The following is a 288,358-nucleotide window of genomic DNA, read 5'->3' on the forward strand; positions in this document are numbered from 1 at the left end:
CTCATATGCATGCATACTTTGAGTGGAAGCAATCACAAAGTTGTTGGGCCTTTGTTTTGATTTATTTCCTTCCGTTTGACTCCAGCAAATATGCAGAACACACTCATTTATTAGTTAACATAAAACACTAACTGAAAGGTCAGCCCTATTATTATGGCTTATCATTAAGGGTAATAAATACCTCAGGAAGACAATTTGTGAGGACAGGGAAGGAGAAGCTGCAGCAAAGAGTTGGAAGACAGAGTTGGGTACCCCCATATGACTATACCCCCAAAGTTAAAAAGTGCCTTCCCTGAAGAGATTGCCCTGCTGCCACCGCTGAAATAAAACTCAACTTTCCACTTAGTTGGCTAATGTACACAGAAATCAGAATGATTACAAGGTCTTATCCTTTGCTTCAGAAGGCCCTAGGTTCGGAGGCTGGCCCTGATTAAATACAAAGCTCTAATCTGATTGTAAGTCTAGTTGCCAAACTTCCTGATACTAGCCTCATCTGCAAAAGATAAGCGTGAAAAAGAAGCACTTCTCCGTAGCAGAGATGAAAGTGCTAACTCTTATTTAAAGAGTCTGCCCAGCAGATTAAAATCCTGAAAGGCTAGGGGACATTGAAATGGCCTGGTATTTCTGATCTTAGCATTGGCTGCAGCCCTGCAAAAAAAAAAAAAAAAAAGTGACTGTGAAATTTCAGAGATCTTATTAATACAATGTAAAATTTTTAAGCAAGTATGTGTAAATATTTGAGTGAACTATACATAGCAAACAGTGGGACAGTTACATTTTGCGGTCAGATCTGATTTGGATATTCACTGCTAACATGGCCAAAAGTTATTTTTGATGTTGGTCACATCCTTCCTATGTGGTAGATGGAAAGGAAGTATTGCTGCTTGAAATTTAATTGTTAGGAAACTCTCCATGCCATAGTTCTGAGGTCTTACCTGAGCAAAATCCTCCCTCTGAGAATCAGCTTTCCAGCTATGCACTATGCCCTAGTAGGAATTAAAAGTTTTAATTCTTAGCTTGCAGATGTGCTGGGATGTCACATTTTGCACATTATTTTTCTGTCGGAAACTTCCTGCCTGTAATCACAGGGGAGATTTAGCTTTTTCTTGGCTACACTAATTAAATGATTAGGTAAGAAAAATGTAAACGCTCACAGTTTCACCCTTCCCTCAGAAGTGGCTCCCTCCAGCATATTATCACATCAATCCCAATTTTCATTACTCATAAGATGTAATTTGGCTCCAGGTGGTAAGGTGGCCCCATGGGGGTGCTCAGAATTCAGTTGGAGAAACTCCCTTCTCTTTCTTCCATCCAGATGACAGCCACTGCTGTCAGACCCTTGCAAAGTATTGCAGTTTTAAGTGCTATCACCCCCACTGCCAGTCAATAGCAATAGCCACCTGTACACTTTAAGTATCTTTAAGAGTACCCAGAGCATGAAGGGTTGCAGGGCACTTGAATATCATTTCTCCAGACAGCCATGAACCCTTGGGAGATTTACATAAACAATGATAGAAGAATAAATTATTTTAGGGGAGCACAGCAAACGCAGCGATACGCAACGAACTCTGGACAAAACTGTCTCTCGAACCTTGGTAGACTCTCTTGAGTCAGAGAGAAGCCAAACATCTCACAAACAGTTGCAAATTAACTTTGGAGCAGGCAGAATTGCACCAAATGAGTAAACTGCTCATAAAGTCCACCATTTTGAATCTGCTTTGACCTTGCATACACATACAAACAAACAGCAATGGGTCAATTGCATAGTCATACTTGCCATCTTAATTACCCCACCATCATGGCAGATGCCTTTGATGGCATAGTAGCTGCCCCACAGTGCAAAGAGAAGTATGGTCTATTTCAGGCTGAGAAACCCATGGGTCACACAGCCTCCCAACAACTATAGGATGCCCCCAGAATATCTCTACATAGAGATTTTTACCTACATGTCATTTTTCAGCCCCCCTCCAAAACTAATGAGCAAAGTAAAATATTTTAAGAAGCAATATTCATTTTTGAGCAAACTATTATTATCCTGAGAATTGATCCAATATTCACCTCTCAGGCAAGTAGGATATAGTATTTATTTGTTATATTTATGTATTTATGTCTTTTTTTTAATTTAGGTTGCCTCTTTAGCTGTAGTTAGAGCCAACACATCCAGAATTAGACCGAATAAGTAAGGAATCACTATATTCCCACAATTGTAATGAATCTTCTTTGTAACTAGCTAGAAACCTAACTCTAATTTTGTGTTTTATTGTTTTAGATTTACCTTTAATCCAAATTGCTGTTAGCTTTTGGCATCAGTTTCCAAAACACGTGGTTTTCATTCTTTCTAGACAGTATTCACCATACCATACAGAAACACATTTTCTGTATCCATGTTTGTTTGTTTTTTAAGTAGCCAGATTGATTGCACTGCATCCTTTTTGAAAGCGGAACATCAATCAGACATATAATCATGTGGAAATTGGGCTGGGATATTTGGGGTGATTGTAGAAGAAATGAGCTTGTATGCATTCAAGAACTAAAGACAGTTTTGCCTATTGAAAAGCGGAGCACCAGCTGAATCTTCCTCCGCTGTATTTACAAAGAACAGAGCAGATTGTGATGGCAACGCTTCCATTCTAGCGATGATGGCAAAGGAAGATTTTTCAAGTTTTATGTTGAACTAAATTTTGCTTAGCAGAGTTGGGCCAGTTTTCCAGACATGCCATTGTTTATGTCCCAGATAGTAAGCAAGCCATCAGAAAGACAGCTCTTATTATCCTTTGGTTTCACATAGCAGATTCTGAGTATTTTGCAATGTCAAAGTCATTCCCCACCCACCCTTCCTTTCCCAAGCAGCTGCTGGAGATTGGTAGGTCTGTAGGAACCTAAACCATATAACTTCTCTCTGGCACCTCTGCAACATGGGCTTCCTTTCTTTTCATAATTTAGTTTAGGAGCTAAAGAGAAAAGAAAGAATTTCTCAGAACGAGTACATTTTAGAACCCCTTAAAGAAACTGCTCATGTTGTGTCTTAACTGGTGGTCCAAGCATATTATTACTGGCTATTTAAGTATATTCTGACTCACAGCTTTGGTTTTCTAAGCAAACTTGCCCAAGGAAGAGCAGACTTGTCAATTATCTGAAGGAAAAAAATGACAGAGGCAATAGCTTGCAATTCTGAGCAAACAGGAGAGTCCGCTTGAGTTTTTCAGAAAGATGGAATAAGCTATGTCAACAAAACAATTATGAAAAAGCCTTCCATCTTACTCCGCTCCTGCTTACATATTATTTTATTTAAAAACTATATAAAATAAAATACATTATTCTGCCTAGTTGGGAATCTGGTTTGTTTCAATCTATGAGTAAAACAAAATGCCTCAGAAGAAGTTGGCATGTTAATATGTACTATTGACTCTCACTGTTCCAATTAGTCTAAAAAATAAGGGGAAAAAGCCCTTATTCTTAAAAGAAGTTATCAGTTTCCCCTACTTGGTTCAAGAGTCGAAACCTTTGGGATTTCCCTTCTGTTTTTAAGCATTTTACTTCTTGAAAAACAAATCTCTCACTTCCTCTTCCAGTGGGGCGGGGGTAGGGAAATTACGGCTACATGCTTGGTTCTGCAATATGAGGAAAAAAATTTCAACTCATGCAAAAAAACCCAAACCTGTCAGCATGATCCTATCAGTGAAATTAAAATGAAAAAAAAAAAAGAAGAAGTATTTCTTAGAAATGACTGTTAGTTGGTCCTCAGCAAGGTTTTTCCCCAAGGTCAGATTAATTTTGGAATTACCCCAGGTTCTTCAAACAGCTGTTCGGAGAACTATTCCCTGATTTAGGGCTGTGTAAATGTATTGGTTTACAACTCTCAGACATCATGGCCATATCTGAAGGGCATTAGGTTGTGGAAGACTGTTGAGATGCCTCCAACCAAGCATCTGCTCAACTTTTCCACCTGCAGTTTGATAAAAAGGAGACAGGAGAATTAGCTGCAATCAGCATATTCATTATACCTTACTTTGTATGTGAGTGGATTTACCCCCAGGAGATTCCAATGAGCTGTGGCAAAGAATGAGAATTTCCCAGCACTACCTGAGAAATTATCATTGCTTTTCATTTTGTCCTCAGAAGAAAAAAAAAGATCAGACCAAAGTCTCCTACAAGCCAAACTCCTGATTATTTCATGGATAGGTCCATATAATTTTCACACCATTACCTTTTTCAGAACTTTTTTTTTTCATTTAGTCTATATTTTTGGGATATCCTGCTAGTCCACTATAGAAGTACTAACCAGATCTGGCTCTGCTTAGCTTTTCAAAATCAGCCAATGTCAACTAAATGTTACAAAGTAGCATGATACATTATAAAAATCATTTCTTAAAAGTTTTCCCTCCTAAACATTTGTTAAAAAATCTTTTACAATTTTTGTGGAGATGACATTGGATAATTTTATAGAACTTTTATTTTTAAGTGAGATTGTATTATAGTAAATCCAGATTATTTCAACTATTCAAAAAAAAATAAGAGGTTAGGGAATAGCTTGGCATTGCTCATCATTAGCTCTGGCAATGTTCAATGCATTATTTGGCAGATCTCTTTGAATTCCATTGTTTGGCCTCACTGCTCCCCCCACCCCCTTCCCACCAATGCAATGAAGAGCCTCACCAACTGAGTATTCCTTTGCAGGAAAAAAAGTCTATCTGCTGTTGTTAGCATAATTGACCACAGTAATTATAGAGAAAGCTATTTGTATGTTATTTATAATTCTGCTGGATAGCTTGTCTTGGCAATGCTTAAATTTTAAGTCTTTAATCCACAAGAAATATGTTTTCAAAAGCATGTATTGAAAATTATGGGGTATTTGGGAGGTGGAAGATCCTTGTGGTCATTCACGTGTTCCATAAATGATGCAGTCTTAAGGTTGCTCTTAGGGCTCTCCGATACTGAGTACCACATGTATGTTGACAGGCAGCACACAGAGACAACCTAGACAAATATAATATGATCAGACCAACATTGCCTAATCAATACACCTTAGCAATGACCTGGATGGATTATATCCAAGGGTTAAGGTGAGAAGGTCATTCAAGAGGTCAACAAGGCCATCTGGGAAGCTTGCATGTAGACCCACTCAGCTCATTAATAGACTTAAGGCTGTATCCAACTGTCATATGGTAAGAATTTTGGTTGCCATATCAACCTAGAGCAAATTCAAACCAGTGACCTAGGGCTGAAAGACCCCATATCATATTGCCAACCCCCTGGGCCTTTCAGCCTTTGCCATTTTGTAGCTTTTAGTGCTTGGATAGGAATTCATGCAAGAGACTAAGAAAATTAAAACTGTCTGCTTCCCTAGTAGAAGAGAAGCAGATCTTTCCTGGAGGTAGAGTCATTTAGAATGACATATGGAACTTGTCAAGTTTCTGATCTTGTTTTCTGCCTTTCACAGTGGAGCAGTCTTTTAATCCTCAGTTGGGAGATGAGACTAACATTCATTCTCTCTGCTGGTCATATTTTTTTTAAAAAAAATATTTTGATTTAAGTTAAAATAAGTTAATATTTTATATTTTAGTAGGTTTGATGATTCCAAAGAATAAATAATGCATAATTTATCCACAATAAAAATGCTTAGTAGCACAATATTATGGAGGTTCAATCAAGAGTAAATCATGAGTAAATTAATGGGATTTACTCAGAGATAAATCCCATGGAAAAGCATTTGGCTTGTGCTGTAACTTTGGCAAGCAATTTTTGGATTCATGGGAATGAACCTTTCCTATTTTTAACCTGTGGTGATGCTGTTGCTTATCAGACCGATGCTGTTTCCAGAAGTAGAGTAAACCCATCTGCAATAGAGAATCTTTCCTAACTTTTTCCAAGTCCTTCAAGACAACCACTCTTGCTTGTGCAGGTGGTTGGATTAGAAGACCCCCAAGGTCCCTTCCAACCCTATTTTTCTATGTTCTATGTTCTAAGACTTGCTATGATCCTCTAGTGCTACTCAATTCCCTTATGCTTTGTTTTTGCTACTCAACTCACCATAGGAATTATGTGAAATTTCTTTTTCTTCTCCCCTCACCACATGCTTGCTGAAAAATATCATTAATATTGAGTTGAATCTAAACCAAGCTGATAAATGTTCCTCTATCACTGGTATCAGGTTCAAACAACAAAGGGATTCACATTTCGCAAGATAAAAATTTTCATTACTTACTGCAGCTGCTGCCCTTATACTATGAAGTGTAGCTTTTACAATTCCCCCTTCTGTGCCATTTAAAAATGTACCAATATTTTTTTTGCATCTCAGCATGTTCTTTCTCAGTCAGATCTAAGAAAGCAGCAAGGGTTTTTCCAAGGCAAGCTGATACAAAATAAAGGCTAAGAAAAATATTTTGATGACTTAACTATATCTTCTATGGGTAGGAATTCTCCTTGAATTTCATAAGTTGTTTGATTGTCTTTCCCATGACTTAGACTAAATAAAGGGGAGAGATCTGATTAATCCTTCCCATTGAAATAATGACTTTCATTGGAAGAACAGGAAGGGGAGGATGGTTTGAATTAATTAGTAATTTACTGGAACTGCTTGGCTTCCAGTTTGCCAGTTGGGGAATCTGCTGGTTTTCCATGAAGCCTGGGGAATGAAGCACATCAAGGGATACCTAGAGAGCAATTGGCATACAGTGACTAATAAATCTGATTGAATATGTGTAAAAACCCATTCTTGGGCCTATATTATGGTAATGAGGATGGTAAAACTTTATTCTCTGATTAGCAGATTGCCATCCAGTAGCCCTTTTTAAAGTGATCCATATTCCTAGAGAAGGACAGGGAGAAGGAACATCTACAGAATCACTATGAAGGATTTTCTAGGCATCTGGAGGATAAAGTTGCTGAGATCCACTAAAGGATTGAAGACCTATCTGGATAGGTCTTGAGAGATTTATTGAAACATTTAATGTTATTTACACCATTTGCATGACTTTTTGTCTTCCAAAAGTGAATCCAGGCAACATATAATGTGTAAAAAAGAACAATTTAGCAACAAATTGCTAAAGGCTGAAAATTCAACCCAACTCGTTAAACACAACCCCATCAATATTAACCAACATGATCCAGAGATGGTTGATGCTTCGTGTTGTGAGGTTTTCTGGAACGAGTTGATCCTATGAATTCTGAGGAAGTGGGGTGATGGAGTACATCACAATATCAACCCCACTAAATGACCTATACTGGTACTACTGCTATTAAAGTGAAGCAGCAAGCATAAGCTTTCCATTGAGGACAACTGCCTGTTAATTCCCAGGATCTGTGCCTTAATTTGTGAAGCTGTACCAGTTGATGAATCTGTTACCAACTCTGATCCTCAGACTCCACCTCACTATTCTCCTACCTGCCACTTTGATTTGAAACTGTTCAGATTTGCTGAAATTTGGTGGGAAACTTGTCTCTATACTGCAAGTGCATGCATTTGCAAGCCTCATTTAATAAACAACCCCTTCACATATTTGTGTGTGCTTGGTCTGGGACAGGACAGTGGATTATGATTACAGTTACTCCATAACTTTTTAAAGTACAGGTATTCAGCCACCACTTCTTCAGCAACCAATCAAAGTTACAACAGCATGAATACTGAGACTTAGGGCCAGTCCTTGAAGTGTGGCCATTGCATTGTCCCAACCGTGATGTGATTGTGATTGGGTCACTTGGCAACTGGCATGCATTTATGATGACCACAGCATTCACGTGATTGCCATTTTCAACCTCCACAGTCTATTTCTAACAAATACACTTGATGGGAAGATGGAAGGAAGTCACAAGTTGTGGTCACATGACATTGAGCTTAACCATCTATTATGATTTGCTTAACAACCACAATCAGAACTGGCAAACAGCCATCATAAGTGGTCCTATGATTTTTTTCATTTTACAACCTGTTTCCAATTGTAGTTGTAAATGAAACCATTATCCTACTAGGACTTAATGCAACCTATGTATACAGAATCCAATTTCCAATTTCCTCCACTTAACATGGTATATTTGTTGTCTTTGGAACACAATGAACCTTGTCTTTTAAAAATGATATGCCAAGGACTTCAATCCTGTAACTTGAAAGTAGTATATCAAACAGCATCTTTTAAATGCTTATTATAACAACAGAACAGACCTCTCTGATACAATTTAATTTTTTTTCCCATGGTGCACTTTTTTATCTGCCACTAATTCCACATAAAACAATTGTGAAAGTTGTTTTAACTCAGTAAGCTTCATTTTCTTGCAAAAAATATGGAAGGAGAACATATTTATTTTACAAGTCGAAACAGTAAACTCTGAGTCTCAATAGTAACAAGCAAACACAACAGTTGTTAAACCCACTACTTTACATGAACTTAAATGATTAGTAGTGATCCAAAATAATCTGTTGCTAAAGTGTTGATTTCCCCCCAGTTTTTATTCCAGAAGCGTTCACATCTCTTTGACATATCTCATTTATACTTGCAAGTAGGATCTTAATTCTCCTGATGAAATGTTTTCCGTCCCGCTATTTTATTGAGATTTTTTTTTAATTTTTAAATTCTCGTATTTAACAGTTCCACAGATTAATTAGAATAATTCTTACTCCACATACTTAGTTAAAAGGGGACAGAGAAGGAAAGGAAAGGAAAACTAGGCATCCATGCCAAAATATTTTTTTTCCCAGGGTTTTCACACAGCTCTAATTTACACTGCAGTCACACCAGGATGTGGCTGAAAGACGTTTGGCGTTTCCTGCTTATACATGCTTGGGATGCATAACCTCAAGATGTCAAGAAGTCAGTGGGTCATGGGTACAAGGCCTGATCCACAGGTTATGTTTTTGTGGCTTGCAGATATGAAGCACGTAAACAACGCTTTGAAGGTTTCACATTTGATAGATTTCATGGTTTAAGGAAACCCACCAGATTAGCATGTGGGTGTTTCTGAAAAGGAAAGGCATATTCTGAGTTTCTAACTTTGGGGGAATGTTTTAGTTTATACTTATAAAGCTTAAAGGCATTAAAAGGAAGGAAATGATGAAACAGCAAGCATGATGCGAGGCGACATACCAAATAAAATAACTACAGACAAAGGGGAATCTGATAATCAAGTTATTTATTAAATTGTTTTGGCTTCCTTTTTTCCCCTCAGAATTTATTTTCTAATGAGACATGTCCTAAAGCCTGTATCAAACAGCAACTCATGCAGCCAAACCTCCTGGAATGAAAAAGTCTTGTATTGGACAGTGTTGGCTTCCCAGGAATGCTGGCTGCAGTTCCCTAACCATTATTCTAAGGTCTATGATTCAATGGATACTGAAATCATTGCTGATCTGGAAATATTTTGTTCCCCCTGTATATTCTACACAGTGGCGAAATCCAATTTTTTTTTTTACTACCGGTTCTGTGGGCGTGGCTTGGTGGGCGTGGCATGGCTTGGTGGGCGTGGCTTGGTGGGCGTGGCAGAGGAAGGATACTGCAAAATCTCCATTTCCACCCCACTCCAGGGGAAGGATACTGCAAAATCCCCATTCCCTCCTCGCTCTGGGGCCAGCCAGAGGTGGCATTTGCCGGTTCTCCGAACTATTCAAAATTTCCGCTACCGATTCGCTGAACTACTCAAAATCTCTGCTACTGGTTCTCTGAACTGCTCAAAATTTCCGCTACCAGTTCTCCAGAACCTATCAGAACCTGCTGGATTTCACCCCTGATTCTACCCTCTTCCAGTATAGTGGAAATTGATTTTCTTTAGGAATGCCTTTGATGGATATACACCAGATACTAATCATTCTAATTCAAATAAGTATATATTTCTCATTAAACTGTTGAAAAGTATGCTTCTTATGCCAATAGCATAACTCAAAAACATTACATTTGGACTACAGATGCACTCCCTTTTTTAGACTTCTGATACTCACTCACCAATTACTCTTTGTTCTGATATGCACAGAAATAGTTCATAAAGTTATGCAGCCAAGATGAAATTTGCTACATTTCATAAAGACCATATTGAAACACACAAATGCCATGTATTAACTCTACTAATATTGATTTATTTTCTTTTTTTTTAATTCATGTTTTATTTGCAGTTTTCCTTTCACAACGTACATATTTTGTGGACAGTGTATTGACTGGGTCAATGTCTTTTTTAAACAATGCTAACAATAATAATACAAATAAGTATGTCTAATCCTAATCTTCCAACTTCAACAATACCATTCTCTCTTTATAATTCTTTATCATTTTTTCCCATTCATTTATTTACACCTAAATAACATTTCTTTGCACCATGTATTTGTTATCCCCTACTAAGTCACTAATATTTAATATTTTAAAAATTACTCATTATTCCACCATAATTTCAATATCCCAAATGTCTAGGACTAATAATAAGGCCAAATATTAACAAAATTTAATCACTCCTGGGATTATATCTTAAAGTCCCCACAATTTCTAATACTTAAAAGTTTAAGTTCACAATATATTTTAACACACTGTTAATATTAATAATACAATTATTTATTTATTTATTTATTTATTTATTTATTTATTTATTTATTTATTTATTGAATTTATATACCCACCTTCTCCCCGAAGGGACTCAGGGTGGTGAACAGACGAAAATTAAAATAACTTACAATATAAAAGTTAAGATAACTAAAAATAAATTAAATTAATTGGTCTCCCAATTTAAAACCCCAAGCTATACAATTAAAAACTAACCCATAAAACCTATTCAGGCCAGGCTGGCTTGCTGAAATAAAAATGTCTTCAGGGCCTTATGGAAAGTGCGGAGATCCGGGATCAGTCGTATTCTGGGAGGTAGCTCGTTCCAGAGGGAACGAGCTACCTAATTACCTAATTCTAAACTTCTACCTTCTAACCTTAGTTTATTTTTAATTATAATAAATTTTATTATCTGTTAATATACATACTACTATTTTCCCTATTTGTATTTTCTACTTTTTCATTTTATTAATATATTTTATCACTATCCATCATCTCTTAACCTTTTTGGAGTTCCATCATTTATTGACTTTTTAATCACCCTTTTATTTCTCTCTTTTGGAATTTTATAACTTTTTTTGATACTTTTATACCCACTGAGTATTCCCTTTGGGTTGCCCTTTGTCTCTTTCTGCTGTATCATTTGGGAACCCAGCCATCAATCTTTCTTTCTTTTGTTTAAAGATTTTTTTTTCTTTCTTTTCTTTAGAATTTTCTTTCTTTTTTTTTTTTGAAGAGATTTTTCTCTCTGTTCTATTATAAACTTTTAAGGAATTATTTATTTGATTCCTACTTATCAATCCTTTCTCTTCATGATCTTTGTCTTCTTGCATCTCATTTTGATTTTTCTCTTCCACTGCTTCATCTAATTTCTCATCTATTTTCTGAATATCATGTTCATCTTTTTCCTCCAGTTGTTGAGAGGCTTCTACACTCATTTCTTTATCTTTAAACAATCCCCTTGTCTCCTTATTGTTCATTATAGTCTTATGCATGCTTTTGAGCATCAAAATTATTTCTTCATATCCCTCTATTATCCCTTGATATTCCATTTTGTAACAATTTGATAAAAATTACTCAATATACCTCTATGGTTCCAACATCTCAATATTTAAAAGCTCCAACAGAGCCAGTTATTAATAAGATTTAGTCAATTCCATAGTTATAACTACACATCTCCTAAATTTATAATCTTTAAAGTTCTTTAGTATTTTACAGCCTTTTGATTTTCCAGTTATTTGTCTTCCCAACTGTCCAAATTTTAAAATCTTGTTTCATTTTTCTTCTTTTTTCTTTTCTTCTTTCTTCTTTTGCCTCATAGTGTGTTCTGTCAAATAGCATTAATAATCCAAATCCAAATTAATCCACTAGGTTTCCTCCAATCTTTCAAATCCACAATCCAATAACCAGTTTCAATAGAGTTTAATTATTTGCAATTTAAATATGCTTAGGTTTTTGAGTTGGCCCTAGATTACCAGAATTTCCTGAATATTGTTCAGAAGAAAATCTATAACAACAATATAATATTACCAATAAATCTCATCTAGGTTCAAACAGGTTCTTAAATCTAAACATTCTAAGTTCAGCAACTCTGTCAAAATGTGCTAAACACTGAAAATTTAGCTTTTGTGAAAGCATCTGATATTTTTTAGCAAAATAATTCAATAAACTCTATTTTCTGATCTGGAGTAAAGTTGCTATATATTATTTTCTCATATGTAATTTTTTTTCCAACTGTATTTGCTTGGTTATGGTGCAAACCCTTCATATGTAGACAAACATTTGCACTGCGGGACTTTCATCACCTAATAAAAATTCAGAAATATTGTAATCTTAGAAAATATTTAAGTATCAGAAATATAACTATCCATAATCTAAATTCATTAATGAAAAATAAGCTGATGAAAATGTATACGATGTGTTTCATGTTTTTCCTGGAGGGATCTCAATTTCATTCCATCTCAGCCACTTTTTTTTTTCCATTTGAATTCTATTGCGGCTTCATTGCTTTATCAGTTTAGCAATAATAGAAGTAGACCCTTTGGCAACATGTGTTATTAAAAAAAAGTGTTGATCACAGATCTCATTATTAATGTAGTTATAAAAATAGTCAAGCTGGATTATTATCTCACATAAATGTTATATGGAATTAGTCCAAGACCAAGTGAAGGATGTTCGTTCTCCACTCCATAACGATGATGAAAATGCATCTTGATGCTTTAAAATACGTTTAATGTATAGTGGTAGTGTTATTCCATGCTCAAATAGATGTAGACATCTTCCATCAATTTCAGAGGTAAAATTTAGAAAATTTAGAAAAAAAGAAAAACAGCACCACAGGATGGAGTTTCCCTGAAATTTTATTTTTGTTACTTGCTACTATATATATATATATCAGGGATGAAATCTAGCAGGTTCTGACAGGTTCTGGAGAACCGGTAGCAGAAATTTTGAGCAGTTCAGAGAACCGGCAAATACCACCTCTGGCTGGCCCCAGAGTGGGGTGGGAATGGAGATTTTGTTTATTTTATTTATTTATTTGCTTCGTCAAACATGTATCTGATAACGGATACAAGTATAAATATGATTATGAATACATGAAATGGATACGAATAAAAGGGAACATTAGGACAGGGATGGTAGGCATGCTGATGTGCTTAAGCACGCCCCTTATTTTGCAATATCCTTCCTCCAGGAGCGGGGAGGGAATGGGGATTTTTGCAGTATCCTTCCTCTGCCATGCCCACCAAGCCACACCATACCCACCAAGCCATGCCCACACAACCGGTAGTAAAAAAAATTGGGTAGCTATATAGCTATATATCAGAGATAGATAGATAGATAGATAGATAGATAGATAGATAGATAGATAGATAGATAGATAGATAGATAGATAGATAGATACAGGGGTGAAATGCTCCCGGTTCAGACCGTATCGCCCGATCTGGTAGCGATGGAGGCAGGTGGTTCAGAGAACCGGTAGCAAAAATCCCTGCTGCCCCCCCATGCCCAGCTGAGCTGCACAATCATCAGAGGCATTTTTTTTAACTTTTAAAAGCATTTTTTCTACAACCTCTTCAGCCGAAAAAATGCTTTAAAAAAAAAGTCTCTGATGATCTCACAGCTCAGCTGGGATCGTCAAAGATCCCAGCTGAGTTGCCTGATCGGCAGAGGCTTTTTTTCTATTTTAAAAGCCTCTGACGATCCAAGCTGAGTTGCCTGATTGTCAGAGGCATTTAAAAGAAAAAAAGCCTCTGCCAATCAGGCAACTCAGCTGGGATCGTCAGAGCCTTTTGAAAGCATTTTTTTTACAACCTCTTCACTGAAGAGGTTGTAGAAAAAATGGTTTTAAAAGTAAAAAAAAAAATTGGCCATGCCCACTCAGTCACATTACCCACCCCCCCACCAAGCCATGCCCACAGAACCGGTAATAACTAATTTTAGATTTCGCCGCTGGATGGATGGATGGATGGATGGATAGATAGATAGATAGATAGATAGATAGATAGATAGATAGATAGATGAGAGAAAGAGAGAGAGAGAATCTCCACACAGTAAAAGCAGGTAAGTCTAAAAATGCAGCCAATATTCCTGGACATTATATTCTATGGTTACTGATTGAATTAAAAAAAAAAAACCTAATATAATGGAGACTCTGTCTTTTATTTTGCCAGTACCAGCAGCATTACAAACCTGAAATGGAGACAAAATTATGTACTATCTAGGAATCCAAGAATCCCTTCCATGAATAAAAAAGTTTCATTATTTTTCCAGAAAACTAGCTGAAGATGAGATTTTTGTTGTTGCTGCTGTTGTTTTCAATCCCAGGACCTTGTTGAACTCTTCTTCTGGGATTCAGTCCTAAATCTTCTGCAGCAGATTTTTGAGGCACATTGACGGGGTGCAAGGTAACTGATGAAGTGATCTTCTTCATTTCTTCAAGCAGTCTGTTAAAAAAATGGACTGAGAGTGAGGGCAGGCAAAACAAAGCATTTTTTACACAACACATAATTAACTGCGGACTTAATCATCAGAAAACTTAATGATGGCCATTAACCTGAACGGCCTTTAAAGAGGAATTAGACACATTCATGGAAGACACATTGATAAATGCTTGCACTGCCTAAAAATATTTGATTGGAACTTTAACAAAATAAATACTAGATGAAGATGGGACTTCGCCCAATCCAAGGTCAAATGAGTGAATGCTGTGGGTAGAAATCCAGTTAGCAATCCTAGTCCACCACTTATGACTCCACTCTATTTTTGTTCCTTGACTTGATTTAGTTGGCCTACTTCAAGCCTACAAGAAATACTGTAATTCTATTTAATTGATGCAGCTACTGTAACTGAATTTTGAAAAACAGAGTGTTTTCCTTTCCCTGCTTCTTTTATATTTATTATCATATCATATCATATCAATAATATCTAGAAAGAAAATAATATTTTCTTTCTAACATATTCTTCCATTCATGTTTTGCTAGCTGTCACATATTTTCTTGTATGATCATTTCTATAGTTCTTTGCAGTTTGGCCAGAGGGACAAGCAAGAAAATCCTGCTTGCGTCCTGGCCATCTGCTGCCTGACAGGATCCCTATCTGAGCTCCTGGACTGAATCTCATTGCTGGTGTCAGGGAGTTCCTACACTATCTCTAGCTAAAGTACAAATACCAGTCTGGTACTTTTATTCCCTCATTTCTGTGAGGTTAGGGGAGTATTAGCCAGAATGGCATCCCTTGGAATACATTTGTCCTGAAAGTTTTACTGGCTATGACAAAGACTGAATTCTTCTGAAAAGTTTTTAAACTTAATCTGATGATGACACCATCGATTTGGCCTAAGGCACAATCAAGAGATTGTGAATTCTACTCCAACTTTGGGCATGAAAGCTGGCTGGGTTACTTTGGGTCGGTTAATCTTTCTCAGCCGAACCCACCTTACTGTTGTTATTATTTGTTCTGAGAAAAATAGGAGCATTAGGTATGCCTGACTCCTTGAGTTATTTATAAAAATAATAAAAGCAGGATATAAACAAGCAAACAAAAAAAAAAACAAACTACTGTTCTTGGAGAATAAAGTCCCTGAGTGATTACAGTGATTACCTTATTCTTATCGAATATGACAATTGTATACATGTCAGCAGTCATTGCACTTTGCCCCACTCCTATCTTTTATCAATGGTGAACATCCAGCATTCAATACTCTGTAACCACAAATATGAAAAGAGAAAACAGAAATCTATTCAACAGACCTTGAGGCAAAGGACTGAGAACCTATCTAATAAAAGAAGTGAACAACAGCCAGTGACAGACAGACAGACAGACAGACAGACAGACAGACAGACAGACAGACAGACAGACAGATATAGGTACAAATGATAAATCTAAAAGATTTAGTTAAATTCAGATGATTCAATGTAAGCATTGCTTAACTCTAGACTGACTCTGGGCAGCTGATGATTTAAAGACAAGGTAAGAAATGCAATAAAGAGAACAAAATGGCAAATTGGTCCATATCACCTCCCTATACAAATATATCCACCATTGCACCCTTTACCCATCTCAGCCCAAGGCCTGAAAATCTTTAGACTTTCCAACACACAGTCAGGTGGGAGTTGCATGGATCTCAGGTGGAAGCTTATTTTAGAGGGGAGACATCTTAACAGACAAGGCCTGTTTGGTATGATATGGGTTTCATGGATTAAACAATGCCATCTTTCAGGATCCTGACATGGACCTATTCTATAGCGGCATCTGTTCTCCAGAATGAGGTTCCCAGCAAAATTTGAACACTTGCCCAATACTGATGTTTTGAAGGACCCTGAAGTCCTGGCTCTTCAGCCAGGTCTTTGGTCAGAACAATTAGTACCCCTTTCTTCACTTTCTTCATTTCCATCAGTATTTGTTTTTCTTTCTCTGCTATCTTTGTTTCATTGGGTTTTTTTTTCATGTATTGTTATTAAATGTTAATAATTTGTAAACCACCTAGAGTTGCTGAGAGTTGGGTGGCATATAAATGAGGGGGAAAAATGGAATCGCTACTAGATTCCATCAGTTACAAGGCATCCAGTCTCTCTCTACTGGATTCCATGCTTGAAGCCGCGTAGTTCACCCCTTAACCTTTCGATGAATGGAAAGGAAGCAGCTCTTTATTGGCAAGAAGTCACTGGATCACTTTTATTTGCAATGGGAAATTCAATTATTTCAAATGCTCCTGTGAAAAATGCATCTACCTAAGTTGCAAAGAGCAACATCTGTCCCGGTTTTAGCTTTAACAGCAAGATGTTGCTTCAGGGTAACTCTTTAAGATGAAGACTGCCTTCAGGATTAGCGAAGGCTTTGAACTGAGGGAGATGCTCTCTCTTCAAAGCACCGCTTGTTTTTCCATCCCGCTTTTAGAAAAGCAGAAACTAACAATTGCCATATTTTTAATACTACTTCAAGGAACAGCAATCCACTTTCCTTCTCCCTCTGCTCATCCCTCTTTCTCTCTCCATAAGTTTTATACAGAGGATGAATGTTATACAACCATTTTTGTTAATCTGAAAACTTTCTTCTTTTTATCTGGTCAATAAGAAGAAAAAGGAAGGCTAGGGAATCATTTTATATCTTACATTTTCAAACAACAACAGCAGCGACAACAAAATATCTCACTTTCATGTGAGATGAATGGCTATACAAATATGATACATAAGTAAATAACTAAAAAGCCAGTGAGATAGATGTCAGTCTTTCAGAAGCCTCAGAGAAATGTATTCCAAACTATGACTGCTTTTCAGAGTTCTTGGAAAATACTGTTGCCATCTAGGAATTTGTTGGGGAATCATTTTCATTGTTACTGTGTGGTTTGTGATGTGAAAGCTGTAAAATGAGATGAGCATGGGAATCCATTTCTAATTGCTGTGATGTACAGTAATTCACTTCTGCCTAGATGCGGCTAAGAATCTTACACATTATTCACGAAGCTGCCTCATCTTCCAGTTCCCATTTACAAATCTATTTCAGTGTATAATTTTTGGCCTATGTTTCTAAGTGGAAACTGTGTTAATAGGAGGCTTTTCCATGCTACACATTGCTGCAGAGAAAACAAATACTGTGCTACAGTAGAAATGCTGGCCTGCCAAGTTAAATTTTCATTCATCTGCTGTAACTGTATTACATAACTTTTACAAGCCTGGAAGATCTATTACCCTCCAAATTACCATCTCATTAGCAAGTAGCAAGGTAGAGTTTTCTAATAGGTTAACAAAGAATGAGAAAAGGTTATTCAAACAATAACATTCAAATGCTCTAGGTTTAAATTGCTAAAGATCATTTCTCAAATCTGAGACATAAACTGTTTAATTTGGCGTTGACCTTTAAAAATCATACAATCAAGTGAATTAATTTGATTTTTTTTTTTGCTGGAAGAAACATCTAGTGCCACATTCTGTTTCCAAATATGACTACCAGATGTGTCTAGGTATTACAAGGTCTCAATTTTTGTTGTATGGGAACTGTGAATGGCTCCATGTTTTGTATTGTTGATTTAAGAGTAGGATGATAACTCAGAACTTGAAAGGCCTCTTTTGACATATATACGTACACATATCATGATTGAAACTCATTAATAAAGAATTGAAATTTCATTTGTGGTGTGGAAAAGCTAAAGAAATTCATATATTCTCTGAAGTATTTATTTGTCTGTTTACTGGCCTTTTATATTGCCACATAAATGGCTTATGGCATGGAAGCATTGGCTACGTGCATTTTTTTAAACTTCTTTCCTTTAAGTGTGAATAGAGAGTGGTACCATTACTCAAAAGCACAGGAAATTCAGAAGCAAAATGAGGCACTAATGGAGAGTTACATTTCCTGTTACTCTATACTAAGTCCTGGAATGTGTATTTCAGAACAATGATCTCAAATCAATGAAACCTACATTTCACTATCTTGTTTGCAAACTGCAAATATTCCTTTTGACATAATGGTTGCTATTATCCTTGGTTAGAAATGGTATCTAGCTAAGACAGATTGCAGCAGATAATAGCTGTTAGTAGCAGTCATAAAAATATAGCTATTAAAAAAAGACTAACCCCCCATTCTAATTGATATCATTTCCCTCCATTATCTTTAATTGCTGCTATTTCGTGTTCACTATACAAATCCATTTGCTTCTCGACTTAGTTTCTAGAATGGATCAATAGCAACATTTAGAAAATATAGCAAAGAACACTACTGTAAGATACAAAAAAGAAAGAAAGAAAGAAAGAAAGAAAGAAAGGAAAGAAAGAAAGAAAGAAAGAAAGAAAGAAAGAAAGAAAGAAAGAAAGAAAGAAAGAAAGAAAGAAAGAAAGAAGAAAAATCACCCATAGTAGGACAACACAACAGCTCTGGGAGTCTAACTCAAGGTCACAAATTTACACAGAGCTTTTCACATTCCTCAATTTTTTTAATCAGAGAAAAATTGGCAAAGAAGTTGTGTTTATTAGGAATGTGCAAATTGTTAATTTATTTTCCTTTCTCTTTTATTTACATTTAATGTTTCGTTATTTTCACAATGTTGTAAATGAAAATTTTGTGCATGATTTTCTACAGTATATGTAAATGCTGCCCTAAATAGTTCCTGAACTTTTCAATGCAAAATAGTAATAGCAATAGCACTTAGACTTAGATACCACTTCACAGCCCTCTCTAAGCAGTTTACAGTCAGCATATTGCCCCCAACAATCTGGGTCCTCATTTTATCAACCTCATATTGATTTGATAAAGAAATATATATGCTAGTAGATCTGACAACTCCTATTTTTTCATCATACATGCACACATACTCTGTTTCTCTCACCCTTATATACAGTACTTTTACCGTAAAATATTACTATAAACATGATCATAGCTCATCCAATTTAATTATTGTTTCATCAGTGAATAAAGTAGTTATTAAATGGTGCTATACAACTCGTGTGATACTGATGACCTCATTTCTAAGAAAGTACTAACTTCTTTTTATCATGCAATTTCTGTAACATGAAAAATTACAGAGACAACCTTTGATGGTTATGCTAAATCAAACTTGTTAATATTGAACAGCAGAACAGCTGAAATGGAAGAACTCTTGGATACTTACATAGGTCCTTATGAAAATGGTTAAGGATATTGAATAATGCCATGCTGTCCTATTAAGAATTTTCAGGGGATATGGTGTTTATTGGTGAATAATCTGATATGAATACCAAGTATGCAGTTATTTAGTGTCAGGAAGCTTATTAACTTTCATTGCTATGTGACTTTCTTAGCTTTAAAAATTTGTTTTGTATAGAGCATCCGGTAATAGGATATTTTTTAAAAACGATCACATGTTTTTCAATTGTGCCCACATCATTGTTTGGAATTCACACAGAAAAAGAATAAGGGAAAAGCACTCTGTCCAAAAAAGGAGCAATTTATACAAACACTCTGCCTCCAAAACAGTCATAGGAATATGGAGATATAATTGACCCTTTTCTGTTTAGAACTCCAACAGATACCTTGCATTGAAACACAAGACACCAGGATCTAAAAGCAATTTCTACTCTAATTTAGGACAAAACCAAGCTAAATTAATTCCTTGGGTTATGAGGAAGGTCTTTCTGAGATCCCAGGAGGAAGTTGTATAGTATAATATATAATAAAGACTGTGGAATACTAGAAATACATGTATAGTTTTTGAGAATAAAAATATAGCAGTGGAAAAATTCCACAAGAAAAAAATTCTACTCTGTTCTACTGGGAAATGTTTACACACTGCAATTTGCTCTTTATTTATTATACAGATGCCCATCTTATCAACAATTCCCAATCAAAATTTAAAACAACATACAAACCCTTAATAAAACTATAAACCTAAACAAATTAAAACATTAAAAACAACAAAGACCTGTTTTTGTTGTTGGTACAAGGTCAAACTTCTAATGTGCCATTATCCAATCTTATTCCAGCACTGAGGGGAACGGACCAGGTTTTCAAAGCTTTACAGAAAGGCTAAGAAGGTAGAGCAGCGGTGAAATGCACTTACCTTTGCTACCGGTTCAGGAATGTGAGCGTGCACGCCTCTTCTGCGCATGCGTAGAATCTTCTGCTTATCTATCTGGATCGTGTGAACCAGTAGCGCCAGTGGCAGGAGACTCCGCCCACCCGCCAGGATGTCATTAGGTCCCATTTTTGACCCTCTGAGCTGTGCATGCACAGAGCCTTCTGCGCATGCTCAGAAGGTCAAAAATGGTAGGTCCCGGTGGGTAGGTGGACCCTCCCACCGCCAGCGCTACCGGTTCGAGCGAGCCGGATAGATCCGGCCGGATTTCACCGCTGGGGTAGAGGTCTGCCAAACTTCAGGGTAGTGTTCCATAGGGCAGGGGCTGCCACAAAAGGGCACCTTTCCTAGCTCCTATCAGAAGACAACATTTAAGGAAGGGGACTAGGAACAGGGCCACCCAATAATATTTATTTATCATTACGTCTTACTTTGAATTTTGTGGCAGAGCTGCATGGCAGAACTCTGGACAAACAATACATGGAAGCAAAGCCATAAAGAAAATGTATCTCTTTACTGCCATCCAGTGATCTTCCAGAGTTTTGCATACCAGGTCTGGTTTGCAATGTTACTTCTTTCTTTCTTTCTTTCTTTCTTTCTTTCTTTCTTTCTTTCTTTCTTTCTTTCTTTCTTTCTTTCTTTCTTTCTTTAAAATTGGGGGGGCTCCCTCACAGAGGGACATTTCCTACTTTCTCTACAGAATTCCACTCATGAAAAACAATTTGAAATACACAATTGTGTAACACTCTGCAAAAGAGAGAAATTGCTGAAGGATTTCCCCATTAGATACATGAAATAAAAGTATATATGGTTATCATTAGTTCAGGGGTGCTATTCAGCAGGTACTGGAGAACTGGTAGTGGAAATTTTGAGTAGTTCAGAGAACTAGCAAATACCACCTCTGGCTGGCCCCAGAGTGGGGTGGGAATGGAGATTTTGCAATATCCTTTCCCCAGGAGTCAGGAGGGAATGGGGATTTTGCAGTATCCTTCCCCCGGGAGTGGGGAGGGATTGGAGATTTTGCAGTATCCTTCCCCTGCCATGCCCACCAAGCCACACCACACCCACCAAGCCAGGCCCACAGAACCAGTAGTAAAAAAATTTGAATTCCACCACTGCATTAGTTGCTTTTAAAAAAACCATAAACATTAAATTTGGCATCCCAATTATTGACCTTTTATACAGCAATAATGTTTTCCTGAAGTATCTTGGGAACGCATACTTTTATTTTTAAGATGACATCACACACTTAAATCACAGTTGTGCTCATTCGGGGAGAGAGCGTTAGCATTTAACTAGAATTTTGTGGACATACAAAGCCAATAAAAAAGATACCAAAAGAATGGTAAATACACATATGGTGTTTGTTGCTTTTTCAGTACCTTGGTTGTTGAGACAGTTTTAGTAGCAGGAGAGCTAATGAAAGTGAGAGAAAAGAGAAAACAAGCCTAGAAGCACAATGTCGTGAGCAAACAGAAGACTTTCCTGAAAGTTGACACACAACGGTGCAGATAATGATGTGCAAATATTTTTATGGTGGTATAAAAAGATCATGAATAGAATGAACTTGATGTTTTGCTCAAGACGTCCTGCTTCTCCAAGAGCTGCTTAGTTGTCCAATCATGGGGCTGAAGACCATCTCAAATTTGTACAGCAAAGTTCTTACAATCATGGATGGGGTTTAAGCTGCACTTTTTAAGCTGACAGGTTGCGATAATGATCTAATGATCTACAGTTCCTTTGATTATTGCAATATGTTCCTCTTTGATATTTTATTAATGGAATTTGATAGTGACATCTTACTATTTATTCAGCATCCTAAAACTAATACAATCGCCCTTTTTGTAATGCTGATGCTATGACATTCTTTTTTTAATTCCTACACTATCTTCATGAGCATTCTTAGATTAAGTGTGCTATTTGAAGGTCCCATAACTTTGTCTTCCCAGCAATCTTTCCTTATATCTTCTACGTCCTCTGATTTGTATTTCTCAATTTTTGAAATTCTCCTGTTTCCCCCCCAAAGACTCTACATTTTCTTCAGTCCCCTATGCTTCAAACTGCCTCTTAAGGCATCTATACGGCATCATAATCTCTCTTTTATCTCCAGAAGGAACAGAGAAGGAAGTGAGAAATTTTAAAATTCAATAGATTCTATGGAGGAATTGATTTAGCTAAGGTGGAAAGAGAGGCATATAATTGATTTAAATGGCTTTAAAACTGATTAGTCAAAACAATGGAAGATAAATTGGAAGAATACGAATGGTTTTTTTACCCATCCTGCTATAACTGATAAATTATTATCCCTCTAAATTTATAGGGACTATATATCTGAATCCTGGTCAGAACTCTTATTAAGGGTTTCTCCCTGGCAACACATGTCCCACTAGGAAAAACAGAATTAGGAATTGATTTGACTTGAACTTTTAAGTTAAGATCTCCTATATCATAGCCAATAATACCTTGTAAATTTGCCTGGTTTAGAATATAATTATTCTCCCAAGGGCAATAATGCTGTTCATGTATTATCTAAAATCAAGCCATCCTTCTGACTTATTCCTTCATTGATGTAATCGGAATAAATAGGTCACATTGCTTAAAACAATTATGGCTCAGGGTAGTTATTGTAATTATGGGTGCGGGTATGAGGTAATGAAACAACTGGAACAATATAATGAAGTTCAAATTTCTTATACAGAAAGACAAGAATTAATATATTAAAAATAGTCTGGTGATGGGTTGCAAACAAGAAGAGTTAGCCAAGGGTTAATTTAAAATACACAATTTTACAATATTTTTATTAGGAATCAAAATGACACAAAAAACCATAAAAATCCAAATATACTATGTTCTGACCCAGGTCATAACTTAAATGGAAGTATCTATGACTTCACTTGAGGCAGAATGAGGGTGTCTAACTCCCCCATCTTCAAGTCAAATCAATATTTATGATCCATACCAAACACAATAAAAGATCAGCATACAGTATGATATTGATAAAAGATTTTTTTTAAAAAAATGCAAGAAAATACCGAAACATTTAGCAAATAACAGTTGATAGCATTAAGAAGGAACCAGCCGATTCCTAACATCTACAACTAAGAATCTTGCAACTCCTTAGAGGTCTTTGAAGAGTGGTCACTCAGAAGAAGAGTAATAAGCTTCCTATCACAATCATTATGAGAGTTATTAACAAGAGGAAGCATTAAGCTTGATCACCACTGGGACGTTTTACTATTACATATAAGCAGATTTTACCTCCACAGAAACAAGTTTGGCTTTTGATGGGAAGTCTTCAACTACTTTCACAGGTAGCCCTTGACTTACAACCATTCATTTAGCAACCATTGGAGGTTACAATGGCACTGAATAAAGTGACTTACATCTGGTACCCGCACCCAGCCCAGCATTCCCATGGTCACAATCAAAATTCATGTGCTTAGCAATTGGCATGTAATTATGATGGTTGCAGCATCCTGGGCCATGTGTTCACCATTTGCGACCTTCCCAGCCAGTTTCCAACAATTAAAGTCAGTGGGGGGAAACTGGATTTGCTTAACAACTGTGTGATTCACTAAACTTCAGTGATCTGCTTAACAAACATGGCAAAAAAGATCATAAAATTGGGCATGATTTACTTAACAATGGAAATCCTGGTCCCAATTGTGATTGTAAGTTAAGGACTACCTGCATATCTACTAGCAGCCATTCTAACAGGTGGAACCCCAAGCCAGGGTAAACAGTCTTTTCTGTGGACCATATAAGATATTACAGAAGCTCTAGGCTCTAGAGCCGTGATGGCGAACCTATAGCACGGGTGCCACAGGTGGCACGTGGAGCCATATCTGTGGGCACATGAGCGTTGTCGTAGCTCAGCTCCAGTGTGCATGTGTGTGCCGACCAGCTGATTTTCAGGCTTTCCGGTCCCACCGGAAGTTGGGAAACGAGGGATGGGGAAGGCCATTTTTGCCCTCCCCAGGTTCCTAGAATGCCTCTGGGGCTTGTGGAGGGTGAAAAACAGGCCTACCAGGTCTACTGTGCCAAAAGTGGGGGGAGCGCAGGAGTACCACACACATACGCGGGGGCGGGACTCATTGAATTATGGGTGTGGGCACGTATGTGCGCATCCCCCCCCCATGTTCTCCCCACTTTTGGCACGTGACGGCAAAAAGGTTAGTCATCACTGCCCTAGAGTCTAGGGAAAGATCAAGGATAAGGAGTGTTTTTGCTACAGAAGGGATGGGAAAGTTTGGATCTGTCATTTAAGATAACTAGATCCTAAACCCTCTGCTTTAGTTCAACTAATTTTTTATCAAGTCCCAAAGCAGCTAGCACTGACACGGTAAGACTGCAATGTGCCAGATCATCATTAAGTCAATAGTCAAAATCCTCTGTAAAGTTCTATATTTAATTTTGGAATTCAGCTAAGCTGTAAAAAGAAAAACATTTAGAGCATTAAGCAGCAGCTGTTTTCTTTGTCCTATGATGTTAGGTATAACAAAACACAAAACATTTCTCTGCACAACCCTGAAAAGGGTTATAGTTGTTTTAAATGTCTCATTAACTATGTGATTACTATCTTAACATAGCCACCACCTTTTTACTTCTTAACATAGCCACCATCTTTTTAAGGCTTCCTTAGAAGCATAATAAAAGATAGATTATGTTTTAATGAACTGTGGAGAAATAGTGTGCTTGTCTTTATGAGTTCCAAAGCACTTCTGAATCAATTTCAAAACATCAAAGGGTTGATATTATATAAGATGTTCTTGCTGCCAGCTTCACCTATTACAGCATAACTCATCTCCCAAAGCATGCCCAGCCCAACTATATTTTCAGTCCATAACCTCCATCTCAGGACTGACTTTGAGCTACACACTTAGACATTATTGTTCCCCTTATCCCTGTTTTTATAGCTTCTTGCTCAATAAAGAATTGTGGAGAATGTGAAAGCTTCATATTGTGTTGGATTTTACTAGTTTGTTTAATAAAAGTATTATCTCACAACGCATTTTAGACCGACCTCCCCCACACTGGAACAACTTGGCTATGATTGCACTGTGTATTTTGTGAGAATGTATCTTCAGCAACTGATTAACCATTAGATGGTGATGGTTTCTTCTGTTTCTTCATTTGTGTTACAGCATATGAATGATGCCAGAGCATGATGGTAAAATTCTAGTCTTATGTCAATACATGAAGAGAAAAAGGAAACTGAAGGAAGCAATGTGTAGATGCTTTCAGAAGTTCAACCTGAAATCCTAAATCAATCAATACACAATATAGCCCGCTAATACATGAAGAATGAGGTCACTTGTTTTATGAAGTCTTTAGTGAGCCACCAGGAAAGTGGTTCTTCCCCAAAGATAAATATAGAAGAAAGCAAGGGAAAGAAGTTATGCTACACACTAACACCTTAAGACAATGCTGTTTATTTTTATACATTGTTTTTTCATACAAAAGTCTAACAAAATGGTTCAAGTTAATCTATACACTTGCCTGTAGACTATAAGCAAAGGACTTCACATGCAGGAAGCATCTGTCGATGCTTGAGGGCAAGGGTGAAGTGGGAAACAATGGGGCAGTTTAAGAAAGAATGATTGACTCTAGGAAAATAAGGAAGTTCACACTCAATGTGACATCCAAGCTTTAAATATGAATTGCAAGAAATCAGAAGGGAGAGATAACCAGTGCTTTACCCATACCATACAATTCACGCAGTGTATAAACAAATTCGGATCATTTTATTTATAAAAGTGGAGCAAAAGGTTGTTCGGTTGTGGCTGTTTGCTCATGAGATTAAAGGAAAGCAGGCTAACAATACAATTTTCTATGTGCCTATTCAAGGTTAGGAAAGTTACTTCCTACAGAGTCTAGAATTGCAAAGAGGTTATTTAAGCACTGGTTAACAGAGCTGTGTAGTATCAGTCTTGGGCCACTTAGATCACTTAGTTGATAATCCACCAAAAGCAATAATTGTGTGAGTGGGTGTAGATTAACACTGTGTATTGTATGTATTGAATTGTAAATTGTATATATTGGCAGAAGCAGCAGTTGTTCCATGTTTGCATTAAAATAATATGTGATTTGCCTTCTCCTTGAATGGCCAATAGAAACTTTGCTAATATGATAACTATGAAACATATAGCTAAAAATTATGCAGGCATTTTTAGAATTCGATAGGCTGCAGAGCCTTGCATTGGGAGGATTATTACAATATAAAAAAAACATAGGATGGTAGTATTGTATCCATTGAGGCCTAGCCATGAAAACCTTTCTCTTTCCTCAAGACTATTTTGAAAAGAGCAGAAGCAGCATCAAACAGAAACAGGGCAAGTGAATGTATCAAGAAAAAACAACCTCTTTTTTTGTGGTCCTCCCAATCCTGCTGAAATCATACATCTGGTAATAAATCACTGTCAGATTTGCCTAAACTTGCAACAGAGGAAAACTTAACAAAGGAAAAGCTGAAAAGGCTTAACATGCCCCAAAAGACACTCCTCTTCTTGAAAGACCAGCCCCACCCAATTACATTATTTGGTGATCTCATTGCCCTACTTGGAAAAATGTATTTTTTAAAGATGGCTTCTGGCCACTAAAACTTTCCCCACATATGGCACATACCACAGTCTTGTAAAGAGTTGTTTTATTTTGTAAATTCAGAATAGCAAACTCTGGAGAACGCAATGACACAATTTCCTACTTGGCAAAACCTGGACAACAGGGTGGGATAATCCACCGAAACCAGAGTTGATGATGCTGACAGAAAATATAACTGGAGTGAAAATGGATTGTCTGTGACCCATTAATTCCTTGCCATCAGTGATATGATGCTGTTACAAATACACCCACTGCACCTGCAGGCATTGTAGCACAGCGGGACATCCCTGCCAATGACCTTTTCATCGCCCAACGCTGTATTTACAGAGTCAACTAACCCGAGTATGGCTGCGGCACAGCTGTTTTCATTCTCTTGTTTGTGGGTGGCTTTCCATTGCTAGCTTCGCCAGGATCCTTGAAAGAACAACAGGATGAATCTCCTTCAGGGATACTTGCAGCTACATTCTTTTATCCATCAGCATTTTCAGTTTTGCAGTCCTTGAACTCTCTAACCTTGGAATCCCTCCAGTTTAGCAAATATGAATTCATTTCATTAAATGTTGAAAGAAAAGAAAGAAAAAGAAAGAAAGAAAGGAAGGAAGGAAGGAAGGAAGGAAGGAAGGAAGGAAGGAAGGAAGGAAGGAAGGAAAGAGGGAGGGAGGGAGGGAGGGAGGGAGGGAGGAAAGATAGGCAACATTGGGTCAGTGCTTCATACAGGAATCATACAGTTCTCCCTCTCCTGTACACTCCTATACACTCTTCTCCAGCCTCTTGGCCCTTTGCTCACCCTTGTGCATGCTCCCTCACCCAGCAGCAGCAGTCCTGCTGCATTTGCACAGCTCCCCCTCCCCCCACCCACGACACCTTTCCGGAGCATCACTGCAGTGCTTGCTTAACAACTGGCAATTTTCACTTAATGATGGCATCAGGGACTGCAAGGATTGCAATCACTAAGCAATGTGTTTATGTGACATCACACATTATGACCGTATCACTTAGCAATGAAAATTCTAGTTTCAATTGCCATTGTAACTCAAGGATTACCTGTATACCACCTCTTAAAATACCAAATACTACCCTTTATCTTTCTACGTGCAATTCTGTGTTTTAAAATTTTTACTTCCATTTTCGCAACTTAAATAAGCATTCTTCCTAAAGTATCCATGTTTAACTGATTCCTCTGATTAAGTTAAATTTGCAGGATGTTGTTCCATTTTCCTTGTCAAACATAACTACCCAAGACTTCATTATATTAATGTTCAGATCCACACCCTCATTCCTTTATACTATCTGCTAATGTTCACTGCCAATCATTCAGTTTCTCACCCAACAACAAATTATCTGCATATGAAAGCAAGCGCGCACGCGCGCGCACACACACACACACACACACACATTTGTGTTCCCAACCAACAAAATTCACCTCAAGCATTTATGGATGTTCACCTATAAATACCTTGAACAATGAGGGGGGCATCTCCTCTTACTGTCTGTCCCGTATCGAACCATTGGTTAAACCTACCCTTTATGATCATCCTTGCTTTATATCTATCATATAGCACACATACTACAGTCAGCAGTTAACATTGCACTCCATACTCATGCAAAATATTTCATAATTTTTTGCCTATTCATTTATCATATGCTATTTATAAATCAACACACATATAATATATTTTTATCACATTCATACATTTCTCAGTGACCCCCTGAAAGGCAAAAATCTGGTTGGCAAACCTCAGCTGGCATGCATAGCTCCCATTTTGCTCATTGTCACCCTTTCAATCAGAATTCTATCAAATGCATTCCCAGGCACAGTAATCCCCTGTAATTCATTCATGCTACCTTTTCTGTTGAACAGGGAACCAATAATGGAATTCATTCAATCATCAGGCACAGATGCAGCCTCCCACACATGCTAAACAGGTTGTACGGCCACTCCATAAACAAACCACATCCATATTTTTAACACTGTCATGATCTCTCCCACATTCAGAACCTCTCTTCACCCTTGTATCTTTCACTAAATCTCTAATCTTTCATCATGATCAATCAATCATGTTTTAGACTAATATCCATTCATTTGCCACATGCACACATGAATAAACTTATCCTTAAACCTTCTATTCAAAACAAGCAGACTTTTTTTCCCCCTAAGCAGATGCTCACCAAATAAAAGCCCACTTTCATTAATTATTGTGTCTCTGAAGGACCCTATCATTTATTCTGGAGTCTCTTGCCTTGTTGCTATCTATCTGTTCCTGTCAGTTAATGGATATTTTCCCTTGAATTGCATTCATTCATAATCTCACACAATTTCTCTTAAAATTCATCTCTATTTTTATCTATTATCTATTATCATCTCTATTATCACTATTAACTTGAGAAGAACATCTAAGGAACCTACAGATTTCTGCTTCCATTCACATCCACAAAACCTGTACAATGATATCTCATACTTTCTAATGTATATGTATAATTCAAACCTTGTTGCTGGTATCCTTACGATTTATATTGACTATTTCCTAATATGATTTGATTGCTTATTTGTACCCTATGACTATCATTAAGTGTTGTACCTTATGATTCTTGACAAATGTATCTTTTCTTTTATGTACACTGAGAGCGTATGTAACAAGACAAATTCCTTGTGTGTCCAATCACACTTGGCCAATAAAGAATTCTATTCTATTCTATTCTATTCTATTCTATTCTATATTTTAGTCCTTTCATTTATAACATGCTTTACACTTTCATCTCAGTGCCTGTACTGTTTAGCTCCATTCCCTAGAATCAGATCATCCTAATTTAGCTCCATGGCTGAAGGACCTAGGAAAAGCACCTTTTCTGTTGTAATGTCTCCTTCCCACCTGCTCCTGAGACCTATGTGAGTCCTTGAAAATTTGGCTTTGCTCCCAGGGCTGGGGATAGGGTGGTTGTTGAGCTGCTGTTACTTTTGAAACATATTGTGTTGTTCCATTTTGTGTATTGTTCTTGGGGGATAACACAGAGTGTTGTGTTATTATAAGTGTTCATGACCTTTTGCTCTTTTTATTGCTCATGACTTTTAAAAGGATCACTTCAAGTCAGGCAGCCTTTAAATCTAATTTTAAAAAATAATAAAAATAATAAATTCAGTCTTATTGCATCCTTCCTCTTTCTTTTATCTTTCTGGGTAGCTCTTTTTCTTTCATCCATTCATCCATGCTCCTTAAGATTTGCCACTTTTAGATTCCAAATTGCAGCTTTCCATTTGCGATGGTTCTCTTTATATTAGCTATCATGCTTTGGTCAATTGAGAGTTTTGCAAGAATACATGTTAGTAGCAGTAGTAGCACTTAGCCTTATATACCGCTTCATGGTGCTTTACAGCCCTCTCTAAGTGGTTTACAGAATCAGCATATTGCCTCCCCAACAATCGGGGTCCTCATTTACCCACCTCGGAAGGATGGAAGGCTGAGTCAACCTTGAGCCTGGTGAGATTCAATCTGCCAAACTGCTGGCAGCCGGTGATCAGCAGAAGTAGCCTGCAGTACTGCATTCTAACCACTGCGCCACCACGGCTCATAGTAAGATAGACAAAGTATAGATTATGTTACCATCCATAGTTATACCCATGCAACACACACACTTTCCCTATTGAAGGTAAGAACACTACTATTCAATTTTGACCAGCTTGGATTGTATCTCACAAGTGCCAGAAAAGTGCAGTTTTGTCTAAAGAATGCCTATGCTTTTAGATGCGGGCTAGGATTTGTAATATAGAGACTACCTTACACGCTAATATATATTTTGCCCACATCCCACTAACTTGGAAACACATGCCTTGTACCCAAATATTGTAACAATGCCTATGACATTTTACCAGAATACCAAAATAGTACACTGAGCAAGAAAAAAATATTAACGTTGGTAGCTTCACTTGGGCCAAAACTCAGTGTAAAACTATGCTAAATTTTCCAAGCTGGAAAATAGATAATATTCTGCAAACTATTGGGAGTATTTTCAAGAAGGGGATTGCTGATAGAGATTCTTCTAGAAATTCACTGAATTCCCTGTTATTCTTTCTATACAGTTTTTGTTGGAAAGGCTCAGATAGCAAATCAAACTTTTTCATCTGGTGAAAAATATGGGATTATTGTTCCTGTGCCATAAAAGGGATTTGTGGTGAATCTTAAGTAAGAAACATATTTTTGTCCATGTATTACTAGTAAGGAGATATGTTTGTGTTTAATGTGCTCTAAAAGTCATTCTCCACTGTCAAGACCCCAGAGAGGTTAGAAAGCATGGAGTCTGAGTTTCAGAGAGAAGATTTCCTGTCAGTGAGAACAATTAACTAGTGGAACGGCTTGCCTTCAGAATTTGTGGGTGCTCCATCACCTGAGGTTTTTAAGAAGAGATTGAGCAGCCATTTTTCCAGAATGGTATAGAGTTTTTTGCTTGAGTAGGGGTGGGAACACCTCCAAGGTCCCTTCCAATTCTGTATTCTATTTCTCTCTGGAAAGCAGGGTGGTATCTCTGCCTGCAAACATCTACAATCCAAGAAGATCCTGGGAAAAAGAGGTGGCAACTCCTCAATTTGAAGCCTTCTCTTTCTGTTTTTCATGCCCTAGATTGGAGGGGAAAACATAGTTGCTTACACTGTTCAGTTAAACATTTTTATTTAGTTTCCTCTAAGTCTCCAGAAAAGCAAATAGGAGGGAGAGGGATGATTTCCCTAGTCCTGTGTGAATAGATCATAGATATAAAAATGTGGCTAGATACAATTATGCATTAATCAGTGTGAGAAATATGTATTGTAATTCATACTTAGCGTGAGGAAAGCCTTTTATAATGCCTGTGGCATAAAAGCAATTACTGCATTGGACCAGGAACATATATACAGAAAGAGTTTCATATTTATGTCTGCCTTATCAGGAACTGTTCAAAGAATAAGAGAGCTGTCCAGCAAAGATCACAAGAATCCTGGCAAGATTATTTACTAAAAAGATAGTATATTATTATTGTATCTATGAAAAATAATTACAGCACTGATTCATGAGTTACAATAAGCAATGAAACACATATATGTTCCATATATAAAATTGTAGTCTGGAAGTAGTTGTTTAAAGAGTGGCTGTCAGCTTTGGAAGCAATATTAGGCCGGAAGCTTCCATGCTGCCACCTTCTCATGTGTGGGAAAGTAGGAGGGGGGATTTAGTAGAGGGGTTGTCTTTAGACATAATAGCATTCTTCCTGTTGGTCAAGGTCAGGGCGATCCTGCATCTGGAGAAGGAGTGGTCAGAGTGATGTCTCGAGATGGGACCGATGGTGATTGGAGCATGTGATCGACTGAGGAGTGAGGAGATGGTTTTGGGGGTTTTGATTTACTGAGGGAAAACCCGGACCTCTCAGATTCAGGTTTTCCCAGATGTGCCAGTTTATCTGTTCTAGTAAATAGAACTTTGAAAAATGCTTGCTTCAGAGTTTTACTTGGAGTTGTGGTTTTTCTGGAACGCTGACAGTGGCTTTATTTAGATGACAAGGGAGTTAGCATTTTCATCTTTGGAGCACATAATTTGCATTGTAGATTCAGTAAAATATAATAATTGACATTATATGGGGCTAAAGCAGTGTTGCTTAATCTTGATGGTTTCTTAATGTTTGGATGTTAATTCCCAGAATTCTCAGCAATGGCCATGTTGGTTGGGAAATTCTGGGAGTCAAAGTCCACATCTTTTGAAGTTGCCATGGTTGGAAAACACTGGTCTAAATGAATTTTTCTGTATAGAAGCAGACACCTTAGATTGGATCTAGACTTAGTCTTAGAATATATCAGCCAAAGCAATGAGACAATATCTATATGAAATATATTCATGGATTCCAATGAATGCACATTTGGCATGACAAGACAGTTTCAAATAATAATAATAATAATAATAATAATAATAATAATAATAATAATAATAATAATAATAATAATAATTCTAGAGCTAGCAATCAAAAACCACTGTGAAGCTATTTCATTCTTTACTTCTCAATGGATTTTCTTTTTAAAAGAAAAGCATGAAGGAAAATGATATAAACTTTTGGTGAATTACAAGTGAAAAATTATTCACTGAACTATCTGTGAGATGTCATTAGAAAGACAGAATTGTTGTACATAAAAGCCTTGTCTGGAAACTCTCTATATCACAATTCCAGCACATAGCATCCTTTGCATACATCCTGGAGCCATTTTTAGAAGATCAACCATGTGAGTTATATTAGCATCCCCTGGTCATTTCTACATTTCCAAATATATTCAATTTTTGCCTGAAATATGCAAGCGGCAGTTACTTTTAAAATGCAAAGTGGGGTCTTTTAAAGTAAAGGCCCGACTTGATACCGAGCTTGTTCAGGAAGGATAAATGGATGGATGGAAAGAGAGAAAGAGAGATAAAGAGAGATAGGCAGACAGACAAAGCTGCATAATTCTTGATAATAAAACAAAATAAAAAAGGCTCAGGACTCCAAGTACCCTTTGAAAGATGTTGCAACTTCTCCTTGCTGCAAATGAATTATAATTTTTAATGTTGTAGAAATATATACACATGAGAAGAATACACACTAACTGAAATATAAATCAAAGTAAATACCTTTTGTTCTTTTTTTCCACACATTTTGACCTGGCCAAACCCACTTTGGGTTTGGAGATTTGGATTTGGATTTGGATTTGGATTTGGATTTGGATTTGGAGGAGGAGGAGAAGGAGGAGGAGGAGAATACTGTACATAAGGAAAATTTTGAAAAACCAAGCTTAATGGTAGAAATACTATTAAAACCTAAGTTATCCCACTTTTTCAATACTCTGCACAAATTATACATTGGAAACAAGATGAGCTATAGAAGGACTAAACTGAAAGATTGCAGTAATTGTAGATAGATAAAATAGGTCAATGAGAATAATAAAAAACCCAAAGAAATATAAAAAACCTCCAAAGAAAGATTGAGTAAATGTGTAGAAGAAAGTAGTAGTAGACCAAAGAGTAACTGGTGCACTTGGAAAAAGCACCTAGACACCATAGGAATAGATACAATCTGAAATCAGCAATGATAAAACATTGTTTTAATTGGAATAGCACATACTGTATATTACAAAAATAGTGTTAACCTTCCTAGCTTGTTGGCAAAGTTCAGATAATCCAAAATACCAAATCCATCAAAGCAATCTGGTAGTATATAAATAATCATCATCATCATCATCACTCATCATCATGATCATGTAAATTTTTATAAAAACATACAAATTAAATAAGCTGGGACATACATGCCAATAAAATTCCATGAATGAATAAAAAATCTTATTCACAAGTATCTATCATTGTTATCATCACAAGCATAGTAAAGATGAACATTCCTGGCTCAAGAAAAGAGTTATTTCTGCAACATTTCCATTTTTCTATTCCAACCACATCTTAACATTCCAGTCCATCCCCTTTCCTACATGCTAGAATAAAAATTAATCTTTATAAATTTTTTATTAAAGAAAACTTTCAACAATCAGGATGAGCCGCGGTGGTTAGAGTGCAGTACTGCAGGCTACTTCTGCTGACTGCTGGCTGACTGCAGTTTGGCAGTTCGAATCCCACCAGGCTCAAGGTTGACTCAGCCTTCTATCCTTCCTTCTGAGATCAGTAAAATGAGAACTCAGATTGTTGGGAGCAATAGGCTGACTCTGTAAACCACTTAGAGAGGGCTGTAAAGCACTTTGAAGCGGTATATAAGTCTAAATACTATTGCTATTGCTATTTTTATACATTCAGCTCAGTGGTGGATTGCTCCCAGTTCTGTCCGGTTCTTGAGAACCAGTAGTAAAAGCAGCAGGAGGCTCCGCTCACCCGTCCGGATGTCATAAGGTACGATCTGTGCATGCACAGAAGCAAGCGTGCATGCTCCCGTTGCAAATCGGTAGTAAAAGTAAGTAGAACCCACCCCTGATTCAGCTACTGGAAATGTAGTTTAGAACATTGAAAAGCATGGTAAGCTTCATTCATAATTGTTTCAATGGTTAACATTTTTCTTTCAGATTATTGACTGAAAAATGAACTGGAGTTAGAAAAATGCTATTTTTCTAAGGGATTAGAACTATTCCTTAATGATTGCCTGAAAAACATGTAATTTAAGAGCCTTCTCTTTTTCATTCCCCTGCATCGTTTTCTGAGCCAGAAAAATCTTGGACTTGCTGAGTGTACACATTTCCGCTTTGGCAAATGTAGCCTATCTTAGCCCGTCTTGATTACTTTAATGTCCTAAGGGAGCACTTCTTATTTAATTAAGAATTAATTTCCCCTATTTAGCCATTTTGGAGTTGGTGTGTACACATTCTGTTAAATTATAGCTCACAGGTAAGGCTGAAAGAATAGATGTTTATCAGGACTAACAGCAGGTTTCTAAAGTATGACTGGAAAACAAGCCAAAAGCAGACTCACTGATGAAATAGCTAGTATTTTCTGCTTTGACCCAATATTTTGTCATTTAAATCCTGATGTCTATTTCTGAAAGAAAAGAGGAAGTGTTTGTTTGTTTTTTAAATTGCCACTGATTGTTGCAACAACATTTACATGACATTAAGGCTCAGGTTGATTTTGCCACATAAATTCATTTCATATCAAATGCAAGGGAAATTCAAAAGGCCGATCACATTTCAGTAGCTTGAGAAGATGAAATATTTTTGCTCAATAATTGTTAGTGTCAGCGGATGTGGAAAGCTGCTAACTTTCATGTCCGTGTGGGAATGAAGAATGCAAACATCATCCAGGTTAATTGGCAAATATTTACAATAGTAAACAGAAAAATCCTTTGAGCCAAAACGACTGCAATTTAGAGGATCCCTGTGGTGAAAGACCACAAAATAGATGTCAATCAGCTGCAGGGCAAAACTCACTAGTTCCAAACTCACACTTGTGGAGGCACTTGTGACTTGGAAACTCCTCTTCATGCTACCTGCTGAAGAACTTTATGGGAAGAAGTTTGCCTTCAAGATGTTTTGGGCTGATCATCTCATCACTGCCTATCCTAAAAGCGCCCAAATCAAAGTTTGCCTTGAATTCAATCAACAGTTGATTAATTATGAGATTCTGTTTCTCAAAATTATTCAGACAAAGCTTTCCCTGTTTCTCACTGCTATAATGTAGAGTCATTGTTCTGATTATTAATTATGCTTATCTGAGACTGGGACAAGTCCATCCTGCAGCTGCTCAGTGTTGCTAGTTCTTCCAGGGACAAGAAATTGACTACTGTCTACTGGTAGAGAATGATTTTGAAAAGAACCCCATAAAAAGAAGGCGGGTAGACCAGTCTTCAAGAACAATACTTAAAGCACAGTCAACTGAATTGCTGGGGTGGGGTGAGGTGGCAGGTCTCAAATGAAATGCTCTTGGCTGAAATAAGCTCCAAGAACTCCTGCTGTGCAGAAGGGGGGAGACGTTATAGTCCCATTTGCTTGTCCTACTTTCCCAGCATTGTACTGACCTTCACACTGTTGTCACACATCCGCCCCATAAGGAACAGCACAGTTGCAGCTGCAGCAGCTTAAAGGTTTTAAGCAGAAGAGAAAATTCTAATTGAATTTTTAAAAGCTTAAGACTGAAGCGGCCACTATATGTATCCGATTGTCTTTGTAATTTTTGTTACCCGGCAGGAAAAAAATTATGAAAACTTTTTGAAAAGATGCATTATGTCAATTAGGGAAAAAGAACTTGCTCTGAACTGAAAAAAAGTAGAACAAACCAGATTGCTACAAACATTAATCAAATCATTTTTGTCACCACATGTATGTTGGGTCTCATAATTAGCCCTTGTTGCACTTTTATTTGTACAGCTGTCACACTGAGGTCAACCAGGTTTCAATGCCACCAGGGAAATAAGAGAAAGAGGAGATTTGGGTTGCATGGGCAATACTGCCCATATCTCCAAAAGAATATAAATTAAAAGTCAAATTGAACATTCTTTTAGTCATATAAAGTAGTTGTGGAAAGGTCATATCACTTAAAGACCCCAGTCATTTCTGAACTATTTCTGTTCTCAAAAAATGCCACTTATTTCTGTAAATATCTTCAATGTCCTTTTACAAACAATTTCTCCACATTTGTGGCTTATCTCTACATCTACATGTAGATGAAGTCTGTATATTCTCCATAGCCACTCAGGAATAATAGATTCTCATGTATTCCATTTCAGGCCTAACATCATTGAAGACATAATGTGCAAACTTTACAGCAAATATTCTCAGTGTATTAGAAATATCACAGAAATATAACAGAAATATCACTGTTCCTTTTTGCTCTGTGTTAATGTGCAAATTGACTAAAATGTTTCTTTTACATAGCTAGATTTTGTGCACCCTCAAATAATGTGCAGTCTGTTTGTCGTGGATATGCAATGCAAACGCTAAAAGTATTTGCAGCTCTAGATTATATCCAGTTGGAGCAAATTCTGTTGAACAGGAATACCTCAATCCATAACAATCCCAAGAAGGAAGTCATTTCTTTAAACATAAAACTGCAAACCAGTGATTGGCTACCAGAATCATCAATAGAAATGTACCAATGTCATGCCTTTGGACACAGATCATTTGCAGCAAAATTAGAAGTTCTGGATGCCACTTTCAAAAGTTGTCACAGAATTTTAATGTACTAGAAGGAAAAATACTAAATGCATGAGATACTTTTCCCTCTCCTTCCCATCTCAGCTGATCGCATATGTAAATTCAGTCTTTTGGACAAATTCTCTTCTGTTGGAAATGAGCAAGTTAAAAGTTATTCAATCATTACAGCATCTTACTAGCTTTGACTCTTGCATTCTTTCTTGGGTGTGTTTGAATATGTCAATCAACTATGTGAGTACAGTTCCATGATCCAAAGCCATGGAAATAAAAGTAACCATTAAACTCTGCAAAGACTTCAGAAACGGGAATATTTAGAACAATCCATTGATTAAAGTTAAAGCCCTATCAACAACTACACACACACACACACACACACACACACATTTCTTCATGTCAGCTTTGAGGAAATCAAATGAAGTCTCGTTGATCCATAAAACTATTCCTCCTAAGGATGTTATTTTGATTATTTGTTGAATCTACTGATTATTTTCCTACATCATATTAAATAAAAGTGGTGGTATTCAGCAGGTTCAGACCAGTTCACCCAAACCGGTAGCGAAAATCGCGGATGGGCCTGCCCACCCGCCCCAGCTCTATGCCATCCTATTTAGGCATGGTTTTGAGGCCAGTCACATACGCGGAAGGCGCCCGCATGAGCAAAGCGCATGCACAGAAGGCCAGGTGCATGTGCAGAAGGCAGGCAGGTGCACAAACCAGGCGCACATGCGCACGAAGTGAGCTTGCATGCTCATGGAGGACTGGTAGTAACATAATGTGAAACCCACCACTGGCTTTGACCTAGAAGAACCTTGTGTTAGCTATTCTATTTGCTTACAGACAGCCACTTTGTTAAGTAGGTACTCCATATTTAGTCAATGTCTTTCTTTAGCCAACAAAGCAAAACTTCAAGAAAAAAAAATGCAGGAGCACTAGAGATTTCATTGCTAATTTATGATTAAAGTGAGGAAGGTATCAAAGCTATCTAAGGTAGCAGAAACTGTAGTTTGGGGAATGTCTGTGGAGATTCTCAGTCATCCAGGTCATAGTTGTCTCAAAGGTATTTTTTTCCCCCTTTTCAAAGGCAGTTGGGCTGTTTTCTCTTTGAGAAAGAAGAAGTCTGTAGTTTAGGGAAATATTGGGATATCAAGTTGAATTATGCATTTCCATGTTTCTCAATTTTCCTTTACTGCATCTCTTTCTTTAAAGTATAAAACATTTTTGTATTAAAGTAACACAGTGGATGTGAGCTGCCCGTACAGTTAATTCAGAGTCTTTAATTGGATCAAAATGTGAATGACAAACCTTTCACTGAGGCAGCATTTAAACCATATAATATTGCATCTAATAGACTGGTTACCATTAGGGTTCAATTCAATATGTTGAGTTTGGCCTTTAAAACCCTAAGAAGATGCCATTTTTGCATTACATTTGGTTGAGTATGGCTAGGCAAATGGCTGTACAATGAAATATTAAAACTGATATTGATGTTCATATCTGTCCTTGGCTTTCATAGAGAGCACTGATTCAGTTTTAAAGTAGAACAAAGGACAGATTGACTTTCTGTGGCTTAACTAGTTCAGAGGGTTACTTTTCCAAACCGTTCTTTATGGGCTTCAGAGTACTTTTAGAATGCATTAAATAAAAGTATTGGAATGCCTAATTGGTAAGGAGATTATGATTCTATAATAACTGTAGTTTTTTACTAGCCAAATTGTAATTGGCTAGTAATGCTTAACTATGGAGAATTTTCAATTACCCTTTAAACAAAACCCTAGATTGAAGATCTCTTAAAGGGCAAGGGGGAAAATATGTGTTATTGTAAAACATTGTACGATTTTCTTTAAGATTTTTGCTTGTTTGTTTATGATGACCTAGCCTTCTCCAGGGGCTTCATTGTCATTGGAAGCATGGACATTTCTTGGGTTCACAGAGAAGATTTGAAGAGCAATCCTAACAGTGTACTTTTTGAAATCCTTACCAGGTCATTGCTCTCTCAATGTTCTGGGATGACAACTCCCAGAACACTATTTGGTTATATTTGCTGGGAATGCTGGAAAGAACTAAGTGAGTTAAGCTAATAGAAGAAGATGAGAGAATCCCTTTCCTAGGCAGCATTCTGTGTATTCCAGGGGCCAGCTACTTACATTCAGGAAGCTGACACATACAAGCAGGAAGGTAATGCTCCTCTTCTATAATTACTTAGTGATTAAGGTATGCTGCCAGCAGCTATTGGATGGCTAAGCGGCTTTTGATAGTTATCTCCTATGAATTTGTCCAATCTCCTTTTAAAACCTTCTATGTTGCTGGTCATCCCCCCATATGTGAGAGAGGGAAGACCATTCTTTCCATACTACTCATGAAGTTATTTATCATCTGCCCCTCTACCCCCCACTCCTTCCCTCCCTCCCTCCCTCCCTCCCTCCCTCCAAAAGCTGCACTAAATGTAGTTTTTCTTTAGGGAAAATGCTTTAGCCACTAATGATTTTGTTTACCTGTTGTGCAACTTTTCTAGACAATTCCTGTTCTGAGGTGTGGGCAGCAAGGTATACAAAGTCCAATATACTTTCTTCTCAAATTCTTTTGGAAATACGCTTTAACTTGTGCAAAACTGTGATAACAATCTAGATTTAAATTTATTTGAGAAAGAGTTTAAGTAGATTGTGGTTGATCTTCAACCTCAGTTTTAATGACTGGGATTGTACAAGGCTCCAGATGCAGTGGCAAATATGTGCCTTGGATCATGCTGCAGGGTGAACAGAACATGTATCTGCAATACTGTCAAATCTGTGGTTTTCCTAGTATGCTCTGAAGTAACACTTAGTCTTTAGAGCCAAAGAACTACACAATCCTAACAAGGATTCATTTCTGACTTTAGCTTCCAAAATCATGGAAAATATATAATACTTTCAGGTGATTGTTGTATAGACCTGAACATGGAAATGATAGGCCATGAAATGGACTTTTGAACAAAGCTAGGATCAGAATACAATGGCCAATTTGGCAGGGCCATTTTCTATAAGCAAGACCCATTGTAAGGCTCAAACAATATCAAGAAGATAGCTAAACAAGTAAGTAGTATATACCAAAGTCAGCGACCAAGATCAGACAATGTTCCTGCAATGATTATTTTTACAGTAGAGTAAGGCACATACCTCTCCTATCTGCACTGAAGGCCTGAAGTTTCAGAGATCCATAGCATTCAGTTGTAATTTATCAGTGGTGCTCTGGGTGGTGATATTATCATACTCATAAGGTAGATCTTATTTATGAGTAATGCTTTACTCACAGGAAGATTTCTGCTTTTGGACTTTTAGATGGGCATTCCTTTGGTTAGTGGCTAATTGAGTCAGCACTCTCTGATGCTTGTATGCATGCAGATTATGGACACTTCCACCTTATACCATTTCTCTTCCAAATCCCTTCGGCCTTTGGAAGATTCTTTTTGCTTGAAAGCAACTTTCTTCAATTTGATTGAAAATAAATTTTGGAATATGAAATTCTCATGGGTGTGAACCCGGTAGTTGCTGTTATTTTAACTGGGCCAAGGCCAAGGGTATGTATGAGATTCTGTCTTTCATTCTATGATCCTCCTAGCAATGTGCAATCTCTCTGAATTTCCATGGGGAAGACACACTTTTCTCCCATGAAGCTTTCTCAAATCAGCAAGAACAGGTAGTCACATAGAACGCATAGCAATGGAGCAATGTTTAACAGGGGGGAAAAAAAGTAGTGCCCTTTGCCATTTCTAACAAAAACAGAAACGCAAAACCACAACCAAAACAAATCTGAAGGTAGTTTAAGATTTCAGTGAAAAAACAAAGGCCTCTTTCATAGGCAAATAAAGCTTTCAGGGATGTGGAAAGCCAATTTTGGCACAGTATTATATGGTTCTACCTAATCAGTCTCAGATTTTGATGGATCAGATTACCATTTCTGATCTTCCAGCTCTAGAAGCTCTGAGTTTTTCTCAGAGCAAGATGCTTCAATTTGTGTATATCAGCCATGTTTAATGCCGGACTGAGTAGAAAGCAAAAGAGACAAGAGAGGCAAACCGGATCTGGAACGCATAAATTCAGATGACCGTTAGAAGGCCCAAAAGGATTATTGTGCCTATTTCTCATTGCTGTAGTCTATTGAACATAGTGATGTTTACAAGCCAGATCTGGAGCATGGTTTTCCAGAAAGGGGAGGGGGGGAACAAAAAGAAAGAATAGAAAGAAATAGAAAGAAGTAGCATCCAATTTTCTTTACAGCAATTTTAAGTACAAATACAAAAATATCCTTTATTCTGTGGTTGCAAAAAGTTAACCATAAATCATAAATTCACATTCTTCTGTTTCATGCAAAAAGTATATAGGGTGTTTCCAGTCAGCAATAAATGTAGATATTGCCCTTTTTCTAAACAGAGAAATGAGTTAGCCATCTTCGCAAGTTCCTTCAACTTCATCAACCCTTCCTCCATTGTGCACTGTATTATTTCACCAATAATCTTAGTGAGGTTGTCATATATGAAAACAAAGTTCCACGACTTTTTCAAGCTGTTTATCCATCAATCTCAAAAGAAAACTCTCCAGTTTAAGCAGTATATTAGTATTTAGGGTCTTATGAAGTAATGTATTTATTTTTATTCAAAACATTTAAGCTTTTTTAACATCCACCAACCATGACAAAATGTCCCCTCATATTGTTCACATTGCCAATATAAATTTGAAATACTTTGTATATTCCAGACAATTTCTTTGGTGATCACACAGTATACCAGCAATAAAAATTATATAGAACATAAATTTTACTTCCTCAACTACATATTTTCTGATCATTCCATTTGTTTAGGTGAAAATCTTAGCCTACTTTATCAACATTATCTCACTTGTTCTTCTGTTTCAAACTTCAATAAAAGTTTGCACATTTTTGCAATAGTGTGTTTATCATTTATATACTGTTGTGTTTCAAACTCTGTCTTACATTGTTTAAAATTATAAATACTTTGGAAGATGCTTTCCTAATGATGCTCACTTTTCCCTGTAAATACACATCATTATGCACTGCAAATGTCAAGCAATTTTTTAAGATCAGATGATATCTACAATCTATGATGTTCTGAAGACTACAGAAAAGGGGATTACCACCCTGAGGTTGTAAAAATGTGGTAAACAATGCCTCTTTTTCTACAATGCTTTCTCTGAGGGATGCGTCACTCTTAATCAGTTGGACATTATTGCAGTTCAATATTCTAACTTGACTCATGGGGAAATTCTCAGTAAGGATAAAAAGGCTTGTAGTGTGCAATTCCATTGGAATTCTACTTTAATGAAAGGCTTAGTGTTCATTTAAACAGAGAAAACTCTGATAAATAGACAGTATCACTCTTTTTAGCATAACCCTTTTTCAATTAAAAAAAAAGCTGCTTTAATCAAAACGCACAAAAATGATGGGGAAAAAATGGGGAAATTTTTTTTGTTTCTGTTTGTCTGAATTCGTGTAGTGCCTGTTTTAATTCTTCAAGGATATTTCATCCAGGATAATATTCAACATTAAAATAATATTTAAAAGTGAAAGCTATGTTACAGAATAGCAGTTTCCACTGGCCATACTATACAGTTTGGGGGCCAGTTTAATGATTGGGAAATTGAATTTGCTCAGAGACTGCTCTTTGGTTTGAGGATTGATGAAAAGCAAGACTTTTGCAAATAGAAGAAAATCCCAATAGCCGTAACTGTTCTGATTCTTCACAAAAGTAAATAAAATTTGTGGAAACAATACAAAATTAAAGGGGTTAAAGGCTAACCCATTACCCAGTGAATGGGTTATAAGTGAATAGGTCTGGTAGTTTTCTTTCTTATCACTGTAGGGTGGGGAAACCGAAAGTTTAACTTAGTTATTTGGAGATAAAATGGATCCTCATTATTGGGCAGACTGAGATGTTGTTAGAAGGCAAATATTTCTCTTTTGTGAAGTTCAATGTTACTAAATTTCAGATCGTTGAGAATGTTTGGAATCCGAAAGATCTCCTGTACAGAGAATTAGTGCAGGGAAAGCGCCTCAGAGGGAGACCACAGCTGCGATATAAGGATATCTGCAAGAGGGACCTAAAGGCCCTGGGAATGGACATCAACAACTGGGAAACCTTGACCTCCAATCGTTCAGCTTGGAGGCTAAAGACGCAGCATGGCCTTCTCCAATTCGATCTCCAATTGCAGGCTGAGGCAAAGAGGCAGTCCTGGAACCAGCAAAATCTGGGGGCTGGCCAGGGAACAGAATATATCTGCCCTTAGTGTAGAAGGGATTGCCACTCTCGAATTGGCCTTTTCAGTCACACTAGATGCTGCTTTAGGACCTCTTTCCAGAGCACATAATCTCTTGAGACTGAAGGATGCCAATGAGAAGGTTCCATACAAATTAAGGGTATGCGAAGAATTTAAGCAAAGAAAGTTGTTAAAAAAAAGCAGGATGAATTAGATGTCTCAGTGTCTCCAAAGGTCCTTGCCAAAAACCATTAGATTCCTGTACTGGGAAATTTGATCTGCAAACAAAATATCTGAGGGAAACCCGTCATCATTTCTTTCTTTCTAATCATCCAATTAAGGATTTGTAAGAGAGAGAGAAGAGGACTTTGGTGGGGAGAAATGAAGAAAATGCTACACATTTCTTGAATAAACCAACTAGAAAAACAAATTGATATAGAATTGCTGTTTGGGGGTCAGAGTTAAATGCATTTTTTGAGGAAAAATTACTGAAAAGCAAGGATTTTAATCAAGAAATGATACTGACTTTAGAGCAGAGTTTTTCAAACTTAACAACTTTAAATTCTGGGACTTCAACTCCCAGAATTCCCCAGCCAGCATGAGACAGATTTAAGCAGGCTTAAAACAATGCCATTTTTTGCAATTAGAAAATGCAACATACTACCCAACTTAAGTTTTAATTGTTTAATTTGTAGAAATTTACATAGATATCTCCCTTGAGGTAATCTCAGAAAAGGATGTTAATTTAAAAATCTGAAATCCCCCCTTTTTAAAAAAAAGCTAACCATGGCATTTTAGTTCCATTACATGTGACATCAAAGGTACATCATGTCAAAGAATAGCCACGTTAAACGCTAGTCAAGTTTTTATGTTGCCCTGTTATAGTTTCTGGCACTATTTGTGAAACCAGCACTAGGTGTTGTTAGACATAATTTATATGTCTATATTATATTATAGACATTTATATAAGACATTTATATAATTTATATTATAATTTATATAAATATAAATTTATATTCTAAATTTAGAATTTAGAATTCTGGGTAAACTAGGCTGGCAGACCAATGTAGTACAGTGTAATGACTAAGATGCTGAACCAAGACTTTAGAGACCAAGTCCATTCTCTCTTGCATCAAAAAGAGATCTCCTTGGATATTTTTGGGTCATTCATTCCAGGGACTCAGCAGAGATCCATGACTCTGCCTCGAGGCATCCGAGAAAAGAAGCGATACAAATGGAATACAAAACTAACAAGCAAACTAAACATGAGCAAGAAGAACAATCAGAGTGGTGTTTCATGGAAATCAAGCATTTTTTATGTATTAGAAAATATGACTCCTTCATGTTTCTTAGAATTGTGTGGTTTGGGTTATTGTTGCTGAAAGGAGAAGCAATTTGGGGAAAGGTCCCATTGGAGTTCTATGGTTTTGACTGCCACTTTTATTTCCCCAGAAGCAACAATCTAAGTAAAGCAACTTTTTGTTTTCCGAATGGGAAAAATGGAATTGCATGATGTGCTGCTCCAGCCAAATGTTTTAGTCTGTAAATTAAAATACCAGCCTCTTCTGCCAAAAATGAAAAATGCCTGAAGATGACCACAATTAAATAATTACAAATAACTTCGCCCCCCCCCCCAAAGCACTATGAATAATATGCACTGCATTCACAATGCATGGCCATGACCTTCTAGCCATGAGATTGAACGTCGCTCATAAAAACATGGAGAAGAAATTTGATAGAAGTCCTGGAGGAGAAAAGATGCTGAGATGGGTCAGTTTGAAGCTGTTTTGAAGCTGTTTGCTTCCCCACACTTTAATTCATTAATTCATGGTTATTTAATTCACTATCCACAGCAGGTTAAAGAAGTACATTTCTGTGAACATTAATCTGTGTCTAGAACTTTATGAAAGGACTCAACAGCTTGGGCAGGGAATTTAAGTGGAGAAATGCCATGCAGTGAAAGGGTTATTTGTAGTCTTCTCCCAATTCATTTTCTAATTCAGATTCATACACACATAGAGACAAAAATGAACACTGTCTTTTGATGCCTGTATATTTGCATGTGAGGTTTGGTTTTACCCTTAGGCAAACTGGTATTGATTTTTCTCTAAGAAAATGACTACTATTGCATATATTAGACACAGAAGACTTCTGAAAAATAAGTAAACAAGCAATTAGAGGTGTATAAAGGAGTGGTGTCTCTCAATCTCTGCCAATTTTATCAATTTTTATCGTGCAGAAAGATGAATTTCATTTTGGCCACAATGTATTATGAATATTTCTAGACATACTGCATCTGTTCAAAAGGAAGCTCTTATAAATTCCGTTGTTTAGGGATTGCAGCTTTAAATTCGCTGACATCAAGCTTAAGGTTATCCATTGTTATAGTGGGCTTTAGGATGGGTTTTCAAACAAAACAAATACTTGCATAAAACATGCTGTGGAGAAGGCATCCTATGTGGATAACACATAAACGATTTTTCCTGACCAGTTCAAAGACTGAATGGGAGCCTAGAACATGCCACCCAAGTGTCTTCTGCAGATTCATTCAAGCATGTTGTCAGTTCATGTGATGAACAAATTGACAATGGAGTTTTCATGTTTGAAGCAAGGCCTTATATGCTTATAGTCTTTACCATTTCAATGAGCAAATAAAGTACCTGCCATACCTTTTGCCAATAAAAAATGCAACTCTTATTCTACAGATCGGGTGGAAGAAGACGGTACCATGCCTGTAAATTAAGCCTGTTGTTTATTTTTGTTATTCAGATTGTTATCAAATTATATTGTTTCTCCCTAAACAGTATTACAGTTTATCTAACTTTTTGTTAATATCTAGATCATCTCTAGTTGATTTTCATATTTTCTCTCCTTCAACACTTTGTGGGACACCAACTCTGCATTTCTGTTGTATATAGGAAACATAGTATTGCCAGATCCCTACATGGAATCTCATCTTTTTCCACATCCAAGATAAATTTAATTTTACTTCTCCATGGTCTTTTTTTTAAATCACTAATTTATCTTTGTGATCCATTGTTCTCCAATTTTAACCTTCTCAGATAGGCTGTTCTTTTAATCCTCTCCTATTCATATCATTTTATCTTCACATTTCAGATTGTACATATCTTGCGAAAGGGATCTTTCATGATTTCAGATCCCATTCCCAAAATGCTTAGATCTGAAAAGTGACAGTAAAAAGGTATGAATAGGAGGACTAAAAGAATATCTGAGAATGTTAAAATGGATGTTACCTGAAGATGTTGTTTACAGCAAGCTGCTTTTCAGCTAAAAGCCAGAGTTTTAGTCTTTAGATAGAGTATCAGGGATTATTCTCCTCAACAGTGCTTCTTAATCTTAGCAATTCAAGATGCCAAGTTGTTGGCTTGGCGCATATTGGGAACTGAAGTCCATACATTTTACAGTTCCCAAAGTTAAGAAACTGTAAAAGGTAGATAAGGTAAAGACATATAAATAAAGTTAGGTCATGACAATTGTTAATTAAATATGGTTAACATGGCTGCTACCTATATATTTATTTTGCTGACTATTTTTGGAGAGAGTTTAGGACAGAGGCCTTCAAACTTGGTAGCTTTAAGACTTGTGGACTTCAACTCCCAGAATTCTCCAGCCAGCTATGTTGAAGTCCACAAGTCTTAAAGCTACCAAGTTTGAAGAGCTCTGGTTTAGGACATAAACTCTGCAATCTCCGCAGTCATGGTTGATTTAACAGCATGATGTTGTTTAATAAACATATCTTAAAACAATTATTTATACTGAAATCCCTGAGTAATAGTCTGTTATGATTCAGGGCACTTTTAAATGAGTACAAGTTTCACAGAAGCAACTTTTGTGTGAATTTTGGCTGCAATTGTGGCATTCTTTTAGAAATCATCATTTCTTCCTTGAGTTAAACCAGATTCCTTGCCTATCATAAGACATCTTCTGCATCTAGAAGGTAAACCTTGCTGTTATTCTTATAAATACCCTGAACATGAACTGATCCTTTGCTACAGCAGCTTTTCTTCTTCTTCTTTTTTTAATGGTTGCCATAGAATTTCCGAATTACCATACGAAAGGCAAACCATACAAAAGCTCACAAAAGCCTGTTGCTTAAGCCACTGACATTATTATTGTTGTTGTTGATTGCACAGTCAGCCAGATGTTTAGATTGGATTTGGCATTTTATCTATCTATCTAGCAAGGATCTGAGATAGGAAGTGTTAAAAGATATCATTACAGGGTAAGCTGTTCCAAGTAAAGCTGCTTTATGCAATTGATTGATGGTGATTTTATCAATGCCAGTGGCATTCAAGTGGCGCTCCAGATATTTTGGGATTGCACCCAAGGCACTTATTTACTGTTGGTACTAAATTTGCTTTCTTTCGCCACAGCCCTATTTCTATTAGCAGGTCTTTCTCTTTTGTGATTTTCTCCAGTTCTTTCTCTTCTGCTCTTCTGTCTTCAGGTTGCGCAGTGTCCAGTATCCAGACATTTTTGTCTATGTTATTGGTAACTGTTATGTCTGGAGTATTTTTATTATACATTATTTTCCATTCACAATTATGCAAAGTCATAGCTACCAGTTCTTTAGTTGGTATTGGCTTTCATGCACATCGAGTTTTCCCACAAACCTAGACATCATAATATGTCAATGTAGTTATATGTGCAGATTCAAGCAGTGGCCTTTTGCAACTGACAAATGGAAATTTTGCCAAGGTGCAGATTTTCAGGGTTTTTTTAAAATATGGCACCCATGCTGCAATTACCATGGCCAGTTTGTGTCATAATCTTTCCATTTCAGTATTGGTTTTCAAATCTAAATACTTTATTATCATCTCCAATTCTTTGTCTTCTACTATCTTCTGGTATTGCCACATCAGTTACTCACTCTTTCTTCTTTTCAACCACTTATATCTAGTGCATTATGAGCCAAGACTTTATCAGTTTGCAAATCCCACAATATTTTAGCCTCCTCATTTTCAATTACTTTTTCAATTATATATTCCCACCAATTTTTCATTATAGGTGTGTGATAATTTTCCCATGAATTGTTTTGGCGACTGTGTTATGTTGTTTGTAATCAATTTGTGCAATCTTCTTGTATAGGCTTTGTTTATGAACTACTGATTCTTTTGCTTCTTTACACGATCTGCATTTTGAATCATGACACACCCCCCCCCCTCATTCTGGCCTTGTTTGCATTAGTTTGAATTGCTTGCTCTCACACAGCCAAAATCACGTCTTTGATTTCTTTTTTCAGTGTTCCAATTGTAAGCCATTTGCCAGGTTTTATCTCTATCTGCTTTCCCCTCATTTTTTTGTAGAAATTGGCCATGTAATATTTTCCTTCATCAGCATTTTGTTTGTGTTATTATTACTTTATTTTGATATTCATTTTTTGTTTCCTGTACATTTAGTACATTTCAATTTTTAACTTGCACCAATTCTTATTCTTGGCTGTCTTTTATATAATCAGACAATACATACGTTTCTTATTTAACAGCTTGTTTGACTTGACGTAAACCTCTACCTCCATTTTTATAGGAAGATATAATCTATTAATATCAATATGGGAATGTAATGCTTAGTTAATATTCATCAATTTTCTTGTTTTTGGGTCCAAACTATCCAGTTCCAGTTTGTGTCCAGCTAGTAATTCCACCAGTGGTGGAAATATCACAGGTATGAGCCTAATATTGATGGCTTTGGTGTTGTTTCCACTGTTTAATTTTATCTTTAGCAATATTCTCACTCTTTGGATGTATTCTTAACTAATCACATTTTTAACTCATCAATGTTTGATGTTATCCAACAGGAAAATACCCAAATAGGCTTCCTCATGATGGCTCCTCATGGTTTAGTCATTTCAATTCAGTTCATGATTATATTCTTTTTTTATTGCTATTGCAGCATATTTATCTAGGTCAAATTCCAGGACTATATCTGTGCTAAAGATTCTAAGTTGTTTGTTAATTACTGAATTTCAATTTTTGATTTTCCATAAAGCTTCAGCTCATCCATATAAAGCAAATTTGTGTTTTTATTAGCATTTTTTCATTTTCAGAATTTCTATTGTCATTTATACTTTGATAGAATTGCTTTTGGTCTGTTGAAATAGTTGTTTTTTTACTTAGATTAGAAAATTTGTGCCACATAGTGTACATATTGTTATTATTTCCATGCAGCAAAATAATAATAATAATAATCAAACAGTACCTGAAATAAAATTATGAGATTAATGGAAATTCACTCTTTATGGAAGATTGTTATCATTTTTACTTATTCTTTTAAGCAAGTGAATTAAGTCTTTATTATTCAGCATCAGCTCTGTCATAGTTATTATGGGAAATTAATTCACTGAAATACATTTTAATTGCTCTGTGAGTCATGGGATAGACATGCATTTTTCTCAGATTAATGCATTATGCACACAGCTTTAGTCTGAGTTTGCCTGATTTTCACTGAACATTTCAATTATCAGTTCCTATGCACTGTTGGAAACGGAGAGGGTGAGAAAAAATACAGAATATGAAAAGGTTAATGCAGACATTATTTGTTATTATCATTAGCTCAGAAAAAATGATTTTCTCCAAGATTGCAAGCTATAAATGCTATTCTGTGTAAAGTGATTTTTTTTCCTTCCAATGGTAAAATATTAAGGAACGGAATTCCCACATCCTATGAAGTTTTTATTGGATTGATTGATCTAGCAATAATTGTGATATAGCACCAGATATTGTATTTGATATACAAAGTCCATGTTTGTATAATACTGACTGAAAGCTCAAAGCATATGCGTAAGCCTCTCCTTGAAGGAAATACAAATTTAAAGATCTTTTCTATACTTGTGAATGCTTTGTTTTATTTCATTGTTTTCTTTTCCAATTCTCTAAATTATGATTTGATAACCCAAACCAAAACTATTCTTGGAGTTTTAAGATTCAATAATAAATGTAAACTTTCACAAAGATGTGGAAGAATGGACACTTTACCTAATTGAATCCTTGTTTGATCCAACTGAGGCAATAGCCGTGATTGGCTAATTTGGTGGTTTTAATCAGAGTAGCTCGTCTCCATCAAAGAATAGTTCAGAAGCCCGCTATTAGGTTTAAAGTTTTTTAAAAATAAAAGATAAGACACACAAGGGGCATGTATTTGAAGTAAAAGATAGAAGAGTCCCCCTTGCCCGTTGGTTATATAGGTAGAATATAGGTAGAATCTGTTTTGAGAAAATGAATATTTGCATTATTTCTGGAATGCTGGAAGTTTATTTTTATAATGCAAAATGCATTATAATGATCCTGAATTCATTCACCCAAAATAATCTGTTGCTGGAAATAATTTCAGGTTCAACAATTTCATAATTGTCACTAATCCCTGTAAAAATGTTTTCAGTGATGAGGACACATTCTTTAGCCTTCTCTCCAGATAACACAGTCACTGAAATTTAAAACATCCATTGGAGTTGACTTTTTAATTTTAAAAACTTTTTATTTTTTTAATTTAATTTAAAAACAAAACAAAACAAATAAAGCATCTACCCATTGGCCTGTTGGATCGCAATGTATTGCCAAACAAACCTGAACTTGATCTTACACATATCCCTGAATGACTACTTTGAGTGAAGTTACGGAATAAGATTAGTTAAAACACCTAACATCACAGCTTCATCCACAATATAATATAGATGTCAGCATTTAATCATATATTTGTAAAGTCTTAATTTGCACTTGAAGAGAACAAGCAATTTATTATGGGACTTTTTTTATTGTGTGACTTCACTCGCATAAAAAAAGCCTTATTCACTGCTAGCATTTAATACTTGCAATTTGAACATATCTGTGAAAATATCTAACTACCATTAAGAAACACTTTGCAGTCTCCAAGTGTTTTGATCTCACCTCTAGCTAAAAACAAGATGTTGCATGAAAGTGGCAGTTTTGATGTAAAGAAAAATTGGTACTGTCTACAGTGCAGTAATGCTTACTAAAAAGTTGGATTTAAAATAAGTTATTTTTCTCTCATACTCATAGAATCTGCTCCTTTGTAGAGTGAATAAGGATGCTGCCAGATGAGACTTTTATTATACCATATGATGCAACTGGAAAATTCAGATGATGAATTTTCAGGTGTTCCATGTCTCACTAAGACTTTAAAACAATTTAGCCATAGATCTCATTGAGTATGAATCTGGATATTCCACTTTGATCAGATTTTGGACCTAAATAGATGACAGCATGAATCAAATTCTGGATAGAATTTGTTTTTCCCTATGCAAGATTCTGCCAAAAATAAATGGCTAAAAAGGAAGATACACTGCTGAAAATTATACACAAACAGTAACAACTTTTCTACATTTTAGAAAAGGTGACATCAAGAAAATGTATACTGGAAAAAGCTTGGATGGGAAAAAGCATTATCATAAATTGAATATAGTGTAATCGGCACTTTTAAGAAAGGCTGTTGAACAATTTTATTAGCAGCTATCTAGCTTAAGGGAAGTTATGAATCACAATCCTATATATTAGGAGATTCTGAGAACATAAATCAGACATCATCTTATATGATCTAACTTGAGTGAAAGTTAACAGAAACTTTCTTGTAGAAGACAAAGATTCCAGATGACATATATATTCCAAGTGCCCTAAGAAATAACTATAGCCAGAGGGAAATCTCACACTGGACCCCAAACAACCCAGTCTCATCTTAAGTCCTGCTAAGAGGTTGGACTGTTTCCCCTCATTCTTTGTCTCCTCAGGGTAGCAACAGACCAGTTTAGTCTCAAACCACCTTAAAAGTGAATGGTTGTCTGCTAGAAAAACAATTTACCTACTTCTAACCTCTACTTAGAATAAAGATAACAATAGCAGTAGCACTTAGACTTATATACCGCTTCACAGTGCTTTATAGCCCTCTCTAAGCAGTTTACAGTGTCAACATATGTCAGTGACACAGTGTCAGTGTCAACAATCTGGGTCCTCATTTTACCTCAGAAGGATAGAAGGCTGAGTCAACCTTCAGCTGGTGAGAATCGAACTACTAAACTGCTGGCAGCTGGCAGTCAGCTGAAGTAGCCTGCAGTATTGCATCCTAACTACTGCACCACCATGACTCTTAAATATGTTTATGAGGCAAGGAAAGAACTCAGCAAGAACAATAATCCAGAAGAGGAGTAGAAAGATGAGAACAGGGTAAAAAACATTGCTGAAATAAAATTTAATTCAAAGCAAAACCCATCTTTGATTGGTTCTTTGTCAGTTCTCATCATAGGCTATCCAGGAGCCTGGATAGCTCAACAGACTAAAAAAAGCCTGTTATTAACATTCAGCTGTCTGCAATTATTGCAAGTTCGAATCTCCCCAGGCTCAAGGTTGACTCAGCCTTCCATCATTTCTAAGGTAGGTAAATTGAGGACCCAGTTTGTGGAGGCAATAAGCTGACTTTGTATAAAATATACAAAAGTATGAAGGCTATTGCTTAAGGTATTGTAAGCCGCCCTGAGTCTCCGGAGAAGGGCGGCATATAAATCTAATTTTAAAAAAAAAGAACAATAATTGGTCATCCCCCCCCCCCCAAAATCACTTTCAATCTCCATTTTCCTATCTATAGTCCATATATCATTCCAGATATTCTCCTTTATTGGAAGATACATTCCTGTTGTTAAGAATCAGACTGTCCGTATGATACCTACATGTTTACTCACCTTGATGCTTTAAATTCCAAATTTAAATTTGTTTTTAATTCATGGCTTTATCAGATATATTCCTGATGACTGTGTTCAGCAGATATTTCTACTCACATACAGTAAGTTAAGAATGCCTTGAGGATGGGAATCTCTTTTACAAGATGAGAATTGAACATTCAGGGAATGAGGCAGAATGCAAAAAATTGTCCTTACAGCATTTATCCTTACAGAAATGGGATTCAGGAATGCTGTTTCCTGTTTCTAATGCCTTCTTCTGTCCCATCCTTCTCTTTGACCCACCGAACAAAACAATACACAAAAGTGCGACTAGCGTAAATTGACAGAAATGACTTTTCATCTGAGTTGGAATATGAAGGAAGTGGCATTGGCATGTTGTGTAAAATCCCTTTATGAAGTTATGCCAGTTCACAAGAGAAGAGGTAATGAAGTAGTTGGCCAAAAAAAAAAAAAAAAAACCCCAAAATGATAGATTTAACAGGATGATGTGTAAAAGATTTTTAAAAAGGGAGATAAGAAACACTGATTTCAAAAGGATACAGTTGTTCCTAACATCAACACATGTCTGCCTTCCACATCTAATAGTCAGTGCCAGTTTCTTCACTGGGTGTTTGCTAAAAGCAATTGTTTTTCTGTAAAAAGGAGCTAGACTACTTAATCTTGGAATCCTAAGTTTTTCTTGAGCTCTGGGACAGCAAATCAAGTTGCCATGGTAAAATGGGTCAGCACAGTGAGCCAGTTGGTCTGAGCAAGTGAAATCAGTCTCACAATGCCGGGAGAGCAACACGGGCCCAAGCAGACAGTAATCTAGTTGAGAATCTAGGTCATTGGGATTCTTTCAAGCTGCAGCTGTCTGTGTTGTACCTTGTTCTCTGCCAGGGCTCACAAAAGAGTTGTAATAATGGCTGGGCTTCTGATTAACCCTTTGGATGTGTGGCTGTGGCTTTGTTTCCAACAACATTTCATAGTTTTTATTTCATGTCTAACCACTGAAAGATACATAGGCCACATTGGCCACTGCAGACTGAAGGCAGGGAGAATCTGTCTTGCTTCTTACTGATATGTATCTCATTGTTTTGCTTGCAAAATTGTTTGTTTGTTTGCTTGTTTGTTTAACTTTTATTATGTTATAAGTAACTCAAGGTAGCAAGCATACATAAAACTCTTCCCTCCTCCTATTTTTTCCCTATCACAACAATCCTGAAAGAAAATGGCTGGCCCAAAGTCATCCAGCTGGCTTTTAGAGCGGGACTGGAACTCATAGACTCCTGGCTTCTAGCCTGGTGCTTTAACCGTTAGACTAGATTGGCTCTCTATCAGGGGTGAAATCCAGAAGGTTCTGACAGGTTCTGGAGAACCGGTAGTGGAAATTTTGAGCAGTTCGGAGAACTGGCAAATAACACCTCTGACTGGCCCCAGAGTGGGGTGGGAATGGAGATTTTGTTTATTTTATTTACATATTTGTTTCATCAAGCATGTATTTGATAACAGATACAAGTATAAACATGATTATGAATATATAAAATGGATACAAATAAAAGGGAACATTAGGACAGGGACGGTAGGCACGCTGGTGCGCTTAAGCAAGCCCCTTATTTTGCAATATCTTTCATCCAGGAGTGGGGTGGGAATGAAAATTTTGCAGTATCCTTCCCCTGCCATGCCCACCAAGCCACACCCTCAGAACTGGTAGTAAAATTATTTGGATTTCACTGTTGCTCTTTATGTACTGTGCGTCCATAAGCATACTGCCTACTTTTCAGATCATTATACATATTCAATTCTAGGTTAATTGTAAAATAGTTCATTTACCCATCAAACAATAAATATTAACCTGTAATCATGATGCTATGCTCCATAAATATTTCAGATTAGATACAACCCTACCTTCAGATCTCATGCAAAGTCAAACAAAACCTGTAAACAAGTAGAAAAAAATGCCTCTATTTCATAAATTCTGCTGTTGTGATTTTTCCGTCTACCCACATGCATACCCATTAAACCTTAATTACTGTTTAAAATCTATTATTATTTCTAGCTACCCATAGGGGGAAAAAAAAAAACAACCCCATCATGGGGAGATATACAATACTCACTTCTAGTCAATAATCCCCTTTGCCCGTTTTGAAGAAGGGTGAGTTTGTAACTTTAATATATTTGTTATTATTTATTTATCATGATTGGGTCTCTCTCAAATTTACCAGGCAGTTCATAATATTAAAAGAAATACACTGTCCATTAAAAGCCACCACTTTTCTACAGCAGCTTCCCAAAACCACACTGAAAAGCTGCTTCTGAAAATGAGTATCTTCTCAAAGATATCTCTGGGTTGTGTAGGCAATGAAGATGAATGCACTAGCAGATCAACAGTATCTCTTGTAAAGCAGCTTTTGGAACTGATTATAATTGTAATTAACACAATTGCAAATCTGTATACATTACAGAATGTCAATAAAATAGCACTGGGGAAAGATTTAATGAAGCTCTTCCTGTATCAGCACCACAAAGTAGTTATTAGCTTAAAATCCATCATAATTATCATTATTATCAACATGTGCCTAGACATAAATTAACAAATGCAAAACCTTTTTCAAAGCACTTCAGTTCCAACTTTTTTTTTTTTTTTACAAAATCATATTGTATATTTGTGTTTAATTAATGTAAATTGACAATACCCCTATACCAGGAGAACAGTATTCTTGGATCATAGGACAGATCAAGTGATCCTTCTGAGGTCAGAGACATTTTTTATCTGAACAGGAGAAATCCAAGATTGATACACCATTCTCTATCACTACATTAAGATCCATAATCCCCCTCTTCCTATTGCTGCAGCTTATTCCTCAGCAAAGAGATTTGCCAAAGTGCCATGAGTGGGCCTGGGAAACTGTAAATTCAAACGTGCTTCCCCCCACAACCCTACTTCAGTGAAAATTTAGTTCAAGGATTCAGATAATATAAACTCAGTTCTTCTGATTGCATTAGAAAGGCTTTTTTTTAATGGCTATGAAAGGAAAAAGAAATATAAACAGTTCTCTGCCTTTTTGTTCCTTTTGCAAATCTGTTGCAAGCAGGGTACTATTATTCTCTGGTGGTTCCAATATTGAAAGACTTTGAGAACATGAAAAAGATTGCCCTGCTTGTGACTCTAAACTTCAGTTAATATCTTGAAGTTCAAGCTTTATAGATTACTTTTTGAAGTTTAGGAACAATTAAATAAACACATTTTATTAACAGTTGCCAAAGCCATAAATCCCTTGATTTAAAAATACAATGTGATTGTGTGTTGATAACTTTTCTAATGTTATGCTTTATAATTTTATCTATTGCTTTCAAACAAAACCTATTATATCTAGTCATAACATCTTCAATATAACATAGTATGCTAAACTGCAAATTTTAATATATTTAAGACTGACTTGAGACCTTTTTGAGTCTTCTCCACAGATCTTCTTCCCAAGTCCACAATCTTTTCTTGCCTCCAAAAATGACATTTGAACTATCCACAGTTCGAGTTTGATTTCAAATGTTAACATATACTGAACATTCCCGTAGATTTCTAGCTTGGACAATGTAATACATTACATTTTAATTGTGGTTTAATAAATAATGACTTCTTTAAGAAAGTAATCACATACTGGAACAGAAATATGACTTCTGAATTGAGCCAATATATGTGTGAGAATAAGGGAGAAAGAGAGATTGAGATTATACCGTTTATTTATTAGCATTGTTTCAGTGCTTGAATAATGAGAATAAAACAAAAATGCTCATGTCTTTAAGATAAGGTCTTGGCTAAAATCCCTTCATTATTTTCTAGTTCCAAATGGCCTTGGGAATCAATGTGAAGCAACCTAAATTATTGAAATTCTTACATAGGCAGGCTTTTTCTTGCAAAGTCAACAAACATTATTTTGTTCAGGAGGGCTACAATTGAGGTCACCAACCAATTGGTAAAAACCATGGCTTAAATGTAAATGCCTGTAGCTTAGAAGAGCAAACCCCCTCCCTCCAGCTATCTTAGAATTGTGTTAAAGATCTACTAAGATGCTGATAAAATTCTTTCCATTCTTTAAAGGCCTAGATAAACAATATTGAAACATCACAGATACCGCTTGTCCTCCAGATCATCCTACCTATTCTGGTATTCTAGTGTGGTATGCCAACTATGTTTTTGATGCAGCATTATTGCTAGAAAAATCAGCCCATCTGAAGCTTCGTTTAGACTTTGAAGCTCAGGCCAAGTTCTTTGGAAGATGGACTTTGCAACACTGCGATTGAACAATTTCAAATTCTGGATATTTAGAGTATTAAAAGGCAATCATAATATATTATTTCATTTATTTTCAAATGTGATAAGCAATCCTTACTGCATTTCCTTACTTATTCCCCTGACTGAGTTCTTACATCATTATATAACTGTTCTAAAGGATTCTTTCTAGTCACAAAAGTTAAGGGCATATACAATTTTCCTTTCTGCTGCACTGTATGAATACATTTCTGATTTCTGGATGATGTAGATGATTTAAGGCAAAGTGACTAAGCAACTACTGGAAGAAAGAGTAGAGACTAATAAGTAGTAACTGTTGAGAAAATAAGTGATGGTTAAACAAACTGAAGAGAAAGTCAGATCCTAAAAGTGAACCTCTAGTTATGCAGCTAGTACTATTGAGAGTGATCTCAAGGATTGTAATAAGAGTATATTTGCATATCAGTTTAAAGGATTGCTTCTCCCCAGATGTTTCTGCCTGCCACACCAGATCCTGACAGACTGATAATTCTCTAGGTGCCATCAATAAAATGATGTTGTCTAGCAGGACCTTGGAAGCATGCCTTCTCTGCTATGATGGTATCTGTGGAACAGCCTTCCTCCTGAAATGTACAGTTGGCTCTCTACTGTCCTTTCAAAAGGCTGCAAAGACCTGCTAGTCCTCCAGGCATCAAGAAGTCTTTGCATAATGTGTCTAAACTATGCAGTGATAGGATTCAAATAATTTAACAACTGGTTCTCTGCCCTAATGACCGGCTGGGTCTGCATGGGCATGGTGGGCGTGACCATGGGGTGTGACAGGCAGCACTTGGCCTCCTGCACTCCCCTGGGAGCAAAAACGGGCCATGGAGGGATGTTTTGGGCCTAGTAGGCCTCCCTAAAGCCTCCTGAGAGCAAAAACGGGCCATAGGGGGCACCATGTTTTGGGCCTAGTAGGCCTCCCTGCACTTACCTGGGAGCTAAAATGGGGCACGTGGGGACTCCTGGAAGGGGCGGGGCCACCCAGCAATTCAACTAACGGTTCACCTGAACCGACCCGAACCAGCTGAATCCCACCACTGAAACTATGGTAATTTGAACCTAGTCATCTGTGCTTGAATGAGAAACGACTTGCTCTATAATCCATTTTTGTCTGTTTGCTTTGTTGACTCATGTATTTCTAGGAATTTTCTTCAACACAAAAGTTCAAAAACATGTTATTCTTATCTTGTCTTTTCCCTTCCAACTTTTTCTTCCATAGAGTGTCATGGGGTAAAAAAAAAAAATCCATTGCCTATATAGTTCTGTACTACATAAGTATAGACACATCATAGCATCTAAATATCTCTTCCAAGGCCTACATTGCTATTCTACCAAGAGCAAGTCTGCAGCATGTTTCTCAACTACCGTTCCTTTACTACATAGTTAATTCTAAAAGGTAGAAGCTATATACCTCTCCAATATCTTCACCGTCAGTTATTAGGCTGGTTATTATTAATTTGGTTTCTATATTTAAGTGTAATCCCGTTTTACTGTTCTCCTTGATTTTCATACTAGAGTTTCTGTATCAATTGTGTTTTCCCCTGTCAGAGGAATGTCATCAACATAGCATCAGTTATCAATGTTTCTTTCTCTCTTTTTAAAACCAAGCTGATCTTCTTACAGTCCAGTTTGGAATCAGTACATACTGTTGGAAGAAATGTCCATCTGGGTTCAGTTCCAAGTGGGGAGAAAGACACTGGAAACATGGAGACTGTTTGGAAGGATGGTTTAATGGTGGACAGGACCACATGGTTTGAAGTCCTGGGTAGCTGACCACATGGAGCGGAGAGTGAGATATATTTATACCCTCTCTTGGGCTTTGAATTTTCTTCCTGTTCCTGTGAAAGAAATGTATTCTGTTTGGTTGTCAGACTCCCATGGGTCCAGGGGTAACTTTATAGGTTGTCTTGAGTCCCAGGCTTGGTTGAATCTTGCTGGGTGATGATGTAATGAAGAAGGTTCCTATTATGGCTGAGGGCTAACCCTATCTTTGTTGGATCTTGGGTGAGGGTATTTGCTTATGAATAGACCTAGCCATCTCTTTATCTCTTAAGTGCTGACATCTGCTATGGGCTATTGAGGAAAGTGGGGACTATTGAGTGAGTTTGCTCCCTGCCAAAAAAAAACCATGTTTCTCCATTTCTCATCCAGGGAAATATAATATTCTACCTTTTTAATATTTCCTAGAATATTTCATTCTTCTAGGAGAAGGATGGGTGCTAACTTCCTCCAATATCTAGCATAGACAGTCAATAAATAAGGAAAAATATGCAGTTTTGCTTCACTTCTTTGCCAATCTAGAACTACTCTGTACTGCCAGGTTCCATCAGGACTGTGTCTTCCTAAATTATATATAGGTTTTGCATGATGACAATGAGACATTCTAGGATTTCCAAACATATTTCACAACTTCACTTTGATGACACATTGAAAGCCTTCCTACAATCAGTTAAACTATATTGACTTATTTCTGATGCTTTTTTTTTCTTTCGCAATTATAAAACATGCATCAGCAATAATGTTTTTTGGCTTTTTCAAAACACCGATTTAATGATCTGCAATCTCCATTTCCACAGAGCTGTAATCTGTGTTGGATGATAATAGGCATTATTTTGCAAGCATGTTAAATTAAGGATACTGTGTGACAGTTTGCACATTCCAAGTCTCCTTTCTTTGGCATTGTAGACTGAACTTTTCCAATCTGTTAGCCACTGTGTCATTCTCAGATTTGCTGGCATAGTTTGGTTAGAAGCTTTTCTGATTGTTCTTTTGTTGCTTGTTGTATTTTTGCAGATGTTCCATCAATTCCTGTAGCCTTCCGATTTGACATGACTGGAAGGCTGATCTAACCATCTTCTAGAATTGGGGGTTCTTGTAAGCAGGGAATGTCTTTTAAAGTATCTTGGAAGTTGTCAGTATACTCATTCCATTTTTGATCCTCTTTGTATCAATTACTCTCTGTTTATTGACATCTCTTCACACACCAATTCAAGATTGGAACTTCCTTCTGAATTAAAAGACATTCCTTCTTTTTCCTTGACAGTTTCCATCTTCAGTGTTGATAGAAATGTCATTTTCATACTGCTTCTTATCTCTTCTAACAGCTCTCTGAAATTCTTCGTTAAGTTCTTTTCTAAGATCTTTGTCTTTTGGGGGGAGGATGTTGGCTTCTCTTCTTTTTTGGACAGTTTCCACTGTTTGTTCTGACATCTAATTTGTTTGGTTCTGCTTCTTGAACTTTGGCAGCCTCTTTTCATAATCATCAGTTCTCCAGTTCCCTATCAATGAGATTCAGAACTTCAAAGTGATTCTTGATATTCTCCTTAAAATGGTGGGCATATGTCCAAGATAATATCTTGGAAACTGGTTGACTTTCTTTTCTAATTTGGCTTGTCTTGAAATTGGCACATTTGTAATCTATTCTGAAGTCAGCCTCTGGTCAGATCTTTGCTGTTATAACTGATATAGAACTGTTTTCACCTTTTTACAACAATAATTGTGATTTCTTACACTTTTTAGACCAATAATTGATCTCCCTGTACTTAATCTAATAATATTCATGCATATAGGTGTAATTTTATTATTGGAAGACTGTTAGCTATGAAGAAAGCACTGAATTGAAAAAGTTGATAATCTATCCTCCTGCTTCTATTTTGAATATGGCCATAAAATTTACCATCTTCTTCTTCAGTGAAGCATTTTCATCATTGCTCGGAGCATAAACTGCAACAGAAGTTTAAGAAATTGTTCACATGTCAACTCCATCATGTTATTTTACACTGAGGGGAAAAACTAGAAAATGCAGACGACTGAGAGCAGTGCATTGAGACTTTTAAGCATGCATTCCTGTGGCCCTGTGACCAAGGGCCAAGACTGCACTCTTCCCCTTTGGTTCTTGATGGTCCTATTCTATGGGACAGTTGTTAAAGTATCTGAGATGCCCAAACTAGAATATACAATGGACCAATCATGCTTGGTTGAAATGTTCATAACTACAACTGTCATGATAGGAGAAGACCATTTTTGCTGGTATATTGAAGATGTAGCCTCCATAAAATCATCAAGGAAAGTAGTTTCATAGTTGATTCTGGGAAATAAGGAGTAGCAGTATTTTCTAATATATGTAACTGATGGGGCATTTACCGCTGCAAGACAGTACAGGCAATTTTTGCCCATGCTCGAGCTGGCCTTTAAAAAGTGTTGAAGCAAAATCATGGGGAAAAGCTATTAAACTTAATGGCTTACTTTTTATACTCTCCATGTTCTGGATCAGAGTTTCTTTGGAAGATCCCTTCTATGTCCATTCTTCAAATGCACACTATTTGAGTGGCTATTTGGAGAAGAAGGAATTTGCCAGTGTGGATTTTTAGTCCGGTCCATGAGCGTGTGTGTGTGTGTGTGTGTGTGTGTGTGTGATTATCATATCCTTCTCTAATGCTTCTTTTTAACAAAGACACATGCAATTCCATAACAAATGAGACGTCTCCTAACTGGGCTTTGTAAATCTGCTGCTTTTGCTTCCTCACTAGACCTGAGAAAGCGGCCGCCTATGAATGTAGGCAACTACATTGATTGAATGAGAAAGAAAATACAGCTGTCTGATTGTCTGTGAGATTAAAGACACTTTTTTTAAAACTGCAGTGAATTGGGCAAGCAGGCAAGGCTTGAATAGGACAGGAAGGGGGGGAGAGTGAGAGAGGTTTTTCTGATATTGGATATGCTGCAACTGTACAATTCCTTATTACTCCTACATGATCAAAAACATAAATAAAAAGAATGTGGCCTCTACCAATGAACTTTGTGCATAGTTGAAGAGCAAACCCACTTTTTTTCTGTTGGAAGCTTCTCCTTAATTAGTTGAGTCACATCCATGAAAAACAACTTTTTTTGCTGCTTTGGATTTTTTGTTTTTCCACCTCACATGTCACCCCCAGTAACGACTTGCGTAGTGCTTTTGCTTTGGTTGGGTTCTCTTTCTGTGATGGCTCAAGATTCTTTCTATCATAGTAGATGGAGAAGGCAAAGCAGCAAAAGAAAAGAGAAGGGGTTGGATCGGTTCTAGTACCAGTAGTAGAAAGAGGAATAAGTATAAGAAAAAAGAAAGAGTTGATGGAAGAGAACCTAAAAAAGGATCATGAACAATCTTGACTTTCTCTGTGGATTGTGAGCCATTGGCATAGCAGAGTAGGAAAGATGTGCCGAACATGTAAATAATAACACAAATGTCTCAGTTCTTCATCTTAGCCCTGTAAAAATAAAATTATATGATCAGCATGATTTTGAAGTCCACTTCTCTAGATGTTTTGGGTCCAGGCTCTTCAAAGTCCTGCATCAATTCAGACTTTATCAGGTAACTGGTAAATTTGGATTCCTAGACTAAAAAGATGGGCCGCATCTCATAAGGGAAAAAAGTATTTTTGACAAATCTTATCCAGAGGGTCTTACATGAAACAGGAAGAGGTAGGAAGACAAGGCACCAATACAGATTAAAATCCTCGCAATAAGGGTTTTAATGATCTAACACAGGGATCACCAACCTTTTGGACCTCAGGGACCACTAAATTCATAACTTTCAATCCCACTGACCACTAATATGAATTAGTGACAAGATGGGGTCCTTCAGGCACTTAGTGTGGCTACCTGTTAGCAAAGAGAAGCACCCGGGGTCAATCCTAGCTTTGCTATCCATTGCAGCTAGGAATCTCAAATACAACCAAGAATGAATGTTTGTCCTGCAATCAGCCCGGGTGCTAGATGACACCCCCCCCTGCAAACTCTGTCTCTCGAGGAGCCCGGATAAAGTTTCGTGCACCACTCACTGAAGCACCTGGACTCCCAAGGAGGGAGAGAGGGGCTGGAGCTACTAAACAGGCAGCCAAGCTAAATGCCTGAAGGACCCCATCCCATCAGTGAATAGGATTAATTGCTTTGGCAGGCCATATCTGACCCAGGGGCCATAGTTTGAGGATCCCTGACTTAATGCAATATAAAAAATGCAAAAATGCAAAGATTTTTCTCCGGACCACCAAAAAATTTTCACGGACCACCAGGTCCATGGACCACCAGTTGGTGACCGCTGGTCTAACAGACCCTGGGAACACAGAGGAAGGAGAAGGGCCAATGGAGAAAAGGTTTCTTAGTCCAAGGAAGGAGGAAGGAAGCATGGCAAAGAGATTAATCACAATTCTGTCTTAATTGCACTAGGCATAAATTGATTTGGAGAATGGCTTTGGTAGACTTCTGAGATTATATTACCCAACTAGCAATAAAGATCATTCCAGAAATTCAAGAGCTTCTTGTTTCTTATGTCTGACTGCCCCAAAGGGCTTGTGTTCTGACCTAGGTTTCCCAAGAACATGAAGCAGATTCCTTGTCCTGACAGAACCCCCTTTTTATTAAGTTACTGTGAATTCCTCTCATTCACATCTAGCAAAGTCTTTCAAGGGAGAATTTAGTTGACCCTTGCTCCTTAGCTGTTCCCTTCTCCTGGCAGCTCTGTGTATGCGCATGCTGGGAACAGGCTCCAGCTGTTCTTCTGCCCCACTGATGTCCGACTCCAAAGGCAACTGACAACTGTCAGACAGCCCTGGCCCCATCTCTGCTTCTGACGCAAAGCACTCAACAGAGCCTTCCCCAGACCCCAGGACTGGCCCATGTTCCTCCCTAATCTCCTCACTTTCTAAGTCTGCCACCAACTCTGCTGGCGAGCCACAACAGCTTGATAAACTTGAGGATATTATAAACTCAGTTCAAAGGGTGGCAGACTGATTTTTGTAGGTAAAGAAATTACATGCCTGAGAAAAAAATGCTGAATAAGGAAGCCCTATTGAAAGTTTATGGCTAAGATTTAAAAAGATGAAGAAGCATAGGTGGAACTGTATAAAAACTACTGCAAGTCATCTACCAAGGCAAAGGATGGAAATGATGTTTTTAATCAGCTTACAAAACTCCCTAGGTATGGACTATACTGATAATAAAGACTTGATCTGCTCTAAGATTTGCTGGAAAACTATTTCATATATTTTAAAAGTTTTTTTATTCTTTATCCCAGTCTCTCCCTTGCATCCCAATAGGCAAGCCATCCCAATCTCTCAGAGTAGGAGATCCAAGATATTTCTGAATTCTCTTTCTTGCAATAGAAACAAGAAAAGGATCAACCATGCTGGATCTAACCCTAACCACTGAGAAGCGTTTGTTGATGGACTGAAGGTGTCAGATATCTTGGAGAAATCATCATATTGTGTTGTGATTAAAAATAATTAGATGAAGAAATACTGAGAAAAGTCAATTGTTTATATAGGAAAAAATTTAATATATATATTAATATTAATAAATAATATTTATTATTTATTTATTAAATATTAATTAATTACTAAATATTAATAAATAATTAATAAATTATTCTATTAATAAGATTTTAATAAACTCAGGGAGAACATCATGACATAACATCAAACACTAGATAAATAAACAAGTATAAAAGGGGAAAATGAGAGATCCTGAAAACAAAATATTGAAAGTATAGGTACAAGTGACATCAGTAGGAAGGTTAAAAGTCTGAAGTATGAATAGTAATATCACTGATTAAACTGATAAAGAAAAAAGAAATGGAAGCAATTGATAATTAAGAATATGACGAGATGACAGAGGGAAAGAGAAAGAGAAAGAGATAGTAATAGTGCATCAAAGTGCCATCATTTGGACATGACATATTTGAGAAAATAGTATTATCCAGCAAACCCTCCTGAAAATCCATTGATAGTGCTCTTATACTTTTTCTCCTATGGGTCATTGAAACATAAAATTCTCAGAATTTCTGCTACAAAAAAAATGACGATCTACCAATTTACACTGGACAGCCCGTAACTTTCAACGAAAAGGCCTTACAACTCTAGTGAATTGATTTAGGCTAAGAATACACGTGCACAAAATACTTCCTCCTTCCAAATAATTCTAACAATGCAAATCTTCGTGTTGGTGGGAGATAGTGCTGTCAGTCAATGTGACCAAGGGACACATTGCAAACAGTCACCCACACACCTATACCCACCCATATACACATTCACACATTAATCTTCTTTCCCTTTCATGTATGCTGGAAGCAGGTTACTTCCCCTTGTTGCACAGTAGGCCTAGTTGTTTCACCTTTGTCTATGAAGTACCAACGGAAGTTTTTTTTTTTTTAAAAAAATGTAAACTTCTTATGTTTTTTAAGTATTTTGAAGAAATTTAGGAAAGTACAATTTTATAAGGTTTACTTCCTGTTACATCTTTTAGATCACAGGTGTCAAACTCATGGCGTCACATTGTCGTCATGTGACATTTCGTGACATTTTTCCCTTCACAGAGCTGGGGTAGGCATGGCCTGCACGTGATGCATCCGTCCCGTGGGCCGCCAGTTTGACACCCTTGTCTTAGACTAAGACAGTGCAATCTAGTACCTTCTTCTAAACCTCCCCAATTTTCAGTCTTTCATACCGCAAGACATTGGAATATTTTCTACATTTGAGTTCCATGCATCCCTTTTCATCAATAGTCATTTTAGATTACTATCTTGAGTTCCGTATAATTCTTTATAGCAATAATAGTATTCATGATGCAGAGTGGTTTCTATTTCACTACCACACCCTCAATCATTAGGCACATTCCTTGATGCCATAGATTTGCAAATTGTAGCACTGACCTGTCTTTCTGAGTCAAACACAACTTTATTCATATCCTATATCAGTACCATGCATGGACTTAAAACCTGAAATTCCTCTGGAAATGAAAAGTCCACTTATTAAATATCCAGAGCTATGGATCCTCTCCATGAGCTTGGCAATCTATTGTCCTCTCCATGAGCTTGACAATCATAGCAGGACCAGTAGATCATTAGGGATATTAGCTCACCTAAAAAAGCAATTATATTAATTGAACATGTGACCTGAACACAACAAAACATCAGTGTATATCCTTTGCTCTTAGGATGTTTCCAGATAAGTTTGTAGGATATTCAGTACTTCCCATCCTGTCTTCTGCCAAAGTCCCTTCGAATCCTTCTGAATATCACAGGTTTAAAATTCAGATACCAGAGAGCACTATCAATAGCAAAGCTACTGTGCTGTCTCTGTCCTGTACCATTTTGAATAATGAGACTACCCCTATTGTATTACTTTTTCTATCAACAAGAATAGTAGGAAAGAAAACCACCAATTATTTGGTATGATTCCAAAGAGGATTCATGTCAGTTTTTATCCTTGATCATTTTTTGGGGGAAAAAAAATATGTCATATAGAGGAATAAAAATATTTCTCCTGGCAAAAATACTGACATTTCCTTGCAGGATTCCAGAGACGATGGTATATTATAGATATATGATATATGGAAGAAAGGGAACATTTGTATTATTTAAGAACATGGTAAGAAGAGTAAAAGAGATTGTCCTTTCAGAACCATAAAGTTCAATGGAGATTGTCTCCGTTAGAATGTCAGTTTGCATGTCAGCAAGTCACCAAGAACTGAATCCCTTTCAGTAATGATTTTGACCCAATAAAGCGATGGATATCTGCCTTAATTCCTAGCTTGACAAAAGAAAGGCCACACTAAAAATAAATGAATCTATTTATGCATACAGAGATCTTGGGATTGTCTGTGGTCTGATTATAGATGTTTTCTGCTTTGTGGATCACAAAATGTGCAGACTGACTTAAAATGACCATACTGAAATATTCCAGATATTTGATTTTCATAAAGCAGAAGTTTTTCTCTTTTTTTCTGATTTTGTTAAAAAATGTCCAGGTTCCCTCCCTTCAGAGAAACTGATTTTCTTAAGAAAAAAACAAACAAATAAGAAAGCATCCATTGAGATATTTTATGTCCTAGACAAATTATTTACTTTGTATTCCACATCTGTGCCACTCTGATTGTACAAATTCATGTCAAATGTACAATTTAAAAGTTAACAGCTTCCTTTAGTTGCTTTTTTCCTCAAGAGATGTTTGATTTAAGAGGAAGAGGTTCAGATCTAAAACCTTAGCTCTTTAAAGATGGAATGTGATTTAATCCTTTCAACCATTTATCTAGTAAATTTCCTTCCATAAATTAACACAGCTCTCTCTGGAATGTTGTTATCGAGATTTCCTCATCAAATGGCGTGCAATCCTGTTTGCTCTTTGTAAGCAATAGAGCTGACATGAATGAGCAATGAATGTCAATTATCATACAGTCATAGTATGAATGAATTGGCTCTTTATAGAGCTTCTAGTCCAACCTTCTGCTTAATGCAGGAATCCACCCAATTCTCCCAGATAAATGGCCATCTAACCCTATTTGGCAACTCCAGTGAAAGAGAATGTAGCACTCTTCTTAGCTGACTGTTCTATTGTTTTATTTCAACTCATTGGTCCTCGTCCTACTCTCAGTTTCAGCAGAATATAGGTTCATTCTTTCTTGCATTTGAGAGATTTTTAGATATTTATGGACTGCTGTTATATTGCTACCTTAATCTTCTCCATTGCAAGATAAATTATAAAATACACAGCTCCTTTATCATGTCTTATGTCTCATTGTGCTTAGATTCCTACTCCTTATCATCCTGGTAACTTTCCTCTAAAGCTACAACAGCTTCTCCATGAACCTATTTTATTGTAATAGGTTCATGGAGAAAACCTGAGAACAGTACTCCAACTTCAGTCTAACCAATACAACATGCCATTCAATAATTATTTCCTGTGATCTAGCAATGTTTCTTTTAATGCCACTCAAGCTACTACAATGGGATTGGTATACAACTTCATATGCACAGTGAACAAGCCAATTCTCCCCAGGCTTGATTCTATCAATTTGACTTTTCTCATCAAGTTGAAAAAAATTACATTTATCAGCAATGAGCACCATCCTGTTGGATTTGGCCCAATGTTCAAGTATACTGGAATTATTTTTAATGGTGATTTGATGGTTTCAATCCCCCTAGCTTTGGTTTCATCTGCAATGAATGATGTGATAAGTATTCATTCCATTCACAAGGTCTAGCTCTAGGTCTAAACCGTGACAAACTTTAAGATGTATGGACTTCAACTTCCAGAATTCTCTACTCCCCCCCCCCCAAAAAAAATTCCAATTATGTCCAGGAACTTCTTTCTTTTTTGGTGCTGTTGAGTGAGCATTGACTCCTGGTGACTGCCTGGAGAGGTCCCTGCAGTTTTCTTGGAAAGTTTTCAGAAGCAGATTGTCCTACTCTCTTTCCTAGGGCTCAGAGAAGGAATGGCCCAAGGTTACCTAAGTGGTTTTGTGCCTAAGGACTAGAAATCACACCTGGTTTGTAGCCAGATGTCTTAGCCACAACTCCAAAATACAAAAACTGATCACTTAGCCAAAAAAGCAAAAAACAAACCCACATTAGTCTCTATTAGGGTCTACTAAAATATTTTGCACTTAGAAGGACTATCAATTCTGCTTCCCAGGGATAATAAATTGGACGACACAGAAGTATATCAATAACTCTCTCACATTCCGTATAAGAATAGATATAAGGTTGATCTTGGAAAAGAAGACCGTTATATCTCTTGATTAACACCATTGAAGGGAAGGAGTCTTAAATTCTCTGTTTATTTCAAGATCTTTCCAGGCTTAGCACACATAGTAAATTCTTCTATTTTTTAAATTTTTAATTAATAGATAACCTAATGGGTTAATTATCTAAAACTAACTATCTTTGTAGCATAATGGTTATTCTGACTGAAGGGATCAATTATAGTTTCCACAGTTTATTGCACACTTCCAGTAATGATATTTTATCTTTGTCGTAATTCAGATAATCTATAAATTCTTTCCACATCTCCTTGAAATGATTCTTAACTTTAAAATTTGCTTTCAGCTTAATTTTTCTGCGTTAATTTTATATATATGAAATTCTGTCTGAAAGCATTTCCTACTGGGATCAAAGAAATTGCCACAGTAGAAGGACACTATCTAGCATTATAAATGGATTCTTTAGAACAGTGATGGCTAACCTTTTTGCTGTCGCGTGCCAAAAGCGGGGGAAAAGCGGGGGGATCATGTGTGTGCATGCCCACACCCATAATTCAATGCCCACCTGTGCCCCGCCCTCCTGCGCATGTGCACGTGCTACCCCCATGCTCCCCCCACTTTTGGCACGTAATGGCACAGTGGGCCCATTTTTCACTCTCCCCAGGCTCCAGAGGCTTTCTAGGAGCCTAGGGAGGGCAAAAACGGCCTTCTTCAACCCCCCTGGAGGCCCTCCGGAGGCCTGAAACAGTCCATTTCCCGACTTCCGGTGGACCTGGAAGGCCCGAAAATAAGCTGGCCGGTGGGCACATGTTTTCTGGAGCTGAGCTACGGCAATGCTCGTGTGCCCTCAGATATGGCTCCATGTGCCACCTTTGGCACCCATGCCATAGGTTCGCCATCACAGCTTTAGAACATCCCCTTCTCTTCTATTCCTCTCACTCAAGGCCAGAAACTATGCCTCTGGTTGGACTGTGTCCACTTTCTACCAGCTACCTGCCACCTTCCTGCCTACCTCTTTGCTATGGATTTTCAAACTGCTTCAGGTCCAATCACCTAGGAGGATAAAGCCTTGTACTTTTATTCTCCAGAGTGGAAGACTTCATTTCCAAGAAGACTTTAAAATCTATTTTGGGCAATGAATTATCCTGGGCCAGCACTGAGTACAGATCCTGAAGGGCAGACAATGTTATGAACATAGGCATACTGGACTTTCGTTTGGCAGTACTAATGAAAAAAAATGTTGCCAATCCCATTGTGGAAACGTAGTCATAATTTTTTCAAGCATATGATTATTAACTGAAGGCATGGCGCAGTAATGAAGTATTGGACTAGGGAAGAGGAATATTTCATGGCATCAGTGGCGATATATCAGATTACTCTAAACTGCATTTTAAAAAGAAGACGGCTTCTACTCATTGCCAAGCATGGAGCAAACTGAATTACAAGCATTTCTGCAGCAGTTAGTTTTCAGCTGCATTTCAGAAAGTTTCCGTAGCATAGCTAAATTATATTGCTGGCTGTCAAATTTCAAGGAAAAAAAATTAGATGTAATTGTCACCACTATGCTGCAAGTGGCTTTTATTAAAATAGAATTACAATGGAATCCTATAAAATGACAAGTGGATGCCAAAACATTGTTTCACAGCTGGAGATAACATGAAATAACAAAGGAATTATGGCTACAGTCCTAATTGCATGTACTTGGAAATGAGCCCCCTTTGTCTCACTGGACCCTCCTCCCATCCTAAGCAAGCATGCTTGAGAGCAGCCAAAAATATTATATTTGATTTAAAAACTGACAGCCAGTTCCAATTATCAAACATATCGTAGTTATACTGCCTTAGACTGTTATGACTGCAAGACCCAGTAGGGTTCTAGGCTATAAAAACAATCCAGAAAAATAATTCTTCTTCATGCAAGGTTATCTATAATGTAGCATTATTATGGACTACTAGGTATACCATTGATTTTGGACTGAAAAAGGTTGCGATCAAATTTCTAAAGTTCACTTTATACTCCAATACAATACCGAGCTTTGGATACTTTCAGCATACGTGTGAAGAATGTATCTGAACTGAACATCAAGAGTCATGCCTTTGTAGCACATAAGCCTTCATGTGTCTGCAAAGACGACTTGATATAATCAATCCATTATTTGCAAGGTAGTATAGTGAGTCCAAAGGGATGCGGTGGCTAAGTGGCTAAGATGCTGAGCTTGTCAATCGAAAGGTTGGCAGTTCAGTGGTTCAAATTCCTAATGCCATGTAACGGGGTGAGCTCCCATTACTTGTCCCAGCTTCTGCCAACCTAGCAGCTCGAAAGCATGTAAAAAATGCAAGTAGAAAAATAGGGACCACCGTTGGTGGGAAGGTAACAGCGATCCATGCACCTTTGGCATTTAGTCATGCCGGCCACATGACCACGGAGATGTCTTCGGACAGCACTGGCTCTTCAGCTTTGAAACGAAGATGAGCACTGCCCCCTAGGGTTGGGAACGACTAGCACATATGTGCAAGGGGAACCTTTACCTTTACCTTATAGTGAGTCCAATTTTTTGCTATAAAACAATGTAACTGGGTGATAATGTATAAATTAGTGAAGACTATCTCAGTCTATCCTCCTCACTTGACTGAAGTGACTAGAATGAAATTAAATAGCTTAGGGTAAAACATTCAGAGATTCTTTGAAACAGGGCAAAGTGCATATGTGTGATATGCAAATACAAAATGTCATTATTAGTATTACGGCCACATCAAGCACAATTGTTTCCAGGCACAGAAATAGGAAATGTTTCATTTCAACATGCCAATTTCATCATCACTGATCTGCAAAGAGAGAACTTACTGTAAGCCTCTCAAAAAACCCAACAATAAATCAAGGACTAAATTAGTGGGATGGATGTGCAGATGATCTGGCTCTAGAGGTAATGCCCTAATGCTCATGTGTGTACCTATTTGTGTGAATTTGATTTAAAGATCTAATGTGTGGAATAGGCAATCTGGTTCCCCTAGGGCTGAGTTCCCCAACTTTTTTGGCTTTGTGGACTGGCCAGGGGAGGAGAGGGGTTGGTTCTGCATGAGGGATGGGCAAGCGCGCATGCAGCTCCATTTGCGTGAGCAATGGAGACTCATCCGCTGTTTGCGTGTGTGGGGATGCCCACACATACACACTCACCCACCACTTCCATGGCCCTGTTCTGAAAGGTTCACAGCCCAATAGTAGGCCGTGGCCCAGAGATTGGGGACTCCTACTCTAGGTGACTTTTATTACATCCACACTCTTGCCCTTAGCTTGTTGAAGAAAAGACTTCGCAGAGATCAAGTTGCTTCCACAGAAGATCTCAATTTCTGACAACTTTGTTGGTATCAGTGGGATTAGTAAGTGGTTTCAGTGGTGTCAGTAAGTTATTGATTTTAGAACTAACAATCAAAATCAAAATCAACAAACAAAACAATTAAGTACTATGCCAATAAAGGAAGACTATATAACTGCCAAATGAAGAAAAACAGTAAAAGGAAGAGGAAAGGAGGAGGAGGAAGTATTTGTAGTGAAAATTGTGTTTGGAAAAATTAGAAAAAGTTTAAAATCATTTTGAAATTAAAATGTTTCATTACTTTGGATCTCTTTCCCCATTATTTTCACATCATATATCTTATATATCTTGAAAGATCTTGAACCTGTGATTGTCCTCCCAGATGCCAATCTTAAAATACTGAGAATGCTAGATGGACTGACCAATGTACTTTCCAACTGCAATACACAAAAATCAGAATCCAGCCAGCATCCCAATCCTAGTTTTGTTCTTAGCTCATATTCTAGTTTTTGTCCAATGTCTTTAAAAAAAATCACCCAGTGTTAATTCTGAAAGAGTAATAAAAGGATGGCATAGCACTAGAGGGGTTGCATGCTATGGAAAGGGGAATTGCTATGTGATGGGAACTAGGAGGTAGAAAGAGGTGAGAGAGAAACCATTACCTGTACCACAGGCAAAAGAACCTGTAGTACAGTGGACTAAAGCACTGTTATTAACATCTGCTGCTTGCAATTACTGCAAGTTCAAATCTCACCAGGCTCAAGGTTGACTCAGCCTTCCATCCTTTCAAAGGTAGGTGAAATGAGGATCCAGATTGTGGGGGCAATAAGCTGACTTTGTATAAATATACAAAAGTACGAAGGCTATTGCTTAACACATTGTAAGCCGCCCTGAGTCTCCAGAGAAGGGCAGCATATAAATTAAAGCAAAAAAAAATTGTCCCCAAGCTCCAGCATTCCTAAAACAAAGGCAACTTTCCAGTATTTTTTTTGTGTCCCATAAGAGCTAGCAGTAAATTGACTGATCTGCCCAACAGAAATGCTGATGTGGGACAACAGGGATGTGGAGTTATCCAGAAGTGGTAGAAATTCCTGAAAGGTAGATGCCCTTGTTGACCTATAGCAGTGACTTATATATAGCTGATGTTTTTCCATTCCTGTTTTTATAGTGGCTTTTGTTGTTGTTTCTTTAGCCTCTCATTTGATGCCTCTGGAATGTGATTGCTTCCTACGTACCGAACAAGAAATTTTTGACCTTTGGCTGCTGCCTCTGGAATATAATCTATTCTTATCTGGATCATATAGTTGCCTGGTTCCTGCTGCTTACTTCTGCCTCTTAAACTGACAACTAGCCCTTAGGTGATCCTCAGATATGATTGTTGCAGAGGTGAAATCCAGCAGATTCTGACAGGTTCTGAAGAACCGGTAGCGGAAATTTTGAGCAGTTCGGAGAACCGGCAGTGGAAATTTTGAGTAGTTCAAAGAACTGGCAAATACCACCTCTGGCTGGCCCCAGAGTGGGGTGGCAATGGAGATTTTGTTTATTTTATTTATTTATTTGTTTTGTCAAGCATGTATTTGATAACAGATACAAGTATAAACATGATTATGAATACATGAAATGGATACGAATAAAAGGGAACATTAGGAAGGGACGGTAGGCATGCTGATGTGCTTAAGCAAGCCCCTTATTTTGCAATATCCTTCCCCCAGGAGTGGGGTGGGAATGGAGATTTTGCAGTATCTTTCCCTGCCACACCCACCAAGCCATGCGCACAGAACTGGTAGTAAAAAAATTTGGATTTCACCACTGGATTGTTAATATTAGAAGTGGAAAGTCCTAAGCAAAATGTAGATGTATTTAATGTATTTAATACAAGAATGTTTTTTTTTTATTGTCCATTGTTTTGTAACACAATTTCTGACTTCTCTGTGTCCTTCAGCATAATAAAATGTGCAGTAGAAGTGGGGAAAAACATTGTTAAAAAGTGTGTACAGAAGAAAACAAACAAACGAAGGGTTTCTATTAGATGATTTGTATTTCCATCTTTATCGTATATTTGTTTCTAAAATGTTTAAGAAATATTTTAATATTAGAAACAAATCTGAAGCTGTATTTTTAATCATTGTTTCTAGAAGATACGTTGAGTACCTGTCAGTGATGAAAATGCAGAGAAGAAATCTCCCAATAAATAAATGATATATGAAACAAAAAGTAGGTGCGTTTGATCACTTGACTACAAAACTAGTTTGCAAAACTGTATTTGCAAAGGTTATTGCAAAAATTTCAGAGATTCATAAATATATATATATATACAGAAAGAACGCCAAAACAAACTTATCATCAAAGACAGAGAGAAACAAGTTTGAGAGGTCCTCACTTACTTGTGCCAAAAATTATAGTCCTTTCTTCATATGATTTCACAGAATTTGATAGAAAAACAAAAATGAACAATACATTTACAGTACAGGTAAAGGCTTCATCTAGATAGACTAGTGAAATGTCCATTGCAGAGCTGAACATGTTTCTTATATTGTAGCACAGGAATGTTCTGCTAAACTTTAAACATTTGAATGGACATATTGCACTTTTTATTCAGTGTCACCTCTGGTATCCTTTCTGACAGTTTCTACCAAACATCTTCACAGGCACAATTAACATAATCCCCTGTCATATTTGTATTCGTTCTTGAAATCTTTTTCTTTGTTTATCAGAACAATAACCATACTCTTACAATTATCAATCTTTATACAAGTCATTTAATCTTTCCATATGCAAGTTACACCCATATTTTAAAATTTCATCAATTATAGCATTACTATTTTCTCACAATATTTATTACATCTTTCACATACTTCTTTTCTTGGACACTATTACTTATACATTTTGTTGCATTCTTCATATATCGCTATCAACCCTAAAATACTTTTTCTAACAGTACCAGTTACTTCAGTTTTGACTCTTGTCTTTTATTTTTAAGTTTGTTCTTTCTGCTTTCTGTTCAATCCCCTTCACCTGCTTTCGAAACGTGTTTTTTTTTTATTGCCATCAAATTCCCTCAGCATTTTCCCTGCCTTTTTTGATCTTAGCCAAGCCTTGGTCTTTGGAACTAAATTCTTTGCAACTATCATTTTCTCTCTGTATACATGATGAAACACATGATTCTGCTGGAAATGAGAAGATATACATGATGAACTACTTTTCTCTCATCGATGTTTTTGCAGCATTTTCTTCTATCAGAGATTTGAGATAAAATTCCTTGAGAGACTGATCACAAAGAAGAAAAATAATAATAATAAAGCATTGTAGCTTAATGGATTGGGAAATCAAATATGTGCCTATCCAAAACTATTTTTAAAAATGGAATAGGAAGGAATACCACCTGTCTCCATTTTGGGGGATCATCTCTTTATATGTCAAAAGCCTTAAATTCCTATTAAGGAATTTAAAATCTTCATCACATACCACTTTAACATCAGTGTCAGGACTGCCATCATATGCTTGACCTTCACATTCGCTATCTGCCAGACTGCCATCAACTATCGGGGTAGGGAGACGGGAAGGAGGAGGGAAGGCTAACTGTTCAACTGCTTTGCAATACTGTAATCCATTTGACTTTAAGTAAAGTAAACCTTTCACATAGAATGGAGTCAGTGGTCATTCTTACTTAAGGGACCAAGTGGGGGCAGGATTGACAATCAGGTTTATTTAGATAATCCCTTTCTCTGAATGGATCCTACAAGTACTTGACCATAATCAGACTAGTAATGCACAAAAGTCCTTAATAAAAATTATATACAAAAAAAGAACATGTCTGTATGGGAAATGTCTAGTGTAGAAGTTGGTTTTTAATACTTAGGAAGATATCAGTGGAAACAATTTCAGGAAAAATAAGAGACGTTTGGGTGCAGACCAGTACTCCAGCATTCCATCAGGGTTTGTGAGAATCTGGTAAAAAGTACGAGATCTTTGGTTCATAGTGTAAACAGAGAGAGAATCATACTAAGGTACATATAGCATTGTTGCTGGTAGACGTTTGATGCACCAAGTCAACTTTGCAGAGTGGTGGGTTGAGTTGGTAGTTATAAAGCACCATATATGCCATATAAGATGAGCATATGTTGGTGGTTATGCTCTATACATGAAATGCATTTATAATTACACTTATCAACAGCCATTCCAGGAAAGAAAACATTGCATGTGATTGCAGTGAAAACTCTCTCTTTCAAATTTGGAACCGTTAGTGTTCCACCTAACACCTTATTTGAATAGTTAATTCTAGATGTCTTGCTTTGACTATGATTTTACCAACTTTTGCTGCCATTAAAACTCTAATGGGAGATAGGAAAGTGTTAAATGTATGATTGACACTCTACTATCCCAGCACCACAGATCTGTCAGACTAAAACCTGTCAATCATCCCATAAAATATCTTACATTTGGTGCATCCAGCCACTTTAATATGCTTCCAATATTTACTCTACTAGGCAGTTTGTAGCATTAGATGCTTCACCTATTGATAAATGTGGTTATGTCAGAGCACACTTGATCCTTGATCTTTGTCTGATTTTTGATCCACCCCATTTTCTTCACTAGAATTTTCCTATATCTGTTCTTTATTTAATAGTTCCAGTCAATACATGCAATGAATGAATAAGGAAAGGGGGATGTTCTTTAATACAGAGCCCTTGAACATAACAGAAACGAGCCAAGTAATTGTTAAAAGGATAGCTCGCAGGCCTTTTATTAAACATTAATTGGCAGGACATTTTTATGGGGGCAGAATCTAATTCCACTAAATTATAATGTGCTACGAGAGGTCACAGAACAAAATTTGGTGGTTGATTATATATATATATATATATATATATATATATATATATATATATATATACATATATATATATATATATATACACACACACATATATATATACATATATATATATATATACATATATATATATATATACATATATATATATATATACATACATATATATATACATATATATATATGTGTGTGTGTTTTCTCAGGTTTTCGCGGGTGTTTGTATGTAGGTCTTTGGTTATTTGGGTCTTCTCCCACGTAAAATTGGAAGTGTCTTGGCGACGTTTCGACGAAGTCTCATTCGTCATCTTCAGGCTGGTGTTCTCGGCTTCGTGCTTCCAGGCTTCGTGCTCCTGGAAGCACGAAGCCGAGAACACCAGCCTGAAGATGACGAATGAGACTTCGTCGAAACGTCGCCAAGACACTTCCAATTTTACGTGGGAGAAGACCCGAATAACCAAAGACCTACATATATATATATATATATATATATATATATATATATATATATATATATATATTCCTAAACTCTACTGAGATGGCTTTTTGGCATACATATCTATGCGAGAGGATGGGAGTAAGATAGACAGATTTACACTGAAGCTGATGTCATACTGTACATTAATGTTTTGTTGCTTTGTAACATTTAGACATTAAAACAAATAAAATGCAGCATATATATGAGATATATATATATATATATATATATATATATATATATATATATATATATATATATATATATATATCAAAACAAACAATAAACAAGTACCTATCTGGTTCAATCCGGTTGGTGAAGGATTAGGGCCATGATGGCGAACCTATGGCATGTGTGCCCAAAGTGGCACATGGAGCCATATCACCTGGCACACACGGTGTCGCCTGTTCATCTTCTGGGTTTCGAGTACACATGTGCGCGTGACGATCAGCTGGCCTTTTTGCATGCGGCGGTGCCAGAAACTAGAAGATCTTCTAGCTGGTCTTCCGTTTTTCTGTGTGAGCATGTGTGTTGGCCAGCTGATTGTTGCATGTGTATGCATGCCAGAAAACCGGAAGAGTAGCTGGCTGAAACCAGAAGTTCAGTAGCTGAAACCGGAACTTCATTTTCGGATATGTACCTGCGCCCTGGGCAGCTCCTCTTCCGGGATGTGGCCCAGAGGTGCATGCGTACTCCCTTTTCGGCACTCGATGCCGAAAACATTTGCCATCACTGGATTAGGGGATGGAAGGAACCGCTATGGAATAATGGCCTAAAACTGCTATTTCTGTTTTTAAGGATGAAGCCCAAAATGTAATCTTGTCTAAATGTAATTCTTTCCTTCCGAATTATATCTTACTGTAGAATATAGTATAATTGACTTTACAATGTACTTTACTGTAAACATCAACATGTTCTTAGGTAATTACTTTACTGAATTCTTTTTATATATGTAGTTTCCCTCAAGGAAAGGTTGGTTTTGATTCTAAAATAAATATTGCACTTGTGGAAATTCACCAAGCCACAGTTAGTTGGTGTTAAGTTATATAAACATCTGCCAAAACTTTTCAATATTGCCCTGTTTGTTTAAAGTGAACTGCTTCTATTGCACAATGTGAAATTGAAGTGGATTTAATCCAGCGAATCATTATAATTACCAGTGAAACTTCCTTTTTCCATAAGTAGTTATCATTTTAATCTGGGTGTACAACCCAGTAGGATCCTTCACACTAAGATAGGGCTACTAGGCTATAAATAAATGGTTACCATCGGATGGCAAAAAACCTAAAAACCCAACAGTTATGATGCATCTCTTTCTGGATTTTTATGGACCACATTATAATGGCTTTTCTTCAACTAGTGCAATTAAAAGTTGCTTATGGCAAAAATACACATGGACAATAGAAAACCTTTGAGGAAGGTTTGAATTTTGAATAGGTCCAAATAAGCAACAATTATGGAAAGAAGAAGGTTGGGAGGAAGGTAAGATACTGTTGGACAGAGACAGCTTCGTATATCTTTCCTTCTTTCAAGACTATCAGTTCATGCATAGCCTGTCACTGGGCAGAGTGAAGTGGCCACTTCAAACAGTTGATACTCAATGACCTGAAAAGTCTGCAAACAAATTGCTATTGATTGATGAACTCAATGCTACTGTGCTTTTTTCCCCCCAAGAAAAAGCAAGAGTAATGCTTACAGTACAATTTGCTTCAAGTGTCAAAATGATTTTACTGTATTTGGACTTGGAAAAGGAATGTTGTTTACCACTTTGCCTCCGTAAGAAAATGTTTTATACCAGTCCCGTCATTCACTGCTGTGCTAGGCAAGACACAATAAAGGCAAAGAATAAATCATTGCACTATCTCCACAGTGCCCCCTCCAACTCTCTGCAAAAGCTGTGATCTGTATACAACTACAGACATTTGTGCCTGAGATCTGAAAAAGTGAAAATGCAGCTTCACTGTTAGAAATGTTATTTATCTGTTTGGAAACAAGCTGTCTTTTGTAGGGCTGACAGAGAATTCTTACAACCATCTTTGTCTGACCTAATGTCTGAAGCATGAAAGAATTTGAAATGGGCCACCCTAAAAATACCACGGAGACTTCTGAGCACAACTACAGTAAGCAAGTGGTGAAATATGCATAGAATGGAGTTGTTTCATGGGCACTACATAAAGAGATCCATAAGTACTTTGTCTCTTTTATGACCTCCATCCAACTTCCCTCTACCCCAATGTGGTTAACAAAATAGCCAGACAAAGTTGAACTGTATTTCACTTGGCATCATTATTCATTCTGTTGGAGAACATACTTATTAGTGCATATTTTTTAATATAAGGAATATAAACAAGTTTTTACCAGTCAGTTCTAATCAGCTTTAAACAGACATCATCACCATTTATCTCTATGGCACATTACTCTCAAGCAAAGTCATTTATATCTTTCCTAGAGTTATTATGAAAAACGTAGGTGAAATATTTTTATTTGTGTATTTGCTGAGTAGTACCAAGGCAAGATAAAAGTAAGAAAGATATAGGAGTTACTAAAATTCCACTCATAGATCACAACTTAATAATCAACCCAATAAAAATACTATCTTCAACTACAACAAAGCCAAGCTTAACTATACATATCTGAAACTATACTTTATGATACCACAAAGTTGCATACACATCCATGATTAATACCAATGGTACTCATTTAGGAACTATTAGCATTAATGAAAGATGAGCATGATAAAGAGGTCTATTCTCACCCCACTAATTCAATAACAAGATCTTCACATTTATTTTAAAATTCATCAACATTCCCAAAAGTAAAGAAAAGAAGGAGACAAGTCCAGAATGACATAGCTATATTCCTGAAAGATAAAAAATTACAATCCTGGAATGGAAACAAAAATAAGCCCTGCCCAAATGAAAACTCCTTCTTCCTTGTGGCAGCCCAATTTAATGGACTACCACAAGGAAGAGATTCGCTAAAGCACCTAAAGGCCAGACAAGAAGCAATGGACAGAAACTAATCAAGGAGAGAACCAACCTAGAACTAAGGAGAAATTTCCTGAGAGTTAGAACAATTAAGCAGTGAAACAACTTGCCTCCAGAAGTTGTGGGTGCTCCAATGCTGAAGATTTTTAATAAGAGATTGGACAGCCATTTGTCTGAAATGGCAATTGTCTGCTTGAGCAGGGAGTTGGACTAGAAGACCTCCAAAGTCCCTTCCAACTCTGTTATTCTGTTCTATTCTGTTCAAATGGAACATAAATAGAAAAAAGGAAGGAAGGAAGGAAGGAAGGAAGGAAGGAAGGAAGGAAGGAAGGAAGGAAGGAAGGAAGGAAGGAAGGAGGTTAGTTTTCAGTCAGAGACCTTTAAATATGAACACCAGTATTTTAAAGTAGACTCTGGCTCAAATAGAAGGCAGTGAAGAGTTAGTAAAATATGAAATGAGAATATTATGTAGGGTAAAGAAAAATTTGAGCAGCACTGTAGGATCAGGAGATGAAGAGAGGAAACAGGAATACCCATAAGACTATTGCAGAAATTCAGATACCGAATAACCAAAGTATATATCAATAAAGATGCAGTCTTCACCAGAATCTTTAAATCCCACAAATTCGCATTGGTGAAAATTAGTTACTCTCGCTGTGTAAACAATAAATTGATTTAGAGTCAATTGATCATTAATCAAGAACGCAAGGCTACAAGTAGAAAAAAATTGGGACAATCTGGGAGCCCAGCAGACAAATACACTAGCAGAAAAAGCTGTTAAGAGGTGTGGAAGAATGGTCAAGATATCGTTCTGAATTTGAGTTAATACTGTTCCCTACTCTTTCACTTTAATAATTCTTGATAAAAAGAACTCTCTGAATTCATGCTTGGGGGAAAAAAGTTTTTTTGAGTTCAAGTTGCTGCTAAAAGCCTAACATTTTATTAATCCCAAATTCTCAGCTGTAAGAGAGCTGCTAGGAGAAAGCACATTCTTCAGTTTAGTGGTATATGGTGCCAGCATAAAATAGAAGGTTAAAAAAAAGCTAACAAAGGATTGGATGGTAACCTGAATAAGGATAGCTTTGTCTCTCACAAGATAAAAATAAAACTATCCAATGCTAGAATTTTCACTTGAGGCAAAAATGATCATGCTCAAATTATCCTATTTTACAGACATTATGCAAAGACCTACAATAGCTCTCTGGAGAAAGTTCTAATGCTGGGAATAATGAAAGGAAAAGGGGAAAGGATCAGCAGCAGCCAAGTGGATGGACTTAGTTACAATGACAATGGGTGCACCTTGGAAAAAACCTGAAAAACCAGTTTAGGGACAGATTATCATGGGGAAAAAAATCAAAGTAGTCTCTAAAAGTTGACAATGGCTTGATGGTAAATAACCAATCAGTATTTTGTTCACAGCCTAGAGGACAAAACCATTTATTAGCTGTCTAATAATGACCCTTTCCTTTCTCAGTTACAGATGCTTATTTATTTATTTATTTATTTATTTATTTGTTTGTTTGTTTGTTTGTTTATTTATTTATTTGTATACCACCCTTCTCCCTGAGGACTCAGGGCGGTGAACAGCGGTAAAAGCATAAACTACAAACATTAAAATACAATTAAAAAGATATATATAAATTTGGCCCCATGATTAAAAACAATAACAAACAATTTAAAAACATTTTAAAAAGTGTTAGGCCAGGCCAGCTTGCTGGAAAAAGAAGATTTTAAGGGCACGTCGGAAGGCATTTACTTTACTTTACTTTACTTTACTTTTACTTTTATTATATTTATATACCGCCCTTCTCCCAAAGGACTCAGGGTGGTGAACAGCCATGGTAAAAACGGTATATAAGACAAAAATTTAAAAACTTATTAAAATAATTCAATCACTGGCCAAATTTAAAATCCCAGCTAAAAACCCAGCTAAAATCATTATTTAAAACCCCTATCAAAACCCAATTAAAATACTTTATCCCGTCAGACCGGCTTGCTGGAATAATAGGGTCTTCAGAGCACGACGGAAGGCGCGGAGGTCGGAGATCCTTTGTATGTCCGGGGGCAATTCATTCCATAGAGCCGGGGCCCCCACAGAGAAGGCTCTCCCCCTGGGGGTCGCCAGCCTACATTGTTTGGCCGACGGCACCCTGAAGAGGCCCTCTCTGTGGGAGCATACTGGTCGGTGGGAGGCAATTGGTGGCAGAATGCAGTCCTGTAGATAACCAGGTCCTAAGCCATGGAGCGCTTTAAAGGTGGTAACCAACACCTTTGTGTTGTATGTAACACCTATTAATGTTCTTTTATTCTTACTATTATGGGTATGAATGTGTTTCCCCAAAATATGTCTAGAGGAACAGCAGATTTCAAATCCTCAAAGGTATTCCTGGCTAACCCGGCTGTCAGAAATATTGAACCGATATGGCGTAGGGTTCCCGTTGTGTGACACACTGAACCAAGTTAAACAACGGATTAAAGATATACATGGGCAAATGGACATGGCAACCCTTTCAACTAACCATTCCCTTAAACTGCTGACAGCAGTTAAAACAACTTTCACTCTGGAAAAGTATTTACATTTAGAAATGCCATCAGTGGAGAGACAGTTATTTGTTAAGTTTAGATTCGAACTTCTAGATACAAACGTTAGATTCGGCCGTTATCGGAAAATCCCGTATGACAAAAGAATATGCATATGTGGGGTAAACGTCGTGGAGGACACGGCGCATATAATATTCGAATGTAGTCTCTATCAAGAAGTAAGAAAACGACGACTTCCGGTTTGCGAGCTTCGGCGACGGCGGTGACTTTTTAAAGACCGCCAGCCCCGCCGCCTGTAGAGCCGCCCCGCGAACGAGGTGCAGCTCGAAAACTCCGAAATCTTGAAGATTGCAGGAGCAGAGACAGCAGGGTACAGGTTGAGCCCCTGCAACCCCCCCAGGGAATTGCTTCTGGGGGTGAAAACAGGTGTGGCTCCCTTCCAACCTGCGGAGACTCCGGGCGGCGTGGGACGATTCTGCCTTCAGCAGAACAAGCCGGCAGCAGCAAACTTTTAAAGTGAGAGGAATTAATTTTAACAAACAGCGGAAATATCAACTTGAATCCAGAAACTTGAAAACTGCAAGTATTGGTGCTTTGTTGACTTTTTAAATCAAAAGAGAAAGTGAGCGAGTGAAAGTGAATTGAAAAAATATGGCGTCCAGCGTTTGAGTTAACGAGCTAGTGAAAGTGGATTTGTGAAGCCTCCCTGCTTTGCTACAAAGTTGTAAAATTGCTACAAAGTTGCTCTATCTAAAGAAAAAATTTCTTTTGCTAAAATTTGACTTTGCTTTACTTTAGTTCTACCTGATTAAATCTGGGGGACTTTTTTAGAAGTTTCTGTGGAAGAGGGAAAGGAAAAAGAACTTCCCTCTTCAAAAAAACTAGTTTACGTGGCACGATGGCTTCAAAGAAGCAGGAAGGGAAGGCATCAGGGGGGGGATCCCCCACACATAAACATCAAACGCAACTTCCCCCTGCTCAACAGTTACAAACTCAGAAAAAAGAATTTGATGTGGCAGATTTAAAAGAATTTATTTCTAAAACTTTGGATGATAAATTTCAAGAATCACAACAGGAGATAGATGATAAACTTCAAAAATCACATCAGGAATTTTTGCAGGAAATTAATGAAGTTAAAGACATGGTGAAACAGAATCAAATTATGGTGACCAAAAAAATATCTGAAGTGGCGTCTGGCCTGGCAGATTTTATTGGGAAAGTTGATTTTAAAGTTGAAGAATTTAAATCAGAAGTTAATGTTAGGATGAAAGACAATGACTATAAAATTGATGAAGTTGACAATAAAATGCAGAGAATTGAAGATGAGATTGTTATGATACAATTCCGGGCGATGGAATTTGCCATACGGCTTCGGGGAATTCGAGAGGAGGAAAGACAGGATCTGAGACAAGTTTGCTCTGAAGCCCTGGCTAAGATTTTACAAGTTAATCCTGATTTGGTATTTCATAAAATAGATAAAATTTACAGAGTGAACTCTTGGGTGGCCAGGCAAAGACAACTACCCAGAGATGTGGTCATATACTTCACTGAGAGAGAAATTAGAAATGATATCCTGCAAAAATCTTTTCACACTTCTGTACAAGTGGGGGGCTCACGGCTTGTAATTTTTAAAGAATTACCTCCTAAAATGCTGAAAGCTAGAAAAGAATTTGGTTTTCTTGTTAAGGAATTGAAAAATTTACAGATACCCTTCCGGTGGGATGCACCAGCTGGGGTAATTTTTAGATATAAGGGAGAAGGATATCGGTTGAATACCGTGGAGAAGGCACAACACTTTTACAGTACTATTCTTAAGGAAAGAACACCATCTCCACGTACATCTACAGTTTTGGAGATTAAGGAGAGTGAAGAGAGGCAATTGAAAGAACAGTCTAAGCAGGAATTAGAAAACGTGCAAGGTGCAGAAGGAGGTATTCTGAGTGAGCCCTTGCTGGATTCTTCTCCAATTTTGGATTTGATTCAGTTGACTGAAGTTAAAGATCAACGTATAACTAGAGCTCAATCCAAGCTACTTAAACAAAAGCAACAACAACAACAGGAAAGACAAGACAAGAAGGCAGTTAAGAGCACTGCACAAGAGATTGGAGCTATGGGAGGAGCGAGATCGAAGCTCTCGGATGAACTTCAAGCATATTGCTCTGCGCTCCAGAAAGAGGCTAATGACCTTTAAGTGTTTATCCTGGAATGTCAATGGGTTGAATTCAGCACAGAAAAGGAAGAAATTATTTACATATTTGAAACAATTTAATAATGATATAATATGTTTACAAGAAACGCATATCACAACTCAAGATCAAAAATATTTGATAAACTCAAAACTAGGAGCACATTATATATCTTCAACTTCGCAGAAAAAGAATGGTGTGGTTATTTATGTAAATAAAAAATTAACAGCAAAAGTTATAGAAGTAGATCAAGATGGTAGATTTGTAGCAATTGAATTGTTCACAGCAAATGGTCAAATTCTTTTGATTGGAATTTATGCCCCCAACCAACAACAGGATTATTTTTACAAGATGTTACATACTAAAATATTGCAATGGGACTACAGATCTATTTTAATCATGGGAGATTGGAATGGAGTAATTGATTCTAAATTAGATAAAAAGAGCTTGGCAAAGTCTAGAATTAGATTACCACAGATCTTTTTTGATATGAAAGAAGATATGGAACTAAAAGATGTTTGGAGAATACATAATCCAAATGAGTTGGATTACACTTTCTTTTCTGATAGACATAGATCCTTTTCTAGGATTGATTTTATCTTGTTGTCAAATGATCTACTTGTTAAGACAAAAAGAACAAAGATTTTTCCAAGAACTTTGACTGATCATAGTCCTGTATGGATAGAAATCGAGATGGATAAGGTTGAGAGACGTTCTTGGAGATTAAATGAGAACTTGTTTAGATATGAAAAAAATATAATAGAACTTAAAAAGCATTTGAAAGAATTTTTTGAAATAAATTTGAATAAAGGTACCCCAGTTGAAATTGTTTGGGACGCAAGTAAAGCTTATATGAGAGGGGTACTTATCTACATGAATTCTAAACATAGACTGTTCCGACAAAAGAAAAGATCTGAGTTGGAAATGGAAATAAAGAATAAAGAACAGTTACTTATTAAAAACCCAACAGATGAAAGAATACGAAGTGCTATAAAACTTTTGAAAGACCAATTCCAAATGCTTATGGCGGAACAAGTTGCAACAAGCTTACAATACGCGAAGCATAATACATTTTGCAATGCTAATAAACCGGGCAGATGGTTGGCCTACACATTGAGGAAAAAACAAAGTATACGGACTATTGACAGTATTGATATTGGAGGGAAAGAAATCTTTCAACAAAAATTAATTAAAGAAGCTTTTGTGGATTATTATACTAAACTATATGCTAAAGAAGAGGTGCAGAATGGACTTATAGAAAAATATTTAAAGGATAAGAGAGTTACAAAAATTACTGATCAACAAAAGGAAAGAATGAATTATCTTATAACAGAGGAGGAGATAATAGCAGCAATTAAACAGCTAAAAACAGCCAAAGCTCCTGGCACGGATGGTTTGACTGCAGTGTATTACAAAACTTTACAAGCTGAAATGGTGGGACAACTTAGAGATTTATTTTGCAATATTCAACAAGGGGGTAAAATACCCCCATCTTGGACAACTGCTTATATATCTTTGATACCAAAGGAACAAGTTGGTCCTAAAAAACCAGAGAACTACAGACCAATATCTCTTTTGAACACAGACTATAAAATTTATGCGAAGGTATTAGCCAACAGGTTGATGCCAGTAATCCAAAAGGTGATTCATGAGGACCAAGCGGGATTTATTGAGGGCAGATACATGAAGGACAATGTAAGGCAAGTAATAGACTTATTGGAATATCTTGATAAGAATAAACAGATTTCTGCAGTGCTGGTTTTTTTGGATGCGGAGAAGGCCTTTGATAGAGTGGACTGGAATTTTCTACTAAAGACTTTAAAAAAGATGGGCTTTGGGGACCAATTTATACAGGCAATCTCAGCAATTTATCAAGAGCAAAAAGCACAGATTATTATTAATGGAAGTTTGACGACAGAGTTTAAAATTGAAAAAGGAACAAGACAGGGATGTCCGTTGTCCCCACTCTTATTTATTTTAACATTGGAAGTCTTGCTAAATACAATACGGGACTCAAAAATTTTGAAAGGCATAATGATAAGGCAAGAGGATTATAGAATAAAGGCATTTGCAGATGATCTGGTGGTTACCCTATCACAACCAATGGAATCAATAATCCTGATGAACGACATTATACAAGACTATGGTAGAGTTTCAGGTTTTAGACTGAATTCAAAAAAGACTAAAATGATAATCAAAAATATGACACAAGATCGTAAACATGAGCTTGAAAGGAGGGCAGGTTTTGAAATTGTACCTAAGGTAAAATATCTTGGAGTTCAGGTTGCAGAATCAAATATGAAATTGTTTCAAAATAACTATGAGGTGTTGTGGCGAGAGGTTCAGAAAGACATGGAGACTTGGAAAAAGCTGCAACTGTCTTTACTTGGAAGAATAGCAGCAGTTAAGATGAACATTTTGCCAAGATTTCTGTTTTTGTTTCAAATGATTCCGGTGCTTAAAAGTGATAAACAACTGAAAGTTTGGCAAACTGGACTTAATAAGTTTGTCTGGAACGAGAAAAAGCCGAGAGTGAAATTGAAAATTATGCAAGATGTTCCAGAAAGAGGAGGCCTTAAACTTCCAAACCTGCAGTTATATTATGATGCAGTAGCTTTAACTTTAACAAGTGATTGGTTTGGAAGTAAAAAGGCTGGAATATTGAATGCAGAAAGTTTTGATCTTGAATTTGGATGGCATGCTTACCTATTTTATGATGACAAAGTTGATAAAGTATTTAAAAGTCATATACTTAGAGACTCTTTGATGAGAGTTTGGAAGAAGCACCGACTCAAATGGGATTATAAAATACCGCTATGGCTGGATCTTGGTCATACCTTGTGGAATACAAATATAATGTCACTCGGGGGGTTTTTATACAAAGAGGTTCTTTTTACAGATGCGGGCAGATGGCAGCTGAAGACATTGCAGACACTGTTGGACGAAGGGATTAATTTAACCTGGTTACAATATAATCAATTACAATTGAGATGGAAAGAGGACCAAAAAACTGGTATTATGTCGCATGAGGAAGAATTGGTTAGACATATAAGAGAGAAAGGTCCAATGCATATTAAAAGGCTTTACAATGTTTTGCTAGAAAGGGATTCAGAAACGGAATTAGTTAAAGATTGCATGATTAAGTGGGCACAAAATTTTGAAGAACCAGTGATGTTGGAAACATGGGAAAAAATTTGGGTTCAGAATGTTAAATTTACACAGTCGCAGAATCTGAGGGAAAATTTCTATAAAATGTTTTATAGATGGCATTTAGATCCTAAAAAGTTGTCATGTATGTACCCTAATGTTCAGCTAAAATGTTGGAGATGTGAATGTTTGGATGCTACGTATTATCATGTTTGGTGGACCTGTAGGAAAGTTAAGGCTTTTTGGATAAAAATTTGGTGGGTCATGCAGAATGTATTGAAGAAAAAAATTCAATTTTCTCCACAACTGTTTTTATTGGGCATAGTTAAGGGTTTTACATTGGGTGAAACAAAGTTGATATTGTATATGATAACAGCAGCAAGATTGTTGATAGGTAAATATTGGAAGAATGAAGTTTTGCCTACTATCGAGGAATGGACTTCGAAGATGGCCAATTTTGCAGAGATGGCGAAGATTTCAGCATATTTAAAAGATTGTTCACAAGAGACTTATGAATGGGAATGGAAAAGGTGGATAGAATATGTTCAGAACAAATATCAAATTAGAAAGTATCAAATAGCTTTTATTTGAAAACAATGTATTAGAAATATCTTAATGTAAAGAGACAAAGAGGGAAAATTATATAGGGGGAGGGATGGGTTCAGGTATATATATTAGTGTTATTAGTTATGAGTACATAATAGGGAAGTCCGGGGGGGGAGGGTTAGGGAGGGTTAGGGAGGACGGGAAGTTTGGGGAGGGAGGTGGGGGGGTGGAAAAAAAAAAGGGTGAAAATGTAATTGTAAAACTTTTGCAATAAAAAAAAAAAAAGAAGAAGAAGTAAGAAAACAATATCTGTCCCCAATTATAAATAAATTTCCCCACTGGAATATAAGCCAAAAACTAGCATTTCTGTTGAGGGCTGACTCTCCTCCCCTGGTAAGAGCGATCACTCGATATCTTAAAAAAATGACAGCAATACGAGCCAGTTATATCAAAAAACATTTTATCGATTGTAAGGAAGATGAGCTCAGTTAGAGAGGAGCTATCCTATTTGGGTTATCTAGTCTTGGCTATTGAAAATTGATATTGTAAAATTTTAACGTCATCTATCATATATTTTTAAATTGCTATTTTTGTAACCGTTTTACCTTTTTCCCTTTTTCTTTTCTGTTTTGTTTGAAAAGGCCTTCGGGCTATTCAATAAACTATACAATACAATGAATGTGTCCTTTATTTATGGGATCATCCTATATATCATAATGGAGGAAATGAATTGGCTAGCCCAGGTGTCAGCAACTTGCGGCTCCGGAACTGCATGCGGCTCTTTGGACCCTTTGTTGTGGCTCCATGTCAAGTGATCCCACCACTGGCTGGCCCCACTCCTCTCCCTCCCCTCCCAGTCATTCCTTGCCTGGCCTGAGAAGGCAAGGGTGATGGCAGGGGATGGAGAAGTGGCCAGGGCAGAGACAGAGAGATACAGAGAGAGTGGGAGAGAGACAGGCATAGAGACATACAGAGAGAGGGGTCAAGACAGAGGGAGAGAGGGAAGAGGGAGGGAGGGAGGAATAGAGAGAGAGAGATTTCAAAAAGGTTTTGTGATTCCCGGTGTTTTTTAACAACCAGTTCTCTGTCCTAATGACTGGCTGGGTAGGCGTGGCTAGGGGGTCATGTGACTGGTGGAAGTGAGTGATGTCGAGTTGGCCACACCCACCCAGGTTTTGTGGCTCCTGGTGTTTTCTTTTCTGTGGGAAATGGGTCCAAATGGCTCTTTGAGAGTTTAAGGTTGCAGACCCCTGGGCTAGCCAATATTGAATAAGCTTGAAAGAGTTATATGCCATGGTTTAAAGCAAGCCTGTCCAACCCATGGCCCATGGGTCATATGCAGTCCTGGACAGCTGGTATTGCAGCCCCACATGACCCTCCAAAATAATGGCTACATTAACTATATTACATATTTTATATGCAGCCTGAGTCAATTCCTCTTCACTCAAGGCAGCCCAGACAAGCCAAAACGTTCGACATGCCTGATTAAAAGCGATAAAAAAAGTCCACACAATACTTTTCCCTTCATTTTCACTGCTGTTTTATAACAGCTTCCCCAAAGGAAGCCAAAGCCACCCCACACAGAGCTCTGTGACCTTCACATTTTTTTCAGCATAATTTTTATAGTGTCATCCATCCATTAGTTTTAATTGTCACTGTATGTGCCTCATTTGAAAATGCTGACACTGAGAAACTGGCATTAGGGCTGGCCACCTGTAAAGGCAGATAGAAAGTTCAGGGCAGGGCCGGATATGAGGTATGAGCTCACATTCCTTCCTGGATGACAGTTCAGTCCATTTACTGCTAGAAAAAGAAAAGAGATTTGGGGTTGTTTTTTTCTTCTTCTGTGCTCTTGGAAGGTGAAAATGTGAAAGTTGCATTGTACTCAAATACGTGCCTCCAAGCCACTCAGCCCCAGAAGCTCCCATTTGTTGACAAGGTGAGAACAAAGTAGCATTTGAAAAGAAGACAGAAAGGAACAATTTATCCTCCTTTTTCCACCTGCAAATAGTGAAAATAAGGGGATACTCCATTTATAATAGTAATAGCCTAAATAATTACATAGCACTATATTACATAATAGTAATAGCCTATATAATATAATCAAAATATAATAGACTTTATAGAATATATAATTTTATTATATAATATTATATAATAATCTATCAAGCCTACTAGTATTTAATTTCATGAAGAAACTGCATATCTTTTTCCCACCACTGCTGCAAAAGATTCTAGAAAGGAAAAAAGTTTCATCTGATCTAGTTGGGGAAATACAAGTTTCAACTCTCTAAAGATAACAGGGTTTTTTTTTTCTGTATTGTTTGTTTCAGGTAGAGAAAAGAGTTTCCTACCCGACTGAGCTTTGTAGTATGGCCAATGTTGTAGGATAGGTCATGTATGTGCATACAAAATAGTGCTTCCAAGTATTTATGTAGTCCATGAATTTCTTTCCTGTAATTTTTATAAGCATCTTCTGTGGTAAGGCTGTGCAACCTTCATTGAAACCTCAGCCTGGTTTCAAAAGCCCTCAGCTTCATTATCAAAATTTCTGCATGAGATCAGTTCAGGCAAAGTTAAGGATGATCTCTATTTTTCCCCACAGTCCGGTACTTGGGAAAAGAAGTAGTTATCAGAAGGAGAGAAAGAGAGAGAGAAGGGCAAAAAAAAAAAATCTAGGAAAAAAAATGGTGGCGGGAGAATGGATGTTCCATGAAGTTGGTTTGTTAGAAATCAGGAGACCATGAGTTCTTGTACTGCTGGGACTAGTCCAGGCACTCACCAAGAATCAAAAACGGACTTGAAGGCACACACACAGGCATTAAAATCCAACAAAAGTCTTTCTTATCACAGAAAGCTCTGAATTTAATTAAGGAAATTGTATTTGTAGCCACAATCTGAATGAAAATCACATTTCTTATTGAACTGCTTTTAATGAAGAATCTTGGGGGAGCACCCATCATTGTTCACTACCCTCTGGCCACTGGTCTTTGGTGTTACATCTGCTGTATGTAGGCCATTTCCTTAATTCACTCAGTCTTGACTTCTCACTGTTTCTAGGCCACATACATTTCCTTGATTTTTCCTGGACCTTCTTAGGGTATTGTCCTGGCAGAGATTTCCCCAGAAAGCCATACTGAGTCATCCTTGGTAAGAAAAAGAGGCACTCCCGACAACTGGGACTTTCCAACTTGTTAGCAACTGGAAAAAGCATGAAAGAACAACAACATAATGGAAGACTACAGAAAGGCCCTCTCCCCTCAGTGTAAGTTTCAGAGGAAAATGCCATACTGCCACTATAAACAGCTTAACAGAGGATTATGAACAATAATATTATCATTTTTATAACATTTATGAACTTTCGACAATTTCAAAGATATTTGTATACATAGTCTCAAGAACCACATTCCTATTAAATCCATCAGGCTTATTACCCTATGATAGTATTTCTCAACCTTTAGGATGTGCAGACTTCAACTTCAAGAATTCCCTTTTTGTTGGCTGGAGAATTCTGGGAGCTGAAGTCCACAAATCTTAAAGCTGCCAAGGTTGAGAAACACTGGTCTAAGATAAGGTCTCATAAGATCAAGGCTGAATTAGGATCCCCGTTCATAGCTCATATAATAGTCCTAAAAACTGTCATTTTTTGTGTCACTTCAACAGAGCCATTATGGTAGGGAAAATATTTCCTTGGTAAAATCAAGGCTACTACTTCATTATTCTGAAAAACAAAAATATGAGACTAAAATTAGAGATATTAGAATATTTATAGGAAATTACTCCCTTTTTATCCCCCATCATTCAAAACAAGGTTACAGCATTGTGTTTTAAATAAACAACGACTTTTTCTGGATTCTGATGCCATCAACTAATCTCCTACAATGGTTTGGTTCACTCTTTACCTCCCACCTATCTAAAAAAAGAGAGAGATTGTGAGATTTCACCATCCTTGCACAAAATTTATGAAATGCTGGCATTTTTATGAATTTTTACCAAGCCATAGCGAGATTTCAGTAATTTCCTTTTTTTTTTTTCAACATAATTTGGGAAATGAGTGGAAGATATTTTGAAGATGTTGTGGATATTTAGAAATAAACTGGAGTCAGATTCCTAACCAAGGTGCTGATCTTGTAAGGTCTGTTGAATCCAGCTGCAAGCATAAATAGGCTTCTAAAAACTCGGAAGTAGAACATGAAACCAATTACCCTACTATGCCACCTCTACATATATTATTGTTGAATTGTCTTTTCTCCTCCTATTTCCCCCTCAATAACAATCCTATCAGGTGGGTTGGGCTGACAGCAAGTAACTGGTCTAAAGTCACCCAGTTGGCTTTCATGCTAAGAAAGGACTAGAACTCACAGCCTCCTAGTTTCTAGCCTGATGCCTTAACGACTAGACCACATTTGTCTATATACATTGGTCTCTCTATATATATATACATTACTCAACACACATACACACAAAATACATATATGCATATACAAATTATGATGTCTCCCCTCATTCTCTTTTTTTCCAGTTCTCAACTACCTCATTTGCTTTAACTGTTTCTTGTAACCCCCCAATCCTATTGGTTGCTCTTTTTTTTTTTTTAATCTTATCTAGCTCCATAATACCCTTCTTAAAATGTAGGGACATTAAGGACGTTATTGTATTTGTGGTTTTATTTTCAGTCTCTTTCCTAATGATACCATGCATGAAATTTGTCTTTTTTGTAGCAGCTGCTCACTAGGTGACATTTCCATCAAGCTGCCCACGGTGACTCCAAGGTTCTTTCTCGCATCAGTCACTGCCAGTTCTGATCTCATCATTGTAAAGGTAAAGTTTGGGTTTTGTGTGTGAGTGCTAAATTGCATCCTTTTACCTTCGAACTGCATTTCACTTTTGTAGGTCATTCACCTAATTTTTTTTCCATAATACCTTTCTGGTTTTATCACTCCCAACTCTTTGGTATTATCAGTAAACACATCATCAATGCATACTCTATTGGTATGGATTGTTTTTACTTGTACCAATAGTAAAATATTACAATTAATTGTGTTCCAATATACTTAATCACCTGGAACTTCAGTTGCCTGGTTGTTTTCTAGATTCTGAGGTACTTTTCTGGAACTTTTTACAATGCACTTGTGTATCTACTATCTTAAATAAAACAATAGCATCTACAAACTCACCTGACTACTCATCCCAACTCTACATCATATGTGAATAAATGCAGTAATATTAATCTTATAACAGGTTGCTGGAAAACATACTCCTTACTTTTGGTATTTGGGGAATTATCTATTCTTTACTGTGCCTGTTAACTTCTTGTATATTAATGAGCTAATAATCTATAAAAGAATCCAGACCTCTAAATGTACACTTGAACCTAAGTGAGTTAGGCCCAATTTTATTACCTTTCTTTTGTCAGACCACAACAGTTGTTAAGTGAATCATCCATTAAGTGAACCTAACTTCTCTCAATGACTTTGCTTGTCAGAAGCCAGATGAAAAGGATGCAATGGTATCCACATGACCCTGGGATGCTGCAACATGCTAGTTTCCAAAAATGCCAGTTATCAAGTACCCAAATTTTGATCCTATGACCATGGGAATTAAGTGTGAAGATGGTTGTAAGTCATTTTTTTCAGTGCCACTGTAACTTTGAACAGTCGCTAACTGAATGGTTGCAAGTTGTAAGTCATATGAGGATTTTCCCATATGAAGAAAAAGATCAATAACTTTTTCCACTACTTCAGTAAGTTCATTCCCATTCATATCTTTTCCAATACCTACACAGCAAACCGTGGTTCATATTCAGTTTGGTCCTCTGAGTACACACATACATTGTTTTGTCATAACAATAATATTTGGGTTTTTTTGCCTCAGCAATTGTGCACGTATCTATTTCTTTTTTCTGGCCCAGCCAGCTGGGAATTCACAAAGCAGCGAAAGATGAGGAGCAATGGATGTGATCCAAACTGAATAAGCCTTGACAATAATGGTTTAGAAGTACTTATTCATTGCCAAGCTACCTCTTAATCACCGTGTTAAAGACAAAGGATTCCCATTGGACATTCAATATGAGCCTGTAATAGGTCAGCTTTTCCTCAGAGAGGCATAGCCGTATGTTCCACCTGTGGTGCTGTGGTTGCTATGGTGTGTCTTGTTCTTTTCACTGAAGAGTACAGTGTAGGATCACGTAGTATTCTGCTTACATGAGCAATCTGCACAGTTCACTGGGCCAGTTTTTAGACAAGCAGCCCCAGGACTAACCGCTATGTCTATCATTTTTGAGATGCTAATATAGTTACAGGAAGAAACTGAACAAGAAAAGCAGATTGGAACAAAATGGATTTTCTCTTCCAATTCGCTGGCATTTAAGAAGCTATGATGAGCTGAACTAAAGGCCCCCAGAGCTATGAGTGACCTGGGTGCTGAATGGAAAACCAAACCAGTTGACTGATTCAACATGAAACACAGTGGGCTAGTTTTGCATATTCTCCAAAATTGGCAAACCAATTAGAAAGGAAATGATTGACTTGAGCATTGGCCAGTGAAGAGTCTTTCTTGCCACATAAAGATCAAGTCACTCTACAATTTTGTTTATTATTTTATTATTTGCAGGGATACTTGCTTACTCCTATTGACTTGCTTATTTGCAGTGAGTCCGTTGTCTTATTCTGTTGGCTTCCCTTGCTTGTGGTGAGCTCTTTGCTTGATTATATCATTAGCTCAAATGTGTGCATGAAAAAGAGAAAAGGATGAAAAGGATAGCTTTTGGGAACAAATTTGTTAGAAATGGAATTTTTCTCCAACATCCATCCATATGAAAGAGAGGGGGGGGATGGAGAGAGAAAGAGAGAGAGAGACTGCTGCCATTTCCCCCTCCTCTCCTGGTAGTTTCCCATCATGAGGATGCTTTGATCTCCTTGTAAGGAGAGGGAGTCGGCCTCCCTCTGACCCACACACTTTGCCCTCCTGCACACCAAGAGCAACCTGGCCAAGGAGAGCGAGCACAGTAGCAGCAGCCTCAAGGAGGAGGTAAGCGCAGCCAGGCACCCCCTTGGGAAAGCCGGGCTGGGCTGGGCTCTGGGATCCCAGTTGCCCTGGGAGATTGAGCTGGACACTTGCCCTCCACTGCCCAGGGCTCTGGGAAGCCTGAGCTGCCATCTGCATGACCTGAGAGGGACAGCCAGGCTCCTCTGGTGGACAAGGTTGGCACTCACCCTGGTCTCACTTTCCTCCATTGGAGACAATGGATCCCCCCAACCCCACCTGGGCCGCCACAGGTGCCCCCTGACATGAGCGACATCAAGCTGGCCATGCCCACCCCAGTCACACCCAACCCAGTCATGCTCATCCATCCCTTGAGGTCAACCACAATCCTGATGTGGCCCTCAATGAAATCGAGTTTGCCACCCTTTATCTAAGCACATCAAGATATGTAAGTAGAAGTTATGTTTTTGTGAGTGCATTTATATATTTTTAAATCAGCAGATGTTAAAACTGATGTAATATAAACCCAGGAGAGAAATTGCAATTTCAGCAATCTTTTTAGTAATGAGAAAAATTGAGTTGTTTTCCTTGCCAAGACTCTGAGATTTTATTGACCACATGTCCATCAAATCAATTGTACCCAGGAAAAAAAAGCTATATGAGGATATATTTGCAAATATTTTTTTTACATAAAAATTATTTATTTCTACTCTAACTGAGACCAATGTATTTCTTGGAGAAGTGGTTTAGTGGTTTCTATATGCCAATTATCTTTTCCAGGACTCCACCAGAAGATAATACAATTCAGTCCCTCTCCTAAATTGAAACACGATTTTTGCAGACAGCAAACAGCCTTTTCTAAATTGTTTAAAAACACTACAGATAGAATTGACTGCCACTGTTATGCTGTTTATGACGGTATTTGTTTATCCCACAGCATCTGAGGTAAAAAGAAACCTTTTAATCTGTAAACCATCCAGAATCACTTAGATGAGATGGGTGGTGCAGAAATCTGATGCAAATAAATGCCTAAAGTTAGACAAAACAGCTATAACATCTAAGTCACACCTATTAATTCCCCACAAAATAGGTTGAATATGTGTGATACTTTGAAGCATAGCACCAGTACCTAGGATCCAGGGGTGAAATCCAGCAGGTTCTGACAGGTTCTGGAGAACTGGTAGTGGAAATTTTGAGTAGGACGGAGAACCAGCAAATACCACCTCTGGCTGGTCCCAGAATGGGGTGGAAATGGGGATTTTGCAGTAACCTTCCCCTGCCATGCCCACCAAGCCATGCCCACCAAACCAGACCATTCCCACCAAGCCACGCCCACAGAACTGGTAGTAAAAAAAAAAATTGAATTTCACCACTGCTAGGACTTATTCCCATTCTAATTGACTTCGATACAATCAGCTAAAAAATTATTTAAAGGAGAGAACTGTGACAAAGGATATCCTTCTTGGTGGACTACAATGTTAACAGTTTGGTATCTGTAACTATAGCTATGAGATATTCCCCAAATCAGGAAAAGCCACAAAGTCACTACCAACCTGAATGGAACAATGGTATGAACTGATATAATGTTGCTGAGTTGAGTCTGTGACTTGGCAGCTGAGTTTGAAATCTGAATGTAGGAAATCCAGGACCAATCCTGGCACCATCAATTTAGACATTAACCAAAAAGATTTCTGTGTGATTCCGTGGGGGGAAAAAAATCATTCTGAATCACGGAGGCAAAATGAACAAGATCTGACTCGAATTAGCTTCATATACTGTATTATTTATTTCATTACATTTTATTTATGTAAGACATAGCCGCTCATCTCATAACTCTGGGTGACTCACAATCAAAAGTTAAAAACAGCATAAAACTGACGATAAAACTATAAAACTAAATACATTAAAAACAACAAAGGCCTGGCATCAGGTCCAACTTCTGATGTGCAGTCACCTAATCTTATCGCAGGGCTTGGGAGTGGGGAACCAGGTCTTCAAAGCTTTTCAGAAGGCTAAGAGGGTAGGGGCTGCTGAACCTCAGGGGGCAGAGTGTTCCATAGGATACTCCCTAGGTCACTCCGTAGGGCAGGGGCTGCCACAGAAAAGGCATGCTTCCTAACTCCCATCAGATGGCAATATTTAGGGGAATAGACAAGGAGCATGTCCATCTTATCTGACCTGGAAGCATGGTTAGATGTCCTTAGGGAAAGGCAGTCCCAAGATAGCCTGGCCCAGTGCTATAAAGGGCTTTAAGGGTGACAAGCAGCACCTTGAAATGCACCCAGAAAGAAACTGAAAGCCAATGCAGCTCGCACAATAGAGTTTGCAATTTTTTCAGAGTTTCCAATTATTCAGGAACATTCATCTCCGCCAGCTATTCCCAAGATGGTGCATTCTAGATACAGTAAATTGGAACTATATAAGGACACAATGATTAAGGTTACAGTCTCAACACACCTGCAAGATATTAAACTGGGAAAGTTGATTTACTGCATAATCCTTACGTGATATGTGTATTTGCAAACTTGCTTCTGTACCAAGATGTATGCAGTGGTGGGTTTCACTTACCTTTGCTACCGGTTCGCTCGTGCGTGCACCACTTCTGCGCATGCGCAGAGCATATCTGATGATGTTCGGGCAGGTGGGCAGAGCCTCCCCACCGCTGCTACCAGTTCTCCCTAACCGGGGCGAACCGGTAGCAACCTACCACTGGACGTATGTCTATCATTATAATATAATCTGATTCCGGGATTGCCCAGAATGTTAGGTGAAATAGTTATTCTCCCTGATTCGGCAGGTTCTTCTTGTCTCACCAATATTACCTTCCTAAAAGTTGTTTTGAAAGAAAAATATAACTAATAGTGGTATCCAATATATATTTATTAAAAAATAACTTTGGGAATTCATTAGGTCATGGGACCCAGAAATATATTTGGCAAACTCCAGATGTATTTTTTTTTCTCACCCTGGACAGCAAAATGCCCAGAGGAATAAAGTTACTTCAAATATCCTTTCCATGTTATTGTTGCTTGGTTCATTTGGCCTGCATATGCCACCCATGTCCTGACTATATTGCATTTGAAGAATAGAAATGATGAAATACAGTGATGGATTTCCTAAATACAATAGAGTTTAGTTATATACTGAAGTAGAAAATAGCCTCTATAAAAATTAGATTCCATGACAGCTCATGAAATGTTGTTCACTGTTTCTGCAGTGCTTTATGCATTTTTTATTCAGAAGTTATTTTTGGCATTTAGTTTAGAAGAAGTACTACATCAAGTACTTATGTATCTAGTAGAAGACACTCCCTGTCTTGTGCATGAGAGAATGCAACAATAACAATGATGCCCAACATTAAATATGCAAAGATTTCCATTCCCCACCATCCCGTCAGAGCTTAAGAAGCTTCTTGGATGAGAAGCAAAACGTCTTCAAAGAAAAACCAGAAAGTCCAGTTGCCTGTTGAAAAAGCACCTCTGGGACAACCATGACCTAGATGACTGAGACAAAGAATGCAAACAACAAGATGAAGTTTTGAGGGATAATTGTTTGCAGCATTGTACGCAAACATATTGTAAGCTCTGATTTACATTTAGACTCTCTAACTGCTGGTGGACATTATCTTCCAGTTTTAGATACGTATTTGAACATTGGGGATAAAGATAGTAACATTTTTCTTTTTGTAAGACTAGATGTGTTTATGATGACATCTTTCTGTCCTTCCAGACATAGTTTATATGATGAAAAATTAGTAGTATTCTGTCACGTTGATACAGCCAAGGTGGCTGAGTGGAATGATAAGCAAGAGGATTTTGTTTTAATGCCATGAACTCTAAATTATTGTAACCATTGGTTCAAATTTTTTTGGCCTGCATCATTGAAGAACAGTCAAAGCTGTTTTTTTTTAAAATTGATTAGCTTTGGTAATAACCAGAGTTAATTTAGCAATCAACTGAGCTTTAATCTACTTTGAGTGACAATAGAAAGAAACATTCTTCATAATGTTTTTAGTAGCACATTCTGGAATGTCAACAATAATGTTTTTGATTGTGTGTATGTTTAAAAAAATACATGGCCTTTTATTTGTATCAAAATGTATTCTGTGCTATGGGTTTAGTATTATTCATTACATTCTATGACTTTGATATGGTTTTTTAACATCCTTTTCTATGGGTTTTTTGTTTCTTTGTTTTTATCTGGATCCTGCTGATTGGATCTGGTGCTGTTTAAATTGCCAGAATCCTATTTGTGAGATTGGCAGCTTCACAAATTGACTGACTGACTGACTGACTGACTGACTGACTGACTGACTGACTGGATGGATCGATGGATCGATGGATGGATGAATATATCTTGAAGGATAGTTTTGCAATGACTCAACATCAGATTTGGAATGATTTGAAACACGGGGCTATATGTCCATATTCCCTCATCTCAGACATGGCATTTCTATCTTCATCATTCTGAAGGTCATACATTCTGGGTCACATACAAAAAGGAACTCTCACTTTCTGCAAAAAAGGAAAACTGAAAACCAAGGAAGAAACTGGGAACTGACACTGAGATGTTCAACCTGTAGCTCAGCATTAACTGAAGGAGCTGGGCAGTTAAGAAATATGAAATAGGAATTCACAGGATCTGGAGGGAAAAATCCAGGTATAAATGAGACAGAAATAGACATTTCCTGACATAGATTACCCTCTGTTTCATTTATACCTGAATTTTTCCTTCCAGATCCTGTGAATTCCTATCAGTTTGTTTGTTTTTGTTTATATTTTGTATTTCTTAACTGCCCAGCTCCTTCAGTTAATGCTGAGCTACAGGGGAAGTTGAACATCTCAACCATTGTTCCATCCAGGTGTTTTGCTAAAAAATATTGCATAACATTTGACTTGTGTGCATTTAATATTTTGTGTTGGGGGATATTTTTTTACTTTACGTTTTTGTAGTCATTTATACCAATTATCTCCTCCTTACATCACAATTGCTTGTCCCCTGGTAGCAAATTAATAGCCCCTTGCATTTTGCTTGAAGTCCCAAAGCTGCTTTGTCAAGAGGCAACTGAACTTTCTGCTTACTCTTATCAGAGTTGCCCTTGAAGTTAGAAACCTTCATCTGCATATGCAGAGCAACAGACCTACATTTCCCCTGTACTGTCTCAAGACCATCTCTACAGTCCTTTCAAAACCCTCAGATGTCTTCATCCCATGCATCTGCTACTTGTAGAACAATGTTCATGTTCACAAGATTGAATGTTTTATCTTCAATTTCGAGCGTGGGAAAATGTGCTCCAAAATTGCCTATTGAACCAATGAAGCTACACTAGCTCCTGTTCCTTTATGCTTCCAGGTGCAATTCAAAGTGCTCATATCAACTTTAAATCCTTGTATAGACCACACCCAGTTTATTTGAAGGGCCATCTATCTCACAGAGTTTCTGCTCATTCCATCAGGTCCAATAGGTTGGACATGTTCCAGGTCCCTTCTATTATACTGTGTCATCTTGCAAGACTAAGAAGGAACACCTCCTCTGTCACCGCACCCATCCTGTGGAACAGATTCCCCTCTTTAGATTTGGAGGACCCCCATACTTTTGGCCTTCCAGAAACCTGTTAAGATCTGACATTCTTGCTAGGATCTTAGGAGAATCTGAGGTATATACTCCTGTTTTGTGAGTTTGTTTCATGGTGCTATGGGTTTTTTTCTCCATGGGGATTATTTTAATTCTATCTATGGGGTTCTTTTACATTGGTTGTTTTGTTTGTTTATTTGGATTTTGTTTTTTGTTTTTTTTGTTTTTTGCAATATGGTTGTTCAACACACAGTTTCGCATTTAAGGTGGGTGGCTACATTAATTTCATTAAATAAATTAATATTTAATAATATATCCTATTCCAAATGATTCTGCATTGGCTGTGGGGCCACTAATGAGCCAGCAATACATGTCCTACTCAATTGTCCCCTGTGCAGAGCTTCTATTTCTAGATTTCTTTCACTGCATGGGCTCATCAGATATGAAAATCCCATACTTCTTATTTGACAATTGCCTGTCAGAAATTTCCAGAAGTGCGACAAAGTTCTGCTTGACTATCATTGCTATTAGGTTATTACTGGGATGGTACTCCCAGTAATTTTAAATTTCTTTCAGTGGTACTTGAGGGACCACCTCCTACCAGCCTCCCACTGCCCAGTGCGGTCACATAGGGCTGCCCTCCTCCGGGTGCCATCGGCCAGACAATGTCGGATGGTGGCCCCCAGATTAAGAGCGTTCTCGGTGGCCATGCCGACCTTCTGGAATGAATTACCCATTGAGCTCCGGACAGCCCCTGATCTCCGTTCCTTCCGCAAAGATCTTAAGACCTGGCTTTTTACTCAAATCACTTGATCTGGTTGGGTTTTTTAGTTAACTGTGGGATTTTAAATTGGATTTTTAATGCTATTTAGTGATATTATTTTTATTGTCATTTTGTACTTGTGAGCTGCCCCGAGTCCTTCGGGAGAAGGGCGGCATATAAATTTTAATAAAATAAATAAAATAAAAAATAAAAATAATTGATTTTATTGTTTGTTTTATATGCTTTGTCTTTTATCATTTTTCTTTGGGATGTTCTTTCAAGTCACAATCTATATTTTGAGCAATTCTTTATATGTGGGGTCTTTGGTACTCTCTGAGCTTGGTAATTTTCTTGCGGACATTTCATTACCAAACTAAGTAACATCATCAGTGCAAGAAAGGAAATGTCAGCAAGAAAACCACCAAGCTCACAGAGCATAAAGGACCCAACAAACTTGAGCGACAAATATTCTCTTCTGTCTGTAACTCTCCGTACTTATCTCCTTCGAGATTATTGAAATATGAAATGAAATTTCTACATTCCATTTCTCTCTCTCCCTTTCTATTTTAAACATTGATTCTATTTACACTTTATCAAGGAGATATACAGTACTTCTGTAATTTCATTCTTCAGACATGGTATTATAGAATTTATTTCCTTTTTATATATTTTTCCTTTTTAAAAAATATTAGACATAAGACAAAACAGAAAATGGGAATAGCAAAAAGTGAATACATAAAAGTTTACAAGCATTATAAAATTAAGTGAAGTTTTTATACTAACATTAATTTTGTTCAAGAATTAAAATTTGGTTAGAGGAAATGACCCAACAACATACTGATTTAAAACTGGAGCTGTTCCTACTGGGTATTCTACCAGAGAAAATTAGTAAAGAAAATGTACATTTGATTATTCATGTAATAACTGCAGCAAGGATAGTATTTGCGCAAAGATGGAAAGTAGAGAAAATCCCATTGGAAGGGGAAGTAATTAAAAAAAATTTAGACTGTGCAGAAATGAATAGATTAACCTTGATGATTAAAGAGAGAGAAGATACAGAATATTTTAAGACACGGGGAAATTTTATGATTGGTTAGAAAAGAGAAACAAATAAAGATAACAAAATTGATAACGAAATAGGAGAATATTATATTAAATGTATTGTACTGGGGGGGGAAATATTGTAATAGAGAAATGGAAATTATAAGGGAAGAAATGAAGATAGGAGGAGTAATCAAAAAGAAGAAGAAGTTACTGAAGAAACACCGAGGTGACACACGGAAGGATTGATGTATTATGTGTTTGTTTGTGTAAAAATTAAAAAAAAAATTACAAAAAATAATAATAATAACATTAATTTTGTTCCATATATCAAATATGTCAGTTTAATACTTCAAATAATTAAAATCAATATGCAATTAATATGCAATAATTAATAATAACAATATAGTACAATCTGTAAATCAATATGAGAGATTACAATAGTTTCTGCTTTGTCTAAAGATTCTATCTTCATTTAGCAACTCATAAACTTAAATATTAAAATCGTACATTAGAAGAATTTACAATCCTCAGATGCTGTAATAATCTATATATAGAACTCCTGATTATAATTCCTAAATTACAATCTGGAATTAGTTTCCATATTAAATTTATATGTAATATCATATTTGGTTTTCAAATATGAAGATATTTTTGACATTGATGTCATACTCTTAACAATTTAACATAATTTCCAATGTCACAGCAGCTCTATCCATAAACAAAGCCAGTTTGCTACACAATTATCTCCTCTTTCCTCCCACGCTCTTTGCCCCCTTTACTTGCCAGTATGAGACATGGGCTGTCAGTGTCCTATCTCACATCATGGTGCCCTCCAGAAGTTTTCAGACTATTGTACACCTTCTAGTACAGGATTAGAATCCTGGAGAGCAAGAGAGAGAGCACTATGATGAAGAAAACTAATACAGCATGTGATGACTGCAATTGGTTGTGTTATTCTTACAACAGAAGGTTCAGAGCCACATGTCATGACTGATCTCAAACTATGATGTTAGTCCAGAGCAAATCTAAAGCTCTTCATGCGATAGGATGAAGAAGTCAAAAGGTCAACTACTTCAGCTTTTGGAAACTAGATAAGATTATTTACCCAACAGCCCCCATCACAGATCAACTTGGGCAATCCAAGCAAATAGACAGTTGGTAGATTATTACAAGTAGTTGTTTGTAGAGCAAATAGTTGCAGATCATTCAGAATCAAATCTAGTTTAAAATCACCACCTTTTAACAAGAAGAGATAGATACAGTCCAAGCATTTTTTTTCAATGCTCCTGTTTCTCCTTTATTGTGTGGTAAAGGACAGAAAATATCGAAATAGGTCAGATGCTAAGGCCTCCAGACTAGCATTGTGTCCCCTGAGAAATCATGTTTTATTCTTCTTCCCCTTAGATCTCAGCTGGCATAGTAGAACCAAAGGGCAGCAAAGCTAGCACAGATACTGTTAAGCTGGGCTGCTTTTCGTTACACCACTAAATATTGGAAAGAGATACTTTCCTCAATACTTCAACATGTGGCTTAAATTGATGGCAGAAGCAGTTAGGGTACACTACATTTATGGGTTTTTTGTTTAGGCAGGTCTTAGGTTTCCTCCTTAGGAGAGGAAATACATGATTGAAAGAGGGAAAAGCTGATAACCCCGGTGTGTCAAACTCAAGGCCCGAAGGCTGGATCCAGCCCACGGGCTGCTTAGATCTGGCCCGCTGGGCCACCCTGGAAACAGCAAAGGACCAGCCCATAGTACTTCTGCCAGCACAAATGGAGCTTGAGAGGGCCACGCTCGACTCACCCGGGCTCCATTTTTGGCCGTGATGGCCTCCTTCCGCCCTCTGCCAGAGAAAATGGAGCCCAAGGAGGCCATGTGCAGTTTCCCCAAGCTCCGTTTTCACTTGCAGAGGGCTGCAGGAGGCTATCATGGCCGAAAATGGGGTCTCAATGAATTATGTCAAGCTGGCCATGACCACCCTGGCCATGACCACAGGCACACACACCTGGGCGCGCCCCAGACCCCCATGTCAAACACAACCCTGATGCGGCCCTCAATGAAATCGAGTTTGACACCCCTGTGATAACCAATGTCCATACAGGTTGTACACTTATTCATGTAGATGAATGCAATTGTAAAGAACACTATTATTATTCAAATGAAAATAAAAAATAGCTCACCACACCAAACTGAATTTTTGTACTGTAGATGCTAGTGCAGCATCTACTGAGGATGGCCGGCCCAATTAGACAACTCCATCAAAAGATGTAAGACAATCTGGCCAATAGCCAGACCATTGGAACCACCTTCAGTCCCTTATGTGATAAATGCCAAAGATGCCCGCCTGCTGCCTACTGCAGATATGTATCAATTTGTGTGTCATTTAATTGCATTTGTAAAATATGCCTTATTTCCCCACTTTTAGTATGAAGCAAAGCAAACTAAGCTTCACAAAGCTGGGCTTTTTCATTGGTGCACTGTGAGGTGGGTGAACAGCTGATCTCCAGAGGAAGAAGCTGCTCCTTCTTGTGATTTTATTAAGATCCATAAGCAAAGATATTGTCTGGACAGGTCTCTAATCTCCCGCATCCAGTTCTTTCCAAAAAATTTCCACACAGATAATTATTCTGATGGTTATTTAAATCATTTTCCCTCCACAGCTGTTCTTCCCTAGTGGAAAATCTTAACCTTGGAAGTAGTTCAGTGAACTCCTGGGGGCTTCCTGGCTCAAATATGCAATCTTGCCTCTTGGGAGGTGGAATTAATTGCTTAGTAACTGCAGGTTAATGCTCCCTCCTTGGGGAAGGCCTGCACGGCAAGAGAGGTATTTTCCCCCCCTCTATATTAAAAGCAGTTTTCCTTTGTGGCATTATAGATAATTCTTCCATATAAAAGCACCAATTAATTAGCTGAAGGATATGTTTGGTAATTATTTATTTGTTTCCCAAGTAAAGCTACACTAGCTAACCAAAGCAAAGGAAATTAAATTGGATTACCCTAAATATATTCTCCAATTAATTTACTTATTTGTTTACTAGATTTATATTCTTCCTTTCCTCTGGGATCTCAAGGCAGGACAATCCCTTCTTCCCATTTTTCCTACAGCCACCACCCTGTAGGGTACGGAAATCTAAGGAAAGGTGACACTTCCAAAAACATGTAATTAGTTTCCATAGTTGATGGTGGACTTGAATTTCAGTATTTCCAGACCTAGTCCACGAGTTTAATTATTATACCACACTGACTTTTTGGGGGGAATTTGTGCAGAAATTGTTGACAGTCAACTCTTCTAAAAAGTGTAAGTGCCTCTATTTATATACTAGAAGAGAGTTTGATGATACAGGTAATAGTCAGTGTTGTTTAACTCTATTGATAATTTAAATATAGTCAGATGTATCTTCTCATACCAAAAATGTAAAAGTGTCATCAAGAAAACCACATTGGGTGTTCTCTAGGTAGTTTGATCTGGTTCATAAAAACTAGTTATTGTTGTTGTTTTTTGAATGAAGGGCCCTTCTGTACTCGGTCTTCAGCAGGATGTATAGGGTAGAAGAGGAAAGTGACACAATGCCAAGCATTGCCAGCCAAAAAGACTAAGGGACTAAACATGAGGCAGGGAACTTTTCCCATCACCCAGAGACCAGAACAGGAATGGAAATGATCATCCTTGTAGGAAGTTGTCATTCAGCGCCTTGGTTCTCCTGCTATGCATCTTCTTCCATTGTTAGCTGCTCAAGAATTGGTTGTTGCTTAACACTCTGAACACCATCCTCTAAACCAGGGGTGTCAAACTCAATTTTATTGAGGGCTGCATCAGGGTTGTGTTTGACCTTGGTGGGCCAGAGTGGGCATGGCCAGGGTGGGCATGACCAGTTTGATGTCACTCGTGTTGGGGGCACCTATGGCAGCCCAAGCATTCTGCCAGCAAAAAGCTTGGGAGGGCTGCCTGCGGCACTTGCAAGCTCTGTTTTCAGCTGTGACAGTCTCCCACAACAAAGGTCTATGGGATAGCTCGTCCATGAATTTGAGTAGGAAAAAATGGAATTTTATTTTCACTATTTTATTTTATACTTTTAAATTCATTTTTTTCTGGGAAGGAAGAAATTTTGGAAGGGTTCCTGGCACAAAAAAAGTTAAGAATTACTATTCTAAACTCAAAAGACATCCCAGAATATAAGTTCAAAGAGAGCTCTGTTTGGTATAGTGGCTAAGGTGCTGGGCTAGGAACCAAGAGACTATGAGCTCTAATCTTCCTTTATTAGGAAAACTGGCTAGGTAACTTTGGACAAGTCAATCTCTGTTAGCCTGGTCCTCCTCACTGGAGTGTTGTTATGGAGGACAAAAGAGGAGGGAGTATTAAGTATATACCCTACCTTGAGTTCGTCAGAAATAAAAAGGTGGGATGATGATGATGATGATGATGATGATGATGATGATGATGACGACAACAATGACATTGGCTTTCTTATTTCCTGAAGTTCTAGCCATCCCATTCTGTTTTTTATATGGGATAATCTATTATAAAGGATTCTGGATGAAGGCATGTATGATAGTCAATAAATATCTTCACCCTAACAGCCTTTTGGCTTAAGATGATCTAACATTGGCTGGCTTCTCCTATGGAGTGTTAATCTGGTTAGGTGAGTGGATGAACATAATTTAGCTTCTTAGAAGTGAGGGGAAACAACATTCACAATACTTGCAATAATATGGTATCCATGAATTTAAGGAGGGCTGCTTAGGGAAAATATAGTACAAAACTATTGTATATTATTGTATAAGGGAAAATATAATACAGACCACTATAAAATGGTCTGTATAGTTGAAGAGCTCTAGCCATGTGAGTGATTTCTGACAGAATCAAAGGTCAAGAATGCAGCCCATTAAACTGCATGGCCACAAGAGAGTCAATATCACCCCTGTTTTTGAAGAGAGGACAACCAGGACAGAGAAATTCAGGGTAAAACATTATTACTTTGTTTTTGTCTCCTTCCTTACAAGAAAATAAAGTGCATACTTGGTATCTGCCTATATTTACTCCTTATTTACTTTGGAGAACAAGAATAGAAAATTCATGTCCCAAAGAAAGACAAAAAAAGACATTTTATATCATGTTTACATTTGACAATGTAGAAGGCCATGTATACACATTTTAAAAGAACTGATGGAATTTACAAAGAAAAACCCCGCATCTTACAGAGGCAGGGAAGACTATATGCAAACACTAGATGCTGATGAGCAACTTCAAAGCCCCTGCAGCCTCTTCTTATGACTCTTAACCCAGAAATTAGCTGGCTCGGCCTTCAGACTGAGGATATCTTCAAATATCATACTGTCCCCTGGAGTAATCACATGTCAACTTTCATAAAAGGGGAGGAAAATCATTTACACAACACTATGTGCAGTATGGTGTGTACGTTCCTTATTTATTTATGGTCCTCTATCACAAGAAAATTACAAATGACTTATTAAATCAGTTATGGTTCCTTCAGTGACTCATGCCAGAGTTAACTGGGCCAGAAGCAATGTTTTAAAATCAAAAGTCTATGGTACTAAGCCTCTCAGCTGGCAGGGCCAAGTAACTACTGCAAGAAGTTATTTCACTGGATACGAAGGTCCAGATAAACAAATTTATTGTACCAAATCTGTGAAGCCATGACAACAGAATTCAAGGGTCTGTTGTGTACCAAATACAAGCTTTCTTTATAGTCCAGTGCTCAGTTTCTTGTCCCTTCTTACTTTTGCCTGCTCTACCTCTTTTTGGGATAGGAGACACACTTTCTAAACCATTATTTGTTTTGGTTGCAGCCTGATAAGTAACAGTCTGTTTACTTTGAACCATGTGACAGCTAAATTTGACATATGGCAAATTAATGTTTGTATTTAAAATCTTATACACGTCTCTGCCAATTAAATCAATCTATAAAAGCAACTTTATCTCTCTCAATCATCCAACCTCTGAGATAATACTTCTGAACCAGTAGCAACTCTATATGCTTGCTGGCCATCCCCCTTCCCTCATACATCAATCAGGAACCAGCAAGAGCAACACCGTTGTCCAGAGATTATAGCCGGGAGACATCAACAACACTTCTTTTTGAAGGGTGTGAAACTTGCTGCAGCTTGCTGCATCACACCCATTGCTAAGAGCCGTTTGAATGTAGTGCTGAAGGCTACTTCTGCTGACTTTCAGCTTCCAGAAGTTCAGCAGTTTGAGTCTCACCGGCTCAAGGTTGACTCACCCTTCCATCCTTCTGAGGTTGGTAAAATGAGGACCCAGATTGTTGGGGGCAATATGCTGATTCTGTAAACTGCATAGAGGGGGCTGTAAAGCACTGTGAAGTGATATATAAGTCTAAGTGCTATTTATTTATTTATTTATTTATTTATTTATTTATTTATTTATTTATTTATTTATTTATTTCATGTATTTATATGCTGCCCTTCTCCAGAAGGACTCAGGGCGGTGAACACAAGTTAAAAACATGTACAACAAAATCCCATTTTAAACCAAATTAACTAATAAATAATAAATAATAAAACCCAGAATCAGAGTCAGCCTATTGCTATTCCATCATTAAAGCTGAGGATCAAAGCTCCAGATATTTTAGGATTCTTATTCTTCCTGGATGACCAGAGCATAGCTGAGGCCATAAGAGATATGTTCAGGAAAATATGGATGTATGGTAACCTAACTGTCCTTTGTGATGTAGGAGACATAGAGTTATAGTACACCAGACCATGGTCTACTTGGTTCAGCTTTCTATATCACATTGTGGACAAGTGGACAAGTCTGCATTGGGAGTGTTCACTGTCACTATCCAGCAATCAGTAATTAATAGGATAGTTGGAAGGGGCCTTGGAGGTCTTGTAGACCAACCCTCTGCTCAGCAAGTAACTATAACATTTCAAGCAAATACCGGTAGTTGTCCAATCTCTTCTTTAAAATATCCAGTAATGGAGTACCCACAACTCCTGGAGGCAAGTCGTTCCACTGATTAATTGTTTTAACTTTCAGGGGAGACGTGATAGCAGTGTTCCAATTTTTGAGGGGCTGCACAGAGAGGAAGGGGTCAAACTATTTTCCAAAGCACCTGTAGGCCAGACAAGGAATAATGGATGGAAACTGAACAAGGAGAGATTCAATCTGGAAATAAGGAGAAATTTTCTGACACTGAGAACAATCAACCATAGAACAGCTTGCCTTGTGGGAACTTGAAATTGTGGGAATTGTGAAATTGTGGGAACTTCATCACTTGAGACTTTCAAGAAGAGATTGGACTGCCATTTGTCAGAAATGGTAGAGGGTCTCCTGCTTGGGCAGGGGGTTGGACTAGATGACTTACAAGGTCCCTTCCAACTCTGTTAATCTGTAAAGCTTCTTGATCTGCCTTTAGGTGCTTTGGAGAACAGGTGACCTAATCTTTGTGGTACCTCTTAGATATTGGAACACTGTTATCATGTCACCCCTAGTTCTTCTTTTCATTAAATTAGACATATCCAGCTGCAACCATTTTTCATTAAGGGATGGGTTCTTTAGTATAATTCTGGAGGTACTAAATAGCCATCAATATTAGTAGCCATTGCTCGCATGATCTATCATGAATCTATGCAGCCTCCCTTTAAAACCTTCAATTTTGCTTACAACAGCTGGAAAGATATGCTCTCTGAAAAGGTATGTTCTTTTCTCTCCCAGCCTTTAGTTGAATGGATGACTCTGAGGGAAAATATATATTTCTAATTATGTTATCTATGCCAGGGTTTTTCAAACCATATTCTGTAGAAACCAAGAGTTCACAAGAACTTGATGGTGGGTTCAGTAGGAGATTAAAGGCACAAGTAAATAATCATACTGACCATGGCTCTCAATTAGGGGTTGTAGGCTCTGTCCCTCTGTGTAAGTATGTTTAAGTTTGGGATTGTTAGTGTCTGTGTGTGTGTGTAGAGAGAGAAAAAGATTCTGCAACCTAAACGTTTGAAAACCCAGATTTATGCCATACTGTATGCCATACTGGATTATATACTGTATACTTCTGTCACATGCCTCTTTTCCCCTTGCTTCATTTCAGAGTGAAGAAGTCCATCTGCTATAGTCTTTTCTCAAAGGAGAACCTCTCCAGAATGTCTATCTTTTTAGTTGCCACTTTTTAAAAATATTTTCTAACTCCACAAATAAGATTATTCTTAAGGTAAAGTGACCAGAATTGTACACAATGTTTCAAGAGTTGTCCCACCATAGAGTTGTTTAATAGTTGTATGATTACATAGGCAGTTCTGTTGTCAGTTCCCTTTCTGATTCCATGCATGAAATTTGCCTTTTTCCCCTCCTGCAGTGGCACCCTGAGGTAATATTTTCATTGAACTGTAAATCCAAGGTCTCTTTCTGTCTGATCAGCTGAGATCCCATTACTGTAAAAGTGAACCGTGTTATTTTTCAGAGTTAGCAGGAGCACCTGTTTTTTACTGTTTTTCCCTACCTCTTCCTCTCCTTGTCACACTTCTTATCTTATTCGCTTTTCTCCTCAACCCCCATGTCAGTTTCTCTTTCATTCAAGGAAGGCAACCTTTTGACAGCTATGCATTGCATGCCTTGGAAGAAACTATGGTAGCAATAGGTGGTCAATGAATACAAAATTACATGATACTGTCACTAAAGGAAGCAGATCCAGAACATCTGAGAGAAGATGAAAATTGAGGAAACGTTTCTGGTTGTCGCCTTTGGTGCATTAAACCTAAATCATGGCGTGCACATGTCAGTTTTCTTTTCTTTCTTTCTTTTTTCCTTTCCAAATGATGAGAAATTGTATTGCTATTTCTCACCATCTCCTACTTAATTTTGATGGCACCTCTTCTAGAGGCTTAGAGAAAAAAAGGAAGTTTTCGATTTTCTACACCGTATTATTAATTTTGAAATGTGTTCCTAGGTAACTCCTGCTGCTGTTGCAGAGCTAGGGCTCCCATAGAGCTTTTGATTATTCCAAAACTAATAGGATTTTCAGTCCTATGCAGCTTCTTGAAAAACTAACTATAGTATCTAGGTCAGTATGTGTGTGTGTGTGCATACGCATATAAGAGTTAATGAAAGAAAATCTTGGGCACCTCATCCCAATTTTTCAAGAATTATAATTGTTGATTGCCTCCTTTTGTTTTGAGTCTTTAGCTTTCATTTGTGAAGTCAAAAGGGGTCTTTCAAAATGAATTAGCCAGATCTATTGGATAAGCCTTCATTATTAGAGTCCTCTTTCAAAACTCTGTATTGCATGCTGAATTCATTAAATGAAAGATACCTGGAGACATAAAATCCCAAGTAAGTCAGATAACTTCTTTTTGGTAAAATAGAATAGTAGAAACTAAGACAGTTAGGAGGGAGATAAAAGTATGACATGGAATAAAATGTTTGTTTAGCATTGCTTTCTGTGATGTAAAAAATATATATATATCCTCTTGTACAGAGTTAATCTAATTGTTTTCCCTTCAGGTAAGCAAAAATCAATAAGCAGATATACTGCAAAAATCCATCTCAGAAAAATCAACATAGTTCAGCAATCATATTAGTTGCCCTGTAAGATTCAATCTACTACTTTTGAAACATAATTAATCAATGATGAATGTTCGTATACAATTTACAGTACTGTGAAATGTGCAGTCACAAATCTGAAAAATCTTATCTAGAAGTAAGGCAGTTTAGATGCATAAATTTACAGTACTATACATGTTTCCAAATAAACATGCACAGTCCTGCTCTGTTGAACATATCTATTTCTGTACAGGATTATTTTTGCGTTAGAGCCAGAATTAAACATTGTGAAATAATCTGCCACAATTATCTTTTTCAGGTCTCAAATGCATTTATATAATTTTATCCCATGTTAAATTAACCAGCATACCATTTAAATTTAAATAATGAATGAAGCCTCCTTCTACACTACCTACCTTATACAATACTTCAGCTACCTATACATCTATGCTGAACAATGTGTGATCTACTTCATCCCCATTTTGGAAGGATCAAATGTGGTCTCTGCCCTTATTGATGGGGTTTTATCTGGAGAACTGTCAGATATTGGTTTCATCAAAGCCTGGAAGAAAAAGAGAGAAGAGCATAAGCTTCCTCCTCTATCTCAAGTATTCTTCAGTATGTTTTTGATTATAGAATTGCCTCCCAATTGTACTGTACAGAAAAACTATACACCAAGCAGGACAGGTGCGCCTTGATTTCTTTGAATATGACCCAAATTCTTCAAATTCTGAATGGATATTGTATTCATAAATTATCCCAAAGGTGCTTTTTCAGGAGGCAACTGGACTTCCTTGTTTTTTCTTTGAAGACCTTTTGTTTCTCATCCAAGAAGCTTCTTCAGCTCTGACAGGATAGTGAAGAATGGAAGGATTCCTATCCTGTTAGAGCTGAAGAAGCTTCTTGGATGAGAAGTGAAATGTCTTCAAAGAAAAAACAAGAAAGTCCAGTTGCGTCCTGAAAAATCACCCTTGGGACAACCATGACCTGGATGACTGAGAATCTCTACAGACTATTTATAAATTGCCATTTGTATTCATAAATGGTATTCATAAATAGTAATCATCAAATTTAAAATTACTCAACTCACCCTTTCCTTTCCCTTCTTTCTCCATCCCTATTTCCCTTTCATCACTTTTTCCTCATTCTCAATTGCTATTTCTCCCCTTATCTCACATCCCCTCGGTTGTCCTATGTTTCCTATCTTCTCATGTTCCTAATTTTCTTCTAATATTAAACTGAAATTTGTCTCCCTATAACTATTATTCCACACCTGCACTCTGGAGTAACAAAGAATAGATCTTTTTTTCTGTGAGACATCTTTTTACGTATTTTAAGATTGGTATCATATTCCCCCTCAGCTTTCTCTTCTCACAGCTGAACATGTCCAACTCCTTCTAGATCTCTTGACAGGACATAGCTTCAAGATCTTTGACCATCTACTTTATCCTTCAGTTTCTCTTTTCAAATTATGATACCCACAATTGGACTCATTACTTGATATGAGGTCTGACTAAAACAGAAGGATGTACAATTGTTCCTTCCCAAAATTTGGATATTTTACTTCTATTGATTTACTCCAAAATTGCATTTGTGTTTTTTTGCCGCAACATTGTACTACTTACTCATACTCAGTCTGCTATCTTTTTCAGATTTCAGGTTTTTTTAAACCCAGACAATCATGTAACTATTTTTATGTTATACTTTATTGAGTTAGTTTTAGCCTATTTCTCTTGCAATTCTCTAGGGTTTAGAATTTCATTTTTGTCTTCTTAAGCATATATCATCCTACCTAGTTTGTGTTATCTGCAGATAGAAATACTCCCCCACAGCACTTAATCCTAACCATTGATAAAAATACTGAAGAATAAACTTCTAAGATTAACTCTTGTCACACCCACTTGATACCCAACAATAATTTGATGGCTTGACAAGCCTTTTTGAAACATCATTTTCAAGCCAGCTGTGTTTGAGGAAGTTACACAACATTCTCAGAGACTCTTTCCATCCTGCTTACAATCTTTTTGGACTGTTGCCTTCTGGCAGAAGATACAGAACAATTAAGCTCGGACCACATGTCTTCTGAAAAGTTTTTATCCCAGAGCTATAATTGCACTCAACAACGAACTAAAGGGCCACCATCAGTGAGCTGTTGGACAGCATTGCTTGGTCCGTTGTGCGGATGTTTGGGTGGTTTAGGGGTGGGGAATTTTGGTGGGTGGGGGTGTCTGGGGATTGTCATGTGTGTTGGGTTTGGTCTCTGGGTGTTATGTGAATTTTGTTGAATGGGTATACATACAGTGACAATAAACTTTATAAACTATCCACTTAATTGTTAAGCCATTCACCTCACATTTACCTACCCTGTGAATCAGAATGTCATGTCATACTTTCTCAAAGACAAATTGTATTATGTCTGTGGCATTCCAACGGTCTATTAAGAAAGCATTTGTCTGATAAGACTTCTTTTTTTTTTTTTACAAATCCATTCTGTTTTCTATTAATTATACTATGTTTCCAAGATATTTATAGATCAATTTCTTTGTGATCTGCTCTAGAATAATTCCAGGAATCAGGGTCTGACTGAATGGTCACTGGTTTCTTGGATCTTCCTTTTCCAGCTTTTTGATAATCGAGCCAAATTTTTCTTTATTCCATTCATCTGTCATTTCATCAGCCTTCCAGGAATTCACAAAGATTGTGAGGGTTTGGCCAGCCGTGAGCTAATTCTTTCAATTCCCGAAAATATGGCAAATCTGACTCCAGATGCTTACAATTATTTCCAGTAAACAGGTATTCTGTTGCCATGTTTCTCATTCTTCAGTGATACTGGTAGTTCTTGACTTACTACAGTTCGTTTAGTGACTGTTCGCAGTTACAACGGTGCTGAAAAAAGAGACATGACCATTTTTCATATTAACAACTGTTGCAGCATCCTCACAGTCATGTGATTTACATTTGGATGCTGGACAACTGACTCATACTTACAATGTTTGCAGCATCTCGAGATCATGTAATCACCATTTGCGACCGTCTGGCAAGCAAAGTTAATGGAAAAGCCAGATTCACTTAACAAACGTGTTAGTAACTTAATAACTGCAGTGCTTCACTTAACAACTGTGGCAAGAAAGGTCGTAAAATGGGGTAAAACTCACTTAACAAATTTCTCACTTAGCAACATAAATTTTTCATTCAGTTGTGGTCTTAAGTCAAGGACTACCTGTATTCCCACTGCTCACAATTTCCTGAATGGAACACATAATTTATTTGTTTTTTTTATCCAACCTTTATTATTTTTATAAATAAGTCAAGGCAGCAGAAATAACAAACACTCCTTTCTTGTCCTACTTTCCCCACAACAACCACCCTGTGAGGTGAACTGAGAGAGAGTGACTAGCCCAAAGTCACCCAGTCAATTTGCATACCTATGATGGGAGTAGAACTCACAGTCTTCTGGTTTCCAGCCTGAGGCCTTAACCACTAGACCAAACTTAATTGTTGGAGAAATTGAAACAAGATTACACCATTTAGGCAAGCAGCACACAAATTAGATGAGGAGCTACCAAGGGGAAAAACAGGAATTCTCTAAAAACACTATTTTCTTCTACTCACAACAGTTTCCTGGAACAACATTAAATACATCCATGCTGAGTGTAATGGGCTCACCCTATTATATGTGTTTAGAATTATTACTTTTAGCATTTCAGAGAAGCACGATCTAGTTGGGGTAAAACCTGAATGAAGATAACTGTGAAAATGTCATGTTTGCCTCTAACCTTTTTAGACTATATACTGCATTCTATATATTCTAGGCATCTTTACTACACTGCTTGGAGAAAGAAGCAGGGGTGGGCTTCAAAATTTTTTAGCAAGGGGTATTCTGCCTGGTTGCTGGGTGGGTGTGGCATGGTGGGCGTGGCCTAGTCAGCCTCCTGCACCACAGCCGGGGGGGATTTGCTCTCCCTGGGCTCTGGAGGTTTTCTTTGAGACTTCGGGAAGACCAACACGGCCTCCCCAGGCTTCGGAGGCCCTCTGGAGTCCGGAAATGAGCCCATTTCTGGCCTTCCCGAACTTTCGGTAGGCCCATTTTTCACTCTCCCCGAGACTCTGCACACACCCTGCACTCACCTGCCTCCAAAATGGGCCACATGAGAACTCCTGGTAGGGGAGGGGCAGGGTGGGGAGGGGAGGGGCCAGCCAGGAGTGGGATTTGGGGGTCTCTGAACTGCACAGAATCTTAGCTAGAGGTTCTCCTGAACTCCTGCAACCCCCAGCAGCCCATCCCTGGAAAGAAGCAGAATCTAAAAGGCTTCTTCAGCCTTTGTAATATCAGTTACAAGGAGGGAACAAACACTTCTACAAAAAACTTTTTTTAATAAAAGGCCCAATGGAAATTGCTCTACTGTAATTAGTAAAGCTGATAAAATAATTATATCTAGCTGTGCATGCTTTACTTAAACACTTGGGACTTAGATTTTAGCTTTAAAAAGAACCAAGGCAGACAGTCCTTGTTGCTAGAACACGGATCACATGTGCAATGTATTACACCTTTTAGTAATGATGCTATTTATAGCATCACCAGATTATCAGGTGACAAAAATAAAAAATAAATAAAAATGTAGCGGATCACAAAATAAATAGTTACTGAATGGTAATTAATAATCCAATCCTTTAAAAAAAAAAACCTATACAATACTTCATCCGTCTATAAGTTTATTGTATTATTGTCATTGTTATGTCATTTTATCTTTGTTAGTTACATTTCACTAATTAAATAAAGCAATCCACACTGCATACATTCCAGCAAGTATTAATAGCTACAATGCAGGCTATCACTGAAAGAAAAAATGGACCATGTCTAAGTTTGTGGACATAATTTACAGTATAATATAATAAACAAAAAACAAAACACCTTGAGGGAAAACATTTTAAAATGCCAATAAATGTTATCTGTGGCTAAGTGTTTTGTAGTCGGTGAGCAAACTACAAAAACTCTTTCATGATGCTCTTTTATATAGATTTTTTTTATATCCTAAAATGATAATGCTATAAACTGTGCCCCAGGTCTCATATTTATTAAAATCTGGTTCATATTGATCATACAGTTTCAGCTGGAAAAAATCCAAAGCAATACAATTTCATAACAAATCAAATTTCCACAATGTTAGTCTGAATTGTATTTACAACATTTGATTTGACAATATATCTTTAGAAGGCTTTAAAATACACAAAATTCTGCCATGTCTATTCAAAAGTATATCCAACCGAATTCAATGAGATACGTTCTCAATAAATATATGTGTGACTGAAAAGCAAAGTCTTCTCTCCATGTGCAGAGAACTGAGAGGACTGCAATGAATATTTAAAGTATGCAAATCAATATTTCCATAGACATTAAATTCTCTGACAGAATTACTTTTGTTTAATTCAGTCATTTGCTACTCATAATTCTTTTGCATTGATTAGAATGCATTAAGAAGAGTTAATAAATTTCACCAGACTATGTTCAAATGCTGGGCTATAGTCACTTAATCCTATTTCTACCTCTCTGAAAAACTCTGCTAAATGTATACAGTCAAAAGCCCAATTTAAGACTATTCAACCCAGCCACTTGGAGAGTCTGAAAAGCATGACCTATGTAGAACCTGCAATGCAGTAATTAATTAGGAAAGGAAATTTTGTTTAAGCCAGATCTGTGTAATTCACAGTTAGAGCACTGGATGGAAGTGGATTATGGTGAACATCTTTCATGTTTTGGTCTCAAGTTTATAGTTTAGATCTGTGATGGCGAACCTATGGCACGCATGCCACAGGTGGCACACAGAGCCATATTGGTGGGCACACAAGCATTGCCCTAGCTCAGCTTCAGCCATGCGTGCGCTGGCCAGCTGATTTTTGGTCCTTCTGGGCCCAATGGAAGTTGGCAAACGGGCTGTTTCTGGCCTCTGGAGGGCCTCCGGGGAGGTGGGGAAGGCTGTTTTTGCCCTCCCCGGCTCCTAGAAAGCCTCTGGAGCCTGGGGAGGGCAAAAAACAGACCTATCAGGCCCACCAGGCCATCACATGCCAAAAGCAGGGGGAACCTGGGAGGTTGCGCACACATGCATGGGGGGGCAGGGTGCATAGAATTATGGGTGTGGGCACGCACATGTGTGACTACCCCGCACTCCTCCAGCTTCTGGCACGCGATGGCAAAAAGGTTAGCCATCACTGGTTTAGATAGATGATAGATAGATAGATAGATAGATAGATAGATAGATAGATAGATAGATAGGAGAGAGAGGGGGGGAGAGATGTGTGTGTGGTTTCATGGCCCAAGGTTTCACTTGTGAATCCACATCTTACTTTGTTTCCCTTATCCAAGTTGAACTCACTGTACTGACTTGCTGCAAAAATCCTGATGACCACTAGAAGACAGCAAGTGCCTGTCCCATCCCATTTGCCATTTACAAGTTTTCTTTCCATTGTCAACTACTCAAGCAGAGCTCCACAGTAATTCAGACTCCAGAATGCATAATGGGTTTGCAAAGGAAGGTCAAACAATATATATCTAGAAAGACAGGATTTAAATAGACCTGAGCTGCTTCTTTGTATCCTTAAATGTACATACCTGCTAAATATCAAACCACAGTTTCTAGCTGCCCTGACAAACTTCTTGAAGCTTCACCACAAATACAGTATAGAAACTATTCTTATTGTCTACTTGTTTCTAGGGCTTGATAAATATTTGCTATTAAACTGTTACTGTGCTTAGGAACTCCATGCTAAAGAAATTTTTCATATTCAGATTGCTTAAATTTTCTATAGCTCTCCGCAAGGAATGAGAGACAGACAGCCAAAAGACTTGAGGAAACTAATCTTCATAGAGACCTCAAAACGTAGATGGAGAAGCCAGGAAGGATGAATTTGATATGTTTATGAGTGAGATGATGAGTTGAGTTATTCTCTTATTGAAGTCACTTTCTCAAATGTATTTTAATATGCCATTTTTAATTATATCAATTGCCACCCACGCACAAAAACTATACTTGTTCAACTGTGAGGGCTAGTTAAGTGTAGTGGTGCTGGCTTAGAAACCAGAAGACTTCCAAAACCATGTTGCCCAGAAAATCACACTGATGTATATACTGTACATGAGTGAAAATGATACTAACATTTTGTGCTTTGAGAACTGGATACGAAGAGCTTTGCAACAGTAATAGCTCCTAGAATAGAGATCCATTCAATATTTTATAAAGGTAGCTTGAGGAGGGGTATTTATAAGGGAAGATGATGACTGCCACTTTCTTTAATTCACTGAAGTGATTTTCAAGGAACCCAGATGAAAATCTAAGGGATTAATTCACTGATCTTTTCCATAAAATATATCAGTTGCTAGATTAGGTCAGCTAGCAAATGCAGCTCATTGTCATTGCCACACAGCTGCTGAAGACAAGTGGCTTTACAGAGACTGAAACAGCTATTAGCTAGCAACAACAATCAATCCTTTTGGCAGATTCAGATGCCAAATTTCCCTTATTTAGTCTAGGAACATTAATACAGGGCCTAATAAAGTCATCCAGAGCATCAGGGAATAAATACTTTTCATTCAAGAAACTGTCCCTTTCTGCGTAAAAGAGTTCATGAAATTAGAAATATCAATTGCAGAAATGAATAGAAGAACTTTTCATATCTTCAGGACATTTTGTCACTGATATAAGATGGTCATCCTTGGGGGGGAAAAGAATAACTATGACTAATTTTATCCAACAATGGGAGATTTAACAATGGGAGTTGTTTGCAGACTAAACAGAGATCATGGCTTCTTAACTGGTTACATGTCTTGATGAATTCATCAATGCAAGAATCTTGCATCTGATGTTGTTTATGGATACTAACTAAAGTAAATCTGTGTCTCGCTTTTACTTTTTTAACCCATCTTTCCCCTTTTATTCTGCAAAAAATTCTGAGTCTAGTAAAGGATATTGCTTCCCCAGAGTTACACTTCAGGCATCAGATAAAGTGATCCATGAAAGTAATGAGATAATTATGTTACTACCTTCAGGAATCACATAATTCCTTGTTATATTCTGTTAAACTAAAGCTCCCTCTCAGCTCCCAAGATCTCTCTAGCTTCAAGATATTGGTGGAGGGAAAAAAAACAAACAATGGTTTCAATTTACTTTGATTTGAATGCAGACCTGTCAGTGAATCCAGTAATCCCGGGATCCCCAACCCCCAGTCTGTGGACCTGCACCAGTCCATGGCATGCCAGAAACCGGACCATGCAAACAAGTGAAGCCCCATCCGCGGGATACAGGCAGCACACAAAGCCATGCCCCCTCTAGGTCATGGAAAAACCTCTTTCCACGGTACCAGTCTCTGGTATAAAAAACTTTGGATGCCACTGCAATAATCCCACCCTTTTCCACTTTCAAAATGCTGTTGTACATAAGTAGCTGGAAGATGTTGTCTTTTGTTTTGCATAGTTTTGTATTGCCATGCTTGGCAATGGGCAGGAATCCAGAGAAAAGATGGTCATTAGAGCTTTCTGCAGCCTCAGGTGGAATAGAATTGGTTCCAGTGCTTCTTCTCCACCACAGATAAATGATAATATATTCTGAATCACCCAACATTTCCAGATATCTTAGCTTGGCCATATTCAATGCCCAACGAGCAAGGTACTTTGCTTCGTCATGTGCAGAAGCTATAAACATGGGATCCCTCTCTCCAAAGTTTTGCTTGAAGAGAGGCTTAGTTTGAGTTTCCAGTGAGACAAAGTGAGCATTTCACTTTCTGCACCATCCTAGAGGCTAATTCTTTAATTAGAGTTTTACAATTTGAAGATTTACTTCAAATTTACTTCAATCTTATTGAAATATCTTCCTTTCCCTTCCTCAGAGACCATTTTTGCCAAAAGATTCTGGGAGATATTTCTAAGATGTCCTCTTAGCTTATTTTCACACTTTCTCTAGTTTCTCCAAAGGGTATTGCTATCAAAACAGCAGTAAAACATATATGATCTAAATTTAATTAAGTAGTGAAAAAAGCAGTCAACTAAATTCTTTAGTTGGGTGACATAGTCCTTACAATGTTCTGGATTGTGGCCAACCTGACAGGTAAGAAAATTTATTTATCTATTCTGTTCTTGCTTTATATGCCTAAAAAGGAAACAAGGTAAAGCAAAACAGATCAAATTTCATTTTGTCTATTAAGTGCAGCTTTCTCGTTAGGAATTATCCCCATCTGTAATAAATGCTGACTGTGGTAGAAGAACTTAGCAATAGCTGACAGATAAATGTTCAATATAAATCAGAAACCGCAGTTGTAGAAATGTGCTTTTCATATCACAAGTATCAGCCGGGATTTCCCATACTTTTGGTCTCTTGCCTAAATCTACATGCCATTGGTTAGCAGCTTAACCTCAGAATTTAACAGGTAATAAAATTAAATATGTAGAAACATGGCTTTCAAAAGTTCATATTTTTTAGATGATAGATGGCTGATCTAATTCAATTTGTTTCAGTGTTAAAAGTACCTAAGCTTTTAGTTAAGCTTTATGTGTAGAATTGTGTGTCCTGTCTGTAGGACAAATGTCATTCTGGGATCTCAATCATCAAAGCAAGAACATTGGAAAGCATCTACTGAGAGGTAGTTCGCCACAGGCAAGGCTGTATGAACAAATGGACATTTTGCTTCTGAATCTAGTATGCTCAGCTACTCAGCACTTACACAGCATCAAACAGTTTCATGGCAATTTTCAAATAATCCACACAAAAGAGCCGTCGCTGGCTTGCTATTCTTTTTGTACAAATACTACATATGAATTTGCAACTATAGGCCAAATACATATATCATTCTCTGTGGGAATGCATTTTTCTTATGTTTTCATTACAGTTTTGATTAAATGCATGGCAGCTGAGAAAGAAACCTCATCAGAACCTGAAGAGCAGGGGTGTCAAACTCAAGGCTGCGGGCTGGATCTGATCTGCGGGGTGCTTAAATCTGGTTCACGGGGCTGGCCTGGAAATAGCAAAGGACTAGTCCATGGTGCCTCTGGCAGCCAAAATGGGTGTAATAGAGCTGCACATGCCCCCCCCCCCCGTGCCCAGTTTTTATTTATTATTATTTATTAGTCCAATTTATATGCCACCCTTCTCCGTAGACTCAGGGCAGTTTACAATGCATTATAGCAATAGCCTGCATACTTTTATGTATATACCTGCTTATTAGGGCTTCTGCCCCCCCCCCAACGGTGTTGTTCTATACAAAGCCAGCTTATTGCCCCCCCCCCCAATCTGGCTCCTCAATTTACCTACCTCGAAAGGACAGAAGGCTGAGTCAACCTTGAGCCTGGTGAGATTTGAACTTGCACTAATTGCAGGCAGCTGGTAGCTAAGTGCTAGCACTTAACAGCACTTAGTCCGCTGCACCACCAAGGCTCTTTTTGGCCTGGACAGCCTCCTGCAGCACTCTGCAAGCCAAAACAGGATACAGGGGGGCTGTGCACGGCCAGAGGCACCGTGGGCCGATCCTTTGCTATTTCCAGGATGGCTCCGCGGACCAGATTTAAGCACCCCGCTTTGCCCATTTTGGCCGGCAGGGTGCTGCAGGAAGCATCCGTCCTGTCTCCCCCATCCTGGCCAGCCCACGGAGGAGAACTACAATGCTGATCCGGCCCTCGAAGAAATCCAGTTTGACACCTCTGCTGTAGAGTATGTATTATGGTCATAGTGGTGCAGTGGTTATAATGCAGTATTGCAGGCTAATTCTGCTGACTGCCGATTGCCATCAGTTTGGCAGTTCGAATCTCACCAGGTTGACTCAGCCTTCCATCCTTCCGAGGTCAGTAAAATGAGGAACCAGATTGTTGGGGGCAATATGCTGACTCTGTACACTGCTTAGAGAGGGCTGTAAAGCACTGTGAAGCGATATATAAGTCTCAGTGCTATTGCTATTATGGCTGGAAAGAGAAATTTCCTGTTCATTTTGAGATTTTGTTGTTATTCACTTCTCTGACACTTATTTCAAAGAGAGAGAAGAAGCTATAAGATGCACCTAGCTTTTGGGAAGGAAAACAAGGGGAAAAAATCTGCCTCTGCCTCCCAGCAATTTGCCTCCTTGCAGGAAACAGCCTGGTCAGCTTCAGTACAGCCTGATTTAGCACGAGCAAATGATTGGAGGTTGGATCTGTCTCCTGGAATACCACTTATCAGCTATTCCAAGCTACGGAGATCACCACCACCCATCGCCACTGTCACTGCCCATTGCCACTGCCACCTATTGCCGCCTCCTCATGGCCCATTTTCGGCCTCCATGTGTCCCATTTTCAGCCTCCATGCGCTCCATTATCGGCCTCCACACATCCCATTTTCTGCCCATTCCAGGTGGTGGGGATAGGTGGCGGCAGCGGCGATCCCTGTTGCCTGGAATGGGCAAAAATGGGGCACATGGAGGCCAAAAATGGGGCACACGGAGGTGGCAATAGGTGGCAGCGGTGATGGGCAGCGATGGCAGTGATGGGCGGTGGTGATCCCTGCAGCCTGGAACATGTGTGGTATTCTGGGAGGCAGATCCAACTGCCAATCAACTGCTCATGCTAAATCAAGCTATGCTGAAGCTGACCAGGCTGTTGGCTGTTTGCTGCAAGACAGAGGCCGAAGGGTGGGGGCCGGCTTTGGCAACATTTGCTGTATAAGACACACAGACATTTCCACCCACTTTTGGGGGAGTGCATCTTATACGCCAAAAAATATGGTAATCAAGGAGAGAAGCAACCTTCCTAACAGCAAGGACAAATAACCGGTGGAACAGCTTGCATTCAGAAGTTGTGGGTGCTTCATCATTGGAGGTTTTTAAGAAAAGACTGGACTGGACAATGATATAGGGTCTCCTGCTTCAGCAAGGGGTTGGACCAGAAGACTTCCAAGGTCCCTTCCAACTCTGATTCTATTCTGATTCTGAAAAAGAGTGACTTCATGGGGGTCTGCAAGTCATACAATACCATCAAATTGCAAGCTTTGTCTCTTTTGGGTGTGCATACAATACGACAGCCAGCCATGTACAAAAAGCGGAAGGCTTGCCTCGCAAAGGAATGAAGCTGCTTTCTTCGCTCTTCACCCACACACTATTTCTCACAGACACCACTGGGTGAATTAACTTTTCTGCCAAGCCAGCACTATAATATAACCATTGTAGATAATTCTACTTGGACTATGGGCATTTTCAACACAAGTTGGGTCACTTCTTGTTATGCAGATGCGCACGGGACTATTTTTAGCAGCATGCAAATGCATATTGCAGCAACAAAAACAAGTCCTGATTGTTTCTCACTGGCTTTATAAAGGAAAAGATGCTATTGAAACAAGTGGTCTATCGATCTAGCCTCTTTGCTTCTGTGCTTTTCTGTCTGATAGGCGGAAATGTGCTCACCTAAAAAAAAAAAAAATTAACTACTGATATACCTCATCTGGATGTACAAGCTCACCTCCTCAAATTAGGATGATATGGAAAGAAAATGCTGTACATATTGGGTATACTTAACTTAGCTTCTATGGCAGACTGGGCAACTTTTTCTTTTAAGTTCTCTCAAGAGTGACTTTCCTTCATGCATAATCGGTTCAAAATGATTAGGCAGCAGTGGTTTCCAGAAACAGATTAGCCATCCTCTTACTTTTTTCCCTTTTTTTGCTTCTTCCTTCACTTACCCTCCCCTCCTCCTTTTTTAACAAACAAATTCTTCTATTCCTTTGCTTAGTTCTCTTATTCTATCCCCACATATGTTTGTTCTCTATATTCTCCATCAGGCTGGTAAATTACAGGAATGCAAGATTAACATGAGACAGGGAGGCAAGAACTATAGCAGAACTATTAAAAGATGATAAAAGAGAATGGATATGATGACATGGCCTCAGGAAGGGAAGGGAAGGGAAGGGAAGGAAAGGGAAGGGAAGGGAAGGGAAGGGAAGGGAAGGGAAGGGAAGGGAAGGGAAGGGAAGGGAAGGGAAGGGAAGGGCATGAGGAAAACAATCAAAATAGCTTTGCCTTGACTCTGTAGGGAACAGAGGGGACAGAGGGAAAGCTGTGGGCTTTCAAGATTCTAACCCACAGCATAGTTGTTGTGGTGTTTACCTACTCTGAAGGGATGACAATAAAGGAAAGACAAGGAAGTAAGGTTGGCCAGAGGTTTAAACCAATGGCTTGGAAAGTATTTCTGAATTTATGCGGGGACTTTGAAATTCCGTCAAGGACCTCTTATAGCAGTGATGGCTAACCTTTTCTGGACTGCGTACCCAAAGTGCATGTGTATGTGTGCAAATGCGCATGCATTTGCCCAAACCCCCAAAATGCAATGCGCATGTGGCCCATGCACATGTGTGTGTGACCCCCATGCATGTGCCTTGCCCCCTCCGCATGACCCCCTGCATGTGCCGCACCCCCTGCTCATGCGCGCATGACCCCCACATGCGCCCCACCTCCCGCATGGCCCCACACATGCATCCCACCCCCCTGTGCATGAGCAACCCCCCGTATGCACCCCACCCCCCTGTGCATGCGCGGAAGAGACCCGAAGACCAGCTGGCAGGCAGGAGGTGCACGCATGTGTATGGCAGAGCTGAGCTGGGGTGATGGCTCGCGTGCCCACAGAGAGGGCGCTGTGTGCCACTTCTGGCCCATGTGCCATAGGTTTGCCATCACGGACTTATAGTCTTAGACTACGGGCTGTGATTCTCTCCTTCTTTTCAGTGAGTCCAAGAGCAAGGAGTGAATGTTTAGATGTGACTATTTTGGCCTCTACATGTGTAATCTAAAATCCACTTACAGTCAGTGGAGAGTCCTAGTTCAGTTCTACAGAGGCTGATCACCCGGGAATTAATGTTTATAAGTGCCATGTTAACTAGCATATGGAGCTTAGGATCAGGAGAGCAGGCATAATTTTAATCACACTGTTCCATCTCTCTAGCTATGCCTAAACATTATTAGGAGCATTTGTTTATACAAATATATACTCAAACCCTACTAGAATAGGTTTTTAAACATTACCAACTGTATCATCTGCATCTATTTATATCAGCTCCAAGATGCAAATAAATAATTTCAATACAAGGTATATGTCTTCCATGTAACTAAATACGGTATGTGTCAGAAATACAGCTGCTTAGTCGTACAGAAAAAATAATGTTTATTTGGAATTTGAATAGACCTCATAGTATCAGACAGAGTTAGAGCTCAAGGTTCTTACATATGCGTGTGCACTGTGCATGCATACACATGTGCATTTAGTTGCAATCTTTGGTGGGATTTTTAAGAATTCCTAATGGAGTATAGAATCTGTTCTCTGCTATATTTTGTCCTGATTGGACTAGACATTTGAAGAAGTGTTTAATGTATGCTGACTACAGGTAGACTTTGCTTACCTATTGTCCTGTTTAGTGACCATTCAAAGTGATAATGGAGCTGAAAAGTAACTTTATGAGCAGTCATTGCACTTGTGACTTTTGCAGGGTCTCCAGGCTCATAGGATGAACATTTGGGCACTTCACAACTGATAGGCATTTATGACCTTCACACTGCCCCATAGTCACATTGACATTCATGTGCTTCACAGTTGTCTTCCAACAAGCAGAATCAATGGAAAAGCTAGCAGTAAAATCACAAGTTGTGGTCATGTGATGTCTCACTTAATGACTCTGTCACTTAGTAACTGAGGTACTGGTTTCTATTGTGATCATTCAGTGAGGACCACTTCGTCAAAACAAAACAAAAAATGTTCTTGTGATTTATTTTACTGTCATAAAATAAGAGGATTTGTTTAGGGAAAAGTTTTCAGGCTAAGATCTCAGCGAAGACTAAAAGCCTATTTTAGTTTTAAACCCAGCCACCTCTTTAAACTGTTCTCTCTTTGGCCTGCCTTCTGCAAACAGTCTTCTATACCTATATGTTATATTTCAAATCACAAAGTTATATGAAATTGTTTGAGGGAGTTCTATATTAAAAACAATCTTCACAATGCAAGGAAGCGAATTTTCTATTCCAAAGAAGACTTTCCTATACCTGAGTATGGCTTTGGTGAAAATTGGGTGGGTATATCCTGGTAATTATTCATCGAAAGCCCATCATCTCATTTAAACAAATATTAGCAGAGAATCAGTGCTAGAATAAACTATGACTCGTACTACAATAAATTATTTACTTGCACACGGTTCAAAAGCAATAAAACCCCAGGGTTTAAACAGTTAAGAATACTAATTCATACTACCATCATTTATTTAAACCCATACATTCCAAAAGCAATAAAAAAATATTCAGATGGTATGAAAATGTTCCCATCTAAAATCAATTCAGTGTTAGTCTAAGTTAAATGTTACTCTGCTTCAGATATTAGGAAAGTGCTTATGGCTGGTAAAAGAAATGTGGTCTGAGGTTAAAAAAATATTCAGAAAATCAAGGAGAATATTAATTTAAGACTTGAACAGGCCATCAATAAAATCCAAATGGCCAGATTTCTATAAAAATGAGAGAAAATATATGTAATATAATTAGACAGTGTAAAGAACAGCCCTGTATCGTATAAATTACTTTTGAATATACTGATTGTATATTATGCAGAAAGAGCTGCGTCAGTACTTCCAGCTGTTTTAAAACAGATACAGGAAAAAAAGAAGAAGGAAGAACTGATCATTGTCCTGAGATGTTAGAAATGCTCTTGTTTATTTGCATCTAGTGATAGTTAGTATTTACCTTGGGTTTTTTGAGAGTCATGTGAAATGGCTGGATGCACTGAATAAACCTGATAGCAAAGCTCAAAACGATTAGCCTCCTTTTGCAGATACGGGTGAGGCTCAGAGTTTACCAAAGGCTGGAGCAAGATCTGAAGTGACAGCTTCCCGACTCACACTCCTACAGTTCAATCCTAGTATACATGGTTAATTATGGGGATTTTACATCTCAGTCTGTCTGCGTAGGTTTGCACAATTGTGGGACATGCAAAGTATCAATTCTGCCTCTGGTGTGCATTCTGCTGGCAGACATAAACAATGGGAATAAACCCTAATTAGTATTATTTTTCTTCTCTGCGATTCTTTTACAGTGTGCTACTCTTTGTTTATGAATCTCATCTTGCAGGCAGGTTCAGAATTTTGCCTTATGAAAGGGCAAAAACATGATGCAAAGCAATATGTAAGAGTTAATTCATTACTTCATATACAGGGATACATGGCAGTTTTGTATCAGATTTAAAGTAAGTTCAAAGAAATAATGCAAAGAAGGATGTTATGTCTTTAACCTAAGACAGAGACAGGGAATTTCAAGACAGCTACACAGAGCTTAGGAGACATTGCAAACCAAAAGAATGGTATAAATAAATACAATTGGTATCTTTTAAATTAGAGCAACACATGTTCATTTTGTCCAAACATTCATTATTGGGGCAACAATACTGTAGAACTACATAGTGAGATGCAAGTATTTATTTAAATTTATGTTTGCATTCCAAGTAGGTTCTTATAGAAACATGAGAACCTCATTTTCCATCTCATCCAAAGTGGCTTAATACTTGCCAGAATATTTTGGGTTCAAATACATACAATGGTACTAAGAATTTTAAAAATTAATATTCAACTAAAACTAAAACATTTTTGTTGGGATTAATGGATACACAGTTAGTAAAGAGTCACAGAAAACTATTCTTACGTATGATTATTGCCATAAGATTACTATTGTACAAAAATGGAAAGACTTTGAAATACTCACAATGAAGGAATGGTTGATGAAGATATTGGAACTAGCACAGATGGCAAAATTAACTTATTTGTTTAGAGGAAGATCAACTACTATGTTTATTAGTGATTGAAAACACTGCATGGACTTTTTGCTAAAAATAAAATGAACTTATGATTTTTGGATTGGATGATTACAAAGGATATACTATGGAAAAAAGGAAATTACAATGTAGACTTAGAAAGAGAGGGTAAAATAAAAACAAATGTATAACCACTGTTAAGAAAATGGAAAACCACTTCTTTGTAACATTTTCCTTTTTTTCTATTCCTCTCTTATTTTCTCACATACTTACTGCTTTCTTTTACTTGTCTCACTTTTAACTTAAAATCTGTACTGCTTTTATTTCATGAAAAACTTTCTTACTTAAAATTATTATTTTTTAAGTGATTTAATGGTCTGGGGTCCACTACTCAGTCATTGAATTAAACTCACACTAATATTAACTTTCTACTTGCAGACCTATTTGTTTTCCAGATGTATCATTAAAACAAGAAAGACAAAGAAAAAACAAACTGTCCAAGTGGCATTTGTGAAGTGAACAACTATAGGTCTGAATGGCATCACAATTCATATGTAGAGCAGAACTCCACTGACAGGTACAATGATCCATCTGAATTGAACTCCTCACTGCAGTATAATAGTATTATACTGTAAATAATAGTATAGCATTTTCCAATTTGGGGGAGATCTAATTCAATGTATCTGAAAGGCATTAGGTTGGGAAAGACTAACATAGATATCAGCCCAGTCAACTTATGCTGAGCAGGATGCTGAAGAGCAGGAGAAAGAAGATGGTCCTGTGATGAACATTATAGATATGTCAAATATTTTCATATGTTTCCTTCAACAAAGTTTTAAATTGCCTTCCTTTGTCTTCTTCCATATGCCATATTCATTTGACAAGCCAGCCAAAGAGCACTGCCCTTCAATTTCCAGTCTTTAGCCTTTCAATGTTTAGCCTGGTTCAAGAGACGTTGCAAGTATCCTTATCAATCCTCAAGGAAATAGGTGCCGAGGGATAACCATTCACTGCCTTCATTACATCCTTTGCTCCTCCTAACGTTAATGACTTAGTTCATTTGTAAAGACAGTATAGAAGCATTCTGCATGATTTGGAAAAAGCATATTAAGAAAAATGACAAAATATAAGGCAGAAGCCTTATATTCTCATAGGAAGGCATTGTCAGCACTTCAAGCTGCATTTACTCTAGTGCTGACATAAGAAGGAGAAGGGAGGCGTCTGGAAAGGGACGTTTGACTTTTCACCTACTTATTATCCCCTAGGAGTTGGGATGGGAGGGGGAAATTCCTTTGAGCTGGAGCAGTAGATTAGGGGTAGAATGACTTGGAAGATGGCCAATGAGTGCAGGGGAGTGGGGAACGGAAAGGGAGGGTTTTGGGTCTGGAAGTCAGTGTCGGCTTCTATGGAGTCGGATCTAGAATGTCGTGCTTAATAAATAGGAGTTTTTCTTCAAAGACTTTGTTTGAAATGCAATTTATTTGAGACGACCTCGAAACCTGACAGGCATACTGTTTGTAGATCTATGTAACAGTAAATAATAATAATAATAATAATAATAATAATAATAATAATAATTCTCATTTATTCATTAAAAATGAAACTCAGTCAACTGGACATTTAAAAATGTGTCACAAATACCATTGACTGGTGCTAATGGTTGATATGGGTTGCTGCCTGCGTCCTAGGTATCAACCAAGTACCTTCTTAAAATATATGATGTTCCGAGTAGCGCAGTTTTTTGCAGCTCCACTGGTGTTATTGCAGGAAGCTGCAATTTCTTGATGTCTTTTGTAAAATTCTTGGGACATGGTACCAAGTGCCCCAATGACAATGGGGATCACGGTTACATGTTTCTTCCAAGCTTTGTAGTTTCGATGGCCAGGTCGCAATATTTCATGATTATTTTCAGTTCTTTTTCTTCGACTCTGGCATCTCCTGCTACAACAATATCAATAAACATGGTTGTTGAGGGTTGGCCCTTGACAACCATGATGTCTGTTGTGTTCCAAATGATGATCCATCTGTATACAAAAGTCCCAAAAGATCTTCACCTTCTCTTTTTCGGTAAGTTTTTCCACTTTGTACTCCCATGACTTTTTGAATACAGGTAAGTCATATTTTTTACATAATGACCAGTGGATTAATTTAGCAACTCGGTCATGTCTAGCTCTGTAATCAGTTTGTGCAATTTTGCTGCATTCACATATTAAATGTGGAACAGTTTCGACTTTATTATTGCATAGTCGGCAGTTTGGATTGTCAGTGGATTTTTGTATCTTCGCTTTCATGGCATTAGTTTGTAGTGCTTGTTCTTGAGCAGCAAGTATTAAACCTTCTGTTTCTTTCTTGATGGTTCCCATCTTAAGCCATGCCCATGTAAGGTTGTCATCACATTTTCCTTCAATGTTTTTCAAGTGTTGTCTATGCAAAGCTTTGGTTTTCCATCTATTTAATCTGTTTAAATCTATGATGATGATGATGATGATGATGATGATGATGATGATGATGATGATGATGATGATGATTTTCATCGTCAGTCAGCCAGATATTCAGATTGGGTTTGGCATTTTTGTCTACCTACCGAGTCCTTACTAAGGACCTGGGGTAGGCAAATCTGGTGGTGGTGGCTGTTATTAAATATACAACAAGGTTTTGTGATATCTTTTTAATGAATGGCTTTGACTATATAACCTTATTACCTCCAAATCAACAATCACGTTTGGAATATAAGATCCTTTCAAAATATTTAGGTTGCTTGTTTTAGAATCTCCCCTTTTATTTAGGAAAAATACAAACAATGCATAAGTTTTTCTAATTAAAAAAAAAGCCTGCCTATTTCAAGTGTCAGGAATCAAGTGATTCTGACATTTATCTAAAATTAGCAATACTCACATCAGTAATTATTGAAGCAACACATCTAAGATTTTTGCTTGCTGTGGCTTGTTTAATGCTAACTTGTAGCACCGCAATAGCTGTAAAGTAAGATCATTATGAAAAAGTTGCTCTGGTAATGCATTGGTATAATTCTTTGTGGTAGTGGAGGGGGAGCTGTTGATGTTTTGTGTGCACTAACTATCTCACTCTCTGTTTTCAGGTTTTATGTTGGGAGAAGATGCCAATATTTATTTAACTTGAGTAAATAATTTTACAATCCTCTAATGGCACGTCAATGTCAAAGTTATTTCTGCATTATGAACTGATGAGGATGTGGAAATTTTAGTTGGTCTAAGGAGAATCTTCCCTATCCCTTTCCCCAATAGTGGGTTTCAAAAATTCTTACTACCGATTCTATGGGTGTGGCTTGGTGGGCGTGGCATGGCTTGGTGGGCGTGGCATGGTGGGCGTGGAAGGGGAAGGATACTGTAAAATCTCCATTCCCTCCCCAATCCAAGGGAAGGTTACTGCAAAATCCCCATTCCCTCCCCACTCCAGGGGAAGGATACTGCAAAATCTCCATTTCCTCCCAATCAGCTGGGACTCGGGAGGCAGAGAATAGATGGGGGTGAGGCCAGTTAGAATTTTTACTACCGAACTACTCAAAATTTCCACTACTGGTTCTCCAGAACTGGTCAGAACCTGCTGAAACCCACCTCTGCCTTTCCCTCCTTGGACACAAGATTTGGAATATGGTTAATGGATATATTTCCTGCCCTTTTATCATTGACCACTTCCAGCCATAAGCATTAGTGGTGGAAATTCAATCATAAAATGAGCTCTCCATAAAAGAGAACCTACAGTATATCACAACCTCCTTCTTGGAGAAAATCTATTTATGCAGTTGCTAAGCATTAACACCCACTTGATAGCTCTTAATCAATCTATCAATCAGTCTGATTCCCCAATATGTAATGCAATCACAGTCAGAATCCTAATCCTGTTCAATTTTCTGTACTCAGCACAAAGGTATGTGAGAGAAAGGTTTCCACATATACAACTTCTTGTACACTGGGGGCAATATGCTGACTCTGTAAACCGCTTAGAGAGGACTGTAAAGCACTGCAAAGCAGTATATAAGTCTAAGTGCTATTACTATTACACATTCTAAGCCCTAGCATTATGCACAATGCGGCTAATGGGTCTCACTGTAAGCATTATATAATCATTCATATTACTAATGTTCTGAATACAGTACAGCTGAATAGAATAGCTGAAGAATAAGTGGCCACTGAATAAATGGCCTGTGCAGTGATAGGTGTATGTTTTTGCATGACTACGCATACAGATAGTCCTCAATTTACAAGTTATGGCACTGAAAAAAAAAGTCTTATGACCGTTTTTCATACTTATGACCGATGAAGCATGTCCATGATCAAAATTTGGGTGCTTGGCAACTGGCATGTATTTATTACAGTTGCGCTGAACTGAGCTCACCATTTGTAACCTCACCAGTCAGCTTCTGACAAGCAAAGTCAATGGGAGAAACCAGATTCCCTTAACAACCGCACAATTCACTGCAGTGATTTAGTATAGAATAGAATAATAGAGTTGGAAGGGACCTTAGAGGTTTTCTAGTCCAACCCCCTGCTTAGGCAGGAAACCCTACACCATATCAGACAAATGGTTATCCAACATCTTCTTAAAAACTTCCAGTGTTGGAGCATTCACAACTTCTGGAGGCAAGTTGTTCCACTGATTAATTGTTCTAACTGTCAGGAAATTTCTCCTTAGTTCTAGGTTGCTTCTCTCCTTGATTAGTTTCCACTCATTGCTTCTTGTCCTGCCCTCAGGTCCTTTGGAGAATAGCTTGACTCCTTCTTCTTTGTGGCAGCCCCTGAGATATTGGAACACTGTTATCACATCTCCCCTAGTCCTTCTTTTCATTAAACTAGACATACCCAGTTCCTGCAACCGTTCTTCATATGTTTTAGCCTTCAGTCCCCTAATCATTTTTGTTGCTCTTCTCTGCACTCTTTCTAGAGTCTCTTTTACATCGTGGCGACCAAAACTGAATGCAGTATTCCAAGTGTGACCTTACCAAGGCATTATAAAATGGTATTTTCTTAACAAGTGTAGCAAAAGGAAGCACCACTTGCTGAACAACTGTCTTGCTTACCCACAGACATTTTGGGCTCAATTGTGGTTATAAATCACTCATTCAGCACTTCTGATTTCTTCCAATTCAGTTGCCTCTGATTCTCAGAGACTGCCTGGGGAAGTCCCTGCAGTTTTCTTGGCAAGGTTTTTCAGAGGTAGGTTGCCATTGCTTCTGTCAGACTTCGATGCTATCTCAAAATAAATGAATTTCCAAACTGCCAATCTTTAAGGAAATATTTTCTTTAATGGAGCATGACTCGATGCGGATAAGACTGACCTTTTGCCCCCCAATCCCTCCCTTTCCGATCCCCCAATCTCTGCTTCTCACTGGCTATCTTCAAGTCATTCTTCAGACTTCTTGTCTCGTCATTTCCCAGGAATGTTCCCCCCCTCTTCATTTCCACGACAACCCAACTTCAAAGGGATTTAGCAGGCAAAAGTTCAGAGCTTATCTCTCTCTCTCTATGCCAGCATTGAAGCGCTGACAGCTTCCTTCCTAGAGCAGAGAGAAAGTGACTGGCTTCATGCCTAAGGTGGTAAGACTAGAACTCACATTATCTCAATTTCTAGCCTCACGCCTTAACCCAGGGGTTAAGCTGGCTGGAGAATTCTGGGAGTTGAAGTCCAGAAGTCTTAAAGCTGCCAAGTTTGAAGACCTCTGCCTTAACCGCTACATTAAACTAGCTCTATTTTGCACTTAGATTTTCAGATCACTTATCCATCACCTTTCTTTCTTTCTATTTTCCCAGCATCATCTCATGTCTAGTCAGAAGAAGTCTAGCTGAATTCAATAGGATTTACTATCTGGTATGGGATAGGTTTACAGGAACTGCATCCTAATTTTATCATCTTTGAGAATGAAAATGGAAAATTCACTTCAATGTTGATAGTGACAATTACCACGATTAGGAGATTTTGAACATAAGGAAGAAAGGGCAAGGCTGTCTGTTTCCTGAGCAAAATCATTCAACACCTGCCTAATGACATAAACAGTAAAAAAAAAAGCCCTTGAAGAATAAAACCTCTTGAAGTTGGTTTTTAAATGCCAATACAATCTGGATTATATTTTTCAATTGTTGCAGTGACATATTTTTTGACAACCCTTCAGCTCCAAAAATAAAGGAACAGAGATGCACATTTGAGCCTTTCCGTGCAAGATTTTAAAAAAATGGAATGCTTCCTCTCATCAGATAGTAAATGAGTCATGGCACTGTATTTCATTATAATTTAAAGTGGCTAACCCAACAAGGATTCAACAGTTAATTCAGAATTCTAGTTGATGAGAAACTATAGGAGGCAACTGGACTTTCTTGTTTTTTCTTTGAAGACATTTTGCTTCTCATCCAAGAAGCTTCTTCAGTTCTGCCTGGGTGGTGGGGAATGGAAAGTTTTATACACCTTACAGACAGCTGGTCATTTGCATTCTTTTTAGAGAGCCGTTGAGGCCACTTGGAGGTTTATCTGTGTCTTCAGGGTCACCTGAGTAGTGCAAATGGGTGTGGAGCAGTGGTGGGTTCCTCCCGGTTCCGCCGAGCCAGTAGCAGTGACGATATGACATCACCGAACTGGTTCTGCTCTCCTCGCCCGCCCCCTGCACCCCCACCCCCCGCGTTATTCTTACCTTTTATTTGGCCCTATCCCCAATCTATTGCTGCCTCCTGACTCCCATCTGAAGGCTAGAGGGAAAAAAACTGTTTAAACTCTTGTTGGGAGGCTTCAAAGTGCCGCCCTACAGCTGATCAGTGTTAAAAGAAAACAAATGAGTAGATGCCTGCAAAAATAAATGGGTAGACCAGTGCCTGCAAAAATACATGAGTAGACCGGTGCCTGCAAAAATAAATGGGTAGACTAGTGCCTGCAAAAATACATGAATAGATCAGTGCCTGCAAAAATAAATGGGTAGATCGATACAGCTCTGCAAGCAGTTAAAAGCCTGGTAGACCAGTACCTCTGCTAAATCCTAAATAATTGTCACATGACCATCAAGCCATGCCCACAAAATAAGCCACACCCACAGATCTGGTAGTAAAAAATTTAGAACCCACCTGTGGTGTGGAGCCTTCTTGGCTACAGGATGTTTTCTGCCCTGTTTCCCTTCCCGGTTGAAGAAAGGTGCAGGCTGTCAGGGATGAGTCTGCATTGTCTGCATCCCAAATGGTTCCTGAGAAGCAAAACGTCTTCAAAGAAAAAAACCAGAAAGTCCAGTTGCCTCCTGAAAAAAGCACCTTTGGGACAACCATGACCTGGATAACTGAAAATCTCCATAGACTATGAGAAACTATAGTTGACTTCCCATCTGAATACAGTTCTAGTAGCATTCAGCACTTACAACCAACTGCTGAGCCTTGGTCTTCTACCAGAGCCAACCAAAGCTGATTCTTGTTTTGGGTTCCTCTTACAGGAATGGGAACAAGAAGGACCTTCTCTGTGATTGGAAACTCTGCTTTATCATGCAGAGGACACATGTGGCAGAACTAAACACATTTGAGGACAAATGTGGCAGAACTAAACCACATTGGGGCAAAGGAGAAGGAACCAGCAAGCTTAGTCTTGTACTTTACAAATTTAGGAGCTTCATGCTGTATTTATGAGAGAATTAAAATTAAACCACAATGTTGCCACTGCATCTCCCAGCCTGAAATGCTTATTCCAAACCACTGTGGTCTAATATTAATCCTTCATGATAAGTCATTAGCGCCCATTAAAAGATAGCTGTTGCTTTTTAAAAATTCTCTTTAGTCTCTGCAGGTCTTTCTTCAACTGAATCGATTAAACTTTGGTACAGTGCTTTTTTCCCTTTCTTAATCAAAAGCAGTCCTAAGTGGATTGAGTGATTCAATCAACCCATTAGTCAAGTGCCTTTAGTGTGAAGAAACCAATGGTGAAAAAGTAAAATGCTTGTTCATTAGATCCACAAATTAAAAGCATCATTACAAAATGGTATACTAAACATGATTTGTAGCCAGCTTGTCAGAAATATTGTATATATAGAGCTTAACAGAGTAAGAAAGCCAGGTCTTAATTTCATTTCAATACAAATGTTTTCTTTCTCAAAATAAAATATTTTGATATGCTAAAGCAGTGGTTCTCAACCTGTGGGTCAGGACCCCTTTGAGGGTCGAACAACCCTTTCACAGGGGTTGCCTAAGACCATCGGAAAACACATATTTTCAATGGTTTTAGGAATAATTTTATGGTTGGGGGTCACCACAACATGAGGAACTGTATTAAAGGGTCGCGGCATTAGGAAGGTTGAGAAACGCCTATCTCCTATGAACTCTACATAGCAGTTGACAGAATATGCAGAAATTAAAAGGCATATGTAGAGTTAATTCACAAAATGCATACTCTGTTGTAGTTTATTTCTTATCGTTACAGAATAGTTGTCCCTAAATGGATGAACAAGATGTTCTAAGTATCATCAATGAATCCACAGAATGCATAGACCACACCTGCTACCACTTTCCTGCCATCCATTCATACGTGATATTGTAGGATATGAACCATAATACTGTTGCGCTGAACAACAGAATTCCAAACACATAGGAAGTCCAACTCTAAATCTTTCCTCCCATAGTTTGTAGAGATTCGCAGTCATCCAGGTCATGGTTGTCCCAAAGGTGCTTTTTCAGGAGGCAACTGGACTTTCTTGTTTTTTCTTTGAAGACGTTTCACTTCTCATCCAAGAAGCTTCTTCAACTCTGACAGAATAGTGGGGAATTGAAGGATTTATACTCCTTGCAAACAGCTAGTCATTTGCGTCCTTTTAGAAAACAAGAAAATCCAGTTGCCTTCTGAAAAAGCACCTTTGGGACTTTTCTCCCATAGGTTGAAAACACAGCACATCACTAGGAACATGAGTGAAAATAATTTCTGTTTGACCGATTTCTTATCCTCTTGGTGCAGTCCTTTCACAAGAATACAGTAGGACTAGTCTTAGCCCTAAGCTTGATTTAGACTTGTCTGCAACTGCATGTAGGCATCATCATATATCTACGTAGCGAAACGCATGATGGGTAAGCGTAGGCTGTAGATGGTTGCAGTGGGCTGACAGACATACCTCTCAACTACTTGTGTGGAGATATGCCTCATGCATACTGATTGGTTGATCTGACTTCCTGTTGGTAGGCGGGCAGAAAGCAAGGCACATTCAAGGATAGATACAGAAGTATAAATGTAACAGCTATGCAACCATCTCCAAACAACAAGCACATTCGTTCCCTGATATATAGCGACACAGAAGTCTAACCCAAGCTTTCGACAGAATGATCCAGCTGATATTGGCTAAAGAGTGAGGTGTTGGAGCATACAACTATATATATCACACTATCCCAGCGGTCACCAACTGGTGGTCCATGGACCACTAGTGGTCCGCGAGAAAATTTTGGTGGTCCGCAGAAAAATTATTTGCATTTTTATATTGCACTAAATCAGGGGTCCTCAAACTATAACCCCTGAGACAGATACATGCAATGAATGTTTGTGTTACTGCAGAGAGTCTCTCCCTTTTGGGTCTTTTTGTGTGGGCCGGAGGGGGGCAGAAATTCCAATGTGGGGTCTGCTTCAGCCTCCTGGTGCGGGGCTGGAGGAAGTGCCGCTGGTGGCAAAAAGCCGGAGGGCCTTGTTCCAGTGGGACTGCATCACGGCCTGGAACTGGCTGACCATCTCAGCCCACTGAGCCTCCAGGCACCAGTACCTGGCCTTGAAGGTCTTCCCTCTGCTTGGAAAGCCTATGCTCCTAGTCCTCGGTGAGGTGCTTCTGCTAAGCCTCCTTCTTGGTCAGATCCAATTTGAACTGAGCTGTTTTGCCAACTCTTTCTCATGGTGGCTGCTTAACTCCAATAACTGCTTCCTGTTGGGGCACTAAGGAGCCTGGGTGGGCAAGCGAGGAGGGGCTGGGAGAGGAGGGGCAAGTAGAAGCCAGCGAGGTGCCCCTCAACATGAGTGACATCAAGTTGACCACACCCACCCAGTCACATGACCACCTAGCCACGCTCACCCAGCCGGTCATTAGGCAGATCATATTAGTGGTCTGTGGGATTAAAAATTATGAATTTAATGATCCCAGAGGTCTGAAAGGTTGGCGACCCCTGCTCTATCCTATATCTTTCATAATCGCCAGCAATTCATTAAACAAACGTACAGTTTTATAGGATGGGATTTGAATGGCGGGTTGTCCCTTCCTTCTTAAACAAAATATCCTGCATCAGCCCTAAACATAAGAAGTCCAAGTCTCCTTGCTATATTTTTAGCTTTGCTGTCAATAATATATGCAAGTTTGTGCATGTGTGAGAGTGATACATATTCAATAATTGAACTGCCTTAAAAAACGCATTAGTAGTCACATCCCCATCAATGCTCAGGTGACTATATTCTGCAGGGGCTGATGTTTTCTGACTGACTTCAAAAACAGCTCTGTTCAGAATACATTAGTATTATTCATAGTCCCAGGGTGAGGCAGTATATTCACAGCAGGCAAGCGTACACTGAGGAACTGTTCATGCCAACGTTTCTGAAAACAGTCAGACAATTGTTTGTTTGATTGATATTTATAGCCTGTCTTTCCTCCAGGGAGTTCAGGGTGATGATCATGAGTCTCTGCCCTTCTTTTTATCCTCAGAACAACACACTGAGATAGGTTTGTGCTGAGAGAATATAACATTTTCATCATGTCATGGGCATCAGTGAGTACCAGGGAGTGAGGGGTTAATGCTTTGAAGGTTTACAAATTTAAGAAAGTGATATTTGAATTCATTGCAAAGGGGTGGGGGGAATTACATCCCTACAAGATCAAGATCAAGCAAATTCCAGGAGTCTATTGATAGTCACTCACAATTCTTCATTTTTCTCAGTTCTGGTTAAACAATCATTGTATCGCTGTTATTATTTATCTCTAGATAAATCCTATCTAGCATCAAATCCTTGACAGGTGAAATCAGCGCAAACCAGATTGGATATGTAACATGACCGAAGTTCAGATTTGAGCAAGAGAAAAGATATGCCCTGGCAAGCCTGAAATTGCTATAGGGAAAAATACTCTTCTACTGTCAAAAAATGTTTCTGTTTTGGTCTGAAAGAAATCAACATTTTTATCAGCCTGACATAAGTTTCTGCTTTTCCTGTCTTTTTTCATTCCTTGTGGAATAAATTCTGTGAGATAAACTGGTAAGATGACAACTTCTGACACTCTTGACATTATTCTAATGTTAAGGAAGGGCAAAACCTGATTACAAAGAATCCAGAATTATTTCTCTCCATTTTGCTGACATGTTGACACTCTGAATTATGTATTACAACCACAAAAAAGTAACATTTTTTCTTCTATGTCCACAATCGTTTCACAGCAAAAACCAGCTAAAAAGTTGCACATAATAGTGATCCAAGGAACCAAAGTGATATTCCAAAGTTTTTTTTTATTATTTTGCGATACTCAAGCTATAACTTGAGCCACATGTGCTTTAGCTACATTTCTGATTCCTCTTTGAATGAATGCACATCAATATGAAATCTTTTTTACAGCTTCTGAGACATAAAACCTAAACAGGAATCAGGAAAAAAAATCAATTGCATTTCATAATTAGTTTCCAAAAGTTGAGCTGCTTTTTTATATGGCAACATGTCACTAAGAGAGAGTCAAAATACTTGAACGACCTATATATTTTTCTATGTCGTTCCTTAAACTATTAAGAATTCTAGTGTAAGCAAATTACACTATTTTTTTTCATTCTACATCATGTTTTCTGCTTTCTTACTGTCTCCTTTCCATTGCCTACCTGCCTGCCTGCCTACCTTCTACAGATGTTTCTCTACAGCCTTCAGCCACCCATGTAGCAGTCCCAATCTCTCCTACAGCTGGATTCTTACAGCCAATTGTACAACCATTAGTCACTGAGCAGTAAAATCACATCTGGACAATGGCATCTGCAATCAAGCCCATCTAGCATTGTGTATACAGGCCATTCTCAAGTTACAACTGTAACGGAATCTGCCCATCATGGAACCCTTCAGGATATTGGAAGACAGATTTCAACAATATTGATCCAGATAAACATTTAAGATCTTCTCTAGCCAACCTGCTATGCATAAAGGCAACTATTCTGGGCGTAATTGAGAGGCATCTATTCTCTCTGACTTAAAATTTTGGGAATTGTAATCACTGGCCCAGTAGTTAAGATGCTGGGCTTCTCAGCTAGAAAGCCCATAACTCAAGTTTGAGACCCAAATATTGCACAGAGGGGTGAGCTCTGTCTTCACCTAGCTCTTGCCCATCTAGAAGTTCAAAAGCATGCAAATGTGAGTATATAAATAGGTACCACTAAGGCACCATTTCAGTGGGGAGAAAACAGTGCTCTGCAACATCATGCTGGCCACATGACTGCAGAATTGTCTTGAAACAGCACTGGCTCATAGCCTCAAAATGGAAATGAACACCATCCCCTATAATTAGCAATGACTAATGGAGTAAAAAACAGAGACTTCTTTCCTTCCAACTCTACCTATACTTGGAAAATATCCAGCTGGGAGAATTTGTGAACATCTCTTCTAGAGCTTTAATTTATTCAGGGATTCTTCAGGAAAGGAACTGAAATCATTAGTCTAGAGACAATTCAAGTTCCTCCCCTCTTCCCTTTCCTTCCCATTGAAGAAGTCAAGGTCTGAGTTTGAATTGTTGACCAAGACACATGGCAAACATTCAACTTTGTCTCCTAACCCTTTATATATGAATTGATAGCACAGTGCTGAATGGTCGAGGAGGATGTGGGGCATGTTGCTGAATATACAACTTCCACCATATAACATATTTATGGCCCCATAAAACTGGTGGAGGACACACTGAACATCAAATGTAAGCATCAATCAGGAGCAAACTCTGTGCTGTACCAGCAGTCATAGCACAAAAGCCCTAAATTCCAGAGATACCTTTTATATTGGGCTGTGTGGGGAGCAGGCAGTTTTGTTGGGGTCAAGAGTGACAGGTCTTCTTCCATATGTACTGAACAGTAAATAAGAAGGCTGGCTGTACGCTGCAAAAGAAAGATGGTAAATAAGTGATTGACTTCATTTCTATGTGGGCCCTTCCCCTGAGCTATTGGTGAAAAGGAGCTTCACGGTGAATTATGAGGAAGATGAATGTTGCAGCTTACCAGCTGGAGAAGGCTAACCAAATGCTCCTAAAAGCCGGGTGGGAGATGAGAGAGAAAGGGGGACAAAATTTACTTGTAACACATTTAATAAAATGTGTTTTTTAAAACAAACAAACAAAAACCTAGGATTTAACAGAGAGGCGAGGAGGCCTCTGATTCTGAAAGGACTGTGTTTTCTGAAATCTGCACAGTTGCCAATATGCAGCAGCTAGCCAAGATTAAAAAAAAAAATAGAATAAAGGAGATAACACACCAGTGGACTAAAGCTTTCTGGTGTGGCACCTAGATCTCAATACAAAGCAGGGCGAAACAAAAGGTGAAAGAAAAGGGGACCTAAGAACGGATTAACGCCAATCTCTTGGCTGTGATTTGCCATGCTGGTAGGAAAAGCCCCAATTTAGGGCTGGGGGATGGCTGCTGGTCAATTGCAAACCTTCACGGAAGCTGAACTGACAAAGAGCTCAGCCTCTGCTGCATTACTTGCTCCATCTGGGTTTGTTTGCATCACAAATGGCAGCTGCCAGCCATTCCGGCAAGAAATAGATGGAAGTGTGGAACTACAATAGTGGCATATTTGTGTGTGTGTGTGTGTGTGTGTGTGTGTGTGTGTGTGTGTGTGTGTGTGTGTGTATTCTCAGGCACAGAAGGAGGGAGGGAAAAAAAGAGCAATTATATTAATAGAAGTAGCTGCCAATCCTAAACACATAAAAGGCTTCTTCATTTCAGGATATAACCAAATTGCAGGATCTGTGGAAGCATTAATGTTAAATTCACAAAATGTCTTTTTTTTTTTTTAATGATGTTTCCACCGATGAAGGAATAAATGTCAAAGACTCAGAGGTTTTCTGAAAAGAAGAAAAAGTTAGTGTTATCAGGCAGCTAGTACTATTTTCAAGTAAGATGACATCTAAACTTTCAAGAAATAATGAGTTGTGAAAGATTAGCACCCTCCAGTTTGTCTAGCAGCAAAGCTAATTATATTTTTCTATTATCTATAAGAAAACTGCAGGCATACATAGATTGATTAATTTTTAGATAATCCAATTCTTGGCTACAGATGTTGGGAATTTGCATAATCATCATCTAATCAAACAGCGGAAAATTATCTGGCAAGTACTATAGTTGGAATGAGCAAATATTATGTCATTTAGAACAACATGAAGGGTTAACACAGTTCAGATGTTATTTGTGGCAGGGGGGCAGAAGATTTGTTCTTGTGAAATTTGTTAATTAAATCCCCCTAGTCAGTTTAAATATATTCCTCTGGGAATCTGAGTATACAAAAAGAAACTGTCCGCATTCAGAGCATGTGGGAAGACATATGTTATTACATAATCAAATTCCAGAATCATAGTCATAATAAAATTATCTATATTTTGGAAAAAAATGCATATCCTGGAGTAACTGGAACCAAAATACAATTTGATCTTATGTTGTAATGAATCAATAGTGATAATATTAGGAAACACACAAACAAAAAAGATATAAAATGGAAGGAAGGCTTTATTAGTACATCAGTTGAAGGCTGGTGTAAGCCATATTAAGAATGAGCCTGATAAGCATTTAAAAGGATGTGACACATGAAACACCATTTCTCCAAGAGTTTGGAAGGCTCTTGAAGCTATGGGTGGGTACATCCGTAGCTGTTTTGTTTGCTACCTGGAAAGTAGAGCCTGTCTATTCAGATATGCATGTTTTGCACAACCCTAATATTTAAGGCCATCATTTGTCATGATTGCCTCTATATTTGTCCATCTAGTTTAGTTTGTCATTGTCATATTTGTGTCGGAAGCACGAATTTCCAGGTTGAAAAGATTAACCATTGCCCAAGGGATGCTCAGTTGGGAGTTTCTTTCATGTCCCCATTAATGAATCCACCAAAGTGGTACCTATTTATCTACTCCTGTTTGCATGCTTTTGAACTGCTAATGGGCAGGGGCTGGAGCGAATGGTGGGAACTCACCCTGCCATACACCAGCAGTCAGGTCTCAAACATGGGCTTGCGGATTGTCAACCCAGTGTTCTAACCATGTGACCCACTGTGCTTCTGGTTCATTGTTGTTTTTATATTTACATTCTACTGGCAATCAAAATTGTGTATCTAAAGATTCCTCTTTTATAAATTACTGATATGAGAATAATAATGTACCTGAGAGATCTTGCATTATCTAGTACCATGATGGCAAACCTATGGCATACATGCCAGAGGTGGCACACAGCCCTCTCTGTGGGCATGTGAGCCATCGCCCCAGCTCAGCTCCGCCGTGCATGTGCGCGTGCCTCCCACCAGCCAACTGGTCTTTGGGTCTCTGATGTGCATGCGTGGGGGGTGGGGGCGCATGCGCGGGGGCATGGGGGCACGGGGGGACAGGACGCATGAGTGGGGCCATGCGGGAGGCAGGGCACATGTGAGGGGCATGCATGCAGGAGCAGGGGGGTCACATGTGTGGGGCCACACAGGGGGCCGGCATGCATGGGGGTCGCATGCACATGTGTAGGGGCCACACGCACATTGCGTTTTGGGGGTTTGGACGTGCAGTCAGGAAAAGGTTAGCCCTCACTGATCTAGTATTACCTGGGACTGAATCTCAATTCTAGTTCAATATTACTATACTGTACAAGCTGCCATATATGTCTTATGATTTGAAATGTCTTGGTAGTAAGGGTGTCATATATATGGTCTATTGGATTAGCTTTATGCAAATTCTCATCAAGCTATTCAGAGTCTGCTCCCACCATAACTTGATTTTCCCTTCCTTTCTAATACCAAGGATAAGCCATTTCAGAAACATAGGTATGAGGCAACAGGTACTATTCATCTGCCCAAACCAATGATTCTTTACTTGATTTTCTATGTTCTTATCCAGTGAGTAAAGGCATGACTATGATTGACATGTAGGGGACCAAAGAGATTAAAATCTTAGACTGATGATTGTCTGTAATAATGATTTCCTGATTCATTTTAAATCCTTTTAAATTGCTTTTAGTAGTTTTAATCTTATTTTAATCCTTTAATGTGACTGAATTCTTGATCTTTATGTTATTTCTTTAAATCTAGCTTGTACATTACCATGATAACATTTGTAGAAAGGTAGCACAGAAATTCTAACAGATAAAATAAATATGCAAAGTAACTCAGTGTTGTTATATCACTAGGAGGGAGACTGGAGGGCAGGACTGAATAACAATCCAAAAATTCAATCTAGTAATGTTATCTACCCCAGGTTCCTAGTTTACTCTGTTTTTCATTTATTTGGAAAATGCTTTTAGAGAAATAAAGCCATGCTGGAGCTATAAGACAGAGTTAATCAGGAGGAGAGGTGATTCAATGTTTTCCCTCTCATGCAGAAAATTATAAGAGGACTTTTGAAGACTATAAATTTGATTGATTAATTAACCAATTTGAAGGGAGAATTATTCTACTGCCCCCAGTGCTTCATTTGCAAACAGTCTGGTATCTTGGTATTTTATCTCTTTCTAATTTTCACTAAAATAAATAAATAAATAAATAAAATCCTGAAATAATGTTATTACTTTATCTTGGCATTGCTACAGAAAATTTTAAAATGTTCCAGTAGATGTTCTTAGCAATGGTTTCCCATACTGTAACATAAGCTGTGAAAGCTAGATCTTGAGAAAGGCTGTGATAAAGAAAAAAAATGATGCTTTTCAAAAGTGATGTTGGAGAAAATTGGTGGGCTTCAGAAGAACTGCTAAATGATTTGAAACAGACTGATCACTAGAAGCACTAATAATTAAATTTAGGCTTAGATATTTTATTGTTTATTTATTTATTTATTGGCTCAATTTATATGCCCCCCTTTTCCGGAGACTCAGGGCGGCTTACAATGCATTAAGCAATAGCCTTCATACTTTAGTATATACCTGTTTAGTAGGGCTTTCCCCCCCCCCCCGCCGAGGTGCTCTTTTTTATACAAAGTCAGTTTATTGCCCCCACAAACCGGATCCTCATTTTACCTACCTCGAAAGGATGGAAGGCTGAGTCAACCTTGAGCCTGGTGAGATTTGAACTTGCAGTAATTGCAGGCAGCTGGTGTTACTTAACAGTGCTTTAGTCTGCTGCGCTACCAAGGCTCATTATTTTGGACAAATAATGAGAAGGCAGAATCATTTTTCAAAAAGAATTCCTGGAAGAACTAAGGAAAGTTGAAAAAGAAGCTGAGAACCATAATCCCTAGATACTATCACTGATGACCACAGATGAAGCTACAAAAACGCAAAGAAGTAATTATGCTTCCTAACTATCCTAACAAAATAATGCCGATCATATCACAAAAAGAAAAACAATGACGGAACAAAATCTCTATTCCTTCCAAATATTTTTACCTAATAGTTGTTTACTTTATTGAATGCCATATCCACCCATATATTACAGATTCACTGTAGTTCAATAACTCAGTCTAGTTTAATTGTCCAGTTCCTTCATAATTCAAGTCCAAGGCACATCTACATGCACTTTAAAGTTTTAAGAAAATTGTCACATATTGTATGTTATGTGGTGAGGTGGCTGGATGGAGTGAGTTTAAATGGAGTGAGTAGGAGTAAGCTTAAATGGACTCCAGAGGATGGTAGAAGACAGGAAGGCCTGGAGGAATGTTGTCCATGGGGTCATGATGGGTTGGACACGACTTTGCAACTAACAACAAATTGTATGTTAAAAAAGAAAAGTTGACTTTTGGCTTCCTATCTTAAAAAGTGAATTTGACTTCAGTTGAATATTAATCTCTACATCGATGAGTATATTTGATCCCAAAACATTTTAGCTTTTTTACATCTCTACGAAATGTCCTTTCATGTTGTTCACATTGCAAAACATATATTAATCCTATAAACTTTATCAATCTATGTGTCCGTATCATCTGTCTTCCAATGTAAGACATTAGACAGAAACATGATGAACTTTTGTCTAAAAGTTTCTCCACATTCTTTGGGAATCACTCCAAATCTTAAACAAAATTATTTTTCACTCAGTTCCAGCAATACCAAGTTGCAAGTCCACATCTTTTCCCATTTCTCTCTATATAACTTCGGTCTTACTTTCCCAAATGTCCTCTTTCTAGCCTTCACTACATTGCATTCACTAGCCTGTCTTGCATCAGCTTGGTGCACCTGTCAGCAGGTGCACCAAGAAGAAAAGGTAAGGACCCTTGAAGTGGAGAGAAGTGATTTCCATTCCTAGAACTCTCCCAAGACTATCTCAAGATGTCTGCTGAAATAGTGATTTTCAGGCAAATTATTTTGATATTAGTGGAGCTTTCACTCTTTGACTATCTCCCACTTCTCTTTACTGCTAATGTAACTACTAATTAATTAATCAAGGGACAAAAATAAGTTCTTTGAAAGCCAGTTCCTGGGTTTCCAAGTACTGTAGATAGTGATACTACAGCATTTGTAGTTCTGTCAAATATTAGATACTACTAGATAGTAAGTAAACTGAAAGAACCAGTAGCTCAAGAACAAACAAAAAAACCCCCAGGAGTAATCTACAATGCATGTAAGGATTGTAATAGCCACTAAGTAGGGCAGAGAGGCAGAAGACTATCACAACGCAAGCATGCAACCAACTAGTCAGAAGATATGATGAAAACTCCTTAATCTCACACACATGGACAATCTCAACCACACTTGCAAACCATCCTAGACCAAATGAAATCCAAAAATGCTAGGGAATTCCTGGAAACCTGGCATTCAGACAAATTGGTCATCAGTAGACACATTGAGATAAAACACATTTACACCCCATTCAAAAGAGATAATAGCTAAGAAGGAAACAAAAAAAGACCAGAATTTATCCTCTCCAGGGCCAAATAAGCAGGAATTAATGCCAGGCAAACAGTCAAGCAGAATTCCAATGCCAATCAAGAAACTATCAAGGAAAAAACCATACCCCCACCAAGCAATAAGAAAACTACTATATATGAAGTGGGAACAAACCTCACACCCATTTGCACTGATGATTTTACCTCATAGGGTAATGTCTGCAACCAAACAACCAAGCTCAGAAAACATCAAAGACCCCACTGTAGACAGTTTAATACTTAGTAGCTCCTGTCTAACATACTTTCTATGCCACCAGTCAAAGTAGGCTAAGTAAGTAAACTACATCAGACTCAGAAGAAGATGCTTGGAAAGTCCAGACTCCATAATGTACTGCCCCTAATTTTTTGCCTCAGCCCTCTTCACTTTAATGACAGAAGTCTCTGCCTGCACTACACAACAGTTTCACTTTTGGTTTGTTTTCCCTCAACATTTATATGCAAATGTGTTGAAAAAAAGATGAGCCAGATTAAATTCTAGTTTGGAAAAGTATAACATTTTGATAGGTGTGGAAATGGCAGTGGCAGAGAATCAATCAGATTTGGAACAGCTGAACATTTGCTTCATGAGTTCAGCTTCAGCATATTGGCATCAACTTATTCATATTCTAACAGAACATTGGAATACATCTGCAATATTATAAATAGCTTATTAATAAATTATACAAGGATTCATGTAGTTTAGCAGTTCATTGTATCTGGAAGCAGACTTTGGAAAGAAACATATTATTCATTTCTTGAGGACTAAACAAAAAATCCAGCTCCCAGACACTCTATGGAAGCTCAAAAAACCAATTTACAGTTAATTGATCAAATGTCAGCTTACATTGGATACTGTTTTCTAAATGCTGCCGCATACTGCATGTTAGCAGTTCCTATGGTTGGGTCCCTAAGGCAAATGGCTGAGCAAATTGATTGACCTTTCTACAATGCCTTGAAAGTCAACCTATGCTCTGCCAGCCAACTGGTGATATAAGCTTTTCAGCTAAGGACCTTCCTCTATATTTCAGCTCAGATTTCATTTTCACTTGCTTATTTGTAACACACAACAAGGTATATGGAGATTAATTGACATAACAGATAACACTTAGAATGCCCTTTGGTGGAAGCAGAATGAGATGTGATGAGAAAAGTGCTGATCATAATAAGTGAGAGTGCTTTTTAAGAGTATATATAAAACAGAAAGAAAATCCTAGAAATGTAGAGTGAGACAGACTCATGAAGGACACCAAATCCAACCTCTACTAGGAACCCACAAATTAAAGCATCCCTGACAATTGCCTAGCTAGCATTTTTTTTGAATAAAGTTAGCAAAGGAGAACCCAACATGTCCATGAGAAGAAGGGAGGGACTTTAACTTCATATTGTCATGATTTCTAAACTTTCAAATTGTGTGAGTGAGTGAGTGTGTGTGTGTATTATATTAATTGTTTTCACAGTGACAGTGAGCCTTAATAATATTGCAGTATCCTTATGGACCACCTTCAGGAACCTTACAGTGGTTCTTTTCCTACTGACAGAGGTGGTCTTTAAGAGATTAAAATAACAGATTAACAGAGTTGGAAGGGACCTTGTAGGTCTTCTAGTCTAGCCCAACCCATTGTTATACCTCTTGACTGTGGCAGCTATGTGATGTGGTGTCCAAGACAAAATTTTAATGTATGTGAAGTTGCTGGAGTTGTAATAAGGAGTTTTCTGGGTTGTGTCATCAATATACTATGTACATTCTGAAACAAAGTCCGCATTCAATTGTAGGTTATTCCCGCGTAAAATATTGACAGTATTTTGCATGGAAGATCTAAGGTCTTACAATTCAAATTTCTGCTTAGTTGTAGTCTATCTCCATGGGCTTTCTAGGGTGCAGGTCAATTCACTCTATCCTCATCTATTTGAAAATACTGTGCTGCTAATAACCATTGGCAGATGTGTCATGGGCACCCTTTTCTTTGATGTTATACCACTTGTCAAATAGAGCTTCTTAGAGCATGTGAACTATCTGAAACAAAAACATCCAAAGAGAATTTAACTTGTTTGTTATAGATTAACTTTTCTGGAGAGATTGTTTCCTTTCCAAACAACAACATGAGCAATAGAACATAGAATCACAGGGTTGGAAGGGATTTCAGAGGTCTTCTAATCCAGCCTCTTGTCAAGGCCAGAAACCTATACCATCCATAAAAATCTGGCTTTGAATCATATTTTTCTAATTCAGCCATTGAGTAACACAAATGCCATTGCACATAAAAAGCTATGGAGTGAAGAAACATTTAAAATTCTGAAATTCTATAAACCAGAGGTTAGGGAATGATCCACACCATTAAAATAATAATCTATTAGACATAACAGCTCATTAAAACATGATCAAAGTAAAAATTGGGTGATATAATTAACTTGACTGAAAAAAAGACTGATCCTGTTCTTCTTGGCTGCCGCTGCTAAAAATATTCTCCCCTCTGATTGTTGCTGATTTTAATGAACAACATACAGTAGGTGGACTAAAGGATGCTTGACTGACAGAACTGATTGGCTCTGAATTTTCACCCAATCACCAGTACTGCATCCTAGGCAGCTTACACATACCCACATTTACTACTAAAGAAATGGTCAGTGCAGCTGGCTACCTAGCCTTGTTTCCCTTTACACACGCCTTGCTCCTTTTGTACCTGCTCTTCTTTCTCCTGGTACAAAAACAAAAATGGCCAAATCAGTGTTCATGAAAATGCCAATTATGTTTTAAGCCCCTAAGAAACAGTGCAAATTGCTGTTTTTCTTGGGTATGATGAAGCAGACAAGTTATTTAGTTCACAAGGTCCTAAAGGTGCTTTTCAAATGGCAACTGGACCGTCTTGGTTGTTTTCCTTGAACTATATTTCAGAACTATAGAAGCTTTTGGGGTGAGAAGTGAAAGGTTTTCAAGGGGAAAAACACAAGAAAGTTCAGCTGCCTTTTGAAAAGTGCCTTTGGGATAATCATGACCCGGATGATTGAGAATCTCCATAAGATTTCACCAGGTGATTCTGGAGGGAGCAACACCAGGATCTGGTCATATGTATGTTTGAGAGTGGAATGAGAGTTACACACAGTTTCACTGTCCCTGTGAAAAACCACACAATGCTTTTTCTAGCCTAGAGTGGCTTTCCAGGGTTTTACACACAAGTATTTCCCATCTTTATTAAAGTCTTTTCACATTTTACGTTCATAGTATATGAGCTACAATCCTTCCCAAAAGCTGAATTTTACAACAGGACATTAAGCATTATGGACATCATTTTGAAGGTGCAGAGTAATATATCCAGTCAGGAGATTTGTTTTCTAGGGCTGAACCACAATTCTAGAGGCTTCCTTACAATCTTACTGGTTTGCAGATTGAAATAAAGTCAAAAACATTACTCTGTTCAGTGCCTACAGTTTAGTTTGAGTCTGCCAAAGATTGTGTCAATGGACTGTTTGAAAGAAATGTGAAAGTACAGTTTACCACTCCATGCCTGAGCCTCAGGCTCACATTGCATTCCCCACCTGTCTTCTCTTTCAGCATAATTACAAGGAGATGGGAAACATCCCCTTCTTGCTTTTAACTAACCATAATGTATCATTATACTATACAAAGACAACTGTCATCTATTTCAATAAATTACAATCAACAAGCTACAGCATAAGGATAGGCAGCCTCAGCTCCCACAGCCCTTTACCATCAACTATGTTAGCGGAAAAAGATGAGAACTGAACACCCAGACTGTCTTTTCCAGGGCTTCTACATTTAAGCATTTTATCTAGCTTTGTAACAGAGAATGAATACTATCCACTCTTCCTCATGGTTGTACTAAAAGTAATAGGAAGTTCCAGCATGCAACTTCAAGATTCAGTGCTACTCCTTCATGTAGTACTAATGCATCCAAAACTGAGAATGACTGTCCATAATGCCCAGTGACCTGTCTAAGAATGTAGCGCTCTCAGTACAGTGCAACTTTCAATAAATACAGTGTGATGACTGGGGAAAAAATATATGAAGTCCAAAGTATTGATCTCAATACTTTATTTCAAAAATAAAACCACCGATATGATAATAGTTTCATACAATTCTATCCCACGAAGTAACTCACTGGGGAGAGATGATTTGACAGCAGAGAAATATGAAGTCAAAGTTAAATCCATAGCTTAGAGCAAAAGAATCATGCTGCATAAAAGTATTAACTTCTTGCACTGCAAACTAGGTCTTATCATGTAGTAGGGCCTAGCCAACTATGGTCTGAGCTTCAAAACTAAATAAGATTGTGCTTGATTTATATTGGAATAGAGGCTATTCAGGACTGTAACCTAGGCTAGGCAATCAAAAGGGGGGGGGGGAGGCCCAGAAAAGGAAATTTATATTATTACCAGGGGCAAATTGACCCAAGGAAATTTTTACTTTTACTGAAAAGCAGGCAGGTCCAATACTGAATGTCATAAAGCAGGTGATAAAGATAGTCTTTAATTTATGACCACGATTGGGACTGTTGCTAAGTGATGTGATCATTAAGTGATTAATTTTTACAATATTTTTTCCTGTGGTTGCTAAGCAAATCAAATGGAGCATGGTGACTCATGAGATTAAAATCCAGGGGTGGGTTCTACTTACCTTTACTACCAAATTGTAGCGGGGCCGCGTGCAAACACAGAAACATTTTGATGACATTGGGGTCAGTGGGCGGAGCCTCCTGCAGGTTTTACTACTGGTTCTATAGAACTGGTGCGAACTGGGGGCAACTCACCACTGTTAGAATCCCTAGCTGATGATCAGCAGGTTCCCATTTGAAACCCATTCCCACCATGGGGTGGGTTGAGTCTCACAAGCTCCAGCTTCGGACAACCCAGCAGTTTAAAAGCAGGCAATTATGGGTAGATAAATGGCTACTACTTCAAAGGGCACCTTCATGGGTACATGAAAGGAGCCCCCGACTGTGCATCCCCCAAACAATGGTGATATCACCAACAAATCCTTTCACCACTAAAGCACTTTGGTACTTCTAACACGGAAATGTGGTTGATAAGCAAGTCATGTGGTAGTTAAACAATTTTTTTTTAATTTGATTTATATGCCGCTCTTCTCCGGAGACTCAGGGCGGCTTACAATGCGTTAAGCAATAGCCTTCATACTTTTGTATATTTTATACAAAGTCAGCTTATTGCCCCCACAAATTGGGTCCTCATTTCACCTACCTTAGAAAGGATGGAAGGCTGAGTCAACCTTGAGCCTTGGAGAGATTTGAACCAGCAGAAATTGCAGGCAGCTGTGTTAATAACAGGGTGCATAGACCACTGTACTATCAAGACTCTTCAGGTTCCTTCTTTGACTTGCTTGTTGGAAGCCCCCTGGGAAGATGATAAATGGCACTCACATGACCGTGGCATGTTGCTACCATCCTAGGAATGGTAGCATCACATGAATGTTGTGACAGTTGTGTATGTAAAGACATATAGCTATAAGTCACTTTTTTTAGTGCTGTTGTAACTTTGAATGGTCATTAAACAAATGGCCGTAAGACATGGATTACTGTATGGCCAGAGAAGGCTACTTGCTGTTGTTTGAATATATTCGGGATATCTATATATGGTTGCACCCATTCAATCTATGATCTATTCCTTACTTTGCAGAAAGCTGGTGGAATTGTTTTTTTAAAAAGTTTTTTATTAGTAATTCAAAATTAAAAACGTTGGACATAGATATTACATCACTGGTCCCAAGCATCTTCCAACACTTTAAGTCAGGGGTCCCCAAACTTGGCAGCTTTAAGACTTGTGGACTTCAACTCCCAGAATTCTCCAGCTGGCTGGAGAATTCTGGGAGTTGAAGTCCACAAGTCTTAAAGCTGCCAAGTTTGAAGATCTCTGCTTTAAGTTAATACATAATATACTAATGATGATATAATAATATATTTCTTACACCTTATATGTTATTTAAACATAGTATAATATTAATCATTTATACCTTATTCCTATACAATTATATATATCTATACCTACATATACATATCTATACAATTCACATATATATTTATCTATAATAACATATATAATTCTAGTCTAACACTACACATTTGTCTCGGCTATCCTCCTTTTATCTAACCATTCATAGAATTTTGCCCAGATTTTATAATACAATGTTTCATTTTTATCCTTGAGTTCCAAGGTGAGTCTATTCATTACCGCGCAGTTGAAAATTTTTAGTAGTATTTCCTCTTCAGTTGGGGTATCTTTCTCTTTCCACTTCTGCTACAAAGGCTACCCATGCCACTGTAAGTATATGCAGTAGTAGATAAGTTATGTCTTTCTTGTATTTTCCCTCTGTCATTCCCAAAAGGAAAAATTCTGGTTTGACTTCTATGTTTATTAAGATGATGGAATTGTTGAGCACTACTCTTATAGCAGCCTGGGGGCCAGATGTGTCACGTGTAGGCCATACCCAACTCAGCTCCGCAAATGGGAAAAACATCGCAAAAATCATGTAATGGCAACGTGATGCAGCGAGTTTGACACACGTATCTTATAGCATCTTTAAGCTATTCTCGCATATGAGCACCACTCAGATATTTTTCCATCCCTTCATCCTAAAAGAACTGATTTGAGCAAAGATATGTGATTGGTGGATAAAACTACCAGTCTCAAAACTACCCCATTCTGCCTTTACCTTGCCCTCTTCCTTTTATGCAAGCTTGGAGCAAATGATTGATTGATTGATTGATTGATTGATTGATTGATTGATTGATTGATTGCCTCTTGAGCTATTGAGGTATTTAGCCAGAAAGCCCTATAGACAGAATATTTCAACCTAGACCTCTTCCAGTCTGAGCCACCTTGGAATCTTAATCAAGCCGAGTATCTTGGAGGTGTAGATTTCAGGAAACTGTACAGTCCTACAAGACCATTAACCTATTCCAGCATGACTCTTCTTATACTGATGTCTTTTTCTGACTACAGCTGCTCTGGGTAAGAATCAGAACCAGTTTGATACACCAGTCATCCAAGTTGAAGAATCAGCAACTTTTCTACATGAATTAATGAAAATGCAGCATTTCTATGGCCCATTGATATCAGGAAACGTTCAACACACGTTAAATCATTTCTCACAGGAAAGAAAGATTAATATTGGTTGAATCATCCTTTACATTATCCAACCAAAGAATGCATAATTACTCTGATTTTAACCCAGTGTAAAATGTCCCAAAGCAAAATTCAATTTCAGAGACAAACGTTGGTTAAGCACCTCAAAGTGTCTGATCCTGCTAAATTCTATCGATGCCTCAATATCCTATTAGAAAGATATGTTTTCTTATGATAAACTTGTTATCTGCCTTGGTTTTTGATTACTGGAATGTGTCTGAAAGACAAATTTCATATTTGGGTGGGGTAAATGTGAAAATGTTTCTCTGGTGAATTGGTTTGAGCTTTAGCGACAGATGTTAGTGGGCAGCTCAGAGGATTGGAATGCTACTCTAAATTCCCTTGCAGATGCAGCAAAAACTCAAGGCAGGTGAGGCATCAAAGATACCTCATGATCAATGGCATTTATTCCATTAACTATCTCACATCTGTGCTGTGCCTGCCATCTCTATTTGCCTGAGATGGGAACAGACAAAATCACCAAGGGCAGGTTTGCTAAGGGAAAGTAGGAGAGAATCCAAATCTAAAAGAGTGTAAGCCAGCATTACATCTGGCTGCCCTTCCTCATATACAGTATTTAAGTGGACACTTTGCTGCTGCTTCCCAAAGGATATAGCAGCTTAAATCCAGAGAAATCATGTCCAAAATTGGAATAATCTCAGCAAGCTAGTAGAGAAACTGACTGATGATCCCAGTTTTTTCTGTCAGCAGAATTAAAAATGCCTAATGTGAAAGAGGAGGGAAAAGATGAGTTTGTTTCCTAAGCAGGTGCTGCAAAGCTACGTTGAGGAACATGCACTAGTGGCTTTGCAACCAGCTGGAGAGGAGCCAATCCATATATCTTTCTTTGGAAATCCAGCTGTCCAGCTGCCTTCATGTAGAGGCCCCATAGACAGCTGAAGGAGCAGAGATCCAAACATCTTCAGTCTTCACCATCAGCATTAACCTATCCTACAGGGACAAGCTTATGCTTTATGTCTAAATCACCGTTATTGCCCAGCTGCTAGATATGCTTAAGAAGCAATCTGAAGTGGAGTCACAGTTTGGGAAGATACCAAGTTAACACAGGATTCCCTCCCTTATCCCCACCTCCCCACCCCTTTATGGATTACTGTGTACAGGCTCTCAAGGGGTAAAAAAAATGCCTATTTGCACATGTGCTAAAATAACCTTGGGAAACAACCCCACACAGCACAATGACAAGCTCAGTTATGAGATTTTGATTTAGACTGTCAAGTAAGTTCATTCCAGCTGGAAGGAAGCAGAGCATGTATCAAATGTATCGGCTGTATATTAAGCTATGCTTAAACTATGAGTCCCGTTGAGGGCCTATTCCCATAATCGCAGTAGTGCATGCTTGTAAATGTTCAATCCCAGATGTTCTTGTCCAGCTGCATTTAGCTACATTGAATTCAGCCTGTTTACAACATTCATATTTACTAAATCCTATAAATTATGTCTGCATACCTTGTGTTCCGTAAACCAGCTCAGTGAATTAACAACACAGCTTAATCAAGGCTCCAGTAAACTTGTATTTCCTGACTTTATAGTGAGGGTGATAAACTCATATCATGAAGCACAGAAGCTAAAAGTTTAAATTCAAAGAATAACATTTGTACTTGATATGATGCTTTTGCTATGAAGGAAGCAAGCAACCTGTGACCCTAGGGTTATATGAAGCTAGACCCAATTTTCCAATTTTATTGCCAATGTCTGGTTACTGCTCATGTTGAGACAAAAGCTTGTCTCAAGTCTAAAATTGGCTTAACACCACTTTCAAATAAGAACTTCCAACAACAGCCATCTTTATTTTTTGTACCTCCCCCAGATAGATGACTCAGCTATTCAAAGCATTTTTTCCCCAAATACAGAGATTAGTGCTGAGCTCTGCAGAATCCCTCATTCAGTTTTAACTTTGTATAAAAATCAAAATAAATTACCTAGGCATTTAAAAAGTAGAACGGGGAAGGTGCTTGTCCAGGTATCAAGAAAAGTTTCTGTATGGATGATGGTTCTTCTGAACACCATTTAAGGATCCTGGCTGTAAAAAGTCAATTTCCTTAGTAAACTTTGCTAGAGTCTCTTTTATTGTTTACTTATCAAAATGTTTATAATTTACCCTCTATCTCTGGATTTTGAAAGGTTTGAATAGTGCCAATGAAAAAGTTCAACACAATCCCAATAAACCAGCAAAATATATGGAAAGATCTCAAACTTTGCATCATACAGCCAGACAGATTTTTAGGTTGATTTTGGCATTTTTATTTACCTATGGAGTTTTTCCCCGGGGACCTGGTATAGGCAGATCTTGTTGCTTGATGGTATTACAAATATCTTCACAAGTTGTAAGTTGTAAGTTGTTCCAAGTAAAGCTGTCTTTTATAATTGGTACTGGCTTTTGTCAACGCCAAATTATTAGTGGTGTATATTACAGTATATACAAAAATGTGAAAACACAGCTGCCAGTTTTTTAGTTGGTGTTGGCTTTCTGTGATTTCACATTTCTGTATATACACTAATAATAATAATCTCTTGTTACAAAGATGAACATCTTTCATTGTTTTGACACCATTGGCAACAGATTTCAATTTGTAATTGCAATTATTAGTGACTTCAGGATGCTTCATCCATCTTTTTAACTCCATTTTTAAAAATTTATTATCTGTTCACAACAATGTGAAGTAACAATAGCCAGTTTAGCTGGTGTTGGCCTTCATACACGTCAAATTCTTTCCAAGAACCTAGGATGTCATAATGAATTGGCATATTATATGTTCAAATCCAAGCAGTGTTGCCTTTTGCAATTGATAGATGGAAATTTTGTCAATGTGCAGAATTTCTAAGTGCTGTCAAAAAGTTTTTGGTATGACACCAAGTGTGCCAATAACCACTGTGGCCACCTTGGCTGATTTATGCCACATTCTTTTAATTTCGATGTTTGAAGCTTGATACTTTGTGATCTTTTCGAATTTCCTATCCTCTGGTATTGCCTCAGCAATTATCCACATGTGTCTATTATTATTCAGATATTTTACTAATTAAGTTTAGTAATTCAATGAATGTGGAGAGACTGTCATATGCTCCAGACAAAGTTTAGCATATTTCTTCCAATTCTCATAACAGAAATAGTCTATATACACATAATTATTCTTTTGAAAACTATGGTGCTGGAGAAGACTCCTGCGAGTCCCTTGGACTGCAAGTCGATCAAACCGGTCAGTCCTAGAGGAGATCAACCCTGACTGCTCTTTAGAAGGTCAGATCCTGAAGATGAAACTCAAATATTTAGGCCACTAATGAGAAGGAAAGACTCACTGGAGAAGAGCCTAATGCTGGGAAAGATTGAGGGCAAAAGAAGAACAGGACGACAGAGAATGAGGTGGCTGGATGGAGTCACTGAAGCAGTAGGTGTGAGCTTAAATGGACTCCAGAGGATGGTAGAGGACAGGAAGGCCTGGAGGAATGTTGTCCATGGGGTCATGATAGGTCAGACACAACTTCGCAACTAACAACAACAAAATTCTTTTGAAGCCAATAAGACTAGATCAGAGAATATTGTTCTCCAATATAGCATAATGGGACTCCTGTATAACTATATTGACCCACAGAAACTTGGTTCCAACTTTTCCAGTTTTGGAGACTGCAAAGCAAAACGGCATGGACAGAAGAGAAAAATAAATCCTGTTTCATCTAATGAAACCCAGCAGATGTTATCTGGTTTGGCCACACCGCTCCCTTCTTTTTAGACATTGTTGGGTGGAATGTTCAGAATTCATGCGCTGGGTGTGGTAACCCAGGAACTGACAAATAAGATAAGGTGACAAAGCATTTTCTTAATCCTTCTAAGAGCCAATAATATAGAATCAATATTCACAAACAAGAAATGTACCAAATAAAACCTCAGATTGATGAGTCACAGAGTTACAGATTAGTAAGCAGAAGCAACTGGCTATCAGTTGATGTTATAGGAGTTAGGGGCAATTCATTTGTCCTAGAGTCAAGGAATGATTAGGCAATGTCATATCTTTAAAAAGTTACAGGATGCTAAGTACCTTTTCCTTCATTCAAATTCCACCTTTGCTGCAATGCCTTTCCTTAAACTGCTCCCCAGCCCCCATGATTCCTAGCCATAACAAAGTCTCAATTTATCTTATAGAACTTCCTTAGGCTGTTTTTGTTCATGTTCCGCCATTACCTTTTGTCCTCTCAACTCTCCTCATCCTTTGTTTTGTCCTTACGGTCAAATTATAGACAGTAACGGATTTTTTTTTACTTTGGGAAAGGAAAAGAGCCATGCTGAAGAGAAATATATACAAGGAAAAACCCAGTTCACGAGAAGACTGTTTTTTCTTTGGTTTTTCAAATTCTCAAATGTCAGATTGCAATACAAAGGGCCTTTTCCCACTTTACTGGTACCTAACCATAGCAAATATGCCCTAACAACAGCTTTTTTCTCCTGGGTCCCCTTGACATTGTTTTCATCTTGTCGAAGCACAAGAAGGAGGCAGGCTTTCAACATTAGGATCTTCTGTTTGAACAGGGGTTTGGATTAGATGACCTCCAAGATCCCTTCCAACTCTGTTATCCTGTTCTGTTTTTGGTTTTGTTTTGTTTTTTTACACCCTCTTCCATATCTGAAATGAGTAGTGACTTCCAGTAGTGACGTCCAGCATCAGCTGCAAGATACGAAGAATCTTGCTAAACTTCACCATTTTAGCAATTTGCGCCCCTACCTGGACCGTGATGCCTGACGCACAGTCACTCATGCGCTCGTCACCTCCCGGATCGACTACTGCAATGCTCTCTACATGGGGCTGCCCCTGAAGACCACTCAGAGGCTTCAGCTGGTGCAGAATGCGGCCACGCGGGTAGTGATGGGAGTGTCCTGACACTCTCATGTTACACCCCTCCTGCGGGACCTGCATTGGCTACCAGTTGCCCTCCGGGTGAGATTCAAGGTGCTGGTAATCACCTATAAAGCCCTACATGACTTAGGCCCAGGGTATTTGGTGGACCATCTGCGGACAGCGACAGCTCCCCATCGCCCGGTGCATTCCCACAGGGAGGGCCTCTTTGGGGTGCCGTCGGCAATGTTGGCTGGCGACCCCTAGGGAGCAGGCCTTCTCTGTGGGCACACCTACCCTGTGGAATCAGCTTCCCCTGGGGCTCCAGGTGGCCCCTGACCTTTGCTCTTTCTGTCGTGGCCTTACAACATGGCTATTTCGCCTGGCCGGCTTGGACTGAAGGGGTTTTTGAGGGGATTTTAATGGTTTTTATAGATTGGACTATATGTGTTTTATTGTTGTGAGCCGCCTTGAGTCCTTTTGGAGATAGGGCGGTATATAAATTATTATTATTATTATTATTATTATTATTATTATTATTATTATTATTATTATTTTATTAGAGGTAATGTAATGAGACTACTGATGGAAGGCATCAGAGAGGTGCAAATTTAGGCTAAAGGGAGAATGCCTCCTCCCCTCCAGTGCCCTGTTAACTTTGCCTATTATTAGGCTGTGTCTCCCTTAAGAGATGGATACCACATTTCCTCTAGACATGCACAATTAGAGTACAACTCAACTCTGAGGCCAGCCAGAGGTGGTATTTGCTGGTTCTTTGAACTACTCAAAATTTCCAGTACGGTTCTCCAGAACCTGTCAGAACCTTCTATAGTTCACTCCTGATATTAGTACAAAATGACACACAGTTGTGTCATTCCTCATCTTTCCTGGAAGGGTGGAAGCAATTCAGGGGTGGGTTCTACTTACCTCTACTACCAGTTCGCAACGAGATCGCCCGCCCGCACTCACTTCGCTCGCGCACCTTGCTTTTGCGCATGCGCAGATCACCAATGATGACATCCGGGGCAGTGGGCAGGGCCTCCTGCCAGTTTTACCACCGGTTCTTGCGAACCAGTCTGAACCGGGGGCAACCCACCACTGAAGCAATTGGTGCCTAGTAAACAGAACCTATGGACTATCAAAATTATGCAACAGCATCGGACTGATCAGCATTTCTCACCTAAGTGAGGGACGGAAGGGGAGAGAAGTTCAAAATAAAAATACTGCTTGTAACTCAGCTCTCTGTATGATTCTATTCTGTTTCTTTTTTTTTTTCAGTTTTGCTTTATTCTGTTTGGGTTATGACAAAATGGGGTATAGCAAGGAGACTATACAAAGGGATATAGAGATGACAGGCAGAGCCCTGAAGCTAAATCCTTTCCATTCTTGCTTCAGCACATGCTTTACCGCTGGTTGGTGATGTGCAGAAGAACAACAGCTAAATCACAGGAAGCATCTATCAGTTTGCTTATTATCTGTTTCATATATACGGTAATCAGGGCAGTACCGTTCGGCAGTGAGTCAGACCAGATGCCATAGGAGGTAAGATAAAGTTCAGCAGCAGTGACTTTCATGCCAGAATAGTATTCTGCTGACTCAATGATGGGTGTGTGTCAGTGGGGAAAGCCCCCCCCCAGATCGTTCCAAAAGGATTAGAATAAGACTAATCCCAATATTATGAATGTAAAGCAAATGGGAGTTTTGGATATAAACACACATGGATTGTGACTCATTTTCTACCAGTAGTAGGCTACAAATCTCTTTCTCAAAGGTTTTCTTCCTTTGCAAATGAGGTCTCCGTTTTTTGTTTATTTATTCATTGCTTGTGATACTCTGAAATTTCTTTAGGATTTCTTTTCCATTTTTCTTGCTAGTGTTCCCAAGATTTTATTTTAACTGATGGAAATGGAAAAGGGTGATACTGCTGTCCTTTTCTGTCTATCCCTCTGAAACATCCCTGATTACTTAAACTTTCAGGCTTCTGTAATAATTTCTCTAAACTTCAGCCAGTCTATATTTAATTTGAGTAGCAAATAAGTGATGTTTCTGATGTATTTTATGTCTGCATATTTGAAAGCATGGGTTGGCTTGGGAAAGCCTTCTCGTTTCCTACCAACAATGAAAGCATCCAGCATCAAACATTTCATTCAAAGCTGTAATACTGTACCCGAATGAACCAATTTCAAAAAAAGTTTTTTCTTCACGTTACAGAAATAATGACTTTTACTCTAACTAGCTGCATTTTGGAGGTGGCAGTCAAATATTTTTGGTATTCCAGTATATATTGAAACTGGCTCAATTTACAGTCTTAAATTGAAATTAGATTGATTGGAATTTAAGAGTATTGAATACTGGTAAGGAGAAAATATTGACTATATTAATAAATAGGATGTAAGTATATGTAACAATTTAGTTTATAAGAATGCTCAATACGGTTACACAAGAATAAGAGAATGATTAGGAAGATTGAATTTAAAAGTAAAGATAATTGTTGATGCAGAAAGTTGTAAAATATTATATAATGTTGTTATTTATTTTTTGTATGTTACCATTTGGTGTATGTATATGTTCTTTTTTTTCTTTTTTCTTTTCTTCCTTTTTGCCTTTTTCTATTATATTTTTGGTTTTAAAAATGTAAAATATTCAATAAAAATTATTTTTTTTTGAAAAAAGGAACTGGCTCTTTCCAAACATATTAATGCTCCTGACATAACCTCTTGCTCCAGCTTGTAAAGTTAAAGTTAGGGCAGTTCAAGACATGTTCAAGAATGTAAAATTGAAGACACAGCAGTCACTATAACTAATTGTCTATATCAGTTGTATCCAGGGGTGGGTTCTACTTACCTTTACTACGCAACGGCATATGCAGATCGCCGATGATGATATCCGGGGCAGTGGGCAGGGCCTCCCGCCGGTTTTACTACCAGTTCTTGCGAACCGGTCCGAACCGGGGGCAACCTACCACTGGTTGTATCTAAACCTTTAGCTTTGATCAGCTAAAGAACTTGATAAAACAGTGCAAAGTTCCTCTTTAGCATAGCGCATCCATGTACACCAACAACAGTCAGAAGACTCAATGAAAACCCCTTAATCTCACAATACATGGACAGATTTAGATGCAATGTCTGAAAGTAAGCATCCTAGATCAAGCTAAATCTATAAATGTGAAGGAATTCTTGGAAGCTTGGCAAATCAACCATCAATAGATACATAGAAAGAAAACATATTTACACACCATTCAGAGATAATAAAGACATTATCTTTATTAAAAAGAGATAATAAAAAAGCTAAGAAGGACACAAAAAACCCAGAACACATCCCATCCATCAATCAGCAGTCAGATAAGCAGGGATTAACATTAGGTAATCAAGTGGAAAACAGTACCCTAATCAAGGAACTACCAAGGTGAAAACCACTCCCCATCAAAACTGGCAGGGCATACTACTGCATAAACAGTACTTACTTGCATTTGATAATGTACTTAGATGGGTAATGAAATGTCTGCAAAAAAACAACAACAACCAAGCTCAGAGAACACCAAGAACTCCACAGTTCAACACTGAACTATATTCTGTTCTATATATATATAGAACTATATATATTCTATATTATGTTGACTAATTAAGGATTTTCAATCAATTGTAAGAACTGCATTTTATGAATTATTTGATTAAGTAATAGTCATATATTGATCAATTATAATTTAAAATCAATATATCCCATAGTTGCCAATGTTCCTTTTGGATTAGCCACAGAGAATGAGTTCCCATATCTTACTTTATTTGTTGATGCCAGAAGCCAAGAGAAAATAAAACAATACATTGTAGAGTATAAAACAAGACAAATTAATGACAGAATTCCAAGGCCACTATAGGTAATCCCTCTGTTTAATGATGATCACAGTATCTTCTGATGGTAATCATAAATCAAACAAAACTTCACCACATTCCTAGAGAACTCTAGTGACAAGCATTCAAAGATGAAGCATGTAATTATTGTATCTGAGAACCCATATAGTATAAGGAGTGGCATACATTCAGTGCCTCTGACACAGTAGTGAGGATAATGCAGTAAGATGTATCTTCCTTCCTCCAATGTTGATGGAGAGTTCACACATCAGTGTCTTGAGTCAGCAAAATTGTAGTACCTATTGCATAGGAGATATGGACTGATCTACATGTAACAGTTAATGACTCCTATGGTCTCAAAAGAAGAAGATACAATATCACTATTCTTGATCAAGTCCATGAGACTTTCTATTAAACAATATTTTCTAGAACATAAAGTAAGACCACCATATCTGGTGTGCAATAGTATAGACAACAACTAAATAGCAGTGGAAAATTACCATTTTATATATTCCTCTGCTATAATGACCAGAATTTTGCAGCTCAAATATTGTAACCCTTTCTGAATAGCTTCTGGTTCTTAGCCTGCTTTTCTTAGCAGAAATCTCCCTTCTCAATTAATTCCTACTTCTGTTCTTTCTGAGATCTTCCTTGGCTTTTGAAACAGTGGCTTCTTCTTACCTTCTTAAATGATTAGGAAAACATTTCATTTGCTAAAGTATAAGTAGCACGCACGGAACTAATCAGATGTATTGCTTTTATAAGTGAACAGTCAATATGGTGCTCCAACGGAAATAAGCTTGGTCCTTTTGTTAAGCTCATTGGCCAATCCTGTCCAAACATATGTAGTAGCACATTGATTAAGATTTCTATTACTCACGCTCTGGAAATCCTACAATATTTCCGTATTAGCTTTATAGCTACCCAACTTACTTACTATTTATTACTATTTGAAACATGCTTTGAACTATATAGAACTTAGATGCAAGCAGATGCAGTTTCTGTATAAGATGCCTGCAGATCATACACTGTTGCTACTTTTAAATGGCATCCGTGTAGTTTTCAGATCCATGTAGTTTTCTCAACAATGATATGGAAGTGGTTTGTCATTGCCTTCTTCTGCAGGGGTTTTTGTTTTGTTTTGTTTTGCTACCCAGAGTCATCTGCAGTCTTGGAATTTCTGGAGGTCCTTCATCCAATTCTGCTTGGTTTCCAAGCTCAAGCTGGCTATCCGGGCAGACCTGGTGAAATGGAAAGAAGTGAAAACCTCCAACTATTAGTCTTGGATGTGGCTGATGCAGTCCTCTGAAAATTGCCTCCCAATTGTAATATTTAATGAAACAGAAAGGGAATTATTTTGGAAGTACTTAGATGCTAATTTCTAGCTGTATTATTATACTATATTATTGTTGTTATATTGAGCAATAAAATGCTTGAAAAGATGGTATGTTTATATTATTGTACTATCAAATGATACATTTCCATAGCTTAGTTTCAAACTAGAGCTGGTGATTTTTCTTTCTTTCTTTCTTTCTTTCTTTCTTTCTTTCTTTCTTTCTTTCTTTCTTTCTTTCTTCTTTTTCTTTCTTTTTTCTTTTTTCTTTCTTTCATTCTTTCTTTCTATCTTTCTTTCATTCTTTCATTCTTTCTTTCATTCTTTCTATCCTTCCTTTCTTCCTCTTTCCCTTTTTTTCTTTCTCTCCTCTTTTAATTGTAGAATCAATGGATTACTTAGTTAAAAAGAGATTAAGTCTTTAAATTCTTCAATTGCTTGACAGACAACACAACAACAACAGCATTAAGTCCTAATAGATAATCCACCATTTCCACCTGTCAGTCTTTTTTAGTTCAGCCTTGCCTCCAGGGCCTGCGTATGTCATGGCATCTGGAGACAGACTTTCACAAAGCTAAGGAAGAAGGACATTTCTGAGAAGTCCATTGAACCCGAAAGGACTGAATGTGTCCCAGTTGTGGAAGCGGTCAGTGAACTAATTTCTAAAATCTGCGTTAGGACCGCAATGTCCCTCTAGACTCTAAAGATAGTTGAATAAAACAAGTAACTTCTTCAGCGGCTAAGCATTGCAAAGAAACTGTTTCTATGTAGCATATATGAATGTATGTAAAGGCTACATCTGTGTTTTCTGTACAGCAACATAGAACTTTCCCACATGCACAATTGGCAACGATGGCTTGAGTCTACATTGAAAAGTGATGCTGTGGACATTCTCTCTTGATGCCAGGAATCTGTTAGAGCTGGATGGGGAGCAACAGGTTTCAGCTGAACCCTGGTAAAATGGAGTCGCTGTGGGTGGGAGGCCCATCTGCATTTGGCAGTTCATCATCTTTGGCACTGGATGGGGTTGCATTATCCCAGACAGATTCAATGAGTAATCTAGGGATCCTCCTGGACTCATAGTTCCTGCTCAAAGCACAGGTAGCAGCATTGAGCCCCTGCTCAATGTTATGTTGTGCACCAGTTATGCCCTTTCCCTTTCTTATATAGGGAGGTTTTTCACTCAGTAACTCATGCCCTGATCATTTCTTGTCTGGACTACTGCAATGTTCTCTGCATGGGGTTACCTTTGAAAAGTATCCAGAACAGTGGTGAAATCCAAATTTTTTTACTACCGGTTCTGTGGGCATGGCTTGGTGGGCGTGGTGTGGCTTGGTGGATGTGGCAGGGGAAGGATACTGCAAAATCTCCATTCCCATCCCACTCCAGGGGAAGGATACTGCAAAATCTCCATTTCCAACCCACTCTGGGGCAGCCAGAGGTAGTATTTGCTGGTTCTCCGAACTACTCAAAATTTCCACTACCGGTTCTCCAGAACCTGTCAGAACCTACTGGATTTCACCCTTGATCCAGAGGCTTCAGCTGGTATAGAAATTAGCTATTTTGGGCACCCCCCAAGAACAGCACACATAATACTGTGAACTGCATTGGGTGCCAGTTTACTTCTGAATCCAATTCAAGGTGCTGGTTATGGCCTTTAAACCCCTAGATGGCATGGGACTAGATTACCTGCAGAGGCGTCTTCAGCCCATTACAGAGAGGTAGGGGTATGTTACGGAGTCTGTCAGTTAATGAACTTCAACTGGTAAGACCAGGAAGACAGCCTTCTCTGCTGTGGCCCCCAACTCTTTGGAATATTCTCATCTCAGAGATGAGGTGGGCCCCACTCTCCTGGCTCTGCTGTCTCACTTGGGGCACACAACCACAGGGGTTGGTTCATTCCTTAAAAGCTCTCCTCTCCCTTTTTAATTTTAATAATTTTATTACTGCTTTATCTGCCTCCACTGGAGTACAATATTTATATGGTTTTTACGTTTTAATTGTGCACCTTCCAGAGTCTATCTGTAAGTTAGATGGAAGATCCCCAAATCTGATATATAAACAAAGGAGGAGATGAGTCTTGACTTCATGTCTGAGGATGATTACCCTTCCCTGCCCATTTCTATTCCTTGTTTTTTTTTTATTATCCAATATTTGGCTGTGGTGTGTATTTTCTTCACTGTCTGCTGAAAAGGTTCCACAATCTCAGTTTTTTCACACTCACAATTTCTTTCCATAAAATGAAAGCCAAAAAAATAACCATGAGTAAATGTTACTTAAATGCAGAAAGAAGAAAAAGAGAAATAAAACTAAATGTAACATTAAACCATCCTTTCCTCCCTTTCTTTCCAAGCTTTCACACATTATGTGAAAGTTCAGATACAAAAAGGGACCACATTATGGAGATAGGTAATCCTATTGTTACCTCTCGTTTACTTCCCACTTCACTTCACTTTAACTTGCCCTACTTTTCTAGCCTTAAAGTGGCTGAATGCAGAGAGGTGTTTTGCTTAGAGTCAATTAAGCTCACCCAACCAGGCATAATTTATCTCATAGAACTGTCGTGATACTAAAATGGCATCTGCATTTGAAAGAGAGAGGAATATTTTGATTCTTTGCGAGGAATGTTGTCTGGCAGGTTATCACTGCAATACACACACACACACACATGCACACATGCACACACACACACACACACACACACACACACACACATTTCAGTCTTAGTTTCTATATTGAAAAACTGTAGGTAAAGTCATTGATATAGTTCTGGGCAACTTTGTTAAAATTTCTAGAAAAGCCTGGCAATCCTAATTTTGATCCCTTGCTTGCATGACATGAGGTAGGAGAGGGGGGGGGGGCGGGAAAACCAGGTCATTCATTATTATGCATACTTTTTTTAAAACCCCTAGAATAAGGGCAGGACTTTGCTAAGGATGGGAATAAGAAAGTGGGAGCAAGCAGATTTATTGTAAATCAGTCTTGTGAATTTGTGTGAGTTTGTGCACACATCAGTGGTGGGTTGCTACCAGTTCGCCCCAGATCAAGCGAACTGGTAGCGGCGGTGGTGGGAGGCTCCGCCCACCTGGCCGGATATTTCTGCGCAGAAGCGTTGCATGCACATGCCCACGAGCGAACCAGTAGCGACGGGATTTGAATCCCACTACTAGCGCACATGTGCACTCGTACATGGACACATGTGCATGCATGTATGCACTTTTGAGTCAGTCCTGATTCCTGGCAAATCTGGGTGAATTTCACAGACAAGCCCATGAAGCTGAGGACTGGAAACGTAAGTTTGCTTGCTGCTAAACCAACAGATTAACCATTAGATGAAATTGTATCTTATAAATCAAAACATTTCTGGGTTATTAAGTAGGACAAAGGCTTCTCTTGACCAGCAGAACCTCATTTTACTTCCTGTCCCTTGCCACTTCCAATCAATCTTCCTATTATTTCCAACTGCTCTCTCCCAGTTCTGTGCAATGCCTTCCCTCTTTTGTTTCATTCCCTCTTAAGCTGCTTTCTCTGATTTCCACTCATGTCTCATCTATCCAATGGTTGCTTCCACCCTTTCCCTTGATAGTTTTCTTTTCCTGTTGCATTTGAAATTAATTATTTTCTCTTCTCTTTTCCATTGAAGCTGTCCCTTCTGATTTCACTTCCAGCCACATTCTACCAACTCACCCAATGCCTTTTTTGTTAATTGTGGTTTTATTTTTCCTCCACTAATTTCTCCTCAGATCTTTCTGTCTGGAGCTGCTACCTTCTCCCTTCAGCCTTTTTATCCACTTTTTTTTTCTTTTTTCCACCCCACACTGCATTTTGCTTCTTTGCAATGTTCCCTTTCATTGGAATGTGTAATGGTATGTGGGAATGACTTTGGTAGAAGGGAGGAAGAGTAGCAGCTTAAAAAACTGTCATGCAAAAGGCATCTTAGCCCACAGAAGGAAAATAGGGATGAGAAGTGTCTCAGAAGAAACTTTCCTTAGTTTGCTGGAAAGTAAAAGTAAAGGAGGGGAGATGTACAATCAGAGTTGCAAGATCAGTCCTTCAGGATAGTCCTTCATGCACAAACTATGAATATTAACACTACCTATATTATAAGGTTACAATAACAGAATTTGAAAGACTGAAAATACATCTTTCCCCTCTCATCTTTATTGTCTAAGAAACAGAGGTGGTATTCAGCAGGTTCTGACCAATTCTGGAGAACCGGTAGCAGAAATTTTGAGTAGTTCAGAGAACCAGTATATACCATCTCTGACTGGCCCTGGCCCCACCCCCATCTAGTCTCTGCCTCCTGAGTCCCAGCTGATTGGGGAGGAAATGGGGTATTTGCAGTAACCTTTCCCTGGAGTGGGGAGGGAATGGGGATTTTACAGTAACCTTCCCCTGGAGTGAGGAGGGAATAGAGATTTTACAGTATCCTTCCTTTGCCACACCCACCAAGCCAAGCCATGCCATACCCACAGAACCGGTAGTAAAAAAAATTGAATCCCACCACTGCTAAGAAATTAGGGAAAGTTCCTTCTGAGATGTTTGCCATGTCCTCGTTCCTTCTGCAGGATAAGCTGCCTCTTTATCTGGCCGTTGTCTTGTCTGTGGCTCTACTTCCTGTCTCCCAAGCTCATTCACACATACCATTACAGAATGTTCTTTGACAAGACAAAGGGAAAACTGCATTTTTTTGGTACACCAATAGATGGAACTAAAGAACAGGGTTAGTGCCCTCTACTGATGAAAAATAAAGTTTGAGGATTTTAAAAATATTATTACAAGAAAAATAATAATAAATTCAAAATAACTTTAGGCACACCTACTCTGGAGTATGATGTATACCATACTACCCAAAGGCTGGTATTGACCTCAATTTATCTGTGCCTGCAGCACAGGAAGGCATATAACTTCAAGTCTTATTTCCAAAGTTTAAAAATACAAGTACCAGTTAGGAAATTAGAGCCTACCGTAGACATTTTATTTGTCCTGAGAAAAAGATATGAAGTTGCCTGTCAAATTCTGCAGAAGAGGTGCCTGGACTGGCCAATGGGTAAAAAATTGCACTATCTTCAGGAAAGCAGCTCCATTGACAGAGACTCCAATATCTCTGCCTTTAATCCAAAGGAATTTCTTGGCACAAGTCTCAGGAAACATTGCCAGAAGTTTGTACAATGGTACCTTCCTTCTCACACATTCAGGAACTGTTGCCTGATTCTTTATGTCTAACAGTTAGGTCAACCCTGTAGGCCAAAGATAGAAAATCTTGGTTTCCACTGTAACTTCAAATAGTTTATCTTCGTGCTTTCCACTTAAGGAATCCTAGGAATTTCAAGACAGTGAAAATATTAAAGTTCTCCAACAGAGAAATCTTAAATGTCACTGAACTTTGTTCCCAAGTTTCTTAGAAGAATCCATGACAATTAAGTCAACCCAAAAGGCAAATAGCACTTCACCCACAAAGATGTAGTTATTTACGTCTGACTGTTCACTCAGGTCCTTTTTCCCTGTGGCGAAGATACATTTTCAGTAGAAGAACCAGCCACTTCTCTTTATTTCTTTAATGTTCCCCCAATCAGGTAGACCAGGTAGAGTCAATAGAAAGAAAGGCTAAAGTTAGTTTTCTTGAGGATAGCTATTAGAACAGAATCTTGCAAGTCTTTCTTTTCTGTTGGGCCCAGCTCAAGAACAGAACAATCCAACTCAAGTTCAGTTTATATTTGCTTACACCATATAGACAAAATCTTGCCAGATTAAACCCAATGTATATACCGTGGTAGATTCTAGGGAGTGGCTGTCCTAAATCTCTATTTTTGCTGCCCCTCTCCTGGAAACTTCTCCCTCTTTTCTGGAAAAGTTCTGCATCACTGTAATCCAACATATCACTTCCCCCTTCCTAGACAGAATTCATCATTTATTTGTTTATTTGTTTGTTTGTTTGTTTGTTGATTTTATTTGTCAAGAATGTATTTGGTAATAAGCATAAGCATGGATTGGATACATATCATGTCCTCCTTCTTATACTCATATGAACTGGAAAGGTGTCTGAAACTATTCTGCATGTTTTCTGTTGAGAACTTTTGGTATGTTTTCCTCCGTTGTCATTTTGATGGTGGTCTGGAACCCACACTGCATATCGGACATTAATACAATTGAGGGAATCCAGAGATCTTTCGTGAGAAGAGTCCTCCATTCCTCTACCCGCAATAGAATACTTTTTATGCCACCAAACTTGAATTTTTGGGCTTAGACAATTTAGAGCTATGCCGCCTTCGGTCTGACCTAAGCTTAATACATAAAATTACCTGCTACAATGTCCTACCTGTCAATGACTACTTCAGCTTCAATCACAACAATACATGAGCAAACAATAGATACAAACTCAAGGTAAACCGCTCCAAACTCGATTGCAGAAAATACAACTTCAGCAACAGAGTGGTCAATGCCTGGAATGCACTACCTGACTCTGTGGTTTCTTCTCCAAACCCCCAAAACTTTAACCTTAGACTGTCTACTGTTGACCTCACCCTATTCCTAAGAGGTCTGTAAGGGGCGTGCATAAGCGCACCAATGTGCCTACCATCCCTGTTCTAATATCCCTTTTTACTCGTATCCTTCTCATGTATTCAAAATCATGTTTATACTTTTATCTGTTTTCTTATATATGCTAGATAGATAGATAGATAGATAGATAGATAGATAGATAGATAGATAGATAGATAGATAGATAGATGATAGATAGATAAAAATAAACTTGTTTATATCCCCCTCTAGGTAATCTTTCTTACTCTCTAAGTCTTACCACTACTACAGACAATGATTAGGAGCAGCAACTGCAACTAGCTTAACTTCTAAGATCCATTAATCAAAATGAGACATTCCTTTGGGGGCAGAGATGGAAGGGAGTAAAGACTAATTGAGACAAATCACATAGTAGGATTAATTGCACAGTCTTTCAAAGTTAAACCTTCCATCAACATCAGAAAAGTTTATGTGAAACATTTAGTTAAAGAAATCTCATCCTGAAAAGCTTATGGAAATTCTACTACCTCTCATTAGAATTTTGAGTTGTGCCTTCATGATTTACTCATGTCTATATACTGATTACGGTGACTGATTCTGCATTTATTGTTCCATCATCAGCTTTTATCTCCCTATGTTCCTTATCCTAACAAGATAACATTGTCTTTTCACTATTACTAACTTATCATTTCCAAGTTCTAAGAATGTTCTATTGCCTGATAATTCTTTTGTATTAACCCCTCCCCTCTCCGGACTGATTTGAAAACAGTATTTGAAAGTATTTGGGTGTAGATGACTTGTTAAAGGGATCTACGTGACACACTCAAAGTCAACTTAACTATGTCATGGGGATAATGACGCCATTCAGAATTAACAGGATCACTAGATCAAAGAAATGAACATAATTTGTAATTGTGCTCAGTAAAGATAATTCAAAAAACTTTTTCATATTTTTAAAGAGATACATAGAAATATAGACTTCATGTTATAAGTCTATTTGAAACATCAAATCAAACCTGCTCTTAATGCTAGAATTCATATTAAAGTATTCCAGGCAGATAACAATTAGATCCCTGCTTGAACATTGCATCTGAAGAGAACCCAATCCTCTACTCAGCAACTAGTCTCACTGCTCTTCTGTTAGGAAGAAAACCAACACCAAACACCCTAAGTTTAAATAGGAATTTACCCACCTGAAACCTAGGACCATTGTTTCATATCCTCAATTTGGAGTCATGGAGAAGATATTTTGGCTTAATTTATGTGACATTCTTTCAGGTATTCAAAAAATGCTTCAATATTCCCTTCTTAGTCTTCTCTTCCCCAAGCTATACATTCCAGTTCCTTGGGGCCTCATTTCATAGTTTTTCATTTTCTTTATCATGATGCTCTTTTTCAAATCTATTCCAGACTGTCTAAGAGTACTTGAAGCAGGGCCTAAGTAATGCAAAACAAAATGGAAATAAGCAATAGCCATACATTCCTATTAACCATCCATTTTCTTTAGCATTCTATCCGGACACAGTCCCTCCTCAATATCTTACCATAATAAGAGATAGCAAAATCCAGCAGCCTTGTGCATGGAAGTTTTATTTTCAACTACATTGCAACATAACTGTTGGTGAATCTTTTGGCACAACATGGTGTTTTTGAGTCCAGAAATGTCTGTAAACATCTTTGGTACTTGTCAAGTCTCATGCCCCTTTGGCATGATTTCTAAAGCTTCTTCAAATTTAAGCAAATGCATAGGAGGATACCCTGCTGACAATAAAACATTGGTTTCTGGTTCCAAATATGGTACCCCACACGGTTTAGCACTGGGAAAGTCTATGTTTTCACCCATCTTCATCTTTAGAAGCTCTTTAGAAGCTTAGGAAGGAAGGCAGGCAGGCAGGCAGGCAGGCAGGCAGGCAGGAAGGAAGGAAGGAAGGAAGGAAGGAAGGAAGGAAGGAAGGAAGGAAGGAAAGACCATGCCAAAATTTTTTAGGAAATAACAATAGTTGTGGATGCAGTGTTTTGTTAAAGGGGGTGCTTACTAGCAGAGTAGAAAAACATAAAGCTGGAGCAGTAAAAAATGTCTTTGCACAGAATGGGGAAAATGTTTTATTTATTTACTTATTGCTGGAATTTACCAGGAGGACCCAGTGCCCTAGGTCACTCAGTGAACTTCTCTGGCAGAGGGTGGTCTAAAATCTGAGTTTCCCCACTCCGATTCCAGCACCTTACCAACTCTGGGAAACTAAAGGAATATAGTACAGAAAACATTTGACCTCTGTCATTGCCAACAAAGCGCTCCATGGCTTAGGGCCCGGTTATTTACGAGACCACCTTCTGCCACCGATAACCTCCCACCAGCCAATACGCTCCCACAGAGAGGGTCTCCTCAGGGTGCTGTCGGTCAGGCAATGTCGACTGGCGACCCCCCAGGGAAGAGCCTTCTCTGTGGGGGCACCCGCCCTCTGGAATGAGCTACCCCCAGGGATACGACTGATCCCGGACTTCCGAACCTTTTGTTGGGCTCTGAAAACGTTCCTATTTTGGCAAGCCGGGCTAGCTTAAAATTTTTTATTGGTGAATTTTATGGGTAAGGGGTTTTAAATTGGGGAAAGCCATTAGGGATTTAATTTTGTTTTAAATGTATTTTAATGTTTATATTGTATGTTTTTTAATCTTGGCTGTTCACCGTCCCGAGTCCTTCGGGAGAGGGGGCAGTATAAAAATTAATTAATTAATTAATTAATTAATTAAATAAATAAATAAATAAATAAATAAATAAATAAATAAATAGATACATAACAAAGTATTGAGATGAACTTTTGATATTGACCAAATATTTATTTTCCACCATAATTTGCAAATAAATTCTTTCCAAATCAGACAATGTGATTGTCTGGATTTGTTTTCTCATTTTGTCTCTCATAGTTGAGGTCTACCTATGATGACAATTACAGGCCTCTCACATCTTTTTAAGTGGGAGAACTTGCACAATTGGTGGCTGACTAAATACTTTTTTGCCCCACTGTATATTGGCTGCAGATATTCCACAGACAGCATATTCAGTGGTGGGATTCAAATAATTTAACAACCAGTTCTCTGCCCTAATGATTTCTTCCAACAACCAGTTTGCCAAACTGCTCAGAAAGTTAACAACCGGTTCTCCCGAAATGGTGCGAACTGGCTGAATCCCACCACTGAGCATATTGGAATACTGGTCCATGTATCAAACATGTCGGACAATCAATATGTGGCAATAGATTCTTGCTCCATTGTAATATTGTGTCAAATCTTTTCAAGATTAGTTACCTTCTATTTGGAATAATAATTTTCAGATTATTAGGTCAAGCATTTATTTTGCCACTGTCCTTACCCCAGTTTCTTTATATAGACTCCAAATGTTTTACCCCCCTTCATTTAAGTTGTATCACAGTTTTCCAGTATTAGGAATACTTCCTGTGATCTTTACGTACTATAGCTCTTTTACAAATACTAGGTTTCCACCTTATCTAAAGCTTTATTGAGTGCTCTGTAAAACACCGACTGTAAAAATCCCTAAGTAACCATGTCACTAATAATACAATTTATACTTGGCAAATCTAGACAAGTAGTATAATTTAGGATGATGTAATCTTCCTCTGGCATTCTGTTCATGCCAGGCAGCTTACCAACAAATCTAAGCCCTGATAGTCTGGCAGCAATTACTACATCAAAACAAAACGTGATTGCCACTGATTAATTGTGGTGACTCCCAAAAGAGCTTTCTTTAGCCACACCAGGTTTTAAAGGCCTGGTGGCATACATGACATACAGAGGCAGGCTGATTTCAGCCAAGCGATGCCTGCAGTGGTATATTCTAAAATTTTGCCATTGGAAAACCTGATTACTGCTCAGCTAAGGAGATTTTTTTTCTTTTTTTAAAGGAAAGAGTTCTCTTTAGTTTGAAGTGCATTTCAGAGCCCCATCAGCCTCATTAAACATTCTCCTCAAGTTATTAAAGCATATGACAACATCCTATCAGTTGGAATACACTTGCTTGTGATTCACTGAGTAGCTCTTTTCACTAATAAGTATCATTAGGTGATACCCACTGCCCATACTGTTATTGACTGGGCTGTTTTTGAACAGTTAAGTTCTTGGGACAATGAATATCAATCAAATTATGCCTAACAAAGAAAACTTAAAGAGGCTTTTTATATCAAGTCAAACTATTAGTCCATCTATGTGTAAGTGTAATGGGCATAAGAAGATCAGGGGTCTCCAACCTTGGCAACTTTAAGCCTGGCAGACTCCAACTCCCAGCTTTGCTGGCTGGGGAATTCTGAGAGTTGAAGTCCTCCAGGCTTAAAGTTGCCAAGATTGGAGACCCCTGTTCCAGATTAGAACTAAAATTCCCAGTGAACATGGATGGAGGTAGTTGGTTGTAGCAGGGCAATCCGGTTAACTAATAGCAACATAGGTGCTTACTTTTTCAACTTGTCATCTTTTGACATTACTGCGCATGAGGTAGGAGCAGAATGCAAGAAAATTAGACTTTCAGTCCTCCAAATTTTCTCCCTCCTCTCAACTTTAAATGCTCCTAAGAAAGACAGTGACTGGAAAAAAGAGAGGAGGCATCACTGCATTATTGCCATTAGCCACACAGATTCCCTCTTCCCATATTTTCATCGTTCACTTGGAAATTTCTCTGGTACACAACGCAACTACCGGGGGGGGGGGGACGGACTTCCACATTACAAGTTTCTCTTCCATCATTTCTTTGGATATATTTAGAGAGGGAGGGGAATGCTAACTCTTTTTAAAAATTTATATTTGGATAGTTGGACAGTACCTGTAGATTCCTTGGCATGGGCTCCATGTTTTTCTACACTTTGTCTCCAGACCATGCTGCATTGATGAGAGATGAAAAGTTATTGCGTGTACTGTAGTTAAAGGACCATGAAATAATATCATGAACATAGGAAGACTGTCCTTCTCAGAACACAATCCAATCCAGATGGGACAAAAGTAATAATCATTTATCTGCGGAGCACATGTCACTCAATAAAATAAGCCATGATACTCTCTGCTCCAGGGTACTCCACATATTTAATTGGAAATTAATGAGTGCTAGCCAAACAAGATGGTTTCTTTGGGGTAGAGAAATGGTACCATTTGCCCCAACCTTCACTCAGAGCTGCTGAACTACTATTTCAAAACTGCTGATTAGGCAACACTTACTCAGCTAACTTGATTGTTAGTCTACAATATGTGTAGCAAATCTTCTTCTTGCAATGCATTTAGTGATACATTTGCCAAGGTTTTTTTCCCCTTTGCTTTGTTAGTGAATAAGTAATGGCTTTTGAGGAGGCATGGTATGATAGCTTGAGTTTTTTGGTGTCACCTTTTGGAAATTTAAAGTTGCAATTTTTTTTCTATTTTTGTTTTATTTCAGAGTATGCATATAGAGATTGTTATGGAATTAAAGTGTTCATTAAGTCTAGCTTCTATTCATTATATCATACTGAATGCAAACTACATAGGATATGGTGGTATCTTGTAATATGTGATAATCGCATATGAGATAGAGCAGAGCAAAGCAAAGCAAAAAATGTTACTTATTTTATGTACATTCTAGAAGCAAAAGGGAGCTAACCATCTGCCTGTGACTTCTATTTTATGGCTATTATTTTGCTCTACTCCATGAGGAATAAAATTGAGCTGAGTCTTGGGTTCTTAGTAACTCATAAAACAAAATGCAACAAAGGCCACCGCAGATTGTCAACCATTTAATACCAGGTTCACCTCATCGCTATAATGTGGCTTGTATCAAGCTGTACAACAAAGCGATAATTCACAATACTGTTTACACAGTACTGCAGCCATGATTAAAAACAATCAATTAGTCAGTGGTTATCATCCATTTCTCTTTTCGTCAAACAAGAAACTTCTCTAAACAGATTGGTCTTACAAACTGTGCTGAATTGTGCTTGGCAGTTTTTAAAACTTTGCCCACCCCCCACCCCCCACACACGCACTCCTTTCAAGAAAAATACATTGCTTTTCTATTTTATCTTCAGGGTGATTAAGGCTGAAGTCAGAATCTTTGTTGACATTGTTTTGAGCTTTTTCATTGTTGGAGGTACTGGAGGCTGACTTTGCTAGCGGTGATGTTCTCCTTCTACCATCTCTCTGAAACCTGACTGCCAACAATCTTTAAAAAAAAAAAAAAATCCCCATAGGACAAATTCCCTCATGCTCTTTTCTCTTGGAGTTTAATTGAAGTTGGGGAAAACAAGCCGGCTGCAAAGGACGGGATATGTTATTGCAAAAAAGCAGCACAGAATGTTTACACAAGGTCTTGGCAATCTAGCAGTTAAATAAGTGCAAGAACACCATGCCACCATGGAGAATTTCACTGACATCTCATTTCCATTAAAAGAAAGTTCAAAAGCAAATTATCTTTCACTAAAGTAAGAACATACCTACTCTTTTTTTCTTCCTGCAGCCATTCACTTGTACTCTTAATTTTTCCTCCTCTCTTCTTCCATATCCAATTTCCCTCTCCGATCTACTTTTGATCTTACCAAAATGACCCACATTCCCATGCCCCTTATATTATTTGCTTTCAGATTTTATTCCTTTCTCATGTACGGTATACTTATAAATACACTTGTGCTTAACTATGTGTTCCACAGACTTTTTTTCTAATCTAATACAGGTAGTCCTCAATTTATGACCCCAATTGAGCCCAAAATATCTGTGGTTAAGTGAGGCATTTATTAAGTGAGTTTTGTGCCCCATTTTACGACCTTTCTTGCCACAGTTGTTGAGTGAATCACTGCCGTTGGTAAGTTAGTAATATGGTTGTTAAGTGAATCTGGCTTCTCTATTGATTTTTGCTTGTCAAAGGTTGCAAAAGGTGATCACATGACTTTGGGACACAGCAATGGTCATAAGTATAAACCAATTGCTTAGCTTAGGCAATGAACCAATTGCTAAGCATCTGAATTTTGATCACATGATCATGGGGCCATTACAAAGATCATAAGTGTGAGAAATGGCCACAAGTTACTTTTTTCAGTGCCACTGCAACTTTGAATGGTCACTAAATGAACTGTTGTAAGTTGAGGACTACTTTTAGTCAGCACTTTCCTGAATTATTTGTTTTCCTGAGTTCATGTGTTCAGAATGTCACATCAATTTTCCTTCAAGCTCTTTAATTTTTTTCCTGTTCTTCCATTATCACCTTCACTGGAACATTGAAGTAGGTACAGGTATATGATGCAGTTGTTAGTCTACTGTAGATTCAATTACATGGCTTAGACAGGGGACCAGTTTTCTAAAAATGAGAAATAGGATTGCACCATATTGTTTTGTTCATCATCCACTCATATGATATGTGAGTTTCTATTTGTTTATTATTGTTTCAGTTTCCATATCAATATCCTATTACTTTGAATTTTCTGATAATTAAATCCCTTTTTTGATAATTAAATCTCCTTTCTCAAGACTTCCCCCCCCCCAAAGTTTATCATTGCCTTCTTCTGTAGAATTAATCTATTTACTTTTCTGGAGTGTGTGATGGCTCAGGGATTAAAGGTGCTGAGTTTATCAGCTGGAGAGCTGGCAGTCTGGGTTCAAAACCTGAGCAGTGCATGATGGGGTGAGCTCCCGTTACCTGCCCCAGCTCCTGCCCACCCAGCACTTTAAAAGCATGTAAATGCAAGTAGATAAATAAGTACCATTTTGGTGGGAAGGTAACAGTGTTCCATGTGTCTTGGCATATAGTCATGCTGGCCATGAACATGGAAAGGATCTTCGGAAAATGCCGGTTCCCTCAGCTAAGAAATGGAGATGAGAACCAAACCAGTGGTGGGATTCAAATTTTTTTACTACCGGTTCTGTGGGCGTGGCTTGGTAGGCATAGCTTGGTGGGTGTAGCAGGGGAAGGATACTGTAAAATCTCCATTCCCACCCCATTCCAGGGGAAGGATACTGTAAAATATCCATTCCCTCCCCACTCCAGGGGAAAGTTACTGCAAAATCCCCATTTCCTCCCAATCATCTGGGACTCAGAAGGCAGAGAATAGATGGGGGTGGGGCCAATCAGAGGTGGTATTTACCAGTTCTCCAAACCAGGGGTGAAATCTAGCAGGTTCTGACAGGTTCTGGAGAACCGGTAGAGGAAATTTTGAGTAGTTTGGAGAACCAGTAGCAGAAATTTTGAGTAATTCGGAGAACTGGCAAATGCCACCTCTGGCTGGCCCCAGAGTGGGGTAGGAATGGAGATTTTGCAGTATCCTTCCCCTGCCATGCCCACCAAGCTACACCACAGAACCGGTAGTAAAAAAAACTGGATTTCACCACTGCTCCGAATTACTCAAAATTTCTGCTACTGGTTCTCCAGAACTGGTCAGAACCTGCTGAATACCACCTCTGAACCAAACCGTAGAGAAACCTTATCTTTACCTTTTCACCATTACTTTTCAAGTGCAATGTCCATCTTATTAATCCTTGATGTCCAGTAAACAAAACTATTTGCTATCTTCACTTTCTTTCTATTTGAGAAGGTCAAATTGGGGTGTATACTTACACATACACTATTTATGTTAGGTTCAGAAGATGGAATCAGGTAAGATTATTCTGAAATAGACTTTGGGAGAAATATTTGATGGTTGGAAAAAGATGCCATATCATTTTCCAGGTAGATTTCAATTGATTTCTTTCTTTTTCTTTCTTTTTTTCTTTCTTGGAATTGGCAGAAGTTGAGATTTTCAAACTTATTAAAAAAATTGCCTTGTCATAAATCTTTTATCTATCTCTGCCAGCCAGATGGTTGGATTTACACACAGATCAATGAACATATTATCAATCTTATGATGTTCCTAACTACTTTCATTTTCAAAAGCTGATATATCTGCACTCCATAACGTTATTACTCCACATATCTTTTCTCAGATGATCAGCTCTTAGAAACATAAGTATGAATTGACAACATAGTGTTCATAGACTGTAAGACAAGATAGCCATCAGTTGAAAGAGATTGAATCTCTGCCCTAAACCTCTATCTTCTTAGAATAAAAGCTCAGTCCCTTACTTTCAAAACTCAGCCATTTTTTATGGTTGCAAAATACAAGCTTTGTAAAACTTATATAACATGAAGAAAGAATTATTCCAGACATAGCTGCTAAAATCCTGCTTCTAGCCGTATGTTACCACACTATAAATACTTCCACATCCCCTAAGAAATCTTATACTGTAATTTGGAACACAGATTTTCAGGGAAAGTAAATCTAGTTGTTAAAATGCTAGCTGCCTCATGTCCATGTTATTGATTTCCAAGTTAGGACCCTGAGCAGGTTAAATTCTAGTCTAATACAAGTAATCCTCAATTTACAACAATCTGTTTAATGAACAGTCAACATTACAATGGCACTGAAAAAAGTGACTTATGACCGACCGTTTGTCACACTTACGACTGTTGCAGTATCCCCATGGTCACATGATCAAGATTCAGATGCTTGGCAACTGACTCATATTTATAACGGTTGCAGTGTTCTGGGGTCATGTGATCATTTTTTGCGACCTTCAGACTTTCAATTCAAACCTTTATTGTCAATGCACAACATATGTACAATGAGATTGGTTGAGCTCCCTCAGTGCATCCCCTCCAACACAATACAACTCACAGTGAAGACAGAAAATTCCTAACCCAATAAATCATATTAACAAACACACAGTCCTATTGCACCAGTGTTGTGGCCCGCCAGCGGCCTGCGCAGATCATGGCTGATCCTGACGACGAGGAGGCTGGTGTGTGTCATGCCAGCAGCCTGCACAGCCAGTGCTCGCGTCGGACAGTGAGGAGGCTGAAAAGGATGTGGTGACAGAGACTCAGCCAGGGCCTTCAGAACCTCCAGACACTTTTTCAAGTGGAGAGAGCGAAGTGGAGGAACCTCTACTTAATGCTCGAGCATGCAGGGCTGCCAAAAGGCAGGAGTGGCTACTCAGGAGGAGGAGGTCTCCTCGAGAACAAGGTTTGAGGATAATTGGCCACTCCCTTAGCCTATTTAAGTCGCATGCAGTTAGTAATTTTCTTGCTGGAAACAATGTGTAATTATTACAGAGCATGTTGGAGAGTGAGTGTCTTATCGTATTTTGTTTTCTGGGCTGGTTGCCAACCTTTGCCGGACTTTGTTTATTCTTGGTATGTTATAACTTTGATAAGGACTGTTGGTGTATGTCACAATCCTTGGGAATCTGGAGCTGGGGCAGAACAACCAGTGTGAACATGTTACACGTTGCACCAGCCCTGCAAGTCCATCATACTATGTAGTTATGATATTATTTCGCATTCAGGAGTCTGACAGCCCATGGACAGGCAAAGTCACTATAGAAACCAGATATACTTAACAACCATGCTACTAATTTAACAACTGCAATGATTCACTTAACAACTGTGGCAATAAAGGTCATAAAATGGGGCAAAACTCACTTAAATGTCTTACTTAGCAACATAAATGTTGGGCTCAATTGTCATCGTAAGCCAAGGACTACCTGTATTTAAATGTGTCATTTTATTAATTAACACAGTTATAAGATCGAGAGTAAAATGTTTGTATATCCTCCACTTATTTAATATCTCGGCGTGCATAGAATAAGAAAGATGACTTTAACAGAGATATGCAAGATTTGTTACCAAACAGATCTTCAATGATGGGTGAAATGAGGAGAGAAACATATCATGAGTCAACCACAAAGAGAAAATAGCCTTTCTGTTGAAGTGATTCCTTGTATAGTCTACCTGGTAAAGCCCATCATATTCTCTTTTTGTGTGTTTGTTCAATTTGTATGCCACTTCAGTTATTCTGAAAACACTAGGTGACATGTAACTTATTAGTAAAATGAGAAAGAAAAAGAGAGAAAGGGAGAGAGAGAAAGAATACATCAGCAGTATGTGGAAAGCCACAGCTTCCTTTCCTGCATATTATCTGTAAATATTTTCAAAGGGAATTTATTTTTTAAAAAATGCCATTTATTTATCTTTGACTTTGTGGCTAACCAACTAGCATAGAAAACCACTAAAATTAGTTTCAGCCCAAATTAGGGGAAACTCTGTGAGTTTTTATAGATGGCCCTTAAAGCCAGCATGATAAATTATAGTATAAGCCCCGTGTATTGATGAAAATGTAAAGAACTCGATATGTACTGTCATTTGTGGTACTATTGTAAATCTGTTAATTCCTTTGGGCTGATTTTTTAAAAATAAATAAATTAGAACAAATCAGAACATTAGAGCACTATATTATATCATAAATGGGCATTACTACGTTTTTCAGAAAATCCAAGAAGGAATAGGACTCACAGTTTCCGGATTTCTAGTCGGATGCTTCATCCACGGGAAAAACAGGTGAAGGAAAGAGTATTAGGTATGTTCGCTGCTTTGCATTCTTTATAAAAAAAAATAATAAAGGTGGGATAAAAATCTAATAAATAAATCAAAATAATGCTTTGAGACATAAATTTTCTTATTAATTGCAGCCAGACAAATTATTGCAATGTCCTTGAAAACAGAAAAGTATATTTATATTTATATAAATTATTTATATTAAATATTTTTAAATATGAAAATTTAAATATTTCCATAAACTGGCAAATATCCTTAAAAATCTCTCTAATGCATAACTGAGGGCCCCTCCAAAAAGATATCAATAACACAAATGATTTTTTTTTACTTCATCTGCTTTAAATTTATTTATTAAGTACAGCAAAAGTAAAATAATTGTCTACTACCCAGTTCCAGGATCTTAGATAATCCAATTAAATAATATCTACATACACACACACACAAAACACTGTTTGAAGTAAAAAAAATAAAAAGTATTATTTGATGTCTTGTACCGAAATACATAAGAATTAAGCAGTACAAATGATGAGGAGTTGCATTTTAGGGTGGAAAAAAGAACTTGGAAGAAAGTGTTGTTAAAAAAAGCTGCTATTTATCATTCATTCTTACAGCCTTTCTATACACTTGACCATACATTAAAGATAATACCAGTTTCCTCCCTATAAGAGGGAGAGGTGATGATGGCAGACAGTGTTCATTCATTCTTTAGACAATAGGGCTATAAATCCAATACTAACTATAATTGGAGCTGAAAGCTTTATAACAGTTAAAGAGCAGCCCTTCTATGCCAAGCTTGTTAGAAGAAAAAGACTTCCAAAAATCTGATTTCAAGAAGCAGAAGAGCATGGAGAAAAAAAAAATTCCCCTGATATGAAATGTCCATGGAATGTTGAATTTCTCTTGGAAATACAGATGCTGGGGGTTTTTTGGAGGGGAAGGACAGAAGGAAATCAGACCAAGGTCATTTTTACAAGTGCCATTGAAATTTGTCTTTGTATTTCCCACTCTTCAAACTGTAAACAAACACACACATTCTACACTTAATAGAGTTTACAGAAGCAGCATGAATAGTGAAGGCCACTGGTTTTATCTCTGTGCTATTTATCTGGAAATCTGTCCTCCAGATACACAATAGAATTAGGAAGTTCCTCCCCTAATCCCGTCATCACAGTAGAGTAAAACTGTGCCACGCTGTCAAGGCAAGTAAACAAGCCTGTTTGTATTTGTGGTATGTCCTTGAGCAATAGCTTTAACCACATGTAAATATTATGGGTCAACCAGCAATCAGCAGTTCTCCACATGAAGATGATATTATCACAGAAGTCAAGGTTAAATCTAGCTCAGAATTACTAAAGGGATGTGGGAAAGGTCCTAGTAATACATCAGAGAAGCATTTGCATAAGGAGAGTCTTTCTTGCTATATGGTTAGTCAGTCTTAATTTTTCAACACTGGAATGCAGGAAGAAGCAGCCCATCTGACATCCATATGTTACTTGTCACTCACATGAGCAGGCATCCAATAACCGGGCACTGCTCCTGTCCCTTGCCTTCCAAATAGTCTTAAGTACTTTATTTTGATTGGCGCTGTTTAGCCAATGGCAAAGACAAAGTAATTGAAACAGACAAAACAAAATTCTTGGGGGGGAAAAATTAGAAAAATCAATGACAAGATACTGGATTCAATTGAAATCAAATTCACATAAATGGGAACATTTCCAGTGGTGATGAAGTTTCTGAACATGACCACTTCAAGCCCTGGGGAAGAATTGAATTATCTGAAGGTCCCTCATGAATAATCAACATTACCAGACAAACAAACAAAAACTCTGCACACACACACAGACACACACACACAATCATTGAAAATCAAACCAATTGGGATGCTGGTGAAAATGTAATGCTTGTTATATTTAATTCCTGTGTCCAGAAATCCTAGCTATTGAGTGATCTTGTAATCCTGTAATATTTTAGCCGCCATATGAGTTGGCAACAATTTATCATCTAATCTGTTGTCTAGATGGAATCAACTCATGCTTTAGTTTCAAAGACTATTCACTGAGAAGACAACCTGGCCGTGTATACTATTTAGATATACAGTAGTTACTTTAGCCCATCAGGCAAAACAATAAAACCAAGGTCACTGTAGGGTGATGGCCTTCTCAGAGCCACAAAGCCACATCTTTATAACATGTTTGTTGGGCTCACTCATAGTTTCCTGTGGTCTTTCTACACCAAAACATTCCTTAATTTTGATAGCTTTATGAAAGAGTCCTTCTATTACCTTCCGATGATTAAGGAATGCTTGAGACTGAAATATGCAGCCCCCTGCCCACTGCTGGAATCTGTACTATAACCCTCTGATTCTTCTTGTTGTTCTGATTGATGTTGTATGTAAATGAGACAAAAAAAATCAAGCATCAGCAGGATCTTGACAAATTGGAAAAAATGGACAGAAACCACTAAAAAGAAATTGTTGCAAAATTTCCGGCAATTGTTGCTGGAAACAGAGACAAATGCAAATCCTTACATTAGGGAAGAAAAATTTTGAAGGCTGAATATAGGAAGGTGGGCACCAGTACACGCAAAAGAGCCTAATTGTCTCCATAGATCACAAGCTGAACATGCCTGGCGGTATGATCCAGCTGTAAAAAAAAGCAATTCAAGGCAATTCAAGACTGCATCAATGCAAATGATGAAGTGTAGCCTCAGGAGGTGGTGGAGTCATCAACTCTGGAGGTGTTTCAATAGGTTGATGGTCATCTGTCAAAAATGCTGTAGGACTGGATTCCTGCCCTGGGAAGAGGTGTGTTGGACAGAATGGTCTTCAAAGTCCTTTCTATTACATTCTATGATTCTATAAAAGATTCAGCATATTGCTAATTTTATTTTAGATAGAATTGAGAGTGTCTTATTGCCCTTCCCTGCTTACTCCAAACATTTATTTATAAAGTTAACAGGAAGGACAATTAGAAGCACATGAAAGCAAAGCTAGTTGTTTTGACTCTGCACTCTGCACTCTCTTCTAAAATACTCTTATCTGTCTGCAACACAGTCTAGGTCAAAAGCATCTCAGTTGTCCCAAGGATAATCCGTGATTAAGACCACAGAGCCTACATGAAGCCAAGCATCTATTTCCTCTTAGGTTTTCGCCAACCTGTCTTTCCAGAAAACCTTTGCTTAATCTTTGAGACTCCTATTCCTATGATAACATACAAGGATTACTACATACTACATACAAGTAATTATGTTTGTTTACGGCTGTCTTTTATATTTAACTCCTTCAAACAAACTAGGAAAGAATATAGCCCAAATATTCTATCTTTGAAAGTATCCACTTGATTCAAAAGGGACCAATTGCTTTAAATTTTAGGGATACCAGCAGTGGTGGGATTCAGCCAGTTCGCACCACTTCAGGAGAACCAGTTGTTAACTTTCTGAGCAGTTTGGCAAACTGGTTGTTGGAAGAAATCATTAGGGCAGAGAACTGGTTGTTAAATTACTTGAATCCCACCACTGGATACCAGGACATTTGTATGACAGTGTGAACTTCTCCAGCCAATAACCCTCTAGCTGTGGTGGATACAACTTCCCTTATGCAATAGCTCTGCTTGCTGAGGTTGATGGTTATTGTAGTTCAGGGGTGTCAAACTGGCAGCCCACGGGCCGGATGCATCATGCACAGGCCATGCCCATCCCAGCTCCACAAAGGCAAAAAACATTGCAATATCTCACATGACATCACGTGACACTATCGAGTTTGACACTTGTGTTGTAGTCAAACACATCTGGAAAGGATCAGGTTGAGAAGGCTGGTTGTAATATTCAGCTATCATAGCTTTCACTTCCTGTTGTGGATGTTGTAGTTGGTTTTAGCATTTGTGTCACCCAGTTTTAAGATGTGCTTGTTTTTGCATCGAAACTCAGTTTTACAGCATATCAATGCATAAAATGACAAGAGATTTTGCTTATCAGTCTGAGGCTGATTTAAGGTCATTGGGTTACTTTTCTTAAATGACTCTCTGGTCTGAAAAGCTAAGTTTTCAACAGATGTGTTCCAGAACTAGCACTGTTAAAACACTGGCCAAATCATCAGCACGTGCCATTTTTAAAGTTAATATAAGTACCATATGTTTGTTTTGAGTAAGCCCAAAATCAAATGTTGTACATGAATCAGCTCCTTGAATCTATCCTCTTGCATAAATACATTGCCAAGGCTGCCAACACATACATATCTATTCTGTATTTAATTTAAATGGTACATTTGTTAAAAATAATGAATAAGATTTATAACAAAGTTACCACAGCATATAAAAATGAATAGAAGTATTATAGCATCAGCTCTAAAGGACTATTCCTACCTTCAAAATAAGAAAAGGAAAAACAAGGCACTGGTGGTTTCAGGATCAAGACTTCCGCACTCTTCCTCCGACTATTCCACCTGAGCTTTTCATCACATTTAAGAGTTTGAGTGGGATAAAAATGACCCTTGTGGTTCATGAAGAATAATCTACAAGGGCTGTCCAAAACTCTTATTCATTTTAAACAGTTGGAGGAAGTGATTATCATTATTTAGAATAAGGTAACAGAGGATCCTGTCCTACTTCTTCTTGAATGGTGCAAGAAATAAGTTTTGTACACAATGCAAGAGGCCTCAGTTGCAAATGTTTTCTTTTCTTCTTGCTTTAAGGGGGGAAATGGATAAAACCATCTATTATTTGGTTTTAAAGTGATAACATCTTGAAGAAAATTAATATCACTGTAATTATCCTCTAAAGGTTGGGATTGCTGAAAACACTTCATATGCTTAGAGGGACATAGAAGCAGTGGTGGAATTCAAATTATTTTACTATTGGTTCTGTGGGCGTGGCATGGCGTGGCTTGGTGGGCGTGGCAGGGGAAGGAAACTGCAAAATCCCCATTTCCTCCCCATTCCTGGGGGAAGGATATTGCAAAATCTTCATTCCCACCCCACTCTGGGGCCAGCCAGAGGTGGTATTTACCGGTTCTCCGAACTACTCAAAATTTCTGCTACCGGTTCTCCAGAACCTGTCAGAACCTGCTGAATAGCACCCCTGCATAAATGGTAGTATAAAAACATTTGTGAGGGAGTTGCTGTTCGAATCAAGTTGGTAAGATAGAAAATAGCCTTTCCAGGGCTTGAGAGAACCATTCTATGAACATACCTCAGCTGCCCTCTGTTCCACTTTTGGAGACAGCAGGAAATAGCCATTGCTTTAGAAACAGTAGAAAAAAGGAGGGTAAAAATAAAACTCTGGAATAGCAAAAGAGAGGTTTTAATTGTTGTGAATTTAAGTATGGGTAGTCCTCGACTTACAATCATTCATTTCATGACCATTCAAAGTTACAATGGCACTACAAAAAGTGGCTTATAACGGATCTTCACACAACCGTTACAGCAGCCATACTGTCATGTGATGCAAATTGCTTGGCAACCAGCATGTATTTCCAACACTTGCAAGTTCCCACCATCATGTGATCACCATTTGGGACTTTCTGTCTCGCTTTCAACAAGCTAAGTCAATGGGGGAAGCTGAATTCACTTCACAACTATATGGTTCCCTTAATATTTGTGGTAATTGACTTGACAACCAAAAAAAAGGTTGTAAAATTGGGTGTAATTCACTTAACAACCATTTTGCTTGTCCCCACTGTGGTCATGTGTCAGGACTATCTGATGGTGGCTCTTCTGTTGTAAATGGCTCCATTCTAGTCTGCAATATAATAATTAATCTAGGCAAGTCAAGCACATGAGTTTTTATTCATGAAGCCAGATTCCAAGAAATGAGTCAGAGTTTGCAGAGTTGAGATTTCCAGCTAAACCTTTGGGAAGCCTGGCAGTCCTGATTCAATTCGTCATCAAAGGGTCCTATTTTTCATGGAGGTCTGGTTTGATCACAAACTATGGTATTTTCATAAGTAAGGTTACCTTAACCAACTTTGTCCTTATTAAGGGCATTGTCATGGCCCTGTCGGAGCCTAGGTCTGAAGAGGAGGACAAGACAGAGCTCAGGATGAAGGAAGAAAATGGCATGGCCTCTCTGGCCCAGGAGGAATGACCAGAGGAGCAGGATGAGGCAGTCCCACATCCCTTGGCCCTGGGAAAGGTCACCACCGAAGGAAAGAGAGTGCAGGACAACCAAGTGAGTGGATAGGAGAGGGCAGGCAGTGGAGCAGAGGTGCTCTGGAGCTCCGGCGATGAGCAATCCCCCCACCCCCCCCACCCCGATCTCTGAGCACAGAGAATGGAGAGGAGGAAGGATCAGTGCAGGGCGACCCAACAACTTGGGAGGAGGGTGCCCCGCCCTCTTCACAAGGCTCACCTGGGGAATGAGATTTAAAGAGATGCTGTTGGGAAGGGCGCTTGTTGGGAACAAGTGTTGCCTTTTTCCAGCCTCACGTGCTGTTACCGACATCTCTTTACTTTGCTGTGCCTTGCCCTGCTTGCCTTGCCCTGTTTGCCTGGCCTGGCTATGTGCGAGTTCGTGGTGACACAGTTCTGCATCGGGTTGTGCTGCAGTCCCAGTGAACTCTTCCTGTGACAAGGACTCCCTGGGATCAAGCTCCCTGAACTGTGTCTGCTCTCAGGACTGTGTTGCTCCTCTGGACTAATAGCAGCCAGGAACTATTGGAGGTGCGTGTTTAGAGCTTGGCTCCTGGACTTGCAGTGAATGATGGGACTTTTGGGGGAAAGTTGGAGCAATAAAGGAGAGTTAAGCCTTTGTTCTGGCTGTGTTGCTTCCATGCCCAGCCCCAGATTATCACAGGCATTATTCTACATAATAAGGAGCTCAAAGCTTGAAAGGGAAGCACTTTTAATATAAATTTAACTGACAATTCTCTGCATTATGGGCACATACAGTTTAGAGCAAGCCTTTCTTGATAATTTGATATTTATTATGAATTAAAACTAGATTCAATCCAGAACAACTAGATTCTCCTTAATAGATCAAAAAAGTTACTGATCTGTAAACAGGCTACTTAAGCTCTCTGATATTCTTAAGACATTGCTCAGCTTGTATTTGTTATAAACCAACAACTGGTCAAGTGGAAGAATGAACTATTCAATTTCATCATTTCGATACAAAGTTGATTCAGACATTAAAGCAGAAATTATTCAAGGATAAAGCACTATACTCACAGAAGACATATTTTTAAAGTCATTTTAAAGTAATGAAACATGTCAGTTCATTAAAAATATGTATTAAAACAGAAAAGCCCAAGAATGTATTTTCTAGAGGGATACTCTTTTGTAAGGACTACCACATTTGAATCACTTTTTCTAGCACTAGTGGGTGAATCTGAGAAATTGCCACCCATCATCTTTTTCAAAGAGATGGTAATTATATAAGCCTACAATTTTTTCCTCAAATGATACAAAACACAAAACTGTTTTCAGGTGCCTTGTGTGCCAAAACTCCTTTTCCAACACTTTCTTCTTCTGTTGTTTCACCCCACCAGCACATTCTGCTGGAACATCCTCCCTTCCTACATACAGAAAAAGCAATGAGGGGTACGTTTGAGTAAAGAAGAGGAACATATTTCCAAATGCCAAAATTCCTTCTAAGCCTGCATTCTAGCTGGAATCTTCAGGTCATTTTTACAGTAAAAGTAAAAGCCCTGAGGAGAGGAGAGGAGAGGAGAGGAGAGGAGAGGAGAGGAGAGGAGAGGAGAGAAGAGGAGAGAGGGGAGAGGAGAGGAGAGGCGAGGAGAGGCGAGGCGAGAAGAGGAGAGGCAAGGCAAGGCACTGGCAGATTTGCTCAAGGCTAAAATGGTGCAGAGAGCTAGTTTAGTACAGTGATTAAGACACCAGGTAAAGAACTGAGAGACTGTGAGATCCTGAAGGCACACACATACCAAGTAGTGCAAAAGTGAAATAGCACAAATCAGCAATGCCATCATATGGACCCCCTGAATGGAGCCTTCCACTCTTTGTTAAATTATGTTTTGCTGTTTGGTTTTATTTTGCCTGCAATGATGTTGACAAAAAGAAAGGGGGACAGAATAATAGAAGAGGTGACCTGAGGCAGAGGATATATTGGTTTCCCCATCATGAAGATCAGCAGAAGTTGGCAGTGAGCTTCTACTTATCTAATAGAGCCAGGATGGACTTGCCAATTCAGATACCAAATATATGACCGCAGTGGTTTTACAGACACAGGGAAGGGTTTCTGAGCCAATCAAATATCTTTATTTTGGTCCTGAACCAGCCCCCACAACAAAAAGAGAAATCATTTGACACACAGTGCTACTTGAGATGTATAACGGGGGTCAGCCTTAGATTTTAAATATATGTGACTGTGTCAACTTTGAAATGACTTCGGCGAAAGCCATATTTACTTTCACTTCATTTCTTAGTTGCCACTCTTGGGGAGAGGGGGGAAGTTAGAAAGGACTACAATGTGGTGCTAGAGAAAACATCCATCAGATGCAGCGTCTGAACCAAGGTCATGGCAACGAACATCTGCTGAGACCGAGGGGGGGGGGAGCTCCTGCTGTACTGATTGGTTAACGTGACCCAAGACACCTGAGGGGGATGGGAAGTTCTGCTCTTTTTATTACTCTGAAGCGTGGGAATTACCCAAACTAGCTTCAATTTTCTAAGTGCTGATACGATATACTTGATACAAGGTCTTTCAACCCTGAATGGAGCTTCCGAGTCCCAAGTCAACTGGGTTCATTGCTCAGAACCATGATAGATTGCTTGTATATATTTATTGTGAGTACATGCAGCATCCAACAACAGAGTTTGTGAAGCAGATATCTAAGAATCTGGATATATTAGAAGTAGGAGGAATTCCTACTCAGTTTTCTTTTGGGTGATTGGCCTCCCTGGTATTCAAAGATGCCTAGCAAATTACGAGGATAATGTTAACTGCCCTCAAGAGACCTTTAGGATTACAAAACAGAGGTATATCTATTATTATGTCTCCTATAGTGGTCTTTTCATTTTAAAGTTTAGCTGTATCTGCAAGAGTTTCCCATTATTTCCTCCTTTTTAATCTGACTGCACCAGGTCCTAAAAGCATCACTGCATTTTTCACAAGGGAGGCTTTGGTTTGGTTTCCCCTTCAGTGAACATCTTCATGCAGAGACTGGATAGACTCTTGTCAGAGATGCTTTAATTTGGATTCCTGCAGTGAACTGTGGGCTGGGCTCAGTGGCCTATTTGACTCCTTCCAATTTATACTTCTCCAAACCAACATAAACTTAACTGCCTTAAAACCAGTAAAACACTCATTTCATGAAAAACACCTGGGAGTTCTAATTTTTTTATGAGCCCAAGAATTAGTTTTGGAGGCCTGTGGATTTATGAAGCAAATGACTTCCACTGCAAGGGATGAATTAAAAGTGAAAGCAGAGTTTCAGGGAAATTTGAGCCACTTCTCTAACCCCCTTTTGACAGCCAGAAATATCTCTAAGATTCATAAGCATGACCAGGCATAGAAAAGGTATAATGAGAAGGTGAAAGAGGCAGAAAGAGAAAGAGAGAAGAAGGTACAAAAATGACTGCATTTGATCCTATCCTCCATCAACATAAAACGCATCCATCCACTCGAAAACCGGATTCTTTTTCTCCCTTCTCTTTCTCCCATATGGACAGAAGGGGTATTTCAAAAAATTTGCTTTATTGCAGTACATCACATTATCTAAATCAACAAATGCATTTAACATTTAAGATGCCACATTTTAAAACAAGGCATTTTTAAACCACTGTTATGTAGTGACTGCTATGTAGGGATGCGGTGGCTCAGTGGCTAAGATGCTGAGCTTGTCGACCGAAAGGTCAGCAGTTCAGCGGTTTGAATCCCTAGTGCCGCGTAACCGGGTGAGTTCCCATTACTTGTCTCACCTTCTGCCAACCTAGCAGTTCGAAAGCATGTAAAAAAATTCAACTAGAAAAATAGGGACCACCTTTGGTGGGAAGGTAACAGCGTTCCGTGCGCCTTTGGCGTTTAGTCATGCTGACCACTTGACCATGGAGACGTCTTCGGACAGCGCTGGTTCTTCGGCTTTGAAATGGAGATGAGCACCACCCCCTAGAGTCAGGAACGATTAGCACATATGTGTGAGGGGAATCTTTACCTTTACCTTTATGTACCTAACATATTCAAACTAACCTTTATTAATATCTCCTGCAATTTTGGATTCAGACATGACAATATATCATTAGAGAAATGTTGAAGATTCTGATTTCCTCTAGGAGAGAGAAAGCAGATGTAAAAAAAGTTTCCCACAGTTTCTTTCATTCACTTTGTAGTACACTGCAGTCATATCAAAAAAAAAAAAATGAACACACACATATAAAATATATGAACCTTAACATTCCAATCCCTAGTCTTCTTATGAATGACTCCATTATATCTTGAGCAGCATTGTGTTTAGATAATGTTTAACCCATGATTGTTTTGAGATACTTCTAGATAATGATCACATGGAAGAGTAGGCAGGCTGCAATAATTTCCATAAAAATTTGCTTAGAAAAATTTCAAGGTTGCACATAGATTATTCAGAACAAATGTGAGAAAAGTGTACTCTATATATGCAGTCTTCTTTTAAAAAGATATCATTTAGTATCAATTATTTAATGCCTTCTCTGATCATGAGTTATATATACAGATGCTGAAAGGAGACACCAGTGTATTTGTTTGTTGAGAAAGTAACGCAACAAGGAGCAATGTGCATTTAGTTATGACTTCCATAAATATTGAATGATTTTTTTAAAAAAAAAAGAAATACATGAACTAGATCTCATTTCCAAATTTTACATTGCCCTTGAAGTTTAACGTATTGCAATTTTAGTACATCTGAGCTAGTAATTTTATAATATGCTAAAAAGCATCATTGTGTCTCAGCTACAGTTGTGTTAATTCTTTAGACAAAAAGACTTGACAAAATAAAGTTAGGTATCAGTTGCACTGAGTGAGTCCAACAGATCATCAGTAATCTATGTGACTCACCAAAGCATCATTCTATTTTAGAAAGTGATCTCAGAAACACAACTTTTAGAATGTATGCCAAGAAATTAGAGGTTGTAAAAATGTATGCAGGGAAGAGCTACAATGAAGTTGTGTGCATAAACTGATTTCAGAATTCTTCACAAATTCCGATATTTGATTTTGACTGAACATACAATGTTGATATATCTACATTGGCATTCAAGGTTTGATGATTCTCTTGAGAATGCTGCTAAATTATCTTTTTTTAAAAAAAACTAGAATTTGCTTTTCAGAGAGCTATGTTCTCTTTTAACATCATTTAATTTTGTAAGAAAAATGATATGTGATAGTACTTGGCAATTGATATACAATAGAATCTTAAATTCATAAGTAAGAAATATTTTTGATAAATAACATACAACTTTATTTAAGGTTTGATAGGGCACATCTTAGGAAAACATGCTTAATGCCTCACAAAATCAAGATACATCTATACCAAACCACTCCCTCACAATTCTCCAATGAAATAAAAGTTAATATCCAAACTACAAAACTTATGCAAGGGAAATTTAATGGGCAGAAATGCACCCTTTGGTGAACTCAAATAGCTATACAAAGTTAGCTTTGCATGTATCTATGCAGAAACTTGAACATATAGTATACACATATGCACAATTGTACATACTTAGACAAATGTAAGTATGTATGCATTTAATGAACTGTATATGTGTTTGCCTGAAATGCAGTTTTTCTTGGACCATTGGTATACCACATTGCACATTCTCCATAACCAGGAATGCTAAGTGCTTCCTTTTGTGCAAAACAATTTCGTCCAAATTGCTATGTAAAAGAACCAAAAAAAGTCCTTGTTCTTTCTCAACTTTTCCATGTCAATTATCCAATCTAACCAAAAGCAGCAACAACAAAAACCCTTGAGCTTGACTATTTTGGTTTGCTCTATCCTTGCAGCCTTGAAAAGCCATATTTCCTCTCAACCTTTTTAAAAAACCTTTCTCTACCTTAAATGGATAGGCGACTTTTGCATTTTGACGCTCTTCACAGATTCACCCCAGACCACAGGCCTTTTATCCTATCCAGCCACCCAAATTTTCTGGACTCTCTTTCCAGACCTGCCAAAAAAGCGCTAGCTTATATTAAATTTGTCTTCAGGAAACAAAAAGCTTTTTTTTCTTCCCATGCCCCCCTGCTCCCTGAGGCTGACTTGTTAGTGCCAGATTTAATTCTGGTTTTTATCCCTTCTTGAATAATGACTATTAAATAGAAGCTAAGCACATTGGTTGGGAACATAGAAGATAGAAGCATTTGCCCTGTTTCTGCCTCAGGGATTTAAATGATAGGAAAATAGGAAGTGTGTGTGTGGGGGGGGGGGGCGGGCAAGATAGGGAGTGGAAAAATTAAGAGCACTTAAAAAGTTGTACGCAATTAATTCACTTGTGTCTGGATACAAGAGTACCAAATTAGCAATGGTAATGTGAGTACTAATGTCAATTCATCTGGATCACCTATTTACTGAATGTTGTATAACGGATAAGACAGTAGTTTACATCCCACTCATTCAGTGCTGAATGGCTCTTTTATGCATCCCTGCAGCTGAAATTAAATAAAATGCAAACTATCTCAACTTTTGTTGCTGTTGTTCTTAAACAAATGTCTCGCTTCCATCCTAACTATCTGAGTTAAGATTGACCTGTTTTATAGTCTTGCCAAAGTCTTTTCTTCAGAATCCTGACTTGCTTTTACATTTACAACCAGTTTATGCACTTCTCTTCCATTTGCAGGGTGATGATCCGTATTTTATCACATGGGAGTCTGTAATCGGTTTTAAGGGTCTGATAAGTAAATGGTGGCAAAGTTTAATAGTTTAGATGAGACTGCCTGCCTTCCTGAATAACACTATTCATTAAATGTTAGAAATATGGGCATGGAGGTCCTCAGGAAAAAAGTTGCAATGTCATAAAAATATTTCCACTACCCAAACTAGTCTCATCATAAGCACATTAATGGCGACCGATTTATTGCTTCCAAATGGTAATGGACAGAGAACATTTTGTGCTGGGTAAAATTGGTTCCAAATATGGAAACATCTTATTAAAAATATTCAAATAATCTCTCTTCTTTGACCCAGCTAAGACAGTAGCATATTTGCTTCATAAGCTAATGTATTAACGAACTTTGGCTTAGATGCAATCCTTTCCTTTCTCTTTTACAGAGAATTAAAAATCTAGTTTTCAGTTAATCATAGTTTCTAATTTCATTCAGAACTATGGTTAAAAGTTTAGAACAAGCCATATTTTTAAACCATTTAGAAAACAAATCTGGAATTCATCAAGTAATCCAGACAGTTTGGTTCTGAGATGCAATGCATCTAATTAAATCATATAATAAATGCAATAAATGCACCATATAAATAAATAAAACAAATATTACTTGTTATGCATGTATTTGAAAATGAGAAAAAGGGGAATATGCAAAGCTAATGGTTCCTTTGGTACCTGCTGCATTAAAGAGAGTATAGGCTCCTTTCTTTATTCAAGATCAATTGATTTATTCTCCTTTTCATACTCCAAATACTAGTAGGAAGATTTATGAGTTTAATTCAAACAGCATATTAAAATAAAAGGGAAAACAGTTTTGCTTGATTAAAGGGCATTTAAAATATTTTCAGTACCTTGTTATGGGTGCTAGTAACAAGTAACTAGCAACTAGTACTAGTCTAAGCATAATCTTTAATATGGAATAATCCATATACTGAATATATTGCAATTTGAACTTATATTTAGAATTTTCTATCCTGCTTAATATGGCTTATTCCAGTTTTTCCTAACTTTCATATCTCCATAAGTATTAACATTAAAATTCTCCTGTCTTAGAATTCTCAGACAGGTATTCCAACATATAAACTAGCGTATTAATTATTCTAACAGTTTAAATTTCCAAAACAATGTGTTCGGTAAAAATACAACAGTGCTAGAGGCCGCAGATATCACATAGCATATATATTTATGTAAACCATCTCCTAGGCAAGGAAAAAGGATGCTGAATTTAAAAATATATATTTTTAAGAGTAACAAAGAATGTCTCAAAGGTCCAAGGCCGGACCTGGGTAGAAGCAAGAATGCTCAGGAATCGTCAAGCAGTAAAACAAAGCTTTAATTAGGCTGGAGTCTTGGTACTCAATGAGTGTGAGTCGAATAAGTCTGTTGCAAAGCAGCATTGGGAGTGTCCGCCTCCCAGTGCACTTTATCGGCAAGGATCCATGCCCTTTGGCTGGCTGGATATGCTCCCGCCCTGTAACCATCATCCGACAAATGTCTGAGATCCCCGGAAACACTGGGTGACCCCCACAGATGGTGCCCAAGTGGCAGCATCTGATTGTGCAGCTGGCTATTGGTAGGACGTGGCCTCCTGACAAGCAGGTGGCCAGTGCAGCCAGAACAGCCCAGATACCTGGCAAACAGCTAGGTGGTACAGTCGGATGTAGCCGCTGCCGCTATAGCATTGCTGGCTGCCGTAGCCTTGCTTGCCACTCAGCCATCTGACCCCCACCCACTCCCAGGTATGGTGAGCCCCAGACAGGGGTTTGACAGGTGGCTCTCTCCTACCAGGAGCGCTCCTGGAAGACAGTAAATACAGGCATTAGACACAGCAATCCGGCATGCACGACCAGCAATTGCCCTCCCCGGGTTTGTGGGAATACTGTTGGTGGAATCTCCTAAGGAGTCATGGAGCCCCCATATCTTTGTCTGCCACCCATGAGGCATCTGTGGAGGAATATTCTTTCCACTGTACCATGTATTGTAGCTTGCCCCTATGGAGTCAGGAATCCACCACCCAGTTGATTTCATACTGGTCTCCCGCCACAGGACCCGGAGGCTGAGGAAGGGGTCTAATATTAGCAGGCTGCTATGGAACACAGGGTGAACCCGGCCCAATAGCCAGGGAAGTTTCAGCTCTACAGAAACCAGATTGATCACCCTAACAATTGGGAAAGGGCCCAGATATTTTGGATCCAATTTTTTTCAAGGCACTTTTAACCTTAGATATTTTGTTGAGAGATATAACTGTATTCCCACCTGGAACGGCTTGTGGGGAGCCTGTTTTTTGTCAGCCTGAGCCTTATGGGTCTCAGCTACTTTCTTTAGCACTGCTTTCACAGCACTCCATACTCCCTGTATTGTCCCCACCCACTCGCTTGGACTACTAGGGCCTGGGGGCACTCAGGAATGGGCATGAACTCTATCCTGTTAACCACCGGGAAGGAGGTAAAATTGATACTGCTGTGCACCACATTATTGTACGCCACCTCTGCAAATGGCAGGAGTTCTGCCCAGTTGGTTTGCTGATAGGTGACATAATACCTAAGATACCATTCCACCATGGCATTTGTTCTTTCTACTGTGCTGTTTGTGCTGGGGTGGAACACTGAGCTAAGGCCTTGGGAGGAACCAATCAGGCGAACAAACTCCCGCCAAAACTTTGCAGTGAACTGTACCCCCTGGTCCAAGATGATCCGCCTTGGAACCCCATGGAGGCAGTAAACATGTAGAATAAACAATTTAGCCAACCATTGCACTGTGGGAAAGCCAGGACATGGCACGAAATGGGCCCGTTTGGATAAAAGGTCAACAATCATCCATATCATGGTGTGCCTGTTGCTCTCAGACAACTCCATGATGAAGTCCATGGCTATGTCTTTCCATGGCCGGGTGGGGTCAGCTATGGACTGCAATAGCCCGAGAGGCTTCCCTGACTGTGGTTTGGTGGTTGCACAGACCAGACAGCTTTTTATGTAGTCCTGTACCTCTGCCTTCATCCGAGGCCACCAGAATTGGTGCTTGGTGAGGTGGAGGGTCTTGAGGAATCCAAAATGGCCACTTGCTTGACATCATGGCACCGCTGAAATACCCTCAGTCTCAGGGTAGGCAGTACATATAATTTGCTGCCCTTCCATGCAAAATCATCCCATTGGGTGAGTAGTTGTTGGTTTTCGGAGCCATGGATCGGTTAGCAACACAGCCACTGGTGAATCATGCATTCACCTGTCCGTCGGCTCCTTGGCTGTTATGTGTGCCACTCGTTGGGGAAAGGGGGGTATGATGGTGTGAACAACCTCTTCCCAGTGGCTGTTATATTGGGGCACTCATGACAGGGTGTCCGCCAGGAAGTTCCTACCAGCCGGAATGTACCACAGGGTAAACCGGAACCATTGGAAATACTGTGCCCACTGGACCTGCTTGGGGATAATCAACACAGGGTTTGAAGCGCTTTGAGGTTCTTTTGATCTGTCCACACCTCGAATGATTTCCCCCCCCCAGAGGTGCCACCATGCCAACAAAGCCCACCAAACAGCAAATGCTGGATACACCTCCACCTTGTAGCCAAATGTCCGAGATCCCCAGAAGCACTGGGGAACCCCGCAGATGGCGCCCAAGGAGCAGCATCTAGATTGTGCAGCTAGCGATTGGGTGGGATGCGGCCTCCTGGTCTGCCTGACAAGCTGGTGCCTGGCGCAGCCAGAAGCAGCCTGGCCACCTGATGAACAGCTGGGCAGTGCAGCCGGACATAGTCACCGTTGTAGCTTCACTTGCCGCCATAGCCTTGCTTGCCACTCAGCCATCTGACATACACACACACATCCAAGTATGGCGAGCCGCAGACTGGGGTTCGACAGAATGAATCCTCAGCAAAGGAGATCATCCCAAACATAAAGCGAAGTTCAGCAACACTGCATGTCCCATATAAATGAAGCCATACAAATTTGATTGAGATTTTTTAAAAAATCTTTAAAAAAATCACTGTGATTTTTATAATATTATTTTTATAATAAAATGCAACTGTGTTTAATTCAAGCTCTTGCATTGTCTCTCTCTGTTCAAAGTTTCTATGGTTTAAGGGCAGCCTTACATATAAAATAAATAAATAGCTGACTTACCGTAAGTCCAAAAATGTGTGTTCCATGTTCCAAGAATCCATGGTCAAACTCATTTTAGTCAACATATTTTGTTTGTATTTATACATGAAAAATTATCTTAAGGCCATTCAGTAAGAGATGTTCCAATACTATCTGGTATATCTGTTATAGTTCCTAACAGGCAATTCATTTTTCTACCCTAAGATATCCTTGAGATCTCATTTATGCTGCTCTCTTTTTTTGCAAACTGCCTCAGCAGACAAACCTTGAAAAACCTAGCGCAATAAATTAGGGATCCAGATTTTTATTTCGAGTTTCATTTTGCTCATAGTACAACATTTTAAAAATGCTACGATATATAGTACTAAAGGTATTACATTTTCCAGTAGGCATGCTACTGAGATGTATTTTAAAATGTTATGTTCCTCCTGTTAGATATTTCATTAAATCTTATCTCTAATTTTAAAATGTCTAATTACTCTTGCAATCGATGCATACTTACATGGGATAATGAAACTCACTCCAGAGTAACTGTTGATGGAGCAGCATGCATCAAGAGGGTCAGGCCAATGGACCGCAGGCTACATGCAGCTGAATGAGTTCTTTTCTGCAGCCCACAATGGCTCAAAAGTTTAAGGCGCTGCCAGAGCTGAAATTCTGCTCAAGCGACTCTGCAGGCTCCTGCTTTCCACTGTTGCCATCCTGCCCGTCTGCCTTGCCTCATGTACAGATGCTGGCCCAGCATGTGGTGGCCATGCAGGTCCCCAGAGGGAATATTGCTGTTGCCATTTATCCATGGTAGTTGATGCCAGGAAGGTGTGCAGAGGAACACAGGAGGAGTGAGATCACAGCCACTGCGATACAATCTTTTACTCTTTTGCACTAGGCAACATCTGTTTATTTTGATTAATCACCAATAAACTCATTTTAACTTAAATTTAAATGATTATTCCTTATAAATAATATTGTTTTGATTTGATTGTTCTATTAATTTAATGTTAAGTATCAATAAATAAATATTCTGGTTTAAAATTGATTGCATTTTTGTTCATGGGTGAATGTGGGCCCCCAATTGCCACATGTTTTGTAATGTGGCCACTGTAGAAGAGCAGGCAGAATTGGGGTTGGAGGTTGGATTAAGTACGTTATCAGTTTAGAGGTTCTACATTTCCATAAATGGTTCAAGTCCAACACCTCTTGAATTCTGTGGACCCTTATCTGGTGCCAAGTTAAAACTGAAGTTTAGTTGACTAGATTCTGGTGTATAGGCTTCAGCAATAAATCTTTTGAACTGTAACTTATCATATAGTCCTAATCCTTTGTGCCTAACAGCCACATATTCATTTGAGCGTGAGACTCCTGGCGTACAACATGATAAATCACGGTTTGCTTAATCCAGATTTTCTGAGTACTGTAAAGCAAATAATTTGTATTCATATCCTGCAGTAACCCATAAAAGATACAGACTGGATTCAGAGAAATTGGTAAACTATTATTTCAGGTTCTACAGAAAAGAAGAAATAACAGTTAGCAGCTCTGGGAAAACAAAACAGCATTTGTTGTTTAACTGGAAATCCATAGAGCCCAGTGATTATACCAGAAAGATCCTTTAATATAATTTCAACCCATGAGCATCAGATTGGTACTTTGGACTCAGGCTTATATTGCTGAATGCCAGGTCAGTCTGCAATAATTCAGATCAGTAATTTCTATAATTAAATATGGCTGGCTGAGTCTTGGGTTATGTACTGAATGTGATCCTAGGCAGAGGTGGGTTTCAGCAGGTTCTGACCAGTTCTGGAGAACCGGTAGCAGAAATTTTGAGTAGTTCGGCAAACCGGTAGTAAAAATTCTGACTGGCCCCACCCCTATCTATTCTCTGCCTCCCAAGTCCCAGCTGATTGGGAGGAAGTGGGAATTTTACAGTATCCTTCCCCTGGATTGGGGACGGAATAGAGATTTTACAGTATCCTTCTCCTGCCACGCCCACCAAGCCACACCCACAGAACCGGTGGTAAAAAAAATTTGAAACCCACTGCAGATCCTAGGGTAGGAGAGGTGGATTGGCTGCTGCATACTGGAAGCCTTTAGGATAAGTAATTGTTTCACAGTTTTCTGAATATGAGGCCATATTTGTCAAATTGGACCAAAGGAGCAAAGTTATGATGCTGGTATTGTATCATCTTCTCAGCTGCAGGGCAGAAGCAGGTTCTCACCAATCTCATTACAGATATGTTCATAGATTCAGATCTGAGCATCGAATTAAATCTGGCAACTTCTAAAATGATCTATTCTGGATTGGGCAATTTCCAAAGCTACAAATCAAATTAAGCCAGAGAATTTCAGCATATCTCCAGATGTATTTCCTACCAGAAAAAAGAAAAATAGGATGGAATCCTTGCCTTAGAGGAAGTCTACTGAGATTCAAATTAGTCTTGAGTAAGTTGTTTTATCAGTTCCAGTTGATCTACTCAGAGCATGATTAACTATGGAAATAAACCAATCATCCTCCTTTTGTTATGTTCTTTGCTATTGTAGTTGCATCTAAACTATCTAAACTGAGCGGTCAAGTGTGACATATTTCTCTTCACTGCCTATAGATATGCTATTAACCACACTTTTAAGCAATCCTCTGGATTACTACTTCTGCTCAGGGAAGCACGTTTACTTAAAAAAGCCTTCATATTAATGTTCTTCAATATGCCTTACTCTGTAATAAATATTGCTTTGATTGTCATGCTTAAATCCATTGTTTGGTAACTTCCAATGAACCTACTATACTAAACTTTATTAGAAGTTGAACACTAACTCATCTTCATGAAGACTTGCCTTTATTGTTCTGCAGAAGGCAAATTGTCAGCAGGAACTTTTAGCAATGAAATTATGATGGGCACTTCTTCGTACCTTTTATGAACTTCTAAAACATTAATAGATATTCTGATTTAATTAAAGGAAAGGGCGGGTTAATCCAATAAATATTTTATAGGCTGTTACCAAGAATGCATTTAATAAGGCTTAACTATGGTGGATATATACATCATACACACACATTCAGCCACAGAGTTTTAGCAGCATCTCCTCCAGTGCTGGTCTTAAAAGGCACATTTTAAACATTCTAGCTCCTTCCTCAGCGAAACTTCAGATAGAATTATAGAATCATAGGGCTGGAAGGAACCCGAGAGACATGTTACATAAAATGTTTGTTATATTCCAATTCTCTGGTCAGGAATATTTCTACCATCCTATTACTATTAAAAATTCTACTGTTGCCAAATGCATTTATTTCCCCCCCATTAGGCCGCAGTCTGTCCTGTATAGTTTTAAACAGACATAAACAATAGCAACCCCACTGACTCCCAGCTCCTCTGTAAGAACTGCAAATGAGCACTGCCAGCCAGTTAAATAGCTGCTTGGGTGCTACCCAAAGAGTTTGCATTTGCATGGCTATGCTGTGTTCCAGTGAATGACACGTCTAGCAAGTCCCATTACCAACACATTAAAAGGGATTCCCCAAAAGTAAACACGGGGACAAAAGAAGACCAGCCTTTGAGAAGGATGAGGAATGGAACAATGTGACTGTTTTTAGTAAATGAAGACAGCTTGTGAGAATTTCAAGAGAAGATTTTTTTTTTATTTTTATTTTTTTTGATCTGCGTAGCCTGAGGCCAAATTGTTAATGAAACCATCTGGATTTTCCAAAGCCCCAGGGGTTATAAATGTGCCTTTATTAGCAGAAGAAGGGGGGAGGGAAAGGCTTTCCTGAAAGAACTAGAAAAGTTTGGGGAGGGGCAGTATTGCTAGAATGGGGAATAGCAAGACTGGCGGTAGAACCACTCGCCCTGTGATCTCATTGGTGCAGAATAGCATGGAGTAAAGGCTTTATATGCTTTTGATACAATCTTTCTTCTGAGGCAGCCCAGACTGCTTTAGTTCTTCTAGGCTGCTCCCGTCCAGCTTATTGTTAATGTCCACACCCAAGTCCTTCTCTGATAAGTGGTTTCTACCCATGTATCCCCCAACTTGTATGCTTGTAGTATATTTTTCCTCCCTAAATATAACGCCACTTTTATCCAGGCCCAAAGGCTGGATGAGTGAAGAGCCAGGTCTTCAAGGCTCATTTGAAGGAGACTGGGGAACGGCCAAGAGTCTCTGGGAGGATGCCTTCTCAGAAGGTGCTGCACAGAGAAGTCATGCTTTTTGGATCCCATCAGATGACATCACTTGCAGAGGATGCCATCGCTCGCTGAACAGAGAGCCGGAAAGCACAAGAGAAATTTATAACCAGGCCCCATGCCATGTAGCGGCTTGATAGATAATAACCAGCACCTTGAATTGCACCAAGGAACCTATTGGCAACCAGTTCAGTTCACCAAGAAGAGATGTTACCTGGGCATATTAAGCTTTGCCCCTTACTGATTGCATCACTACATTTCGAAATTATTTTAGTTTCTCACTGGTCATTAAGAGCAGCCATATACAGGCCCCTTTGAAATAATCTTTGTGTGAATGCAACCAAGGCATGAATGACTATGATGAGGGCAATCCAGTTCAACATTTCATGCACCAGATACATCTATGCAAAGACCTTCCTGGCCACAACTGTTATTGCTCTTTGAGTGGGAACTAAGAGTCCGGGAAGATTCTCACAAGTTGTACTCCATTCCTGTATGAGGAATACAAACCCATCCAGTTACCCCTGGCCCCAATGGCCCCAATACCCACAGCTACTTGGTTTAGCTAGGGTTGAGCCCGAATCTGTTCCTCCCTATTCAGGCCCTGGCAGATTTCACAGAATCACATGATCAGCCTGTAATCAAATGGTATATGATGATAGCTAACCTTGAACCAACCAACCTCACCCAACTACCTCAAGAAGTTGTTAACCAGGATGGGTGAGAATGCTGAACCCTGTGGCACTACAGTATACATATTAGAGGCTTTTGGCATTATCTCCCCTCCTATCAACACTAACTGGAACTGGCCACTGAGAAAAGACAGCCACCATAAAATAGGGCCTCTCATTCTCAAAGGCAGTCCAGAAGTCTACCATGATTGATGGTATTAAAAAAACATTAAAAGATTAAGGAAGACCAGGATGATTGCCTCCAATCCAGTCTTAGTTCCTCCAGAGTTCCAGTGCTATGTGAAAATTCTTTGCTTTCCAAGGACTGGACATACCACAGCATAGTAAATCTGTGCACAATGCTTTATTGCAGCATGCACCTTCTTCAACAACAGGTTGTTACTCTACATCAGGGGTGTCAAACTCGATTTCATTGAAGGCCGCATCAGGGTTGTTTTTGACCTGGGGGGACCAGGATGGACGTGGCCAGCATGATATCATTCATGTTGAGGGCGCCTGTGGTGGCCCGAGCGCTCTACCAGCAAAAACTGGCTTCCGAGCTATGTTTTCAGCTGTGATGGCCTCCTGTCACTTTCTGCCAGAGGAAACAGAGCTTAGGAGTGCCACCCATGGCCCTCGCGAGCTCCATTTTTGCTGGGAGAGGCACTGCGGGCCAGTCCTTTGCTGTTTCTAGGGCAACCCGATCTAAACACCCTGCCAGCCAGATCCGGCCCCTGGGCCTTGAGTTTAACACCCCTGCTCTACATCAACTCCACCCTTCTACGCTTTGCAAGGTTATGTTGCCACATAAATATGTCTTTAATACTCAATCCTTTATACTCAGTCCTTTAGTCTTAAAATCTATAATGTAGCATACGACCTTTGCCTTTTTTTCTAAAAATTTTTGCACTACTTGGGGTGAGGTGCTGCCTCAATGTGATTATTCCTAGTTGCTACCGAGCTCCAGGCAAGGGTCCAAGCTCCAGGCAGGACTCCAACCAGGATACTCTGCTCCTCTTGCCTGCCTGTAATGGTTGCCAGTTTCTAGGCATTGCCTGTGCCTCTTTGCATGCAGTTTTTCCTCCTACATCCCCATACACACTCTTAGTGTTTGTCTTTGTAGGCTAAGAGCTTAAGTGGAATGAGGCTGCCTCTGGATGTTGGCACATCCTTGAAAATTCCAGGATGTGGCTCAATTAGACAGGTAGTTGGAACACTGGCATGTATGCTTGTGAATAAATTTATGAGTGAATGAACGTATGCATGGGTTTCTGGGGCTGTAGATTTTACAACCCTTTGAGAAAAAAAGAATATGAGTTGTGCTCATCTTTGGGAAGTGTGATGACAAGCTTTTCTTCCTGGCTGCAACTGCTTTTCAAGCTTTTCCAAGCACAGACAGGAATCCCAACTTCACTTCCTCACATGCTACCATTATCCTACAACTCAGCCTGTAATATGACTGAAAAGGCTCCTGATGCAACTCTTCCTTCAAGGAAAACTGTGACTGCAGCCTTGATCACCTGCTCAACAATTTTCACCAGATAGAGGAAGCTGGCAACTACATGAAAGTCATCTAGAACCAATTTCTCTTCAAATATTGACGTTAGAGTAGATAATAAAGCAACCATAGTAATTATTAGGATCCTCTCTTTTTCTTTTTTTAATAAGACATTTCATCTTGTCTAGATCTCTGCGGCATCCCGAGTTTTCCAGGAATCTTCAAAATAATTTATGGAGGCCCAACAACTCTTCAGCCAGTTCCTTCACAATACTTGGGTGCCTTTCAGCAGGATTTGGGGACTTGAAAATATTCAAATTACACAGAAGATCTTATACCAGATCTTTAAAAAGTGCCCCCTTCCTTGTTGTCTTTCTCCCCAGTCAAAGTTGCTCAAATCAACATTTTCTTGGAAATGTCTTGGGAGTCAGAAGTAATATAGGAGATAAGGAGATTTGTTTTCCCTTGGCCATCTGTTAAGATTTCCCCATCTGAAGCAAACAATGATCCCACTATCTCTTTTATTTTCCTTACTGTTGATATATTTAAAGAAATGCTTCTTTACTGGACATTGCCAACCATAGCTCATTGTCTACCTTTCTTTCATTTTTACATTTCTGAACAGAGCTATCATGGTTCCGTTAATCCATAGCCATTAATTTAAAATGAAATTAATTAAGGTCTGCAGCCCCAGAGAATATTTCTTAACGATAGTGTGCTATTTAGTCTGCCGGAGGAGAAGATCTTGCTGAACAGATGGAATTCTCACTATGTCCAGGGTATATGGCATTCTTGAGGGATTCCTCATAATGAATGTTACATAATAACAAATAGGATGTGTAAAGGGTTGAAGTATTAGAATACAAACCAAAATAAGAAACACCATCACACCATAGAAAAATTCAAAGCATTCTAGCTGAGTTGGTTGCTATTGGTGTTTGTTTTCTTAATTTCTTTGTTCATCAGCATTGGTTCCAGGATTACTAGGGCCCAAGAAAAAAAATCTAAATTCTACACATGGCTATGGACATACATGTTTCCAAGGTAAATCATCCATTGGGACGTTCTCCATATAAAATCTCATTAAAACGAATGGCAATATGTGCATGCTTTTGTATTACAGTAATCCATTTAACTTTTGAGTCCCTGTAACCAGAAGATAAACTTTTCAAAAACTGGTGAAAAACAAATAACAAAATATCTCAATCAAGCAGTTAGAATTTTGATTTCTGATGCCAGTTGATAAGAGTTGATAAGAGAATAAGTGTTTTATTCAAGTCTTTGCCAAACTATACAAAGTCATGGAAAATGATTCCACTTCAGGTTGCTATCTGTAATAAGGGTTGAGCAAGATCGATCAACTGCAATTCCCTGTTCTATGATTAAAACATTACATATGTGATTAATGTATTATTGTCCGTAGCCTTTATTCCTTCCATTTGTCCTCCGTTCATTCTCAGAATTGCAAGTCTCTAAGTTTCCAAAATGAAATGGAGATTCATAATTTCCATATTATTTCAGAACTTGCAGTTAGGTTGAAAAAGGAGAAAGTAGAGAAGTTACACAGAGAGAGGGGATGACAGATAACCAGGTGGCTGGGTGAAGGACAAATGACAAAGTATTAATTGTGGCATCACAGCACAAGTTCCATGACTTATATACAGGTAGTCCTCAGTTTATAACCACAATTGAGCCCAAAATTTATATTGTTAAGTGAGAATTTGTTAGGTGAGTTTTGCCCCATTTTACGACTTTTTATGTGCAGTGAATCACTGCAGTTTTTAAATTAATAACACGTTTGTTAAGTAAATCTGGTTTTCCCATTGATGTTGCTTTCCAGAAAGTCACAAAAGAGGACCACATGACTCTGGGACACTGCAACCGTCATAAATGTGAGTCAATTTTCAAGCATTGTAAATCACAGAACCGTGGAGATGCTACAACAGTCATAAGTGTGAAAAATGGTCCTAAGTCATTTTTTGTAACTTTGGTCACTAAATGAATTGTTGTAAGTCGAGGACTACATGTACTGGCACCTAACACTGAAACACAGATTCAAAAGGATGAGGATTGCACATTTTATACTTTATTTTATAGTTTCATCACCGTTTATGGATAGGACCAGTTTGTATAGCTCTATCCCGCTCCCCACAAGAGCTTCAGAGGAATATATGAAAAAGTTTCATGTAAAATACCTTGAGGCCCTGCATGCTCCCCCTGTCAGAGTATTCATAACTGGGAAGACATGGTAACAAGGTCAGCCAATGAATAGGCATAGCAACTAAGTCAGCCAATGGAAGCTGAAACCAGTTGGGAGCCTGGGCGTGGCTTAGCAAACAAGTCTGGTCTAGTCTGTGTGCTGAGAACTGAAACTAGTCGGCTGTACTCTGCTTGTGTTTTGCTTGTAACTGCTACCACATTGGAAGAATCTGCTATTGGTATTGTACATTTACACATGTGTTATTATGTATATAAAGAAGTTAATGAATCCTGCTGAATCAGTTATCTGTGTTTGCTTTCTGGAAGTGATTTCTGCAACAAACTCTGACACCCCCACCCAAAACTAGTTAGTGCATTTTGTGGATAGGAAGAAGTCCTCCTCTTCTGTTGATGGTATCTTTCAGTGACACACTCACTCACGTAGCCAAGACCGAGTTTCGTATATAGTTTCATATTAGCTATACCAAACGACACTCATGAAGCCTGTAAAATAAAACACTGAAAATTTAATTTCTATAGACCAGACATGAATGACTAGATTGTAATGAAGCTACACAGTTGGTTTTTCTTTCTCAGTCTAAGGCTACACTTCATTCTGCATTGCTAATTTTGATCCTATCAATTCTGGAAGACACATTCTTAATCCTATCTAGAAGAAGATTCTGATGAAACGTCTCCTATATTATATTTTTCTCTTGTTATACATGAGTCTTTATCATACTGAAAGAATTATTAAATGGGGAGATACAGACACAAATTTGTCCCATAATTATTCATAGCCAGAGATCTCTAAGTTTTATCTGCCGCCTATCTTTCTCCCACTAATATTGCTTAGATTTTGCCTTTCAAATAGATCTTTAATCTCCTTCTTTCAGTACAGTGGTGGGATTCAAATTTTTTTACTTCCTGTTCTGTGGGCATGGCTTTGTGGGCGTGGCATGGCTTGGTGGGCATGACAGGGGAAGGATATTGTAAAATCTCCATTCCCTCCCACTCCAGGGAAAGGTTACTACAAAATCCCCATTTCCTCCTGATTAGCTGGCACTCGGGAATTTCCAATCATCAGATTTAGGGCCACTTCTTGTAAATGTGGGCAAATGTGCCGGGTTTAGAGAATATCTATGTATTTCAAAAATTCTAAAGATAAAGCCAGAATATTTTGGGTTTTGTAATGGTAAGAAAGTTTATTGTGCTAGTTTTACAAATGTAACATTTTTTTCTGTAAAAAAACAAAAGAAAACATGGAATTTAACATCATACATTCCAGAATAAATTATCAAGTTGTATTATCTATATGATGGATGATGACAATGAACGGATAGATACTTAGGGGCATGGATGATCCTTGTAAGGAGACTTGGATCATTCTGCATTGGTATATCAAACATTTTGTGTGCCATCTGGTAACAAGAGCATAGAAATTTGACTAAAGGGAATAGCCATCTGCTTTTGTCAGAAGGGGAACCACATGCATTGCTTGAGGATTGATGCAACCCATCTGCAGTCCAGTGGGTAAGAAGGGAGCTTTGCCTTCAGCCTGAGGAAAAGATGTTGAATTTCTAAGGCTCATCTAAGGGAGAGGAAAAGCTATATTGATTTATGCTTCTCAGTAGCCACTGTTTCTTTCAATATTCCCTGTTAACATACATACCTCTCTGAGGAGAAAATGGTAGACTTTCCATTTTGCAGATTAGATCGTATTTGGGGGAGGGGGGCACAGTCATATATATCAAATAGAGCCAGATGTGTATTTTAAGTTTTATAAGGAGTGACATATCCAGATTTCTTCAATTTGGTTTCTTTCAACCAATTCATTTAATTTCTGTTTTCAAAAATATGGTAAAAAAATTGAAGAGTATTGCAATCTAATTAGTCCAACTCTGTGCTTGAAGAGAGAAGTCAAGAACTCCAGTGTCCATGAGAGAATGTGTTCTGGCATCTAAAGGAAGGTCACCAGAGAGGAAAGCTCATCAGGGATGAATGAACTCTTGCCTTTGGTACCTCAAGTTGGGCAAGCCAGAAATAGCATTTCATGTAATGGCATGATGACTTTTACCCTGTTTCCCCTAAAATAAGACATCCCCTGATAATAAGCCCCCCTCCGAAAATAAGCCCTTCCCGAAAGTATTTAAAAGCATGCGCAGCCGGTCCCCAACATTTCCTCTGGTTAGGGTTAGGGAGACAGAGCTGGAAATCAGGTAAGATGGCAAGAGGAGCCCCGTCTTGCTCCACACGCCCCAAAATAATAAGACATCCCCGAAAATAAGGCCAAGCACTTATTTTGGGGTTCAAAAAAAATATAAGACAGGGTCTTATTTTCAGGAAAATATGGTCTTATACATTTATGTCACCAATCTTTTCAAGTAGGCCAAGTCAAGAAATAGATACTGCAAGAATTTTAAGAATGCTCCTTTACAGGTAGTCCTCAACCTACAACAGCACTGAAAAAAGTGACTTATGACCATTTTTCACACTTATGACCGTTCTAGCATCCCCAAGGTCACGGGTTTTACATTCGGATGCTTGACAACTGATTTATAGTTATGATGGTTGCAGCGTCCTGGAATCATATGATCCCCTCAATGGGGAAACTAGATTCACTTAACAACCCTGTTTCTAATTTAACAACTGCACTTGTGACAAGAAAAATCATAAAATGGGGCAAAGCTACTTAACAAAGTTCTCACATAACAACATAAATTTTGGGCTCAATTGTGGTCGTAAGTTGAGGACCACCTGTATTGTTGTAGCTATAACAGAATCTTGAAAACAGGGCCAAAAACATGGCGGGGGGGCTATTTTGAATTTCTTTCTCATGCCTGCTTCTATCTCTGGCACGTCCAAGACTTTCTTAAAAGGTCTCTCATACCTTCTCAATGTCATCTCTAAATTCCATTACACATATAAATTTTCTGCTTCACAAGCAATGGACCTTATCAATAAAAACTGGCAATGTGTGGTACATGAGTTCCGCCATTAATTACAATGTTGGGGAATTAAAAGTCTTTCCACGAATTTTTAATACTGGAAGTTTTTTTCCAAAAATAAAAGTACCCTTTTTTCCTGACTGAGGAGAAGTCCAGGGGTAGAGCTACATAGCTAGGTTTTGTCTGGATAGGAATGATCACTGGGAATTTATTTACAAAATGTACAAGAAAATGTATGAGAAACATATTCTTAAATCGTTTCCCACGAAACAATTGTTTCCCACAAAGCAGAGGAATCTTAAAAACATTTTAGATTTACCAATTCCAGCTTCCTGCTTCTAGTTATCTGTTTCCCGGGGTGTCACATTCTGAACTGAGACATTATTACAGAATATTCCATTTCTGAATCATGTATCATATGCCAAGTAACTAAACAATAGTTATTCCTTGATTCGCAACAGATCTGGTTCACACCACACCATATTCAAGTAATGTATATGAGACTGTCCTAGTGGGGAAAAATGCTCTTAGCTTTGGTGAAACAGCAAGCATGGCTCTGTGATTGGTCACCTTTATACCTTCAGCCATCTCTCCATTTCAAAGTGAGTTGTGGTTTCAGTCCCATTAGCACTACTTCTATTTATTTTATCAAAAATTTTGGCTGCTCATCATACCACAGGGTAACTCTTAAAAGATAAAGCTATATAAATAAAATACTACAAAAATATAAAATACAAAACATAGTAGCTAAAAGATAGGGAAGAAGAGAGTAGAATGGGGGGGGAGGTGGGATCTGATATTAATCTATCAACCACCTCCAACATGAAGCACTCCCTAACACTATTTGAATATATTTTGATTTTTTTTTTTTTTATGTTTTCCAGCCAAACCAGGGGTGGGTTCTAAATTTTTTTACTACCGGTTCTGTGGGCGTGGCTTATTTTGTGGGCATGGCTTGTGGGGGGGGTAATGTGACTGGGTGGGCGTGGTCAACTTTTTTTTTTTTTTTAACTTTTAAAAGCATTTTTTCTACAACCTTAAGAGGTTGCAGAAAAAAATGCTTTTAGAAGCTTCTGACAATCAGGCAAGTCAGCTGGGATCGCCAGAGGCTTTTAAAGACATTTTTTTTCCCTACAACCTCTTCAGCTGAAGAGGTTGCAGAAAAAAATGCTTTTAAAAGCCTCTGAGATCCCAGCTGAGCCGTGCGATCATCAGAGGCTTTTTTTTTAACTTTTAAAAGCATTTTTTCCAGCCGAAGAGATTGTAGAAAAAATGCTTTTAAAAGTTAAAAAAAAAAGAAGCCTCTGATGAAGTGGCCGTGGTAAGTGAGTGATGACTGGGCCAGGGACCAGTTCGGGGGCGTGGCCAGCCAAAGTTATTACCGGTTCTCCGAACTACTAAATTTTTTTACTACCGGTAAAAACCGGTGCGAACCAGGAGCAACCCACCACTGAGCCAAACCCTATTATGTTAACGTGATTATAAAGCCAAATTCTGAACATGTTTCGTGGCAGGTGCTCTGGGTTAATTTACACCAATTATTTATGCCAGTATTTCCCAACTTTGTCAATTCCAAGGTGTGTGGACTTCAACTCCCACTATTTTAATTAATAGTATGCTGGCTATAGAATTCTGGTTAAAGTTTATCCTGAAAATTGCCACAATTAAGATAGGTTGCCATAGACCTGTGGCCCAATAAAAATATCAAATGGCAAGCATTCTAAAATAATTCAAGTCAAAAGTTACATTTATATGTATAGTGGACATGTGATAAAGCAAATAAATATTGGAGTAGGATTCATATTCTAATACAGAAAATTCTCAAAGTGAATATAAAGATAAAACCATAAACTTTTCTTCTGGGCTTAATGGAAAAAGACTTGTGGGAAAATTGGAATTTTTATCTTATATATGTTGATGGCAGCAAGACTACTTTATGCACAAAAATGGAAGGATATTTCAATTCCTACAATGGACAAATGGCTGCAAAAGTTGATGAAGTTAGCAGAGATGGCTAAACTGACTGTTTTCATAAAAAAAAAAAGAATATAAGTACTTTTGTTTCTTCTTGGAAACCACTTCTGGACTTTGTGCTTGAGGTGAAAAGAATGAAACTTTGATTTTGGGTTTTATTGATTAGATAATTTGTTGTTATAGAAATGGCTAGTTTATACTATTATGGAAAAATAAAAAGTTGAGGTTTGATGTTAATGGCTTATTCTACTGCCCCAGAGGGAGTCAGAAGTCAATGCCTTTTTTTTTCTTTTTTCCCTTTTTCTCTATACTTCTCTCTTCCCCTTCCCCTCCCTTCTGTTTCCTACTATTTGCTTTCGTATTTTTGTATTTTATATTTATAAGTTAATAAAACTGTTAACACTTGAAAAAAGTTATATTTATATATGTCTCACATCTTGATTGTTAAATGTTCTTTTTCGGTGGTTCAAGAGTTCTGCAAAGCTCAACAACTTGGCCATTTATTTTTATTTCCAAAGAACAACTCAAGCCAAATGAATATTCCTTACAAATGTTTTTTGTTTAAGTAAGAACAATAGAATGGTGGATAGCCAGCCTTCCCACTGAATTTAAAAGGAATTTCATCCCACAAAAATACATGCAGAATGCACCAAGCAGTGTACTATAAATGGATCTCTGTACAGAGATTTGGGATTATGAGAGGTCCTTGTGCTTGTTTTCTTGCAGACCTCTCATTACCCTAACTAGATAACATCATCAGTGCTAGCAGTGTTACCTAGTTAGGGTAATGAAATGTCTGCAATAAAACAAGCAAGCTCAAAAAGCACTAAGGTCCCCTCATTTCAACCCTGAGCTACAAATATTCTCCTTTATTGGTACTTGGGATTATGCATTACATGAAGCCATAGTATGTTTTAAGCCTGACTTACTTTAAAAGCCATCATAACTGGGTTCAGGTGCTGCATTAAGCTATATCCTATGCCATGATGCCTGGCTTTACACAAAATGCTGTGCTAAAACTAAACATACCATACCATTATTCATTAGCATGATAATTTAAATTCAAATGAATAATGAACCCAACCAATGCCTTTTGGAAAAAGGCATGAGATATATGACAGACATAACCGCTTGGGCGATCACATATTTTCCTACACAGAAATATTAACGAATGTTAAGGCAAGCTTCTTCAACTAGATGTTTTCCAGATATATATTGGGATTAAAAATCCTAAAATTCCCAGCCAACATGACTAGATATGATTGAGATTCCCAACCCACGCAAAGATAGGTCATTTTATTTTATCATTTTATTTTATTTTTATCCTGCCTTTATTATTTTTACAAATAACTTCAGGATGCCAAACATATCCAACACACCTTCCTCCTATTTCCCCCACAACAACCATTCTCTGAAGAGGATTGGTCTAAGAGAGAGTGACCGACCCCAAGTCACCCAGCTGGTTTTCATGGCTAAGGGAGAACTTGAACTCAGCAGTCTCTTGCTTTCTGGCCTGGAGCCTTAACTATTTAACCAAACTGGCTAAGGGAAATCTGTGTAAAGAAGTAAAGAATACATTCACAGGAATGACTATTGTATCTCCTAATGAAAAGAATCCTTGTCCTTAGACTAACAGATGTAAGGTAAACATTGTGATGGTGTATTGAACTGTTATCTTATTATATGAGACATACAAACAATGCAGAGCTCCTTAGGAAACCATTCTGAACAGTGGTGGCATTCAAATTTTTTTTACTACTGGTTCTGTGGGCGTGGCTTGGTGGGCATGGTGTGGCTTGGTGGGCGTGGCAGGGAAAGGATACTGCAAAATCTCCATTCTCACCCCACTCTGGGGCCAGCCAGAGGTGGTATTTGCCAGTTCTCCAAACTACTTAAAATTTCCGCTACCAGTTCTCCAGAATCTGTCAGAACCTGCTGAATAGCACCTGATTCTGAACTTGTTTTATAAAGGTAAATAGCAATAGCCCTTAGACTTATATACTGTTCCATAGTGCTTTATAGTATTCTCTGAGCGGTTGACAGAGTCAGACTATTTCCCTCAACAATCCTCATTTTACTAGCTTTGGAAGGATGGAAGGCTGAGCCAACCTTGAGCCGGTCAAGATCCTGGCTGTAAGCAGAGTTACCTGCAATACTACATTATAACCACTGCACTACCATGGCTCTTCATGCTGGTAAATGTTGGTGAATGGCTCAATCTAAGTTTTAATATCATGGATAATAATATTGAATTGTTCTATACAATGCTGGGAGGGGAAAAAGAAATAATTTTATGTGAAAAAATGTCATGGAACTTTTGGAATTTTATTTTGGGAACTCAGTTATTAAAAAAAACATAAATTGCACCAAATAGTTTATGTGATCCAAGCCGTGAGAAAGTTTTCCCTTTACAATCTTCTAATACATGTTTTGGATATGTTGTGTTTCATCAGAGACCATTATGGCTATGTAACTATTCAGTGTGAGGAATCAAAACTCTGATTCAAATTAACTTGCCAAATTAACTTGACATCTGAATCAATTTAGATAATTTCAGATGCTGCTTTGCACATGTAGAAAGATATTCCCTGAATCTCTTTTCCAAATTGAAAACTGATACCAAGTCTCTTCCAAAAATGAGGGCTGCATCAGCCTTAAACTAACACTACCACTGTGTCAATGTCATACTATGGGAATGCATAATTCTTGGAAAACCACTACACAGAAAATAGAGAGGCTGGAAGTATGCCCTCTGGAACTTTGTGATGACTCCTGCCTTACAAAAATCTCTTACAGCAGAAGAACACTTTCTTATGTGACACCCTTCCTTTGCAACACCATAACACCCAAGGTTAAGTTGGCCAATTTCACTTGCTGCAGGTCTTTCAGAAAACCTGGCATGGGGATCAGGAGAATAGTTGAACCTGTACTATAGGTTGCATAGTTTCCTTGATGGCCATGGCATGCTCTGGTTGTTCCTAATTTAATGTACTGGTTTTTAATTTTTGTTAGTCTGCCTGAGTTGCATTTAGCAAGGTATTTAGTAAGATGGGTGAAGATGGATGTGTCAACTGAAATCAATGTTTCCCTTCCTGAAGTCAAAGTGCAACTCTTCAGATGTGAATCAAGTAGCAACTGTGCCACTCTCCCTGCGCAATCATCAGTGTTATTTTGGGCATTTTTTCCTCCCTGCCAAAACAATCAAAAATTGGAAATATAAATTGGAAATAAATAAATAAATATAAATTGGAAATTGGAAATAAAAAAAGAATTATGAGGCAAGGCAGTGGCTGCATTGCCAAGTTTTCTACTTCTATACTGTCCAACTACATAGCCATCCCATGATCCCTCTTCATTATCATTCCCTAGCTTTAGGAAACAGCAGGGAAATATTTTGCATACTGGCCAATCCTGCTTCAGAAGGTCATGGATGATGACCTTCCCCCCCACAGTGCCTCAACCACAGTTTGTTGAATAACTCACATCAACTATGCTCATGTAACACACTAAACCCTAATCACATTTGAGCTCAGCTTGATGCCTGAACATAGCATCATAATTATATTAACACTTTTTAGAGTCAAGTGTTTTAAAAGAGAATCAATGCAAATTTTAATCCCAGCTTCTTTATACTTCTATACTTCTGCTATTGGAACTTAATACAATTTTAAAATGATAATCACCTATCTCCTGCTTTTTATTTCTATGAAACCCAAAGTGATTTTGTTGCTACTTCTCCAGGGTCAATTACTGTTGCCTATCCTGTTTCTCCATGTTGCAACATGTCTGAAACATTTGTTACATACAACAGGCAAGTGGACTTGACTACCCTTTAAAACACAAAGGTGTTAACTTTCCTCCCAGGACTTGTGCTCTTTCCGAGTACTGTAACTGGTGACCAAAAACAAAACTGCCTTCAAATATGCCCTTCTTTTGAAGAAGCTCCCTTTAAAACTTCACACCATAAACAACCGCATATTGATTTATAGCAGTGTTTTTAAACCTTGGCAAATTTAAGATGTGTGCACCTCAACTCCCAGAATTCTTTAAACAGTATGGCTAGCTGGGGAATTCTGGGAGTTGACATTCACACATCTTAAAGTTGCCAAGGATGAAAAGCACTGGTTTATAGTATGCTTCTGTGTATTCTTGATTTGTGGAGTGACATTTAAAAGCTTCAAATGGGAGGTTGTGGCACTCAAAATGTGTCTTGTCTGTGTGTGTTAATTATGTAACATTTGATCTCAGTAAGCCATTTAAGAATCTGAGTCCCTTTTCTGCAAAATAAAAATGTTGAACTTGGCTCGCAGCACAAAGAACAGTGAAAATGGATATTTATAGCACATTTTATAGGATATACTCCCCTTAGAATATAACACTTGTAACTTGGCATGATTAATGATAATTAATCACATGTATAGCACTTTTTAATGTACTAAGTTGGTTTATTATCTCTAGCTGCATTTTTGCCCACATATAACAGCATGCTAAAATTCCAATGCTATTTTTTACTGATGGGTAACACAATTAAACCACCCAGTCACCAGGTGACATTTGAACTCTGAATTTGGAAGTCTGAATGCTAGAACACCATCAATTTTACAATTTGCCTGGCTGGCCTATGTGACACTATTGAGATAAATCGATTACAATTGACCAAACGTGTCTTCTACTGTTTTATTCCTTTAAAACTAGGGAGAATTAGCAGATATCATTCTATCCACAGACAACACTGTTAGGTGTTGCAAGGGTGATCCATGTTTAACAATTTCTACTGCAATTAAGCACACATTTCTCTCTCTTTTTTTCTTATCTGTATCAATGTAAACAATTCTGAATGCCCAGTATAATGGTCCTTAAGAACAATGTGGAGACTTAAATTAGTACAGTGTAATAAACAGTAAACCATAAACTACAACCCTGCTAATTGTAATTTAATTAATAAAACATATTCAAAACATGGCTTTCCACAAGGCTTAACCCCAGTTTGAGTCAATGATAGAGAACCTGAAGGAATCTACCAATTCAATCATTAATTATCTCCTGTTTGTTACATCACTGGAGTTGGGGGAAAAACTCTTCTAAAACCATGGAAAACTTCGGTCAATGAACAGAGGCCAGAAGTGAGCAACAATTTTGCATCCAAAGTCCATACCTGGTTGTACATCATAGAAGACTTCAGATGTCTATGAGACCACAGAGACAAAGTTACAATTTCCACCCTACTTCTTGCATGTGGCTGTGATTTAGGATAGTTATTTTTTACACTAGTAGGTGTGACAAGTTTTAATATCTTTTTCTTTTGGTAGGAAATGCCATAGCTGCAAGTTCTGCTATTAACAATATTAACCCCAAAAAATGAAAGTGCCTTTGCTTTCTTCTTAGGTATCCCAAACATAATTCCATATTTAACAACTTAAAAGGTGGAATTGTACCTTATCCAGGTACACTGTATCCAGGTTTATGTTTTAAAAGTAATTATAAAGTCAACTGAAAATGCAGCAACACCAAAGTCTTAGGTTTGGGCTTTGCCTACCTCTGTGTAGGGGCTAGGAATGCTGTGGCTGACACACTCTGAAGCAGACTGACTTACATAACATCTCCCAGTCTTATGCAACAAGGTGGCACTGCAGATACTTCTCCAGAGTGCCTGAAGAAAAAAAGGACACAAATGGAATAAATAGGATTGTGCAAAAGCAAAATTCCAAAATCATTGATACTATCTCCTCATAATGTATTCAGGATCAGAAAATAAATTTTCCATACGGCATCTACTTGCTGCTGGGACTCCTAAGCGTTCTCTCTGTATATATCTTATGTTTATATCTCAGTTAATTAAGCACTGCAAAACCCATAGGGAATAAGGCATGATACATTGATGGCTGATGCTTTTAACACATTTATTGGAGATTTGTAGCATGACTGTTAAATGAATGTTTAAGTGATCCTTTCTTTTTACCTTTCCATTTCCTATTATTTCCACCAGACCTCTTATAATATTGATACTCAACCTTTTAAAAAAAGTTATACACACATCTTTCTTGATGTTTGGCAAAAAAAACCCTACTCTCATTCACTTGCTGCTAATAAGTGTGCATAAAGGTGGAAACATAAAATAGTTTTGCGGGCTGTTTTGACTGGTAAAAATGTTAATAGCACATTCCACTTGGAAAATATAATTTGAGAGCAGGTGCAGTGATGAAGGTATTGGATGAGGACAAGGAAGACTAGATTTAAGTTTAGCTAAAGACATGGATGCTCACTTGTCAGTGTCAGGCCCCTTTCTAATAGGGCTGTTCTTCCAACAGACAACTAGAAGAAAGGAGCACTGTGTATGCCTCTTAAATCTAAGGCAGGATATAAATCAAAGCAGCAAGCTGGCTGTCTTATTTATAGGAACCAATGGAGGCCTCAGAGTGAAGCAGTGGAATTCACCTTTCCCTCAAAGCACTTATTTTCTCACCCCTCCTTCCATGAGCAATTCTAACCTAAACTTTACTAAAAATGTATATCTGCAAGAGCAACCCAGTAAAACATTAAGAGCCATTGGCTGGATTTATAAAACTCAGGACTAACCCTTGGTTAGTTTATGACTCCACCTGCTGTGTGTGGATCTAGCCAAACGTGGTTATCTAGTGGTTCAACATATGTTGAGCAAGGACACACAATTGGAGCAATTCAGGAAACCATGGTTTAGCTAGCTACAAGTAAGCATGTTGTGAAACAACTTTAATTGCAGATTCAGATTCAAATCTTCATTCAACCAGTGACTTTTGGTTGTCACTGTAAAGATAACAAGGCTAATAATAGTAAAAAAAATAGATGTATAAGCTGCTTCGATGCTTTTAAGGAATACTGTAGAATACTTGTATGCTTTTTTTTTTTAAAGCAACTAAATCCTCTCCATTGCCAATCAACAGCAGGCAGGCGGGCAAGATGTAGAGATGACATCCATGTCAGAAAATTCCAGGCTTCCCGAATCTTGCTCCTCAAGAGCAGCCACAGAATTGCAACAGGAAGAAAGAGGCGCCGATTCTTCTCAAGTTTATCTAAAAAGATCTCCTGCACCACAACAGAAGAAATTGTGCACTAAACTGGCCAGATGTCTGAAGCCATGAATTCACATAATTCCCAAAAAGGAGATGAATCTACAGCGCCTGAAAAAGCAGGCGTTTGATGAAAGACCGCCGTCTACCCCTCTCTCTCTTTCTCTCTCGTTTCCTAATACATGTGTGGTTTTTATCTTCTCTTTCCCCCGTTTTCCTCTCTTCCACCTCCCGCCATTTTCCTCTCATCTGCTTTGTTTCTAAAGGCCTAGAGATAAAGGATTCCAAGTCTCGCCAGCCGCGTCTTCTCTTACAGCAACCCTCCAAGTCCAAGACGTTATTCCTGACGGTAACCCCCCGCCATAAGGTGCGTTTCCAAGACAAGGCGAGGAAACCGAGCGAGCCACGGAAGAATCCCGTTCATGTGACTGGGATCAACCGCTCCTTCGGCTCTCAACCGGTCCCTCTTGGAGTCTCCTCCCCGCCGCCTGGGGGTCAGCCCATCTTCCTCCGCCCTCCCTCCCTCCCTCCCTCCCCTTTAGGGTCCATCTGTTGGGCTTTTCAGCAACCCTTCTCCTCTAGCGCCTGGCTCACGCGAGCCCCTCCCTCCCTCCCTCCCTCCCTCCCTCGCGAATCTTCCCCGGCCGTCACCTAGGAAACTAGCCGATACCGTGTAAATAGGCACCCTGAAAAAGCAATGCAGCCGGTAACAAAGAAGCAATAAAGGAGCCGAGCTTCTCAAATGAGACTAAGAGAAAGGAAAGGAAAGGAGGGAGGGAGGGAGGAAAGAAAAAAAACACACACACACACACACACACACAACCCAGACTAGCTCAGTTTGTCCTCTCCACCCCTTTTGATGCAGATGCTGGAAGAGAAGCCTCTCGCCGCCTTCTAGACGGAATTCGCTGCAATTTGAACCAAGAGAGACCAGATAATGCAGATGGAACGTAACCGCGGTGCTTCCCCCACCCCCTTTTTTTCTCCCTTTCCTTTCCCCCAGTGAAGAAAATCAACAGGCTCCAAAGTGCATTTTACAAGCGCCTTGGATGTTAATGGATTTATGCAGATTACGTTTCGGACGGGAGTGCCACATGTTCACAAAAGGGGTCGGTTTTCTTTCCACTATAGCTTTGCCGACTGCCTGCCCGGGTTCCCTAAAGGACGATAAGCCATGCTTGTTGGCACTATGCATGTCTGCCAAAAAAGAAAAAAAAAAAAGGAAAAAAAAGGCAGCTTTAGGGAAAATGGAGAGAGAGTGAATAATTCATCGAATTGAAACAACGTGTTCCCTCCCCTTTCTAAAAAGAGTGGGGGGGGGAAATGAAGATGAGAATAAAAAGAAACGCGTTTTGCACGAATGGCTTTTCATCCGGAGATCCATATTCCCGGAGTAGATTAAACTGGAGAAAGGAATTGTATCTGAAAGAATACCGCGGGGGAGAAATGGCAATGAGGAAGGAAGGAGGAGTTTGATGTAAAAAAACAAAAAACAAAAAACAAACCAAAAAAAAAATGCCTTGTGGTGAATTTTGCCCGCTAGAATTGAAATATTCCTTGACCGAGTGCCATCTTGCTAAAAATACTAAAATGTTGGCAGTACCGGAGAGAGGGGCTTGGGGTCTGAATAGCGGCAAATGCATAAATCTGCACTCATCACACAATGAAGCAGGAGGGGGTGGGGAGGAGAGGAAAAAGTACATGCCATTAATCTTGAATTCTTCACCTTTTTCTCCCCCTCCCCAAACAGCCCACCGGCTTCTTAACGTTTCCGGGGGAATATATGTAATTCGCTCGACCCCCTTGGTATGTGCTTTGCAAGCAACGAAGCGAGATATTTTTTTTTTTCTCCGACGTTTCCTATGGCTTCGCTGTAGTGATTTAAATCCAAGGGATAGAAGAAGCAACTCAGCAAGGATTAAGCAGTTAAGCGCATCTGCTCGCACTGGCATGGATGGGGTTGTAGGGAAATGAGACGCTCTTGATAGGATCCGGCTGCTTCTTGCTCTTAAGACGAAACACCCCCCCATCTTTCTTTCGAAATCCAGAATCTTGGCATTGTCATACAATACAAACCATCATGGCTCCGACAAGCAACATATAAAACGATTTAGATTTGAGCTCCATTGAGTTGGAAGCCTTTTTCAGTTACACGTGGATGCTATTTAGACACACACGGAGAAACCGACATTCCTACGGTACTAGCTTCCTCATTAAAAAAAAAAAAGTTTCGCATTCTCGGCAGTTTCCAAAAAAGATTGAAATCAGAACTAATCAGGCAGCGAAATTTAATTAGAGCTGTAGGCTCCTCGCATTTTTTTCCCCCACTCCGTATTGTTGGGGGAAGGGATTAAGCGTTCTACCGCCAAGGTAACAGCGGCAGCTGCTTAAAGCATTTTTCACATCTGGCCTACAGACCTCATAATTTTCAACTCACGATCTCCCTTAGCGAAACCCGATCTACGTGGTTTAAATACCTTCCAAATTGGGAGAATTGAACAATTGCAACCAATTAAAGGGGGGAAAGGACCAACCCTCCCTATCTGTTGATTTTTTTTGTTTTTTTGTTTTTTAAGAAGCTGGAGTGGGCAGGAGGAGGAATAGAGGGGGCGGCAGCGGGGGCGAGAAAATGAAATCACAAACGCACACAAGTCAAACCATTGTCTCTAACTTAACGGGTGGGGAGGGGGAGAGACTCAAGACACCAAACAGAGGCTACCAACCCTGCAAGTCAAAATCCTTCCCCCCCTCCCCTTTATTATTATTATTTTTTTACGGAGCATTTGGCAGGGGGCAGTAAACACCGTGTATCCTTCGATTTTTCTTTTTAGCAAGAAATCAGAGCACAAGTCTTAATGCCACTAATTTATTTATGTTCTTCGGAGTATTAATTATCAGTCCAAGGCCGAATTCAAATTATTGCAATCCCAGCTCCATTGTTCGCTCCAATTGGAGGCCCCGCCCTCTCTTTTGTCTGGCGGCGCGTTGATTGGTGGACGGCGGGTGGGGGCTGCCGTCAGTGCTTGGGAAGCCCATTCATCTGTGCACTTGGGCGTTGGACTCCGCATCTTATTAGCGACCAGGGAGATTTCTCCATTTTCCCCTTGTCTACAGTACGGCTACAAATCTGGGAATTTTTTTTTTATTACTTCTCCTTTTTTTTTTGTACTAAACTTGGGCTTCTGATATTTTTGCTCGACTATTTTCCTGCCTTTTTATCCCTCTTTCTTCCTCTGCTGCTGTCTTTTTGTGACCTCTCCAGCTTTATTAAAAAAAAAGGAGTGCATATATTTAAACATATTCGGCTCTCTTCTCTTTTTCCCCCCCTCCTCCCCCACTGGTGTGTGAGTGTGTGTGCGCGCGCGCGCGTGTGTGTATATCGGCTGCTCTTCAGGCTGCTGGTCGCCCAGCATTTTATACGAACGAACCTACTGTTCTTTGTTTGCCTTCTTTTTGGATCTGCCGAGTTTCTTTGTTGAATAAACCAGCATGGGCGCCCAGTTCTCTAAGAACGCTGCAAAAGGCGAAACTACTGTTGCTGAAAAACCCGGAGAAGCGGTAGCTGCATCTCCTTCCAAGGCGAACGGACAGGTAAGAAGAGGAGCGGCTAATGGATTGTTACTGCTTTCTGGGCTGAGTGCAATGTATTTATTCTGCTGCCCCCTTTCTCTTTCCGGGAGGGGGGCGAATGGCTGTTCAACCGATCACAACTCTCTCTTTAGAAACAAATACTGGCTGTTTTTGGCACCGTGATTATGTGGGATTTCATTTTCTTTTTCTTTCTTTTTTTTGAATCGGTTCTATGTGTAATGCAGTGGTGGTGGGGAGACAATGCGAGATGCTTGCCTGCTGGATGGTGTCTTCTTCCTAGCTGGTCTCCGCAGGAACGCTAATTTACCACCATCCTTTTTTTTTTTTTTTTTTGGCTTGTATGTGCTTTGGTGGTTGAATGTGCTCTCCCGCGGTTTCCTGTACTTTAAGAGGCTGTTGCACCCCCCCACCCACCCACCTCCGCCTTTGGCGCCTAAGGGAGATCTAGTTGATCGCGATAGAACTGCCGGAGAGACCTAAAAGCAAGATTTGAGGTTAGGGGCGCTGGAGTGTTGTCCGCGTTATAGAGGGGAAGGGGCTGTCGTGCGTAAATTGTCCTTCTCCATCTTGCTTGGCTGGCTTTGCTCGTACGGTAGTTTAACAGCTTGGGCTCTGGTGGCCTCTTCTATATTCCCTTTCGCTGTGGCCCGCTTAACGCAGATGCTCTTCTAAAATTCGGCGGCTTTAGGATGAGAATGCGGGGAGAAGGCGTTGCGTGTGTGAAACGTAAATTGGCACACTTCCTGGCCCGCCTGGGTCCCTCGCCGCGGCTTGAACCTGGGAATAGCGGGTGGGTCTTAACGAGGGTCTTGTAATCCGCCCCGCGCTTTTTCCAGTAGTGGGTCTACTACAGTATGGGACTCGTCCCACCCGTGCTGTCGGCCGGTGCCAGCTTGGCCCGCGATATGCCACCCTGCAGTTGCTCCAGAAAGAAACCTTTGAGGCGCCTTCAGCCCCGCGCCAGAGCGAGCAACAGATGTGATCGTGTGGAGTGGTTGGCAGCGCCTCTTGCCTCGATTATACCGAGGCGGAAAAAGGAAGGTTGCCCGTTTTCTTGCTTTGGAACTGAGGAAAGGCGATAGGAGAGAAAAGAGAAAGCGGGCTTGGGTAGAAGCGGACGCGGGGAGCTTTGTTCGCTCATTGGAGCCGATTCTGGCCGAGCTCGCTCCTCCCTCAGCGTTGTTCCCTGGGCTGTCCCACCGTCGGCCTCGAGGAGTGCAAGACGGAGCCACAGTGCCCTCTAGAGGCCGACGCTCGCTTGGTAGCGGCTTGGATCTGTCGAGGGAGAAAAGAGAGAGAGAGAGAGAGAGAGAAAGGAAAGCGCGGAACGAGGGCCGGGCGATGCGTCTGGAGGATGATGACGCGGGCTTCTCGCCGCGTAGCGCCCCTTAAGAGAGTAGCTGGAGGAAAGGCGTGGGGGGCGTGGCTCGGCTCTTGGGTGGCGTGTTCTCCTTTCTTCGCAGCCTTGGGCGACACGTCACGCGCTTTTCCTCCCAAGAAAGCCGTGGGAAGGTCTGGGGCAACGTGCTGCCACAGACCCACCAATTTGTGACTTGATCTGGCTCTACCTCTCTCTCTCTCATAACAGCTTGGCTAATCCTTGGCTGGTTTTTAGTCATTCTTTTATTTGTTTTGTTTGCATGCCTTGAAGTCAATCTTGAAGCCTGGCGATAGCATGGAGGACAAGTCCCTGCAGTTTTCTTGGCAATTTTTTTTTTTTTTTTTTGGAAGTGGTTTACCATTGGTTTCTTCCTAGGGTGGAGAGAGAGTGCGACTAGCCCAAAGTCGCCCAGCTGGCTTTCAGCCCAAGGCTGGACTAGAACTCACCGTCTCCCATTTTTTTAAAAAAGCCTGGTGCTTTAACCACTAGAGTGAAGTGAGGCTGCTGTGGCACAGGGCTTCAAGACCCGAGTTGCTTCACTTTTGCTTTGGAGAAGTGGCAGGCGGTGTTTTTTCCTCCCTTGGTACCTTCTGGATTGGAGTTCACCTCCCAGAATTTCCCCATTGGGTAGATGGAGCTTCTGGGAGATGAAGTCTCCAATTAGAGGCTGCCTTGTACTGGGTCTTAAGAGAGCGTGCCCTCCAATAATACAGTCATTTTCCTCTTCCAGGAGAACGGCCACGTGAAGGTGAATGGCGATGCCTCCCCAGCAGCTGCAGAGGCTGTCAAGGAGGAAGTCCAAGCGAACGGCAGTGCGCCAGCGGAGGAGTCGGTCAAGGAAGAGCAGAGCCCATCCGAGGCCGCCTCCGAAAAGGAAACCGCCGAAGCGGAGAGCACAGAGCCCGCCTCTCCTGTGGAAGGGGAGACCTCCTCCAAAACCGAGGAGGGAGCAACCCCGTCTTCCAGTAATGAGACCCCGAAAAAAAAAAAGAAGCGCTTTTCCTTCAAGAAGTCTTTTAAGCTAAGTGGCTTTTCTTTTAAAAAGAACAAAAAGGAGTCTGGGGAAGGAGCAGAGAACGACGGTGCAGCCGCTTCGGAAGGGGGAAAAGCTGACACGGCGGCGGCCGACGCGGAGCCTGCGGGCAACGAGGAGGCCAAGGCTTCCCAGGAGGTGTCGCCTTCCGCCCCTGCTGCTGGTAGCAGCACAGAGGACACCAAAGAGGAGACCGGGGGTTCCCAGGAAGCCCAGTTGGAAGAGACTGCCCCAGAGAAGCCTGCAGGAGAAGAGGCCAAGGCTCCTGAAGAACAGAAGCCGGAGGAGAAACCAGAAGAGGCGCCAGCGGCTCAGGTCCCAAGTGCTACCACCGAAGCCACCTCAACTGAGCCAGAGGCAGCCAAAGCAGAGGAGCCGGCGGCAGCGGCGGCAGCAGCTCCTTCACAGGAAGCTGCCTCCGAGTCTAGTCCAGAAGCTCCACCCACCGAGTCGGCAGAGTAAAACGAGGCAATGAAAAGAATGGCAATTTTGAGATGATTGAACTTTTCTTCCCCCCTGTTTGTTTGTTTGGAGTGGTGCCAGGTACTGGTTTTGGAGAACTTGTCTACAACCAGGGATTGATTTAAAAGATGTCTCTCTTTCTCTCTCTCTTTCTCTCTCTCTCTCTCTCTCTCTTTTTGTCTCTACCAACAGATCCCATCTCAAATCATTCTGTTACCACCATTCCAACTCGGTAGAGGAGAGACTAAATGCCTCCCTTTGCCTTGTTCCTTCTTTTTTTTTTTTTTTACATCAGTATTAATGTTTATTGCATACTTCGCATCTTTATTCAAAATGTAAGCTTTCTTTTCTTTTGTCAGTCTATGGACATGCCCATATATGAAGGAGATGGAGGAGTCAATAAGGGATAGCAAATGAAGTGATAGGGGTCACAATGGGGAATTAGTGGTGCAGATAATTTGCCAAGAAAATGTGCCACAGGAAATAAGGGGTTAGTCTTTTTTTAAAAAAAGAAAGTTATTACAATGTATTTTGTGAGGCAGATGTTCTATAAGGTTTACAACACTACAAGTCTTGATTAAGAAAGAAAAAAAATCCAATACTCAGATTTAAAAAAAAATCATAGTCTTAGGAAATTCATTTAAACCATAGGAACTTTCACTTATCTCATGTTAGCTGTACCAGTCAGTGATTAAGTAGAAATACAAGTTGTATAGGCTTTATTGTTTATTGCTGGTTTATGACCTTAATAAAGTGTAATTATGTATTACCAGCAGGGTGTTTTTAACTGTGACTATTGTATAAAAACAAATCTTGATATCCAGAAGCACATTAAGTTTGCAACTTTTTGCCACCCTGCCCATTTTTTTTTGTAAAATTGCAGTAATCTTGGACCTTTTAAAAAAAACAAAAACCACACACTATTTTAAACTCAACCAAGCTGTGATAAGTGGAATGGTTACTGTTTATACTGTGGTATGTTTTTTGATGACAGCAGACAATGCTTTCTTTTTCCAGTTGTCTTTGAAAATAAAAAGAAAACAATTTCAGATGCAATGGTTTTTGTGTAGCATCATGTCTATCATGTTTTTTGTAAATACTGGAGAAGCTTTGACCAATTTGACTTAGAGATGGAATGTAACTTTGCTTACAAAATTGCTATTAAATTCCTGCTTAAGGTGTTCTAATTTTCTGTGAGCACACTAAAAGCGAAAAAATAAATGTGAATAAAATGTAGAATTTGGCTGTGTTTCTTTTTCTGGATACTCTTGATAGCTTAGTTGATTACTTGTATTGTTTAAATTTGTATAAAAAAGGCACTTGTTTGCCCCTTAACATTACTCTCAATTTCTGTAGTATAGATTGCATGGCCTCCTGGCCCTATTAAAACTTATATCTGTAGACAGAAGATCTTTAAGGCCTTCTAAATAGATGTGTGAATTGGATTTTAAACTGGCCATGCCAGTGTGGACACCTGATTGACTAATACTGAGTTCTGGGGAGAAACTAGATTAAGAGACCAAATGTGTTCACAACATGTTTGCACCAGTTGACTTCAGCTAGAATGGGTATGTGTGTAATCAAATCCTTAAGGATCGCCTTAGTATATTAGTTACTTCTTAGCTTGAGTTGACTTGACACTTTAGCTGTGGTTGTTTGGAATGTCTTGGGGGCTGAACCTGAGTTTTCCAACAGGGACACCAGAATTCAGGTGTCAAGACAGCAAAAGGTCCAATCTTACATGCAAGTTCTTAACCATTTTCAACATTACTTCAGTGCCTAACTTGAACACAACCTTTTCTGGAAGTTTGGGCTAGAGTAAAAAACAAAAAACAAAAAAGTGTTTGTTCTACCAAATGAATGAGCAATACTTTTTGTATACTACTCCCAACTATACATTAACAAAAATTGCTATATTTGTCTATAAAAGTCACTTGGTGCTTGCCTTTTAACTGTTTAGACATTTGGGCTAATTTCCACCTTGCTGCTCAGGGCAAAACAGGCCTTAATAAAACAGTAGTAGGCTTTTGTAAAAACAAATAATGAAGTATTAATGTTGTTGGAGGATGGAAATTGATTCAAAGAAGCATTGTTCCTAGGTTTGTAGATGAAATTTAGTGTTACATTTAACTTGCCTTCCCTCTGTTTTCAGTTGTAACTTGCTTTAGAAGCAATTACACTTATTTTATGAGCGAGTGGCACATTAGCACCTTGTTCCCTGAAAAAACAAAATCTGGGCTGAATGAGGTTCAATGGATTCCATTCCGAATACATACTCTTACTCAGCTATCCATTTTTTTTTTTTTTGGCTTGTATATATACTCTGGTCACCCTGGTATTTCTCTGTAGTGTTAGAAATGTATTGACTATTATGCTTTAAATGGCCATGGGATGAAATAAATGGATGTAAAATCTTCCATACCAGTGTCATTTTTGGACTCCATCTGTGAGACACTTTTCTAATCGTAATTCTTGATAACTATTGATGTGGTTGTACACCTGATCTGTGACTCTTGGCCCATCATGTGTTTTTAAGTCATTAAAAATAATAAAACTAGCTGTCATTTACATCTGCATACAGAGTGATTTAAATGGAATTATTTCTTTTATTCCTCCACCCAAATTGTTTCAGCTGGGCCAAAATAGGACACAGGCCAGTTTATGCATTGTAGATTGTGGGGTTGTGTCCTGAGGGATATCCCAAGGAGTCATCATTTGCTGCAACTATAGAGTAACATCTCCTAGGATTGAATTTGTCTATGTAGAATATGTGGTCTTAAAGCTCTTAGAGCTTAATGCAAGTTGCAATTTTTTTTTTAAAGATGGCATTGCTGTTGTACCAAATTCTTAAAATATAACCTTCCCAAATTATATTAATGTGCTTCTGCACAATTTTTTCTTGGAAGGGTATAAATTAAGTGCATACATAATACAGAAAGTAATTTATACAAAGCTGTGTAATGAATGCACTGCTTTATTTCCACCAATACATCAAGTTCTCCAATAGAAAGCAAGGTGTAAATCTAATAGAGCTTTTAATTACACAATCAACACAGAAGCTGGATAATTTGTCCTGGTGTTGGAAACTGGTTTTAATTTTGCCAGCTGCCTACTGGGTCACCTAATGTTTTGGCCTTGGCCTTACCCGGTATGACCAGTGGTGAAAGATTGGGAGGATAGTGAGAATGCTAAGAAATGCCTTGTTACCTCTTTACAACTTGTCTAGATTATTCAGGAAAGATTTGCTGCAAAGTCTATTAATCTTAACTCATAAACATAAGGCTGTTACTAGTACAACCATCCCCTTTTAATGATTTTCTATAAGTTAAACGCACTAAAATGAACATCTCTGCAGCTTCTAAAGAATGAAGCACTGGTTAATATTTTTGGATGGAGCAGACCAGTAGCAGATGCCTATGCTGTACAAGTGGCACATATGTGTATGCTTAAATGTATTTGTAGATGAAAAGCTTACAGAATATTTTAACAAAACAAGTTTTATTATAACTTTTAAACCCCATAACTTAAAACTATTTTCCTAATTTACCTGGAATAAACATTTCAAAAATATCAAGTATCAATAATACTTAATATTACTGAAATTTTAAGATCAGCTCTTAACAACAATACAGTCAAGGGCTACATAGACACCCAAGATGGGAAATCCAGTTTGTGAAGATAGAAATAATGAGAAAAATATTAGAAATCTCATAATCTATCTCTCAAAAGAAAACCCACAAAGAGCTGGCTCTTTCTCCTGGCACTGAGCAAGATGGACGCATGTTTGGTGGGAGGCATCCAAGGAAGTTAATTGAAGTGCTGGGGTTTTATTTTTATGTTTTTTTTTATTGTGAGCTGTCCAGGCTTGTGTTCTAAGATGGGAAACCATGCAAATCTTTTAAATAAATGAGTTTAAATAGCATCAAAAGCAACAATGATTTATTGTAAATCAGTGCTTCCCAATTTTTCCTACATTACCCATAACCACAAATCAGGTAGTCCTTTTTTACCCAATATAGCTAAAATACTTCAAGTCAATTTAAAAGTCCCTGTTGTGATTGTGCATTGGATTTGGGTGTCATCACTCAAAGAAAAAGTCATTTTATCCAATTTTGAATAATTTATCCAGGTTTGGGAAGCAACTATTTAAGTTTATATGCCACCTGATTCCCAGCAACTCTGGGCAGTTGATAATTACAGTGACTAAGGTTGTCTGTACCAACCATGAGCAATTATGAGAATTTCCATGTATCCCTAAAAATTTAAAAAGATCTGTACTGAGTATTACATGCAATATTTGGTAAATGGGATTTTGAAATGGTTTCCAAGACTTTAAGCTATTAACAAATGCGGCATAGCAGACACTTGCTCATTATAGAAAATGCCCATAATATATTAAAGAAAATGGTTTTAATAGTTGATTCAAAATCCCAAAGGTGCTTTTTCAAGAGGCAACTAGACTTTCTGGTTTTTCTTTGAAAACATTTCACTCTCATCCAAGAAGTTTCTTCAGCTCTGATTGGATGGCGGGGAATGGAAGGATTTAAACTCCTTGCAGACAGCTGGTCATGTGCATTCTTTTAGTGAGTCATTGAGGCCACCTGTAGGTTTATCTGTGTCATCAGGGTCACCTAAGCAGTGCAAAAGGGTGTGGAGCCTTCTTGGAATTGTTGAAAAGACTATGTAGATTGGAGATAGATGATGTTGTATCCCTCCCTCTCTATTGAGAGAGGCTGCTCAATTTTGACAGATGACCTCTTTTGACCCCCTTAACAACTAGCTAAAAGAATGCAAATGACCAGCTGTCTGCAAGGAGTATAAATCCTTCCATTCCCCACCATCCATTCAGAACTGAAGAAGCTTCTTGGATGAGAAGTGAAATGTCTTCAAAGAAAAAACAAAGTCCAGTTGCCTCTTGAAAAAGCACCTTTGGCACAACATGACCTGGATGGATGACTGAGAATCTCCATAGACATTGATTCAAAATTGAAATATGGTGAAGAAAATTGAAAAGCATTTTGATAGGTTTTTTAGAAACTTTTTTTTTTCTGATGCATAATGTTGCAAATAATTGTTTTTGTATAACTTTTTCTGGAAAGCATACGCAGAGAAACTGCTGTATAACTAGTGATAGTTACTTTTGAATGACAAATTAACAATACGTGTGTATAATTACAAAGAATAATGTAGAAATAAATTGTCAGTAATCAATGTAACTGAAATAAGTAGTAAATATGAATTTGTTATCCACATGCCTCTCAGAATCCTTTAAGACGGGTGTCAAACTGGTGGCCCGCAGACCAGATGCATCACACGCAGGCCGTGCCCATCCTGGCTCCGTAAAGGCAACCCCCCCCATTGTGATGTCATGTGATGTCACGTGATGTGATCGAGTTTGACACCCATGCTTTAAGACGTTTGTGATTTAATATGGATATGTATTGACTCCATTTTAAGAATTAGCTTGCTGCATATGCAGTGTCATCTGCATTTTTTTTTAAAAGAAAAAAGACTAGTTCTACCTCTAAACTAAAGAAGAAATCCAAGTCATTGTTGCTTGAAGAGAAGACGAACTAAAGAAAGTTAAAAGAAAAGGATTCAATAGAAGTGGATTTTTAAAATGTCTTATCAGCACAAAAGCACCGGTATGCGTTTATAAATCTTAATGTTGATACACACTTTCAGAAATCCTTGGAAATATACAGGCTACTGTTTTTGTTGGATCAGAGCCAGGGGTCTGCTTTTCTTCCATTCAGACCTTTGCTGAACTATTATTTGTTCTTACTTTTGGATACTACAGACTGTTATTCAGAAACTATGCTCATCGGTATCTGAGATCTTTGGCTGATACCTTGATGGCTCTGACGTGCCTTTGTTTCACTCGCTGGAATGTTCTGTGCTTGTTTATAATTAGTAGTACTATTACTATCAACCTGGAATGATGAAGCTGCAGAGACAATAGCGAGAAAGCAAGAGAGAGCAAATAGACCGAACCTGACTGGACACAGGTGAGAACTAATTTGGAATCTCTTCTATAGGAAGAATCACAAAACAGCTGATTTATCTATTGCTATTTTATCGGTTCAACTTCATTTGCATCTGATGGAGTTATTCTGATGATGAAATGGTTATCTATCGCCTCTGGAGGAAGTAAAAGATCCTGTTGGGAGCTATAATGACCTATAGCGAAAGTTATCAAAGCAATCCCACTGCAGGGAATAATGCAAGTCGAATAATGTGAAAATAGCATAATGTCAAAATAGTAATAAAAAACACCAGTTGGTTCCCCATCTCCCAGTTAGTTAATGATGGCCTGAATTGCAAGAGTATTATTTAAGTCAGAACTTGTGTTTTCCTCTCTTCCTCCCCATTCCTCATATATGATGTCTTTTAGATGCTGTATCTAAAATTCTTCCTGTTTTAAACAAAGAACTATACATATGTTTAACCCTTTCTGCATTTCACTTCAGTGGAACTGAAAAGTAGAATACAAGGATTCAGCCCTTTAATTTTGAGAGATTGATCCATAATTTAATGACTGTAGACAATTGTACAAGCACAAGCGTATCAGTCACTAATGGACTGATATCTTTATGTGCAAATGCTTTAGAATTCCCTGATCCAACCTGGTGATCACATCACTCATTACAGTATTCCTAACTGGAGGAGTAGCCCTTTCATTCCCATAGGTCTTTGCTAAAATACACTTCAGCTTCTATTTGCATTGGCATTATAGTTTTTCCAGGCTTGCTGTTGAAAAGAAGAAGATATAAATCATCTTCTGTAATTTGCAGAAAACCAGAATTCAGTTTCATTGTATAACTTTTTTTTTTTTTTAATCAGTGTTATCTTTAAAATGCCAGTGGTAATTTACTCAAATCTAGCACAGTACTTGAAAGCAGATTGTGTTTCCCTTTGGATTAGAAAGCAGATCAGAGCTTCCCCTAAATATTAAATATCATTTTTTAAAGATTCAAAACGCTTTTTTTAAGTGGATGCCCATTTATGGAAAACCTAATAGAGTTTGGATGGAGAAGCCACATTACAATTGAATACATTCACAGTACACAATTATTTACTGTTAAAGGATACAATAGTCTCCTCCTCCAGCTCGGTCCTGGAATGTACAGTTCTTCCTTCTCTGTCCTTCTCTAGTCAAATCTTCACAATTTTTTAATCTTCCATGTTATTGAAAGCCAGTTACCGAATTAGAAAAATCTTGTCAGTAACAAATCTGAATTATAGAGGAGAGTGAGTCACACCTGTTTTGCTGCTTGTAGATATAAAGAGTTAATGGCAAGCCATACTTAATGAGCAGATTGTGCTTGCTCTTATACATTCTGGAATTATTTGATTTACATGTGTAGCCTGAGAGAGGGCAAAATTGAGACAAAACTAATTCAAAGAACACTAACTTGCATTGCAACCCATTTCTGAGGTTCGCCTGTAACGTTCTTTGCTGTGGTCATAAAATGTATCACGTTGGGAACATAAGAAATTGTTGTAGATTTCAACCATTCATAGATTTGTTCTGAAAATTTACATGAGTTTTTGCAATATGCTGTAGTGTTTTGTGTGCATGTATGTATCTCTGTAGGTATTTTTTTTTTCTTATGGAAGATAAACAGAACTGCCCAAAAGGGATATTTTCAGTTTTTTACATATGTTAATTCAAACTTATATTGGAGATTTTATTTACAATACTTCTAGCTTTTCAGAAAGCAGGATTCAATAATGGCTAGGCAAATACATTTTTTATTAGATTAAATCTTTATACAGCAAGTTTGTGGGTGGGAAGGGCAGACGTGTTTCACTGACAGCTCTCTGGTGCCACCAAGAGGCCACTGTGTTGCACTGCTGGGGATTCCCATTTCCTAGTTTGAAGATGCCAATACATTTGCTGCAGAGGGCTGTGCTTGAATTGGGAAAATGTGAAAATAATAAGGTGGAATAGAATGTACCTTCTAGGTTTTCTCAATAACATGTTTTCTTATTGACATTCCACAGAGGCAATATTTTCATTAGGCCACTCAGAACTGTGTACAATAATTTCTTAAGGCAAAATAGGTAAAAATGCTGCCTTTACCATTCTCTGTAACTTTCTCTCACTGAGCACAATCCAGAAAGTTATTTACCATGTAGTAAGATTGGCAGACATCCCAGAGATATTGCAGCTGTTGTGTGTAAAAGGAGTCATTACAGAGGAAATGTAAGGCCAGCAGGAATGTTTCATATTCTTATCACAGCCTTAAGCAGAGTTCTTTCATCAGAAAAAAGCACAATGCCTGCACAAGTAAAGTTATCTAATATTCCATTCAAATCAGTGGAAGTAAGTAAAGTTTATTTATAGCCATTGATCAGTAAAATACAGTATACTTGATAATAACAAAAAAAAATAGAAAATTAAATATGAGAATAACATCTGAAATAAAAACAGAATAACAACGTGATCTTGTGGTGCAAAGGGATTAATTTGGGCTTTATAAAATTTTGGGAACCCTCTGGGCCAGTGTGAATTAAACTTTTTTTTTTAACTCTGTACTTTAAATCCACTGATTTTATGGGACTTTGTATTGCCATCCACTAAATAAATAAAGCCATATGCTAAAATAAATGGGACTTAATTCACTTGATGAGCTGCACCCACAATCTCTCTTTCAAAGACTTCCAGCAAGTCTTCATTTTAACTTTATTCTTAATATTTCATATACTGCTCATTCCTCTTTTCTACCTCATATGAGCAAACATGTCATTCCAGTTGTACACAGAATTTGGCTTGAGCAATACTCTGTGGAATGACATCTACCTTTTTGCCATTAAGCCTGGGGTCCCACATCGTGCTAAGCCAACAATTTGTTTGGTTCGGGCTCAAGATTCAGTTTGGATTTGGCCACTGATTAAATTGGTAACCAACAACATATGGCTTAGCATGGCTAGATCTGGGGAACAACCATCCTTCCTAGAAGGCACTGCCCAACAGCAGAGAAGTCATGGGAAGCTGTTTCAGAACTTGAAGATGGAGATTTGGAGATTGGGTCTCCAAAATCTTTACTTATGTCTCCATGGATTGCCGCTACCTACTCAGAAGTTTTGTGATCAGCTGGTAGCGTCAGTGCATACACATTGCTTGACATCAGATTGCCTTTCCCTTCTCAGCTTTGCTAAGCAAGCTCCCTATAATCATTTGAATCATAAAAGAAATCTCTACCTTAATAACTTAGAACATCTGCTACTTCACGGCATCTTCTGTTGTTCAGAGTATGCTGGCAAAGATCTCTTTAATATTGATGTGAACTCAGAAGGTAACATTTAGACCTTCCTGTATTTCCATGGAGTGAGGCTTGATACATGCTTTGTTTCTAAGAACATCTACATTTTTAGAAACTAATGTGAACAAAACCTGTCTTGAGAAGAGAACTAAATCTAAATGCAGCCTGTTAGGTTATCAAAGCAAGTAAAAATTTCTCTGCAACTGCATTTATCTGCTGTAGTAGTATTTCAGTTCTTCAAGGAGATAAAACATTTTACCTCTTACGTGAGTTGAAATTTTCCAGTGTGTTGTGTTTGTAGATGGCCATGCTGATGAGGGATTCAGGAACTCCACTACCCCACTTATCTGGTGAAAACCAGAGTGGAAGAAAAGTGCTTTTTAGATTTCTGAATGTTGGCTGAACAATTCTGTATAGCTAAATTGTATGTATAACTCAATTCTATAAAACATTATCCTATGCCTTAATCTCCATAACCATAACTCTATTTTTTTGAAAATGAAATATTAAATTGATGGTATAGAACTTAAAAAAAAAAAGGTATGAGCAGAATCATGTTGTGTTCAAAATAAACTGCAATATTGTCAATAGAGACTTTTCTTTTTAATGATATCTCAAAGATTAGCAATAATTTCATGACATAATATTGGCAAAAGAATTTCTAAGAATTCAAAGAATTTAAGGCAAAGCGTAATCTATAATCTGTCAAATGTCCAGAATCATCTTATAGGGGAGATGGGTGGTGTAAAAAAATTAACAAATGATAAAATAAAATAAAATAAGAGAAGAACAGGTGAAACACTGTATGGGAGTAACAATAAAGTCATAAACCAATCAATGATTGAAGATATTATCATATGCTAAGAAACTCCATACTAAACTGTATACGTTTGTGGATGTGGATGTGCTTGGATTTATATACAATTAAATCTCACTGGCAGAGCAACAGAATTTTTAGATGGTTGAATTAATTTCCTGATTCAGCAAAAGTTGCATTCTGAAAAATGGCATTAGCGTTAGCAACCTTTACAGCAGGAAACACCTTAGACCTAACTATGGAATTCTTTCCGCTTAGATAATTAGATGTGTCATGCAACAGACAACCAACTCACTCATCAGCAAAAAGTTCACGGCAATAATTTTACCTTCCTCCGCTAAAACTGGGTTTGTGATTTATTTTACATCACATTACAAGATTTATCCAGCAGACCAAATTTGTATTTGTCCAATGAAAGTGCAAGGCCATTTTACTAACCTGAACAAAGATGTCAGTTTTAACTATAACATAATCTTTGTTCTACAAAGAGAAAATTATTCTGATGTTTAAAAAGAAAACAAGCGAGAGAAAACTCAATGTATCATCCCTTGGCAAATGTCTCAGCACAGAGCATATATATTAGCTTAAACATAATAAATCAGTATCTTGTTCATGGATGTTTGTTCAGTATTTGTCAGCAACTCTCTCTCCCTTTTCACACACACACACCTTTTTTTTTTTTTAAGAAATCCCTGGAAGAATGCCAAAATGATGATATAGTGGGCTACGTTGGGTGGGACACACAAATATCAGGAGATAGAGCAGGATTACAGCCTTAGCATTTTTTTTGTTCTTTGCTTTTTCTTCCTTTGTCCTTATGTCTTTTACTTATTTTAGATATAACCCTTCAGAAAAATGAACAATTTTGCTTTTTATCCCTGATTATTTCTGCAATCTTAGGACCTGGAATAGTTTTAAAAAGGATCTCCCCCCCCAACTCGACTTAGTAGGCTACTAATTTGCTGGCTTTATATCAGGCATGAAAGACCAGGTCCACATCTGAAAGTTTAATTTAATTGATTTACTAAAAGCTGATGTACAGGAATCTTCTCAAGTAACAGTTAGCATTTGGTTAGGGTTAGATAAGGGTCACCAGCAATCAAGGGGAATTGGACTTTGTTTGTGACCACATAGATATTATACTTGAATCCCTGAGAGAAGAGCTGTCATTGGTAGTATAGTTTCTATGAGCATACACAAGAAATACACAAGTATCAATAGCAATAGCACTTAGACTTATATACCACTTTACAGTGCTTTACAGCCCTCTCTAAGTGGTGTACAGAGTCAGCATATTGCCTCCAACAATCTGGGTCCTCATTTTATCCACTGCAGAAGGATAGAAGGCTGAGTCAAATTTGAGCCTGGTGAGAGTTGAACTGCTAAATTGCAGGCAGCTGGCAGGCAGCAAAAGTAGCCTGTAGTACTGCACTCTCACCACTGCGCCACCGAGGCTCTTCATGTTTCCATTAAGTCTACATGCCTAGTTATTTTTCTGCAACTGTATTTATTATGTATATAAGAAAAATCTACAAGGTGAGTTATTTCTAAAGTAACATGCAACTTGGCAGAAAAATTACTAACAGAACCATGAAGCACTAACCAAGTCTTTGTATTAGAGGTTGTTGATATGTCTCACCTTACCTAACAGATACATTTTGGATGTCTTGGTAATTGGTATATGAATCAAAATTTTATATGAAAAAAATATATCATGAACCGTCAGGTTTTTTTTTTTTTTAAGAATTACTTCAAAGGGGCTAACAAAAATGAATTAAAACTGTTACCATGTTTAAAAACAATGATACTATTTAAAAGCAGTGGTAACCCAAGAGAATGGTCTATAGTTTTAATTTAATAGTTTATTAAATAAAACCAGAGGAGGCAGTGGAAGGGTGGATTTAAATCTAATTCTAAATTAGATAATTGGATAGTAAGGATTCTTTCCCACATGGCCAGTAGCTTAACTCAGAAGAAGGCATCACTCAAGAGATGTCCACCTACTGTATTCAAATGGGTTAAGCTGATTTGTTAAAATATTTCAAGGTTATAATGAAGCTTCCCCATCTGGTCCCTAGATTCATAAGGTTCAGTTTATGGAATTCTCCAACCACCATGGCTACTGCTAAAAATTTTGAGTGTTGAAGGCACATCTGGAGGGCACCTTGACTGAGGAAGACTGTTCTAAACCAGCAGAAAATGCTGGAAGAACATAGGTTCATCTGGAGAACTCAGTTATTATTTTTTCTGCCTGGTATGCAATCTAAGTTTAATGCCATATGGGCAATCTCCTCTAATACCACAATAAATTTTGTAATCTATCCTGAGAGTAGATTATTTTGTTATGACTGATGGCATAACTTTCACAATGGCAGGACAAACACGCAGTGTGGAATGGTGCTAATCAGTGGTGGGATTCAAATTTTTTTACTACCGGTTCTGTGGGTGTGGCTTGGTGGGCGTGGCATGGCATGGTGGGTGTGGTTTGGTGGGCATGGCAGGGGAGGGTTACTGCAAAATCTCAATTCCCTCCCCACTCCAGGGGAAGGTTACTGCAAAATCCCCATTTCCTCCTGATCAGCTGGGACTTGGGAGGCAGAGAACAGATGAGGGCAGGGCCAGTCAGAGGTGGTATTTACCGGTTCTCTGAACTACTCAAAATTTCCACTACTGGTTCTCCAGAACTGGTCAGAACCTGCTGAATGCCACCTCTGGTGCTAATCCAGTGCTACAGTTTATTGCATAGGATCCCTGGGCAAAATTAAATCACTTTTCCTTATTCAATGTTATGCAATTATAGGCAATATCAGGGTTTTAAAACTGTCTGTCTGTCTGTATGTCTGTAAGGTCTTTCTCTGGAGTGGAGGGGTTCATATTTGTCTCCCATTGGGAGGGAAGTCTATTGGGGCTTGGGGCCGTTGATCTCGCCACTGCGATCTTGCGAGATCCGGCCATGAGCGGTGTGTATGGGTTTTTTTTTAACGTTTTTTATTGTATATTGTTCATACTGTTCTTATTGTAAGCCGCCCAGGGTCCTCGGAGAGTTGGGCGGCATAGAAATATGAATAATAAATAAATAAATAAATATTGTCAAAGATGCTATGAGACCAAGAATGAAGCGACATAGATAAATTATGTATGGTGAAGATTTTAAATAGGTTTCTCCAGTAAGAGAAAAGTGCTCGCTATTATTATTTTTAAAAAAAATTCTCTTATCTAAAGGAATGTATAGAGTTGACCCCAAAGAATCTTCAAAAGGAACAGTTAACTCAAAGAATATTGAGAAGATGAGAAATAGTCACCAGTATTCTACAAACACCTGCATAAATACTAATAGAATAATTCATTCCGTTGTAGAATAGGAAATCTCCTAGCCTTCCAATGACTTTTAATTTAAATTGACATGCACTGTAGAATAAGTTAAATAATGTAATTTTTTTCCCATGTGGTGTATTTTCCCCATTCCTTGAATAAAAAGCATCTTCTATATGCTGTATTGTATTTTTGCATACATCTTTATATTCTTTAAGCACCTTACATTTACTGTTTTTAGAATAGAATAGAATAGAATTCTTCATTGGCCAAGTGTGATTGAACACTCAAGGAATTTGTCTTGGTGCATACACTCTCGGTGTACATAAAAGAAGATACATTCGTCAAGAATCATAAGGTACCACACTTAATGATAGTCATAGGGAAAGTCAATATAAATCTTAAGGATACCAGCAACAAGGTTACAGTCATACAGTCATAAGTGGGAGGAACGATGAGAAGATTAATAGTAATGCAGACTTAGTAGTTTGACAGGAATTATTTGTTTAGCAGAGTGATGGCGTTCGGGAAAAAAATGTTCTTGTGTCTAGTTGTTCTGATGTGCAGTACTCTATAGCGTCGTTTTGAGGGTAGGAGTTGAAACAGTTAATATCCAGGATACGAGGGGTCTGTAAATATTTTCACAGCTCTCTTTTTGACTCGTGCAATATACACTTGTGCAAGGTCCACAATGGAAGGCAGGTTGGTAGTAATTGTTTTTTCTGCAGTTCTAATTATCCTCTGAAGTCTGTGTCTGTCTTGTTGGGTTGTAGAACCAAACCTGACAGTTATAGAGGTGCAGATGACAGACTGTTTTTATTACATCTGAAGGGAGAGCCAGCATGGTGTATTGGTTAAGGGATCAGGCTAGGAACCAGGAGACTGCGAGTTCTAGTCCAGCCTTATGCATGAAAGCCAACTGGGGGATGTTGGTCCAGTTACTCTCTCTCAGCCCTAGGAAGGAGACAATGATAAACCACTTCTGAAAAACCTTGCCAGGAAAGTTGCAAAGATTTGTCCAGAGAGTGTCTGAAAATCGGACGTGATAAAATATAAGAAAACAACAGTAATTTCCTCTTCTTCCTTTTTCTTAATCTTTTAAATTGCAATAAAGGTTTAATGAAAAGTAGTTACAAAGTTTCAACAAACTTCAACTTTTCTTCTATGAAATGGAACCATCTGTTCTTTTCCCACAAAGTTTCTGTGAGCCCAGAGTGGAACAAAGTAGCAACTTTTGCTTTAAAAATATAGCATTGAAGCAATAATGGTATAATAAAGAAGAAAAAAAGGAAAAAAAACACTGAAGTTTCTGAGTACTGTACTGTGGTGTGTGTTACGGTATCTTCTCGTGTTTTGTGAGGGCTAATATCTAAATTGGCTCTGAGTGACAAATCTCTTTTTCTGCCATGAACACAATTAAATGGAAATTACTTGAGGCTCATTAGTTTGCTTTCAGTGAAATGGCTGCTTTTATCTACACATTTTCAACCCAGTTCAAAAGAAGGACTTGGGGCAGTTATCTTGCTTGTGAAGGTTTTCCACTCTGGTTGAAGAATCATATTTCAAATTTCTACATTTTTGCTGCTAAATTGTGGCAGTGCAGTATAGATGGCTCTGGGACTACAAACAGGAAGGCTGGGGACCACATGTAATCTTTGGCCCAGAAGTTATTCTTTATTCTGTTAATGAAGTGACATAAAGAAGGGGCATGTTTAATACTGGATAAACTGTATCAGCCAATTAAACTGTGTAGTTTTGCATGCCCAAGAAATGTCCCACATATCTCAGTGGTTGGAATGCATCAATGGGCTGTTGAAGAATCGGTATTCCTTAATTTAGGAGGAAAAGAAAATCTAAGGGTAGAGACGGATAAAGCTGCCTGTTTCCTTTTGGTGAGTTTCAAGCTTTAAAACTCCCAAGTTCTGGGAAGCTGAAGTTTGTTTTGTCTTACTCCAACACCAGTTTATAATTTGGGTGCATCTGGGTAGATGTAGGCAGTTTTCACTCAGGAAACTGTAGCACATTATTTGGAGTTGCATCAAACCTGAAGATTACAGTTAATGTGGGTTGTATACTAAACTGTAAAAATTTCTCTCTCTCCCTCTCTCCCTCCCTCCCTCTCTCCCTCCGACACACACACATTGTTGATGCCTGGTGACTGCTTCAATCTATCTCTGCATTTTTTCTTGATAAGATTTCAAAAGTGGTTGGACTTTACTTCCTTCTTCCTAGGGCTGAGAGAGCGCAACTGGCCAAAATCACCCAGCTGACTTCATGCCTAAGATGGGACACCCAGTTTCTACTCTGGTGCTTTAACCACTAAACCAAACTAGCTCAACCTTCCCCTAAAGACACAAAACAGGTTTTCCATATTAAAATGTGCATTAAATAAATATTTCTTCTGTATTATTATAAAAGAAGCCCTGGGAACCAAAAATTGTTTATCAGCTCTTTTCTGCAGTCTCTTGAAAACTGGTTTATATTTGGAAACAGCCATATGAATGTAATGGCAGTTCAGCCTATATATTGGATGCTTGCTCCAATATTTATGGAATATCTATATCTATATTTATATATACTGTGTTTCCCCCAAAATAAGACCCTGTCTTATATTTCTTTGAACCCTGAAATAAATGCTTGGCCTTATTGCCATGCACTCAAAAGCCCAATAGGGCTTATTATCAGGGGATGATTTTGGGGAAAACAGGGTAATACATATACATGTTCCAGAAATATTGGAGCAAGCATCCATGTTTTTGTCTCTTCATCATGCACAAATGATAAAAATAAAGAGAAGAGAAGAAGCCAGTTTTTGACATGAACTGCTGAAATGTGCCAAGATATATTGAACCTTAACAATCTCTATGGCCGTGATGGCGAGCTTATGGCACACGCAGGGGGTGGGGCACATGCACAGGACCTGTGCATGCATTGCATTTTGGGGGTTTGGGCACATGTGCACGCATTTGTGCATGCACATGTGTGTTTTGGCCACTCGGTCCAGAAAAGATTAGCCATCACTGCTCTATGGCTACAGAAACCTAATTTTGAAACCTATTCTTATTACATCCTTGTTGCTTGTACCCTTACAATTTATATTGATATTGTTTCCTGATTGCTTATTTGTACCCTATGATTATCATTAAGTGTTGTACCTTATGATTCTTGATGAATGTATCTTTTATGTACACTGAGAGCATATGCACCAAGACAAATTCCTTGTGTGTCCAATCACACTTGGCCAATAAAAAAAATCTATTCTATTCTATTCAATGGACTTTGCATACAGTGAACCAAGTTTCTGTTGTGACTGGTGTAATTTGTGAACAATATGTCAATACAATTTATTAATTATAATAAATTTATTAATAAGTGATAGAGACAATATAAATACTTGTATTGCTATACTCTTCAATTGAAAGGATATTTCTGGGTGGACGATCCTTCCTTATAGTTAGACCATAAAAATGAAGCTTTAAAGGAAAATATTTGTAGTTCAGGGTTGAAATGTGGGGTCTTTGGTGTTCTCTGAGCTTGGTTGTTTTCTTGCAGATGTTTCATTACCCAAACTAGGTAATTCTAGCACTGATGATGTTAACTAGTTTGGGTAATGAAATGTCTGCAAGAAAACAACCCAGCTCCCTCAGCACCAAAGGTCCCTCAACTAAAGCTTTGCTATATTTTCAATATCATGTGATCACATTGCTGGACTGCAGTTAAGATTAGCTTCCTTCCTTGACCTTACTTGCAAAAGAGGAAATACTTTTCTTTCCTTGAAGAAATCTCTTCAAAAAAAGTCTGGGAGATTAGAAATTGTGCATATATTTCGTTCTATGTTAAATTCACTTTGCTGTAAACAAAGGAATATGGTTTCTTTCTTATCTTAACACATTCTTTAGAGTAGAGTTTAAAGAGTTATATAAGAGATTTTCAATTAAAAAAAAGCAATTGACAGGTTTGTTTGAAAAGCTACCATAACTGCAATCAGTCTGAAATGATTACAGAAATGTTCTTATCAAAGAAAACGAAAAAAAGGGAAAAAACTATTCTTTGAAAAACAAAATCTTTGGAAAGATTCCAAAATATTTCACTCCTTTTCAACCTCTTTTTTCTTTTTGCCTTTTGCAAGTATAACCAAATTCTTTAACATCGTGGAGATCAAAAGCAATTCCCATACAATTATTGCATTTAAATTAAGCATTTTAAAATGCACAGGAGATAGCTGCTTTTATTGAACAGCCAAAATTAATTAGGTGCACAATTCAGCAGGGTTTTTTTTTCTGTCCACACAACCTGTGCAAATTCTCTAGGTTTTTAATCATAAAATTATGCAATTATTTTATTAATCATGTATTTGGTTGTGCATACACACACATGCATGTGCGCATGTTTATACACATACACAGTACACATTTATACATAGAGAAATCTATAACTTGCGCCTTCAAATAAACTATCAGACTGGCTTGCAATAAAAATGAATACATTATAAAACAATCCCATATAAATAGACTAAAATAGTCTATAAATCAATACTATAAATAAACCAGAGCAACATTTAAAATCCAAACGTAGGGTTGTGTTCTTGTTATTTTATCTGAAGAAAGAAACACATTTGAATAGGCACCCTTAAGGTTGAAGCTTAAATATAGTAAACTTAAAGCATTAATTTTGTTTGTCCATACAATTTCTGAAATTGGATTAACCCATTTTGCAAAAGGGGGATAAACTGGTTTGGGCCAGATTGAGATATGGTTGATATAATACTTTTTCTGATTTGTTGACCAGCATATTGTAACATCAAATCATAATGCTGAATAGCACAGATATAGTCTGATTCAACAGAATTCCACTTAACAGAGCCATTTTTGTGACTCTGGTTAAAAGCTTTATACATCTTATTTAGAACTGCCTCATTTAACCACCATGTGCAGTTACAACAGTAATAAAAAAGTAATTTTGCAACCAGCCCTCACATTTTGCAGGTTTGTAAAGCAAAAGAAATCTGAAATAATATTGTAAAATCGTGACGTTTCTCTTAGCAATTACTTTGATCGAGTTGCTACTCTTAATTGTAGTCACTAAATGAGTATTACTTGCACAGCTTTTCTGGACAGAAATTTCTGAAATAGAACTTGGATGTGACAATAGATGGTCCTTGGGTTATGACTACTCGTTCAGTGACTATACAAACTACAATGGTATTATACGAGTAGTAGCTATGACCAGCCCATGAAGTTCCAGCGAGTAGTGATCACATGATCACAATTTTTAACATATCCTGCCAGTTTCCCACAAAGTAAATGGGGAAATCAGCAGGAAGTTGGAAGTTGTAGTCACATGGGGTCCTTGCTTAAGAATGGCAACAGGGATTGCTGGAACTGGCACAATTTTTTTTTTTTAAATTTGATTTATATGCCGCCCTTCTCCGGAGACTCAGGGCGGCTTACAATGCGTTAAGCAATAGCCTTCATACTTTTGTATATTTATACAAAGTCAGCTTATTGCCCCCACAAACTGGGTCCTCATTTAACCTACCTTAGAAAGGATGGAAGGCTGAGTCAACCTTGAGCCTGGTAAGATTCGAACCTGCAGTAATTGCAGGCAGCTGTGTTAATAACAGGGTGCTTCATGTCACATTGTACTTTACAACCCTGTAGTTAAAGTGTTGGTGATTCTGGTCCCTACTGTTGTTGTAAATCGAGAACCATCTCTACTTATATCAGAAACAGTCTTAAGACTGTGTAATATTGTACACATTGTGCATTAAGTAAATGGTACTGCAATGCAATCCTACTTGATTGCATTTCTCATATAATTTGAAATTGGTTTAATTAATTAATTAATTTTTTAAAGGCTGATTTTTCTTACCTATTTTTTATAAATAGCATCTCAGACTTCTTTGAGGCAGCTAAGAAAAATCAGTGTGATAAATCAAGACTGAGATGGGTGATTTTAGAAGATTCTTTACAACCCCAAGTCAATACAGAGGATAATATTTTAGTGTCAGCATTAATTAACAAAAGGGTCAATAACATGCACAAGGTTTAAGATCTTTTTCTAGTCATAAATAGCACTTAGACTTATATATTGCTCCATAGTCCTGAACAATCTGGCTCCTCATTTTAACCACCTCGGAAGGAATGGAAGGCTGAGTCAACCCTGAGCCAGTTAGAATCAAACTCCTGGCAGTCAGCAGAATTAGCCTGCAATACTGCATTCTAACCACTGCACCACCATGGCTCTTGTATCAATTGAAAAATCAATGTTATATCACCCTTGTAAAAAGTTATAGGCAATTTACCAGATTTAAGTGAATCATGATTCATTATAAATCTTTAACAGTATTGAAACTAATGAATCTTAAGGAATTAATATCACTTTTGTGACTTACAACAATTAATGAACTTAAAGAACTTAAAGACATAAGAATTTGGCTCAATGGCTGCCCCTACAGAGAAGAATGTTCCCACCTGCCCCCAACCCTTATCCTGAGCCCCATTTTCCTTTCCTAAAGAATCAAGTAAGCATGAATATCCAGCAGCCTGGAACAGAAAGAAGACCATTCCCAAGGCTGGGCAAAATCACCTCCAATTTTGTATTTATGAAAAAGGCTGGCAACATTACAAAATGCTAAGTAGCTATTGGAAATAAAAGAAAACTGTCCAAACCTAATCAGGAGACATATTCTTTGCTAGCTGCATGAAGACAAGGAAATTTCATCCATTGGGGTGGGAGGAGGTCCCAAGGGATGGGAATAGCTTTCAGTGGAAAATTAATGACATTGTGAGGGATTTTATAGACAGATTCTGTGCTATTTATTTAACATAAATAGGCAATCAGTAACTCAGCCTGGAATATGGATTCAAATAATGTTTGGTCTGGATATATCTGGGAATATCGTTTGTTTGCAAGGATGGTCGAGCAGGTGAAGAAGTTATCCAGAGTTATCAGCACAGTGCCCCCCACGCCCAACTCTTCAACCGGTGCAGCATACCATGGTTGATGGTATCAAAAGCCGCTGAGAGATCTAATAGGACCAGGACAGAGGAACAACCCCTGTCCCGAGCCCTCCAGAGATCATCAACCAACGCAACTAATGCCGTTTTGTGCTGTACCCAGGCCTGAAGCCCGACTGGAACGGATCCAGATAAACCGTTTCATCCAGGTACTAGGGAAGCTGTCGCGCCACCACACTCTCAACAACCTTCGCCACAAAGCGAAGGTTGGAGACTGGACGATAGTTTGCTAACACTGCCGGGTCCAGGGAAGGCTTCTTGAGGAAAGGCCTCACCACCGCCTCTTTCAAGGCGGCGGGAAAGTCACCCTCACTCAATGAAGCATTTATAATCCCCTGGAGCCAGCCTTGTGTCACCTCCCGAGAAGCCAGCACCAACCAGGAGGGACATGGGTCCAATAAACATGTGGCTGCGCTCAGTCTACCCAGAATCCTGTCCACGTCTTCAGGAGTCACAGGATCAAACTCTTCCCAGATAACATTCTCAAGACCTGCCTCCATCATCCCTCCTGAATCTACCCAGTCAGAGTCCAAGTCTTCTTGAATCTGAGCGATTTTGTCATACAGATACTACACAAAGTCCTCGGCCCTACCCTCCAAGGGGTCCTTCCGTGCTCCCTGGTGGAGCAGGGAGCGGGTCACCCTAAACAGGGTTTCCTATTTAACCTATCATGCTTGGATTGCAGTCTTTGGTGAATGCCATGGCCTAGAGCAAGTACAGGTACTCAACTTAAAACAGTTTATTTAGTGACCGTTCAAAGTTACAACAACAAATGGCTGAAACAAGTGATTTAGGACCATTTTTCAGTTATGGCCTTTGCAGCATCTCCATGGTCATGTGATCAAAATTCAGATGCTTGGCAACTGGTTCACTTTTATGATGGTTGCAGTCTCTCTTGTGATCACCTTTTGGGACAAGCAATGTCAATGGGGAAGCCAGATTCACTTAACAACCATCTTACTAACTTAACAACTGCAATGATTCACTTAACAACTGAGGCAAGAAAGGTCACTGAATAAATGTCTCACTTAATAGCAGAAATTTTGGGCTCAATTGTGGTCATAAGTTGAGGACTACCAGTATGACATTGATACATTGTTTGAGTAGCAACAAAATAATAAAAACAAGGGTTTCATTCCTCCACAGATAATAATAAATGAAATCTCAGAATGCAGCTGCAAATACAACAGTCAGATTCACTGAATTCTTTCATTAATTCAGTAAGTTTCACTGATTCTTCTTCCAATTGGTCTGAAGCCTTCAGATAGCTAGTTTTTGTGCCCGTTGCTGTTTTATTTCTCTTTTCCCACCAACCAACTCTGGAGAAATACAATGGCATGTCTCATTGAGAATTAATTGTTCCTTGGCTCTCTGCACAGCCACTCTTTTATATACATTAAAAGGACAATCCCTGCTTGTTTGCTGTTATCTAGTGTATTTGCTCAATCAAATTTAAGGTTGTCCAATTGCATTCAAAAATATATGCACAATACTATACAGCTGGCATGATATGCCTAAAGCACAGTCTTTCTTTCATTCACTATAAGTTTCAGACAACCGCATTTTGGCTTGTATGTTGTATAGACAAAGCTCGATTGATTAATGTTTGGTGTGTTAAACTCAGAGAAAATAGGTTAACTATGTTAACTATAAGAGACAATTGTGGATACAGAGGAGTCATGAAGACTGTACTTTAACAGAATATAAAAGAAAATGTTCCTTGTATACCACCAATAATCATATTCTGTAAATGTTACGCAACACTGAAACTTCCCCATTCACCTTCCCTTAATTTTTTTCCCCTCTTCCTAGTTTCTAGGCTTTTTACAAAGTACCTACTGGTACCTATTAAGCTTTTCAAAAAGCCGAGTGGCTGTATACAAAAGAAGAAACTTAGCTATATCTTTCCCATTGCAACTGCTCTGAAATCTTACCACAACTTTTAAAAGCTCATGCTGCATGGAGGATTTTTGTTAGTTTATAACATGAATAATGAAGCCTTTTCTACAAGTAGCCATCAATCTGAAAACATTTCCTTGCAGTTAGGTTTTTGAAACCTAACATCGAAACTACCGAAGAACTTTAAAAACAATTATAATTTATTCTACAATTGTATACATTTTCCTTGTATAAATATCATTATCTACATTTACCTTGTATAAATAAAGGAACAAAAGATGAGTCCACCGGATCCACAAATTATACTGCATCATACATTAAAGCTCCTGTTTCTGCTAGCATAACTTCTGTAACACTAAATGTTATATTTTTTGAATTAAACCCATTGGTTGATCTCTGCAAATTAGAGGAGACTGAATTTGAACAAGGTACTAAATTCTTAAGGTTAGACAAGGTTTTCCCCATGTGGCCTCTCTGAGACCTCAGATCTTGGGAGTCGCTGGTTTTTCTGAGAAGTCGTAGGAAATGATAGTCAAAAGATACCTAGAGCAATGGTAGCAAAAAACTAAGTCAAAATACAATCAAAACAAAATTGTATAATCATATTTGACAGCATTCCTTAGTGATAATGATATGAAACATCTATTTCTCTACACTTACTGAAACTTGAGCCTCAGAATCAAGGTAGACATTTTCCTCCTCACTCACTGACTCCTTTCATGGCTAAAATGGTGATTACCTCATGGGGATTGATAGATATATAGCTATCTCTATACTTATAACAGAATAACAGAGTTGGAAGGGACCTTGGAGGTCTTCTAGACCAGCTCCCTGCTCAGGCAGGAAACTCTATACAATTCCAGACAAATAGTTGTCTGATCTGTTCTTAAAAACTTCCAGTGTTGAAATATTCACAACTTCTGGAGGCAAGTTGTTCCATTGATTAATTGTTCTGTCAGGAAATTTCTCCTTAGTTCTACAGTAGGTTACTTCTCTCCTTGATTAGTTTCCATCCATTGCTTCTTGTCCTGACCTCAGATGCTTTGGAGAATACTTTGACTCCCTCTTCTTTGTGGCAGTCCCTGAGATATTGGAACACTGTTATCATGTCTCCCCTAATCCTTCTTTTCATTAAACAAGACAGACCCAGTTCCTGCAACCATTCTTTGTTTGAGCCTTCCCTAATTATCTTTGTTGCTCTTCTCTGCACACTAATTTCTAGAGTCTCAACATCTTTTTTTACATTGTAGCAACCAAAATTGGATGCAGTATTCTAAGTGGGAGTGTTACCAAGGCATTATAGAGACACTTATACTTCATGCGATCTTGATTCAATCCCATGTTAATGCAGCCTAGCATTGAATTGGCCTTTTTGGAAGCTGCAACACACTGCGGGCTCATTTTTAAGTGATTGTCCACTAAGACCACTCCAAGATCCTTCTCACAGTTACTGCTATTGAGCCAGGTACCACCTATACTATACCTGTGTATTTGTTTTTTCTTGCCTAAATGTAGAACGTTACAGAACTTCTCTATATCCATACTCTCCTGGGTAAAGAGATGGAAGAACTGTCTGAAGAATACTGTGATATTTTTGTAAGGTTTTTTGCAGATAAAATTGCTCATGTTTGCTTGGAGTCTGATCCTACTTGGTCAGAGGCGGCAAGATAAATGAACATTTGCCTGCAGCCTAGTTCATTTGTGTGCTAGTCCTGGCAATATAATCAGGAGGAAAATATTGGCATTGAACATCAATGAAAGCTATTCGGCAACACTCATTTCTGTCTGCCCATTGCCAACTCAGATGTCCTGTTCTTGGCATCCACCGGATATATTCTGAGCGTTAATGTATTATTTATAACCCAGAATATCAAGTACTGTAGCCAAAAACTCCTGAAGATGGTGAACAGCCAAATGTTAATGTTGGCCACTGTATATTTTTGTACCATCTGTGCTGGAGTATGCGCCAATGAGGTTGGGCAGACTGATGCAAAGAATTTCCTATAAACAGAAATTTAAATATTACAAAATATTAGGGGAATATTTAACGACATCAACGACTACACTAGTCTTTGGATCTGTTTAAATATAAAACTCTTGCCATGCAAGTTATAGGAAATGCTTCAATATTCATTATATTTTAAAAACAAATCTCTAAAAATATTTGATATCTCTCTATGAAATCCTGTACAAATTGTGTATTAATATGATTAACCACAAATACTTGTCTTCAGGAAGAAGCTGTCATGAAAAGATTGAAGTTGGCCAAAGAAAGATAGATAATCCCTATTTTTTAAAATTCTAAATGCTGATGCAATTGGCATCTGCATTGATTTATATGTTGCTAGAATAGTTTGGTGAAATTTTGAAGGCTGGTTGCTAGAAAATGATTGGTTACAAAGTTTAATAGTAAATTATGAATACATTTAGATCATCATTTGCTATATGTTAATTGCTTGTTAAAAGGCAAGGAATATATTTCTGACCCAGTGCCATCCAAACTTGTTGGAAACTAGATTTTGAGAATTGCCAAACTATTATGATAGATTGGCTTTAGAAATAAATGACCACAATAAACAGAAGTTTAAGCTATTGGAAGTGCTTTAAGAAGCTATCAGGGCAATGAAAACTGTGTTTTTGAGACAAATTATATTATTCCTGTGCCTCACTGAGACTCATAACAGTGCCTCTACAACAATGGCTCTTCAAAATGATCTCCAAAATTGCTTTGGAGGACACATGAGTTCAATAAACACTTCTCTGCATCATCTATCAATTTCTTTTACATCGGTAACAAAATGAAGACTTGATTTAATGATTTAATCCATGTAGTGGATTTCAGATGTAAGAAACTGAAGTTCCACCTGGATTTCCCCAAACAAGTACATGTTTGTTGCATCGGAAATAGACTGAATGAGGCAAATACATTTATCTTAATTTTAAATTAATTTGATGACATTTGTGACATCAAAATGTATACTGAAAAGATGATATTGCTGGGGTCATGAAGCAAATGTCCTATAACAGGGGTGTCAGACTCGCGTCATCACGTGATGTATTGGGACTTTCCCCCCTTCGCTAAACCAGGTGGGGGCAGGGCCAGCATGTGACGCATCTGGCCTGTGGGCTGCGGGTTTGACACCCCTGTCCTGTAATGTGTGAATGATACATTTTTGAATGTGACAGACATTCAGAAATAACAATCTATTCTCCTAGTGATGTGTTAAAAGTGAGGATTCATTATACTCTCTCTTCTCCTTACTGAAATAATTTTTAAATAAACAAATAAATAACTTCACAGTTAAACAAATTGTTAAAGTAACTGTTTGGCTCATGTTTTGCTGGACTTGGAAGAGGAAGAAACAGAACAATGGATTTCATTGATTTTATCAACTTGTTTGTTTTTTAAATAAAGATATAATTACAAAAAGGGGATAAAATCCCTTTTGTAATTATTGTTTTTGTGCAGAAATAAAAGAATGCCATTTATTTCAATTATGCCTTAAACAATCCTATTAATAAAGATGCTACTTCTGGTTTGTAAAAGAACCATGGCATAGGTCATATTTAGATGTTACATCTGGAATGCTCACCTGATTTGCCACTCCCACCTTCCCCAAAAGTAGGCTGTGATTGTCAGCAGAAAGAAAGATACTGCTCTCCAGCTGTATGGTGTAAGCTTTCACATAAGTAAAGACTGCATTGATTTGGGGAAACAGAAAACAAAACTTTCCTACTAGAAGATAGATAAAAAGAATTCTATGAATTATTGTATAGTCATAGATCTTTAGACCTAAGCGCACAGTTTTATCCAATAGCCATTATTTTAAAGCCGAGGCATTAACCAAAATATTTTTCACCAAACTCAATTTCAAGGTTAACCAGATTTTTTCATAACAGTAGTGTGATTCATACATTTGTATATACAAGGTAATAATAGACAAATCAGCCAAGTACAGTTTGTTTGTTTTTTAATAAAGATATAATTACAAAAAGGGGATAAAATCAATCCGGGAAAAGGGAAATTTTAATAGATCAGTTTAGACGTTTAACTACATCTTAACTCACATCCATTTTAAATAGTATTACATAAAGCCTGGTGGAAGGAACAAATTTTGTATCATAATTGGGGAATTCACAATACAAGTTGCCAAAAATCAAAACACAGTTGTTTGAAAATAAATATGCTCCATGCCAAATTCTACTAAAAGAAAATAAAAAGTCTCTTCCAGTACGAAAAGCTTCTCTTAGTATTTTTTTTTTCATTATGGTATTGGGTCCTTTGATTGACATACTGTAAGGCTTTATGTTCAAGGATTGCTTAACTGTTCTGATTTTGTGCTGGGGGGGGGGGGCAGAAAGAAAAGACAAGTTATTAGTGTAGGTCACATATTAATACTGTTTTTTCACTTATACAAAAAGTGCAGTCTAGAAACTGAATGCAGGCTATAAACATCCTTCTGTGCTCTCAAGAGCACCACAAATGGCTTGGGCTAAAAGCTGGACTCATTTTTTGATTCTGGAGAACTTTTATGGGCCAAAGTGAGTGCTTTAAACTTGGCATATGTTTAAGGAATCTATTTCACTTCAGAAAATTGTGGAAATTGCCTCCAAATGGGAATGGACTGGCCTCACCCATTCAAGCATACACTATAAACAAATGCAATTGTTACCAACACAGGGTTATTGTAATTTTTAAGGAGCAGCAAGTAGATAATTAACATTCAGTAACATTTTAAAAGCAGATGTAGACTTTTCAGATGGAATATACTTACCCTTTGGTATCTACTTTCTCACTACTGTTATCTTTAGATTTGTCTTCTTCTTTAATATCTAGAAATAAAAAAAAGAATAGCAGCAATTTGCAAAAATAGTATAAGCAGTTAAATGATGAAGAAATAATCTTCATTCAATTTAACAGGACTCCCAGGTAAATAAATATAAGATTGCAGCTCACATAAAACTGAAACTGCACCTCTGAAATTAACTATTAATTTCAGTCAATTTATATGCATTGGGGATAATCTAGAAAATATGACATCTCACTTTAATATGTACTATTAACAGTATTACAAATTTTTATGACCTAAGCTAAACCTATGCACTTTTGAATCCCTCATCTCGACCTAGAAAGTCAGCAGTGCAATTACTTTGGTTTAAGTCATAAAATGTGTGAGCTTTAGCTGGATATTATCATAAAAAGTGTTCTTCATTCAATCAGATGAACAATGGAGGGTTTAACCCAAAGGGAAGACAGAATTAAGTTTTATTTTATTTTTTTAAGCTACATACATGACTGAAAGCCTACAAGGTAGCTATTTTGTTTCTGTTTTTTTAATTTTGCACAGCTTTGCATGAGACAACTTTCCAGGAAGCAGGTAAAACAGGATCTAAGACCATACTCTTATTTTTGCATATATGAGCATAATTCTTTACATCTTTGTTTGAATGTGTGGTAGTTTAAGAGAACAGATAATGTGACTCTGTGCCTAGTCCAATTGTCTATCTATTTATTCATTCAGTTGAACATTTGAAAGAGCTATTATTATATGCAAAACAGATTACAGAATTTGCTTACAAGTGAATTTGGTATGTTTAGCTTAACAGAAAACATGTTTCATTTAGCATTGACGCACCTGCTTTTTTGTCTTCTGCCTCTTTCTTGTCTTCTTCTAAGCGTGCTTTCTTTGCTCCTTTCTTATGATCTGTAACATTTCTGCGTCCACCTTCTCCTTCGTCTTCAGAATCAGAAAATTCTTCATCACAGGCTATCCTCTTATCAGAAGCACGAACTAGAATTAATATGGAAATTTTAAAAAGAGATTACTCTAAGATCTTTCATATCTCTTCAAAATGTTACCTGATGACATAAAGGCTCTTCAGCAATGACACAGTATTTAACAACAACAAAAAGGCATGGTAACCTGACACCTACTGATGTAGATAAATTCAGCTGTTTTGTACTCAATTGTGCTGTTACAGTTTTTGTGTTCAGGCTATCCCAGAAGATCTGAACAAACTGAATGAATTTTTTAACACATTACTATTATTAATAAGGTACTTGTAATCTGTTCTCCCACGAAGCCTCATTTGCACAACCACCCTCCATCCCTATTTAAATGTTACATCAGTTAAGTCATTCCACATATCTGATGAAATAAGCTGCAACTCATAAAGTTTATGTCTTATAATAAAATTTATTGATCTTAAAAGGTGCTACCAAATTCTAGATTTTGGGTTACCATGGAACAAATGGCTGTAAAAGGAAACAAAATGAGAATACATTTGTGACATCTCATTAAAAAAAGCATTTATTTATATCCATTCATAAGCAATTACAAAGAAGCAAGGTGACTTTTCTTCAAAAAAGCAACTGCACTAGGATTGTGGTTTAATTATTTTCTCCGCAAAAACAGGAAGCAAAATCCAAAAATTCAAGGCCAACATTTTAAGCATTACCTATAAAATTTACTTACTAGAAATACGTTTGTCTGGATCTTCACCATCTTCATCACCACTGTCTTCATGAACAGCATCTTCTGGAATAGCTTGCATCTGCACACCAGGAGCATGGGGCAGCATGCGTAAGTTCTCAAATAAACGCTGCCTGCAAAGAAAGCAGTTTAGTATGAAACAACTTTGTTTGTCATTTAATTTTTTAAGTATCAACAATATTAGCTTCTGATTGCGAAAAACTACTATAGAAAATTAAGTTATATGGCAATAGGACTTCACAGAATAGAAATTCACAGAAAAACATGACTAATGTGATAAATGGGTCTTCTGTAATCATAAATACACCTCTATAAATGTTCACACATTTTTAATACAAGCTTTGAACAATTATCCTGTTTTCAATGTTCAATGCAAACTTCTGAAAATTACTAATGTAACTTTATAGTGATAACATATTCCAGTTTTCAAAATAATATGCAAGCTATGAATGTTAATGATAAAAAAGGTTCCTGAGACTTACCAGTTTACTTTCTAAGCAAAAATTTTAATACAGTAGGCCTGAGTTTAGAATAGGAAAAGTGATATTTCTTCTGAGTTACTAAATGGATAAACTATCAGTTTTCATTTTTTATACTATTTAAGACCCCAGATGTAATTAGCAAACCCATTCCTTGCCTTCTATTATTACTGATCATTTAATAAAACATTTACAAATTTTCACAGCATTATTGTTTTTATTAAAATAGGACATTAATACTTACTTAATCTTTTCCATATATTCTGGAGTGTTCTGATTTGTCATGTTTGATGGGCTTATATGCAGTTTGAAATCTGGTCCAAAGTACTCAAAATAATCGTTATATGGCAATTCTGTTAAAAACAAAATTGAGATATAACTTTTTTATTTTTATTATTGAATTCCTAACAGACTTACAGGCCTTACTAGTATATTTGAAAATATTACTATAAAAAATTTCAGTTATCAAAACAATAAATGCAATGATTTATTCTAGGAGAAACATAAGTAAAAGATATTATGGTTCAAAATTATGGTTTGATTCAAATACTGTTATGTTATTTACATGGAGAATATTTATATTCTGTAAAATAAAAATAGGGTCTGCACTGTCACAGGAAGTGACTTCCTTCATTTGTGTTTTTGTTTCAATGATTGACACCTAGAATGTATTCATTTACATAAATACATGTATTCATTTAAAGCTGTGCAAGTATAATAGAAGGTAGGATAGGAAAGTTCTTCAAAAGAGATACTTCCAAACATATGTCTCTTTTGAACTAGTGAAGCTTGAAAGAATGAATCTGTACTGTATACGCCCGAAAAGACTTTAAATAATTTAAACAATTCAATTAAAATATTTACTCCACAAATTTGAATTATGTTTTATACACAGTACCACACACAATAAGTTTGATGTTGTGGTTAAAAGTTCTGGAGTAAAAAGCTGGGAGGATAACAGTGTTAATTCTGACTGAGGCATGGAAACCAGTCAGGTGACCAAGTCAGTCACTCCCCAAGAAAGAAGGCACTGATCAAACATATCTGAAAATGTCATCAAGAAAAGTGGACGGCCATTTCTATATACTAACTGGAAGGACTAAATAATTAATTTAAATCACTGTCTAAAGTTAAACAATTTATGAACATAATTACATACAGGATTTTATATATTTTATTTATTTTCAATATTATTAAAATTATTTTTTAATAAGTATTATTTTTATAAACTTGCATTCAAGAAACATCAGTTGAACTTTTACTTTTTAATAATTATTCAGCCACAAGTAGAAACTTCAATAGGCAAGTGATAGTTACAGAAAGAATGTCTCTTAGTCAACAAAGGAATACTAGGATAATATAAGCCTTATGATAATATATACACACACACATATCAAAATACTAAGGATGCCTTTTAAACACTGCAAAATCCACTGGATTCAAAGGGGGAAACAAAACATATTGACATTTTGTTTGAAAACATATTTTATATATATGTATTATTTTAAGGTATAACATCCCCCACACCTTCATTAAAAAAAACCCTTACATTATAATTGTAATAATTACAAGTTACAGTTACACTGTATATACTGTAAATTTAAGGATGATTCCAGAGTGTGAGATCACTGAGAACAGACAACATATAGAGATTAACAGTGGTGGAAGAATAAGGAAGATGCAGCCAAAACACTGTTTTCCCATAATATGACAGAGTGAGGTCAGCCCAACAAGACAGACTAGGCTCAAAATTTAATACCACAAAGGTCAGAATTTTTATTGTAACAGCTATAGTAACAGAATCTTGCAAATATGAATTTCCTCACTTTATCTTTGTGCAAATTAGGAAAGGGATTGTTTGAGATGTTTTCTTGGCCTAGGATCAAGACTCTCTTATATGGCCATTGCCTTGATAGGAGCTCTTCCTCTTGTCCTTCAAGGTCATTCCCACTGCCCCCTACAAAACATTACCAATATTATTCAAACCCACCAACTATTCATTTCTTTTGATTCATATGGGGACAAATGGTATGGCCAAAAAAGATCCTGAAAGAATCTTTGGAGATTACAAAGCCTTCAGTTAGAAGATAAAGAAACTGGGAGTGTAAATATTATTTTTGTCAGGATATCCAATTGAGGATCATGGCCCAAGAAGAGAACAAGATTCTGAAAGGTAATAACTAGCTACAGAGATGATGTTTGGATCCTACAACAATAGTGTATGTTACTTTCATGAAGGACTCAGGGGGAAGAGATGAACATATGGGAAGGGTAACTTTGAAGGGTACCTTGCCAGTCCCTTCTGGACAGCATGAATTAAAACAAAAATGTTGAGCGTAGCAAAAACCAACAATCAAATATGTAACCAAATTTTGGAGCCAAGAAACCAAAGCATAGAGGGAGAAGCAGGGTTAGAATAGAGTCTGAAGAATTTTGCAGGAACTTAGAACTGTAGAGCTTTTGGGTGGTGCCACTCAAAATCACAATGTACAGAATTCTTGTTGGAATTAGGAATTTGTTAAGGCAGAGAAAAGTCTACGTGAACTTATGTTAATTATAACTTAGATTATTAGACAATCTGTACTTTTTAGTATAATATTTACCGTTAGGAATTTCGCAGTCTAAGGCAACAGCAGTCTCATATGTCCAACATCGAGCAACATTGCGTATGGTATATCCACCTCCTCCAAGCATCAAAAGAGGCAAGTTGAAAGTCTTTACAACTTCCACACATTTGGCATGACCTGTCAGAAGTCATGGGCATTTAAAAAGAAAACATGTAGTTATAAAAGACACCTATATTTAATATGAAGATTACCAAATAAGGATTTTCTACATTGAGATCTCATAACCAAACAAAGCATATCTGAAATGATAGAAGAATAAAATGGGGTACTTCAGTTTTAAAATACAGATAATTTATTGGTCTTAAGGAAAATAATTTAAAATTAAGGTGATCAATACTATTATGATTACCTAAAATGTTTTAAGGTGTTTTGCATTAAAGCACTGAGGTACCTGTATGTAAATTGTTTTCCAGGTTTTAAAAAAGGCACAGAATTGCCCACAATTAAGTGTAACTAATGAATGATTCTCCAAGAACTATGTTCCATTAATGGAAAAACTTGTTAAGCATCAGCAACTTTAGATCAACATAATGCTATATTTAAGGAAAGGCTGATAGACAATCCATAAATCATCAGGTAATGGTTTGCAATATTTCCTTTCTTTAAAAAAAACCAAACAGAATGACCACAGATGACAAAAAAGCAGGGGGAGCAAGCACAACTTCATCTTTCTGTTAGCTTCCTAAAGACTTTTCTCATTGGAAGCTAGCAGGGAGTGTCAGAAATGTGACTACAAGCAGTGCAATAACATAGCAATAGTAAAGTGCCCACAACTTTGCCAAATTTTAATCTCCTGAGGATTTTGGACACATTTTGGAAGTTAGCCCATTCAAGGTGTTGATTCAAAATCTGTTGCCCTATCACACACAGTTTTACCCAATTAAAGTTTATAAACAAGCACATATAGTAGTATACTAGACAGCCTGTGTATTATTGGGTTATTATTTCAGAGACATTTCCTTAACTAAACAGAGAAACAGAACAACCATGGGTGGGCAAAACAACAGTGGGCATGGGAATGACTTCTGTCCAGGTTCCCCATTGAGTTTCCTTATGGGAAGCTCCCTCCCTCCCCTTTCCAGAATTACAGATAGCTTATTTTGCTTGTGGGAAGGTTGCAGAGAAAAACAGTGGGGAAGCCAGAAAAAATTGCAAGTCTAAGGCCAGTGGGCAGGTTAAGTGTCACAGAATATTGTGTACATGACTGCAGTAGCCACAATTTCCCTAAATTTCATTCAGTCATGTGTCCTAGATTTCAGATGCATTCTATAAATTAACCCATTTGAAATAACTTGATTCAAAAATGGTTGTCCAATGATGCACCATTTTGCCGTGTTAAAAATTATGGAAACAAGGGTTTTAGTAGCATATAGATTCTTCTGCATATTTATGTATATCTGTTTCTTCACATGCCATTTGACAAGCAAGGCACATCAGTCTATTATATGTAAAAATGCTAAACTGAAACAGCTTTTTAAGTTATTCCTTCAACTGCCTGCTATATACAAGAAACTACATACACGAACAAATGTCAATAACAGGCATTTTAAGTTTTTAGAAGGTGATACACATTTTCTTAGAGGACCCATTAATTCATATACAACACATCACAATTTAACCGTAAGTTATTTAATTACAATTTTTACTTCAGCATGAATGAATAAATACTTTGAAAGTATCCCATCAAAACTCAATGGGTATATATAAACTGCTACATAAGCATTACGAAATACAGCTGAAATGGAAGAAAAATGTCTGGAAACCCATTGTAAGTCATAAAGCTGAATTCTTTAGCGAATTAAAGCTCATAAAACACTTCCACCAAAAATTGCTAACAATGTTTTCAAGAATACGAAGCTGTGATGCTTCTGTAATGTTTTGTTCCCTTACCTTTAACAGTAAGATTAAAGCATCCCAGTCGATCACCAGAGAGTGAATCGGCCCCACATTGCAACACTACTGCACTAGGTTGGTACATTTCCATCACTTTAGATATAATCTATAAAAAAGCAGGAATAATATTAAACCTTTTATTCAATACTACAATATCTATTTTAAAAGGTGTTTAGAATATACTCACTGGTTTAAATATTTGTCCGTATGACTCATCATCTATTCCATCTCTCATTGGAAAGTTAACAGCATAGTATTTGCCTTTTCCAGCTCCGATGTCCTATAAGAAAAGCATGAACAGAAGGCATTGCACATCAGTAGCCGGGGAAAGAAAACAGCATGGTAAGATGTGTTTAATTCCAGATCAGCATTGGCCATTACAAGTGATTTAAAAATATTGCTTCTATGTTATAGCATGTGAGAAATATTGAATAGAAAATAACCACAGATGTATCAAACATATTTTACATGAAATTTTTCATACACTATAAAGCATTTGATTTGTGCAATAGAAAAAAATGTGCAAAATAATATGTTCAGAGAAACAGGCTATAGACATGTGACAATACAGAAGAATCAGACCCAGAAGCAAAATTAGGATGCAATTTATCTCAGCAAAGCGTGATTTGGAATCACTGTACAGGGTAAAATACAGTGTCTTTCACCAGGAATGAGGATGGTGTAAAATACAGATATTCAGGCAGTTTAGATTTTATAAAACAACCAATTACCTGGGGATAGGATATAAAGTCATGGGTCTGCTCTGTCAGATCCATAAAATCACATGCTATTTTATCTACAAGAAATGTGCCACATTTCACTAAGCAAAAGACACATGTTATTCTTTTATGTTCATTTCCTTTGCATTTTTATATAAATTTTAAATCTTTCATTCAGGAATTTTAACAGCTGCACTCCTTTAAACAATGGGTTACTATTCATATTTACCAGAATGAATATGAATAGTATTTATTTCCAGTGGAAATAACTTATAATACAAAAACAAATGATCAACTTCTCAAAAATCTTTGTTTTGAACATTATTGTCCCACGTCCAACATTCCCTATTTTTTTAAAATGCAGGTTATTGAAAAAATGGAAGAGAGTCCTCTAGAGGAAACAGATCATTTGGACTTCTTCCATCTGGATTCAGGCCAGGACCTATGAAATTGGCTGCTTTGGTGGCTGATGTTTGCTGTGACCTACATGGAGGAAGTGCAACCTTTCAAATCTTGTTAAAGTTCTCAATGGTATTTCACACCATCAACTAACCCATTTTTGATAGGCATTCAATAGTATTATACTCTTAATCATGTGATTTTTTTTCTCAAAATCACCTGTGATTAGCATGAAGCAATAGTACCATCTTGTGGTCAGACAGGTTGAAAAAAGTTTCTTACAGTTATTAAACTATTGTATTTAATTCCTATTAGAAAGGTAAAAGAAACAGAATTCCACCTTTAAAAAGATAAATTGGTATTAGTGTAAATATCAAGTCCATTATTAGTCTTAACATTTTTTTTGTTTTATTGGATTTTTATTTTTAAATAAACATCAATATCAATACATGGACAGTGTGGCCTCTGGGTATAATTCATTTTGATACAAACAGCAATAATAACAACAACAACAACAATAGCTGATACATTGATCAAATTTATATAATCCTAGTATTGATATACAAGTTTGTTTTAGAATAGTTATTCAATATTTCAATGTTCCATTTTAATGCTAATATTACTAAGCGTACATAGTAATACCATCTTTCAACCTCTAATCTTTTCATCTAATTATTACTCATATTCTATTCTATAAAAATTATATCTGCTAATATTCCCCCTATTTCTTATCTCTATCTCTATTCTAGCTTCTAATCAGGCCACCATTACTAATCCTAGTGTTAATACACATTATTAGTCTTAACATTTAATGACATCAAAAATCACCTGGTTTCTCTAATCTCAGAACATAGTCCTATTGATACTAAAGATTCAGCCAACCTAAAATGGCAAAATAAGAATGTGCAAAAATTTTCAAAGCTTCTTGAAATATTATTCATTAACTACCAAGGAACTCTGAAGCAATAGGAATTATCTCTGTTTTCTTAACTGTTATAGTTTAGAGACACAAGATTATGCACTCATATATATTATTATAGCTAGTTGCTCTACTCAGAAAACTTTATCAGAACGAGATTTATTATGTTTATTGCATATATATTTTGACTTTCTTCTACAATTTTTAACATTGTGTACATTGGGTTTGTCCCAATGCCCTTTCAAGTCAACTAATCAGCTTTCTGATCAAATGGGGACTTGAACTGAAATCTTAGTCTAAGTCCAACAATTTAAAACATTACACTGGCCCAACATTATTAGTATAGTATAGCATTACATAATAACAAGGCCATTGTAGTTTGTTCAACAAAACAGTGCTTAACAGTGATTTCGTGCAATGTCTTTAAGTTTTTTTGAAGTATTTTTACTTGTTATTCTTTTAATGTTTTTTAAAACAGTATATTCAAAGGAGGCATTCAGTTTTTCAATGTAGTATTCTAAAAAACATAATAGCCAAGCATTGGCCTAGACTCAAATGTGTCTAATGGATTCTAGTGAAACAGTAACATTTGTCATGGATACATCCTTAAATAATTATGAATTAAATTGTGATTTGACACTGGGTTACCTGAATTAATAATAGACCTTTGTTTTTTCCTGTATTCTGCCTTGCCTATAAAATCAAATTTCTATAGTTCCTTTGTAGTAACTACTGTTGCCCCATGTAGCATTATCTCCAATAAAATGTTACCCATTATACAACACAGTGAGTGTATTTATTCATGTTTTATAGGAACAAATTAAAGGCATATAATTTTTAATGCTAAATATTATGTTTGCTGTCATACTAGTCTTTGTAAATGAAGCAATGACACTGTTTGTATAGTTCAATTACAATTATTGAGAAATCTTAAAGGCATCTTGGTGTCTATTAGTTTTGACCAGCCATTTTTAGGTTTTCTGGATATTTATCTTGCAAGTGAAAATGGAGTCCAGATACTAGGTTGGAAGAACTTCACAATCACTCTAGAGTCTAGATGCTAAAATGACTTTTGTTTAAAACATTAGTACCCTCCAGATGCCACATCTAATATAAAAATGTAATTATTTTCAAAACATTACATCCATTACAATATCTCTCCCAGAAATGTACGAAAATAAGCATCTGGACTTACACTAATGTAGACCGATATCATATTAATGTAAATCCTAATGAATTTTAAATGAATTTAATGGAAAAGATGGACAGAAACTAATAACTAATTTAACTTGAGAATGAGGCTTAAGAACAGCATTTCTAAAATGTTATCTTAATTAAATAAGCTTATAACTGAACTCACCCTTAAATCTCCTGTTCCAGGGAAATATTCACCATATTTATGGAATGATACTGTCATAACTCGATCTGTGGTATAAAAAGCTTCTTCAACACCATCACCATGATGGATATCAATATCAATGTAAAGCACTCTTTGATGATATCTGGGCACAAAAGAAAACAAAATAGTTAAGCAATAGAAAAAAACTCACTACTCTTCTTTAGAGGAAAATGTGGCTAGTATTTATCCTTCACGCAACTCCAGTAATATTAGAACATTTCCAAGTATTAGCCTAGATGACGACATAGAATGCAGTACTGCATATGCAATATTATATGCATATTTAGTATATAATAGGGAGTTCACAATGCATAACTATATTGACAGTTGCATGTTAAGGTTACAAAGATACAATTACGTTGTTGTGGTCTGCCAGCAGCCTGCAGAGCTGGCAGCAGAGTCGGACAGTGAGGACGCTAGGGAGGAACATGGGCCAGTCCTGGAGTCTGGAGAAGGCTCGGATGAGGGCTCTGCGTTGGAGGCAGAGAAAAGGCCATCTGGGAGGTATGTACTGCCTCCGGAGCCTCCAGAGTTGGACCTTGCAAGGCAGAGAAACAGGGGAAGCCTGTTCCCAGTGTGCGCATGCGCAGAGCTGCCAGAAGGCAAGAACAGTTAAAACAAAAGGGACAACTTGGGAGTAGGACTTGGAGATTATTGGTCCCTCGCATAAGACTTAAAAAGAGGAGCAAAGGCATGTGGGCCTTTGCAGGAAGCAACATTGTTAATTCTGTGCAGTTTAAGTCTGAAGCTCTGTTTGATTCTAGACTCCGTGTGGTTTTGCCAATTAGGTCTTTCGCAGCATGTCAAGGGAGATAAAGGTGGGTGATTAACAGCCTTATCCCGAAGGACTCTTTACAACTATTTGGGACTCATCTGTGAATGAACAGAATTCACAGCTGTTAAAATAAAACAGGTTTTTGGGACTACTCATGTGTTTTACTGACTCAGGAAGCCTAGGTCAGAACATACGTAAGGTTCTTATTTTAACTGTGTGTGATGCCTATTTTAGGTTTGTATTACAGTTTTTATATTTCTACTTTAAAGTTTAAGGAAGCTGTGCTATCAACTTTCAGCAGTCCTTGTGAAAGAGGCCTTTTTTTCTTTAGGAAAAAAAAAGAATAAAGTACTTCAGGTCATCTGCAATGATACTTCTTACCAATTTACAACCACCAACAATCATCATGGTGGAAAGTATCTTGTTTCAGGTAATGATTTATTTCTTTATCCCTTGAATTAACCCAAGATAATGGACTTAACTTTATAGGAAATCAGGATTGCCCACTAATTATTGGCACATCAATCTCTTACTTGTAATTAGCAAGCTTTATGCCAAACATCTATAAATTCAACTCTCAAACTGACCTATACAGAACATATGCTGGCAAGAAAAATAGGCAAGTTTTAGAGGTTATACATCATGTTTTAGCACTAGCTTGAAAAATATATATCAAGTCAAAATTAGCGCTATATACTGCTTTTATTGATATTAAGCTTGCATTTCATTTTATTTCCACATTTTATGTTGCAGTACAAATTAAAAACTATAGTTTAGATATATGTTTTTTCTGGCATGATTTAAGTGGAGACCAATGAATGCTTATGTACTGTTTTAAATTGGTTACAGCTACTATTTTTTACTTTGAGTGTAGGATTTCTGATATTGGTTAATAGTTTTCAGTTGATCTGGAGAAAATTGCTTTATTAGAAATTGCTTTTCACAAGACACTTTTACAAGCAGGCTTATCAGGTCTTAAATAAAATGTAATGTACAGAAAAGGGCAATTCAATCTGTCTGCCTTAGAGATATGTTTCTGACTCCTCTTTTTTATGGCCAGCAAAATATTTAAATCAAAAAAATCATAACCAATTTCAGAACAGATTTAACCTAACACATTTTTGACACATTCTCAATGGCTGCTTTTGAGGGAAAATTCAGAAAATATAAATAAAAACTCTATACTTATGTTATGATGAAAGGCAATTGAAAATATGGCCAATGCTTGCTGCTGTCCATTTTATAAATCCCCACAGCTATTTTAATTTCTTTATAACTAATTTTTCAGGACATTCAGATACATTCTTCATACAGCTACTGTTAGCTAACTGATGTGACTGAATTTGAATGTGGCCAAGTTCTATTTTATTATTTCTAAAATTTATTTAGACTGAATCATGCGGTAAGTTGTTTTATTTTTGGGGGGAAAATTACTTTGCTTTGTATTTTATTTGGTATTTAATGGACGACTGGTCAATGAGTACAATAAAGGCTGTTTGGTACTATACATATACCTATGTATTTTTCTTTTTGGTTTTCCTTTTAATCTTATTATTGTTGGTTTTATAGATGAGTTAGTAACATAAAAAGGTATCTAGCAAAACTATGGAAGCACAGGTTTGGCATATTCTTCTTTCAAGCTTGGAGGGGGGATTGGATAAAAATTCTCCTTCCACAAGATTCTATAGTGTGTGTGCATTTGTGTATAATTCAAAATATAGCATTACATTCTAACATCAATTCACTATTTGATTTTTTTTTTATTCTTAAAGTGGAAACTACTTTCTTGAATTCTGCATACAAAAATGCTACATATGACAGAAAGGTATATCCACGTTATTTCTGCATATAACTATGATAAATCTTACCAGAATTGTTGCCCCTCCTTGTATCATATTCATACAACTTGTAAAAAGTCAAATTATTTTTTAAATTAATGAATTTAAATTAGGTAGTCCCATTTTTTTTGCAGACACACCACTCTTTTCCCTCCTAATTACATCACCAACATATTTGGCAGCAAAACACTAATTTTCAAAGACATGAATTTTGCAGAAGGTTGTAAGTGTGATAGTGAAAATAAGGAAATGTAATTTTGCTTTCTTTTTACTTCCTTTTGTATTTTCTTTCTCTCTTCTTTATCTTCAATCTGCTTGCTGCAATTAGGTCTTCTGTCAATTTCTATTTTCCTAGTTATATTTTTTGTTTAAATGTGTGTGTGTGTGTGTGTGTGTGTGTGTGTGTGTGTGTATATATATATATATATATATATATATATATATTGCATCATTTGACTTTAAAATTTAGCCCTGTTGCTATGATGCTTCTCCCAAAAACCCAGTGCTTTAATGTGAAGCTGTTGACATTCTAATTATATACCAATTAACATTTCTATCTTTTGAAAGAGAAAATAAATGTGCATATCTACATTTACACAGAAACTCTTTTAGGCTTCAATTTCTGGTTATGGGTAATTTCCTCTTGATATGGTGCCCATGAATATATTTTTAAGATCCTGAAAAAGTACTGTTTAAATATACACCTATACATCTGTGTCTATGACCATGTGTGAGTTTGGTAAGAGTTTAGGTTGGTAGTTTTAAATTTATGGGCATTTATATCTTGAAGGACCTCTCATGGACTATGAAGGTTAACATGCTTGCAAAGAATGCACAGAAGAGGCTGTACTTCCTGATAATGCTCAGGAAGATAAATCTATCTCAGCATGTACTGTCCTACTATCGCAGCACCATTGAGAGTGTCCTGACATGCGGTATTCTTGCATGGTATGGGAGCAACTCTGTAGCGGAGAAAAAAACTCTACAGAGAATCATTAAAACTGCCCAGAATATCATCGGGCTCCAGCTACCAGCCCTGGACGACATCTTTGAATCTCGCTGTTTGAGGAAGTTGCATAACATTCTCAGAGACTCTTCCCATCCTGCTTACAATCTTTTTGGACTGTTGCCTTCTGGCAGAAGATACAGAACAATTAAAACTCAGACCACACATTTTCTGAATAGTTTTTATCCCAGAGCTATAATTGCACTCAACAATGAACTAAAAGGCCACCATCAGTGAGCTGTTGGACAGCATTACTTGGTCTGTTGTGTGGATGTTTGGGTGGTTTAGGGGTGGGGAATTGTGGTGGGTGGGAGTGTGTTTGGAGATTGTTGTGTGTGTTGGACCTGGTCTTTGGGTGTTAAGTGAATTTCGTTGCATGGGTATACTGTGTATACATGTACAATGACAATAAAGTTGTTGTTGTTGTTGTTGTTGTTGTTATGCATAGGCTGATAATTTAATGGATAACTTCTAAATTCCATCTTTATTTTATTATGATTGCTCTACTTCTTATGATAATATTCATAATCTTAGATTTAAGGAGCTGGACTTTCCCTCCTTGTATTTGCTAATCCAAAATAAGTAAAATAGCTATTTTAAATTAACTAACAGTTTAATAATATAGTAACATAATTTTGCATTTTTATACAAGACTGAAATAAACAGACTTAGCCAATTTTGTTTGTTATGAATTCATCAAGAAATTATTACTGAAAATGGTAACACCAAGTGCAGATACACTGAAAGACTTTACAGACATTAAAAAATATCTGAAACCAAATTTAGCTATTAAAATTACAATAGAGCTAATATAATAAATTAGACCAACCCACAATAGACTGGTCTAAAGGTATAATGATTATCTATACTTTAAAAAACAATTCATGCCAATAAAACATTAATAAGAATAATCTGTGAAAAATTACAGCTATCACATGATTGGAGATACAGGTCTCTTATAACTGTTCTTTCACTTTAACTAATTATAAGATTACAGTCAGATAGTTTTGGAACAGAGCATAACATTTTTAAATTAAATTTAGAAAGAATGCATAAAGGAGAACTCAAACTACCAAAAAACCCCTTTCCTAACTCTGCTATTTCTTTGCTCAACATACTCACTTTCAATGCAATGCTAATGTTTTCAACTTATTTATTGGGTAAGTTATGTGTATAACTGTACCAAGAACTTACTTCAATAACTCCAGAATGGCGAGCACAATATCATTGACATAACAGAAACCAGATGCCTCTGATTTCTTAGCATGATGAAGTCCTCCTGCCCAATTAACAGCCATATCTGTTTGTTGTCTATTCAATTTTACTGCTCCAGCTAAAGAAACATGAGAAAATGCAGTTAAAAATATTTTGCAGAAATTAAAAAGACAAGATATAGTGCCTAGCAAGAAAAATAATAATTTCACTTAACACATTTCTGTTCTGGCTTGAATTTCAACAGGTTTTTTTTAAGCACTTCTGCTGCTGTGTTGCAAATCACATACAGATTGTGGTTCAACGACCACAAGTGAGACCAGTAATTCCATCGTTAAGCAATGAGGTCATTAAATGAGACATTACTTGACTGCCCCACTTAGGAATGAGAGTTTAGTGAATCCCATGTAGCTGTTAGGCAATATATATCCAACTTGATCCAAGCCATTCCCAGTTTGGTTTCATTCAGCCCCAAGCCTTGGTTCTTCCAACCCACATCAACTCCCCATACCATTATTAACCCCCCCCCCCTACCAACTCTGTCCTTTTGGCTGTCCTGCAAAGTGGCACTATTCAGAAGCATATATTGGTAGAGCCTGCTGCTACTGCCTCTGAGCCTCTGCTTCTACTGAGGAGTGCTACCTCAAGCCCCAGTGCCCCAGCATTTAGTCCCATTGATATAGCGAGGACAGCTGCCCCAGCCTATAGTCAGCCATCCCATGAAGTTCCTTTGCCACACAGGAAGAATATGCCAATCACACTAACAGGGAGAAAGATCAGCTGAGATTTTAAAAATCTACCCAACGTAGAACATGAAAAGATACCTGAAATAACACTGTTAGTGCTACTTAATTTACAAAACTTTGAAAAATCAGTAAGTAAGAAAAAGAACTAAGGAGAATAAACTTACCTACAGAGCCTCCTGTTGACAGCTGACAGAACTCAAACAGTCCATCAAACACAGGACAATCTTCCCCAACATTAACTAATAAAGGAAACTTTCATTAATCATCTAAAGTTCTCTCTCAAGCTACATGAACATATTTTAGGTTTGTTTTGCTAATAATTTTTGACATTAAGAAACTAAAAAAACCAAACACTAATATTCCAAATGAGGTCACATTATCGGTATCCATTTATTGTAGAAGTTAATTTTGTTTTGCAATTTTATTTCACTACCATAGATGCAGCACCTGTTGATTACCTTGTTCTAACGAACTTAATAATATATTCACACTCGTAAGTTAAAGAACTGCAGCTTTCCTCCTCTGATGCATATAATAATCCTAAACTGTAGAGTAGAAATCTTTGTTTTGAATGAGTTTAGTGTCATGCATTTGAAACTTCGTCATTAACAAAGATTCAAACTAATGCTGCTAAATCCCATAGTGTTGCCCTTTATTTATTATATCCTTTCCTGCTCATGCCGGTGCTAGGGAAATAACTATATGACTAAAGGAAATAGTTGCTTTCTGCCTCTGTTAAGTTAATGGTGATTAGAAGCAATATGGTTATTCCAACAGAAGTGCATTACTGCTTCAAAGTTCATTTTAACTAGAGAAAAAGCTGTGAATCCCAACTGAATATCTTTCAGTCCTTAAACTACAGAATGGTAATTAGGAGCATTTTGTTTGAACAAAGTTTTGATTATTCTCCATATAACAGGCACTTAAAGAAATAAACTACTGAAAATGCTAACAATCACATCAAAATTCAATAAGTAATAAAATATTTTGTAAGTTTCTTCCTTAAATCAATTCTATAATATTGAAGAAAAATTAACTGCTTTAGAAACGGAGCTCAGATTTTCTTTGTATGCAAGACATAACATTTCTTATGCTATTCTTTTATTTAAAATCAATGGGAGACTTACATCTCTGCATTTGTTTGCTGTATTCAGACATATTGTCAGGTCTTATTGAACGAAGAAATTTGATGTATTCATCGCTGTGATATTTAGTCATTTCTTCTGCTGTAGCTTTGTGGGGACGCTAATAAGCAACAAGATTGACATGGCAGTATTTTAAGTAAAGACATATTTCATCAGACACATTAAACTGACACAAAGAAATAGATTAATAATTTCAATTTTGTCCTTGCCATGTATTTTATAATATAGTAGAAAGAAAGTATAGATTAAATACAAAGTATTTTTGATCATAAAAGAAAACATACCTTGTATCAAGTATATATCAAATAATTAAAATCAAGTTTTAGAGAACAAGGCCACAAAGTCCATAGAAAAAAATCATTCTACTTTCTCCAGCAGAAAGGAAATCATTCCATGAAGTGTACAACCTACAATTATCTCCTGCGCTGTCTTGCATGGGATGCCTTTATCTTTTCAAGGTGATACTGGGAGTTCTTTTTCCAAACCCATTTTGACTCAATCTACATGGAACACCTTCATCTCCCCTGCCCCATCAAGAAAAGCATAAAATGTCCAGGTATATTTGCTTTTGAGAGCCTTTTAAATAAACCTCTGCATGAACAAAGGCAAATATACATATCCATACATTTTCTCTCTCTCTCCAGAACGCGTGCTGCTACACAGCACACCTCCTATGAGTACAGTTCTAACAATTTTGTGTGCCTCTTTTCTTTTCCTGTCAGAGAGGGTGCAGGGTAACTGAGATGGACTTTACCTGTAGTGTTCACCTAAAGCATTGTGGCAGGACAGATCACATGAGTTTGACATCTTGTCCCAACAGATCATAGATTTCTTATTCTGACGTGGTATCATTCTAAAAAAGACTTTGTGTCTCCACAATAAAGTATAATTGCACCGAGTTTAAAATTTCAAGATGTACAGCCTATTATTTGTAGGGCTATATTCTTTTCACTGATCACCAACTTTTAAGTGATAACAATAAATGCATACTTACATAGATTTCCATTTTTCTATATAAGCCATAATTTAACAATAAATTGTGTGTCATACGGATTCTGTGAGGCTTCATTGGGTGTCCTTGGCCATAATAATAGTTTCCAATGTCACCTAGAACCAAAAAAAACAGTCCTGTTTATTACTTTTTTCTAGCTTTGAGTTTTATGATTCATTCACCAGTCATCTCGAGTATCACTTTGTTAGTGAGCATTCTTTAAAACAAAACTAAAAACCCACTGGGATTTGGAAGCCTTCAGAATTTATGCAATATTGCAAACATTGCAACTCATTTACATATTCTGGACACTGGAAGAAACAGTGATAGCTACTAATAACTGATGGCTTAACAGTATTTGAAACAGAATTATGGCACAAGTTATGTTATTATTTGCTGCCATCACCATCTTCATGCAGACTAAGGCTACAAAACTTACATAACATGTTCTTGACATTCACAAAGAATCATATTTTCTTCTATGTTATGAAAATGCCCATGGAGTACTCTCTCTCTAGTGCAAAGTTAATAAATGAGCTGTGTGATTTGCATGTGCAAAGTATTATTTGAACCTAAGGCAAATATTAATCCTGGTGATATTATTGTCATCTCACATTCAAAACAGGTATGTTTAACAAAAGCTGTAAACTGCATTTAGTTTCTTCAATTAAATAAGCATATTAAATGAAATGATAAATTAATGAAATATAGTATTATCCTTTTAATTCTTAAGTCCTAAATCAATTCAGAGAGTACTAGGTTTATAATTGATTGTTTAACAAGCATTTGCAGTCAAAATGGCTTTGGAACAGGTGCTTTATAGCCTATAAAGCATTTCCAGGTGTCATAAAACATCGAGCTGACCTCCACTCAAATTCCTACAATTTGGGGACTTGGCAACCTGTTCACATGTATAACTGATTGCCTAGTGTCCTGTGATCATGAGAATATTTGCAGTCTTCTCTGCTGGTTTACCCAGAAAGGCAAACCTTTCACCTGGATATGAAGTGTGTTCTCCTAACACATTGAGAGATTTTCCCTCCTCTCCATGCACGGAGGGAAATATCATGCTGTGCAGTGGTAGAAGAGACCTCAAATCTGATGAAAAAGCAACAAAATCCAATGTTCCGAGTCTTTCAATATACTGGTGTTCTTTAGCATTTTCCCCTCTGGAGGGGAAGCAATCAGTCTGCAAATATTTTTATTAGTCTGTCAGAGAAAGGATAGAAAGCTGAATATTTATGTTGCATGAGAGGAAACATATCTTCTCTAGCCTTCAGTCCTTGATATATGAACACAATTGGGACTGGAATTTCAGTCACTATGCAATGGAATTGTTAAGTGAGTCACCATGTGACTGGAGCCATTTACACTCATTTTCACTGTGGTCATTAAACAAATGAGGCTTCTCCTTTGATACTGCTTGTCAGAAGACAGCTGGGAAGATCACAAATGATTGCATGTATCAAGACTGTGATGACCTGCTGAAGGGGGTGGTGCAACAGTCATAACTTTGAGGAAGATTGTAAGTCATGTTTTTCAGTGCCATCATAAACTCTGCAGTGTCATTAAATGAATAGTCATAAGTCAAGAACTAGCTGTATTGCATTTGCAAATTTTTGCTCAGTAATCTGCATGGAATTATTGGTTTTGAATGCCTACCAAGCATTTATTTGAATTGAAGATAATGTATTTACCCATTCATTCTAAGTTCTTTAAACAAAACAGTGATTTTGAAAATAAAGACAACAATAAAACTGTTTTATTATTTTTTAGGAAATTACTGAAGGGAATTTTAAGCAAAGAATCCAAAAACAGGTCAACTTACTTTCTACAATTTAGCATGCCATTCCACAACACAAGTACAACAATGTATTATTATTTTTACTGTTAGAATGCGGTAAATATGCAATGAATCAGACTCAAAAAGTCTATTATTATTTTGATTCTCAATTCCATAATACTGAGTCAAATGTAACATAAAATGTTAATTTTTATATAGTTTTTTTTTCTAACATCTGTCCTTTACTTCTCCAAGAATTCTTATTATGTGCCATCAAATTAGCAAGAACTCTTAGCGACACTTTGCCCAGGGCAATGACTTTCAATTCCAGCCTTCAGGTTTTCCAGTGGTGCAGCCACTACTGTTGTAATCAGCTCCTTCTACCTTTGTGCTGATTACCCTTTTCTTTCCTTCCATTTTTCCCAGCATTATGGACTTCCCAAGAGAGATGAACACAGTGCATTCAGAATATGATCATTTGTGGTCATTTGTATCTCAAGTAAGAACTCAAGATGGATTTGTTCTGTGACAATTGGTTTGTTTTCTTGTCAATACTGGGGGTTGGACTAGAAAACCTCCAAGGTTCCTTCCAACTCTGTTATTTTGTTACACCAAAGTTCAAAAATGTCAATACTCTTTCTATTCTGCTTCTTCAAACTTTTACTTGTGTATGGTGTCACAGAGAAAACCATTATCTGTACAGTTCTGATCTTTGTAAGTGCATACATGTCCTAAACAACTGATTATCTTTTCCAAGGTTTTCATTGGAAATTTCAACTTGCTATAGCAAGTTCAAGTACTTATTTCTTTACTATTGGCTTCTTTACTATTGATCTTTTTAAAAATATTTTTAAATTACTTTTAAAATAGTAACAGAAAAATTGGTTAGTAATTGGTTAAATTTCCTCTTTTGATATTTGTATGTAGACTGATCTCTTCTAATCTCCAGAGGTGCTGGCATTGTTTAGTTAGAATATTTACTGGTCTTGTTGTGTAGGTTGCCATATTTTTGTAGATATTAATGAGGTTCAAGACTTTAATCCCACATCTTCTTGAAAATGGTGAGTATATATTCAAGATTCTACTACACTTCTCATTAGATCTAGTTTCTTAGCTAAAATACTAACAAACCACTAATCTTGTGGTTCCCAAACTGCACAATGCTGCTTCAACAAACTCTTAAGCGCACCATAGGATATTTTACTACCTAATTGAGACTTTCCTTACCTTCCTTGAGGCACCACAGTACACAGTTTGGGAACCACTGTGTACCATGAAAATATTATTAACATATTAAGGTCACTGTGAATTGAAAAGAAAGGAAGCCTCTGCATTAATCTAAGCTTTTCCTCACCAGTAAGATCTAAATATTGTATTTTTCTACATTAATAATTTCAATATTGTCACATTATCCTCAATTTTTTTTAAATGATCCCTGTCAATTTGGAGTTCTGAGAAAATTATTCACTCATGAAACATACAAGGCATTTGTGCCCCAAGTTTTAATTTCTTTCCATAGTTATTTGAGCATAAAAAGACTAAAAAAAGTTCACACCATGTCAGTTTACAATTTATTCAAACAGATTAGCCACACCCTGTAGGATTTCATTTGGGCAATTATCTCTACTTTAAAGAGCAGCATAAGACTGATTCTCATTTCCCTTTAATCATGGCATGAACATGGTTTAATGAATATTTTTAAATGACATGCTCTCATGACATTGCATGTATCTCATCTTCTAGCCCAATCTTTTTTAGCTGTCAGAGTTTCAAAGTAGAGGATGCCTCTTCTTCTGATACAATTTTCACTGTGTACATATCTGTCACACTTCACTAACAATAAGATTACTGATGCGGTCAAAACTTATGATCTGCTCAACTCCTATTAGCTCTTTTAGGCTGTTGCAAGCATGTTTCCTACCAATTGGTTACATAGCTATTTTGGCTTTCGCTGTATGATAGGCTGTGCAGAGGCAACTGCCTCTGGTACATCAGGCTGGTGATTTCTGAAGAGATTTTAAAGTTTTATATACACTTCTTTATGATCCAATATGCTAACCTGTATTTCTGAAAGTATATTAGACATTTATTCTTACTCACTTTTGAGTGACAGAGAAAATGGATTATTCAAAATGAGCAAGTAAAAATAAACACCACAAAGAGACAAGGAGCAAGAATCACAGTGAGTATAAAAGAAACAACGAGTCCTGCAACCTGTTGTCTGACTTATTTTTAACATAGGTTTAATGTACTTTCCGAAGAGCCATGTTCACAATAGCCCAGACTAACCAGTCACAACCACAAAGAACCAGTAACTCAGGCAATATGAAAGATAGCTGAATCTTACATCCACAGTACCCACCTATGTTCCCTGAACCCTGCCCCACCACCCATTAAGGAGAGTATTTTTCCCATTAGCAGTCAAGAGAAAAAACAAAGTTATGAGAATCTGCATTTGATTTTCTTGAAGGTATAAAGGCAGCAAAACAAACTTGTCACTTTGATTCCTGAGGCAGAATAGAAATCAATAGTCAGGACAACACAGTTTATGGCAAAATATTTTTCAGGAGATTCAAGAACTGGAGGATAACTTTTCAGCATGATCATTAGGAACAGCCCATCTTTAATTTGTGCCCTGCCATCATTATTCAAACAGCAGTTACCTGTATCTAATATGGATTCATATTTTGAGAATCATTCCACTCTGAGAATATGTTTTCAATTACAATTTTAACAATTCTTCTAAACCAACAACTTCTCAGTAATGTCCTCATAAAAAATACTTTTTGCTCATTCTTGGAGTCTTTGCAAGCAGATAGTTTTACTACTCTTTTACTTACTTTGTGAAGCTTGATCAATTTATCCTGGGGAACAAAATAGCTATTGGAAAAATTCAAACCAAAATATTTGATCTTCTATTGATTAACTCAGATGTCCTATTATATATTCTAATTCACCAAAAACATTTTTTTAAAATTTTTTGGGTGTTAACATAAACATATCTGGAGTACATTTTTAATTTTTGAGTTTTGTAAACGCTGTTTTGTAATGGACTTGTGCTCCTGAAGCGTTCTCTTGTACTTTTTGATGGGGGACACAATCTTACATTTCTCCTTTTAATGGGAATGAAAACCTTTACCTTCCTTTTCAAAAACTTTTAGAGTTTTGCATCAATCTTTAACTGCCCAAACATTAAAAAGAGTTATTTGATGAGCAGGAAAATATCCTGTTAATTAAAACAATTCTCCCTGCCAGTGGTATTTATTTTGCTTTCTATTGGGAGGGGGAGGACAAGAATCAAGAAAACAAAACCCTTCACAGCGATCCCGAGTATAGAGCTCTGCGTTTTAATACGGGCTTATTTCTGCAACATTTGAGTTTCTCTGTCCCATAAACCGCAGAAGGCAAATTCCCATTTACAGCAGTGAACGCGTTTATTTCGGAGTTGTAAATCAAAATGGGATAAAGACAAAATGGGAACGGTGGGGGGGGGGAGGCAAAAAGAGCCACGGGTTTTCCATACAAGGTTATGCACGGACTTTGCAAAATAGCTATTAAGTTGAGGTGCAGATTGGAAGAAAGATTGCAAGAGTAAAAAAAAAAAAAAAAAAAAAGGAAAGGAAAAAAAGAGCGGGGTGAGGAGAAATCACAAACGAGACGAGCAGCCAGCGGCGTCCCACATCCAAATGCACGCTAGGCAGACACAATAGGTAGAAGCAACAGTACCAGACAAACTAGGGGGAGGGGCTGCCTGCGGCGCGTGCGCCGGGAAAAAAAAAAAAAAAGAAGGCGCGCGAGGACAAGAGGGTTTATGGGAGGGGCGACGCGAGGAGCGCAACCAACGAACACCCTTCAACGATTAAAATGGGGGGGGGGGAACGGAGGGGGTTTGAAGTGGACGGACATAAGGACAGCAGCACTTGGGCATATTACACCCCTTCCCTTGCAGCCTCGCCCCGCTCAGCCCTTCTCTCACCGTCATAGTAGTAACAGACTTTCTTCTTGCCGCCTCCCTGACTATACGCCATGAAGCCGTCTGAAAGAGGCTCCCTTGAAGGGGGGGGCGGCGGGAAGGATAGATTCGATTCAACACAAGACCGAAGCCGAACTATCTGGGAAGGCAGCGACGGCACGGCAACACGGATGCCGGAGCCGGGGAGAGCGTAAGGGAGCTAGGGCCCCGCCTCTTCCAGACGTGACTGCTGTCAGCCGAAGGAACCATTGAAAGAAGAGGGGAGGAAAAAAGTTTCGGCTTCGTTTCACATAGTTTTGTTTTTAAAAAGTTACTGTTTGACCTCGAAGTGCACAATATAAAGGGTTGTGTTAGTTTGTGGGCGCTACAGAAAATGAGATAGGAAGACTGACGCCCAGTTGGAAAAAAAGTGTAGGCTGCTCATCCCCCTTCTCAACATAGATATATTGGTATGGTCTGCGTAAAGAAGCAGGCCGCTCTCTTCGCTCTGCCCATTTTAAACAGAACGCTTGTAAGGCGCATGTGCAAAAGCTTCTTTTTGGGTGGTAACAATACTTTGGGCCCTAAATTGTAGTAAATAAAAAGTTAATTTTTCTCCCTGCTCATCAGATAGAAAAAAGGAGGACTCTGTTTTGAGCTAAAAGGGAGTGAGAATTAGTGGGCAGTTTATGCTCCAGCTCTGATGGGAAAAAAATTAATAAAGTTTTGAGGCATACATCTTGACTTGTGCTTTCTTTTTTAAAATCCATTTGTGGACTTCATATTTGCGTTCTCTTAAAGCTTCAGTCTATAAGTATTTTTTGAAACTGCTCATTTTAGAGCTAGTCCTTTAAAAATCAGGACCAGTAAGATCTGATCTATGCAAATCCAAAAAAATAATAAACCTTTGAATAAAATAAGCTTTCCTGCTTTTGCCTATAAATAAGAATTGCCTCTCATCTGAATAACAAGTGGCAGAAACTTACAGATGGGGAACGCTGCCTATTCTGTTACTTGGCATCTGATAGTTGGCTTTATGAAAGAAAAATGAGTCCTGGGAACCAAGGGAAGGGACAAGTCAGATTGTGAAGTGACTTATTTCTCTGATTGTGAAGGTCTTTACACCCTACTACAACTAACTGCAGAAATAGTGGCTTCACTCCCTCTTAAAATTTAACCTCCACATCCCTACCGAGAAAAAATGAAGTTACTAGGAAGAAATAAACCAATTTCTTGCTTTTATAAATAAGTTTTTCTTGCAAACTGGTTTGGCTTTTAGGAGCTCCCTAAGAGCATCCTGGTCCTTGATTATGTTAAGTAAAAAACAATACATAAATTTGTGAAGAAATGAAAAATGGCATAAATGTATTGATGAGTAATGTTATTTACTTAATTTATTTGTATATCATTTTATTATGAGGCTGTTGGTCGCTTACAAAATGAAAACCCTATATACTTCATAGCAAATGAACCTATAAACTCTAAAATACACATTTTCTGGAGAATCATCTCATTGAAAACACTCCAAGAAATAGCATTTTAGTGGCAAAAATAGTTCATTCCTATCTCAGTAATATTTGTGACAGTATTCTTTTAATTATTCCTATAGAGAAGAATGGCAACAACTGATTCCTAAAGATCAGTACAATGTTAGGGCACCATGGTGAAAAAACACTTAACTGTGTATTATGGCATTTTATGTTGCTACGCAATTAAGAAACAAATTCCTTCACATTTGTCATGTAATCAGGATATTAGGTTCCAGCAATCAGATGCAATACAATGTGAAGTTTATTTGGTTTTCAATGTAAAAAGCACTGAAAATCTACTTCCAAAATTTGTGAGGAAAAACATGAATGATTTTACTGTCTTATTCCTTGGTGCTGGTTATATTGAAGTAGCTTTAAACCTAAAGTCACTCCAGATAGGCTGAGGAAAAATACTGCTTCATACTACTGTCCTAGCGGTATAATTTCATATGACTGTCTTACTCTTTCAAAGTCAGTTTTTCCAGCATGTGATTAATTTCTGCACAGGGATTTTGTATCCATTTTGACTACTGTATTAGGCATAGAAAAATAATTGTGTATATTTTGTTTTAGCCCCCTTTATAGATATTAGTAAATAAATAGATGCTGCTATTGTATCTATCCTAGCACAGCTTTTGAGGCTTAGTAGTACAGAGGATATCTGGAAATTTCTAGAGGAGAAGTCAACAAATAGAATTGAGTTTATGAACAAAAGGACTAAGTTCCTTTTTTTCTGAAAGCATCAATGCATCCTGGAAGAAAAAAAAAACACTTGTGAGCATGCGCGCATGCACACACACACACACGTTAAATGTCCTTTCATTTTAAAATTGGATTGTATGCTTATATTCTGTGAACAATGAATATATTTTAAATACATTGACATCTTTCTATTATCTTTAGAAATTGTTTTGGGGAATCAAGGCTGGGTCAGTATTATATGAATATTTTTTTTAGATACAGGTACTCCTCAACTTACAATTTATTGCTTAGTGACTGTTCAAAGTTATTGATGACTCATGGAGACAACACAGCCAGCTGATAGTTCAAACTCCCCTTTATTGCTCCAACTTTCCCCCAAATGCTCTCACGCTTATGGCAAGTCTCGGAGCAAAGCATTCACACACACCTCCAGCAGCCTCTGGCTGAGAGTAGTCCAGCAAAACGCTGCTAGCATAACGGCTTCAAGGTAAGAAGTCTAGCGAGGCAAAGGAACAAGGCAGTGATATGGCAATGAGTTCAACGAGGCAAAGACAGTAATAAGGCAAGAAGTCCAGTGAACTCCAGATGTCGGCAACGGCACACAAAACATGAATTCAGACTTGTTCCCGACAAGCGCCCCTCCCCACAGCATCTCATTAAGTCTCAGTCCTCAGGTGTGCCTTGTGAAGAGGAGCAGGGCACTCTCCTCCCACGTCATCGGGTCTGCACTGCTCCCGCCTCCTCACCACACTCAGGAGGGGGCAGTCCTTCCTTGTCGCCTGAACTCCATTGCTCCTCATCTCCACTGCCTGCCGTCTCTTCCCCCCTGTCTCGGTCACCCTACCACCATTCTTTCCTCCTGGCAAGCCGTCCCAAGCCTGACGGCCCTGGGGCTGCCTCATCCTGCTCCTCCCTGCGTTCCTCTGAAGCCAACGAGGCCATCCCTTTGACCTCCATCAGCCCCAGCTCCGGCTCGTTTTCCATGGACTCAGGCTCCGACAGGGCCATGACAATTATGATGGACCTCCCCAGAGCCACTTAAAACTTGATTTCAAAGTTTTAATGCCCCCCTTCCAGACCTGTGGTCACGTAATCACATTTTGGTGCTTGGCAACTGGCCCACATTTATGTTTATTTCTAGTTTCTGGTAAAAAATGTCCATTGGATACAATGAGTTTGCCTAATGACCGTTGCATTTGCTTAGTGGCCACTGCCAAAAAGATAATAAAATCGGACATAGTCACTTGATGACCTGCTTAATGTCTGCCACAACCATAATTCTGGGTTGTAAATTATGGTCATAAATTGAGGGCTACCTGAATTTTTCAAATAATTTAAAAATAAAGTATTAGAAACATTTAATAAACGATTTGTATGGAATTGCCCAGAAGGAAAGGAAGAGAACCAGTGTAAAACACAGCAGGCAATCCAGAAGGATACTGTGATTGTTTGTATTAAAAGCTGCAGAGAGATGAAGGAACATAACAATGGCTGCATTCCCTAAAAAGGGAAGGCTGGAGACAGAACAATAATTGTCCAGAATTTCTTGATGTAAACTGACTTCTTGAGGATGAGGCACACTACTGACTCTTTCAAAGCAATCAGTTCTCTGCCCAGTTGCTGGGTGGGCGTGGCCATAGAGGGCATGGCCTATTTGGCCTCCTGCACCACAGCGGTGGTGGGGGTCATTTTTGCCCTCCTCAAGCTCTGGAGGCTTTCCTCAAGCCTCCAGGAGGGCGAAAACAGCCTCCCTCGGGCTTTGGAGGCCCTCTGGAGGCAGGAAATGGGCCCATTTCCAGACTTCCGGGAGGCCCATTTTTCATCTTCCCAGAGCCTCCACGTGGGTGCTGAACTTACCTGGCATCCAAAACGGGCTGTGTGGAGACTCCTGGGAGGGGAAGGGCGGGGTGGGTGAGGCCAGCCAGTTCTTGCAACTACCGGTTCAATGAACCAGATGTAAAATTAGCATCCGGTTTGCCCAAACCTGTCCAAACTGACTGATCCCACCCCTGATGACGCATCTAGAGCTTTTTAACTACCTTAACAATTCAAAAGAAAGTTAGATCTAGTAAACGATTTGCCAAAGTAACAGTCTGGAGAATCCTGTCTACTTCCTCAGGAGTCACTGGCTCTAACTCATCTCAAGTTAACACCATAATACTGAACAAAACGAAGGGAATAACTGACTTGATCATCAAAATTATTTTTCCTTGAGGAACGAACAGTTTGATACAATTGGTAAAACATTGGTTCAATATGATGTTTTTAAAAGAACATCAGACAATATAGGAAAGATAATTATCAGTAATTGGTAACGAGGTGGCACTATTCTCCTAGATTTTAAAGTATGGAAATAGTTCATACTGTATATAGTGGGCTTTTTTTAAAAAAAAATATTTATTTATAACACAGTAAAACAATACAAGACATACAACACTTATATCCAAGACTCTTTTTACAGCTTCTTCATAGTGGTCTTTCCTTATTATTTACTATTTCCACAAATTTTACTTCATCTTATTCCAAATTACTATCTGTCCCCATCATTTCGTTTACAATATATTTCTCTTTTTCCTTCCAATCACTAAATTGTATTTTATCAATTTTTCCCCTTATTTTTGACGTTTCTTTTTCTCCCCCTTATTTTCCTTCTTCGTTTTTCCTTTCCTCCAACCAATATATATAGTGGGCTTTTGGTTGGCCGTTTTGGGAATAAAATAGTGAAGTTCATTTATCCACTGGGACTGAATTGACCTGATTATATTGTTAAATTACAAGGAGATGAAATTATTTTTATACCTTTTTGTTATAGTTACATTTTTATTACAGGTCTATAATCTTCAAAATGCGGTTCATATCATTGTCATTTGCTCAGTTGCATTGTCCTTTTAGAACTAGAATTGTTTTCAGAAAACCAATTCTGAAGTATATAGCACTTTAGATTAATTCTTGGAAATTTATAGACTTTCAGATGCTGCCCAATTATAATTCTTAATTGTCCCGGCCAACGTGGCCAGTAGTGAGGGATGTTTGAAACTGTAATTTAGCAACATTTGGAAAGCCATATTCTTCCAGCTTGAATTAAAGGAATATTTGGACTGCTTGATTATAAAGTTTGAAGCAGTAATTATCTCGTTTTTGTAATGGTATTAATGATTGCATTTGTTCTCACTTAAGTAGATTATTCATGGATTTAACTTTATTTTGGCCATTATTCCGTATGAGGGTGTGTTTTTTTGTTTTTGTTTTTTTTTTTGCTTTAATTTATATGCCGCCCTTCTCCGGAGACTCAGGGCTGCTTACAATGCGTTAAGCAATAGTCTTCATACTTTTGTATATTTATACAAAGTCAGCTTATTGCCCCCACAATCTGGGTCCTCATTTCACCTATCTTTGAAAGGATGGAAGGCTGAGTCAACCTTGAGTCTAGTGAGATTTGAACTTGCAGTAATTGCAAGCAGCAGATGTTAATAACAGTGCTTTAGTCACTACAGGCTTATTCCTACTGTAAAAATATTTGAAATTGTTGTAAATGTTTTATGTCAATTAAAACATATATAATTCAATATACAGAGGTTTCAAAATTGGGAGTCTTTTTCCTCGTGTGCCATATCCGTCATCGGATGTGGGTGATCATGTTGGCCATTCTATTTTTATCAGTAGCCGCACGAAAAAGTGCTGCTGAGTTTTGTCCAAACAAGACCCTTAAATTTTGAAGCCATGATGTTCTTCTTCTCCCTGGACCTCGTTTGCCTTCAATCTTTCCTTGGAGGATTAAGTGAGGTATGCCATATTTTTCCAGGTGTCACATCACATTAGGAGTGAAATGTAAAATTTGTTACTACCGGTTCTATGGGCATGGTTTGGTGGTGGTGGGGGTAATGTGACTGGGTGGGCGTGGCCAACTTTTTTTTTTTAACTTTTCAAAGCATTTTTTCTAATGCTTTGAAAAGCCTCTGCCGATCAGGCAATTCAGCTGGGATCGTCAGAGAGGCTTTTTAAAAAATGCCTCTCTGCCGATCAGGCAACTCAGCTGGGATCGTCAGAGAGGCTTTTTAAAAAATGCCTCTCTGCCGATCAGGCAACTCAGCTGGGATCGTCAGAGAGGCTTTTTAAAAAATGCCTCTCTGCCGATCAGGCAATTCAGCTGGGATCGTCAGAGAGGCTTTTTAAAAAATGCCTCTCTGCCGATCAGGCAACTCAGCTGGGATCGTCAGAGAGGCTTTTAAAAAAATGCCTCTCTGATGATCAGGCAACTCAGCTGGGATCGTCAGAGATTTTTCAAAGCATTTTTTTTACCACCTCTTTGGCCAAGAGGTAGCAGAAAAAAATGCTTTGAAAAGCCTCTGACTATCCCAGCTGAGCCGCATGCTCATCAGAGGCTTTTTTTTTTGTACTTTTAAAAGCATTTTTTCGTCGGAAGAGGTTGTAGAAAAAATGCCTTAAAAAAAAAAAGCCTCTGATGATCGTGCGACTCAGCTGGGCATGGTGGGGGGGGGGCAGGGATTTTTGCTACCAGTTCTCTGAACCACCTGCCGCCATTGGTACCGGATCAGGTGATCCGGTCTGAACCAGGAGCATTTCACCCCTGCATCACATATCCGAAATATTCTAACTTTAGCTTTTTAATGGTTTTGATTATTTCCCTTGGCTTTCCCAGAAGGCTTATCACCTCCTCATTTCTGATTTTGTCAGCCCAGCTTATACGTAACAGCCGTCTGTAAATCCACATTTCAAATGCTTCTAGTATCTTCAAGTGGCTTTCTGTTAGAGACCAACTCTCTACTCCGTAGAGCAGGATAGAAAAGATGTAACATCTGACAAGCCTCATTTTCAGTCTTAGGCTTATGTCGTGATTACAGAAGACCTTTTTCATTTTGAAGAATGCTGTTCAAGCTTTCTCTATTCTTGTCTTTACTTCAGTGGTCATGTCCCAGCTTTCATGTAAATTAGAACCAAGGTACGTGATCCTTTCAACTTTTTCTAATGGTATTCCTTCCGAATTTATCGGTAGTAAATTAATGGGTTGTTTGCTGATGACCATGATCTTGGTGTTAAGCTTCAAGCTGTATTTTTCAAAAATTGGGAGTACAGGTTTCTTTTTCTATGAAACACAAAAGAACTGGATGTATTTTTCACAAAGAGAAATAATTTATTTTAACATAGGTCATAATTAGAAGAATTATACATTCTATGGAGTCATGTCTTGATTTGGGAATCCGCCAACAGTAAATAGTTTTTATCGGTAGATATTGGGGATATAATTCTGATGCTGCTGACTATTCTCATCTAATAAATGTCTCTCTCACTGTGTGAGAGAAAAAGAGTGCAAAAAGAGCTACTGTAATTTTTATGAATTTACACCAAACTAATTTTAAGAAAGGTGATACTATAAAACCTTGATTTTGGTTATGTCTTTTTAAAATAATAAGCACTTTTTAATTTTTCAGATGTTTGCTTAGTTTTTTTTTGTTCTTTACAGGGGGAAAAAATGACACTATTAGTTTCAAAGGATGTCCTTTTAAAAGGAACCTGTATTTATAAGGACTGTGCCAAACATCTCTCCCTTTCTCTGGTGAGAACCAGATCTAGTTCTAAACTGATATGTAGAACAGATTGATAAAATAATAAACTAGTGCATTCAAATCAATTATTTTAAATCATGTTCTATAGTTTGCCAATAAAATTTCTCAAATATTTCAGTCCGCATTATATATTAGTGTTAGCTTTTTTATTTTTTAATGTGTTTTCAAGTCAGTGTTGACTCCTGGCAGCTGCCAGGACAAGTCCCTGCAGTTTTCCTAGTAGCATTTTCAGAAGTAGTTAGCCACTGCTTCCTTCAAGGCCTGAGAGAGAGTGATTGTCTCAAAGTCATCCAACTGGCTTTGTGCCTATGATGGGATTAGAACTCACAGTCTCCCAATTTCTAGTCTGATACCTTAACCACTACTGTACACCAGTAGTGGGTTTCAAATCCCAGCGCTACCAGTTCGCTATCGGTAGCACACGGGCGCACGTGCTTGTTCCATCCACTCACATCTGGGTGAGTGGATGGAGCCTCTCGCCGCCACCACTGCCAGTTCACTCAAACTGGGGCGAACCGGGAGCAACCCACCACTGCTGTACACCAAACTGAGTCTCATTGTTAGCTTTATTTCATAATAAATATATGGGTTTTGCTTCTCCATACCTGAAAATTGCAGATATATTATTTGGCAGGTATTCAAAATTCTTTGATAATGAATCCTATCCTTTTCCCCTAAGGACAAGTTTGAGAGCTCCTTAAGAAGTGAATATGGTCACAGACTTATTTCCCTTTGATGCTTATCAGTTCTTTTCCTGATATTTCTCATATACTATCCCTAGATCTGAGTGTTCAGCATCATCTCTGTGGCATTGATCAATACATACCGTAGTAATGCATAACATGAAATGATACTTATATAATAAAAAGGATTTGCCTACTATGGACACTTACTAGACCTGGGAGTTAAGAGTATTGAGCCTTGAAGTCACTGTTTCACAGTGGCTCTCCTTCTTATTGACATCCAGTAGGTGGTGCTAGAGAACCGTTGATCAGGCCCTATGATTTCTGTGACAAAATGCAGCAGGTAAGCACTGCCTACCATCCTGTCACACAATTACTCAACATATATTGTGTTGTAATATTCTGCTATGTAAATTGGAAAATAAAGGACAGAAAAAGTTTTCACCCAAACACTTAACGATGAGTGGGGAGAGCAAATGAACAGGGGCTGATACTCTGGCAGGAAGAGAGACAGGTTGGATTTGAGGGGGTGAGATGTGGGGTGGGAGGAGAAGAGGATAGGTGGCAAGTCATGGTGGAATGGTCCGCTTTGGCTGCTGAAGGCTGCCTATTCCACAGCAGGGCTGGGAGGTGTCTGAAGGAAGACATGGATAACTGGAAAGGAGGACAAAACTGCTTAATTTTCCTCACATCCATAACAAAAATTACAATTAAAAAACTGCACAAAAGTGTACCTAGGTCTTTATGTATATGAAATAACTTTTTCCAGAACAAGAAAGACTGGTTTTTCAATCAGATAAAATGCACTATAGCTGGTTAAGAGGCAAAATGTAACTGCTTTGTAAGTCTTTACACAATGTAAAGACTTATCAATTGCAGACAGCAGGACAAGCTGCCCAGGGGACTGTGTGAGTGTGTGTATGTGTGTACATTTCCCGTCAGTCTTCTGACTCCTGGCAACTGACTGCAGATTAGTCTGCAGTTTTTTTAG

At 38.0% G+C, this 288,358-nt stretch overlaps 2 protein-coding genes and 4 long non-coding RNA genes across 6 annotated transcripts; 2 read left to right on the forward strand and 4 right to left on the reverse strand.

Annotated features, from left to right (window-relative positions):
• Window positions 1–14,158: 14,158 nt before the first annotated feature.
• On the reverse strand, window positions 14,159–137,390 carry LOC132711061 (uncharacterized). Its single transcript, XR_009621828.2, has 2 exons — window positions 137,311–137,390; window positions 14,159–14,461 (listed from the first exon to the last, which is right to left on the reverse strand). It is a non-coding gene; the product is annotated as an uncharacterized LOC132711061 (long non-coding RNA).
• A 72,215-nt stretch (window positions 137,391–209,605) lies between these two features.
• On the reverse strand, window positions 209,606–222,198 carry LOC117660872 (uncharacterized). The gene is made up of 3 exons (XR_004589820.3): window positions 221,239–222,198; window positions 220,199–220,312; window positions 209,606–210,244 (listed from the first exon to the last, which is right to left on the reverse strand). It is a non-coding gene; the product is annotated as an uncharacterized LOC117660872 (long non-coding RNA).
• Window positions 222,199–224,951: 2,753 nt separating this feature from the next.
• On the forward strand, window positions 224,952–230,592 carry MARCKS (myristoylated alanine rich protein kinase C substrate). The gene is made up of 2 exons (XM_034409195.3): window positions 224,952–225,299; window positions 227,411–230,592. Exons 1-2 carry the CDS (start codon window positions 225,198–225,200, stop codon window positions 228,173–228,175), a joined length of 867 nt encoding a protein of 288 aa, XP_034265086.2. The 5' UTR covers window positions 224,952–225,197; the 3' UTR covers window positions 228,176–230,592.
• A 15,292-nt stretch (window positions 230,593–245,884) lies between these two features.
• Window positions 245,885–254,227, reverse strand: LOC148116822 (uncharacterized). The gene is made up of 2 exons (XR_015731400.1): window positions 254,085–254,227; window positions 245,885–251,034 (listed from the first exon to the last, which is right to left on the reverse strand). It is a non-coding gene; the product is annotated as an uncharacterized LOC148116822 (long non-coding RNA).
• Window positions 254,228–254,445: 218 nt separating this feature from the next.
• Window positions 254,446–279,127, reverse strand: HDAC2 (histone deacetylase 2). The gene is made up of 14 exons (XM_034409196.2): window positions 278,893–279,127; window positions 273,137–273,249; window positions 272,125–272,242; window positions 271,162–271,236; window positions 270,234–270,372; window positions 265,382–265,523; window positions 262,172–262,264; window positions 261,982–262,090; window positions 260,068–260,208; window positions 257,709–257,817; window positions 256,968–257,098; window positions 256,128–256,283; window positions 255,267–255,324; window positions 254,446–254,832 (listed from the first exon to the last, which is right to left on the reverse strand). Exons 1-14 carry the CDS (start codon window positions 278,942–278,944, stop codon window positions 254,802–254,804), a joined length of 1,467 nt encoding a protein of 488 aa, XP_034265087.1. The 5' UTR covers window positions 278,945–279,127; the 3' UTR covers window positions 254,446–254,801.
• LOC132711093 (uncharacterized) lies at window positions 262,241–264,805 on the forward strand. Its single transcript, XR_009621880.2, has 2 exons — window positions 262,241–262,326; window positions 263,068–264,805. It is a non-coding gene; the product is annotated as an uncharacterized LOC132711093 (long non-coding RNA).
• Window positions 279,128–288,358: the final 9,231 nt, after the last annotated feature.

The sequence above is a fragment of the Pantherophis guttatus genome, chromosome 1 (assembly GCF_059756535.1).
Source record: "Pantherophis guttatus breed Tessera chromosome 1, ASM5975653v1, whole genome shotgun sequence".
NCBI lineage: Eukaryota > Metazoa > Chordata > Lepidosauria > Squamata > Colubridae > Pantherophis > Pantherophis guttatus.

Coding starts and splice junctions, on each gene's coding strand:
- MARCKS (XM_034409195.3), top strand. CDS start 225,198: ATGGGCGCCCAGTTCTCTAAGAACGCTGCAAAAGGCGAAACTACTGTT. Junction 225,300..227,410: donor CTTCCAAGGCGAACGGACAG/GTAAGAAGAGGA, acceptor TTCCTCTTCCAG/GAGAACGGCCACGTGAAGGT.
- HDAC2 (XM_034409196.2), bottom strand. CDS start 278,944: ATGGCGTATAGTCAGGGAGGCGGCAAGAAGAAAGTCTGTTACTACTAT. Junction 265,524..270,233: donor GCCATTCTGGAGTTATTGAA/GTAAGTTCTTGG, acceptor TTTTGTGCCCAG/ATATCATCAAAGAGTGCTTT. Junction 260,209..261,981: donor CTTTAATCTTACTGTTAAAG/GTAAGGGAACAA, acceptor GACTTCTGACAG/GTCATGCCAAATGTGTGGAA.